Below are 288,358 nucleotides of genomic sequence, written 5' to 3'. Positions count from 1 at the left end.
AGATGTACAAAAAGGGGGGTATAAGTGGACACCATTTTTTTCTAAAATTAGGTAAGCCTAAAATTGGATGAGACATTTGAGGGTTATCCACAAAAAATGAAATGTATAAAATATATAAATTATAGTACTTTGAATCTACTTTCTAAACTACTAGTGTTTTACAAAATGGATAAGATTAGGTGAGTCAAACCCTATGCACACAAAAAATAGTCCTTGATTTTTTTAGAAAATATAACATAGCTTTTTTCATGTGCAACACAAAAGATTGAGTCATATTTAGTATCTTGCATATGCCTTTGGTAGAATGATAGTTAAAGTCACATTTAGAAGTTGTGTATCTTTTTAAGATTTTATGATGAGTATTTTTTTATTATGAATTATTGAATTGACTACATCCTAACATTTTGGTACCTGTTCATGTGCTAAACATAACTTGCATCAAAATAATTGAAAATAAAAACTTAACAAAAAAAAAAGTGTATAGAATCTACTATAGAATAGTAATATGTAATTTATTTTGAATTTAGTTAAGTATTTAAAATGTTATTAAAAAATTGGTAGACATATGTCTGTGTGGAATGTCAAGGCATTGGTAAAAGTAATTAAGGTTTACAATGTTAATGTTGTTCAAAAAAAAGAAAAATTTATATGGTTAGAAAGCTAAGATGTGTAAGATTATGGTGGTGATTTTAGAGACACCCACTTCACCATTAGATAACCTAATGAAGGCAAAGGCAAGAATTCATCTTAGAAGATGAAAAGAATGTATAAAGGAAAAATAATTGGAGGGAAAACAATGTCCCAAGCCTTTGGTTCATTTCCCTTTGCTATCACCAAGCCATAATCCAATTAGGTTTCTAAGATTCAAATAACCCAATTAGGTTATGAAATGAAAAATTGCATTCCAAACTCGATCAGGTTATTCAAAACCTGATTGGGTTTTCAAGAAATAAAAGTAGGCTTTACTTTGAAGGCCATAAATTTCACATACAAAGTCCAATTGACTCTATTCAAAATGAGTTGGAAAGATATTGAAGAGATCTAGAACAAGATGTAGATAAATAATTCCTATGTCATGATTTTTTTACTTTCTATCAATACTAATTAAGCATCATCTAGAATATGTAGTCATTGTTTTCCAAATGCATAATCAATAGGTAAACACAAATGCTAACATATTATTAATTTTGTCTCTCAAAAACACATACACATAATCAATCACTAGCTAAATAAATCATAAGATATATCTCTTAATTTTCCTAACCTCTCACATTCTTTAACTAACTAATAACCTATCTGTGTGTGTGTGTGTGTGTCTAACTTGTTATCCTTATACATTGTCTCTCACCAAGTAATCCCTAAGCCCCCCCTCTCTCACTAAACCCTAAACTCTCTCTCTCTCTCTCTCTCTCTCTCTCTCTCTCACATACACATGCATGCACCCTCCTCTCTCTCTCTCTCTCCATCAATTCATCTCTCTTTCTCTCTATCATATCCCCTAATCTCTCTTTCAAATGTCCCTCTCTCTCCATCAATTCATATTTCTATCTCTCTCTATCTCTATCCTATTCCATAATCTCTCTCTCCTATGTCCCTCTCTCCATCAATTAATCTCTCTCTCTCTCTCTCTCTCTCTCTCTCTCTCTCTCTCTCTCTCTCTCTCTCTCTCTCTCTCCATATCTCTCTCACTCTCTCTTATTCCATCCCCTCTCCCTCTTCCTATCCCCTACTCTCTCTCTCTCTCTATGTGAAGTTCTTATTTCAAGGATCAAAGGTTAGGGAGAGAGAGGGGGTTAGGGATTAGGAGTCAGAGAAAGAGGTAAAGGGAGAGATAGACTAGGGGATATGAAGAAAGAGAGGGGATAGGATAAGAGAGAGTGAGAGAGAGAGATAGAGAGAGAGCAAGAGATTACAGGATAGGATAGAGAGAGTGAGAGGGGATTGTACATGGATAGAGAGAGTGAAAAATATAGAGAGAATGGGTTAGAATGGAGAGAGAGAGAGGGAATAGGATAAGAGAGTGAGAGAGAGACATGGGATAGGATGGAGAGAGAGGGAGGGGGAAATAAGATGGAGAGAGAGAGGTGGGAGGATAGGTTAGAGAGAGTAAGTGATATACGATTATGTGTGTGTGTGTGAGAGAGAGAGAGGAGGAGTAATGTGTGTGTGTGTGTGTGTGTGTGTGTGTGTGTGAGAGAGAGAGAGAGAGAGAGAGAGAGAGAGAGAGAGAGAGAGAGAGAGAGAGAGAGAGAGAGATGGTTTAGGAGTTGGTGTGATAATGAGAGAAGCTAAGAGTTAGTAAGAGAGAGATTAGGAGTTAGTGAGTGAATGAGTGAGTGATTTTTTATGTGAGAAAGGGATAGAGGGAGTGAGAGAGATGATAGAAAGATAAAAATAATACTCTTACCTACCTATTTGCCTCATGATTGGAATATAATGAGTACTTATTTTAGACCATGATTGATTATAATGGATGGAAAAGAAAGTATTGATTTCCTACTATTATTTTAGTTGCATATTGCTATAGATCTCTTCAATATCATTCCAGTGCATTTCAAATGGAGTCAATTAGAGACTAGATGTGAAAGTTATGACTTCTAGAGTGGAGCCTATTTTTATTTCTTCAAAACCTGATTAATTTTGAATAACCCGATTGGATTTTACATAACCCAATTGTATATTTAATAGATATTTCATCCTAGAAACTCAATTGGATTTCAAATCCCAATTGGATTTTGTTTTTTATTTGTTTTTTCAAGGCTTGGTAACCAATCCTAGAAACTTTTTGAAATTTCATAAAACTTGATCAGGTTATTGAAAATTTCACTTTTTTTGAGAGGTGTACACTTTTTTGTACACCATCTTGGTGCACTTACACTACCTTCTATAATCAAGAAATCTAACTCACTACTATGCCATGAATAATAAATATATATCCTATAATACATTGCCTAGTATCAAGATCGCCTACCAAATATGAAACAACATATCTATTGCCACAAAATTTTGCACCATGGTCCAAAGTTTTTATTTAAGGAAAGCCTTGTGAAACATGGAAACAACCTCCAAGTTGTGGGGCTTGAACAATGACACTGAGTCTCCAAAGAAGGCTAACTTCCTTTGCCATCAAGATGCACCTAGACTACACTTGGAGAGGAAAAGGCAAGAGAAATGCATAACATAAAACTACCTAATCTATTCTAAGTAGGTGGTGCACCAAAATAGAGTGTTTAGACCAATCTCTGCCATACATGTACAATACAATTATCATAACAATCCAAAGATATAAAAATTTAGACTTGCTTTAATCCAATAGCCACATGTAGATTAGACAACCAAATGAGTGACACAAGGAAGAAGAGATTCACTTCTTATCATTCATAGGCCAAAAGAGATACAAACATGTAGATTATAGATATCCATAGTACATCAAAGAGAGACAAATAAGCTTGCATAGTAAAATGATGGCTGAAAGAGATACAATAGGGTGTCATATAATTCAGAGGCAAAAAATGGAATTTACAGTAGTATGCCAGAAAATACTAGAGAAATAAAGAATATCCCACTTAAGAAAGACTACAAAATCTTCTTTTATAGTGTAAGCATAACTTAGATAGCTTCCACTCTAAGATAAAACTCAACAACTACATTCAAATTTATAGAGAATAATTATTGCAAAACTAGAAAATATTTGATAATAGTGCAAATCAAAATTCAAGAAGACCACTTATCCACCAAATAATCTCTTAGAGGATAGGAACAATATCCATCAATCTTCTAACTAAGTAGATAGATCAACACATGGTGATGAAGCATTCCTCATACTTATCAGGCTTGGGGAACGATGCAAGTGGTTGCAAGAGATCAAAATATTAGTTTTTTCATTAGAGAGTTGCCTGTTTCTTGTTACCAACATACCAAGTCAAATAAAAAAGACAAGTTAACCATATTTAACTATCACTCTATACCTTTCTTGCTACCTAATTGGTCAGGGACTCCTCCTTTTCCATCTTAGCGGGTAAAGATCCTTAAGTATTTTGGTTTACACTAGAATACATGATCCTATGATTGTTAACTATGCTCAAAACCCTTCATGTCACCTTTTGCTCATAATCCTAACTTCTATGATCTTATGGTCGCCTATAGCTTATAGCATAGAACCCATCCTTCATTCTTTCTATGGTCCTTCAACATTAGAAAGACCTATGATCTCACAATATAATGATGGCATGATAAAACCCCTAGCATAGGGTCACAGTACCATCAATCTCCCCTTGCAATGTTACAGGCATGGTTGATTTGACCTTTACAATCCTATGATCATAGACCATCATAACTATTGGTCTCAAATTAGTTTTGTCAATTGAGAGTCAACACACTTAAGAAATTTCTAAGTTGATGTCGAGTATAATATAGATGCTAAGCTACAGTATGTGCCAAGCTAGAAATTCAATAGGTGCCAAGTTATTTAGATGCTGAGCAGATAGACAGTGTTGATCAAGTTTCAAGTGCTGAGTGACAATTGATGTTGAGCCAATATATGTGTTGAGTAAAGTATAGGTGTCGAGAAAGACCGAATCACTATGGGTGCTAGGCAAGACTGGATTACTATAGGAGCTGAGCAAGACTAAATTACTATAGGAGCTAAGCAGGATAGAGTTCCTATAGATGCTGAGCAAGAAAAAATTCCTATATGTGCTGAGCATCAGTAATCAATAAGTGTAGAGTAACACAGAATCAACATAAGAGTTTGTGCCCTCACAAACTTAGATGTAAACCATTTTTGAGTTGACATATGATGAATCTCAAAGGATTAAAAGATAAGATTGAATCTATTACATTCCCTATGCAATCAACATGCAACCAATCAAAAAAATGAAAAGAACCTACAATCAATCAGAAAAATGGAAAGATTTGAGTTGGAAAAATGGATAAATCTCAATCATAGATTCATACCTAACCTTAAGTCATGAAATCTTTTTAAAGAGGTTGAAACCCCATAATTCATTAGAGAGTGAGAGAGAGTATGCATGAAGGGAATGCATGCAAGGAGTGAGTACTAGTGAAGTTTGAAGGAAGTGAAAGGGGTGAAAATACTTAGAAGAAGGACAACATTGTAATATTAGTTAGTAGATCAGTGAACATCAAAATAGAGCATCAACACTACGAATAGAGTTATATTGGATCAAGAAGGATCAAATCAGATTAGAAAAGACAAGGATCTAAAATTAGCAATTGAAGATTGTAAGTTATCAGGTCAACACATTCTACAATACTTTCTAGCCATTGTATTAGGAGAATGAAAATCCCATGAAGATAGAGTGGTTTAACAACCATGTTGTAAATCCTTTAATAGGGTGACATTCCAAGTGAGTTTTTGTACATCCTTTAGATAGGTCACATTTAATAGTGTGTTGGAGCCTTTAATAGGGTAGGCCTTTCATAGGGCAAACCATTGATGATGGTCAAAACTTTGTAACCTTGATAAGTTACATATTACTACAGTGATAAGTTGTGGGTGTCATCCCCACCCTAGTTTTACCTTCTCATTTTGGAGGGTTTCTGGGTGATCAAATCTTGTGTTATCTATTTTCATACATGTCTTTACTTTCATGTAAATTAGATGTGTTACATGCATGCGATTGGTTTCAGTTAAAAAGTTTTAAAGGTTAAAGTTTATTACTTCTGATTCAACCCCCCTCTCATAAGTAAATCTTCCCACTCGTGAATTCTAACACATAACATTAGTAACTGTGGCAATAACCCTTGCAATCCTATGATTGTGGTTTAACTATCTTTTTGTCATAACCTTAGGAGACATATTTTCTTGTACTTGCAACTTTAAGATAGAGTAATATCAAAAGATCGAAACACCTAACATCTATCAGAAACTAGTCTCCATCCCTTTCTCAACTTGTGATCTTACGAATCTAGGATCATATGACTAACCTTCCCCTTCATAGCATCGGCAACCTAGGAAGTCAACCCCATGATAATAAAATTATTGACTTTTGTGGCATCAAAACACATATCCCTTTAGCTCATGATCCTACGAGATCTCCAATATCATGACAACCTAATGCTATGCCAATGATTTACCTTGTGTCCTCACAAGACATCCTTATAGCACCTATGATCTCATGATCATTTAATATTGTAACATTGGGCGAGACTTTTCTTTGGCTTACAATCCTTTGACTATTTGTGATGTCTTTGCAACTTGACCACTCAACCAACAAGAGCTTTGTAGCATCTTATGACTACTTGATTCACCCGATGATCCTGTGATACATGGGTTATCATAAGATCAAGATCTTATTGTTTATTTTTGGTTCATTACTTGGAATATAACATGAAATTAAATCTTGTAACCATTAGATGGGTTTAAATATTTGAGGTCAATCCTTAGTAGATGGACACATTTGGCCAATATTTTTGGTGACTCAAGGGGAATGAAAGTCTACTTGGCATATGACTAGTGACCATTAAAAGATCCATTGGGCTATGGAATCTCTAAAAACATGAAAAATCATCAATTTTGTCACTTCTACTGCATTTTGATCCACAAAATAACCTAATTTTGCCTCTACAACTCTACAAAACTCCTTGAAATTATCATTCCAAAGGAATAACACAATGTGCACCCAACACTCCTTAGAAAATTGGAAGGAACCAAAAGAAAACTAATCTAACTATATACATGGAACAACACCTTTTCTCAAAAATAGGGTTTAAGATATATTCCATTTACTAGAATAGGCATAATTTCACCATCAGGTTGTCTTGACTAGAAAGAATTCACATATTTACAACTAATAATCACATAGGGACCACTCCATAAGGCATCAAATTTTGAGTGTCTCCTTACTTTTACTCTATCTACATCCCATTTGAGAACAAGATCAACTTCTTTGAAATTTCTAACCTTACCTTTCTTATCAAAGTGATTCATCTGTTGTTGATGTGTCTCCATGGTCTGCATGGCCTAGTTTCTTTTCTCCTCTAGCTCCATCAACTCTGCCATTGTTATAGACATAGCATCATTTTCACTTAGTTTGAAGTGATGAGCTAGCTCTAGGGATGGAAACTCTAATGAGATAGGAAGATTTGGTTCCCTACCATACACCAACATGAAAGGTGATTTTCCAAGAGCACTTTTAGGTGTCACCCCAAAGGGCTATTCTCAATCTCTAACGCCAAAACCTTTGATTATCTTCAAGAATTCTTTTCATTATCCTAATTAGATTCTTGTTGGATGACTTAGCCAAGTCATTACCTTAGGGGTAGTAATTGGATGAAGTGCTTAGCTATATGCTATAATCAATCTCCTATGCACAAATTTGAGCTCCTACAAATGATTTTGCATTGTCTAAAATTATGGTGGAAGGGGTACCAAACTTGTAGCAAGTCCATCTAAGAATTTAACAGTTCTAAATTCTTAGTAGCATCTTTTAATGCAATTGCCTCTATCCACCTCATAAAGTAATTTGTAGCAACTAGAATCCATTTATGACAGATCTAAAAGGGGGATTAATAGGACCAATAAAATCTAATCCCCATTGGGAAAAATGTTGATCCACTTGAATAAGATGAAGTGGAAAAGTTGCAAGCCTTTGCTTACCTAAAAAGAAAGCACATTTTTTGCATTTTTTGACATATCTATGGAAATCATGGAATAAGGATGGTTAGTAATATCCTATCCTCATTATTCTCATAGTAGTTTTTCTTGCTAAAAAGTGGCCACCATCAGGACCATCATGAAGCTCCTTAATCATTCTCTCTACTTGATTTGCACCAATGCACCTTTACAAAGCTCCATTGAAGTCCTTCCTAAATAGAATACCATCAATTATGGCATAGGAAATGGACTATAATCTGAACTATCTTCCTTTTTCCCTATCTAATCCTTGAAGATATTAATATCCTGATAAGAAGGTAATCATGTCATCTATCCAACTTCTTGGATTGTCACCTCTCACCTCTTGCTATTCTATCAACACCAAGGAAACCTCTTCATCTGATTCATGAGATGAGATCATTTGCTTGCATAGTCACTTCCCTCTTACTAACCTAGTGTTCTAGATGTCCGCATCATACTCCATCACCTTAGTGATCCAACTTGCTCTTTTCTCACTAATATCTTTTCTCAACAAAAAATCTTTAACACTTGCATGACTAACCAATAAGTGGATGTTATTGTGGGATAAAAGATGTCTACATTTCTTCAATGATCTTATGAGTACAAGGGCTTGCTTCTCCACATAGCTATATTTTTCTTCATACTCTTTCATCCCTTCACTAAAGAAAGAAATAGGCTATTCTTCATTCTTATCATTCAATTGAGTCAAAATAGAAGAGATACTTGACTCACCTCCTAAAGTGTAAAGAATGAAATCTTTATAAAAATTTGGATTGATGAGGGTAGGGGATGAGGCTATGGATTCTTTGATCTCTTCAAAACTTGCTTTCCCTTCCTTGGTCCATGAAAATACCATTTTCTTTAAGCATAGCTGTAAGAGGTTTCACCATGGTAGCTAAATTAGGAATAAATCTCCTCACAAAATTTATTCTACCAAGAAAACTTTCAGACCTTTCTTATGACTAAGAAGGGAGAGAGCAAGTATTTCCTTTGTTCTCTCTAGATCAATGGTTAGACCATCCTTAGATACAATGTGTGCTAACAATTTCTCTTAATTAGAGGAACAAACACACTTGCTTGGATTCAAAGATACTCCATACTCTCTACATCTTATAAGTACTTGTCTAAGATGGCCAAAATGATCTGCTACATTCTTTGACTACACTATGATATCATCAAGGTAGACCAACACAAACCTTTCAATCATGCTCTTGAAATCCATCTCCATTTCCTTTTGAAATGTGGCACTTGCATTTGTTAGTCCAAAAGACATTTTACTATAGGTATAGGTTCCCAATTTGGTGGTAAAAGAAGTCTTATATCTATCAACCTCCTTGACTAACACTTGGTTATAACTTGAAAATCCATCCAAGAAGGATAATCTCTCTGAACCACTAACCTTAGACAATATCTATTCCATGGAAGGGAGAGGGTGATGATCCTTAAGGGAGGCTTGGTCAATACCCCTAAAGTGTACACATAGTCTAATTTCTCCACTCTTCTTCCTAATATGGACATGATTAGCTACCCAAGTTGAATTTTTGATAGAGAAAATGGTTTTTTCCTCAATCAATTTGGATAGCTCTTTTCTCATTAATGGCTCAATCTTGGGATTCACTAGCCTCTACTTTCCCTAATAGGTTTGACATTATCAATGATATCTATGGTAATTTTGAAACAAACTTGGGTTAAAACTCTTTAAATCATCATATGTCCAAGAAAATACATCATTAAATTCTTGACATAGATGAACAAAATTTTCTTTCTCAATTTCATAACATACCTTCCCCATGTTTAGTGTCCTTCCATCAACAACTACAACTGGCATATGATCATCTCTGTTTGTCACAAGGTTCATGCCTCTATCCCTTGCTTGGTCATCAAGATAAAAGATACTCTCTAAGGTAATAAGATTCTTAGGAAAATTATTAGAGTTGAGGTTGATGATTTGATCACCATACTAGTCATGTAATCTTGACTAATTTCTATCTAAGAACTATGTTTCATTCAACAAGAAACTTACAATTTGTGCATTATATTCAAATACCTTCCAATTGATATTATTATTAGGGACAATAGGTCTAACCACTACTTTAATCTTCCATCTATTCTCACCTTCAAGGCTCCTTAGCACATCATAAAAAACACCCACTACTAAAAGTCTATTGACATGTCTATTTTCTTTTCTAGGGATGCGTTAATTATTAAATGCATTGAATCTTTTAAGAAAATCCCATACTCTATGTTTATAAGAATTGAGAAAACCATTCTTGGCAATATTTTGATTCCTCACCTAATTAATCACCAGCTCACTATCTTCATATGCACTTAAGACTTTAATTCCTCTTTTTTGAGTAAGTAGGAGACCCTAACTTAATGCCCCATACTCGGCCATATTATTGGTACAACTAAGAAACCAACATGAGAAGTAGTACCTTTCTAGCATAGGAGAAGCCAACATCACACCAACCCCTAATCCACTTTTATTTCTTGGTCCATCACAGTATATTCTCCATGTACCACTTGGGTCTTCTTTGTTCTTCATTATGTTAGGGACAAGAGTATCTTTCTTTGATATACAATAAGTACTAGGGCCTGTGTCCAAGGTTTCTAATATATGATCAAATTGATAGGCATTAGTCCATTCATCTAAGAGGAAATGAGGTATCTTTGTTAAAGAGGTGATAGGATCATATGCTATGATTCTTATGTAGGGGCATCCTAGGTGTAAGAGCAATCTTGCATCACTGACAAAAAAATACTTTTATTTCTATGTTTTCTATTTTAATAAGGACTAGTAGACAGGGTGGTTACTATTTATGGAAACTTGTTATTTTTATAAAGTTTGACATATGAGCTTGGAATGTTCTCATTTTATATAGGAAGGTTCATTTTAGAGTTGTAAGCTTACCATAAAAATCTCATTGCTTAAGCATAAGTATTGAAGAAGTTATTATAGATTTTAGGTGGAAAAATTTGAAGAAAAATCCTTAGGCTCACCCTTGGAGGCCTTAGAGTGCCTGAGTGAGGTCCAAAAACTCAACAGAAGGGTGTAGTATAGTTTTGAGCCTATAGATCTGGAGCTAGCATTTCTAAAAAGTGGTTATAATAGCCAATTGGAGCAACGATTTGTATGTTATGGCCTTTCAAAGTTGGGCTACCCAAAATTACTAAAATAATTGTCAATGATATATTTGACAACTCTATATGTATTGTTAGGGTTTGTTGGCCCTACAGATTTAGTTTCATTGTCTAGAACGTTCCTAGGTGACATAAAATTGCCTATTTAAGAAGGCCTGAACATTGTCTAGGGTAGCTTAGGATGATAGTTCCTAGCTTGTTTTGTAGATTATTGTATTGAAGGCAACCATATGGGATGGCATATTATACTTGTGAATTTTCTAATACTACATTTGTGGTGTAAATAAAAAGCCCATATTTTAATTCTCACATTTCTTGTTGTTTCTTTGATTTTGGTATGAGTTTATGGTATTAAGGGGAACACCCTTCATTAAGTGGTATTAGAGCTAGAGTTCTTGACTATGTAGACAGATTGTCGATTGTGAGGTAGTTTACACTAGGACCATGGTTTGGGTTGATCATGCAGACAGATTGCTAATTGTGAGGTAGTTTGCACTAGGGTTTCAATAGAAGCACAAATATGCCTTCATGAAGAGAGCATGGTAGAAAGGAGCAATTTCTAGTGAGTACATATAATAAGTTGAAGATGAAGAAGTTTGGATTGTGCAAGCTAATGAAAATGCATGATTTTGGAAATTCCTATGAAGTGGAGTTGCTTGTTGAATTGAATATTTCACTAGTATTTAACATTTCATATTTGACAGAGTATTATGAAGGAGGTGATGAAGATGAAGTTGCAAAAGTGTAGTGGAATATTCTAGCAGCTAGTTGGCTACAAAAGGAGATTGAAGAGATACTAGATAGTCATGTTTGGAAAAAGCACTAGGAACAAAACTTATGACGAATATCTAGTCAAATAGAAAGAGAGGCCAGTTGAGGATTCATCATGGCTAACAAAGGAGGAAGTTAATCATCTTGGTTTTCCTCTAAACACTTGAGATGTGATGGGATCACTTCTCAAGTTACCTTAGGTGTTTGATGCTAGATCATCCTAGGTGTAAGAGCAATCTTTCATCACCCACAAAAAAATATTTTTATTCTAGTCTTTTCTATTTTGATAAGGACTAGTAGATAGGGTGGTTACTATTTATGGGAACTTGCTATTTTTACTAAGTTTTTCATGTGAGCTTGGAATGTTCTCATTTTCTGTAGGAAGTTTCATTTTAGAGTTGTAAGCCTACCATGAAAATCTCATTATTCAAGCATGAAGGTATTGCTGATTTTTGGTGGAAAATTTTGTAGAAAAATCTTTAGGTTCACTGTTGGAGGCCTTAGAGTGCTTGGATAAGGTCCAAAAACTTGATGGAAGGGTGCTAGCATTGTTTTGATCCTATAGATCAAGAGTTGGCATTTCCAAAAAGTGGTTATAATAGCCAATCAAAGCAACGGTTCATGAGTTATGGCCCTTCAAAATTGAGGTACCTAGAATATCTAAAATAATCATCAAAGATATATTTGGCTAATTCTATATGTATTTTTGGGGTCTATCAACCCTAGGTATTATGTTTTATTGTCTAAAACTTTCCCGTGTGACATAAAATTACCTATTTAAGAAAGGCCCGAACATTGTCTAGCGGAGCTTGGGGTGATAGTTCACAACTTGTCTTGTAGATTATTATAATGAAGGTGGCCATGTGGGTTAGCATATTGTACTTGTAAATTCTATAATACCACATTTGCAACATAAATAAGAAGTCTATATTTTATTCTTGCATTTTTTATTGTTTCTTTATTTCTGTTATGAGTTTATGGTATTAAGGGGAGCACCCTTCATCACATTCTTATCTATCTCTAGGATGGTACAATTCATATTGATGAGATTAGGAGTGTAGGGCTCAATATGATGGAGGGCTAATGGTACTACTTTGATTGAAGCTTTGGTTCCATATCTTTCTCTAAAAGACATGTATGACCAATCAAAGGATATGTAACCACCTATTTGGGTAGTAAAGTTCCTAGAAAGACAAATAAGAAAGTGTGGTTCTTTTGGAAGCATGAATGCTAATGGTATTCCTATGGGGGATTATTGTAGAAATATAATCAGATCATTATCATAATGATATGTTACATTCATGACTATATTTGTCATTGATGTCAACATATTAGCTTTTTGTAGTATCTAATAGAAGAATAAAACAAAGATCAAGTTGGTATGGATAGATAGTTGAGTACTTTCACTAAGCACGGTTAAAGAGAGATACTACTAAGTGTCTATTATATGTAGGTAACCTTGAAATAAAAATATATTAAGTTTGGAAGAAGTTATGAAAGTTTTGGTGAAGACTATTCTGATATAGAGTTTAAATAGACATGTTCTAGTAAACTTGTTATATCTCTTAACAAATTTGTTATTCTGAGAAGCTAAAGTTAATGATGTCAAGAAGACATTCTAGAGATGATGTGGCTAAGCTTGCTCATCATAATATTACATGAATAGAAAATTATTCAAGTTACAAGGAGGAAGATTAATGTTATCACTAAGTGTAACATGTTCTTAATGTGGTCCAATAATAATTAATTGGGAAAGTGAAATAGCTAACTCATGGAATTGTTGTATGTATTTGGTATAAAGGAAGGACATTTTCCTTTATCATGTAAGGAGGTATGTGAATGATCATAAGCATCAAGAAGAGTGAAATGAAAAGATAAGAAGAGTAGAGTGAAGGTGAAGGAAATTTCATTGTCAACATTTTATTGTGTGATCCAAAGCTTGATACTTGGATCTGAGGTTTGTGACCTAGTCTACAAGGTTTGATAGTGATTGGTCTAATTGATAGGATAGAGGAAAAAAGTTAAAGTATAGTATATACAATTATTTTTCAAGGAATATTTGAGAGATTAGTTGGATAGTGATTTTGGTGATCTTGTCCTAGAAGATTTTTGGAAAGTGGGTCCTTCTATCTTCTACAACTCCTACTAAGGTTGACACAACTCCTAACAGGGTTGAAATCTTCTAACAAGGATTCAAAATCTTCTAACAGGGACTCATATGTACTAAATGTTGTAATAGACTCCTAATAGGATCCATCCTCTAACAAGGAATATTTATATTAGTACATCATCTTTTGGGCATCATTCCCATCAGGGTTTTCTTTGATCAAGGGTTTCCCTAGTTAACATATCTGGTGTAATTATGTATGTGTATCTTTGTATGGTTTTTGTTTACATTTGTTGAATGGTTAAGATTATTTAAGGAGGAAAAATGTTTTAATTATTGCATAACTAATTCACCCCACCCTCTCAGTTATCTTGGTGGACTACTATTTCTAACAATTAGTATCAGAGCATGAAGTCCTTGAAGATAAATTTTAACAACTTTGGGAGATAATGGCGAATATGTTCAGAACAAATAGTCCAAAGTTTGATGTAACAAATTATGATAGTTGGAAGGAAAACATGAAGACACATCTATTGTTTATGGGTAGAATATTTTGGATCTTAACAAAATCAACAAATACACTCATTTCTGAAAAAGATTTGAAAACTTGTATCAATGAAGAAAGGAAAGTTTTCATGTACAACATGAGAGCTAGAGAAGCACTATAGATTGCAATTCCTAAAATTGAGTACAACCAGGTAAAATTACTCGAAACTTCTCATTTGATTTGGAAAGCTTTGGAAAATAGTTTTGAAGGTGATGAACATTCTAATAAATTGAGGTTACAAAGATGGATTTTTGCATTTCAAGATGCTAAAATGATGGAAGATGAATCTATAATAACATATGTAGGCAAGATATCAGAAATTACTATAGGTATTAGATATAAAAAAGGAACCAAAGAAGATGATGAGGAGATATAAAATATTTTGAAGAGCTTAACACGACCATTTAATAAAGTAGTTCAAATGATATAGTTGATCTCTTGTACCAAAAATTTCACAAAGGAGACATTGCTTGGGACACATGAAGTAGTTGAAAATGAGCTATAACAATATGGAGAATTGATCAAAATAGAAATAGCTTTTTGTTCCTTGAATATTTGACCTAGTTTATCAAGGAGCACAAATGCTAGAGGAGACTTTGATAGTAGTAGCAGATCTGATGAGAACAAAAGGATAGGAGGAGTATCCCTTGTGGTAAGAACACTAGTTAAAAGCCCTAAATTTCAATGAAAAAAAGGTCACAATTTTGACCAGAGTTGGTCAAATAGACAACTAAACCTGTTGTCAATCTTTTTTAGTTGATTTTTTGTCATAGTCATTATGCATCAAAATTTTGACTTTAAAAATGTTGACTTACCAATGAGAGTTTCGTCAATTTCCTTGGTCTATCCTAAACTCTTATTTCCTCATGTGCATCCATCATTGGTCTAAATTTCAACAAACACCCCTTGACTTTTTCTATAGTGAAGCCAAATCTTTGATGACAAAAATGACCAACCATCGTCAAAATTGTGACCAAGATCCCTTCAATCTTCTGTAGTGGTGCCATACCATGGACAATAGAATTGACCAACCATCGTTGAAATTGTGACCAAGACCCCCTAATTTTCTACTATGGTACCATATATTTGATGAAAAAGGGAAGGCATGTTCATCAAAATGGAGACCAACACTTGGTAGAAATTTAGACGAGCTATGCCAATTATTGCAAAAGCTTTGCTCTAATAGGAGCCTTCTAAACTACATAAAATTTGATTCTAAAGCATAATTTCTCAGTGCATGAGACTCAAGGTATCATGCACATTTCTACCTCCACACCATTGTTTCATTCATCACATAATTTATTTCATACAAAACAATAGGAAGGCGGAAGAAATGTGCATGCTATCTTGAGTCTCCACTGAGCAATTATGCTTTAGAATCAAATTTTGTGCAGTTTAGAAGGCTCCTATGAGGGAAAAGCCTTTGTAATAATTGGAACAACCCTTATAAATTTTGGTTCTTTAGACACCATTTCTTGTGAAGATTGTAGGGAGAAATAAATTTAGGAAATAATTATTTATTAGGAATGAAAGACAATAACACTAACTAATCTCTATTTTTCAAATAGATAAATGTGAAAAAAAAACTTACAGTCCCAATCACATCATCATAAGAGTGCATATATAACTATAACCCCTTATTTGACTACTTTTTGATCATTTACTTGGCAAGAGCATCCAAGACATAATATTAAAATACAATCAATCACTGAGCCTATTAGCTCTTTCCTACCACCAAGTTTGGAACATAGTAACTTTGTGGATAGAATCAAAGAAAATCAATGCCATACATATGGATAACAAAGATTTCTAAGGAGCTAGAAGCTAAAGTGGCATTTTTAAAGGATTAGCTCAAGGAAGATTCATGGAAGATCTTGGCTAGCCTAGTCTCAATTTTTTCAACCTTGGCCCCATTCATGAATGAAAATGTTTCAGGGCATTAGAGACTTTTGTACCAAAAGTGTTATGCATAGTCCATAATATCATAGTCCAAAACTCAAATGTGATAAGATGTTTTTCTTGGAATCACAATTTCTTGTGTCTTGTCTCCAACAAACTTGCCAAAAATTGATAGTGTTTTGATTTGTCACTTTCATAACAAAACAAAACAAAATAGTATGATAGTTCTTCAAATTGTAGAGGGAAGCTAATAATTAGGATCTAACTATGTCTAAAACTATCATAATTTACAAATATCCACAATCCAAATATTATCCCTTGATGTTTTCTTTAATGCAAAGTTTTAACTCAACTATGTTATCTCCCTAGATGTAATACCAAACTGTCATTAGGCTAAAGACTGCAACAAGATTTACAAATGCAAGGAGATCTACCAAACCAAAGTAGAAAATGACATGAAAAGTTAACAATCTATCAATTGACACCTCTAGATGAAATATTTCTAGCAATTGAACTGTACTATAGAAACAAAAATTGCCTTAAAATTGACACCTCACTAGTTGTAGTTCATTTGCATCCATAATGGCTTCACAAAAGTTGAAATCTTACCATTTTTCAAGAACAGAAAAGGAACTCATAGTTCAGCTACATCAATAAAAGTGAAGTTATTTGAATGTTCAAAAAATGTGAAACTTCCACTTAATAGCTAGAAAAGTCGTATCTTCAGTATACATCATCTTTGATGGAATGTTCATAAGTGAATGATTTTCTCTAAAAGCTCAAACTTATGCATAAAGAAGCACCATGCTCTTGAAAAATAAAGGCACAAAACCGATGGTGGTGCCCACAACAATTCAACCATAAAATTAACCTAAAAAACTTAATTTTTTTGGAAAAAGTACCTAGTGTTTGTCAAATATTGAACCAAAAGATTTTAACCAAACAAGACAATCAAGAAATGATTTCAACATAGAAATGATGTCATGATGTGGAGAAGTAATCTAAAATGCATTTATCTTCTTATAATAAAACTTTTCATAAATCATTGTTGAATATATAGCCTAGTTTTCCAAGTAAAGACACTACCATGGAATGACCCTCTTTTCAATTTTAGTCAATTGATAAAGTTTATGTGCAATTAGGCATCTTATGCCTTACTTATGTCTTTCTTCTACTAGTTCCATATTTGCCTTTGATTGGAAAAAAAATCTGCTATAGGTATCCTTGTAAATTTTGTTAAAACAATAAATGCGATTCTAAAGTAGACCTTGAATGATGTAAAACAACTCCTCAAACTCAGGAGGTAAGAAAAGGAATTGTTGAGGAAAAAAAGTTTGATTTATAACATGGTGAATACTATTCATGATGCCTTACATTCTTATTGATGCATCTTTTTCCTTGGATGAGTATGGAGCAATGCAATATATCCTCTCATTAACACAAAAATTAGTGTTAATCAGAGGTAGCTCATTGGGTACTCATTCTTTCCCAATGTGTGTGTACTAGAAGGGCACCTTGATGTTGCCTTTGGTCTCATCATCATAAGAACATGACCCCCAATTAGCAAGGAAAAATTTCATGCATTTATCCATTTTTTAAAAATCTTTTGACCTCTAATTGATCTCCCTATTCTAGCTGTACTACATGTAGAGCTTTCATCTACCATTTCCTCATTTCCCTCATTCGATGTAGATAGATATGAAAAGTACCTATTTGGTGGGTCTTGCAATCCATCAAATGGAAATTTGATAATATTTAAATAATATATATATAATAATCAAGTCATAACTCATACATGTAGTTCTTCTTTGTCTATACGTGAGAGGTATAAAATGTAGTAAGTTGAAAGTGATTATACAATTATATTTCTATACAGACCTTCTTTGTCTATACATACATTATATGATTATATACTATGTCTATTTATAAAATCTATGCTCAATGATAAACAAGAAGAATATAAGAAAATTATGTCTACTTATTGACTTATACCTATTGATTCATGTCATTGTGCACAATCCACGCCAAGGGGGTCAAATTTTTTGCATATGTTAATCATTTATCTTAAGTTAGCTAAAAATTACATTATAAATTTATGCTACAAATAAGTTAGAAGACAACATGAAAAATATGCAACATTGTAAACATGAATAAATTTACCTTCTATATGGAATGCAAGATCATCGACAGAAGGGGTGATGATGTCTGTAGTCAATTGCCTGTTTGAAAAAAGGGTGATAATCAAACACAATATAAACATTGTAATTATAAATAACATATGTTGTAATCATTAGAATTGTGTTGGAATGTTCAAATTTGAAGAGTACATCTGAGAGGGGGGGTGAATCAAAAGTAACTAGTTTTTATCCTTTTAAACCATGATTAACACATAACTAAAAGTAAATTACATGCATGTAAAGATATGAGAAAACATGAAATGAAAACATGCATCAACACATGACACAAAAGATTTGGTAACCCATAAACCCTCTAGGAATAAGAAGGTAAAAATAGGGTGGGGATGACCCCCACAAAAATTACTGCAGCAATGTGTTCAATCACTTCTGATGGTTTTCCCTGTTAAAGGCTTTACACTATGTCAATAGTGACCTAATTAGAGGATTTACAAACACTAACATGAGTTGTCACCCTATTAAAGGATTTACAATAGGTTCTTAAACCAACCTAATATATAGGATTTTCATCACCTTCTCCAAAGGTTTTCACACTTAGCTATTAAGCTAACCTATCTACATAGGATTTTCATCATCTAATACAATGGTAAGAGAGTATTAGAACATTTGACCTGATAGTATGCAATCTCTAATTGCTAGATTCATACACTTGATATTCTCTCTTCCAATCTTGATCCTCTAAGATTTGATATATGATCTTGTCCCTTGTCCCTTGTGGTGTTTTGATCAACTAGATATAAAAATGTTACTTTGTTTCTCTAAGTCTTTCCTTCTTCACATAGAAATTTTGCTATAATCTCCCCATACACTATTCTCATCCACATACCTAATGAAGTTTTTGACCTCCTTTTAAAGATTGTGAAGACTTAGGTTTAGGTATGGATCTATGATCCACATATAATCTCAAATTCTTTCTTATACTTTGTATTTTTCTTATTGGTTGCATGCCTTCTCCATTTTTTTGATTGGTCGCATGCAAATCACATCAAGAATGTAAATGATTCATCTTTATCCTTTTTTACTTTTCGAAATCTCAATATGTTGGCTCAAAAAATGGTTTACATCTGAGTTTGTGAGGACACAAACTCATATGCTGATTCTGTGTTAATCGACACATACTATATTACTGATGCTCAACACATAAATGTTCCTTTATTGCTCGACACCTAAATACTACTCAGCACCTAAAGTCACTCGAAACCTATTAAGATTTTGACTTGGCATCTACTATAACTCAGTCGACATACATAGTGTACTCGACATTTATGGTAGAATTGGTTAAGTGTGTTGACACTCAAATGTCAAGACCATTCTAAAACCAAAAACCTCCTCCTTTGACATGAGTGTCAAAAATTCTTAACTATGCATTAATGAACTAATCTAATTGAGTACAATCTTTATTCTTGCTCAACATACATGCAAAATTTCAAAAAATTGTTCAAAATTTTGTGAGAAAAAATATACCTTATGGCTCCCCCTAAGTTGATTATGCCTAGTCCATTCTTGAAATGTGAAAATTTATGCTAATATGCCTAGTTCTCTCTATTCTTTGTCTTGTTCCTATTCCCTGTGCTTGTATACTATATTTGATCTGTATGAATTCCCTATTTCAGATTTGTTTTCCACATGCTTGTCAAAATTTTGCATCTCCCCCTCCCTTTGTCTTATTTCTTGTCTCCCCCTTTTTGGCTATCTATAGAATTTCCACTTTATTCTCAAAATGAATTAAAGAATGTAATCAAAATTATCAAAATTTGGTATTCTCCATATATCTTCATATATCTCCCCATATATACATATCTACCCTTAATGTATATATCTCCCCCTTTTTGACACTGATGTCAAAGGGTTCTAAGGAGTAATACTATACTTAGCCAAAAATGTACTATTTACCTCTAAGAGTATCTTCAGAGCTACATCCTAATTCTCCAATGCAATGTCTAGTGACTTGAGCTAGATGGTAGTCTTTGTAGGAAGGTGAACAAGTCCATCTAGGGTAGAAAGATTTGGATCTTTCTTTAGGACTATTTTTGCGTATGCTTGCTCCTTGTGGAGGAACTCTAAGTGTGGGGTCATGGAGGACTGGATTTGCATCAATTTTGCCTTTATATTTGTCTCCTTTGCTATTAATACAACTAATTCCCTTTGTGTGCAAAGTGTCTATGCAAAATGCTTCTCACTTTGAGCTGGATCTGTGAAATGTCTCTTTTCTAATTTTATATGATATTTCAAGCCTCTAATCAGATCTTTAAGATCAAACAACCAATATTTCAAAGATCCACCAATTTCTCAATAAACCCCAAATCGGGTATGCCGAAAATAGTGCCAAAAACTTCATAGCTTCACATATTATTAATAAATTTGAAATTTGAAATTTTTATAGAAATTTCAGCAGCATAACAGCATAAAAAATGACATTTTCAGATCTGCATAACATTTACACAACAACTCCCAAACAAAGGATAAAAGGAATGCTCATCGGGCTCCCGAAAACAACATAGAATAGCCCGAAAACACCACAAAAACACTAATAATCTATCACAAAATTATAATCACAACCAAATACATATATTCAGCTCTATTTTAACATCTAAAAGACTGATATACAACAGCAACCCAAACTGATATGAAATACTCAACCGAAAACACCAAACTCTTACAAAAAACACACCCGAAAACCCACAAATCTGCACTGTTTAGTACAAAGGAAAACTCTGCATGAGCATGCACATGGAATGGATAATAAATCCCATCCTTATCCTTCCTAGAAACCTACAAACTCTCATTCTTGAGTCTCCTTCTCCATAGGTTTGGCAGCCTCTGAAGAACAACAAAGAAATGAGCAAAAATCAAGTTCTAGAATGAGCCCAAAATGCCTCCAAACCCCTTAAAAGAGGGAATAACCCTAACTCAAGTCCAAGAGGGGTTAATAAAACATATTTTAATAATAATTTTCATTTATTAGTCCACTAGCTTCCAAAGATTATCCCCTTTTTCTGAAACTTCACTTTTTTGGGCCTGCCCGCCTTAATAAAGATTATTATTTTTAATTATTTGAAAAGGGGACATGACAAGTCCTCCCCTTCCAAATATTGCTTTTCCTCAAGCAATAGATGAACAATAAACCAATCAATTTACCTGGATCCCAAATGTAGTCATGAACCATACTATTGTCAATTAACATAGGCTCTTGCAATATCCTCTACAATATAACCAAGAGGAATCCATAATCAAACTGACAATTACTGCTCAACCAAACTCCATAGTTACAACTTCCACAGTCAGAAACCCATGAGACACAAAATCTTAGAACATCAAAACCCAAGTAAACTGGACAAATCAAACTACCAACACAGTAAATATGATCAACGCATCCCACTGGCCTATATGGAATGTGTAGACACCTAAATTTGATTACACCACTTTGGTAATCCTATTTAGTTATCTCTAAAGGCATCATTAATTAAATTTTTATTTAATCAATCCTTTGCCATCCCTAGCTGATTAATTTAATTAATCATCTATAGTCCTAATTGATAAATCAAATAACCTATTATTTATCAATTAAATCCTATTCTTCTATCTAATTCCAAAAATCCCCATTTATTAAATAAATCTATTTGATAAATAAAATCCTCAAATCCAAAAACCCCTAACTTATCCCTAACCCTCCATTTAGCCTAATCCACCCCATCCACCCATACTAACCAAGCTTAGCCACTAACTCACCCACCCTCATTAATTCCATCCACTTGCACATGTCTAACATCCCTAATCTAATCCTAAACCCAAGCCTAATCTACCCCTTAATGTTGTCACATTCCCTAAACAAGTTTAAGACTTTCCTAAACCAAATCAAAGCCTCCCCTCAAAAAGCCCAACCACCAAGTCATGAGTGCTCGTACAAATCATACAAGACTCTTACAAGCCCACTCATGACTCTTACATCTATCTTCCACACTCTTCCCTCTTCCAAACTCATTCCTCTTACACCTCTCTTACATACTCAACCCCACTCATCATGCCTTTAACCAAGCCTTTACCCTACTCTCTCACACTCATCTTCCTTGTGACAAGTGTCACCTTCCCATTTGTGCTAAACAAGCACAATCCATGTGCTCCCCTTTGAGTGCATCTTAGCCCTCCTTAACCATCTCCCTATCCTTGCATCTAAGCCCTCCATCCCTCTACCCCTTGGCCTATAAATTGAATCCCATCCCAAGCCATTTCAACAACTATCTTTGAGCTAAAGTTACCATGCTATTTTGAGAACCAAAGCTATCAATATTACCCTTATAATGCCAAATTGAGAGCTCACAAAGCTACCAATTTTCCATTACCCACCTCCATTGAAGCAGCTTTGAGCATCTTGAGCATACATCCACATCAAAGGACACATCTACAAAATCAAAAAGGCATGGAGTGTTTTCTCTTGTGAGGTTTGCACTTTTTGTTTGTTTTTCTTTGTCTAAAAATATATGTGAATTTAGTTTTGGTTTGTGAATGTTTACTATATTTGTTAATGTTCCTTGCATACTAAATCTTGTTCTACATTTTGGCATGCCTGGTGGGACCCCACTATGGGTCATTTAATCATAAATTTCTATCTATATGTTGTTTTTCTAACAATCTAATGTTTCTTGTTGTTTGAGTGACTTGTAGGGTGTTTTTCTTATTTTTGCAGGTTAAAGAATGCACTTAGGAAGAAGACATACCCTCAAAAATTTGAAAATAACAAAAAATTAAAAAAATTTTGTAAAAAAATCCGCATTTTTCTAGCTTTTTTCGCACAGTGTTGTCTCCACAGTTTGGCATCTGTGCTTGCAAACTGTCATCTCCGCTAGCTACTCTGTCGTCTCCACAACCAAATTGTCATCTCTGCAATTTGGCATCTCCGACTATCATCTACGCATCCTGGACTGTTGTCTCTGCAGATCAGCACCTCCACCGGCTACTCTGTCGTCTTTGCAACTTGAACTGTCATCTCTGCCACTGCAAACCTAGACCGTCGTCTCCGCAAATCAGCGTCTCTGCTTGTCTCCTATTTTTTTTGTGCTGCAAAATTGACCTATCATATCTGCTTCTTTGTTTGTCATCTTTGCAGATTGGCGTCTTCGCAGATCAACGTCTCTACAGTTTGGTGTCTGCGCCTGATGAACTGTCATCTTCACCTGTCTCTGTTGCACTTTTATTTTAAAATCTTTAGGATTTAGACCATTCTAAACATTTTTATGTGTAGAAAAAATAGCAAAAAAATTTAAAATTTTTTTTCCCATTGTTAAGATTTCATTTTTGAAGATTTTGAGTAACTAACTAAATTGCTTTTTTTTGTCTCATTGCAGGTTGGAGCACATATGGAACAACTAATCATGTTTCTTGCAGGTTCTCATGTTGCTAAAAAATGAACTTGAATGTTTAACCATTTGTCTTTGAATGCATGTTGTTAAAATGAACTTGAATGGTTAAACACATTTTCCATTGAATGAATGTTGCTCAAAACAAAATCTTGAATGCCATGGATTAAAATCAAATTTTCCTTGGAATGCATGCTTAAAACAAATAACCCAATCTTGAATGCAAAGATCAATTAACCATTGCAATATCTCACACTTCAATTTTTGGTGCATTAAAAAGAACAAACAAATCTCTCTTTTGCATGCAATTTAGGCAAAGTTTGATTTTTGGACAATTAAGAAACTTTGTTAAGTTAAAAACAAATTTGCAAAAATCAATTTGAGTAGTTCCTTGGACTCACCTCTTTTCTAATCACCCATCAATTCAACCATTGGTTGTAATCTTAGTGCCATTTATGGGTATGGGTCTACTTGATAAAGGTGTTAAATGTTTCACAATCTAACTAACTCACTTGGTCTTTGAACGTTTGCTTTAACTTTATCAAAATTCTTAAATGACCAAAACTCTAGATTAAATCGATCACACTTCAACTTTGGGCACTAAAATTGAACAACAACTGACGCAAAGAGCCTCCGAGCGCGTGCTTGAAATCGAATCTCACACACTTTTGTTTTGGGCTTAAAACAAAATCACACTCAATCTTGAATGCATTAAAGAAAATTAATCGATACTTGATGTGGAGGGCCTTTGGGTGTGCGAGTTTTCTTTTGTTGACCCTAACTCTTCTTATTGTTTGTGTTCTTTGATCAATTTACTTTTGTTGGCACTTCAAGTTGGAATTGAACATTGTCTCTTAAACATGAGTGCTTTCAAAGTCTAGATTAGCACACATAAGAGTCAGTTGGTAAAAGAACAAGTGTGTTTTTTAGCCCAAGGTCATCCAAGTATTCTCTCCCCTTGTCGTCTTTCGAGGCCATCTTGGGTGCATAAGATTAGGATCCAAAACTTTGTTTATTTTTGGGAGGCCTGCTTGGGGATTTCATCACCCCTTGGACGACCTCAACTCCAACGTTTTGGTGGAGTATAAGAATCGGAAGGTGAATTGAAAGACACCTCTCTCGGGATCAAGATTTTGTCACTTGGGCTAAGCCTCAAGGAACTTTATACCCTTGAGAAGTGAAAGAGGAGAAGTGGGTTACTGCTCCTCTTGACTGTGTGACATCTTTTTGGTCTCATCTATGGATTTGGGCCTCATGTACCTTGGGAATATTGAGGACTCTCTAGCTAAACCAAATGTCAGCCTTGCAAACAACCACCTAGGATGTTAATGTGTTTGGGGTGACTGATTGAAACATTTGTAGAACATACACAATCCTCGGCGCAAGTATCACATTCTGAGAACCACAAACTTCTATCTGGGTGTTCCTATCTATTGCTTGATTTTATTTTACTTGTTGAATGAATGTTTGAAAAACTTGGTCAATCCTAACTTAGGGCACACTTAGCGTAGTCACTGCCTATTTTAGAAGTTGAACGAGTCAAAGAAAAAGAACTGAGATCTCTCAAAGCCAACCAAATTCAAGAATTTATATCAGAACAACCCAAACCCAAACAGAAGTTTCACAAAGTCAAACTCAAGCCATCTCTAGCATACCAAGAACTTTTAGCCAAGAGAAAAGAAATAACACCAAGCTTGTGAATTTCCAAACTCCACAAAGCAGAGGACAAAGCTATCGACCAAGCACTTCAAGAGGCCTAGTTAGAGCGCACCATCAAATTTAGCCAACATCTAGGAGTTAATCCTGCTTATGCCTTACCAACTAGGCATGATTTCTATGATTAGACACCCTTGTTTCTCCACATCTTCTTGGATAAGCTTCACTTTAGAGTCATCTTTGTAGAAAAGCTAGCCATCTTAGGTTATCCCCTTAAGCATTATTAGGTCATCCATCTCATTTAGAATCAAACCATCTAACCAGCAATCCAAAATCTTCACATCCAAGCCATCAAAATTTGTTGTCACCTTGCCAAAAGTTTGCCATTCCTAAAATCTTCCAAATCCACCAATCTCACTAAGGTTATCCCTTTGATAGAGCTTTGTCTAGGGTAATCTAGCTTTGTCACTTGTTATCCCTCATCACCTTGAGCTAAAGTTTGGGATCCACAAGTGGTTAATCTCGTGTTCTTCCTAAAGGATCATCAGTCTATCCTTAAGTTGACACAATCACCACCAAGCTTGCACATAGGAAAATAGACTTTTTGTGCTTTGGCAACATATCTTTGAAGTTAGAATACATAACCCAATCCTCCTTAGGTTTTGTCATATAGCTTTGCCTCAACCTAGGAAATCATTTGCATAGAAAAGCCTTCCCCCCTTTTGCATCCATCAACATTTATTGCATCTCATCCCTAGGAACATTCTACATCTTCATGCCACCTGTCACTCGCTTAGCTAAGAAGAAAGAAACAATGGAGCCCTATCATTTGGATCGAACAGCCTCACCCCCCTTGAGCACTCAGCCATCCTTCAGCCCAGAGAAAACTATGCCATCACCTACTGACATTGAAGCTTTCATGAACCAACCAGGAAATGCAATATTGGTAAATGCCATTATAGACAAGAACAAAGAGACAATCATGGCTAATTTTTGAAGGGACAATGTAGGAACCTTTGACTTTGGAAGACCCCCTCCATTATTAGATCCATCTCACCCATTTTTTGGGTAGTTGACACCACCCATAGGCTCTTATGATCCAAATTATCCTTAATATATGCCAAAAGAAGAGCCTCCAGCCAATCCATATGATCCAACAGACCCAAACATACCATCATCCACCCAAGTGTAAATCTCCATGCCGCAAGCCAACCCAGCCACCACCACTCCATCCTTGGTTCATACCTCTTTGCTCCAAACCCCCTTTACCCAAAATACCTCACCGTTCACCCCCTTCACTATTGCTGCTACTCCCCAACCCAGCCTTCCAAATCCACCCATTTCCCAAATCAGTGCTAGCATCTTTGGCCAACCTCAGTAATATAAAATAGGGATACCACCCATGGGGGAAAGCAATCAACCTTTCATCACCCCCAACTTGTTCACCACAGCCCAAAGCACAATCCCATCATTTTGATTAGGTCTTGGGAGCTCAATACCATCAGCCACAAATCCACAAGCTATTACCCTCACTCCACAAAGCTATCAAATCCCATAGGCTACTGCCAATTTTTTGCCAAGCTCCCAAGTAACCCTAGCTCCTGCCACCACTCTACCAAGTTTCCAAATCTAGCCACAAAGCTATCAAACCCCACCAGTTCCATTCCCAAGCTTTCAATTCCCACCACCTCCACCACCAACTAATCCATTAACTCCTATTACCAACTACTTTTCAATGCCACTTCTAGGAGGTTATCCACCAATCCAGCGAACCACCAATTATTTGCAGGTACCATCCCAAATGGGGGCGCAACCCACATATATTGGTCAAACTCGACAAGCCCCCCGATCCTTTCCCCAAGCTTCACAACCATCTTATACCTTACCTCCACAAAGCAATCCATTTATCCCATAGCTAGCTTATGTTCCTCAATCCCAACCTCAAATCCCATATCAACAGCAAACCTCACAGCACATGCATCAATATGCACCACCTCCCCCTCAACAACTCGTCATACACCATGCAGCTGCCCAAACAATGTACAATCCCTATCAAAAAATCCCTCACAGCCATCCATATTCAGTGGCCACATCTAGTGCATACCTACCTCAAGGCACTCCTACATTGGGGGCACCCTAACCACCACCTATCAATTCAGAATGGGAGCAAATGAAGATAGCTCTGAAAGCCATCCAAGAAGGGAATGATCTGAAGACATTCAAGTTTGAGAATGCGTGTCCTTACCCATTTGACAGAGCCATTACCATGACACCATTTCCCAAACACTTTGAAGTACCCAAATTTTACATGCATTTCTAGGACGTGGCATACAATGATGTCTTCCTCTTGCGCCTTTTTCCCAAAAGCTTGGTTGGACTAGCTCTTGAATGGTTTTATAGAATCCCCTATGGCACAATTAAAAACATTGCTAAATTATCTGAGGCATTTGTAGCCCAATATGCCCATCTTGTTGAAACAAAGCTATCAATAGTTGATCTTGTCCACACCAAGAAAAAAGGTGGAGAAAGCCTTGCTGAATACCTACAAAGATGGCAAACCCTTACCACCCACATATCCTGCACCTTGCCAGAACGCCATGTGGTGAAAATGTTTATTGATAATGCCCATCCCAGCTTGGCTAACCACATGACCATGAACTGTTTGCAGACCTATAAAGATATCAAAGAGAAAGGAATGATCCTTGAACAAGGACTCATTAAAGATGGTGTGGTCAAGATTTACAAAGAGGCCAACCAAAATCAATCACATTCCAATGACAAGTCTAGGTATTGGAACAAAAACAAGCATGTTGCAACAGATGGGGTTACTGACACCAGACGTGTGAATATTGTTGGTCCTTCTCAAAACTAGTCTAACCCACCATATCAACCCAATAACCAAAAAGCTATCAATTAACAACAATGGAATAACCAAACCTATCAAAACCACAATACAAGACCCAACTTTCAAGGGTCTAACAATCAAGCTAATGCCATCAATGTAGATGCAAGGCAAAAACCCAGATTCCAACCCACACCTAGAAACTATACACCCCTTAGTGAGCCATTGGATGTCATTTTTGAGAAATTGGCTAAGGAAAACCTCATCAAATTTCCTCCTACCCAGCAAATTGATCCAAGCCAATCCAAAGCTGCATGGTACAAGGACAATGAGTATTGCAAGTTCCATAGGGTAAATGATCACACCACCCTCAGATGCATGAAACTGAAAGATTATGTGCAGGACCTCATTGATCAGAAAGAAATCACTATTGGTGCCCAAACCTCTCCCAATGCAAGCTTACAGATTTATCAAAATGCTTTTCCTCCACACAACAACCAAAATTCTAGAAAAGTACCTATCCAAAAAAACACCAACAATTGACAACCAAACCAATAGCATGGGAAGAACAATAACCACACTTCATCCTATATAGACTATGGTAGCCTTATAGGTTGTATATCTAAGAAAGAGCCTTGTCAATGTTATCAATATTCGAGGACTAGACAATGAGTGTGCAGTCACCACTTGAAGAGCACAATTTAACATCACAGGCCCACTAGTTTCATCAACACCATCAGCTCCATCAAAAAGTTGGTACAATATCTTGGAACACCTTGGGAACATGCCAGCCCAAATCTCCATTTTAGACCTTCTCTGCACTAGTCCTGTGTACAAAGACATCCTTGACAGTGCTCTCATAGAATCCCGTGTCCCTTTTGATATCAATTCTACTGATTTTTGTAATCTTGTTGGACACCTTTCATCCTCATGTGCCCTATCTTTTAAACCCACTGACATACCCGTGGTCGAGCCAGATCACACCCTTCCACTTCGCATAGCCATCATGGTATCCAATTTTTCTATGAAAAAAGTAATGATAGATAATGGATCAGCCTTGAATATTTGCACCCTAAAATTCATAAAACAAGCTGGGTATACTGAGGCAGATATGATCAGTGAAGTTATCACCATCAAAGCTTATGAAAACTTGGAAAGAACCACAGAAGGAACTATTTTGCTACCAATCAAGGTTGGGCCGATCATCCAAGAGATAGTTTGCCATGTTGTTGATCTAAACCTACCATTTAACATCCTCCTCGGTCGCCCATGGATTCATGCTATGAAGGCCATTCCATCCACCTACCATTAGTGCATCAAGTTTTTGCATCAAGGCATTGAGGTAACCATCCATGCCGATCCAGAACCCTTTGCTTATTGTAATGCGGTTGAAGCCTTATATACAAGCCATTACCCTGGAATAGACATTGGCACAGCCATCGCCAGCTCATCCCACACTTGTAATGATGCAGAAACCATCCTTGCCTCCACGTTATCTGCCATAAAGATCAACAACAAAGGCTATGGAGAGTATAGTCTATCAGATACATTTGTTATCGGAGCAATCCCACTTGATCCACATACCCATGGATGACCAACATATCAAAAAGCTAAAGAGATTCCACCTCCTCGATACAAATAGTTTGGCCCAACCACCTTTGTATCCTCAAAAACCCCTCTTCATGAAGAGCTCACTCCAGATATCAACAATTGGTTACATAAGGATGCACTTCCAAGAAATCAAGCATGCCTTGACCACTTCAGCCAAAAGTATCCCCAAGAGCATAAGCTCATCATTAAAAAATGGAACTATCAAGGAGGTGGAATAGGACCAGAAGAAAGGGGCATGCAATGTCCCATCGAAGCACATAAGTGGGAAATGAAGTTAGGTCTTGGCTTTGGCATACCCACAACTGGGGGCACCAACGAGAATGGTCACGCTTTTTTGAACATCCACTGCGACCTTGTCAAAATTGAAGACATTCCTAGGGAAGTTGAAAAGAGAGCCTACGATGATATCCCAGACCAATTCTTCCTAGGAGACTCTATTCTCCAAGAACTATCCATCCATCTCATTAACCTACCACTTGCTCATCCACAACTCATAGATTGGGACCAACCAAGCGTCATACACATTGATGAGTTCGCATCAGAGGAAGTGCTTCTAAGATTCATGGGAGCTGAAACACCTCACAAGAAGACAAAGCCAGATTCTATCTATATCTACAAGCTAGATCCCAAGGGGTATTTTGGAGAAAATCCCCAACCTAGTTCTAATGCACCCAAAACAGGAACTAAGGTGAAACCAAGACTAGCTAATGCAACGAAGAAAGCCCCTCAGTAAGAAAATCCAGAGCCACGAGAAGAACATGAGGATTTAGTATTGCCTCCTCAAGATAATCGTCCAGAGGTGTCATCTATTCTAATAGAGGATACTAGAGTAGTCAACATCGGTTCTTTAGAGATCCCTAGACTTGTTCACATTGCTGCATCCCTATCACAAGACCAAGTTGACCTCCTCTTTGAGGTCTTAAGAGAGAATATTGGCTGATTTGCATGGTCATATCAGGACATGCCGGGATTGGATCCAAAGCTTGTAGTTCACCATCTTGCAGTCGACCCAAAGATCAAGCCCGTCAGACAAAAGCTTAAAATAATGCACCCCAAGGTGGCATTACTAGTCAAAGTTGAATTAGAAAGAATGTTAGCTGCTAAGGTTATCTGACCTATTGACTATTCAGAGTGGATCTCCAACATAGTCCCTATCACTAAGCCTTTTGGTGACATCAGAATTTGCACTGATTTCAGAGATCTTAACAAAGCTTGTCCAAAGGATGATTTTACCTTGCCCAACATAGATATGATTGTAGATCTTATAGCTGGACATGCAATTCTGTCCCTTATGGATGGATTTTTCGGGTATAATCAGATCAAGATTGCAGAAGAGGATCAGCATAAGACAACATTCACTACCCCCTGGGGAACCTTTTGCTACACCATGATGCCTTTTGGCCTAAAGAATGCTGGGGCTACCTATCAAAGAGCTATGACAACCATTTTCCATGATCTTATCCGTAGCATTTTGGAAGATTATGTGGATGATATCCTAGTCAAATCTCACACCTTCATGGATCATCTCACTGACCTAGAGAAAGTCTTTGATAGGTTAGCCCAATATCATCTGATGCTAAATCCCAAGAAGTGTGTCTTTGGGGTCACATCTGGCAAGCTTCTAGGCTTCATAGTTTCTAAATGAGGTATAGAGATTGACCCCAAAAAGGTCAAGGCTATCTTAGATATGCCTCCTCCCCAGACACTGTGACAGCTTTGCTCTCTTTAGGGAAAGCTTCAATCTATCTGGTGCTTCATCTCCCAGCTTGCAGATAAGTGTACACCATTTTCACATTTTCTAAAGAAGAATGAGAACTTCAAGTGGGATCCTTTATGTCAATGCAGCTTCGATCAGCTCAAGTAGTATCTAGCTAATCCCCCTATCTTGGTTCCACTAGTTCCTGGTCGTCCCTTGATTTTGTACATATCAGCAACATCTACTACTCTATGGGCACTTCTAGCATAACTCGATGACTACAGCAGAGAAAGAGCCATCTACTACATCAGTAGAACCCTAGTTGTTTATGAACTCAATTACACTCCTATGGAAAAAGCTTGTTTGGTAGTTGTTTTCTCAACTCAAATGCTTCGCCATTACATGCTAAGTCATACCATCCAACTACTCTCCAAGATTGACCCTCTCAAGTATATGCTCTCTAGAACAGCACTTACAGGATGTTTGGCCAAATGGGTTATGCTCCTTAGCGAATTTGACATCCAGTATGTGGACAAAAAGGCAATCAAAGGGCAAGCTATAGTAGATCACCTAGCTGATGCACTTCTAGTAGATGCATATCCTTTGCTCACCGAATTTCCAAACGAGCATATCTGCCTAATTGAAGAACAACTCCCATGGAAGATTTATTTTGATGGCTCATACACATCTCATGGATCAAGGGCAGGAATATTGTTGGTTACACCTCAAGGAGATTACATTCCAAAAGCCTTCAAGCTACAATTCCCTAGCACCAAAAATATAGTAGAATATGAAGCTCTTGTAGTAGGATTAAAGATAGCTACAGAATAGAATATCACTGAGTTACAAATCTTTGGCAATTCTCAGCTCATCATCAAGCAAGTCCTAAATGAATATCAAACCAAAGACGAAAAGCTATTACCCTACAAAGAGCTAGTTGATCAGCTAACTCAACATTTTACAAAGCTTTAGTTTACACAAGTGCCATGAATGCAGAATAAGGTAACAGACGCCATGGCCACTATTAGCTTGCTCTTGGAAATTCCCCAAGAAGCTACACAGTATGAGTTTTTAGTCGAGCAGCTCCTCACACCTACTTATGCAAATGAGGATTCAAACCGTGTTTGTATCTTGGTTGGTCCCCAATCCCCTTGGTACCATGAAATTCATGCTTACCTTAACGATGGTATCATATCCCCTCACCTCACATGTACCCAATGCCAGAACCTCATTCAAAAATCATCCCGCTATGTTATCATAGCCAATACCCTATATTGTCAGGGTTATCACGATACTCTCTCTCGATGTTTAGATGAAAATGAGGCCGCGATGGCATTAAAAGAAGTACATTCTAGACTTTGCGGTGCCCACATGAGTGGTATTTTCCTAGCATGACAAATCCTTAGAGCAGGCTACTATTGGCCTACCATTGAAGAAGACTCCTATGACTTTGTCAGAAAGTGTCTCCTATGTCAGCAACACACAAATCTTGTGCATGCTCCAACACAAGATCTATAGCCTATTGCACCACTTTGGCCTTTCGCTTGTTGGGGCCTTGATATAGTTGGAACTATCACACCCCTCTCATCTGATGGACATAAATGGATAATAATAGCTATAGACTATTTTACTAAGTGGGTGGAAGTAGTCCCCTAGTCACAGCTACAGGAGTTCAGGTCTCCAAGTTCATCTTATACCACATTGTTTGCCGCTTCGGCATCCCATCCACCATCTTCACTGACCACGAAGGTAACTTTGAAAATCTCAACATGGAAGAATTATGCACTTCCCTCTGCATCCATCACCACTTTTCTAGCCCATATTTCCCACAAGGTAATGGCCAGGTAGAGGCAACTAACAAAACCCTCCTCAAAATCCTAAAGAAAGTTGTCAATGATTCCAGCCACGATTGGCACCTACAAATAAATTTGGCTCTATGGGCCTATCAAACTTGCTTCCGTAGACCCACAGGAACAACTCCATACTCCATAGTCTATGGTGCCGAAGTGGTATTACCTATAGAAGTTAAACTTCCCTCACTATGCATATCTTTGCAAGGGAAAATATGAGATGAAGAATACAAAGTAGCTCAGCTCACCCAGCTATATCTCTTAGATGAGAAGAGACAACAAGCCTATGAACATCTCATAGTCTACCAAACTTGTCTCAAAAGAAATTTCAACAAAAAGGTGCTCCCACGACAGTTTCAGCCAGGTGACATGGTCCTCAAAGAAAACATGAAAGTCTTAGCAGATCGAGAAAAGAAAGGCAAGTTTGAACCTACATGGCTCGGTCCTTATGTTGTCACTACATCCTTTGGCTCCGGAGCCTATCAGTTATCTACACTAGAAGGGGAACTCTTTAATGATCCTACTAACATCATTCATCTCAAGAAGTTCTATGCTTGAAGATCCTTGGTATACCCAACTTTTGAAAAATACAAAAAAATAGTAAAGAGAAATAAGCATCCAATGGTGAAAACTTGGCAATTCAGGCGCCTTGGATAGGTACCTTCGTAAAAACTTGGTAATTCAGGTGCCTTGTGTACTAAAGACTAATCCATTATCTATCACTATCCTATCCCTCATCCATCCACCCACCATCCCATAAAATACCTACTTGTTCCCTTGGTGTTCCAACCAAATATCCAAAATCTGATGGAGCTTGTAAATACCTCCTGTACAGCTTGTAAATCTTGTACCTCAGCTTGTAAATCCTGTACCTCAGCTTGTAAAATCTTGTACCAAAGCTTGTATTATACCTTGTAAATCCCTTGTATCATAGGTTGTATATCCAAATCTTGTCCAAAGCTTGTATCATATTTCAGCTTGTAAATAATCTTGTATCCTAGCTTGTATCCTATCACACGCACACAAAGAACCCCATTTTCACTTAAGCTTTTCGCAAACCATCTACCTATCCACCTATCAACTATTAAAGATATCCCACCCTTCACAAGCATTTCCATCTCACAAACCCCAAACATGAACAAACTTGTACATTTGTAACATATCTTGGCCCATCAGCTTGAACATCCTCTTTAGCTTAGTACCATTGTATCTATCTAGTGTTTGTGTCAGTTCGTCCTTGATCAGCATCTTGCACACATCGCACATCTCTGTTAGCTATTCCAATGCATCCTTTAGCTAGATTTCCTATCACCAAAGTGTCATCCTTCTTAGTTCAGCTTGCCAGACACATCCCTCATCCAAATCCACTAGCTTAGGTGCTCTCTGATAGGTCCTTGCAGGATATAGCTTTCCTCATGTCTGATCTTGGTCCATTAGTACCTCGTCCTACCCATCTCATTGGCAAATGGTTCTCTTTTGGATTTTTGCTTTCTTTTGATTTGGGATCTTGCCTTTTGGGTCTTGAAATATCTTTTCCAAGAAATCTCCTTGTTCCCTCCTCAAGGTTGCCACGATCTTCCATATCATGGTATGCTACGAATGGGGCAATCAGAGCGCAAGGTCTTGATCATATCTTTCGCTTGTTTTCTTTTTCTACTTGTGGGTTCTCCAGTGTCATTTCCATGCTGCTTCCTTTAGGATTCATGTGTGATGCTGGGGCAATCCTTGCATGTTGGTTTTGAGTCAGTTCGTCAATCCTCTAGATGGTTGGTGAAAAGGCCTTGATGTTCTTGGTAACCTTGGCAATTAACCAATAGTCCTATAGAAAATATAGTGCTCAACTACATGGTGGTACTTCTCTTTGAAGTATCCCCCCGCTCAAAAAGCTTTAATGGATTCCCTTCACCTCCATTATCCCCCATCCATATCCAACATCTATCCTAGCTTATGCATCAGTATCTCTTTGGTCACTCCTCACAGTTAGCTTTAGGGATCCACAATCCTAGTCTTAGGGATCCACCAATCAAATCAATCATCCAAGCCTCATCTTTTGAGATCCACGATCCTAGTCCTAGGGATCTCTGAAACCCATCTTCTGCCAATCTGACTCTTTGAAATCATGTTGCATTAGCTCTATCATTCCATCATCCATCTCCCTACCATGAGTTCCTTTTATAGTGCTTCGCTCCTCCATCTCCCCCCCCCAATCCTAGAAAGTCTTAAGCTTGCTTTACTATTGTGCCCCTGATTTCCCTTTATCATTCTCCTGTAGTGAGAGTTTGAGCTAATTTAGCCCCTTCTCTTTGCCAACCTGTGTCTCAGCTCATCTCATTTTCTTGTGCTTTTCAAGAAGTCATCAAGCCTCATTTCTCCCCACGCCGCCTTCTTGAGGGAGCATCATCTAAGTCTAGTCTCTCCTCTTTTTATCCAAGGCTGGGGCAACCTTGTTGCTAAAACATCTTCCTCATGTCGTCTTCACTCGAACTTCTTTGAAATAGTGTTGTCTCAACACCATATCAAAGAGGGGCAAAATGTAGACACCTAAATTTGATTACACCACTTTGGTAATCCTATTTAGTTATCTCTAAAGGCATCATTAATTAAATTCTTATTTAATTAATTCTTTGCCATCCCTAGCTGATTAATTTAATTAATCATCTATAGTCCTAATTGATAAATCAAATAACCTATTATTTATCAATTAAATCCTATTCTTCTATCTAATTCCAAAAATACCCATTTATTAATTAAATCTATTTGATAAATTAAATCCTCAAATCCAAAAACCCCTAACTTATCCCTAACCCTCCATTTAGCCTAATCCACCCCATCCACCCATGCTAACCAAGCTTAGACACTAACTCACCCACCCTCATTAATTCCATCCACTTGCACATCTCTAACATCCCTAATCTAATCCTAAACCCAAGCCTAATCCACCCCCTAATGTTGTCACATTTCCTAAACAAGTTTAAGACTTTCCTAAACCAAATCAAAGTATCCCCTCAAAAAACCCAACCACCAAGTCATGAGTGCTCTTAAAAATCATAAAAGACTCTCACAAGCCCACTCATGACTCTTACATCCATCTTCCACACTCTTCCCTCTTCCACACTCATTCCTCTTACACCTCTCTTACATACTCAACCCCACTAATCATGCCTTTAACCAAGCCTTTACCCTACCCTCTCACACTCATCCTCCTTGTGACAAGTGTCACCTTCCCATTTGTGCTAAACAAGGACAATCCATGTGCTCCCCTTTGAGTGCATCTTAGCCCTCCTCAACCATCTCCCTATCCTTGCATCTAATCCCTCCATCCCTCTACCCCTTGGCCTATAAATTGAATCCCATCCCAAGCCATTTCAACAACAATCTTTGAGCTAAAGTTACCATGCTATTTTGAGAACCAAAGCCATCAATCTTACCCTTATAATGCCAAATTGAGAGCTCACAAAGCTACCAATTTTCCATTACCCACCTCCATTGAAGTAGCTTTGAGCATCTTGAGCATACATCCACATCAAAGGACACATCTAAAAAATCAAGAAAGAATGGAGTGTTTTCTCTTGTGAGGTTTGCACTTTTTGTTTGCTTTTCTTTGTCTAAACATATATGTGAATTTATTTTTGGTTTGTGAATGTTTACTATATTTGTTAATGTTCTTTGCATACTAAATCTTGTTCTACAGAATGTACAATCCAACTCTGCAACAATGGTGAATGCTCCCAATTGAAACTGTACCAAGTATGGAGAATCCACACAATGTACAACTCTTGTAGTCAGCACAACTCTGTTGATCACTGTCTACTATCTCATGACCATAATTCCCATGCACCCCTAATGGTGAAAAACCATCACAAGATAAATAGCAAGAAATGTAACCCAAACCAAATTTTCCTACCATCAACTCCTCAACACAAGGATCAAATGCTAATTGATGTACATACCCTACAATATAATGTTGATAAAAAAAACCTACCTGAGTCAACAACTCACCATGAACAAGTGATACAACCCACTATGACTGATCAACAACTATGTTAGGAGATGTCATAGCCAAAGGAGTAGAATCAATAACAACACCTGCTGAAGCATCACTCCAAAAATCCTGCTCTAAGTCATGTATTATCAAGTTGTCAACTACATAACCTATTGCCATGTCGTGCCCATCACAACTCTCATCCCAAGGTGTCAAACTATCCCATAACTGATGATAAGCACTAGGAACCAAAGTACATCTCTGTATCATCATCTCATCAACATGGTCATCAAAGGTGAATTGATGAGCATATCTCACAATGTAATGTTGATAGAATGTGCCAATCTTAGTCAGTGGCTCAGACTGCAATCTAGATGTAACTAACTGTAATCGATCACTAACCAAGTTGGAACTGACTACTACTTCTAAAGAGATCGCCAAGGGAGTAGTATTACTAGCAGGAACCATGCCAACTGTCGGCTCACCAACATCACACATGGTCTTTGATACAACATCTCTAATTTTCGTGCCATTAGTACTAGAGGTCACCACCATGTCAGGCATCCCACAATAATCTATTGCAGCACCCAACTCAACTGAACCTGACTTTAGTGGGGATGAACCTGATATGCCAATGTTAGTATCAAGGATGGATGCATCCCCATCTCCACTGTCTTTGAAAATCTCAACCATGGACATCCTCAGATCACCAGACACCACAGCTTGTGACTGTACAAAATTTGGTAAAGACTATAGTTGCTCTAACTCCATGGTCACCTTTTCCAAATGAAACTATGACTCCTTGAAAGCCAACTGTGTACTCTCAAGAATCTCAGAAGTCACCTCAAGCTGCTGAGTAAACTCACTCACCTCATTTTCCTTGGCCAACAATGCATCGTATGCTATACTGCCCCACTCCATAAGATAATCTCTATTGGCTACCAACTGCATATAATCCTATCTCAGAATCTGAAAAGCCTCCCATAAAGAGTGGAAATCTGTCCAAGAAAGATAACTGCCTCCCTGATCATCACTAGTAGGAGAACCCCATCCATAAACTACTAACAATTGATGAATAGCATCAAAATGTTGGCGAGCAATACCAATTTCTTGCTCACTAACTCTCAACTGACTAGACACATGATGGCATTGGCTAGACTATATCCTACAAACCTCCTTTGATGCACTATCTAAAGGAGTATCCTCAAGGTTACTGGTCTCCAGAGTATTACCATCCATATCATGCGAATCAACTCCAAAGCTCATATCAAAATACGGAGTATAAAAAAATGTAGCAGTACTATCCAACTCCTCTGTACCAAAAGAAACCACCAAGGAAACTAAGTCTTTAAAACTACCCACTGCATCCTCCCAGATGTCATAAATGCCAACATGATCCTGAGACTCATCTGTACACACTGCCAAATATGAAAGTTCATCAACACATTCCAGCAAAAATGGTCGACTGTATATATGAACAAAGCCCAACACTAGTGTATAAAAACTAATACCAATATTGGATAAGTTCCTAGCATGAGAAAAGACAACACCATGCAATCTACTAATCAAATCCATGATAGCACCCAAACAATCACTACTACCAAAAAGTGTTAAAGATTTCCAGTCAACTGAATCCCAAATGCCAATATAAAAATCTTGAGTCCATATCCGTAAACTATAATCAGCTGGTAACTCAAGAAAACTCCTCACTTGAGTAATATGACCAATACCAGCTAATTCCACATACATGTTTGACATTGTCCCTATATCCTGGATGTGAATGCAATATGAACTCGCAACATTATCAATGACCACATATGATCTACTATTCGCAGAAAGCTGAGTATCAGGAGTGCAAGATGAAACTAAACTCAATTCCATGCCATGCTTATCCCCATGTCTCTCCCAATCTTGTAATGCCAATGGAGTATTCACCAAAGAAGCTCGAGTGTCCTCAAGCTCATGAGAAAGCCTATCAACTTCCTCCTCCTTCCTCCTCAAGGCATCTGAATAGTCTCCAACAAGGCTAAGAAGATGGTCAAGATCTGATAGAAGATATAAATAACTCAACTTCATCATTCCCATTCCTTCCCTAATTGCTTGTAAGTCAACATAAGAAGACTTTTCCTGAACTCCCTTATGTCTACCCTGTAACTGAATCATTCGAATGTGATCCTCTATCATATCCTGCAGCCTATCATGATGAGATAATGAAGTCACAATACTATCTTTGTTCACCTTTAGCTGGCTGGACAAATCATGTGAAGTACTACTTGCCTCAACCTCATGTGATGAAGCATCTAATTGTGCCTGGTACTCTTTCTCAACAAAGTCATGAATGCTCAATGTCTGCTCATCTCTACCAGGTATCTCACCATCATGCACAAAAACATCCTCATAATCATCATCTAAACCCACTACCTCCTATGGTAGAATAGAATCTGAGACCTCTACCTGGCTATAAGCTAGTTTCTCAAACTCCTCATGCAAGTTCTTGGTAATTGTATCATCTGCCCTATGAGAAAATCTGCCAAATAGAAATCTAGTGAACTTATCCACCTTAGCTGGGTCAGACAACATGTCATTCATCATACGGTGGTGCTCAACCAACTATTCAAAAATGTCATGGCTTATTTTCCTAAGTTTATCTCAAATGTCTAAATAACCATCCTTTCTACTGTTCTGACTCTGGATATCAATTGTCCAAGATTGTGTCCTCTGAGACTCTATACTATACCTATCCATTCTGGATAAAGTAGAGTGTAACCCCAATAGGTTATAACTTCTTCAAACACCAAGAACTAACATGCAAATGATTAGAACTAGCATGCAACCATAGATTTTGACATGCAACTAATTAGAAGCAACATGCAACCACCAAATTCACCATGAACTAACATGAAAATGATTATAAGTAGCATGCAACCATAAATTTTGACATGTAGCTGATTAGAAGCAACATGCAACCATAAATTATGACATGCAAGATTTGGGTAGTTGTTAAAACTGACATGCAAACTTCTACAAACCCTTAGGCTGGCAAGATCATAGCTCTGATACCACTAAAATGTCCCTTTTCTGATTTAATATGATATTTCAAGCCTCTAATCAGATCTTTAAGATCAAACAACCAATATTTCAAAGATCCACCAATTTCTCAATAAACCCCAAATCGGGTATGCTGAAAATAGTGCCAAAAACTTCACAGCTTCACATATTATTAATAAATTTGAAATTGGACATTTTTATAGAAATTTCAGCAGCATAACTGCTTAAAAAATGACATTTTTAGATATGTATAACATTTACACAACAGCTCCCAAATAGAGGATAAAAACAATGCTCATCGGGCTCCCAAAAACAACATAGAATAGCTCAAAAACACCACAAAAATACTAATAATCTATCATAGAAGTATAACCATGACAAAATAAATATATTCAGATATATTTTAACATCTAAAAGACTAATATATAGCAGCAACCCAAACTGATATGAAATACTCAATCGAAAACACCAAACTCTTACAGAAAACACACCAAAAAACTCACAAATCTGCACTGTTCAGCACAAAGGCAAACTCTGCATGAGCATGCACATGAAATGGCTATAAAATCCCATCCTTAGCCTTCCTAGAAACCTAAAAACTCCTGTTCTTGGGTCTCCTTCTCCATAGGTTTGGCAGCCTCTGAAGAACAACAAAGAAATGAGCAAAAATCAAGTTCTAGAATGAGCCCAAAATGCCTCCAAACCCCTTAAAAGAGGGCATAACCCTAACCCACATCCAAGAGGGGTTAATAAAACATATTTTAATAATAATTTTCATTTATTAGTCCATTAGCTTCCAAATATTATCCCCTTTTTCCAAAACTTCACTTTTTTGGGCCTGCCTACCTTAGTAAAGATTATTATTTTTAATTATTTGAAAAGGGGACATGACAATTTGTTGGAAGTTGCATGCTAGAAATCTTGAGATTTTTTTCCAAGCTCATTATTCTTTGTCTAGTCTTTTGTGTGAAGTTGGAAAAATCACACAATTTGTTGTACAATGAGAAAGTGTTCCCAAGTACAATTTTCACTCTTTCTAGTTTCTTAGCCAATTTAACTTGTGCTAATGCCATATCATTTGATATTTTCTGATTTACTTTGCCCTAGACTTTTCTTTTTGACCATTCAATTAATTTTTCATTTGTATCATTGTCTGCATTAGTCACGTAGTCAACTATATTTGATAGTTTTTCTATTATAGGCCTTGTTTCATTTGGTGACTCCAAGCTAAAGGCATCATTGAAGATGTCCTTTATCTCATTTAATGCTTGCCTATACTTGTATTCTCTTCTCAATACTTCTTGTCTCTTTCTCCTATCTAGTGCACCTTGTATTTCATTTATCTTTTCTATGGTGAGGGTGCTAGATTCATAGGAGGGAATGATGATCTCTTCATCAAGTTTAGGATCTCCATAGTGAAGTATCTTGGCTACCTTTCTAGAGCTTGAGCTTGGTGTTTGAACTTGCATTGATATCATATCAGTGCTTAGCTTCTAAAGATTCTAAGTCAGAGTACTAGATTTTGGTAATTCAACCAATGTCTATATTACATCTTGCTCCTCATCTCTTGTTTCCTCCTTTTCTTTTGATTTCCTTTAATCACTAACAATTGCTAGGGGTGAACCTGTTGACTATTCTTGTTTTCCTATGTCTTCGCCTATTGCTACACTTGACATTTGAAGTGCACCACTTACTACTTTTGGTGGAGATGGTGGTGGAAGTAGTAGGAGTTTAGTAGCAGTGTATGTAAAAGGTTGTTCCTTTGACTTCACCTTTTCTCTTTAAGGTGCTACTACTACTCTTTGTAGTTCATCTACACTCACGAATACAGGGCTTGTACACAACTATACCTGTAAAGTAGATTGGTGAAGGATCTTTGAGAGATCATCTACAATTGAAGAATTGATGTTTTGACATGAAGTGTCAATAACATCCTTTATTTTTATGATCTCTACAAGTGTGATAGTGGCATGAGGAGGGCTAGGAGGTGGCATTTGTGTGTCTTGCACACTTTGTTCTTCTTGTTCATCTAATGCCTTTTCCTCTCCTTTAGCTGTATTTTCTTCTTCCTCCTTATTTACTTCATCTTCTACTCTTCCTTCCTCACCTTTCTTCTTCTCTTCACTTCTCCTCTCCTCCTCACTTCTCTTCCCTATTTCTTTTGCTTCTTTTCTCTTGGCACTAGCTCTTGCCTTATATTCCTCATTAAATACATCATCAATTGACTTGTATATTGACTTCCACAATTTTGTGAATTTATTTACAACATCATCTATCTTATTTTGGAGGATGCAAAATGCTCTATTTTTAGGATAAAATTTTCTATTAGGCCTTTTATTTGCCTTAGATATTTGACCTTTAGTTAGGTTTGGCAGTATCCTAGCTAGGGTTGATTTTCTTATTTCCTTTTCCATTTGCAAACAAAAATGCCACTTATCAACAACTATCTTATATAGCTCCTTGGGCATTGTACTATGTAACTCTAGAGGTGTGTGTTTGTATTCGGCCATCATTTCATACACCAATTCCTCTATTTTATTTTTCTCTTCTTTATTGAGCTTATTAAAGTCTATATTCTTTAAACCATTCATTTTTTCTTTTCTAATATTTATACATAACTTATCAATGGAAAATTTTGTGGGATGACTTACCACTTTAAACTAGTTGATATCATCTGACTCTATTCTTTCTTCATCTAAGTTAGGCTAGGCAACATATTTCCTTCTCTTCCTTGGTTCTTCACCAGTCTACTTTGTGGATTTCTTCTTCTCTTTGGCTTCATCTTTTTCCTTTTGAGTTGCAGCCCTGGTGATAGCCCTTGTAGTAGGCTTCTTTGTTTTGACTTCAATGGGCTTTGTCCCCTTCCTTGACTTGGGCTAGGATGCAGGCTGAGTTTTGGCTTTCCTTTTGGTGGCTTTGGCTTTAGTAGATGCCTCCTCAGCTTATTCTTCCTCAGCACCTTCTTCATTGTCCTCTCCTAGGCCCTATATCAATTCCAATGGCTCTTGCCCTTGCTCACCTTCTTCCTCACCATCTCCTTCTGCTTCTTCTACTTCTTCTTCTATAGTGCCTGCTACTTCTATATCAGCTCCAAATGTTTTCTTGAGCTTTCTTATCATTTGGTCCTTCTTCTTCATTGTAGAGGCTATCTTCAAATCTATTACCACCCTAGACTTGACAATATCATAAGTACCAAAATGAGGAGCATCCTTGTCAATCTCTTCTATAAGTAGAGCAATTTTTGTGGCTAAAGCTTGGTCTACATCAGGCTAATATCCAAGTGGCCTAAGCCATCTTACTCTAGGTATCATAGCTTGGATGTAGGTGTAATCTATGTCAACCAAGAAACAAATGTCATTTACATGTTGCTCAACTAGTGATACTGGTATCTTCATCCTTTGTTTTATAGACTTCTTGAAGTCCTCAAAGTAGCTTGTCATCTAAGCATTAAAATTGTCTCCCATTTTCTCAATAAGCTCATTGAATTATGTAAAAAGTGTCTTGTTAGGATCCCATTTTACCTTTCCCACTGATGGAAATTCCTTCGTGACATAGAAAAATATGCAAACCAATACTGATCCAAATTTACACTGAGCTACTTTAGATTTCCTTATGGCTCCCAAATTTTTCTTAATTTTCTATAGCATGAGCTCTGCTACATCATAAGTATGGTCCTTCTTTACAAGTTTGTATGCAACATCTACTACTATACATGGCATGTTGTTCAATTTTCTTGATTGATAAAATTGATGAGATATAACTCTGACAGAAAAATCAAGTAGGGGTTCAGTGATGGTATCAATAGTCATTCCCTTGTTGTTCCATTTGGCACTAGTGTTTTTCTCTATGGCCTCTTTTTTATTGCTTCTCAGGGTCATAGGCCGATCTAGGGTTGGGAATCTAGTGACCCTATGAACAATTTTCTTTGTGATCTTTACTAGCCCTATTTCTAACCAAAATGATCCATCATGAATTCAGCTCAACACTATATAAATCCATTTAGTCTTAAACACAATAGGGAAAACTAGGGCATTGAATTTTTTTGGGTCACCTATGGCTCCAATCTTATAGCTATAACATTTCCTAATGTCTTGGACCATTACTACTTTGTTTGGAATGACTGATAAAGAACTTGTTGGGTCATTTTTATAGGCAACTTTTGGCATTGGCGTAAATTTGGGCTATTTAACTTTGTTGCTAACAAGTTGAATCTCATGATCATCCTTTCCCTTTGTGGTTTTAGACCTTGATTCCATCTTGACCAAACTGGGGTTTAATATTTAAATAAACTTTCAAATATTGTGTAACTCAATAATTGATGAAATATCTTTGAATTGAAGAGTTCGAGTTGAATTTCTATTGGGATTAGTGTAGATCACTATTTGATTGCCTCTTTGCTCTTTCTCATTTTCTCTCTACTTTCAAATGGCTTGAAAATGAGTGATTTTCAACTTTATTATGCTCAAAACCTAACATTTATTGCATAGTGATTATAGTTGTACACTCGACACTTAAAAGTTTCAATGTAACTCAGCTGCCATTGTAATTTATTTACTTGGCTTGCACTAACATATCTCATTTGACATCAACTAGAATTTCCAGCTCGGTATATACTAGAGTTTCACTAGGCATCCAAGGGTAGCTTGGCATCTTCTGCAAAATTTTCAAATTTTAACTTGACATCTTTTCTCATGCAGATTCCTTCTTGGCATTACTTCTTTGCTCTTTTGGGCTGATTTATGATACATCTTTATATATATCAGCCCCATGTTCTTGTCTTGTGCTTAATTGGATGAAGTGTGATCACTTGAACTCTTGGGTGAAGTGATCTCTCCATTGGATGTACTTGATCCATCTCTAATTTGCCTTTTCTTTTTCATTTCTACCCTAATGTACTCCACATCAAGTTTTTCTTTACCCTTGTTAACTTCTGACTTGGGTGCCTTAGCCTTTGTTGAACAATTCTTGCTAACACATCCTATCTTCAAGCAACTAAAACTTGTGGTTTAGCTTAACCACATACTATAATTTACCTTGAAATGTGTTCTTATGTAGTTTTGAGGAACATGACCATATTCTTGATAGTAGTGACAACTTTTCTTGGTATTGTAATCCCAATTGTAGTGGTGTGCATAGTTTTTTCTCCTTGCCAACTGATTAGGTGTCCACATAGGCTTTGATCTGCACTCAAAAGCTTTGTGTCCATACTTTTTGTAGTTGTAGAAGTGACCATCAAATCTTGGTGTCCTCATGGCCTTGGTTTTGTTGTATTTTGTTGAGTGTCCTTGCATGTTACACTTGTGACAAGAACCTTTGTTTTTGGATGCATCCTACTAATTGGTCTTTCTACTCCTACAAACATTAGTACTGTGCCCCTTTTTATTACAAAAGTGACAAGTGGGTTTAGTGTTCTTATCTTTGTTGATTCTTTCTTCCATAGTCTTGGATGATTCTCCTTGTTCAGTACTGGTGTAATTACTAGCCCTTGATGATTTCAGTAATTGTTCAAAGTATATGATAGCCTCATTTGGTTTGTTGTAGCTTTATGCTATCTCCTTTTCTCTCTTTAATTCATTCTACAATTGTTCATTCTATATCTCCAAGGTGGAGATCTCAATGTCCTTCATGTTTAGCTCATGATGAGCATTCATCATTTGGCTTAAGGCATCTAGCCACATGTTTGAGATCTTTTCAAACTCAATTGTCTTCTCTTTCAGTCTATTGGTGAGATTTCTCTTGTCATCTTCTATCATGGCCTTGTCTTCAATAGCTCTTTTATTTTATTTAGTCACTTCACAAAGCATTATGGCTTGTAATTCTTGTTCAAGCTTGAGTAATCTAATTTCTTCTACCTGTGTTCTGTTTTTCTCCATCAGTTCTACTATTGCTGCATCAAACTCCTTGGAATCTCCATTGGCAAAAACTTGTGTGGTATCAATCTCTTTGTAATGTATGCCATTTTTAGCTATGGCTATCTCCTTTCTTCTTTTCAAGGATTTTCTTAGTTCCTCTCTCGCTTCCTCTACCTTGTGTAGAGTGACACACACATCAATCACTTGATTGTCAATAATCTTCCCAAGTTTGAAGACTTCCATCTTCTAACCTTTTTATCCAAGCTATTAGGCTTCTCCTTGTGAGAACTAAAGCTTTGATATCAATTGTTGGAATGTTCAAATGGTAAGATTACTTCTAAGAGGGGGGAGTGAATCAGAAGTAACTAGTTTTTATCCTTTTAAATCCTAATTAACACATAACTAAAAGTAAAGTACATGCATGTAAAGATATAAGAAAACATGAAATGAAAAAATGCATCAACACATGACACAAGAGATTTGATAACCTAGAAACCCTCCAAGAATAAGAAGGTAAAACTAGGGTGGGGATGACACCAACAAAAATGACTATAGCAATGTGTTCAACCACTTTTGATGGTTTTCCCTATTAAAGGCCTACCCTATTAAAGGCTTTACACTATGTCAATAGTGACCATTCTATCTAGATCATTTTGATTTAGTCATAACCTATACCATTTGATGATGAATAGAACTAATTTGAAGGAGTTAAAGTTTAACTCAATTATATCATCCAAGATGGCATAGTATTAATTTTGAGATTGTTGAGTATGTATGTCATTTCTAGATGATATATTGGTGACCTCAAAAATAGTAATTATCTCAGAATCACAAGTTTTCTTTGTGTCATCCAACTTTTTTATGCAAAATTTGTGGCCATGATAATACATAGCTTTGTGGTGCTTGACCTACAATTTTTGAAGTATGTGTAAGTTATTTTCATCATGAATTAATATGAAACATACATCGAGTTATGATCATTAATAAATTTCTACATACCTCTCCACCTCTTAAAGCCTTTAGTAGATCAACTACTATCGGCGTAACATTAGAATCTCCATTACGATGAGATTTTCTAACCAATGAAGCAACGCCTTACCATGTTAATGAGCAACCATTTTTTTGAAATCATTCAATCCATACCATAATCCAATCAAAATTTTTCTCAATAGACAGATGTATTACATCCCACTCTTGATCACCTGTATAAAAAAAAATACACCAATTATAAATAACTTATATTGAAGATTTATAAGAATTAATTAACTACAATAACATCTTATATTTACCTCTCACTTTCCTCGATCTACCTTTTCCCATCAAGTACTCCCCTTTGAATTTTTTAATTGAGTTGGGATCCTAAATACGATCTACATAGATCTTTGCTACAAACTTAGGAAGATATTCACTAATGTACACCATGGTTTGGTATACCATATATCCCTCCACCATAAAACCCTTAGGATGTGCTCTTTGTCAAACCAAGCCTTTCAAAAATTTTAAGTGCCTCTCAACCATCCACATTGACCTAGTTGGTACAGGTCCACACAATTCAATCTCCTCAACTTGATATATGAGGTAGTGTTCTTGTTCATTGAAAAAACTTGGAGGTAGACACTTTTTCATTTCACACATAAGAAGAGGAATTTTTCTCTTCCAATATTTTATATCTTCTTTATTGATTTCTTTAGATGACAACCACCTCATTAATTTTAGAAGATCATATATAACCTATTTGACATTGTTGGTGAAGTGGTGTGGGAGAGATAGAGATAGAATATACCACAATATTTGTAAAATGATCTTGTCAATATTTTATAGAAGAATGCAATTAAAACTACATGCAATATAAAAATATATAGTGAATACAAAATAACATTAATTACCTTAATAAATGTATGCCAATCATGTGTTTTCAACCCGAGCCCAAATTCACTTTTCTTTGATATGAGATTGTTTATGGTCGTAGTAAATTCTATGGAAAATCATATTTTTTTAAAGACTTCTTTTATAGCATTGCTCTACTGCTTTGACAATAACCAACTAAGGGCACTTGTATCAATCTGGTCTCCATTGTTATTTAATTGAATGCCATTTTTTTATTGCATAGTTGGATTCTTCAATGTCACTACAAGTTTTGAAAATTTGGTCTTTGTCACGTCTTCCATCCAAGATTTTTCATAATGTCTCTATTACATTCTTTCCAATATGCATAGGATCAAACAAATGCACAATTGGGAGTTGCTCATAGTATGACAACCTAGTAAATTGTGTAGGATAAATTTTTAGTCCTTTTGGAAGTTGGTCATTGATGCCCTGATGACCTTCACAAGTATCAATTACATCATTAGTAAACAAAACACAATATCAAAATATAAATTTGAAACAAAAACCATCAAAAGGAAGGACATTACCTCAACAATTTATTATATTATATGCCAACTTCCATAGGTGAGGTGTCATTCTCTATGGCTTTGATGTAGTCTCTTCTTTCCCATTGAAAAGATGTTTTTTGGTAATTTGGTACTTATGATTTCTATGTAGAAAATGTCTATTTTCATCAAACACCTACTTTCTTAAACTTTTTAAATGATGAGATTTCATCTTTGGACCACAAACTAGACATACAAATTTTCTATTTATTTGAAGACCTACAAGATCATGTATAATTGGATTAAATGTGTTAACTTTTTGTTGTCACTATAACATACCAAAAAAGAGATGTTAAGAAGAGAAGATACAACAAAAATGTGTTAGCCCAGGGGCATCATGTATTGTCCATAAAAGCATTGCATGAAATTGAAATTGTCTTTGTCCTATTGGTCTATAGATGTTATACATAGTAAACCCATTCCATAACACCATCAAATCGTCAATGAGGGGTTCAATATATATATTGATATCTTTAACTTGATACTTACCTAGTTGAATGAACAAAACCATTACATAATTATTATGACCATTTTGATGGATTAGTAATAATAAATTAATTTAGATGACCATTAAATCAAAAAATACTTGGAAAAATTAGTGTTAACATTATGTGCTCTCTCTTTATGGACAACCAAGGAGTAAGTAGATCTCATCTCTCCAAAAGGATTGACACTGTTTGTTGGCAATGAAAGCTTGAGATTATGAGGTTCTTCTTTAAAGTGTGGCCATTTTTCCTCTATTTCCTTAAATGCTGGACCATCTGCATTCATTCACATAATGTCATCTTGACTTTTATTGTGTGCATGGTAATCCATAAATTCTGCCAAGCTATTGCACTTGAATAATCATTACAGACATGGAATAATGAGAATATGCTAAAGAACCTTGCAAGTCACCTTTTTGGTTAATCAATCTAATTGATATTTACTAATATAAAAAATAGGGCATTGTGTTGCAAATTCATGCTATTTATGATATATAATATGATCATTTGGACATGCATGTATTGTTTGATACTGCATTCCAATATCTTTCATGATGCCAAATAATTCTTGACACAAGTGAGGTAGAATGTTTGATGGTGGTAACAAACACTCACCTATCAACCTATGACCAAAAATATAATTTTTTAATTTCAAGAATATTAATTGCTACACAAACCCAATGTTAATTGTAAGGGAACTGCAAGTAAAATAATTAAAAAAGATGACATACCTTAACATATGCATCATTGCTACATTGGATAAACCATTCATAACCTTCAAGTTTGCCAACAACAATACAATGGTAAGAAGAGTTGTTTTGGAGCCTTCATATAGGGGCTCATGTACCTTCTCAAGTATAAGTACATCAAGCTCTACATCAACATCATGATCATCTTGATCATCATGATCTTGATCATCGTGATCTTCTTCCATTGTATCATTACTTTCTACTTCAATATTCACACCTCCATGTTCCCTCATTTGGAAATCTGCATTCTTCGAATTGTCATAATCCATAACATGAAACTCAAGGACATTGACCTATATGAAAATGATGACCTTATATTAGCCATGATGATGATGTCATCATCAAATCATGTCTTATGTAATTTATAAATTATTAAAATACATACCAATGGATGATATTCATTTCCCCGTTCAATGTGACCATGCTGCCTACAACGTTCCTCAGCTATTTTGATTAGATATCTTTGAGTTTTTAAGCCCTTACAAATTTTTCAAGGATGATAAAATTTTCCATTACCTTTTATTTTTATGTTAGACCATAGTTTAGCAATTGTCTCCCTATTTTTTTGTGCATTGATATCGTCAGACATGGTCTTTCTTGAATGGAATGACTCATTGGTGGAAGAAGGATGATTTGTTTGCAACCTGTAGATGGAGTAGTAAGAGGAAGACACATATAGAAATGAATACTAAAGTGAGACAGATAGAAAGAGGTATAGATAGAGAGATAGATTGATAAAGAGATAAAGAAATATAAAAAAATGAAAAGAAACAAATACTTAGTTGCCCTTCCATAACTCTACCTCTACATATTGCACTTGTTACATAAAAGCACTTCCTAAGAAAATGGGCAGCAACAACCAAGAAAGGAATAGGAGAGTCCATATGGCTCAAGAGGAGGATGCAAAAAGTGACCAAGGGGCAAGAGGAAATGCTGATCCAGAGAGAGGAGAGTCTCTAATGTTCAGTAGAACCTTGCTAAAGACTATTAGAGAGCAAGAACCTCCCCAAAGAAAGACATTATTTAGAACTCTCTACAAGGTAAGAGGTAAGGTCTACAAAGTTATTGTAGATTCTGGTTCAACTAATAATATAGCCCCAGTAGAAATGGTAGAGAAGCTTGGATTGAAGAAGTTTCCTCATCCAACCCTTATAAGGTTTCATGGCTAAATAAGGAGCAACAGGTCATTGTAAATGAACAAGTTCATGTTCAATTTCAAATAGGGGAGTACAAAGAAAATATTGTCTATGATGTTGTAGAAATGGATGCTTGTCACCTATTGTTATGTAGGCCCTAGCAATTTGATGTCAATTCTAAGCATAATGGAAGGAGCAATGTTTACATCATCTCCAAAAGTACGAAGGAATACACCATGAGACCATTGCCAGAAGATAGGATGGGGATCCAACATGCATCTAGTGTGATGATGATTGGAAAGAAGGAGTTTTTGAAGACCCTCAAGGTGAAAAAAACCCCTTTCTTTTCCATAGTAGTAAAGCCAAAACTTGGAGAAAAAGGAAAGGAAGGCAGATCCAATGAAAGGATTGTGGGAACTAAGGAAGTAAGGCAGCTATTGGTCAAGTATAAAGAAGTAATTTCAGATTGTACCAAGGGAAAATAAACCAAACTCATGATGAGGAAGATGGGACCCTTCAAAATTTTGCAAAAATATGGCACAGATGCATATAAACTTGAACTCCCTACTAACATTGGTTTATCTAACATTTTTAATGTTTGTGATTTGTATCTCTTTAAGGGAACTACTGAATATGATACAGGTCAAATGGATGGAGTGGAGGTGACTATGATAAAGCATTTCAATTAACCATTTGTTCACTATTGAACATCAAAATTCCATAATCTTATGATTCCACTGAAACATGATTCTATTCTATAGATAATTATCCACAAAAAAATGACCAACCTCCTTAGAAGAAGAATCCTCACTGCTAGAATCTTTTGTTGGTAGCTTCTTTGTGATGACAAGATTTTTTCTTATAGGATGCTTCACCTTTATCTATAGAGCATTAACACAAAAATGAGTACCATAAAGTCAAAACATATATTATATTATCCATATGATCCCAAAAAGCAACAAAATAACTGGCATTCTTCAAATCTAGTATTTTTTTCAACATAAATGTTCTAGTTCACTCAAAGACAAAGAAAACATCCCTAGGGGAGTGGGTTCCACTTGGGAAGGTAGAGAGCCACATGTGGTAGGGCTTGGTAATACCTATGTACTGATGCACAATCTATGTTGTGCTGTCAACCATCTCAATAAAGAAAAATAGAGAAATTTTGTACTTGAAATTAGATGGAGAAAGATGTAACACATGACTTCTAAAACCAAGGCTTAGGATTTATAGTATAAAAAGTCAGATTTTCAAGTGTAAAGAATTGAGTTTAAATGCATGCATTTTTTTCAATCTGTAATGTATGTCAAATGGCATGCTATGCAATTAAGGGTTAGAATTAAAAACAAAACAAAATGCATAAATAAACATTCTTGAATTATCACACACAAAATTAAAAAACAAGTTTGATTCTAGAGAAACACTCAAATAGGAAGAAAAATCTTGTAGAGTAATTACTATTCTTAATGCCACTATATTATGGTCTAACAAGAATAGAGGTGGAGTCTCTTCTACCACAGAGGCATGGTGTTATTTCCTAAGAAGTTGTTGGTGAAAAGGTGGAGTCTCTTATACCATAGAGGCTTGGCATGAATGCCTAAGAAGCTGTTGGTGCAATTGATGTCATCATGGCAGCCATACAAGATGTTTCTACTTCTTGGGAAGCTCATGATGATGACAAGGATTATCACCATGAACACTAATCTAGGGCTAGAAAAGTTGAACAGGTATTTTTTAGAATCAATGATGTATATTGTTAAATTTTTGAACATTGTAAAATTTTATTCATCATAAATGTTTTAGATCATACATCATGATCTAAAATTTGACTTCTTTGATATTGATAACAACAATGATCTAAAATTTAAGTGTGATGAGAAATTGACTAAAAAAGATCGATAAGAAGTTGTCAAGGTTGGCATGCTATTGCAATAGTTTCTTAGGTTTGTCACAATGGGTCATATTTTATGTTTGACTTAAAAATGAGTAGGAGGGGTCTCAAAATAGTTAGATATGCTATTGAAACCAAACTAGATCCTTTAGGAGTGATCATAACTTTCCAAGTCATCAAAGTGAAAAAATTACAAAAATTGTCAATGACAACTTTGATAGCAATATTAGAAAGTCACCAAGAAATGGTTGGGGATTGATGAAGAAAGTTTTTACTTGGACAATACAGTTATATAAGCTCATTTGAAATCATTTTGAGGGGTTGAAGTTCCTAGTGTATGAAATATTGACTAATAAAGTGAATTGTTACATTAAAAAACTATCACAATTATCTTGCAACTCAGAACTCTATATTCTAATGGATTAAAATGAGTGGTTTGATTACATGGTTTGATGAATCATTTCAAGTAATTTATTAGTGCATTAATTAAGTTTCTATTTTATGTTTTAGTATTTGTAAATAAATTGTTTCTTGTTGGCTATTTCATTGGCCTAGGTAGAGTAGTTGGTGCAGGAGCCCCACACACAACCAAGCCAATGATGCAACTTTTGAAGACCACAAAGATAGCTAGAGGAAATTAGGGAATTAATTGGAAAGTTATAAGAATTATACTAATATGGTGATTCAAATATTTGTAATGTCCTTAATAAGACTAAATGAAATTCTAATGGACTGTCATTGTCTAACCACAAATAACATTTGAGTGTTTAGAGTCTAGGAATATTAGTGATCATAAAAGATCAAAATTTGGTTAATGGTCTCTCTATTTAAATGGATTCCATAAAATATATGTTGACATTAGTTTTAGTTTGTTCTATTTTAAAACAAAACCATTCAACTAACTGATGATAGTTGTATTGGTTTTGAGTTAGTTTTAGGCATTTCTATACTTTTTTTTTGAGTCTTTGTTATAAGAGAGATAGTTGGGTGTATGGAAAGAGGAGAAAGACAATAATAAAAAAACTCTATTCTTTGTAATTGATTTCCATTAATTTGGATCTCCAATCAATTGGTTTTTATTTGAAAGACTTTAAAAAGGTTTTATGCATGAACTACTATGTTTTATTGATATGTTTCATAACATTGTAGGCTTGTTGTCATACCAATCTTGACTTAAAATAGTTACTCTTGATTTCAATTTGCTGCTATAGTAACACTTGAGGTAGAATAAGGATCATCCCATGAATATAGAGGCCTAACCTTTATGGGATGAAATTGTTAACATGTATTATAATCTGTTAATAGTGCATATGTAGTTTTGTGGGCTGTAGAAGTGATCACAAGTTGAAGATATATTGGAATTGAAAGCCGCATACAACAAGGAATATTCTACCCAAATGTGGAGTGAATCCTATTTTGGAAAAACATATAACATATTAAATTTGTGTGTGGTGATAAGAGTTTGAGGGAACTCTAGTCAAATCAGGTTTGAGTAAAGATTCAGGGATTGTGGTGTTGTAGGGCCAGAGAGGTCAATCATTTATGAAATTTGATCATTCGTAGTCATCTCATAACTTTGGTGTGAGTTTGGAGAGATAAATATAGCAGGCTTGATGTCCCTTATTAAATTGATGAATTGTCATGCTTAGATGTGGGGTATAGTTATGTATAATCCTATCTGTCTATGGTAACCATATACAATCCTTTGCTATGTTATAAAAATATTTAAAAAGGATATTAGAAAGTGTCTTTAGATTGTCAAACATTTTGAGGAAAACCAAAGTTGTCCCCACTCCAAGCTTGTAGTAGGACTGACAGGTAGGGTATTGTGCATTTGAGCAAAATTTATAGAAGTATGGTATTGTCTTAGAGTCTTAAAGATCCTTGTGCCAGTTAATTGTGTGTTTAAGAAACCAATTCAACATCTAGGAATATTGTGATACACTTAAACAAGTTAATTTATTGAAGAATTTGAAGTTGTCAATAGGCACATGTATCTAAGTCTCTTAAGTTTGCAAATTTTATTGTGTATTTAAAACCATCCACCCTTCATCTACATCAGTAGTTATCATAGAAATTTCTCTAATTTGATTTCTAATTGTTGGAACACAAAAAAATTTAGGAATCTATTAGGGAACTATAAATAACTTGGGGTCAATATGAAATGGTCTTCTATTTTTGAAATCAATCCCTAGGTGGATTTAGGCATACCCAACAAGGTGACTTGATGGTTATAGGGTTTGGATAGAGGAGTAGTTTGATTGGTTTGTGCCAATCAAGGATTGGAGTATGTATACAAATATCTAAAGGTATAGTTTCCAAGAACTAAGAAGGATTTGAATCTTTTTGTGTTCCTTTTGAATCTTTGTAAGGCTTGTCAACGAGCAAAGTCTTAAAACCCTTGTAAGTAGGCTATATTATAGGAATGAGTTGTACAAAGGGGTTGAAGAACTAAAACCTTGAAAATATTCAAGCTCTCTAAAACCATAACTTAATTGGTATCTTCTTGAGTTTTTTTTGAAATATTTTCAAAATGGAAAATTTGGAGGCCTAATTAGTGGTGTAGGGGCACCAAGATCATCCTATGAAGATACCAAAATATACCATGAAGACTAGAGGTCCAAGAAATAAAAATGGACTAGAATTAAAAGCTATAATGGTTTTCATAACCAAAAAATGTAATCAGATGAGTTTATCTTGTAATTTCCTAAAAGGACTAAAAGTCATACTTGTAATGTCCTTAAAGGACCAAGAATTTTTTGTATTGGACTAATATTGTCCAAACCTAAGTTATGTTTACAAGAAGTTTAGAATGGGTAGGGGATAGGTCTAGGTATTAGAATAAGAGTTGAATATAAATTTAAAGCCATTTTTTCTATTTAAAATTAAAATATTTAAAAAAAAAATGGTTATAAAGGTATTTGGAGGGAATTAGTGTTTGGGGTGTCTTTAGGCTTAAACTAAGCCTTGTTGGGCATTTTTTTTGCATGAGGTCAATGAAAAGAATTCATTGAGTAATTCCTCTCTTGAAAAGAAAATATTTTTTAAGGATCCACTCCAAGGTTTAGTATTTGTCTTGTGACATACCAAAATCTGATTAGTAGAACATAAATGTGAGTGTTCACAAGGAGGCCTTTGCTGGTTCTAAAAACTCTTTTATCTCATAATTGAAGTAAATCTATTCACAGTCTCAAAATATCACACCAAAAGAACAATATTTTTGTATTTTTTTTTTAATGAATACAACTCTACCAATGCAGCTACTATGAGGTCCTATTCTAATAGGGGGTTAGTAAAACAAACAATGAAACTAAGAGAAAATAACATGAAATCAAATGACTTGAAATTGAAATTCCTAAATAGACATAAGCTATAGAACACAACATGTTGCGAGTTAAAACCTTCGAAGAAATTGATAGGAAACCAATGAAAATAGGAGCAATCCTTCCTAGAATCCACTGATGCAATCGTCAGTGAGAATCTTTAACAAATCAATTGATGTTTCACTCTTCATAAAATCAAAAGGTCATGGAAAGTGCACTCATGCAAGACAAAAATCTATGTAGACATAATTGGGTGATCTCTTCTCGAGCTCCTTATGTCAGCAGAATTTATATATTTATAGCGAACACCAAAACTAAAAGATCACACAACCAGAAAAAACACAATAAACCTTTGGCTCAATCGCAATCTCATGAATAAAATCTACAAAATAATGACACATTCAAGCAAGAATAACTACACTCTAAATGCTAGAACCAAAAGCATAATTTTATTGCATAATAACAACGACCCTTGTTACATTTTACAATGGGGTATTTATAAGAAATTGTCTCCTCAATTTGTGTTTAGAGATATCTTGATGTAATAAAATGCTTTTAATAATAAAAACAAACTAAATATATACAAACTACCAACTAATCTAGTGCTTAGAGGGACTCCATTGACATTTTACTCATTATTTGGATGCATAAGTCCTTTACATGTCAAAAACAAAGAAGAAATGAGAGAGAAAGTAGGAGGAAGCCATCAGTTGAAGTAGAAGTGCATGGAGTCATCAAAAATGGAAATCAGCCCCTCACATGATGTGTGTTAGAGTTAACTTGCCATCAAAACGTGGTCTCGATGCATGGAAAGTGCTATTTTTGGAATTGGTAGCTAACTCTTGGCATACCTCTAAATTGCAAAGCTATGGACCTACAAAGCTACAGAGCTGTAGATCTATGAAACTACATGAAAATACAAAGCTATAGACCTATGGACCTTTGGAGCTACATACCTCAACTAGGTCAAAATCTCAAAATTTTACTATGTCAAAATTGAAATTCTAGCATCTGGGTTTTGTTCATCTTTACCCGAAAGCTATGTTTGGATATTTACCCTTGAATTTCTCTATCATCTCAATAATCTTAGCCATATCTCAAAGATCTAGAGCTTGATACTTGTCCTTGACCTTTTGTCTATAGTTGTCCACCTCAATTTGAGTCTTTGCAAAATCTTTGAGTTTGGTATCCAACTCTAACAGTGCTTCCTCTATCCTAAAGGCTTGTCTGATGTCTTCATCATTGGATGCTTCCTCTAAAGTATTCTTGAAATTATCCATGACTACCTTAACTGGCATTAGCTTCTCTTGTTCTTCATCTTCAAAAAGGTCCAAGTATGCATCACTGTACAAATTTTTTGCTTCTAAAATTTGGTCTCAAGCTTGGTCCTTGAGCCTATGTATCTCATCATGAAATTTTTCCATCACTTTGTTTCCATTTGGAATCTTCTCTATCTAATCATCTATCATGTCTAACTCTTCTCTAATATATGCATCAATCAAAATGCGGTACATCTACCCTTTTATGGCTTGTAGAGTTTACAGATATTTGCCCCATGCTTGTACCTCATCCATGATGTTGAAGTCCTACCTCAAAATTTCCATGATCTTATCCACATTTCTTGCGTAGCATGCATCAACTTCAAACTTCCTATGATTATAGTGACACCTTTATCCTCAAGGCTATCTTGCCAATCTTGACAAGCTTTCAAAAATGGATTGAGCCGTACACCTTCCCCTTCTCTAAGAATGGTATTCAAAGTCTTCTCAAGGCATTTAGGATCGAGAGGACCAATAACTTTGGCTAGATATCCCTTTAGGATCTCAACTTGCCTTTGAACTGTTCTAATTTCAATCTCATCCTATTCCATGTGGCTATGAACCTCTTTGACTCCCATAGTCATCACCTATCGAGATGCATCTTGTGTAGGCTTTCGCAACATAATATCTTTCACCTCATAATCCTCAAGACTAATAGCTTCTACATCTATACCTTCAAGAGGGTGAGCCACTTGTGGAAATAAGTCCTAGTTTTGTGTAGTAGTGATAGACACAAATGACATTGCATCATGTAATGGAGACTCATGCTTTTTCAAGATCTTTACAATATCACAAATGTCATCCTCTAAAGTACAAAAATAATGCTTGGCACTTCTTATTATTTCTTTCCAAAACCATCTTGGGATATGTCTCTCTATAACCTTGGCTCTAAATGATGAACATATGTGTTCAACTACCTCCTTCCCTTTATCACTCTTGCTTAGAGTCTCCTGCTATGAGGATTCTTCTTTTGTAATCTCAGTTTCTGTAGATCCTGTAGTTTGATCCTCAACTTCCTGAGAAGTTGGTTGTACATATTCTACTATTTGTGCCTCTTTTTATGGCTCATTTGTAACCCTTGGTTCTGGTTGCTCTTGTAATGATGGTTCCTTTTGAACATGTTCCTCTTCTAAACTTGAAGGTGGAGGAGTTACTAAACCCTTATCTACCACTATGACTTGTGGTGAAGATGGAGGAGTAAGATGAGAAACTTGTGTCTCTAGTGGCATCTTCATCCAATCCCGCTCTTGAAGTTCACCTATAGGGGTGTCTCTAATCTTATCTCCAACTAACTCCATACCAATAGGCATGAAATCAAAATCTAGGATGGAGAGAACATCTTCACCTTGCTCCCTTTGCTCATTCACCCATTGCTGCACCTTGTCCTCTAAAGAAGAGAGTTCTATAGTTTTTGTTTGGGTGGGAGGCGGGGTATTCATGGCACTCTTCCTTCTTTCCAATTCTGTGGCTTTTTCCAACTGATTTTTCCTTTGTAATTGTACTTGTTTCTCCTCCTCATCTGATTTTATTTCTTCCTCTAGAATGGTCTCAGGAATAGATGGATTGGGCACTAATCTTTTATGGACTCTTTGCCTCTTGTTCATTCTAACCTTATCCTCTTTTGTTTTTGTGGAACAATAGAAGTGGGCTCTTCATGCACTAGAGGAATGGAGGTGTCTAGAATTTCTCCCTCTTCTCATTGACTTGAAAAAATAGGAGGCAATAGAAATTGAACCTAGATATGAGAAGCTCCATCATCCTGGGGCTCTTGCGAACTTGATTCCTATTGCTAGGAGGAGACCTGTTCTTGAACATGCTCCATCTAAATCCTCTAAGGAGAGGCTTTCTTCTTCTTTCCCTTCCTCTCCAAAGGGTGGTAGTATCCTATTGGGCGATCAAGCTGGTAGACCATTTCTGGCCTAATAGGAGACTGAAGCACAAAGATAGAAACTGTGACTTTCTTTCCCTTACCCCTTTCTAGGAAAGCATGTGCATGGAAGATCAGTGTATCTAAAATTGGATCAAGGGGAAAGGGTTTCTTAATCTAACTTCTTATCATTTGAATGACATGTCTCACTCGATGATTAATATCATCTTCTTCCTCTCTATCAATTTTTGCATTGAGAATGGGTCTCTCACCTACTTTATCTGCATTGAATAGGGGATCTAGTAGTTCCTTAGAGTACTGTAGCCTTATCTCATCAAGGATGGTCAAATGGAGAGCCTTTTCTACTAGATACAAAGTCATCCTACAATAGCCTCTAATGTAGACATCATAGTCATTTGTGACATTCATCTAATGATTTTCAATGACATCCTCATGATAGAACTCCTTTCTTGCTAGGTTTTCCACTTTACCAACATTGTCGAAGAATGGATGAGGAGTGTTATACTCTTTAAGAGGGTAGTTCTCCCATTCCCACTCAAAAGTCAAGATATCCTACTTTCTCTTCACCTGATATGCTCCTATTACAAAAGGCCAATCCCAACAAGTTCTTTGTTGTCTTTTGATTCTCTCATAAGCTGACTCAATCTATCGAGATATTTCCATTAGGACCAACTTGTCACTTGGGTACCTTAGGAGTTTCTTCAGATTGATAGATACACCACTTACCTAAATGTATGTAAATGTCTGAAACTAGATGAAATATGCTTTGAGAGCTATGATCTATGCCTTGGCTTCCTCAAACAATCTCTTCCAATAGTCCCCCTCTATGAAATGAATGATAACAAAGATAAAGGTGTTGTTTACAATCCTATATTCTTTGCTTTGTGGTGAGAGCTTCTTCTTCACCAGCTGAGGATAAACTATATATGACCATACATTGGGGTCCTACATACTGCCCTTCTTGTACAACCCAGGGTAGTTGGTTGCCCTTGCTCCAATAGATACACCACATGAGAAGCCATATAAAATTTTTTGTTGTCCTTTACTATCCTCAACTGATCACATAAGTTCTCACTAAGTGTGGTGGCCCAATCCAGTGGTATATTCATGTGTTTGATGGTCTCAATGAAGTTGGCCATGAATGGAGTGAGATAACCTACTACAGGTAAGCCCATAAATTTGCTCAAAAGAATGATGGGGTATCCGATGTCATCCTTCATGTATCCTCGAGTCATATCCACTTTGTTGATTGTCTTTCCCTGAGGTGGCTTCTCAATGAAGTACAAAGAATGTATGATGTTGATGGCCTCTTAGTGATGATCTTTATACCATCTTTTAGTTGTTTCATAGGAGATTCGAATGAACTGATTAGCTTTGGGAAGATGGAAGACTTGCTTGATGTTATCAGGTCATAGATCTAAAAATACTTCCCTAGTAATGCTCTTGACTACCCTTTCATTAGGAATGAAGTGTCGAGAAAGGGTCATGATCAACTTAGTTGACTGCACTATCCTTGGATGTGATGCTGCATTCACTAATCCAGATCAGATTAATCCGAACCTTAAAGATGACCTTTTTGTTGGACTATTGTAGACTCTCAGGAATTCTCCCAAGTTCATGTGTCTGAGGTTCGTGTCTTTGATCTCAGTGTACTCATTGAGTAACCTTGATTTTGGTCTCATGCCTAATCTGGATGTGGATGCCATCTAATTATATTACCTACGCATCACGAGAAAGAAAACATGACCAGTCACCAGATAGCAAAAAATGTAAGTAAAAAAAAAAAATCCCTCTTGGGAACTTATTCATTTTTTGTTTGAAAACTTATTTATTATATTATTATTATTATTAAAAAATAATAATTTTAATAATTTTTTTGATGTTTTAAATTATTAAAAAGAATAGTGCAACAACAATGAAAGTGTGACCAGTGTGGGCACATGCGCAGGAACATACCCCATGCATCTGCACAAGCGACACACGATGCAGGCTACAACGCACATGTGCATGGTGTCCAGTGCCCAACGTAGGTTGTAGTGCCCACATGCATGGCAACGCCTAGCACCAAGGCACGGGTTGTAGATGCTTGTGCGGTGGCGCCTAGTGCCTAGCACGGGATGCATGAAAAAAATTGGTGGGGGGGGGGGGGGGGGGGGGGGGCAGGGTGTAGGAAAAACTCACCTCTCCCTTTTCTTCAACCTCCCTTGCAAAATGAAAAATAAACAAGAGAGGGGGGAGGGTTTTATAGCTCTCTCCCCCCTCATGCACAAACATAAGTGCTATGCCTCGATGTGCATGCACATGGGTAAGGGGAGGAATTTTTTTTTCTTTTAAAATTTTTTGTGTTTTTTGACTATTTACTTTTTTTTGTGATTTTTGCAACCTTTTTTTATTTTTTATGATTTTCTTGGAATTTTGATGCAACTTTAACCAAATTTTCTTCTTCCAATTCTTGAACTGTGAGTCCAAGAATGAAAAAAAGTAGGGGGTCCCCATTTCTAGTGAGGAATGGGGCATGTGTTGTGAATACCACCACAAGCCTCCAACTAGTAAGAGTTGGTTGTGATAGTTTGTGGAAGGCTATCAAAGCATAAATGCATCTATTGTACGATAGAGATTTGGCTATATGGATTGATAAAAATAGTGAACAATAAAATCCTCATTTTTCTATTTCATTAATTTTTTGAACTCTTCATTGTTTGGATTGACATATCTATGAATTAGCAAGGCTTGTTGATTCCATTTTAATCATTTTTGAATGAACTTCACTTCATTTTGAGAAGTTTGTATGCCTGGTGCAAGTAAACAAGTGTTGATTCTCTTAGTTATCTTGTACCTAGTCCTAAGACTTATTACTTTATGGCCATCCCATGAATTCTAAGGGCCCAAACTTCATGGGATGTGCATTTCTAACATGTATAATTATCTTCTAATCTTTTAATTGTAGAGGAGAATGCAACATTGGTTGACTATTATGAAACAATGCAAGTTTCCTAGAAGGAATTCGTGGGTATAGAGCAGTAGTAGAGTTTTGATCTGAAGGAGGAACCTATTTTATGGTTTAAACCATCTTAGTATGATCATCTAAAGGAGAAACAACTATCAATTTTTCTTGGAATTGATTGGATATAGTGGATTTGAGAAACCCTTGGATTGAGGGTTTGGAAGTCATAAATTGGGGTTTTGGGATTTTGTAGTGGATTGAGCCTTAACCCTTTGGGATTTAGTCATATTTAGCCATTATATGAGTCTGTTAAGAGTTTGGAGTGATAAGGATGAGAGAAGAGTGAGGATGCTTTGTTAATTGATGGGATTTTATGCTACTTAAGGGTCACATTGTGTAGATAGTTAGACCTAGTCCAAAGAAGTCTATAGTAAGGTCTATTGAGATAATGGGTGTTGCACACATTGTTTAATATTATTATTTTATTATTTTATTTTATTATGTAATGTTGTACCTAGATGGACGTGCAACATGTAAAGATTCCCATGGAATATTCTTGATGAGTTGTATTGTAACATTGTAAAAATATTTCATGTAATTATTTAATATTGGGGAAAAGAATTAAATGCCCAATATTAAATGCGGGGTCAGTGAGTTAGGTAGCACATGGTTTTAGCACATGGTTTATGTAATACCACTTAGTGGTTTTGTGGGACTTGCTACTATATAAGCAACCACAAGGGTAGTTGTTGTAGAGAGAGTGACAAGAAGAAGACAAAAGGCAAGAGTTGAGCGGGACAAGGCTTGACAGGTTAGCCAAGGGAGCATTTGTGAAGGTTGGAAGCATGGCATGGGATGTGTGGATTCATGCTTGTTCACATAGTTTTCTCGGTTGTGGCTATGGCCATGAAGGCTTCCATGGTTGTATGGCAATGGTAATTTTTGCTGAATAATACATGGTGATGGATGCTTTTGGAGGTTGGGTTTTTTCCCTCAATGAGGATGTAGTGCGTGCCCCTAGTTTGCATTTCTGTTATCATCGTCAAATTCTTTTAGGTTGATTTTATGCATTGATTAGTTTAGAGATATTGGATTTAAAATATTATGATATTATTTCATGTCTTGAATTACCAATGTATCGGTTATTATTGCTTAGTTGATTTCATTCATGTTTTGTTAATGGTATTTTGATGATCCTAGTTAATAAATGTGGTTTCTTTCATAAAAATGTTAACATGATGTCTTTAATGATGATTATGTTGTATTGATAGAGATGCATTGTTATATGTACGCATTTGATGTTATACTTGTGATTTTTACGTACTTACCCCATACTTGCATGGGTATGGTGCGCGTTTTTACTTTATCTTTCTGTATGACGTGTTTGATGTGGTTAGGGGAGGGAGTCGTAGTCACCTGCTAGTCGGGATCTACACGATGAACCACTCCTCGCCATTGTCTGTTTAGTTTAGATATATTATATACATGTACATGCTCATCTTTTATGCAGGGTGCAAGTACCGGGCATCGACTTCCCTGAATTGCCAGGATGAGCGTGCCCTATTACAAATACTCAAATGGTGAGAATGGGAAGATAATGATCAGGTCCAATCTTAGCCATAAGCCTATAATACTTGTCCTGCAAGGAGGACTCGTAACAAACTGTCTACCCTTTTTAAACCCGTGAGTATTTTATGCGTATGTTGTTTTGTGAGTCTTTGATGTATTTTCTATTAATTAAGTCTAATTAATAGATTAAATTAATAATTTAATTTAATGAAGAATTATTATGACTTTTTGAATATTTAATTATATTTAATTAATTGAGAAATTAATTAAATATAAAGAATTGAATTGGAAGATAAAAGTTTTAAGATTAAATTTAGAACATGATAATATTTATTTAATTTAATAATAATATATTTAGAGTTCATTTTTAAATAAATGCTAAATATTACTGTTATTTAAGTTAATAAATATTTATCAAATTAAACGTTCAAAATATATTAAAAAGGAAAAAGATATTAATTTATGGAAAAGATTTAAGTTCGCATGAATGAGTTTTAAATATAAGAGATTAATTTAAAAGATAAAATATGTGAACTTGATTAAGATATTTTATTAAGTGCACATGAGATTAAAGTTATAAATTTATTAAAGTAAAGTAAAGTGGAAAGTTAAATAAAGTAATTTAACAATTCACTTAAAGTGCATGAAGGAATAATAAAAGAATATTTTAATTTAAAAAGGAAATTAATTGTGCATGAATGAATTAATTAAATGAGAGAGAATTAAATATTGGAGATAAAAGTTAAAGTTTAAATTTAGAACGTGATTATATTTATTTAATTTAATAATAATATATTTAGAGTGCATTTTTAAATAAATGCTAAATATTATTGTTATTTAAGTTAATAAATATTTTTATCAATTAAGTTTCTAAAAATGAAATTAAAATTGAAAAGATATTTAATTATCATAAAGATTATAGTTCGCATGATTTATGCATGAGTTTTAAATATAAGAAATTAATTGAAAAGATTAAACATGTGAAATTAATAAAGATATTTAATCGCATTAAGTGCGCATGAGATTTATAAGTTATAAATTGATTAAAATAGAAGTTGAGTGGAAATTAAATAAAGAGGTTTAATAATCCATTTAACGTGCATGAAAATATGAAAGATAAGATAAATAAAGGTTGATTTTAGAGTTAACAAGATTGATCAAGAGACCTCTCGGGTAAACGCACAATTAGTGCCCTGATTGTAGGAAGAGAACTCCTTATCAATTTGAGGGTTCATTTTTCAAGGGAGATTTTTGGGAGACAAGTTTTCAAACACAGGTTTTGGAGAGCAACTGGAAGGGTTTGGAAAAGAAGAGAATTTGTCATGGCTTGAAGATTTTGCGTAGGAATTTTCATCTAGCTATCAGAGTTTAGCATCAATACGAGGTAGGATTTGAAATCCCGTGAATGCATTTCAATTGAAAAATATCTGTTTGCTCTGTGTTTGTTTGGGTGTTTGAAATTCTATTTGTCGTCTTAATTGTTTTTTTTCAAATTTGATTGATTGAAATTAGTCTCTCATCATTTCTTTTTAAAGAAGAAAATTGTAGAGAAAATTAATTTAAATCCCGTAGGGTTTGAAAGAAAAAGGAAATTTTAATATAGCAAAATTTGATCATTGCCCATAATCGTCCCATCAGATTAAGATGATAATTGTTTATTTTAAAAAATAAAAAATAAATAAATAAATAAAATAAAATAAATAAATAAATTAATTAAATAAAATAAAATAATTATTTGTCAAATATATTATAAAACATTGGGTTGTTTAGTTTTATTAAATTATGGAATTAATAAAAAATAAATTAGTATTGAAAGAAAAGAAAAAAAAATGTTTTACAAATATTATATATTTATATAAAAATAAAAAAAATTAATTATATTTAATTGGGGAGGGGCGGTTAAACCAACCCCAATCCCCTTACCTGTTCAACACAGGCGACTGCTGTACGTAGTCGTACCTGCGACTGCAGTCGCAGGGCCGACTACGACTCTTTAATGAGAGCAGACAACGATTAATAATCGCTTTATTGTATGTTTTAAAAAAAAAAAAAAAGAATTTTGCTATATGCATTTTTTTAAGATTCGATTTTTCATATGTAAATTAATTATATTTATAATAAAATGTTAGTATGAGATTTTAATATTATTTAAGTATAGTTATTAATATATTTTAATATATTTATTAATTTAAATTATAATACATTTTAGAATATAGTTAGTAATTAATGAAATTATTCTATTTATAACTGGAGATTAGTGAGAGATTAATCTAGGTATTTATGTAATTATTGATTAATTAATTCAATTGTAATTAAGTTAATTAATAATTGAAGTTACTTAATGAAATTTTAGTTTATTGATAATATTGATTTAATAAATTGTGAATCATTTTAGTTTAAATCAATATAATTATTCCCCTAGTTATTCTTTTTGGAAAATTGATTTAATATGATGAGAGGATAATTTATATATTTTATTCAAAGAGATGAATAGGTTAATAAGGGTAAACTTTTAAACTTATTACTTGGAACGTGTTTTAAATGGGAAACTGAAACTTTACTTATTATGTCTTTTCAAATCAAACCCAAACTGTGAAATTGTACTGTTTTCTATGTATTGTCTTTACTTGTGAATTTTGGGGTTGACCTAGTTTAACCAGTTTAGGATGTACACCAGAGGCTTTGTCAAATTTCTGTTTTACCATTTATGGGATTGGATGTCATGATGTGTTTTGACTTTCATATTTGAGATTATATTTATGAGTTTTATTTGTGGAGCTTTTATGTGTACTTGAATGGGAGAACCATCTTATTATCAGGTTTCCTGTTAAGGAACCGAGTTTGATCTTTAGGGTGTTGTGGTATGGGACACAACTATGTTTTTATGTGCTTAGGAGAGGTTGTCTAGGTACGTGACTTGGGAGTGGCTTGCATAGGAGTCTGGGACCCAAAGTGGTTAGTACCAGGGTAACCTAATGCAAGTTATGTTATAAGTGATAATCTAGTAAGTAAAATTTATGGGGGGTAAACACACTAAAAAGATAAGTTAGAGATTTTTTATCTACCCATGCCTTTAGTGCTTGTATAGACTAAGGATGGGAATGAGATGAGTGCCTCGTCTTCTTGAGAGGGCTTTCTAGTTTCCATATGTGTGATGTTGAGGGTCCGGGGTTCAGAGTAACCAGTCCTGGGTAACTCAACGCTTGAGGGTCTGGGGTCTCTTAAGAGATCAGTCCAGGGTAACTCAAGCAGCCATGTGATGACACTCCCTAGTATGTAGCCTAAGTCTCCTCTGTAGTTTTTGTGTATCTCTAGTGGTGTACTTATTGTTGGTGGTGTATTTATTGTTGGATGTGTTTATTGTGGTTATTACTTTCATTGAGGATGATTGGTGATTCATGGATGTTGTACTTTTGACATGTGGTTTTTGACTTGAGGTGATTATCTTTCGTTGACTTTATCTTATGATCTTGGTATTTGGTTTATACTTGGTTTGTGTATGATGTTTGGTTATGAGGTGTTGGTATTGGATTGAGTGTTCTTACTTTTGGATTATTTTATCTTCTTGAGTAGTATGTGTTACCTTTGAGGTAGTTTTGGCTATTAGGGGTACCTTGCCTAGGAATGTTTTATGTTTGATAGTCGTATGTGGATCGTTCATTATCTTTCCTGCACGGTGGGAGTGGAAGCCTGATTAGGTAACCATGCGGTCGGGAGGTAGTGCCTTCTTACCTTTTGGGTTCCCCCTTTACATTGCTAGCTGTTGGATGTTCATTGCAGAAGATGTACCTCTATCATTCTTATTTCTTATCTCAGAGACTTCTTTTCCGATGATGTATATATGTTATCATATATCCTGGTGTATTGTATCTATTTTCACATACCCTGTGACATGTGCAGTGGATGTTATTTAGTGGATGTGCTTTCATTGTATTAGATATACTTATGCTTTGCTTATGCAATTATGTATCTATTACTTCTTTATGATCATGAGACATTGTACTTGGAAACTTAAACTAATTAATTTAAAATTATTAAATGTGACTCAACGTAAAGGAACCTTTGAGGAATTGAAACTATATCTGTAATTGCAAATGTGTATTTGTTGTGTATGTTCATATTGCTTCCGCATTAATGTTATCTTGATGTTGTTTAAACTTAGAAAAAAAAATAGTTCAGTAAACATTGTAACATGTTAGGTTTAATTCTCTTGGGTTCCCGAGCGGGGTGTTACAGGTTTCCCAGGGTATATCTTGTGTCACAATTTTGTGGGTATGTTGTCTATTCTCTTGCATGTGGATTTTAATTTCGTGATTATTTCAGATTTATTATGGGTTATGTGGAAATGGTTATATTCTTTGTTGCCAAGTTTTCTTACAAGTGGTATCAGAGCTATGGTTTTATTGTTTGTAACCCTAGATTGAATCCATGGGAATGCATGAGAGGATAAAAAAAGAAAAGGGCAAGATATATGAATAATTTATTGCAGATCTAAGGGTTTTGGATTTGCTGTTATGATGGGATGTTAAAATATTTGGGCATGTGAAATTGTTGGACAAAAGAGTTTTTTGGATGTTTCATTTAAATGAGGGTTTTGGGGGGTAGCTTGCAGAAATGACCTCCTGGGTAAAAATAGACCTCACCATTGGATTTGGGTCGACATTTCCATAAATTTTGATATATAATATGCCCTAGTTTGGCCATGTTTAGAGAAAATGAAAGAGTTTTTTAGTTTCAACCCATGATGGCCGTCAAATTTAATCCCATTGGAATTTTCGTCACTGAAAAAATTAAAAATGAAAAATCGTACTGAAAATGGTAAAAAGACTCTCTTAGTAAAATGGCCATAACTTTCTCTCAGAATATCAAATTTTAGAGTTCTTATAGTCATTGGAAAGCTAATTCAGCGCACTACAACATGGCATAGGTTTGGTTCTATGATTTTAAAATTTTGTCAGGTTTTAAGAGCCCTAAATTCAGATGTTCTTTATTTTGAGCACGGATTAGGCATAACTTGGGCATACGGAGTCAGATTTTGGACTTCAAGTAGTCAACAGAAATTTTTTGGAGAGCTCTACACATTGGTTTAGATTTGGTGTAGGTTTGACATGATTTATTTTTTGAAATATTGATCTAAACAATTTATAGGTATATTTTGACTCTGGTAACATTGTGAGTTTATGGCATTGGAGATTTAAGATTTGATGTCATTGTATACTCAGTTCATATTTCAGATTGGTCTTATGATGATATGGTTATCAGTGTTTGGTTTGGATATGTATGATGACTTGTTGGATCTACAAGTTGTGCAGTGTTGTAAGCGGTCTATACTTACAGGTTGCATTTATGGCTTGGTTATGGGTTGTCTTTGCCCATTGATCTTTCATTATTGATGCATATTCAGATTGGTGGCTTGGATTTGGGTTGTCTATGCCCTAAGTCACATGATTTTATCTTCATGTAGAAGGGATGAGATGTTGTTACCAGGTACACTCATGGTGGAGGATTGTGGTTGACTATTTTATGCTAACAGGTTGGACATATTGAGAGACAGATGCTCGGTTCATGGATGTGATCATGGTGTCATGGATTTTGGCATGACATGATTGGTTATACAGGTACATCCTTGATGTTCACTAGCTTAGATTTTTGATTTAATTATGGTGGTATATCTTCTTGGTTGAGGATCATGGTTATTTGGTTTCTTTTGAGGAGCTCATGATGTGCATTTTGAGTTCTTTGATGGTTTGATGCCTTAGTTGATTCTCATGATTAGAGGATGGGTTTTTCATTATGATGTCATGGATAGCTTGGATACATGGTTTAGTGGGAGCTTATGACAGTGATGGGGTGACAGTGCAGGATTAGTTTCTAGTTTGGTTTATATCTTCTTGGTTTGGAGAGGATGGATTTTATGATGCCATAGGTGACTTGGTACCACAGTTGAGTGGGAGTTTTTGGCATTGATATATTTATCAAGCGTTTGCAGATGTTGGAGGTTTGTCTTAGATCCTGTTGCTGCAGAAGCGTCTTTGACATTTGCATGGTGCACTTGTTATCTTCATGGTGTTTGAAGATGGTTAGATCTTGAGGACTCATGGAGTTCTTGGTTATCTTCATGGTGTATGGAGATGGTTCTTCTTGGTATGTGGAGATGGTTTTCTTCATGGTGTGTGGAGATGGTTGCATCTTGAAGACTCATAGGGTTCTTGACAAAGATGTGGTTTATGCTTTTATTTGGCATGTTATCCTTGGTGTGAGGATGGTTTCATTATTATGTCATGGTATACTCTTGATATGCGTTTAGAGTTGTGACATGTTATAGTATGTTCATGTGGAGCATGTTATCTCTTTGGTTGAGATGGTAGGATCATGTTGTCATGTTTATGTTCCTAAGGCCATGGTTGGAACTTTGACATTGATCTTGGTTTAGTTTCTTGGTATTGAGTACACTGATCATAAGCTGGATACTTCATGATATTGCTATGTTGCATTTGGAGTTGGCATGGATTGATTGGTTATAGGTGCTCATGGGTACTTAGAGACGGTGGTGATGCTGATTTCTCTTGGATTAGAGAAGTATTTGTTGGGACGGTTGATGGTTTCAGCAAGAAGTCTTAGGGGCAGTCACCTGATATGGACTTGAGAGGAGATTGTTCTTAGATGAGTCTTGGTTGGAGACTTGGATATCTTGATGAGCATTCTCATTCCCCACTCTTGGTCTACTCGGCAGTTTGCTACTTGAGAGGTATAGCCCAATGTTTCTCTCAATTGCATTATATTTATGCTTTTCTTTCATGGATATGGATCTTGAGCTATGATACATGAGTTAGTTCTGGAGGGTTCATTTGAGAGATGATTTAGCATTGGTTATCTCCATGTGCATATGTTTTTATGCTGGTTGAGTTTGGGAGATGGTTTTATATTGGGCATTTTCCTTGGATTAGGAATGGTTATTCCTTGGTTTAGGAATGGGTTTATTGAGTTTGATCTTCTTGTGAGAGTATTACATCCATGATGAGTTATATGGTATGGTTTGGGTGTTTTTGAGGCTTCTTGTTGGAGTTTTATGGAGGAGATCATACTTGCACAGTTTACATCTAGAGGTGTGTGTTGAAGGACATGATACAGGTTATGATTTGCATGATTTCTCTAGTCTTGGTTATCTTCTTGGATGTTCAATTTTGCCTACATTGGATTTGAGATTGGTTGGAGATTGTGATCACTGGTTTGTGCTCATGTATGTCATGTGAGAGATGACATGGTTATTCTTTTATCTCTTTCCTCTATTGGTTGTGGAGAACTTGGGAGAGCATTGGAGATTTGTTACAAGAGTTGTTCTTGCAGGATATTAGTTTATGTATTGTGGATGTCCTTGATACTACATGGATTCACTTCTTTGAGATGTGTTGAGTGGATTGGTTATAGATTTGACATTATCTTTTGCAGTGGGAGCTTCTTGGTATATATGTGGCAGGTATTGCTCTTGAGGCTTGTGATTGCAGGTTATAGATTGGATATGTCGGTGATATGAGATTCACTTGTTATACCTTTTTGGAGGTATGAATAGTTGGATGGCTTGGCACTTTGTTGTGGGTGCTATTTCAGCTATGGATATTTTGACAACTATGGATACATGTGATTACCTTTGGATCAGGTTTTGTGTGCTTGGAATTTCAGTTGGTACAGGATTTTATGATCTTCTAATGTGACAAGTTGGGTGGATTTCTCTTTGGATGGCTTCTATGTATGTCCAGTGGGAGTGGCATAATAGGAGGTGAGATCATTCATGTTCAAGATGTTGGATACTTTGATTTTTTGTTGCGGGTACTAGGATGAAGCACTTGGTGTATTTTGATCCATGATGGTGGATGTGCTGTGAGAGATTATTCCCTTGTTCATTTATGTGGCTACAGATTGACCCCATGCAATGTATACAACAAGTGGGAGATTGTTGAGATAATGGGTGTTGCACACATTGCATAATATTATTATTTTATTATTTTATTTTAGTATGTAATGTTGTACCTAGATGGACGTGCAACATGTAAAGATTCCCATGGAATATTCTTGATGAGTTGTATTGTAACATTGTAAAAATATTTCATGTAATTATTTAATATTGGGGAAAAGAATTAAATGCTCAATATTAAATGTAGGGTCAGTGAGTTAGGTAGCACATGGTTTTAGCACATGGTTTATGTAATACCACTTAGTGGTTTTGTGGGACTTGCTACTATACAAGCAGCCACAAGGGTAGTTGTTGTAGAGAGAGTGACAAGGAGAAGACATAAGGAAAGAGTCGAGCAGGACAAGGCTTGACAGGTTAGCCAAGGGAGCATTTGTGAAGGTTGGAAGCATGGCATGGGATGTGTGGATTCATGCTTGTTCACATAGTTTTATCGGTTGTGGCTATGGCCATGAAGGCTTCCATGGTTGTATGGAAATGGTATTTTTTGCTGAATAATACATGGTGATGGATTCTTTTGGAGGCTGGGTTTTTTCCGTCAATGAGGGTTTCCCAGGGTATATTTTGTGTCACAATTTTGTGGGTATGTTGTCTATTCTCTTGCATGTGGATTTTAATTCCGTGATTATTTCAGATTTATTATGGGTTATGTGGAAACGGTTATATTCTTTGTTGCCAAGTTTCCTTACAAGGTCTAGGTATGTTAAGGTACTTGGAAAAGGGTATTTGAAAAGTCTTTTACTTTACCAAGTGTTTTGGGAAAAGGTAAAGTTATTTGAGTTTTAAACCTGCTAACGACCTACTAGATTGTCAATTCCCCCAATCAAAGATGAAAAGAACAATGTAAACAGTCAAATTATTTTTCAAATTTTGTTGCTTAGCAAACTACCCATTCCCATCCTTGCAAAATAGAAAAAGATTTTCTATTTTCCAACTCACCTATTCACCGGTTGCTATGCGAAGCTAGGTGAGTTTGTGTATGCTCAAATGATGGCCAAAAGTTTGAGTTTAAGGCTGCAGTAGATACTCACAAGGTTTCCAAATGCTCCAATGTTAAACGCTTGAAGAATGCAGAATGTTGGAAATCCTCAAATTATCTACAAATAATGCTTGAAATGCTCATCTCAAGTGAAATGCACAACAGATATGGCACTCAAGTGAAATGCTCAACTGATTTACTACTTTAAAAAAAAATCTTTATGTTGCTGTGTTGGTCGCGTTTGAGACCAACACAAAATATAAAGCATTTGTCACAATTGAGACCAACACAGGTATGTATTAAAAAAAAACAAAATTTTCCTTTATAATGCAACCAACCAAGAAATTTATATTTGATGGTCAAAATTTAAGGTAGAAGTTTGGGATTAAATGTACTAGTGGAAGAGAAAAGGATGGTAAGAAAATATTTAAATGTTGTACTTGTAATGAATTTGGTCATTATGCATCTAAGTGTCCTAAAAGAGAAAAATTCTAGAGGAAATTTCAAACCTATAAGAGATAGAAAGTGTTTGAATGCAAATGAAGAAGATGATTTTGATGAACAAGCAGTACGTGCTAGTGATGATGAAATAGGATTTGTAGTAATTAAAGAAGATAGTCTAGAGAAAATAGCTTTGGTATCATAGGTTGAAAAGAAATTTGATTGAGTAATTGATAGTGGTTGTTCACATGATATGAATAGTGATATGAATTTTTTTTTTGACTTCAAAAGTCATGATGGACATATTGTCAGAGTTGGAAACAATGTAACATGTCAAGTTAAAGGTATTGGATCTATTACTCTTGAAGGTAAGACTAACACTAAGGATGTATATTTTGCTAATGGTTTGAAACAAAATTTGTTGATCATTGGACAACTAGTAGATAAAGGTTATTAGTTGCAATTCACAAAGAAGACATGCATGATTAGAGACAAAGATGGAAAGGTAATTGGAATAGAAATCAAATCTAGAGGTAATGTATTTTAGTTGAATCTTACTAAAATGACATGTTTAGTTCCAAAGGTAGATGATAGTTGGTTATGAAATAAGAGATTTTATCATATAAAATTTGATAGTATTGTGAAGACTAGTAGTATGTATAAAGTTAGAGATTTCCTAAGATTGTAAAGCCTACTAACATAATTTGCAAGGAGTGTGTATTGGGAAAGTATAACAACACTTCTTTTCCCAACAAGAACTTTAGTACTAAATTTTTTTTGGAGATTGTACATACAAATATTAGTGGTTCTATGAATACTAAAGGATTCTATGATGAAAGGTATTTCATGATTTTAGTTGATGAATTTTCTAGAATGATGTGGGTTGTATTTCTTAAAGAAAAATTTGAGGCATTTGATAAGTTCAAGGCATTCAAGAATAGAGTTGAGAATGAATTAGGTATGAAGATTAAATGTTTAAGATTAGATAGAGGAGGAGAATTTACTTCAAATAAATTTAACATCTTTTGTGAAGCTAATGGAATCAAAAGATAGTTATTAGCTCTGAGAATCCTTAAACAAAATGGCATTGCAGAGAGAAGAAATAGGTCAGTAACAAAAGAAGCAAGAGCTATGTTAACTAAGAATGATGTATCCAAGATCTTTTGGATAGAAGTTGTGAATACAATAATCTACACTATGAATAAAGTACAAGTTAGCAAAGACATAAACAAGACCCCTTATGAAATATGTTTTAGTCACTCACCTATAGTTAAGTATTTTAGAATTTTTGGTAGCAAGTGTTATATCAAAAGGGATGATGATATTGGTAAGTTTGATGCTAGAATTGATGAAGGTATGTTTCTTGGTTATTCATTGAAAAGAAAGGCTTATGGATGTTATAATTTGAGAAATAAGGCTATTATGAAATTTACAAATGTAAGAGTTGAGGGTAAAAGCACAAACCTATGTCACTCTTTTATAAAGGAAAAGGTTAATAAAAGTATAACTATTCATCTTCAATGACATAAAAATGGTATTATTGTTTAGAATTTGATGATGAAGTAAACTAATGAAATAAGTAGAAATGAATGAATTTTAGGATTATAATTTTTAATAATTTATTTGGAATAAGAATTGATATTTTTTTTGAATTTTTAAAGATAATTTTTTACTTGTTATAAAATGCTGAAAATTAGGGATATATTTCCCACCACAATATAATGTGGAAATTAATTTATTTTCCTTTGATCTTAGATTATGTTATAGATAACATATATAGCTAGAACAATCAAAAATAAAAATTGGCTTTAGACCTATATTTTATCTTTTAGAATGATTCAAAATTAACTCATCTGAAATCAAGAGTTTTCATCTCCCAACACATTTTTGAAAACAAATATTTTCTAACCAAAAGAAAAATTATAAATTCTTGAAGAGGACTCTCTCCTCTAGAATGTCATGTGATTTTTAAATTTTTTTGATATAATTGAATTTTTTTTCCTTTCTAAAACTTGACATCTTCTCTAGTGTTAAAATACATACTTGTAGATTTTTTTAATTAAAATACACTATATCTAATTAAAACACTATAAACTCTATATAAGAATATTCTTGACTTTGAACTCTATAAAGTGGTGTTTATATGTTATTAATAAATCATAAAAACTAGTAAGAGTTATTGAAATATTAGTTTTTTGAAATAATTTTATTTCTTTAGTAATTGGATACAAACTAGTATAAAACATGCATTTAATTGACATTTACAATTGGGAAAGTGTGAAACCATATATAACTTATCTAGAGTGAATTTTTCTAGATCATAAGTTTGAAATTTTTTATTTTTAGATAGAAATAATCAAATTGAGTTGTTCTGATTATTGGTCTTAGAATGGTTTTGATATTCGAGTGTCAACACACTTAACCACTTTCTAAATTGATGCGGAGTACACTATACATGCCAAGCTATAGTATGTGCCAAGCCAGAATTCTAGCAAGTGCTGAGTGACTTCAGGTGTTGATCATTATACAGGTGTCGAGTGATATATAGGTGCATAGTCACAATTGATGCTGAGCAAGTTAGAATGTAATAGGTGTCGAGCAAAGCATGATAGTATATGTGCCGAGAACCAGTAGTTTAGTATATACTAAGTAACACAGAATCAACATATAAGTATGTTCATTCACAAAATCAAATGTAAACCATTTTTTGAGCTAACATAGGAGGATTTCAAAGGATAATAAGGATAAGAATGAATCTTTTATATTTCCTATGCAGTCAGTATGTAACCAGTTAGAAAAATGGAGAAGGCATGCAACCAATGAGAAAAATGAAAAGAATGAGTGGGAATTCAAAATTCAATATGGATCATAGATCCATACCTAACCTTAAATCTATGAAGTCTTTATAAGAAGGCTTAAACCCCACAATTTTAAGCTATTGAAGAGAAGTCAAGGAAGTTGCTAAGCAAATAAGAAAAATTGCAGACTAGGACAAATAGCAGGGGCATCACAAACTTAGTGAATTGAGTAGCAATTACACATCTAGATAATCAGAACAATACAAGGGATAAAAATAGATATTAGAACAAGCAAGGATCACATCAGAATGAGTAGATCAAGTGACTAAAATTAGCAATTGAAGATTGTAAGCAATCAAGTCAAAGGTTTCTAATACTCTCTAGTAATTGTATTAGATAGTGAAAACCCTATGATGATAGGTTAGCTTAACAACTATTTTGTAGATCCTTTGAAGAGGTGACTAAATCATTTAATAGGGTGACACTTTATGTAAAATATTTGTAAATCCTTTAACCGGGTCACTATTAACACAGTGTAAAGCCTTTAATAGGGTAGGCCATCAGAAGTGGTCAAACAATTATTGCTGTACTGATTTTGTGGTTATCATCCCCACCCCAATTTTACCTTCTTATTCCTCGAGGCTTTTTGGGTTACCAAATTCTAGTGTCATATGTTTACATGCATGTAGTTTACTTTTAGTTATTTGTTTTAAAAAAATTGAAAAGTTTAAAAGTGTGGTACTTCTGATTCACCCTCACTTCTCAAAAGTACTCTTCCTATTTGAATATTTCAACAATTGGTATCAAAGAAAAAGTTTTCACAAGGAGAAGCCTAACAAATTAGAGAAAAGATCCAAAGATGAAAGTCTTTAAACTTGGGAAGATCATAGACAATCAAGTGATTGATGTGCACCTCACTCTACACAAATTGGAGGAAGCTAGAGAAGAATTAAGAAAGTCATTAAAAAAAAAGGAAGGATATAGCCATAGCTGAAAATGACATACACTACAAGGAGATTGATACCAAACAAGTGTTTTCCAATGGAGATTCTAAGGAATTTGATGTAGCAATAGCTGAATTGATGGACAATAATAGAGCACAAGTAGAAGAAATTAGAATACTCAAGCTTGAACAAGAGTCACAAGCCATAATGCCTTGTGAAGTGATTGAACAAAAGAAGAAAGGCATTTAAGACAATGCCATGATAGAAGATGACAAGAGAAATCTTACCAATAGACTAGAGGAGAAGACAATTGAGTTTGAAAGAATCTCAAACATGTAGCTTGACACCTTAAGCCAAATGATGAATGTTCATCATGAACTAAACATGAAAGACATTGAGATCTCTACATTGAAGTTAAAAAATGATCAAATACAAAATTAACTGAAAAGAGAGAAGGAGATAGCATAAAGCTTCAACAAACCCAATGAGGCTATCAAGTACTTTGAGATTTTACTAAAATCACCAAGGGCTAGTAATGATACTTCAAGACTTGGTTACACTAGCATTGAACAAGGAGAATCATCCAAGACTATAGAAGAAAGGAGTAACAAAGGTAAGAACACTAAACCTATTTGTCATTCCTATGGTAAAGAGGGACACACCTCTAAAGTATGTAGGAGAAAGAATGGTCATTAGCATGATAAACCTAAAAATTCAAGCTTTTGTCACAAGTGCAAGAAAAAAGGACATCAAGCACATGAATGTAGAACCAAGACCATGAGGACACCAAGATTTGAGGGTCATTGCTACAATTGCAAGAAGTATGGACATAGACCATTCAAGTGCAGATCAAAGCCTATGTGGACACCTAATTAGCCCGCAAAGGGAAACAACCATGGTCATCACTACAACTATGATTACAATACCAGGTATAGCTATCACTACTATCAAGAATATGGACACAGTCTTAAAAACTACATAAGGACACACTTTAGAGGAAATTATAGTAGATGGTTAAGTCAAACCACATGTTTCAGTTGCTTGAAGACTAGTCACATCAACAAGAATTGCCCAACAAAGTCAAAGGCACCCAAGTCAAAAGTCAACAAAGGAAAAGAGAAGGTAGATGTTGAACAAATCAGAGGGAAAATGAACAAGACTTGGAAGAAGAAAGGTGAGTACAACACATCAAATGGGGGGATCACTTCACCCAAGAGGTCAAGTGATCACATCTCATCCAACTAAGAAAGAATAGGTGTATGAGATTGCTATACAAAGTTATATCATACATCAGTCCCAAGAAAAAGAAGTACTGCAAAGAAGAAATCAACATGGGAAAAGATGCCAAATCAAAATTTGAAGTTTTTGCAAATACTATCGAGCTATCCTCAAATGTTGAGTAAAACTCCAATGGATGCCGAGTTGCTAATAGTGATTGAGTTGATAGTTGATGCCGAGTCTAGTGGAAATCTAGTGGAAGCTAAGTAAATGAAATCCAATGGAACCTGAGCCATGTTGAAACCTTCAAGTGTTGAGCTTATAGCTGTATGCACTAAGCATTTAATGCTAGGTTTTGAAAGGTATAAGGTCAAATTTTGATCATTTTTATGCCATTCAAACATATAGCAAAGATGAGAAGAGTGCAAAAATAATCATACAACAACCTTGAAGCCATTTGCATCAATCTCAATAGTGATTCAACACAAATTTTGTCAATCTAAGGTATTTATCAAGTGCCAAGCTACACAGTGTTCAAGTTTTTAATATATTAAAAGCCTAGTTCAGTATAATGGCTTCTAGTTCTAATAAAACCAAGGGAAAGGAGAGTAATGAGGTCCAGCTAGTTAGTAATGAGGTCAAACAAACTAAGTTTAGGCCAATCCTTGAAGTTGCCTACATAAATGACCCCACTAGGGCATTGTCACTTATTCCACCAAAGGTTGTTATGGTGCAAGACATAATAAAGTTTTATAACTAAAAGATAGGAATAGTAGGTGATCTTGAAATATTTAAAGCCTATGAAAAATTGTGTGAAAACAAAATTTTCAAGGATGAGTTTCAGATAGTTGAGAAGAAAGGTTTAACTCATGCCTTAGTTTACCCTACATGTTTTAAAATAGAATGGATAAGGATTATTTTGAGTAGGATTCACAATGGATGTTTGTGGTTGGAAACAAGACTAATTAAAATTACCAAAAGAATAGTAAATAAGGTTACAAGTTTCCCAACCGTAGATCGGCCTAAGACCCTATGCAGTGATTTCAAAGAGATCATTGAAAGGAATACATGAGCTAAGTGGAATAAGAGGCGTATGAGTATTGATACTGTAACAGACCCCCTTCTAGATTTTGTAGTGAGTGATATCTCAAAATTTTTATCAATCCAATAGATTGAATAGTGTGCCATGTATAGCTGTTGATGTAGCTTACAAAATTGTGAAGAAAGATCATACATATGATCTAGTAGAACTAATGTTGTAGCAAATAAATGAGAACCTAGGAGCAATAAGGAGGTCAAAGGGTGCTCAGTACAAGTTTGGTTAAGTTCTTATGTGCATATTCTTTTATATCATGGAAGGGTTTCCTTCTATTGGAAAGGTGAATTGGAACCTAAACAAAACTGCAATCACACAAATCAACAAGTTCATTGATCAGATGGGTGATAATTTTGAAGCCCAAATGACAAGCTATTTTGAGGATTTTAAGAAATCCATGAAGCAAAGGGTAAGAATACTATTTTTCCAAGTGGAAAAATGCATCAATGACACATGTTTTTTGGTTGAGATTGAATATACATATATCTAGGTAGCAATTCCAAGGGTAAGGTGGCTAAGGCCATTGGGATATGAACTTGATGTAGATCAAGCCTTAGTAGTAATCACAACATTGCTTGCAGAAGAGATAGATAAGGAGGCTCCTTATTTTGGCACATATGATTTTGTCAAATCTAAAGTTGAAATAGAATTGAAGAAAAACTCTGTTATTAAGAGGAAAGACAAATTAGTGAAGAAGATAAAGAAGAAATTTGGTGCAGATATTAAAGGAGAAGCAGGTGTTGAAGAAGAAGAAGGAGAGAGTAAAGAAGAAGAAGAGCAAGGCCAAGGCTCAATGGAGTTGACACAAGGCTTAGGGGAAGATAAGGAGGAAGGTGCCAAGGAAGAAGAAGCCAAGGAAGCACCTACACAAGTCAAGCAAAAGAAAAGAAAGGCTAAAACTCAGCCTCCAGCTTAGCCCAAACCCAAGAAGGTGACCAAGCCTGCACAAGCCAAACCAGCACCAGCAAAAAGAGCTAGCACAAGGGCATCCACACAAAAGGCCAAAGAGGCAACAAAAGAGAAGAAGAAGGCTACTAAAAAACCTGATGAAGTGCCAAAGAAAAGAAGAAAGTATGTGGCACAACTAGACACTGATGATGAGGAAAGAATAGAGTCAAGGGATATCAGCCAATTGAGAGTGGTAAGTCATCCTCACAAATCTGCTATAGACAAAATTTGTGAAAATGTTAGGAATGTTAATTTAAGTGATTTGAAAAATCTTGATTTCAACAAGCTAAGTAGAGAAGAATAAAATAAAATAGAGGAATTAGTATATGCCATGATGGCTGAATTTAAGAATACACCTCTAGAGCTAGACAATACCATACCTAGAGAGCTATATGAGATAATTGAAAATAAATGGCATTATTGTCTGAAAATAAAAAAGGCAATCATAGAATCTACCTTAGCACAAGTGATGCCTAACTTGAAAAGAGGTCAAATAACAAAGGCTAATAAGAAACATGGTGGAAAATTTGCACCTAAATATAGAGCCTTCAACATCCTAAAAAATATGATTGAAGATGTAGTGAATAAATCCACACAATTGTGGAAGATAATCTACAAGATAACTGATGACAAGGAAGAGGAAACAAATAAAGTGGAGGCTAGTGCCGAGGAAAAGATAGATGAAAAGAAAGTGGAAGAGAAGGAAGGGAAAGGAGAAGGAGAAAAGAGAGAGGAAGAGGACAAAGAAACAATAAAAGAATAAGAAAAGAAAAGAGTAGAAGAAAAGAAAGATGAGGAAGATAAGGAAAAAGGTGAGGAGGAGCATACACAAAAGGGAGAAGATATGGAAATAGCTAAATAGCAGCGACAAGAGGAACAGAGTGTGCAAGACACACAAATACCACCCCCTAGCCCTCCTCATATAACCATCAAACCTAGAAACACAATAACTATCAAGGATGTTCCTAACAATTCAGTTCAGAACATCAATCCCCTAACTGCAAAGGATCTCTCCAAGATCCTTCACCAATACACTCTATAGGTACAGTTATGCACAAACCTATTTTGGTGAGTGTAGATGAGCTATAGAAGGTAGTAGTAGAACCTAAAAGAGATAAGGTGAAGCCAAAGGAACCACCTTTCACCTATATAGCTACTAGCACTCAAATTTTAATGCTTCCACCACCTATAGTAGTAGGTGACACCACACAGAAGCTGAGTGCAAGAGAAGGGAAGTCTAATGAGAAGGAGCATACATCAAAGGAAAAGGAGTAGGTTTCTATATAGACATTGGTAGAACTATAAAAGATAGGCACTCCTACAAAAACCCTTCAAAAGCTTAGCACTGAAGCCAAACCTTTGCGAATCTCAACACTAGGCTTAGGCTCAACCAAGGTGACTAGGGTAGTTCACTATGGAGGCCCTGAGCTAGATGAAGACATAGTCATTCCTACCTATGACTCAAAGACTATCACCATGGACTAGATTACAGAAATGCAAGATGCATTAGATAGGAGAAAAAGGAAGGAAATACTTAGAAAAGAGTATAAACATAAGCAAGCACTATATGAGATTAAGGACATCTTTATGGATGCCTTTAGCTTGCAGTCACTAGACAAGTCCAAGCCTATATTGTAACAATTATCTAATATAGTTGACCAGGAGACTAGTGAAGACCGGGAAACAAATGTCAAACTCATGGAGTGGTCTGAAAAGAAAGTTTAGGGAAAGGTGAATGAGAAGATATCAAGTGGCATAGCACTTGTAGAAGTTGAATTGGCCAAGCAAATTGAAAAGGTCAAAATTGTACTCGACAACATTTTCTCACTATACAAAAAGTTGTGTGATTTTTCTAACTTCACACAAGAGATAGGCTAGAGGATAATGAGCTAGGAGAGAAGTTTGAAGATTTCTAGCATGCAATTATCAAAAGATCTAGCTCAAAGTGAGAAGCATTTTTCCCAATCGCTTCACACTCAAAGAGAATTAGCTACACTTACAAGTGAAAAGGCCAATATAAATGCCAAATTAATGTAAATTCAATCCTCCATCACCCCACATTTGGAGGTCCTCCACAAAGAGCAAGTCTATGCTGAAACTATCTTAAAGAAAGATCCTAATCTTTCTACATTAGATGGGCTTGTACATCTTGCTACAGAGACTACCATCTAACATAAGTCACTAGACATTGCTTTGGAGAATTGGGATGCAACTCTAAAAATGATAATGGAGGTAAACAACACATTTTTGGCTAAATATGGTATTACTCCTTAGAACCCTTTGACACAAGTGTCAAAAAGGGGGAGAAATAACAATAAGGAAGATATGACTAAGGGGGAGAATACTAAATTTTGATTACATTCTTTCATTCATTTTTTTGGAGAATAAAAAGGGAAAGATTGTAGATAGGCAAAAAAGGGGGAGATAAGTCATATATTGTAAATAACATGGGGGAGAAATAATGTTTTGAGGGAGATATGAATAAAAGATAGAAGAGACAAAAATTAGCACACAGGTACATATTACAAAAATAGGGCAAAGAAAAAGAGTATTAGACACATCTAGTACAAAATTTTGGGTTACAAGAATGAAATGGCACAATCAACTCAAGGAAGTTATAAGGTATTTTGAAGAAATTTTGGAATTTTGTACATATGCAGAACAAATTGGATAGGGCACTCATAAGGTCAGATTAGTAATGTTTAGTTAAGTGTTTTTGACACTCATGTCAAAGGGGGAGATTGTTAGTCTCAGAATGGTTTTGACATTTTAGTGTCAACACACTTAACCACTTTCTACATTGAAGCCGAGTACACTATACATGCCGAGCTACAGTATGTGCCAAGTCAGAATTCCAATAGGTACTGAGCATTATACAGGTGCCAAGTGGTATATAGGTGTTGAGTCACAATTGATTCCAAGCAAGTTAGAATGCTTCATATGCCAAGTGAACCGGAGTCATACATGTGCTGAGCAACATAGAATGCAATACGTGATGAGAAAAGTAGGATAATATATGTGCTGAGCACCAATAGTTTAGTATGTGCCAAGTAACATAGAATCAACATATGAAATTGTGCCTTCACAAACTTAGATGTAAACCATTTTTTCAGTTGACATGGTAGGATTTTGAAGGATAATAAAGATAAGAATGAATCTTTTATATTTCCTATGTAATCAACATGCAACCAATGAGAAAAATGAAAGGAATGAGTAGCAATTCAAGATTTAACATGGATAGTAGATCCATACCTAACCCTAAGGATATGAAGTCTTTATAAGAAGGCTTAGAACCCACCATTTTAAGCTACTGAAGAGAAGTCAAGGAAATTGCTAAGAAGATAAGAAAAATTCCAAAATAGGGAAAACAACAGGGGCATCACAGACTTAGTGAATTGAGCAGCAATTGCACATCCAATTAATCAAAATTGTACAAGGGATATGAACAAATATTAGATCAAGCAAGAATAACACATCAAAATGAATAGATCAAGTGCCTAAAATTAGCAATTAAAGATTGCAAGAAATTAGGTCAAAGGTTTCTAATACTCTCTAGATGTCATGTCCCCTTTTCAAATAATTAAAAAAAAAAAATCTTTGCTAAGGCAGGCAGGCTCAAAAGGTGAAGTTTCAAAAAAAGGGGCTAATCTTTGGAAACCAATGGACTAATAAATAAAAATTATTATAAAAATATGTTTTATTAACCCCTCTTATATGTGAGTTAGGGTTATGCCCTCTTTTAAGAGATTTGGAGGCATTTTGGGCTCATTCCAAAACTTGATTTTTGCTCATTGCTTTGTTGTTCTTCAGAGGCTACCAAACTTGTGGAGAAGGAGAACCAAGGATAGGAGTTTGAAAGTTTCTAGGAAGGCTAAGGATGGGAGTTTAAAGCCATTCCATGTGAAAACTCATGCAAAGTTTTCCCTTGTGCTGAACAGTGCAAATTTGTGAGTTTTCAGGTGTGTTTTTTGTAAGAATTTGGTGTTTCTGGTTGAGTATTTCTTATCAGTTTGGATTGATGCTATATTTTAGATATTTAGATTTTAAAATAGATCAGAATATATGTATTTGATTATAGTTATACCACTGTGATATATTATTAGTGTTTTTGTGGTATTTTTGGGCTATTTTGTGTTATTTTTAGGAGCCCGATGAGCATTGTTTTTGCCTTTTGTTTGGGAGCTGTTGTGTAAATTATATATAGATCTAGAAATGTAATTTTTTAGGGTGTTATGCTGGTGAAATTTCTGTAAAAATTTCCACTTTAATATTTATTAATAATATGTGAAACTGTGAAGTTTTTGGCACTATTTCAAGCATACCCGATCTGGGTTTTATTGAGAAATTGGCGAATCTTTGAAATATTGGTTGTTTGATTTTAAAAACCTGATTAGAGGCTTTAAATATCATATAAAATCAAAAAGAGGAAATTTCAGTGATATCAAAGCTATGATCTTGCCAACCTGAGGATTTGTAGAAGTTTGCATGCAACTAAGTGAAAGAGAAAAGAGATATTTGCAGCGAGAAAAGAATAAAGAAATTTTGATCAAACCTCTAGTTAAAAGTAAAAGTAAAAAATCCAAGGAAGTAAAAAGTATGGTTGACCCAAATGAGATGGCAAAGAAATTCTTCCAAGACATCCAGAATACTCAAAAGAAAACAGTGGATAGTCTGGCAAAAACTAGAGAGGCTTTGTGAATATTGATAGAAAAACTGCAGGGAGTTGCACCTACTAATGAGAAAGGGAGAATTTTAGAGAGCCAAGAAATCTGAAACCCACACCCTCTAAATTAATTTTTTTTACCTACCTACAAATGAGCCACCAGTACCAAATCTAGCCCTTGATCCTATGGAAGAGGTTACAGGTAACTTGATTGCATTAAGAGCTACTTACAATGGCTTAGATGATGAATTTTGCAGTTCGGTTCCTTTTAGAGAATATGTGGATATGATGAAAAATTTGAGGCCCAAGAAAGAGTATAGGAGGGAGCATGACATAAGTGGAAGAGAGCTCAAAAATAAAATAAGCAAGTTTACAGCACCTACTTTTGATGGAATAAATAAAATTTCAGCTAGAGCATGGCTACAAAAATTACAGACCTTCTTCACACTTAACCCCATGAAGGAGAGTGATGTTGTTCAATTTGCAAGTCTACACTTGGAAGATGTAGCCTATGATTGGTGGTATCATGGAATGACTACTCAAGGTCATGATCAGGTAACTACTTTTGATGATTTCAGTCAAAGAGTGATTGATAGATTTGATCTCAAGGATGATGAAGAGTATTTTAAAGAATTGTTAAAGTTGAAGCAAACCAAATCAGTTAATGAGTATATAAAAGAGTTTCAAAAAGTGGCTGTTATGGTACCTGATATGAGTGAAAAGAGGATTGTTTATCTTTTTCTTGATGGTTTGGAAGATTCTGTTAAGGGTTTGGTTAAGGTTTTCTCACCCTCAACCTTACAAGAAGCTATCAAAAGAAGCTTGCAACTTGAAACTTGTGTGCCTATGAAACCAGTTACTAATAAAAAACCCCCAAATCTTTGGCAACATAAGGAGAATTTTTAGAAAAAGACTTTTCCAACACTACCACCAAAAGATGTGATAAGTGTGGCAAAAAAGAAGGTAGATGAAGAGACTAGGAGTGAATTATGAAAGAAAAAGCTTTGTTTCACTTGTAGAGAACCATGGGTTCTTGGACACAGATGTTTGGGGAAAGGTCAAGTGCACTATATTGAAGTTGCTTCAGAATCTGATTCAGATGAGCATGAGGAATTTCATGACACTAAGGAGGAGGAAGAAGAAGAGAAAGAAAAAGAAAGTAGCAAGGGTGGCACTTTAGCAGCATTATCAGGAGTCCCAAGATACCATCCCTTTCAAATTCGAGGGGTACTAGTAGGGCAAAGGTTGACAGTTCTTATTGATAGTGGGTCAACTCACAATTTTATTGATGAAGGATTTGTCATGAAAAGAGGGCTTAAAGTAGAAGATTTTGAGGGATTCAATGTTACTATAGCTGATGGATTCACTATGCCTTGCACACGGGTGGCGAAACAACTCAAGATGACCCTAGGAGATTATGAGTTATGTGATGAATTCTATGTTGTTGGCATTGGGGAGAAAAATCTTGTATTGGGTTTTCAATGGTTGCACTCTATTGGAGGCTATTACATGAACCATCAAACTATGGAGTTTAAATTTCATTCCAATGGGAAAGAAGTCTTACTGAGAGGCTTATTGAATGGAGCACCTAAGGCGGTCTCTGCAAAGAGGATGGAGAGGACTTTCTGAAGAGGACAAGTATCATGGGCAGCATGAGTCATAATCCATCCAACAAGCTCTCCAAAGAATCAAGGTAATTTCCATTTTGAAATTCAAAATATTCTTGATAAGCATAGTATAGTTTTCAATGACTTGCCTCTAGGATTACCACCAGATAGAGGTTTTGATCATGTTATAGAGTTAGAACAGGGTGCCAAACCAGTTATAACAACGCCATAAAACCATCCAAGAGGGTATAAGGAAGAAATTGAAAAAACTATTAAGGAACTCTTGGACATGGGATTCATAAGGCCTAGCTCTAGTCTATTTGCATCATCTGTGGTACTTGTCAAGAAAAAGGATGGTACAATGAGAATGTGTATAGACTACAGGGCTCTAAACAAGAAGACCATAAAAAATAGGTATCCCATACCACACATAGATGAACTCATTGATAAGTTACATGGTGTTGTATACTTCTCAAAAATTGACTTAAGATCAGGGTACCATCAAATCTGAATGAGGAGTGAAGATGTGGAAAAGACTGCTTTCAAATGTCACTATGGGCACTTTGAATTTCTTGTTATGCCATTTGGCCTCACTAATGCACCTGAAAAATTCAAATCTTGTATGAATAAGCTATTCAGCCAGCATCTTCAAAAATTTATTTTGGTATTTTTTGATGATATCTTGATTTACAGCAAAACATGGGAAGAGCATCTAAAGCACATAGACATTGTTTTGGGAATCTTGGAGCAGCAATCCTTCTATGCTAAGCTATTTAAATGTGATTTTGGTTTGAAAGAGATCCTATATTTGGGACATATTATAAGTTTTAAAGGAGTACAAGTTGATCAACAAAAAATCCAGGCAATTTTGGATTGGCCTCCACCCACTAATCTTACACAGTTGAGAGGTTTCTTCGGGTTGTGTAGCTACTATAGGAGATTTGCCAAGGGATCTTCTGAGCTTTCTGACCCCTTGAGTAATTTGACAAAGAAAGGACCTTTTGTTTGGATAGAAGAGGCACAAAAAATATTTGATAAGCTTAAGGAGGTAATGAGTTCATGCCCTGTGCTTGTAATTCCATATTTCACTTTACCTTTTGTTGTTGAATGTGATGCTTTTGGAGAAGGTATAGGGGCTGTCCTAACTCAAAGGGGACATCCAATATCATTTGAGAGTAGAAAACTAAATCAATCAGAGAAAGGTTACTCCATCTATGATAAAGAAATGTTGGCAATCATGCATGCACTTCATAAGTTTAGCCAATATTTGGTATGTGGAAGATTCATTGTAAAGACAAACCATAATAGCCTTAGGTTCTTCTTGAACCAAAGGGATTTGAATGATCCTCAAAAAGAATGGGTAAGAAAATTGTAAGCTTATGATTTTGATATTGAATACATGAAAGGAAAGAATAATGTGGTTGCTGATGCTCTCTCAAGAAAGCCCACTTTGTGTTCTTTAACATCTATCTCTGCTGATTGGAAATTCTCCATAATTTCAGAGTATTCTAAAGATTCTTTTGCCACCAAGATTTTGGATAAGTTAGTGGATGATAACAGGCACAAGGTTTTTGATGAATTGATTTATTACAAGAACATGATCTTCTTAGTGCCAGGATCAAAAATTAAGGAGAGGATATTGAGGGCCTTTCATAACACACCTTTGACTGGTCATCAAGGATACTTCAAGACATATGGGCAAATTTGAGAGCAATTTTCATGGAAGGTTATGAAGGAGGATGTCCTTAAACACATTAAAGAATGTATGGTATGCCAACTAAACAAGAGTGAGAAAAATTTTCCTACAGGGTTGTTGCAACAACTTCCTATTCCTAAACAAAAATTGGAAAGTATTTCAATGGACTTCATCACTGGGTTGCCCAAGGTCCAAGGTAAGGATTGTATATATGTGGTGGTAGATAGAGTAACTAAGTATGCACATTTCTTTCCTATCACATTTGATTTCAAGGCATCACAAATGGCTGAATTGTTCTTCAAGGAAATTTTTAGATTACATGGCTTGCCTAGAAACATTGTCAGTGACCAGGACAATAGATTTCTTAGCTCTTTTTTGAAGGATCTCTTTCATTTGGTAGGAACTGAACTCACTCCTAGTACTAGCTATCACCCTCAAATAGATGGACAAATAGAGATAGTTAATAAATGGATAGAGGGATATTTGAGGAACTATGTTTCAAATCAACAACATGCTTGAGTGAAATGGTTACACCTAGAGGAGTATTGTTACAATACATCTCATCACATGTCTATTGGTATGCCTCCTTTTCATGCTCTTTATGGTTATGATGCCCTTTCCTTTTTTGATCTAGTACTTTCAAATAGTAGAGTACCTGCAGCAAGTGATCTCATCAAGCAAAGCCAATACATAATAAGGTCCCTCAAGGATAATCTACAACATGCATAGAACCAACAAAAGTTGTATGCTGATAGGAAAAGGACTGAAAGATCTTTTGAGGTGGGAGATTTGGTATTTTTCAGGTTGCATCTGTATAAGCAAAGCACCTTGAAGAGGAGTGGGGCAAAGAAATTCAAGCCAAGGTTCTATGGGCCTTATAAGATCATCAAGAAGGTAGGAGAGGTAGCTTATGAATTGGAGCTCCCACCAAATAGAAAAATACATAATGTTTTCCATGTATCTTTCCTAAAGAAGGTTCTAGTCCAAAAAACTATAGTATCTACAAAATTACCACCTCTTAATGATGAAAGAGAATTAGTTTTGATACCAGAAGAGATTTTGGATACAAGAGAGAAAAGATTGAGAAATAGGAGCATCATAGAGCATTTGGTCAAATGGAAAGGATTACCACTAGAAGATGAAACTTGGGAAGGAGAACATATTCTTGAGCATTCCAAAATTCATTGCTTGAGAATAAGAAATATTTGAGAGGGGAGGACTTGTCATGTCCCCTTTTCAAATAATTTAAAATAAAAAAAAATCTTTGCTAAGGCAGGCAGGCTCAAAAGGTGAAGTTTTAGAAAAAGGGGCTAATCTTTGGAAACCAATGAACTAATAAATAAAAATTATTATTAAAATATGTTTTATTAACCCCTCTTGGATGTGAATTAGGGTTATACCCTCTTTTAAGGGATTTGGAGGCATTTTGGGCTCATTCCAGAACTTTATTTTTGCTCATTGCTTTATTGTTCTTCAAAGGCTATCAAACCTGTGGAGAAGGAGACTCAAATATGGGAGTTTGAAGGTTTCTAGGAAGGCTAAGGATGGGATTTTAAAGCCATTTGATGTGCAAGCTGATGCAAAGTTTTCCCTTGTGCTGAGCAGTGCAAATTTGTGGATTTTCGGGTGTGTTTTTTGTAAGAATTTGGTGTTTCTGGTTGAGTATTTCTTATCAATTTGGGTTGCTGCTGTATTCAAGAAATTTATATGTTAAAATAGATCTGAATATATGTATTTGGTCATGATTATACTTCTGTGATAGATTATTAGTGTTTTTGTGGTGTTTTCAGGCTATTTTGTGTTATTTTCGGGAGCCCAATGAGCATTATTTTTTTCCTTCGTTTGGGAGCTGTTGTGTAAATTCTATATATATCTAGAAATGTCATTTTTTAGGCTGTTATGGTGGTGAAATTTCTTTAAAAATTTCCACTTTTAGATTTATTAATAATATGTGAAGCTGTGAAGTTTTTGGCACTATTTCGGGCATACCTGATCTGAGTTTTATTGAGAAATTGGTGGATCTTTGAAATATTGGTTGTTTGATTTTTAAAAACTAATTAGAGGCTTTAAGTATCATATAAAATCACAAAGGGGACATTTCACTAGAAATTGTATTAGATAGTGAAAAACCTATGATGATAGGTTAGCTTAATAGCTATTTTGTAGATCCTTTGAAGAGGTGACTAAATCCTTTAATAGGGTGGCACTTCATGTAAAGTGTTTGTAAATCCTTTAACCAGGTCACTATTGACATAGTGTAAAGCCTTTAATAGGGTAGGCCTTCCATAGGGAACACTATCAAAAGTGGTCAAACAATTATTGTTGTAGTGATTTTGTGGGTATCATCCCCACCCTAGTTTTACCTTCTTATTCTTAGAGGGTTTCTAGGTTACCAAATTTTGGTGTCATATGTTTATATGCATGTAGTTTACTTTCAGTTATTTGTTTTAAAGAATTTGAAAAGGTTAAAAGTGTGGTACTTTTGATTTAAACCCCCCCCCCACCCCGCTTCAGAAGTACTCTTGTCATTTGAATATTTCAACACTGTTAAGTGAGCTGAAAATATGACACAACATTATACTTCTAACCTTGATGAGAAACTTAGGATACAAGAAAGAATAGTTGACTACAATTAAAATGATGAGAATTTTGTGACTAAACCAAGGAATGATGAACTATTCTTTAAGACTAATAATGATTTGTAGAATAAAGGAGAGCTGAGGCAGGTACAAAGCTCAGAACCTTTAATAGAGCTAAGAGTTGAGATAACAACTCCTACTTTGGTAAGAATATGATAATGAATCAACCACTTGAACAAATCATTAGAAGGAGACATAGAGGTGTGATGAAAAGAAGTAGAGCCAATGAAGAACTATGTTTGATATCTCAAGTTGAACCAAAGAATGTAGATGAAGCATGTAAAGATGACTATTGGAAGCAAGCCAATAAAGAAGAATTAGATTAGATAGTAGAGAATGGGACATGAGAATTGACCCCTAGACTAGAAGACAAGAATGTAATAGTAACTAAATCAGTATTCAAGAATAAGATGAATGAATAATGTGAAGTTGTAAGGAACAAGGCAAGATTGGTATGTAAAGGTTACTCACAACAAGAAGGAATAGACTATGATGAAACCTATGCTCTTGTGGCTAGAATAGAAGCAGTAAGGTTATTCTTAGCATACACAACATATAATAAATTCAAAGTATATTAGATGGATGTCAAGTTAGTATTTTTGAATGGACAACTTGAAGAAGAGGTATACATAGAATAACTTGAAGGTTGTCCCTTAACATATGATAAAGACATAGGATACAAATTGAAGAAAGCATTGTATGGATTGAAGCAAGTACCTAAAACCTAGTATGCAAGGTTGGAAGGGCATTTGACAAAGCTTGGATATAGAAAAGGTATGACATATAGTAATCTATATTGGAAAGAAATCTATTATGGATTGATGATTTTGGTAATATTTGTTGATGATATCATATTTAGAGGAAATAATGATGAAAGTGAAAGGTTTGCTGAAGAAATGAAGAAGGAATTTGAAATGACTATGATAGGAGAAATAAAATATTTCCTAGGATTACAAATTGTGTAGGACAAAGAAGGAATGTTTATTTCATAGACTAAGTATTTGAAACATTTACTGAACAAGTTTGGTTTGGAAACATGTAAACCCATTGGAATACCTATGGTAATTGAACACAAGTTATCTATGAAGGATGGAACATGTGTTGACAATTGGCTAATACAGATATATAATTGTTGTCATTTATTGCAACACATGATGTACATGCACACATGAAACCTTAGAAATAAAGATACTTAGTGTTTGGTAATCAAAAAATTGTCTAAGTATAGAATTTGGTTTACAATAATATATTGTTTTGTTTATAACTTATTGCTGACATAATATCATGACTTGCAAAGTTAGATGGAGATAGTATACATGTTGATGATGACATGTATAATCTCAAAAGTTAGTACAGACTTTACAAAACAAAGATAATCATGTTTGAAGTGAAACATAACAAAAAAATTTAAGGAAAGGATTATTTTGTTTACAAGATAATTACTTGTCCAATTAGGGCCGACATCTTAGATGTTCACACTAAATTAGAAAAATGGATTGTGGTCTTAGTTGACCCAACAATTTTTTTGTAAAGGCATGGTATTTATACAAAGGACATTTTTTGATGAGACATGTGATTGTGATTTTGATTACAAGTGCTATCTTTTAATTGTGATTATATGTGAACTTTTGTGAAACCGATGTGTAAAGCTTTATATGAGCTATTTTGTGATCTAAGATCGAGCTAAAGTTTAGAGATAAGTCAAGGAAGAAGATACTTTACCCAATTTCAAGAAGTCTATTTACTTGTTTGGGCAGTGAGCTCTTCTTGTAATTGGAAGTGCATGTTTGGGCAATGCGCTCATCTTGCATCTACTATACCTTAACTCTTAATAGGGTTGGAATCTCCCATCATGGATTTAAAGTCTCCTAACAGGGACTAATTATGTTGAATTTTCTCATTGACTCCGAATAGGGTCCATCCTCTAACAAGTAACATATATATCAATATATTATCTAGTGGGTATCATCCCCACCAGGGTTTTCCCTTAGCCAGGGTTTCCCTAGTTAACAAGATATGGTGTTATAAGCTATCTTTGTGCATTGTTACTGTTATTGTTCAACATTAATTTATTGCTTTGTTATGCATGATTTAAAGTAAGAAATAATATCTAGCTGGCGACTAAAGTTTGTAGATTACTGATTCACCTCCCCCAATAATCCCTATTTCTGACAATTGGTATCAAAGTGTAGTTACTTTAAAGAGGCTTAACAAATTGAGTAAGATCCCTATGGATATCGAATAGTTTATGAAGAACCTTGAAGAAGATCTTGAACAAATTGATGTCCTTACTAAAAAAAGAGATAAGCTGAAGGAAAAATATGAAGACTCCAAAGTATACATTGGACAATTGAAGAAAAATATTGAACATCTCGAATCCAAGCTTGAAACTATTGAATCTGAAACTAGTAATGATGATTATTCAAAGTTGAAGAAAAAGTAAAAAATCTTGAAACATGAATTGAAGATTATGAATCTAAAGTTGACTTTGAGACATGATCCTAACAAAATTGAATCTGATTTGAAGACAAAGAATGTAGATCTGAGAGAAAGTCTAGCAATGAAAACATCTAAGTTTGAAACATTGAAAGAAGATCATGAAGAACTTCATAAGTACAATACTATTGTGAAAGGTGAATTAACTCAGTATAAGCAGTAGCTTGAGAAGCTTTATCATATTAGAGAAAAGCTTGATGATTCAATGTCAATACAGAGACCTACTTATGATAAGACTACTCCTTCTTATCTAATTAACATATATGAGAAGAAACCTGAGATTAGATTAGATCCAAAAGAAAAATATAAATTTGATGATAAGATTGAATCCAATCAATCTTTGATAAATCCAAAGAACTTAGACAAGACAATGAAGTTGAAATTTTGAATGAACCAAAGAGAGTGGAATCTCCTAAGGAAACCATGTATGAATTTAGAGGTAAGTGTTTTTCATGTAATGAAATAGGTCATATGAAAAGAGGTTGTAATAATAAGTCATTTAATCATGTTAAAGACTTTTATTGTCATAATTGTCATGGTATGGATCATAATGCAATTGATTATAGGAAACCTAAGTATGATAATGATAGAAGAAATAGTAGAATTTCTAGAAATACTAACCCTATAGATAGAGGAAGATCTAATGAAAGGACATCAAGAGAAGGAAGATCTTATGAAGAAAAAAGACAGATCGTGTGTTATAAGTGTAACAACTTAGGACACATTGCTCGAAATTGTCATGCACCTGATAATCAATAGAATCCTAGAAGTAGAGCACCTATACACTAGTAATTTTTTGCAAATACATGATTATGTGACTAAAAATTTTAGTCACACTACTAAATATTTCAGTCACATGACTAAAATTAATCACATTCAACTATTTCTTTGTAATTTACAAGTATAGGTGACTAAATAAGTGACTAACTTGATCACCACATAAAATCACAAGATCTACCAAATAGAAGTGACTAAATAAACTAACAAATACATGATCAAATAGGTGTCTAAATAATTAGTCACTTAAGTACAAATAACAAAATCAAATACCAAACAAATTACAAAAGAAGTGACTCCTTTATAATAGTATTTGATAATGCTTGCTCTCCAATTATTGTATTGCATGAGAAATTCATATTTAAATGCCTCATATCACATATATGACTTTAACATGATTTAAAAATTGATTAATAGACAACATTTAGAGATAAAGTCATAACTAATAGTTACAATTAAACAAATTTCTAGTCACGATCTACTATTTTACAGTGGTTTCTCATACCTTTAAAAAATTAGACATTGACCTTTGTGTCTATCCATTTGCATTTTAGTTAAATATCTATTACATGATTTATAATAACATTATTTAACAACTATTTAATAAAAATAAAAAATTTATATAAAAGATACAAAATACTAATATATGCTTACCATAATATATATTAAGGAAAATAAACATTTCACTTAAAAAAATATTTAAAATTGAAAGCAATCTAAATTCTAAACCTATATTTAAGATATTAATTGATAATTATAAAATTTTAAGTACATCTATTTTATAATAATCAATCATTAAAATATTTTACCGTGTTTAAAAGATATTGTTCATTATTCCCAACTATACAAAAGTGTATTTCAAGAATTTTGGAAGACAAAATAGTTATTTTAATGTATGCATTTAATTTATTTTAATTATTTTAAATGAAAATGGAAACTATTATTATTATTATCTAAAATTAGAACTTAAAAAAAAAATACTCATTCATTTTTATTTAGGTGGTAATGTAATGAGAACTCATTCATTTTTATTTAGGCACAGTAACAAGTAGAAGAGGAAGGTAGGAGGTAGCATGCACTCATTTTCATTCTCTTATTTCTTCACATGATTTGTGTTGTCTTACAACAAGAGATGAAGAAGGGGGAAAATAAATCAGCAATAATGATGACTGCATCACTGCAATCTGATGTGAAGCTTTTCAATCGCTAGACTTTCAATTAAGATATTAAGGTAGGGATTTCAAATTCCTTTGTATATTGGTTGTTTAATCTTTGATTATATTTTTCTTGTAATCTGTCAATTATATATTTTCTCTCCATTCTGTTGTTCATAATCCCACCTATGGAACTACACAATGATTTGATCAGTGGTATTAGTTCTACAAGAGTTAGCATTACCGATGACATTATTCAAATAAATTTCTTCAAAAGGTAAAGTTATTGGGCCTTCATATCAAATCATAGAGTGGAAAGACACATGATGGTTTGAAATGCAATGAAAAGCCAATATCCTCAGTGTATTCAATCATCTAATTGATACATAATGTAAGTGTAGGTTTGGGCCAAGACTAAATTTTTTTTTTTTTTTTTTGGGTTTCATGCAAAACTATTATACATTTTTTTTGAATCAAAGATCATTATGCTTCATCACTTATCACTAAGTTCCTTATTCTAGATGAATCCCAACACAAGTGAGAAAAATTAACTACTCTGTGGTAGTGAGAGAAAGCCAGTGAAGAATACTTGTAGTGGAAATATACTCCAATACACCTAACATGGAGTGAGACTTAATAGTTTTAGGCAACAACTTACTAGTATCAATACAAACATAAAGTATTGGAAAAAATAAGGTGTTTCACATCAATTGTGATCCTATCAGTATAAAAAAAAGAATAAAGATCATTGGCAACACCTCTTAATATCTCTTCACTCTAGTAATCCAAAGGAAACACCACGAGCCTCACCCAAATGGAGACACAGTTAGATTTTTCCTTGGAAGCATTTAATCCTGAAGTACATTTTAACAAATAAAGGATACATTTAGTAAGAACCAAATCCTTCCATAAAAACTACACTTACTTTCCTTAAGGAGTTAGGAGGAGAATAGAAATGAAACCATTTGACATTTAAGCCACCTAAAATTGACTGGAAAAACACCATCTTTTCAAAGCCTATCTACAAATAGCATCAATGTTCAGACAAGAGCCTCAAAACCTCCCTATGATAGTATACCCCAAGCAAGAAAAGACTTTATCAACCAAGATGTCAAGAATCTTGAGCCACATCCACCCATCCCTATGTCTTGAAAACTTTTTAACATAGATTGGGACACGAAAATGAGCACTACACTTTGAGATAACCTCCCTGATGCATAATTTTTTTAGATCACCATCATTATTTATGAGATGTTAGAGATTGCTTCTCTCCTCACTTTAGATAGGCCTCTACCACTTACTCAACTGCATGTTAGAACCATCTTTTCATGTGCATAGTCCCTTATTTGCTCATCAATAAGTAGCTCTATAAAATAGGGCTTGATTAGGAATTCCATCATTATCTTCTAGAAAAAAATATTCTATCATACTTAGGGAATGTTATGTGTATCAATCCTATACTTTCTACCAAGGGCACAACATGACACACAATATCCCCTATGCTAGAGTTTGGTAGTAAACATGGTGGAAGAACCCTAATGACTATGTCCATAGTTGAAAATATATGCAAGAACACTCCTAAGTAAATTGATGAGATGAATTTCCATTGAATCCCATATTATTCCAATGTCATTTTGAAAATTGACCATTCATGATGTGAGGCCTATTCAACTTGCAACTTATCATTCTAGAGTAGGCCACATTTTGACAACTATTAGTGTCTTAACCCATTGGATATAAGATATAATGACAAGATTGTAGTTTTTAGACTACAACACTGTATTCTTTAAAACATCATCTTTTGCTTCAAGGATTGTTGAGCTTCCCCAACCACTAAGAGACCTATTCCATCACCAAGTTCCATTGTATGTTTTCATGATTCAACAACACAACATAATCCATACCATCTACACTCCAATGGAAGAGTATAATCATTCAGGGAGATCCTAAAAATATCCTACTTAAACTATACAATGTAGGCTACAGGAATTAAACTAATTGTGTTGTCATTATACTCTAGACTTATTGCACCATGTCCAAGCATCTTGCCAAGTATACAAAATTTTAATTGGCATATTGAAAATTAGTTTCTCTGGTCAAGTTCCTTTTTCTAAACTTGAGCAATGTGCAAATAGTCTAGATGGATGAAGTTTAGACTATACACATGCCTCTCAAAGTTAGGAAACATAGGTAAGAAACTTGTTTTCATAGCAATCTAGAGCTAGTGCATCATGAAGCCATGACACACAAAATAACATGATCATCACATCACAACAACACAAGTTTCAACCTAATTGCTTCTAGTAATACTTTTTTGTAAACAATTTTAGCACCATGATTGGAAATTGTAAGTACACTAGCAAGATCCATATTGGTGCTAGAAACTGTACAAAATGGCACAAGTTTAAAATGTTTAATGACATCCATTTGCATGGTATTTGGAAGGGTAAATAACAATCATCTCAATCCATGTGTACAGAGATCCCACACAACTTCATATTGAAATTCGTTCTTATCAAATACTTGTCAATAAGATCATTTGAACCAATTGTTTACATAATATTTAATTATTTTTATGCACTCGTGCCTTTGTCCAAACTTCAACTCCACTATGGTTATTGTAATATTTTTTCCGACTTAGATATTTTTTTTGTCTATGATGGAAAGCATCCTCCCTTAACACTCCACACCTTAAAACAAATACAAAGAGCTGAACTTCTTCATTTCAAACTCTGCATGATTGAAGTTCATTAATATAGATTCAAGTTCATTCTTCCACTGTCACACCATACAACATCTCTCACTTTCATTTCATCCTCGATTCCTAACTATTCTTTATTCCCATCAAACTAAACATAAGGTCTCTAACTTCACTAACCCAACCAAATTCTATTAAAACTTGATCCTACCTCCCTTTTTGGACAACATCAGCATTTTTCCATTTATCACTATGTTTATCTCCCAACTAAAATCTATTTCTAAGATCCTCTTTTTCCATTTATCACTATGTTTATCTCTCAACTAAAATCTATTTCTAAGATCCTCTGTTCAATCTTAGATAGGCAAACTCCTACAGCAACCGAACTCTCTTACTAAGGCCTACAATCTTTCCCTTCTTACATTGACACTATTAAATCCCTTTACAAACTATGACCCTTCATGATGCCTTCCAGTCAGCATTTCTATGGCTCTTCATATCCTGTTATACTATCAAACATGATGATGTAAACAGACAGAGAGAAAAGAAAGTTCATGTATTCTCTCTCATATTCATTCTCATACTTTAGTGATTCTTCGATTTTTTCCCTAAAGAAAAACTCTGTCGAACCGCATTTCTCTTTTACAAAAATAATTTATAAGAGGCAACAATCAATCTTCCAATCTTTTCTCTTTTCATGGCATTTCTTTTTAATCTATGTTACCCAACATTTATCAGAGCCATTGCGATTCAAATCTTCTACAATACACCATTTTCCCATATCATTATCAAAAGGGTGTTAATACTAAGAAATTACCAAAACCAAACTTGTATTCAAACATCCAAAGAGAAGGCTTTATCGGTTTCTCACCAACCCATTAAACATGAATAATATAGCAGCCACAAATCTGAAATCGGTTCAGTTCTATTCCATAAAATTCCACTCCACGCATTTTGCCATTTTGGTTTGGCTTTTAGCCGATTCTCATGAGCTGAGCAAAAGACTTCTACAAATCAGATTTTTTAACTCAACTATGTTTTAACTTTGAAAAAAGATCTGCATTTATGCTTTCTAAACCAACCGATACTTTATGCAGCCCACATAGAATTTCATGCATAATCCAAATTAAACAAAATCAGATTTTGCAGATTCAAATCTGCACTAAGCAACCGATTCAATGATCTAATCAAACATATTAAAAACCAGATTTTTCCCAAATAAAATCTGCTCCAAGAAAGGCCGATGCATTTCACATAAGCAAGGCTATTAAAATCAAACATTTAGCCTTGTGCATGTAACTGATTCTTGATCGGTTGGAGTTCCTTCACAAATGAGAATAAGTGGATTCTTATGCCTATACAAATCAAAACATGAGCGAGCTTTAATTTTATACAATAACCAATTAATATGAATGCAAACTATCATAAACCCATCAACTGATGTCAAAGCCTAATGCAATAGACTGTTTGAAAGCAATTTCAAATGGAAATAGAAATGAAATGCACCCAAACCGATAAAATTAATCAGAAATTAGGAATCCATTAACTGCTGCTCCAAACCACAAACAGGTTAATATAAAGACTCAAAATTCAAGAGGTGTGTACTGCTAAATAAAAATGTATTTCTTGCATGAAAATGGAATAGGTGACTGTCAGAGGGATACTAACCATTACATTATTTCCTCCCTCTGTTGTATCACGCTTGATCACATATCGATTCATCCATTATAATTCTTCCAGGCAGTTACAAACTTAAATTACCACTTCCTATTTGGATTCTAGTCCGTTCAAATTCTTAATTGACATATTGGTACTACTTATAATTTTGCAAGTTCTACATTTGAATACAAACATTTTACACCATTTTTGGACTTTCATTATGATAACCACTTATATAATTTTACATATGGTTGATCAGATCATAATAATAAGCATAATGCATTTGATGCTTTAGTGTTGCTGCACCACTTGACAATTATACTCGCTTGGCAAATGAACACTTAAATTGTAAGGCCCGTGACCTCCTTCAATACTTGGACACTCTAAACTTCGTGCTGCTTTTCCTGTGATGTTAATGGCACTCAGTGCCTCTCATGTCTTTGCAACAGTCTGTCAAACCAACCCAAAATATACTCCTTTTCACACATAAACCCCTCCATTTACCATATAATATCCTTCGAAATATTTGATGCACAAAATCCCCATTGTTCCATTCTTTCATAGCCTAAACTACGATAGTCACCTGTGTTCTTCGATGTTGCATTGCACATGAATCATGGTGCAAGTCTCCTAGCTCAAACATGTCATATATCACATTCTAAATGTTTCAATGTATCTAAAACTTATCACGCCATGTCGATGGTGTTTTGAATCAATCAATATAATAATTGGAGAAAAATATTGAAACACTCTTACAACATATGAGAAAGAACTTGTTACCTAAGATTGAAAACAAAATTGTAAAATTGACTAGCCTTCTTACAAAAAAATAACTACGGGTCTGATATCCATCTTCCTGAGAAACGACTTCATTGATTCTGCAATTTACAAAAATGTATTCAGCAACATCTAGAAGCTTTATGCTTGAAAACTTGGTATCTAGGATTGCAAACAAAATTATAAATTTAACTAGCCTTCTTACAACCGCAACTAAGTATCTATTATTCATCTTCCCATCAGAAACAGCTTCATTGATTCTGTTAGGAGTCATAAAGTCAAATTTTCTAGCCCAATGCAGTATCACAGTTTCCACCATATCATTGACAGGATTTTTCGGTCTTTCAAGGTGCAAGCTATAGAGAAAAATATTGCTTCAGATTCCACAACTCATCTATCAAGCACAACATGGAATCGCTCTTCAAAATATTTAGGTAAACTCTTTTATATAAATAAAACAAAATGAACTAAAAAATGCAGCTTGTCATCTGCTACTGAATCTCCATTATTAGTTATCCCCTTCATGCAAGAGCTACTTGAAGAACAGAGGAATCAATCAATCTTCAAATACACAAGATGAGAATTTCTTGAAATCAAAGCATAAAATATTAGCTCTCCAAGTACCAAGTCATCAAACCCAAAAGCATAAGATCTCAAACAAATTGAAAATTAGTGTTCTTTTCTTTGCTAGAAGTTGAAAGAACCTCAAACAAGATCCCAGAGGAATTAAAAAAGCAAGCATATTTCCCTCATGAATAATTTTTTGTGGATCAGGACCCAATAGCATACATCTCATTAAAGAAAATGGAAGTTTTAATCAAGCTTAAATGGACTCTTCAAAACTGCTATCTTACTATGTAAACTTCAATCATGCACCATTCGTAGAAGACAACCCTGAAGTCCTTTGAAATATTTACAAATTTGCAAGAGAGAGCCAACCATTAAATGATTCAGTGATTGGTACATGTGCAAGTATATGCAGAAGCCAAAGAGAGATTTCTCAAATTCTAATCCAAGATCTATACACATAATGTATAATGCACTATAGGAAGAACCCAATGACGATCATAAAGTTCTCATAACTCTCCATGAGAAAAGAAGATAATGTTCTCATAATTAAAGATAGAAATATGATCCATTAAATACTATGAAGGATTGCATGCTCTTTATTTTCATCTTTGTTCCATCATATTTCATTATGTTATGGCAGAGATATCCAATTGCCTTTGAAAATTGTCAAAACCCTTATTAGGATAAGTAGTGAGTTATTAAAACATACTAGCTCCCCATTGCATATTAACCAAGGATCCAAACTTGATGGAATGGTGAGAGGAGTCATATGTTTTATTTGTTGTCTCTTACAGGGTCCCACATAAGGTCTGGCATATGGATTTGAATGGGAATGATAGAAAATATTGTTAGGGACTGTGTGACGACAATAATTCATTTGTTTTTAGTGTGAATTTGATCATTGCTGGAGTTTGGAAGAGGTTTGCAGTTCTGAGATTGCGTAAGGATAAACCTAGATATGTACATGTTGATGTTTAAAATTGGATTCATCAATCATGGAATGCTTTTATGCTTGTCTTGGAAAGAAATGCCTTTGACTGTAACTTGTTTGATAGTAAAATGAAACAATGCATTGCATAGATTGACACAAAGTGGAATGGTTATAATGGGGTGCCAAAACAAGTATAATACTAAAACGGACTCCTCCAAGTTGTCAAGGGTTTGGTGTTCTATGGTAAGGGAATAAATAGAACATATAGGATTGTTACAGAGGTACATAACTGTCATAGCTTAGGGGCATTTTAGTGGTTGGAAGGTTACTGTTGATGTCCCAAGAAATGTTAAGAATCTTCAAAGCCATTAGCATGTTTAAAGGAGGAAATACAAGCTCTACATTCCAAGATATTAAGTGTACAAGACTATCATAAAGGTGAATGTAGTTGGTGTAGGAGAATATTGATGTTTACTATTTTTTTGAGAAAAGAGGGGTAAAAATTTATTAAGATAGAAAGAAATACAACAAGGAGAGCTCAAAAAGGAGCTTGATCCTAAGCAACAATATCAACAAATTCTTGCACCATCTCAAAGGATAGTTGCCTCCTATCCCTAATATTCCAACCCGGATCATGACTAGAAGCCCATTTGGCTAAACAATCAGTAGCTTTGTTCCATTCACGAGGAATATATGTGAACATAATGAATTGAAAAGAGGTAGAGAAGAGAATAATATGCTTAATAACAGTAGCTAGCTGCCAACTAACATCCTCAAGCTCCTACGAAGAAAGCATGTTCACCACCACCTGGAAATCAGACTCACAGATAATCTTACTCCATCCCTGCAAGCAACACTGTTCCATAGCATATAAAATAGCCTGAGCTTCCATGAGATTGTTAGTGTAATCACCCTTATGAACTGAGAAGAAAAATTTAACATCCCCAGAACTACAACAAGCCACTCCCCCAATACTAGCAGGGCCAGGATTCCCACGGGAAGAGCCATCATTGTTAATTTTTAGAACTCCACAAGGAGGAGGAGTCCAATGCCCATCCTGGTTAACCCAACCCTTCCTTTGATGGTGAAGCTACCTGGACAAAGAAGGAAACCTTTGAGCTGTAGCCCCATCCTGAAGATAAAAATTGAGGCGATTACAGATAGCAAGATCAATCGGATCCATACCCCCATCAAGCTCACACTTCACATGAATAGTTTCCTAAAGAGAATGTGATATCTTCCACCAAAGATGCAAAACACCAAGCCTAACATCTTGGAATATAGGATGATTCCTCTCCAACCACATATGCCAAAGCAGGAAAGATGGGCCAGCAATCCAAGTAGCATGGAGAGAAGAAGACTTGGAGGGAGCACTGCCCAAACGGGCCCATAACTTAGGCAAAGAGGAAGCATGCCTACAAGAGAAACCCCAAGCGCTCCACCAAAGGTGCCATATCTAAGTAGAATAGGAGCAATGGAAAAATAGATGAGAGATAGACTCCTCTCCATTACCACACAAAACACAATAAGAGGGGCCCTGAAATCCCCATTTACAAAGATTATCCTAGGTAAGACAAGGGTTGTGAGCCACTAGCCACATGAAAAAATTGCACTTGGACCAAGAAACTTTATTCCAAACTTGCTTCCACCAAGGGACCTCAGCATCCCCAAATAATTGTCTAGTTATCTCTTGATACCCAACAGAGACATGATATTTACTAGATAAGGTATCACCCCAAGCCAAAACATATTACCAAGTAAAGAGGAACACTCTCTAGAGGCTAGAATTTGAGAAAGCTCCTGACGATCATTGTCTGTACCTCCAGGAGGCCAATCAGAAGAATGCTTCCATCTATAACCAACAATAGGTCCCAATTGATTAGAAGTCTTGTAATGAGCCACTTTATCCCATCTAGTGGCAAGAAAAGAGTCACAAAGAGACTGAAGATGATGGTAAATGGATAAAATGGAAGAGAATCCATCCCAAGCATCAGACCAAAACAAAGCTTGAGAACCTCCTTTGCATATCCAAAACATACCCCTCTTCACCAACATCACACCTGTCTTCAAAGTATGCCAAACCATTGAGCCACGACCTTCAAGAGGAAGTGCAAAAATAGAGCAAGGATTAGCACCATGAAAATATTTATGAGTGATAATATGAGCCCAAAGTTGATGTTGTCCAGAACACCATCACCAATAAAGTTTAGCAGCCAAAGCTTGACTACTCAAGAGAGCAGATCGAAGACCAAGACCACCCTCCTTTTTAGGCCTACAAACAGTTGCCCAATTAACCAAGCTCCATTTAGTACTACGCAAATTATCACTCAAAAGGAATTGTCGGGAAAGAGCATCAAACTCCTTGAGAAAGTAAATAGGAGCAGCTTGAACCATGCTTCTATAAGTAGGAAGAGCTTGGATAACAGCTTGAAGAAGAGTAACCCAGGTAGCAGTAGAAATCCATCTATGAATCCAATGATTTACCTTATCCTGAAGCTTGGTAATCAAATTTTTCCAAAAGAGATGTGGCTGCCTAGAAACATCAATAGGAATGCCAAGATAAGTCAAAGGAAGTGACCCAATCTAAAACCGTAGGATACCAACAATCTTGTGTTGAATAGAATTAGGAGTGTTAAAAAAGTAAATGGAAGATTTGTGCTCATTAAATTTCTGGCCTAAAGCTGCCAAATAAACGTCCAAAGCATGTCGAAAGGCTTCAGCTTTCTTGATCCTAGCAAGACCCGCAAGAGTAGAATCATCAACAAATTGAAGATGGGAAAGAGAAGGTAAGCCATTACCCCACCGCTAGCCTTGAATAGAATTCTGGGACACTTGATACTTAATGAATCTACCCAAGCCTTCAGCCATGATGATGAATAGATATGGGGAGAGAGGGTCACCTTGGCGGAGGCCTCTAGAAGCACCAAATAGTTGAGAAGGTTGACCATTAATAAGAACAGAAAAAGAGGTCGAAGTAACACAACTCATAGTCCAACTCACCCAGTCAGAGCTAAATCCAAAAGAAAGAAGAATACTCCTTAGGAAACTCCATTTAACTCTATCGTAGGCCTTAGCCATATGCAGCTTAACAAACATTGCTCTCTCCCTTGAAGTAGCCATAGAGTGAATAGCCTCAGTAGCAATAACCACCCCATTCAAAATTTGTCTGCCAGCAACAAAACCACCTTGTTCTTCTGAGATAATAATGGGAAGCCACCTTTTCAGTCTCTTAGCAATCAACTTAGTAATAACTTTGTAAACCACATTACATAAGGCAATTGGTCTAAAAAACTCCAATTGATTAGCACCCTCTCTCTTAGGAATAAGAGTCAAGAATGTAGAATTCAAAGCTCGAAGCATCTGCTTGCTAGCATAGGATTCCTCAACCACCTCCAACAAATCATGATTAATGATGTCCCAAAATTCTTGAAAGAATTCAACTGGAAAGCTATCAGGACCAAGAGCCTTCCCCTTAGGCATGCCAAAGACCACCTCGTCTAACTCTTCCAAAGAGATTGGACACATGAGATAATCATTCATTTCCTAAGTGATAAGGGAAGTAATATAGGAAAAAATAATATTTTCTTCAATATTAGCAGGAGGAGAGTCCTAAGAGAAGAGGGTAGAGAAGTACCAAGTAGCCTCCAGGAACAAAGCTGGTAAGGAATTTAGTTGGATACCTTGAGAATTAACCAAAGAAGAGATAATGCTCTAATTCTGGTGAGATTGCACTATTTTATGGAAAAAGGCAGTGTTTCAATCACCTTCCTAGAGCCAATCAACTCTAGCCTTTTGCTTCCAAAAAATTTCCTCTCGAATTTCCTATTCTTCTAGAGCTCTAGAAGCAAGGGATTCAACCTTGCCAAGATCCTCTGAGAAACCTCGATCTCTAATTTCCCTTTTGATGACATCAAGATCTTCTTGAGCAAACCTCTTCATAAAGTGAAGGTTCCCAAAGCATTGCCTATTCCATATCCTAAGCTACCTTTTAACATATTAAAGCCTTTTAGAAAATGAGAGCATTGCAGTACCATATGCAGAAGCACCATCTTTCCACCAACAGAAAAAAAAATCATGAAGAGAGGAGTCACGAAGTGACATCAACTGGAACTTAAAAGGAGGATGCTTCAGAACACAAGCCCCTATAGAAAAAAATTTGATTGGCTAATGATCTGAACCCCTCCAATCAAGGATTTCCAAAGAGATAGTAAGGGTGCCACTAACCTAGAAGCAAGAAACAAGAAATCTATCCAGACGTTCTGAGATAGCAGCAACACCAGTCCTGCGATTATTCCAAGTATAGAGACCACTAGAAGGCTTAACATCCGAGAGATGAAAAAGAGATATGTTTTGCTGAAGAAGAGCAGAAGAAGGCCCCAATCTAACCAAACCACCATGCTTCTCCTCCAGACTTAAAACTAAATTGAAGTCCCCTGCTAACACCCAAGGGTGATAAGGATGGAAATTTCTAACATATTGAATATGTTTCCAAAGTTCCTCCTTTCCTGCAAGATCAACAAGTGCATACACATTAGTAACCATGATTACCTCTCCTGAGTCTAGAACAAAAGAAACCATAGAGAGAGCTGAGTGAGAAGACACCCAGCCAAGGGGAGAAATATTTTGAGGATCCCAAAATATAGCTAAACCACTGGCACTACCTGTTGCCCCAACACACTGGCACTAGCCACGAGACCAAATACTAGAGGCATGTTGGACCATAGACTCCACAGAGAGCTTAGTCTCTTGGATACAAAAAAACATCAGGACTATGATCAACCACCAAGTTATGAATAACCTTTTGTCTAGGGATGCTATTCAACCCCCTAACATTCCATGAGAGAATAATCATCATTGGGTAGAATTGGGAAAATGAGAATCTAAAGGTTTCACTGAACCAGACTCAATCAATATATCTCCTATGAGTTTAATCTTCTCTTGGTCTATTTTATGCCCACTCCTTAGAGGAGTAAAAGAAACCCGCTTAAAGGGTTGAGGTATCAACCCCAAGGGGAGAGGAAATCCCTTGCCCTTACCTAATGGTAGCACATCCTTAACCAAGTCAGCTAGAACAACATCATTATCCTCCAACACTATAGGAGTCACTAGAGCCTCTATCACAGGAGCTACAGGGACCTCACAATTCTGATATACTACAACTTGGGATGCCCCACAAGCATCATTAGGAACAGATCCCTCATCTAGGAAAAATGGATTAGAAGAGATTGGAGGAGGAATACCCTCCTCTAGAACCATACTATCCAGCACCTCAAAGTGATTTAAACCTGAATCAAATAATGTTTCTTTCAAAGGCCTCTTTTGACCATGTCCCTTAGCTCAAGGGAAAACAGGGGTAAATCCATCCTTATCCTGCATTTGAGCCTTACCCTTACCTATAGCATCTTGCAGATTCATCCCCTTGGTAGTATTAGCCATTTGAGATTGTCCTTTCCCTGTAGTATCTGCCAAACCACCAGCATTGCCAATTGTAGAGCCATCCACTCCTTTGAAAGTCGAGATATGGGGGCACTGACACTATAAATGACCATACTCATAACAAATCTGACAGCGGAAAGGGAGGGATTCATAATCTAACTGTTGCACCCAAGAAGAAGCCCCAAGACAAATTTCCAAAGAATCTGGTAATGGGTTATTCAAATTAATTTCAACACAAATTCTAGCATAAGAAATAACCTTTTTATCAAGGGATTGATGTGTAATCATAGCTGGCTTCCCCAACAAAGTAGCAATTTGTCGAAGGATGTCTTCACGCCAAAATTCCAAGGGAAGGCGAGGCAAGCGAACCCAAACTGGCACTGTTGAAGGGAGATCCTTAGCAGAATTAAATCCTAAATGCCAGGGTTTGACAAATAACCCCACATGGTTGTAGAAATAAGGACCTCCTTTAAAAACACGATCACGATCAGACATGCAAGAGAATACAACAAAAAAATAACTATTCCCTGCCAACATAATCTCCATATCGCCTTCCACCTACCATGAGTGGCAGATCCATGCCTCAAGAGCAGATAGGGAAATCCGGATTCCAAGAAATTTGCATATCAAAGCATGCTTGGTCCAATAATCAATGTCCTCCATTACAACCGTTGGAGGAATAAACAGAACATGGCGATCTTGGCTACGCGGAAAAAAACCATTAACTTTTTTCAACTTGGAGCTCTCCCTTGAATAAAATGATTCAGATCACATTGCATGCATAGTTGGAGAAGAACCAATTGTTCTCACCAACGCAGAAGAAATCCTAGGCCCTGCCATGCAAACAATAAAAATCTCCAATCCAAAATTGACTGTAGAAGATTTCCAAAACCCCACACAAACTATGTCCAGTAGCTAGCAATCCAAACAGAACATAAATATAGTGAAGATCACACAACAAGAATGATTTATCTGGAAATAATTCTTCACTCATATATCTGGAATTGTTTTATCATTTAGGCTAGTTGATGGATTTGTTCATATTTTGAAGAGCATATGAAATACATGGTTTTTTTAGATTCTCTATCTAGACACTATTTGAAACATGGTCCAACATCAATAGACATAGAAGAAATATCTATATCTTTAAGGAAGTGAAAGCTTCCAAATTAGGAATTTAATGGGAAATACCATTCTCAAATAGGAAAACTTAAAAGTATGGGGTCTCCACCCATGGACATTTTTGTGGGTGGAATGGGGTTTTATTCAACATCTAGGTATTTGAAGAAGTCAGAGTGGCAGGTACCTTGAAGATTTTTTCCATTCACAAGCCTAACATCAACAAGAAACATCCAACCAAACATGATGCTATTAATTTTCCTTGGCTTATTTCGGGGGGACACATTTTACTATCAATTTTTTGAAATTTGGGGTTTCATCTAAATTCTACTTTTGTTTTGATTTCTTTTATAAATAATAGATTGATGAAGGATGAAGCACAGAGGGCTATGTGTGAGAAATTATTTAGAATAACTAAGGGGGGGGGGGGGGGGAGGGCGGGGGGGGGGGCGGGTGGGGGGGGGGGGGAGAATTAGTTATTTAAGGTCCAAATGTCCTATTCAAACTTTTCACTAAGTATAGTGAGCCCATTCAACCATTCATTCATCCAAGCTTTAACTTTTCTAACTATCAAGTTATTGTAAATCATCATGCAAACATAACACAAGAAATCAACACATAACATAATGATTTACATGGAAAGCCAATTTGGGAAAAACTACCAGTAACATGCTACTCAATTCTCACTCTTCTGAAGTGATGCCCTGTGAAAGGCCTTCCCTATTAAAGGCTTACAACACACTATTAAATGTGACCTTGATAGAGGATTTAACCACCCTGTTAAAAGTGGGCCTAGTTAGAGGACTTTAGAACATTCACTTGGAATGCCACCCTGTTAAAGGATTCACAAATGGCTATTAAACCAACCTAAGTCCATAGGATTTTCATATCTAATACAATTGCTAGAGAGTAATCAATTTTTTTTGACCTGACTACAACATACAACTTATCTTGCAAATCTCAGATCACTTCTCAGCTCATACCATTTCCTAGCCTTAAATCTCTGTAACACTGACAGCTTGCCCTCCTTTCAAGCTTAGTCTCCTTGAGTCTCCATACACAATGTACCAGTGCAATCATCTCTTCATGACCATTTTTAGAAGTAGAGCCTCTGTGCTCTTCCTTCTCAAAGATGTCTTCTCCTTGACACCCTTCCAACCACTTTGTAGTTTGGCTCTTTAGCAGCAACAATATTACCAAAATTTTCTTCTTGGTCTATGACTTATTAAATAAAAGTCTTGGAGTTCTTTTTATTGCTCGATTCTTCCATTCTTTAATTTCAATTCATATGGATTAGGTAGGATTTATTGCATCTAACTCTTTTTTTTTTTTTTTTTTCCCTCTAGAGACTTCTTGAATAATCCTCTTGAATTTGCTCAAAAATGGTTTACATAGAATTCTGTGCCACTAGCTCATCATCCTTATCTTCCAACTTGTTCACAAAATTGAACATAACCAATTTGTTAGATCATATTTGGTGAATCTTTTTCACTTGAAATAATGTAGAAGCTCAACACTATTGAAATACTAATGCTTGATAGATACTGTATTACTCGACATCAACTGTGTTTTTCTTGATGCTTGGCATCTGAAGATTACTTAGCAGACACTAGAATTTCCTATTACTTGGATCCAACCGAGAATTTTCTTGGCTTCAAATAACTTGCTCGGAACCCACTAGTGATCTTAGTTTAAGCTTTGCAGTCAACCTTGTTACAACTTCTTCCTCCAATGTTTCTAAGTGTGACCAGCCTCTGTATCTTTGAGTATGTTATCAATACATCATTTGACCATTGTCTTAATTGATCCTTGCACTTCATTACAACATCATAACTCAACCTTTTCCCTTAGGTACTCTTGTTACATCTTGTTGATCAAATCCTCTTCATTAATCAACTAAGTGATAGTACTTGGATCTTATAAGAAAATGTCATTCCTACAAGTAGCAGGTTTGACATCAATGACTAAAAAATGATTGAAAACATTTTTTTAACAACAATCTTCCTTCATTGCAATTATCTCCCTCTTTGATATTCAACAATGAGCTTTTCAATTAGATTTCCAACACTATGAAGCCCCATTTGAAAGGCAAAAGAAATGAAAATATGCGGTGTCTATTTAGTTTTGGGGAGAACACCAAATGACCCTAGCATTAGATCACTAGTTGCTTCTTTACACAAAGATATTTTGAAATTTTATGTTTTTTTGGTAGTTTCAAAATTTTGTGTCCATTCCTCTCAAAGTTAATTTCTGTATACTAAGAATTCAAATTGCCCAGCTTGCTTTCATATCACTACCAATATTAGTCGGATTAAACTGAGTTCACCATTTCCCCATTCTTTCTTGTTTTATTATCCAGTGCTTTGGTGGTGGTCACATTGATTTGCATATCACATATTTGTAATTGCAAAGAAGCATTGCTCATTCAAAATGTGACTAATCTCTTTCTATTTTAAATCAAATATTTACTAACTTACTTTTCATTTTATTTTCAAAATATGAATCACTAACACTACAAGGTATATGGCTTAGGGTCTAAAGGTATTGTAAAGGAATATATGAATGTGAATAAGATGTTTTTTGTAAACTCATATATTTAATTTTTTAATTTTCTTTTGGTGGATATTTTTTGCATACAATTCTTTTGATATTTTTTATGAAATTCAAGTTCTGACCTTTGCTACATGCAGATTGTTTAAGGAGAAGAAGGTAATGCCACAATACCTTTGTGTTCTAAAGATTAGTAAAATAGAGAGTATAGCTCTACAATTACTATAGTTATTGAACATCACGATTCATAATTTGCAGAGTGAGTAGGCAATTTGTAAGTTCAAATGAAGAGGCTTTCTTAAGGCATATATTTTGCACTAAATCATTTGAAACTATTTTCCAAAAGGAGCTATGTGTGGAAAGCCATTGAATGTTGTTTTAAAGTGTAATTTGTCAATCTATGCAGATTATTTGTTCAGCAATGGGCATGTTAATAGTATCATCCTATATTGATTTAACTTCAGCAGTGAGTAACTACTTAACTACTATATATAATTTTTGAGGTTTGAAACTTGGTTTTGGTTCTTGTATAGCTTTTTTAGATGTTATCCATTTATTATAGAGGGATTATGTTGCAATTTAATTGGGCTAACCTTTATTTTATAGGACAATGAGTGGAAAGCTAGATAAGAATACAATTTCTCTTCTTGTAAAGATTCAAAATGTATTTTTACCTACTCTTTGTACATTATAATTCCTGTAAGATAAGCTTTAGATTAGAAAATGGTTGTTTATCTGAGTTTTTATGGTGTGATAGTGAATTACCTTGAATCTAATGTATATACACTAACTAGTTTGTACTTTTTAGTAATGTGAAAGGTAGGGCTCAATGCTTGTGGAACTTTAACTTTATAGCTTCCATTTATGTTTTTTTATTGGCTCTAAAGTCAATATAATATACATGCTCTATTCTAGTGAAAAGTTTGTTTCAATTTTCTTTGCACCTAGTTCTACCCTTCTTTCCATATTTATCACTATCAAAATGCCAAAGATATTTTTTCTGAATGCATAATTGTTTTTTAATTTACAATATGAAGTCATTTCCTTTCCATTATATAGTGAAGCAATCAAATTTGTTCATCATGAATAAAATATGGTCCAAATAGCTATGCGTGCTTTGAAACTTAACATTTACCATGGTAATAATATGTCCTCTGTAGCCATATGTTTAGTTTGTTAATTTTTCTTAGTATTGCATGCTAGTAGCATTTTTTGTGGGCTTTTTTGTGGGCTTGATAATGACTAGATTTAATTTTATAGAGAAAAAAAAATCTCAATCAAGTTAATTAGTTTTATGTTTTGTTGATCATAGTTAGTGATGAATCTATTCATAAATTCATCACTAGTCCTAAATTGGCGAGGTACTTCTTGGACATAGTGAAGATTCTGAGGCAACAATGCTTTAAGTTGGATGAGATTTTTGTTAATGACTCGAAGTAAGTATTCTTTTAATTTATGATGATCACTTTGAATGAAGTTTACCATTTTTATTCTAATGTAAACAATAAAACTATTTAACTGCTAATGCCACACTTTTGATTCTTCCAAGATTATTGGGAAGGTGCATGCCGCACTAGAAAAGATTAGAGAAAACCTTTTCTATTCCAATAACATTATTTGTGCTAGTGTTTCCTATTTGAGTAAACTAATGACACATCATTTTTTGCACTCATTCATTTTGATAATTTTGTTACCTTCTCTTCAGTCATCTTTTGTTACTGTGAGAGATAAACATACTGAACTTAAATTTCTTTTTGATTTCTATAAGAGATTTTAATTTTTCTTTTAGTTTGACCTATTTTTTGTTTTTCCTAGATGCTGAATTCTTATCGGTAATAAGCTCCAATAATTATCTGTAGGGTACTAGTTTGTGTGCTTGCACATGTTTGTACTTGCTTTCTTTAATTTTACAAGAAGTCCAGTTCAAAGACTTGGTAAATAGCATTGGATCTACTCTTCTATGCTTGCTCATGATGTTTAGTTTACATTTGGATAGTGAGTGTAATGGCCATGAATCTATTGTAGGTTTTTCATGAGGGGCTAGAAAGTTGGACCAAGAAACTACATCTGATGTTGAAAGTGCCATAGATTTAAACATGCAGAAGCAAGAAAAACAACAAAATACTCTTGATTCACTAGTGACCTACTCCCCAGATTCTACTCAACAAGAAAGTGGAATGCAGAAGAAACCCATTTTGAGGTAAGCTTATGCTAGCTTGGATGCATTATTATTGCCCTTATTTCCATCAATGTTTTTAAAGTAGCAGTCCCTCAATTGATCACCTACAAACATTGTGATTTTTTTGTCCTCACATAACTAGCGACATTGTTTGAGATTGGTAATAAATAAGCCACTTTGATTCTTGAGCTCCACTAATGCAAGCACTAAAAGAAATTCTTAATCATGAGCCAGATTTTTCTGAAAGCTTTAAATAAAAAAATTAGTGGAATGCAATATTGTTGCTTCTTGGTCCCTGATGCTCATAGAAATATCAACAATTTGAGCTCCTAGCCATGTCTCTTACACTTTAGAACCAAAAATAAAGATCACGCTACAACTTCCCCCCACTTTTTTCTCTATATCTGCATATATATGTGTTACTTACAATGTAAAATATTTTTGTGGCCCTACTTATTTTATTATTGCAATTTTTAATGTATGGTTGCTTGAAGAATTGATTGTTCAATTCCTCATGTACTCTATTCTACCACTTCAACTCAAGGTTTTTTTTTAAAATTTTATTTCAAAAAATACTTTTATTCAATTTTCTTTGCATTAGAAAATAAAATAGAAACAATAGAAACCCTTGGGTGGAACCATCCCTTATAACAATCAAACCTTTAAGAATCATAAAATAGAGAAATATATTTGAATGCATTGATATAAATCATCTAAAGTGCAATTAGAGGGCTTGATCACCATTGTTCCCAAGTTGAAGATGAATCTATCATTAGCTATGGCTGTGATTTGTGGGAGATCAAATAGAAAGTCTAAGTTTCAAAGAATTAGAAGATCAGAGTCAATGAAGATGATCTTGTCATACTCAATGAGCTGCCATAGCCTGAATTTGCTATAATTCTACTCGATATAAGATTCCTTTTCAGCCATAGGGTTTTCTCCTACCTGCCATTTCGCTTCTCACAACCCTTTTTATTACTCTTCATAAACTATCTTGTCCATGAAAATGATGAGATCTTTGGTGGACCTACTCATTTGTATGCTTTGCACTAGAGCTATGGCATGGGACGACATACAAACATTTTCAAGGAATGGAGAATTTTTGTGTATGCTTCCCTACATTTTTTCTTTACATTTTCCTTCTTGAGCATCTTACCTACATCAATGAAGGCACAAATTTTTTTAGTTCAAATGTCTGATCAAAGTGTATTTAAATTTTATTCTCTTTTTAAATAATGCCCAACTACAACTTAATCAATAAAACAATGGTTTAAATACTTCCATTGAAACCATATGACTATTCCTCCCTAAAGGTGAGTACCCATGACTAAAAGGTTAGTAATAGCCTCCTCTAATTTGGCTCCCAATTTTACTATCATGATTTAGATAGACTTCCTATTTTGACATTGATAGTTGAGCTATAGAATAATTGCATTGGTACCTATACAATAGGTTATCTATTAAAGTGTTAAGAGTAGAGAATATTACTTTATACTAGATAAAATTGTATGCTTTGGTTGCCTTCAAAGTGACTAATTGGCTTTTATTTGAATTGACATGCTAAGTGTTCCTTTTGAGAGAATTGATGAATCTATTCCTAATTAATAATAGAAGGAACTTGGTAAGAGTTACAAGTTAGAGTTGGATACCATGAGTAGCCAGTAGATTTGTAGTCACCCATCCCAAAAATTTGACACCATTTTTGCACCTCTTGAAAACCTTACTTCAGTTACTATTAGCAAAAATATGTATTACCTACTTAATAGTATTCCAAATAAGTGACTATGTTAGTCATTACATATCACATATGACAATAAGTGAATTTGATTGGAGGTGCAAGTCTAAATTATCTTGGTCACATACATAAGTTGTTTCCTTGAATTGTGTAAATTGAGATCTTGCTACTATACAATGTAGAATAATGCTACAATATTAATACATCCAAAACTCACATTTCCTACACTCAGACTACCTACCAAATCTCCATGCCAATAGTTAGGGTTTGCTACAATTACTCCAAGAAAGTGCAACTAGCTTTAAGAGAAGAAAATATTGATGAACAATATCAAAATTGCCCTTGTTCTAAAAATTAAAATGAATTCTACCAATTCCTCCTATTGCAATGTGAAATAAATTCTTATATTGATTTCATCTAAATGAATTCAATGGAGCCCTCCAAAATCTTTGAAATAAGTACAAGTGAAACCTCTATGTAAAGTTTCCTATAGAGCAACCCTTGAGTGGTCTTTCACTCTTGTCAGCCACTAAATTAGAGAGAAGATCCTTGTCCTCTAACAAATAGTTCAAAGAAGCCCTCCTCTTCACCTCTAAGATGAAAACCCCATCTAAAAAAATGATTTCCAAAGATGATGAAATGAAAGCCCACAATGTACTTCATGTAGTGCCTACCATGTTCACATCCTGTTACGTGTTTACTCTTTTGATTTAAGCTAGAATCTTGAGTTTTATTATGTGATACATTCAATTAATAGAATCTCAACTTTAGGGTATATATTCTTTTGGCCTAGGACCACTATTTAACTACAACTTAGATTGACCACCTTGTTTGGTTAGACTCATTTTGATGTAACATTGTGATTTTACAATTTTGCACTTTTGCAACTTCTTTAATTAAATGACCTTTGCAACTTGACCTAACACCCTTGACACATCCAAATGAACATTTTGTGACCTTTTACAAACTTCCTACCCTTTTATAATTAATTTTTCAATATTTGACCATATGTGGCAAATTTGGATCTAGGCTTTTATTGGAATTTCATACCTATAGTCTAAATTAAAAAAAATTAATTAATTGCATGTGTTCCCCATTTAATCATATAGACATGAAGAGAAGACCGATAAAATAGTTGAAAATTTTAGCAACATATCAATTTGAATTATAGAAATTACTAGCTTATTCTAGAGACATTTCTCTCTAATAGGTTTTTTCCCTTGTAGAGCTTCTAAAGTTTCCAGATAAAGTCACACCATTTGAAGTCTTGAAGAACCACAACTTGAAAAATGAGTAATTGATAAATATGAATAGTAGAACATGATGGAATTTTCTAAGGATCTTGAGCAACATACAATGGTTGAGTCAATAGAGGTTCTTGAAGTTAACATTAACTTGCTTGATAGCTGTAACCATTTTCATCAAAACTAGAAGAATTGCCAAAAATTGCCATAGTATGGAAATTTTAATCAAAACATGTTCTTTTAATTTTACCAATTTTGACTTTCCACAACTACATTTTTTAGGAATACAATAAATCAATTTACCTGGAGCCAAGAACTATAAAAGTGCACTTCCAACTAGTTTTGTTAATCTTTCTAAAAGGTTCTTGGGTATGAAAATGTTCTTACCAGATAATGCTTTTGACTACATATATTATTCTTATCCAAATTCAAATAATACTAACATTAAAGATTGATCATGTTTTGTGACTGTTGAATATAGGATGTTAATCTTAATTAAGAGGTGTGATACTAGGTACATCATTATCAACAACTATTGTATGAACATGATGACAACTTACTTCCTATGCATTGAATTGTCTAGGATACTACCAAGGAGGATCCCAACTACTATTACAATCATTACTAATACATTGAGAAGCAATGCAATCATCAAAAATTCAAGAATTAAGTCCATACAACAAACATTGTTCTCTAATGTAGGTTCAAACTTCTAATCATAGAAATGCACATCCCCCATATGATTGGATGTAGCAATGCTGATTGGTGAGTGAAACTAAAATTTTGATCAATGTCTTCCCTCTGACTAAACCATGGAAAAAAAATCTACTCTAATTCTAGAGCAAACAATCAAAGGAATTGGGAATCACTCTTCTTTTTGTTTCTTTATCTTTTTAATCTTCTTCTATTTTAATATTTAGCAATATGAGCTAAAACAACTATCTTGTATATTGTTGCTAAGTGTAACTAATTTTCTTTTGGAAATTTCCTTCCTAGATATTGGAAATGTCAATAAAAAATTGTTCACTTGTGCAGACAAGTTATTAACCTTATCTTTTTTTCCCCACATAAATCTATGTTTTGTTATAGTGAAACTAATCAGTAAGTATTTTTTTTTGGTTGAGCATCTAAATATTTCTAGTTTTATTCAAGTAAATAATGCCATTTGTAGCTTGTATCAATAAGAGGACATCTCTTCAAATATCTCCTCTGGACGGTGAAATTAGTGTTTCTTAAATGTTAGTTAATGGCAACTACCCTAATACAAATTTGACTTTATATCTATTCTTCTAGTGTTCACATGGTCCCCATTTGGGGCCACTCTTCTAAATTAGTAGCTTCATACTTGCATGGTCCTTTGTCCTTTGACTCATTCTTAAATATGCTTGGGTTAAATATTAGTGACCCTCTAAAATATTTTATCTTACCTCATGATGGTATGTAAGCCATGTTTTTCATCACATTGTACTTGAATGTTTCATCTCTCTTAGAGCTTTCATTCAACTTCTAAACCCTCTTGTTATTAAGGCTTTTAAATTGGGAATTTGATTACCTTTGAATAGTTCTATTTTTACCATTTTGGGGAGGTTCTCCATTATGTGCTGAAATGAAGTGATTGAGTTGTTCTTATGTTACTTTCTAGAACACTTTTTGGCTCTTTGGATTCTGTTATCTTGTATCAATGCCTATTTGTCAAAATATGGAAGTCAAAGTATTAGAGCCTTTTGTGGTTGCTTTATCAATATTAATATCAAAATATCATCTTGTGTAGATAGTAATTATATTGTCAATTTTGTTCTATTTTTCCTCATGAGGTCTTTAATGAACACATTTGTCTTTTCTAGGTCTCCTAGGACAACTTCTTGGTTTTGATTGAAAACCTTTGTTTTAGTTTGTTTTAACTTCTATATCAATTTAAATGTTAAGTGGCTTCTTTGCATTTGAGATAGATGATATATAAATGTCCTTTGGTGGCATTATAATATATATCAAAGCTCAACAATTCTACTTTTAAAGTCCCATTTATATATTAAATCTATAATAGTCATTGGATGATGATCATCCTATTGATCAAAATCAATGATATCTTGTATCGTGATGATACAGATTTTGATTCTAATAAATGAAAAGGAATGATAGTTAAATTTTGCATTTTGCTTCAACTCGGTATATGTTAAATTCTTTGCTATATAGTTCAACAAGGAACTAAGAAAAGATATTTGTGAAACAAAATTGAGGGTTGTCTTTGTTCTACCACCACAACCACCTTCTCCTATTCTAGAATCAGCAAAAGGGTTTTCACCAAAAGCATCTTATTCACTAGACAATGGTGATCGGAACACATTCTTTACTAATATAATAAGTCTATTTATTGCATTTGATAGTAAATAGTATCAGTAGCTTCTTCTCTAGGGAAATGTCAAACTTTTGGTCTATGATTAGTTAGCACATAAATATGAATTTTAATTGGTAGATTCATAAAGGTTTTAGTGTATCTATATTTCTTTTACTTTCTCTTTTGTCTGGGTAATTCCATGGTCGTATATTAACATCTTTGTTTGCTACATATTTTAATGGTGCAAAATTCAAAAGAGGTCAATGAGCTGAGAGAAAAGCTTATAGAGGTAACTGTTTTTTGGGTCTCACTAAACAAACCCTTTGTTTATTTCCACATTATGAACATTGATTCTATTTGAAAAGAAACATAGATCCCTTGATCATGAATAATTTAATCACCAATGCTTTTAATAGAATTTTCTTGTATTAAATCTGAAAATGAATTCACTTTTCTGCTTTGAAAATTTGAAGATCTATATTATATGAATGCAAAAATCTAAGTTGTGTATATAACAATGAAAGCACATCATTTTAATTATATTAATGCAATATTTGACACAACTAGTAATCTTCTAGAAAACCTACATCCTTTTCCCTACAAAGAATTAAGGAATTTTCTATAGTGGTGGAGAAAGAATTATGGGAACATTATATCTTTAAAAATTCCTCCTATATTTTATTATGATGTTTGGGGTCACCTTCAAACAGTAGCAGGCATAAAAGTTCATATATTGCTGATCCTTTGCACTTGTCATGTGGATGATTTTTGCTTTATTATTATTACTAAGTTGCTAACAATATGATACATTGACAAGATGTTTATTAATAGATCTAGCTACAAATGTAATTGGTAAGAGATTTCAGCATAAGCCTAAGTCATCTCTCCTCCCCACCTCTCCCCTCTTAGGATTATTATATTTTCTACAATAAATGGCAATAGATTTTTAAATTTAAAATCCATTACCTAGTTACCTTTTCCTTTAGCTGATTTAAGTTTGAAAAAATGGAATTATTTTTTTGAAATAGAAAGAGCATTTAAACTATAATATTGATTGCATGTTGCCTTTTTGCCCCTATTTCAAGAAATACAAGCCCATAACCTTTTTGGGTGCTATATTGAGAATGAAATGAAACAAATACTAATTTATTATTTAATTCTTTAAAGGGTGCTAGCTCAATGGAAGAGCACTTATGTAGTGCCTGCCCTAGTTCACATTTTTGCCATCATTGCCGAACTCTTTCTTGGTGAATTTTCTATTGATTAAGTCTAATTAAAAGATTTAATTAATGATTTAATTTAATGGAAAATTAATATGACATTTTAATATTTTTTTTATTTAATTAATTGGGAAATTAATTAAATAAAATAATTAAATTTGTAGATGAAAGTTATAAGTTTAAATTTGGAACATGATAATATTTATTTAATTTAATAATAATATATTTAGAGTTCATTTTTAAATAAATGCTAAATAATATTATGATTTAAGTTAATAGATATTTTATCAATTAAGTTTCAAAAATGAATTTAAAATTGGAAAAGAAATTAATTTATTAAAATTTCATGACCACATGATAAGTGCATGAGATTTACAATTACTAAATTAAATTTAAAAGAGTAAAGTGATTATTAAATAAATTAAGGTGCATTATTTTAATATTTATTCACATAGGAGTATGCAAACTCTCAAGAGTTGTCATGTAGAAAACATAGGAGTTTCTACTCTAATTATGCATGTGTTGTCTACACTTAGGAGTTAGCATATTATTTGAGCACATGGTGTATAAAAAATTCTAAACACCTCATCATGTTTATCTTCTTATCGTGGAAGTTATGTGCTTAGTTGTCATGCTTATCTCCTAGTTCCTTCTAAAAACATTCTAGATGCATCTTAGAGGCCTTTATATACAGGCTCTCCTAGTGTGTATGGACATTCTCATATGATTCTATAAGCACTCCTAGTCACTTGGAGGTGGTTGATGGAGGAATGACAACTACTAGGAAGGAAGGCTTGTCTACAAATTCTTGACGTGAAGTGAATTAGCATCAGAGGCCAGGTAGGCTCTCGAGTTTATTTTGCATATTCTATTTCACTCTATCTTCCTATCTTCTTCATGTCTTCTAAATGTCTTTTGAGAATTTCATGTGGTGAATGTGTCAATTATATGCAATTCCATTGTGGACGTTTAAATTTTGTATAGAGAAACTGTATTATGCACATCACTCTCTTCAGTGGTTTTAAAGGGAATTGTCCAGGTAGTAGTTGAGTATAATGGAAAAATCTCTTGGGAAGGAAAATGTATTGATTGAAATCATGAAATAAGAGTGTCCATCAATGGAACTTGTAAATCTAAATAATGAGAATATATATGTATATTTAGTTGATGCTTGAAAATTGTTTGATCAATTAAGTGAACGAGACATTTTCTCCTGGAATATAATAATTGGCGACTATCACGTTTCCCTCATACCACTGGATAATTGTACCTATTCCTCATTTCTCCAAAAGCTTTATCTTCTTGACAACCTCCTAATGGGTCAGCTACCTCCAGAGCTCACCAATTGTCATAATCTAAGGTCCATAGATTTCAGTTTCAATAGCTTGAATGGATCAATTCCTGCCCTATTAGGTTCGCTTCCATATTTGCAAGACCTGATCATTTGTTTCAATTAGCTTACTAGAGAAATCCTTGAGAAAATATGTAACAACGAGAGCTTAGAGACTCTAATCCTTAATCACAACTCCATCACAGGAAAAATTCCCCATGGCCTTGCAAACTGTTCCAATCTCGTATGGACTTCCCTCTCAAGCAATAGTTTGAATGGTTCCATACCATCTTCACTAGGGCAATTGGATAAGCTGGCAATACTCCAGTTAGGCAACAACTCTCTTTTTGGTACTATTCCTCTAGAGCTTGGTAGCTATAAGAGTTTGATATGGATGGATGTTAATAGTAACATGTTAGAGGTTTCCATACTGACAGCGTTTGCCCTGCAATCAAGGTTGTACATGAGCAATGTTAGTATGCTAATAGAAACCAAATTTAAATAAAGCTTCTACAAACTAAACAAAATTCATAAACTTCAAGATAGACTAAGATGAGCTCTCAATTAAGAATATGAGTCATTAATGAGCTCTCTCAATAAGAATCTCTCTTGTTGAGTGGCTTTGTCTAAATAGATAAGATGTATGCTCAAGCTTATACTTCAAAAAGGGCTTCAAATGGAGTTGGAATTTGGGTGTGAGTGTATGGTTTTGATGTAAAATGGCTTCTTAAAATGGCATTATGACTTTACTTCATGGATTGTGTTGTTTTGCAAAGGAAAAGGATCCAATTTATAGGCAAGAGGTTTGAGGGATTGAGGGCTAAGATGCAAAGATGGGAAAAATCTCATGGAGGGCTCAAACTGCATGAGAGGAGAGCACATGGATTGTGCTTCCTTATAGCCAATCAGGGAGTGACACATGTCACAGGGTGAGAGGATGGAAGAAAGGGGAAGGATGAGTCAACAAAGGAGGCTCAAGGGATAAAATCTTTATAAAGACCCTCATAAGCAATAAAAGGGCTTGGAAGAGTCATTTATGACCTTGTGGGCTTCATAAAGTTTTATGGTTGAGATATTTTGAGGGAGATGAGAGCAATTTTGACTTGGGCTTGATTAGGAGGGTTTTAAGCTTGCTTAGGATTGTGCAAATGATTAGAGGATGGATTAGGATGGTTTAGGATTATCTTAGGGATAGGCAAGTGGATGGCATTTAACGAGGGTGGGTGAAAGAGGAGATATTTGTTAACTTTGGCTTGGGTTAGTAAGTCTTAACCCATGTTTAGGGAATGTGACAAGGTTAGGAGGGGATTAGGATTAGGTTTAAAGACATCTTCTAGAAGAGTCTAGACTTTGGATGAGGATAAAGACTTTCTAGAATAGTCTAGAATTTCCTAGGATGAGGATGAAGACTTTCTAGAAGAGTCTAGAACTTCTTAGGATGAGGATAAATTAGATTTTTAGGAAATAAATATAGTTTTATTTATTTCAAGGGTTTGGGTTGAGGAGATATTTATTAAAACATTTTTAATAAACATAAGGATTAATATTTAATCTTAATTAAATATTTTGAGTTGGGATTAGGGGTAGGAAATGATGGGATTAGCCTTTAATAAAAATTAAAGAAGGATTAGAAGATTTTGGAAGAGGTTAGTGGTCTTAAGGAAATTGGCCAAGTTTTGGGCAAAAAATAATTTATTTATTTATTTTGGGTTTTTTGGTCAATTTATTAATTAAATAATTAATAAATAAGGAAATAATGTTTAAATAAGATTTATACATTTTTGGGAGGGATTCCTTAATTAAATATTTTTAATTAAGATAAAGGGATTTAATGGCATAGAAATAAATAAATAAATAAAATAAATAATTAATTAATAAATGATGATGTCATCAAGAATTTTTTAGAAAATAAAAATACTTTATTTTCTAAATGTTTTTAGGTGTCTATATTTTGCCCCTCTTTGATGTGATGCCGCAAGTGGCATGGCATCAAAGATAAGAAAATAAAATGCCCAAGGCTAGAGTAGAAGAGGAGAGAATGGACTGCAATATGCCCCCTCAAGAAGGCGGCAGGGAGAGAGAGCAAGGCTCGACGACTTTTTGAAAAGTACAAGAATCTGAGATGAGCAAGAAGACTCAGATTGGCTTAAGGGAAGAGGTTTAGTTAGCTCAAACTCTCACTACGGGAGAATGATAAAGGGAGAATCAGAGGCACAAGAGGAAGCAAGCTTAAGATCCCAGGAATTGTAGAGGATGAAGGATCAGAGTGCTATAAAAGGAATCTAGGATGGGGAGATGGATGAGGGGATTATATAGCTGATGCAATAGGATTTCAAAGAGTCAGATTGGCAGAAGATGGGTTTCAGAGATCCCTAGGACTAGGATTGTGGATCTCGAAAGATGAGGCTTGGTGGATTGATTTGGATTGGTGGATCCCTAAGACTAGGATTGTGGATCCCTAAAGCTAAAGGTGAGGAGTGATTCAAAGAGATACTGATGCATAAGCTGGGGTAGGAGAGACAGATGCTGGATATGGATGGGGGATAATGGAGATGAAGGAAAACCATTGAAGCTTTTTGAGTGGGGGGATACTTCAAAGAGAAGTACCACCATATAGTTGAGCACTAGATTTTCTATAGGACTATTGGTTAATTGCCAAGGTTACCAAGAACATCAAGGCCTTTTCACCAACTGTCCAGAGGATTGACAAACTGACTCAAAACAAACACGCAAGGATTGCCCCAGTATCACACATGAATCCCAGAGGAAGTAGTGTGGAAACAACACTGGGTAACCCACAAGCAGAAAAGAAAACAAGAAAAAGACATGATCAAGACCTTATGCTCTGATTGCCCCATTCATAGGATACCATGATATGGAAGATCATGAAAACCTTGAGGAGGGAATAAGGAGATTGCTTGGAAAAGATATTTCAAGACCCAACATGGAAGAGTCCAAACCAAAAGAAAGCGAAAATCCAAAAGAGAACCGTTTGCCAACGAGATGGGTAGGATGAGGTACTAACGGACCAAGATCAGACATGAGGAAAGCTATATCCTGCAATGACCTATCGGAGAGCACCTAAGCTGGTGGATTTGGATGAGTGATGCATCTGGAAAGCTGAACTAAGAAAGATAACACTTTGGTGACAAGAAATCTAGCTAAAGGATACATTGGAATAGCTAACCAAGATGTGCGATGGGTGCAAGATGCTGATCAAGGATGAATTGACACGAATGCTGGATAGATACAAATGGTACTAAGCTAAAGAGGATGTACAAGCTGATGAACCAAGATATGGTACAAATGTACAAGTTATTTTGGACAAGATTGGATATACAAGGTATGATACAAGCATTGGATACAAGATTATTTACAAGCTGTATAGGAGCTCTGAATGATAAGATAGTAGGATGGCTCAAGTTGGTGCAAGATGCAGAAGCTAAGGATGAGTTGATATCATAAGATATGGATGTGCAAGGATGCATCCAATGATGATGATAGATCTGCAACCAAGGATGGGGACAATGCTATGGTTGGTGGTAGCTGAGTTGATAGATGGCACTAGAGTGAATGGCTAATGAGAGGATGACATTGGATTTGCATGAGGATAGCCTAGAGCGAGATACCAATGACAAGGGAGGATCGACAAGACAAGATATCCAAGGAATATAGTGCCCCCAGTTAGGAGATGACATGTGAAAGGAGGTCTTACGATGGATGTGATAGGATTGAAGCTAGGATGGAAAAGCTGAAGGCTCTAGGGAGATGGATGATAACTGGGATGATGGGGTGAGGTTGCAGAAGATAAGTATATAGTGATAGATAAAAGCTGGAGGATGAAAGATAGGTGGGTAAATTGGAAGATGGAGCTGGATGGCAAGATGTGACCAAAAGCATGAGGATGATAGGCTAAGCTGGGGATGGTTGGATTATGCATGACACTTGTTTACCAAGTTTTCATCATGGTACTTGTCCAAGGCACTTGAATTGCTAAGTTTTCACCAGTGGACACTTTATTTTTCTTTACTTTTTTTGACTTTTTGACATTGGACTTAGCTGGAATGATTTTGGCTTTCTTCAGCTATTTTTGGCTCATAGAGGTTGGTAGGATGGATGAAAAAGGATTGGATTGAAAAAGTGGAATGGTGGGTGGGAGTTTGACAGATAATGGATGCAAAGACATAAGGCTTGTGGGTAAATGGATGAGGAAAATGGAAATATCATCATTGGAACACACCTTGAGAGGTGATAAAGTAGTGGGAAAGATGGTTTTGAGCGAGGTTGAGGAGAAAATGGAGGAAGAGAAAGATAAGGACTAAAAGTAGAGCTGGAAGATGGAGGATGGGAAATTTAGGATAAGAAGCATATGGACTAAAAGTGGATTGGGGGGATGAAGGATGCTTGTATGGGGATTTGGATGAAGGATGGATGGATGAGGTTTTTTGAGTAGCATGAATGGATGCCAATTGAGATTTTTCTTTGAGGTGCATTTCTTTTATGAGCATCTTGGGTATCCACATGATTTTTGACTTTTTTAGCTTGGGCTTTTGTGGCCTCTTGACTTTTTCTTTGATTGGGATTAAATGTTTCTTGTTTTGAACATGTATTTTAGAAGGGACATGTTGAGACTTGGATTTATTATTTTGTATTTTGGCATCCAATATGCTTCTATTAGCCATGGGATGGGAACAAGAGAATGGAGGAGATGGAGGGATAATTGATGGAGTGATAGGGTTTAAAGGTTGGAAGGGATTCAAGGGTGAGTGCCTTTGATAATCTAGTTGGTGGATTTGAGGGGATGGAAGGATAGATTATAACATAGGATATGGATGGATATAATTGCCCAAAATGGATGGAGGGAAGGAAGGATATGGGCCCAAAATAGATGGAAACGGGGAACGTGTAGGTCCCAAAATAGATGGAGGGGATAAAGGATTCATATTAGGTATGTAAGGACCCAAAATGGATGGAAAGGGTGTGTGATTTAGATAAGGGATATATGGACCCAAAATGGAGGGTTGGAGATAAGGAGTAGGATGAGGGCCCAAAATAGATGTGGAATAAGATGGATGGATGAGGCTTTGGGGTGGAGATGGAAGGACTTGGGAACATGCAAGAATAGCGGGGATACCAACATCTAGAAATACATTTTCATTTCTTTTTTCAGTATGATGTTCATTATTTGGAACACAAGATGTGAGTCCATTACTAGCTAAAGGAGTTGGAGCTTCCGATATGATAATTAGTTCTTTTTCGATGGATCTATCATCATGGATTATGGGAGATGTATGATCATGAAGCAGAGGAGATGGGAGGATAGGATCTTGAGTTGGTTGGGCTGAGGGAAAGGGATCTTGAGATGGAGTAAGTAAGATGGTAGGATTTAGATATGGAGGGGATGGTAAAAGTGGATCATGTAGGGGAATAAGTGGGATGGCGGGATCTGCTGTTCTGTCGGAGGGTATTTCAACATACTTTTGGACAAGATCTTGACATGAATGGATGGGAGTGGATGCATGAGGTTCATTATATGGGATTTGGATAATGCTTGGAGGAGGAGATGTGGATGGGATTTGGAGCGATTCGATGGGTGGTGGGATTTTGATGCTTGTGGGAAGTGGAAGGATTTTAAGCAATTTGATGGATGGTATGGGGATGGTAGCTATGGGAGATGGGGGTGATATTATAGATGGTGAATCTTCATCATTGACTACTTCACATGGTTGGATTTGATGACATGGCTTATTGACTATTGGAGGTGGCTTTTCTTGTATTTCCTCTAGGAGATTCCTTGGAGACTCGTGTGTTGAAGGTGGAGGTGGTGGATTGATAGGAATAGCTGGTGTGATGAGGGTGGAAGATTGGAAGCTTGGTTGATTGGGTGATGTAGGAGAAGCTGGGATATCAGATGGCATGACTAGATAGTTTGGAAGAATGCATGGATTTTGTGGGATACTTGAGGGAATGTTTCTAAGGCTTTCAATATACCTGTCATAGTCAACAAGATTTTCATCATCATTGGAATAGGAGGTGGCAGGAGCAAGGACAATATGACCGAACACATCATGATAGGTTTGGGATTGCATGTTTTGATGATGAGTCGGATGAGGATGGGGTCTTGCATATGGATGAACACGAAAGCTCATGGTTGGATTTGGATTAAGTGCAAATTTTGGATTGGCTGAGGAAGGATTTCCTAGGGAGAGTCAAAGCTGTATGATAGACCTAAGGAGGATTGGCTGGAGATTTTTGGCTTTCTTGTGGATGGAAGACTTCAAGGGCATGTTGTCAAAAAGTGAGAGTTTTTCTTTCCTATGCACTAGATTGGTGGAGATTGTGTCAACTTAAGGATAGACTAATGATCCTATGGGTATGACATGAGATTGACCACTTGTGGATCCTAACCTTTAGCTCAATGTGATGAGGGATAGCAAGTGACAAAGCTAGATTACCCTTGACAAAGCTCTATCAAAGGGATAACCTTGGTGAGGCTGGTGGATTGGTCGGATTGATTGGATAGAAAATTCTAGCAGAATGACAACAACTCTCTAAAGGCTTGGGTGTGATTTTGGATTGGGTTGCTAGCTGGCTGGGGGGATGATTTGGAGAGACTTTGGATTTGGGATTTTTTTAAAGCAAGGAACTAGATAGATTTGGTTGCAGTGGGGGAGCTTGGATGATTTTCTGATGAGACAGTGATTATGCTAAGTATGCCTTGAGCTAGGAGATTTTTGCTTTTTTGGGATTTTGACCAAAGTTGGCAAACATTCATTCAAAATCTATGAACAAAAAAGCAGACAAAATTTTGGAGCAAGCACATCAAACACACCAACATCCTAGGAAGCTTTCTACAAGGATGAAATTTTTTATAGCTAGGGAGTCCTCGATATACGCAAGGTACATGAGGCCCAAATCCGTAGATGAAACCAAAAAGATGTCACACAATTGAGAGGAGCGGTAACCCACTTCTCCTCTTTCACTTCTCAAGGGTATAAAGTTCCTTGAGGCTTAGCCCGAGTGACAAAATCTTGATTCCAAGAGAGGTGTCTTTCGATTCACCTCCTGGTTCTTATACTCCGCCAGAACAATGGAGTTGAGGTCGTCCCAAGGGGTGATGAAATCCCCAAGAAGGCCTCCTAAAAAGTGTAAAACAAGACCACATACATGATCTTGGGCTTTAAAATACACACGTTTATTCCAATTGATGATTTAGATTTTGTAGGCTATGATTGAAGACACTTGTGATTATGGCATAAAATGTTCATTCCAATTTGATAGCATCATCAGCATAATGAAAGTTGAGAGATCGTCAACATAAGAAATGTGAGCATCATTGAAAATGTGTCCAAACCATGCAATGTTCATTGATTGTTAGGCATTCAAGATTGAGTGTGAGTTTGTTTTAAGCCCAAAACAAAGATGTGTGAAACTCGATTGCCAAGCACGCACCCGGAGGCCCTCCACATCAAGATTTGTCTAATTTTTATGCCCAAATAAAGTGTAAGCAAGATTAATGCGCATTCAAGAAATTTTCTAACTTAGAAAAACCACTAAAGACCCAAGTGAGTGGAGTTTGATCTTTGTGGAGCACTTAACACCCTCTTAGGTAGACCCATCCCCATAGATGGTGCTGAGATTGAAACCAATGGTTAAATTGATGGGTGATTAAAGAGGGTGAGTCCAACTACAAACTTACTCAAAGCATCTTTATTAGTTTTTATAACTTAGAAGATTTAAAAAATGTGGATTCTTTTTATGCCCCAAAAGATGATTATTTGATCTATGGCATTCAAGATTGGATTTTTTGTTTTAATCATGCATTCATAAAAAAAAAAATTTGATTTTAATCCATGGCACCCAAGAGTTATTTTAGCAACATGCATTCAAAGACAAGTGATTAAACATTGAAGTTTTTTCCTTTGAGCATTCAAGATTGAGATTTTGTGTGTTGTTTTAAGAACTTTGAAGTGCTTTGTTTTAACCTTAGATCATTCAAGATTGTTTTGGACTCAAAAGTGAAAATGACTCTTTGGACTTTGGTTTTCATTCAAGATTTTGTGTTCTAGGTTGCATGTTTTAAGCCCAAAAATGATATTCCTAGATTTTTTTGATGCATGAAAAACCTAAGAAACATTCAAGATTTTGCAACAAGACATCTGTTTGGAACAAATAACAAAGCTTTTAGGACAATTTTGGCAACCATTTAGGACTCTTAGTTTTCATGAGATTTTTAAAAGAGCTTTAAAATATTTTGCAAATGAGGTTCATTTTATCCTTGATTGATCCTTTGAGTTTGATTTAGATTTTAGTGTGCACTTAGTGTTAATTTTGAACCTTTTGAAATGGAAACTTGAAGTTCTTTTTAAATTTCCAAAAATGAAGTGTTCTTAACTTTGCATGAATGCATCTAAAACTTTGATGTTGCAAGGATGCAAATGATTGGATTGGTTTAGTTTCACTTGTTAAAAGATTTTTTCTTTTTTGCAAATTTTTAATTTTTTAATGGATTTAAGTATGATTTGGAGTTTCATTTTAAGCACTAAAAAGAAGTGTGTATTATTTTGCTTCCTTAAAAAAAAATGGCCAAGATCTCCCACAAGAAGAAGAAGAAGAAGTAGATGGAATAAGAAGAATATAAACAAGAAGAGGAAGAAGAATTCCAAGTTCTTTGTCCACCTATAAGCTTGAAAAATCTGCAAACACTGTGAGATATACTATGAGTTCCTTTGTCTTCTTCATGCTCATGTGGACCTACAAAACCAATTTATACAATCCTACCAATCACAAAAATAAGCAAAATTAGCCAAAATCAGAAAATGACATAAAAAACTTGACTAAAAAAGCTAATGAAGATGACCCATGTGGGGTCCCACCGAGCATGCCAAAATGTATATGAGAAATGTTAGTATGCTAATAGAAACCAAATTTAAATAAAGCTTCTAAAAACTAAAAAAAATTCATAAACTTCAAGATAGACTAAGATGAGCTCTCAATTAAGAATATGAGCCATTACTGGGCTCTCTCAATAAGAAGCTCTCTTGTTGAGTGGCTTTGTCTAAATAGATAGGATGTATGCTCAAGCTTATGCTTCAAAAAGGGGTTCAAATGGAGTTGAAATTTGGGTGTGAGTGTATGGTTTTGATGTAAAATGGCTTCTTAAAATGGCATTATGACTTTACTTCATGGATTGTGTTGTTTTGCAAAGGAAAAGGATCCAATTTATAGGCAAGAGGCTTGAGGGATTGAGGGCTAAGATGCAAAGATGGGAAAAAGCTCATGGAGGGCTCAGATTGCATGAGAGGAGAGCACATGGATTGTGCTTCCTTACAGCCAATCAGAGAGTGACACATGTCACAGGGTGAGAGGATGGAGGAAAGAGGAAGGATGAGTCAACAAAGGAGGCTCAAGGGATAAAATCTTCATAAAGACCCTCATAAGCAATAAAAGGGCTTGGAAGAGTCATTAATGACCTTGTGGGCTTCATAAAGTTTTATGGTTGAGATATTTTGAGGGAGATGAGAGCAATTTCAACTTGGGATTGATTAGGAGGGTTTTAAGCTTGCTTAGGATTGTGCAAATGATTAGAGGATGGATTAGGATGGTTTAGGATTATCTTAGGGATAGGCAAGTGGATGGAATTTAATGAGGGTGGGTGAAGGAGGAGATATTTGTTAACTTTGGCTTGGGTTAGTAAGTCTTAACCCATGTTTAGAGAATTTGACAAGGTTAGGAGGGGATTAGGATTAGGTTTAAAGACATCTTCTAGAAGAGTCTAGACTTTAAATGAGGATAAAGACTTTCTAGAATAGTCTAGAATTTCCTAGGATGAGGATGAAGACTTTCTAGAAGAGTCTAGAACTTCTTAGGATTAGGATAAATTAAATTTTTAGGAAATAAATAAAGTTTTATCTATTTCAAGGGTTTGGGTTGAGGAGATATTTATTAAAACTTTTTTAATAAACATGAGGATTAATATTTAATCTTAATTAAATATTTTGAGTTGGGATTAGGGGTAGGAAATGATGGGATTAGCCTTTAATCAAAATTAAAGAAGGATTAGAAGGTTTTGGAAGAGGTTAGTGGTCTTAAGGAAATTGGCCAAGTTTTGGGTAAAAAATAAATTTTTTATTTATTTTGAGTTTTTTGGTCAATTTATTAATTAAATAATTAATAAATAAGGAAATAATGTTTAAATAAGATTTAACCATTTTTGGGAGGGATTCCTTAATTAAATATTTTTAATTAAGATAAAGGGATTTAATGGCATAAAAATAAATAAATAAATTAAATAAATAATTAATTAATAAATGATGATGTCATCAAGAATTTTTCAGAAAACAAAAATACTTTATTTTCTAAAGGTTTGTAGGTGTCTGTAAGGGCATATTGTAGCTAGATGTGTAGCCGAAAAATTGTGTGCATTTGTAAGAAATGAAGGTGGGATTTTAGGCAAGGGAGAAATTGCTTTATGTTTGCCAAAACCTTATTACTACCCCTATCTCTGCCTGAAGTTTTCCTGCCCTTGGTGATATCTTGTGTAGGAACCATTATTGAAAGATCTCGTGGCATTTAGACTTAAAATCTTATATTAAGCAGCGTAGTTAGAGTACCTAAATTTTTTTCTTCTCAACACAACACCTGGCAAAATTCACTCTCTAAAAACTACATGCTGAATTCAAGAAGCCATCAATCATGTGTCATTTAACCCATTTACCTTTCTTTATTTTGACTCTACCTGTTGAAAATATAGTAGCATTCACATTATTACAATGCAATTATTGCAGAGGTAATGCACATGACTAGCATCTAATTAATTTATTACCCACACCCACAAAAAATGGTGATTAATAATGTGATGGATGTAATTACTAGCATGTTTCTTTATATTGATGATTAGCATGTGATAGATGATGTTATCTACTTTGTAGGATCATCTTATGCTTTATTCTTGCATGTTATATTTCTTTATGCATATGTTGTAGCATGTTTTAGGAGTGACATCCCTATTACAATAGTACCAATGATCTCTTCGGTGGCTTGGGATGTTACATGCGGGGGATGGCTAGGGTCCACGATAGTCAAATGATGCTATTGATAGTTGGGAGGAACCAAACACTTAGATTAGATGTGTTTTATGATGGATGGATATATTTTACGATGGTTATTATATCTTTATTGATGGATGGATGTATCATGTATGTTATTAGTTTCATTTACTTTATTGTACTTGTATCATGGATTCAATGAGGATGATGCATCTTTATTTCTACATATGTTTAATCCTTTAAGCTTCTCTTACCCTGTGACATGTACAATGTACAATGGATGATTGAGCATTCTGAATTTAATTGCCAAGAGGCATTCGAAACAAATGTATATTATGGACTGTGGATTATTCTTTAATGTGGATGTGGAAGTTCTGAGACTTAGTATTAATTAGATTAAATGTGACTCAACATCTTGGGATCCTTAAGGAATGTAATGTATTCGTATTCTTATAGTTGATTGTATGTTATTACTTCCACTACTATGTGTTAGATGTGAATGAGTTATCTTTCATGTTTAAAAAATAAAAATTATTTGGCAAACTTAGTAAAATTTAGGTTAATTCTTTTGGATCCCTTGGCGGGGTGTTACAACCTACTTTACAAGTAGGAGGATGACCTTTCGATTCCATCATGCTCTATTATGACCAAATACACTACCAAATATGTGACTAAATATGCTATTTAATATGCTAGTAAATATGTGACCAAATATACTATTAAATATGCTACTAAATACACTACCAAATATGTGATCAAATATACTCTTAAATACATTATTAAATATGCTACTAAATATGCTATCAAATATGCAAGTAAATATATTAAATATGTGATTAAATATGCTACTAAATATACCACTAAATATGTGACTAAATCAACTATCAAATATATGACAAAATATGTGATTAAATATACTAAGTATAAATATACCATTAAATATGTGACTAAATTGATGATCAAAATTAGTGATCAAATAAGTGACTAAAATCATTTAGTAGTAAATTTAGTAGCATTATAGATGACTAGATATTAACTACTATTAGTTACGCGACTCATTTTAGTCAGATATATACAAATTTTAGTGGTTTTTTTAGTCACATATTCCTATTTTTGTACTATTGGTATGTCAGTTATGCAACAACTTCAAACATACATCAAATTACTATAGAATGTAAAGAAACTTTACAGATAGAAGGAACAATGGAAGAAACTTCAAGAATAGAAGGAATGATGGAAATAATGTTAGAAATGATAGAAGGAACCATGCAAGGAACTCTAGAACTAACAGGAGCAATAAGGAACACAGAAACATTATTAGTGAAATTTGAGAAGAACTTAATGAGGCATTTCTAAAAGGCGTAGATTTCTCAAAGGAAAATCTAGATGATGATGAGATAGGAAGATTGAATTCAGTTGTTGAGTTTTATTCAACTAAGTTGAATTCAACTTATTCACAACATTAGAATTTGAGTACTACATCTAGAGATGGAAATAGAGGTAGTGAAGTTGGGAAAAGGTGTATCTAGTTATGATTGTACCTAAGCTCGCTGGTATGTTGGAGCTTATCTAAACAAGTTATGAAGGAATTTAGAGTTATTGATGTTATAGTAAAAGTTAATTCTGTAACAATATATGAAAAATATGTTTTTGCAAACAATTTTGTGGAGCGAAATCTTGTAGAGTTTTTTCATGATAAAAAATAACTATGGAAAACCATAGGTTGCATCTAAAGATCAGATAAATGATCTTGAGTAGTTATTTGATTAAAAAAATGTAATTGAAAACCTTTTCATGTTTACAAAGCACACAATTAATGCAACTTCAAGTTGATGGAATAAATGGAGTACAAAATTGATTTTCAATTGATTGCAAATTTGTCTAAAGTGAAGAGCACTCAGAACTGACTTGTTAGAGAAATTTTGAAACAAAAAATATTTTTGGAAAGAGGCATTTTATCATTTTTCCTTAAATTTGTTCACTAAAAGTTTTTAATGGATAGAATCTTGGATATGTTAGTAGTGCACAATGTTGAGAATGAGGATAGACCTAAGTTGAAGTTTGTTTCCATGAAACCTACTAAAGGAAACCCTAACTCAGCATTATCTATCACTCTGAACAATGTAGTATATCTTAAATATGTAGGAAGTTATCTAAATAGTAAGTTTGAGTGAATTAGTAGTGAATACATGAAGAAGGATATGTAATAAATTTTCAATCACAACATGACTATGTAACCAAAATTTGAACATTTAAAGGAACTAGGCCTATTCAAATATCATTTCTACCATGAATTGGACATAGATGAATGGGAACAGATCATATTGATTAGGATACATGATGGAAAACTATGGATGCAAGATAATGTAATTGATATTTTTGTCAACCTTATTCATGAGGTAACTAGTCTTACTAAACAAGGTAGTGTACCTATAGGTGAGAAAATGGTCAAGAAGAAAGTTGAGAGTTTTACTAAAGCAGTGTATAATGGAAAGGCTATAGTGATCATCACCATCAAACAAGATGATGCAAGCTTTTTGAGTATAATCATTACCTATTCTATATGTGCAAGCTCAAAGATTGATGAACTATCAGCTAGATTCATCTATGCAGATTATAAGATATGTGTAGAGAAGGAACAAGTCAATCTTAGTGAAATTATGAGAATGCAACTCTTAGAGAACCTAGAAAAGATCAAGTGGACAAAGAATGGTGTGTTTAGATTTTAGTCATTGATCAATCACACATTCTTTCATGTAATTTTAAAAGATTTCCTTATTTATCAGTCATCAAGGTAATGAGCAGTGATAGATGTACAATGGAAAAGATTATAGAAGTAAGTAGAAGGCATCCTATAGATAAGATATTGGATAGTGGCAACTTGATAATGAGAACATTTCAAAATGAAATGAAACAAAGATTCATAATTACACCTAAAATTGTAGATAGATTTAAGGAAGACATTTATATTTTGGTTGATATAGATTTTACCTATATTCAAGTAGTAGAACCTTGGGAAACATTTCTTGATCCCTTGGGTTATGAAGTGAATGATGATACAATAGTTAGTTATATTGATTTATTATTGAAATCAAAGGAGGAAAAAGTAGAAAATAGATTTGGTACCTATGAAGAGATTACCCAATTAGATCATTAGGAAACCTTGGAGAAGGCATCACACAAAAATATAGAATCTATTATGAAGAAAGCACTATTAAAGGTTAGTATGATAGAGAGTGAGTTTGATGCTATAAGATAAAAAATAAAGCAAGGAATACTGAATGTGCAAGCTTTGTTAGTATCTATTGTAGAAAAATCTTTAGAGAAAAGAATTCCATATGTAGTAGTGTAAGATGTGTGGCCTAGTGAGCCTAAGAGAAAATTTGAAAGATTAGTGGAAGTAGTGCCTACTAAGACAAAGAGGGTAAAACAACAAGCCATCGGACTAGGCAAAAGATAGAATTTTTTTTTGATAATTGTTGAGTCCAGTGATGAAGTAGAAGAAGAACAAGAGATCAAGCAAGCAGATAAAGTGACATTGTCAAAGCAATTAGCAGGAAAAGTGTAGCAACCCTAGAAGCCAAAGATAGATAATATCAACACAACTATTGCTAATGAAGGTAACTTTGTTCATATGAAGAAATTTAATGATTTGTTTAATAGTTTTGAGAAGGATCAAATTGATAACTCTACTATGAGATATATTATAGAAAATAATTTGAAATTAAAAAATATTGAGGGTGTAGTTTTAATCACCTAAAAATGGTCGTGTAGACCATGAGCCCCCTTTCTAGCATTTTTTTGTAATTTATGTAATGGTTATTTTTGATCAAATCCTCAAAAATATATTTATTCAATTATAACCTATGGTATGACCACTTTATCCCAAGTGCATATTTAATTAAAAGAACATGTCCCCCTTTTTAATTAAATAAAAGTCCCCACTCATCTCTTATCCTAAGTGTGCACACATAAAGCATTATTCCTATTTTAGAAATAAAAGAAAATACATTTTTGTCTACACATGAATGCACATTTTTATATGTGAGAATAATCTTCTACTTTTAAAATAACTTTAATTCTCCTCCACACATTTCAAACCCTCTCAAAAGTCAACCATTAATTGTGATTGGTTGAGATGCTTGTGTACATGGATCACTCAAGATGTATTCTCCTCCTTTAATTATTCCTCTTTTACTCAATCTCTTTCATCAATTTTTCTTTAAAAGGGAGGGCTCTCTCCTCATTCAAAAAATCTTAGTCTCTCATTCTATTGTTATGCTATAGGTTTTCTTGGTGATTTTGGAGACTTGGAGCATTCTTGCATTTTTGCATTTTGGCACTTTTTTTTGATTTTTTTTTTTTTTTGAATTTCTTGCACTTTTCGAAATCTCTCTAATTTTTAGTAGGGGTATCTTCTTTTAATTTATTCTTTTGGATCCAAAATAATAGGAAAAAACTCCAATCTTGTTAACTAGGTCAAAAGCAAAGAGAAGAAATGATAGTATTTGTGATTAGCTTGCACTTTCTTTTCATACACTTGGTTGGAAGATAAATTGGATTTTTGAGGCAGCTAACAACTTTATGTTTTAGGTCTTATTTGGTTGTTATGCCATTACCTTGGTTGCTTTGCAAGAAGTTTCTCATTCTCATTGCTAAAAAGAATGCATGTCAGAGCTTCAAATTCACAAGGGCTACTAACACTTGTTTGTAGGGCTGCCCAACACATGAAAACCCAAACTTGCTTGCTTTTTTTCATTTCATGTGTCATATAGTAGTTGTTCATTTTTTGTAGGCACATTAAACTTGCAATTGGGATTCCTTGGTGATAGGAGCATATGATCTTCACCCTTGTAGTGAATAAAAAATCTTTACCCACCTTTGGATTTTGAAATCAAGGGGGTAATTGAATCTTCTTAGTGTGTCTTTGAGAACCAATCAAGGTAGGAGAGTATGCTCTTCACCCTTGAGGTTAATCAAAAATATTGACCCTTAAGAGTGGATCCATTTTGGGGTAGTTAGGATCCTTTAGTGGGCCTGCTCTTAGACAACCTGAGAGGAACGACCCAAGTGGGGACAAGAAAATTACCCAACCATTCCAACCCACTATAATCTCAAGGCTATCAAGGACAAAAACCCTTGGAAAACATAACACTTTTCTTACCTAGTGTGATTTTTTGTGGTATTGCAACCATGAGGAGATCACTAGGGAAGAATTCTTAAGGTACTATTGTGGTTGTGAAACCAATTACTTATTGCAAGGTGAGGTGTCCTATATTAGGAGCAAGAGGAGTGCTATGAATGGAAACCATTTCTAAACACCCTAAGTTAGTAGCTCCCCTATTTTTCCACTCAACTTCTTGGTGCAAGGATCGATCCTAGTGGATTACCTAGATCACCCCAAGATTTTACACTCACCATATGTGCTTCCTTGGTTGCACTTATGGAACTTTCATGACAAAGCCAATATCTCTTATGGGAAACCACTTGGTGTGAGGTGAAGGAGCATCAAGTGTGGGCCAAGTTGTTGAGTATTGAACCATGTCCTTTAGGTAGATATTGTTTGATGTGTTCTCGAATGTTTATACTTGTGGAAATATTTTGAGCATACACATGATGATAGTTCTAAGGATTTCTTTTGAGACCTCACATATGCTTGTATCATGTAAGGTTGCTTTGTCCCTACTCCATGTGTCACTATCTTTCTTGGAAAGAAATTTCTTTTGAACATCAAACTTGTTATGCTATCAACTATTGTCAAACTTTTTCAACCAAGTCAAAACATCAAATGCAAACATTTTCTTGTGTTTCTTACGAAGGGGAGTCTCATCATTTTATTTTTCTTTTCTATGTCTCTAGTTCTTGAACATGCTTAAAGTGGCTCCTTGGTCTTAGTTCTCTTGGTCTTTCTATCTTGATGGTCCATGTCTACTTGCTAGTTATCTTTTTGCTGAAATGGTTACCTTGATTTCTTGACTATGGTCTTGGGTTGGGAAAGTTGTTCACTTGTCACCCCACTTGCTCTATCTATTTGGCTATTTGGGCTTCTTGCCCAACTCTTGACTTGAGTCATTGGTGTCTTGAGTTTTTGGACACTTTTATTGAAAAATTACTTTACTCTATCTTTACTATATTGACAAGTGAATGCTCTACCTCTCTAGTTTAGACATCAAGCTATCTTGTGTCACCTTCTTAGCTTCCTCTAGTCTCCTTCATGTTTTATTATCTATCTACCACTATGGAATTCAAACCTATTGCTACCAAACCTCAACCAAATCTAGATGACCATGATATCCTCCATGCCACTAAAGAGTTTCAAGATCTATACACTCAATACAAAGAACTAGAAGAGACAAATCTTACCTTCATTTCTCTAAGTGCATGATAGAAATGAAGTCTAAACTTGAGAAAATGTTGGAGGAGAAGATTGCATTCTTAAATGATTCTCCCTTAAGACCTTTACATACACATGGGTCATCTTCTACTCCAAGAAATCAAATGACTTCATCTTCTAGATCTAAAGACCTCCTTAGAGAGAAAGAAAGTGATACCTACTTTAAGCCTATTCCAAGATATCATGATGGACCTATCTTTGACCAAGATAATGATGAAGAGATGGATGGATACCATTCACTTGAGAAACAAAAAAAGGAATCTAGACATACTTTTCATAGAACTTTTGCTCCCTTGGAAGATTCTTACAATGAAACTTGGCAAACACTTCGTGGCACCAAGCTCATCAAGTTACCTAAGTCTAGCTCATATGGAAACCCATTCTTGGATATCTATTGTGCTTATCATTGACATAATAAGCATAATACTTTAGATTACATTGAGCTAAGACATAAAATCCAAGATCTTATTGATAATGGAATTATTGATGCCTCTATTGACTCATGTCATGAGGATACTTTTCTTGAGAAAGATCATATTAATGAACCTATGTCTAGTGATCGTTTCCTTGATACCTCCACCTCTTGCAACACTCATACACCTACCAATACTTCAAATCTTTCCATCATGCCTCTATCAAATAAAGAACCTAATTCTTTTCATGTACATTATGCCTATCCTCAAGGGTTACCTCTAAAAGAAACTCAAGCTAACCTTCACTTGGTTTCAAACCTTTTCCATGCTACTAATCCTAAATATCCCCAGCCTTCATGCACTACTATGCCTACTCCAAACACTACTCCAGTCACTCTGCATTCTCCTTTGTCTTTAGAAGTGGCTCCATGTCAAAAGGACTCTCAAAAAGAAAAAGCTATAAATATCAAGAAAGATCAAGATCAAGCACCCTTTCATCACTTTCAAGATTTTTCCCCTTCATATCTTATATCTTATCCACTTCAACTAGTACATTTGGGTTTAATTTTTAACCTTTATTGGTCAAATTTTAGACCCAATTTTCAACCAAATTTTGACCAATCGATTAGTTGAAAACCCATCAAAGCCATTGTCTAAGTTCATATAGGAATAGGTCAAAATTTTGACCAACAAAGGTAGAAAAAAATTTACACATTGGTGGAAATTTTGACCAACAAAGGTAGGAAAAAAATTAGGCGTTGGTGGAAATTTTGACCAATGAAGGTGGAAATTTTGACCAACAAAGGTAGAAAAAAATTTTAGGCATTGGTGGAAATTTCAACCAACAAAAGTAGAAAGAAATTTAAGCATTGGTGGAAATTTCCACCAACAAAGGTCAAAAAATCCTAGGCATTAGTGGAAATTTTGACCAATGAAGGTGGAAATTTCTACCAATAGGTAGGTGTAAATTTTTTTTAGGCATTCTATAAAATAGTTCACATGTCTTGCCTATGATATGACATTTTACATGAATCCTAAACTCTCTCATTTGGCTGATGATGGATAATGCAGAGTGATCTAAAACCATGATTCTAAAAAACACACACAATCAAATCCAAAATGAACTTGCACTACAAATGGATTATGTAAATATGATATTGTTAATTTTGCATGCATGTCTACTAGGACAAATATATGTTTAAGTTGTTATTTTCCTAGTAGACATGCATGTAATTTTACCAATATCATATTTCCACAATCCATTTGTAGTGCAAGTTCATATTGGATTTGATTGTGTATTTTTTAGCATCATGGTTTCAGATCACTCTGCATAATCTATCATTAGCTAGATGAGAGAGAGTGTAGGATGCATACAAAATGTCATATCATATGCAAAGCATGTGAACTATTTTATAGAATGCCTAAAAAACATTGACAATAACTAATATGAAGAATATATAATTAGTTATATGATTGAGAAAAACCATGTACCAGTGAGTTGGTCAAAATTTTGAGAATTTTTTTTTTTACAAATGGATTGGTTGAATTTGGTCAAAAATTCAACAAATAAAGGTCAAAAATTGAACCCAAATGTACTAATGCAAGTATGCTCACCAAGTTGACTCTTTGAGTTTGGTCATCAAGTCACCCCACCAAAGTGCCTCATTAAGGTTAGTCTTTAGGTCTGCTCATCAAGCTTGCTCACCAAGTTAGCTCACCATATCTCTAAGTGGCCTTGCTAAGTTGGCTTGCCAACTTGCCCCACCAAGTTGCCACTTTAAGCCCACTCACCATGTTAGCTCACTAGGTAGACTTCCCAAGTCAACTCGCCAAGCTAACAATTGAAGTACACTTGCCAAGTCGACTATTCAAGTACGCTTCCCAAGTTGACTCAGAGTTCATTCATCAAGTTTCCTGACCAAAGCACCTCATCAAGGTCAACACTTAAATTTTCTCACCGAGTTAGCTCACCAAGTCACCTCACCCACATGTCCCACCAAGTCCCTAAGTCCACTTGCCAAGCCAACAATTCAAATGCACTCACCAAGTCAACTCTTTAAGTTTTCTCACCAAGCCCATCCCCTAGGTCAACTCTCTAGGTCAGCTCACCAAGTCAATCCCACCCACTCACCTCAATGAGTTGACTCTCTTAGTCATCTCACCAAGTCTACTATCAAGTATGCATGTTAGGTAAGATAACCAACCCAACCCACCAAGTCATGTCACCAAGTCGACTATTCGAGTACGCTCACAAAGTTGACTCTTTAAGTTCGCTCATCAAGTCACCCCACCAAAGCACCTCATCAAGGTCAATCTTTAAGTCCGCTCACCAAGTCATCTCACCAAGTCACTGCACCAAGTTGACTCACCATCTCGCCTTACCTAGTGGACTCGCTAAGTCAGCTCACCAACTTGCCCCACCAAGTTGACTATTCAAGTATGCTTGCCAAGTTGACTCTTTGAGTTCGGTCATCAAGTCACCCCACCAAAGTGCCTCATCAAGGTCAATCTTGAGGTCTACTCATCGAGCTTGCTCACCAAGTCAGCTCGCCATGTCGAGTCTCTACATGGCCTCACTAAGTTAGCTTACCAACTTGCCCCACCAAGTTGCCACTTTAAGCCCACTCACCATGTTAGATCATCAGGCCAGCTCCCCTAGTCAACTTGCAAAGCTTACAATTGAAGTAAACTCACCAATTTGACTCTCTAAGTTCGCTCAACAAGTCTACCCCCCAGGCCAACTCTCCAGGTTAGCTCACCAAGCCACCCCCACTTGCCCCACCAACTTGCCACTTTAAGTCAACTTGCCATTCTAGCTCACCGAGCTAACTCCCCTAGTTAGCTCGTCAAGCTGAAAATTCAAGTACACTCACCAAGTTGACTCTTTATGTTCGCTCACCATGTCTGCACCCTAGGTTAGCTCACCAAGTCACCCCCACCCAATCACCTCAATGAGTCAACTCTTTAAGTCAGCTCACCAAGTTAGCTCACCCAGTAGTTTTACCACCTTGCCTTGGCAAGTTGGCTCATTATGTGTGCTTGCCAAGTTGCCCCACTAAGTTTCTTCTCTAAGTCTACTCACCATGTTAGCTCACTTGGTTAGATCACCAAGTTGACTTTGAGTTTACTCATCAATTCACCCCACTAAAGCACCTCATCAAGGTTAGTCTTTGATTCAGATCACCAAGTCACCTCTCCAAGTGGCCTCGCTAAGTTAGCTCGCTAACTTGCCCCACCAAGTCGCCACTTTAAGCCCACTCACCATGTCATATCACTAGGCTGGCTCCCCAAGTGAACTTTCCAAGCTAACAATTCAAGTACACTCACCAAGTCAACTCTTTAAGTTTTCTCACCAATTCTTCCCCCTAGGTCAACTCTCTAGGTCATTTGTATCCCCTGCTGTAGGTGGACTTGATCTCTGGCAAGCTTATTTTGACTATATCTTTTATTTTCAACAATACCAATTTTTCTAACTTGGCCTAGCCCCATCCTATTAGATGCTTGATCCAATGTCACTCTGCTAGTAATGGATAAGAATAGCATGTGTATTAAAGATAAATCACTTGAGCTAGAAACTGTATCCATCTTTATGAATCTAAAATATGACATAGCAAAAAGTGGAATAGTTCTGATGGAGAAATATTATGAATGAGCCAACTTCAACGTCAAATGCCTGAATAACAATCAAAGCATACCTCAAATTCATAATATTTGCAACAATATAGAGATCTTCCTCTTCGTTCACTATCTACATTAGCCATTTGATTAGATGTATTTTGAGAATTAATGGAATGGTTTCAAGATAGCAATGACCAAGAACCAACAAAGAAAAATCTAGCTAGGAAACAAACGACTAATAAAAATAATTTTGAAACTTGAAAAAAAAAAAAAATCATAGAATCTTTGCCCCTAGATAAAGAAATAACTCTAATAGTAACAAAGATCAACATCCACTACTGCTCGTATGAGACTAATTGCAAAAATTGCATCGATGAGACTAAATTAGTATGCATGGTGTTTAAAATGTAAATCTCTTGTACACCCAAAACCAAGTGTGGCAAATTCAAAATTTTGTGAATCCAATATGTCTAGGGACAAACACACAAACTCAAACATACTGAAATGCATTTTGTACATTACCCCACTACTCCCATAAACAATTTCACGTCCAACTCAAGATATCCCATATCTACCGATGAAGATGGTATTAGATGCTCAGTTGAACTTTTTATTAGTAGAACATGTTTACTTTTACACAGTTTTGGATCAAAATGCAATCAAAAAACTCATATTCGGAATAGGATAACAAAACAGTTCAAGCAATTTGTACTATAGTTTATAACACTCCTGTAGTAAGTTCTTTTAATGATGCAACTGCTTTGAGGATTTCACTTTTCATCCAACTTTCTCTAACAAATATCTTCTGCTCTTACCATTCATTATGTCAACAAATATTCTGCAGACACATAACACTTGGATGCCCAAATATCATGAAGATATATCAATATGCCTACTTATCCAAGTATATCATTTTCTTATGGATAAAGGAACATCTACTAAAAAAAATAAAAGACCACTTCTTATAAATTCACACAGGTATAAACCCATTCATTATGGGAAAGTAGAAAGTAGATCTAACATAAAAATAAAATAGAACTAGCCGAAAAAAATGAAAAGCAAATAAGTAATGCAAGTATGTATTTTTCATTACCTAAAAGTTAAATTTAGGTTTAGAGTAGAGTTCCTTTGGAATACCTTATAAAATGAAGGGAAAACTAGACAACTGACTTGAATTTGGAATATATGCAATATCAAAATCCTTGGGAATGTGAACCTAAGTGCTCAAATATTTTATCTATTCATCACTAGCACTAAAAAAAAATCCTATACCTTGTTATATTATGATATTCCATCAGACTTGTGATGAGCTTTAAGTTGGTCTTAATTCATTCAAAAAAAGGGAACTAGTAAAATACAATGGAAAAGATACTGCAAGAGAAATCAGTGGACTAGCAATGGAAACAAGTTTATGTTTTTGAATTGTACCTGTACTTTAGATTTCTACATTGTCTTTATCATGAACCGATCATTGTGAGAAAGATAAAATACACGACCACTCTTTCCTAGGGAGGAGAGTTCCTGTAGAGCATCATTTCCACAAATAGAAAGCATATAATCAGCTGCATCAATTTTAAAAAGTTCTTGAAGGTGCCTAAACATTGTGCAAAAAAGCTAAGTCACAAAATGTTGGTAATATCATAATATCTTGAGATAACAACTAAAATATAAGAATTCCAAAGCTCATAACATTCCCACTAAAATTGTACCAATCAATTTTCTCAAATATGCTTGAAAAATTGAATCATTTTGGATTAGGAATTTAGGATATCTTTATGCATAAAATGGTAAAGGAAATAATCTAGGTTTAGGAAATTAAATCAAGTAATTTTGGAAAGACGCTCTTTGGATATTTGAAATTGCTTTGACATTATCAGGAATTGTGTTGTAAAAATGTACACAACATTGTTAGCAAACTAAATATGAAAAAAAAAAGCATTCAGCCACTCTGTAGTGATAAAGAACATCCATGCATTTTCATGGTTTGAATAAAAATCAATATATTGATAGCAATAATTTGGCTTTGTTTCATTGTTGATGGAATATTTTAAACCGTCAGATTCATTAAGAAATCTAATCCTAGAATTTAAGTTAAACAACCATATTGTTTACAGGTGCATGGAAAGGAAAAAGATGTAGCGTATTCACTTGGAAGGTGCTATGTAGCATCCATATGCAGACTCGGCACTATAAGAAAATAAACAGGTAACACAATCTTTTCTAACTGAAATTACAAATTGATGCTAAAAAACTTAAACCATAAGAATTGTTTTGTAGAATAATGAATAAGAAAGATGAAGAATCAAACACCTGAAGGATAAAATGTTGATGTAGCTTTAGAAAGATCTTTCGAAAGACATCATATGCTTAGGCTGAAGGAGCTTTGAGATTCATTACTACACTCGAAATGGGCTCATCTTCAATCTTCTGAAGACTGAAGATGAGCCTATTCTCGAGTGTAGTAATGAATCTCATATAATGCAATCTCATCTATGAAGTGTATTCAAAGCTAACAGAGCATCTTCGCTAGTTGATCTCCCTTACAAGCTATAGGAGAATGCCAAAGATAGTCATGATGCTAATAGGCACATCCTAACTATCTTTGACATTCTGCTATGGCTCTTATGGTTCTACTCTTATAACATGAGGCTTTCTCTTCTTTTTTCAAGCATAAGGCTGATGTGGCCCTGTAATAAGAAATAAATGGGTTTAATTTGGATTATGTACAACATAGAGAAAACCAAAATGTAATAGAAACTTTTAATAGAGAAATGAACTATATAAACTTATAAAGCTCATAATAATAATAGGCCAAAAACAAGAGCTAAATTCTAAGTAGAAAAAGTTTGGACACATGAAGTGTACCTAATTGATTAAAATAAAATCACTACCAAGAATTTTAAACACTCCTTAATAGCACTTTCTCTATCACCAAGTTTGCAGCAGGGTTTATATTTATTTTTGGATCTAATGTTAGTAAGGGACATTGATTGTGAGTACAACAAATATATTGTTCACAAAAATGGTAGTGAAACTAACATTTGTATTTGTGCCAAGTACAATTAATTATGTTATGTATCACCACATGGGTACCATATGCAAAAGAAAAATTTGTCAAATCCTTTTCTTAGATTCAAGGAAACTTCTTTTGATAAGACAAATGGACAACACTTTTCAAATATGGTGGTTAAATGCATAACTAATGTTCAAGTCTTGTTGACCTAGAAGATATAACCATGTTGATCTAGAAGATATAACCATTTAGCTACTGCATAAGAATTGCTCTCTTTTAAACATTCATTGTAGCAAATGTTAGGAACTCCATGCTGCCAGATTTTACACAATTTCTTTCTAATATTATTTCTAGGTAATAAGCATGAAGATTGAGTCGATATTAAATGCACTTGAATTCAAAAAGATATGATATTACATAGAATAATAATAGCTTTTGAACAATGAATATTTGACTAAATTTCAGACTGGACTACATTTAGTATACAACCAGCCGCACTGAGCTGAAGCAATTGAGTGTCATGAATACATTCTTGATAAGAAAATATAATTATCATAGTACATAGTACAACTATTTTTTATAACACTCAAATTTATGTTTGAGATTACAGATTCTCTACCTGAAATCTAAATTTTTTGACAGGAAAATCAATAAAAATTGATTAACTGAGAGTCTGAGCCATAGATCCCACCACGACACAAGGAATTCTAGTTTATTTTTCTTCCTTCAATTGACTTTCCATTGGACCAATCTTAGATTTCTCAAAACCATTTTGCCTCCTCCTACAATCCAACAAAGAGTGTGTATCAAATCTAGCAAATTTATAAATAATCAAGTCATCCACACAATCATGTTCATCTCATTTTCAGATCAAAAAATACATAGTTACATGCAGTTGAATCATGGTGTCATTACAAAAAAAAATGAATGTTGAAGGAGATTGTACTCCAAAGTTCAATCAAGGGTCAAGATAACTAATTGCCTTAGATTTCTATATTGGAAAAGATAATCCAAGTTTTGGGGATAGATATCATTAGTGTCAAGTTTGTGCAAATTCACCAAATGGATAATGGTTAGATTTTTCTACATGGAATTGAAAGACATTTTTTGAGGGTTTGATGAAAAAGATTTGTTTTTGAGCATGAAGATTGATGTATCTTTGAATGGGATGCAGGAGCTCAGCGACAAATTATTTGCCAAAGTACAAGAGGAATGAGTTGTTTTTAATTGCCTTAAGTTTTCTACATGTTGAGTTTCTCCTCAATATAGAAGTTGTTGTGAAGGTCCTCCAAGAATGAATACAGAATGAAATTGAAGAAGTATAGGAATCTCCAAGGTAAGTTTATAAAGTTGCTATTGAATTTTAATATATCAGAATGTTCAAAGTAAAGTTCTGCAACAAAGATTTATGCATAGAGTCATTGTCCAGATTTGACAGTAAGGTAAAGATAGGATTGTGGTTATGATAAACCCATCTAATGATAATACACAAAAAATTTGGAATGTGTTTGGTCATTAATAGGCTTGATTTTTCATAACTGTGCATAGAAGCTAGCATGTGGGAAGTCTCCAGTTTTGACAACTTGATAGTACTAATTTCATTCAACTTCTTTGAAAACATTTTTGAGCAACTATTTTAATTGTATTTTCAAAATTTACAGTATGGAGTTTAGCTATTCAAATTATTTAAATAATCTTAAGTATAGAATTATAAAGAGTCTTTAGCAATTCAAAATGATAATTTTTACTTCTAAAATCTCTATTGTATTTACTTACCGTTGTTCATTTTTGGTAGATTACCTATTTAAATTTTCACTATAATGCCTAAATAAGTAGACATTTGAAGCTTTAGTTTAGCCACATTTCAGGCCTTATGAACTACTTTTGTGTCATTTGCAGTAACAAGAAAATCTTTGCTTTCATTTGTTTCCATTAGGGGATCCAATGGAGGTGAATTGTGTAAACTGATTTTAGTTGCCACTTGCAATAAACTTTCCTCACTCATTTCATCCATGGAAAACTAGATCTCACTCCCATCTGCTGCAACTAAATCAACTTCAATTGTAATAGTTGACATTGGATGATCTCTCGAGTGAGGCTGTGGAAGCCTATCTAAATCCATCACCTCATAGAAAGCTTCACATAGATCAAAATCTGGGCAACCATTACAATGCCAACACTGCCTAAGAATGGGAATAGTTGAGCAACCATCATAGCAATACTGAACAGATGAAGTATTCGTATCTTCTTCAATAATACTCTAGCCATTACCTCTAGTGGCAACACTTATGTCTGAAGGAACTGGCAAAGATCTATTATTCTCTGTCACATCATCTATTGCCAACATTTCTTGCTTTGGGAAGGGAACCTGAAGCAACCTAGAAGACATGGCCAAGCTTGAAGAGAACAAAAAATAAAGAATTTTAGGCATTTCTGAATGCAATTATCCCAAAAGAGTCAGTTTTCCTTAAAGAAAATACAAACTAAGCATATTTGAATATCAAAGCAGAAACCTATAGGATGTTTGAATTGCCTCATAAGGAGCAAATAGAAGCCTTTTTAGTAATGCAATAGTAGGTGCAACCGTAGAGCATGTGAGCGTTCACTATTACTATCATCATCATCTTCTTTGTCCATACTAGCCATTTCATCATTTGACATACGATCATCTTCATCTTCATTTGCTGATGTGGCATTACACTCCAGTGTGACAGATTGAGCTCCCTGATTGATTGGATTAACTAGTACATCTATGTTCTTTTTTAAAACATTTGACTTCAACTTATAGATAGTAGATCCACTGCTACAACTAGTATTTGACCATGGTTTTTCTGTGGACTTTTCCAAAACATGTTTGTTAGCACCACATGCAACCAATATAGATATTAGGAAGCCAAAAATAAACTTCAAGAGAATAATTATAACCCAAATTTGTGGAAGACCTAAATCAGACTATGAGAAATAAACTGCTCGGATAGTGTGAGAAATGCAGTATCCTTATATGTCTGTTCTATCCAAGGCGTATCATCTGTTGAAACATACCACCTCCCCAGGGACACTTTCCACAAGCTTGCTTCAGGTAATTATATGACTAGAGATAGCCATGCTCCGTGCCTCAAAAGCACCCAACCCTTGTCATTCAAATTGCATTTTTTATGCACCATTTGTTGACTAGAAAGTACTTCCAAAAGGAAACTTTTTAGCTGCGATAGCTCTCCAGAATGTGCCAAATTAATGTTATTGCACAAAATTATGCCAAAATGTATGAAGCATTTAGTTCCCAGCAACTTTCCCTTAGGTTCAGCTTTCCAAGGTAGAACACTGACTACCTCAAATCCAACATCACATAAAGTGCTCCAGCCAAGAATAAAACAGTACCTTTCCAGTATAAGCTTCTCCACTTGGGAAGGTATCTTACCTTGCCAAGCTTCCAAAATGCATGAAATCATAGAATATAGATCAGGCCAATCCAAACCCAAATTTTTAAGTACATTGTATTCTATGATACTCAAATTACAAATCCCACTAACATCAATAAGTTCAAAAGAGAGATCATCCATTACTTGCTCTCCTGAGATCCCCTCATTCAAATTTATAACATTTTGTACTACATGGTAAACCCATTATTCTAGTCTTAGATGTCCCACACCCTTGAATAGATGAAGATCTTCTAGAACCCTATGAACCCTGCCTCAACTTATTCGTCATTTGTAACATCAACCAGGATGGAAAGGTAGTGAAATAATGAATCATGTGCTGAATGACTAGCATTATTCAAGAAAATAACAAAGACCAACAAGCCAATTATGTATTGTTAAATTTTGCTGGAGGACTACTCACATTGCTTAAAGCCAAAAATGTAATCTCCGCCATCTTAGTTTTTTCACATGCACTTGATAATTGATATACCATGAGTAGAATTTCCAAGTGAAATAGATATGGCAAGCTTGCAGAGACTTCTCGTACATTCAAGTATCTTGTGTGTAAACCTTTTACTTTCTCCACAATAAAATCAACATAACCCTTACAGATTTTTAGTCTTAGTGGATCCTCACCAAAACTGAACCTTTTAGATGCCCTGATAGTAAATAGCAGTAGAGAGTAAACATTGGGTCAGTTTTAGAGAACTTCTCATTAGTTACTACATATTGTTGTAGGTTATTTGTAAGTGGTTGTATGCTATTGTTAATTAATTTAGCCTAGCATGTTTTTTCAATAAGAATCTACTAGTTTCGGTGTGGTGAGTTCTTTGTAAACTTTTTTTTTGTAGAACTAGCCAATGGTTGCATTCATTAGAGAATTTACACAATATTATCAGCCTATGGAATTAAAATATAAATATAAAGGGAAAGACATGGTGCCTAAAGGAATTTTTGATTAATCAGTATGAGTGGTCACTCCTAGGGGATGGAGAGGACTCTCCACAAGGGACAAATTGCATAGGTAACCAACTGCTCTCTAGTAAAAGGCATGCCTACTAGGTAAGCTTCATTTGTCATAATAACACTCATATAATATTAGATAGCCATAATGGACTATTTAGTAATTTGTCTCTAGGATTACTATTGGATATGCTATTTTAATGCATCATAGAGTTGGAAATAGGTTCTAAGCTTGTCATGAATGTCCTTTACTACCATCCACAGATGTATAGAGAAGAAAAAGAAAAAATTACAAAGAAATTGCTAGAGATAGATCACATCAAGCCAAGTTCTAGGTCTTTTGAATCATATGTGGTGCTTTTAAAGAGAAAAGATGGTATGTGAGATGTGCATAAACCACAGAACCTTGAGTGGGAAAATCATCAAGAAGAGGTATTTGTCTACCATCAAGAATAGGTATCTGTCTCTCATGATGAATGGCTTATCAATGAGTTGCATGGAGCAATTATCAATGAGTTGCATGGAGCAATCTATTTTTTAAAGATTGATCTCAATTTAGGATATTGTTAAATCCATGTGTGCAATGAGGATGTGCACAAGACAACATTCAAATTTTTTTTTGGGTACTACAAGTTTTGGTCATGGCTTATGGGTGATAAATGCTGTAACAAATTTCTTGTCATGTACCCATTGCCAATCAATAATCAAGTAAGGTTTTTTTTTGATGATATATTGATTTACACATAACATAGAAATACCATCTAAAGTATTTAAATATAGCTATTGGAATAGTAGAGCAATATGATATTTTTAAAGAAGTGGGCTAGTGCTAGGTTGGGGTTATAAATTTTCTCTACTTGTGCCTTGTTATTAGTGCTCAATTTTTTTAGGTGGATCAATGAAAAATCAAACCATTTTGGATTGGCCTCTTACTAATTGAATTGACATGGTTAAGGGGATGCTTTGGCCTTTATAGTTAATGTAGTAGGTTTGTTAGGATTTTACTGTCAACCAAAAACTCCCATAACTAATATGATTACAAAGTAAAAATTCTCATGGGAGTGACATTTCCCAAGAGGTCTTCAAGAAGCTCACAGAGGTAACAAATTCATTATCATGCATAAGGGTAAAAGCATAAATTTGTGTCATCGTTTGTGATACAAAAACCTATTTTGGTCAAATCTCATTTCTCTATCAAAACTCAATTTAAACAAAAAACTAAAAATACCATTTTATAGATTTCAGATTCAATATCATCATTATATAGATTTTTGAGTGTTTTGATTAGTTATAATATGTTATAATCTAAAAATATTATAAGTTGATATTTCAACATTTCAGAAGATGCTCTCTCAAAAAATTAAAAAAAATATTTATCACTAAAGGAGAGAATCCTCTTCATGAATATGTAATTTTTTTTCAAGAAGGTATAGATTTGATAGGGAAGTTTTGACGAGAGGAAAAAACTATTGGATTCTGACAAGGTTGAACTTGAGTACTTATAACAAAGAAAATATACATCAAAAATAAATTTTTTTTTTTTTTGCACTAGCTATACATGTCATCTATAAAATATTTTCAAATCATAACAAAAAAAGATGATTTGCACATACTTGTTTGATGGGAACTACATCCTATATTTTTTACAGTTAAAAAAGGGACTTCAAAATAAAGTAAAATGAATAAATTCTTAGTCAAAAAAATAATAAAAATTATAGGCATAAAATTCATACAATTCTACACATTTCATCAGTTTACATCATCTTCATATTATAAACGTAAATTCCATTTTTTTTGTCATTAATGTTGAACTGTCACATTCTGATATCACTTTTCTTTATAAAAGGTGACATAGGTTTGTGCTTTTACCCATAATGAGAAAGAAAATGAGACAGAAACTAGTGCTTCCCTAATAAAAAATGTTTATAGAGAAAGAATAAGAGAACATACCAGAGATCTGGTGTTGCTCTTGAGAATGGTGATGTTAACTTCAAAGGCTTTAGATAAAACAACTCCTCTTCTTAACTGATAACTCTTTGTGTGTGATATCTTCTTACCTACTACCAATGAACATGACATTGTAAGAAGACTCTGAACAAAGATAATATTTCATGAATATCGACTTGTGTTTCTACACATTTTGCCAATTGATGATGTAATAATGCCTACAATACTTCACCATTTAACACCAATCTTGCCTTTCATGCCATAAAATCTCAAGATTTTCAATCTGTGTGCATTATCCCTCAAAAAGGTCTCTCTTTGATTGTATGAATTTTGATCATCTATAGTTTCAACCAAAGCTACTATTGTTTTTTTATTGTACTTTTGACAGACCCATAAGGGCAAATAGGACAGTGCAAAGAGAGCTATTGGATTGCTGCATATAATTTGCCAAAATGCACAAACCTATTGAATCCACTTCATTAATGAGTTTCCACATATCAATATTATCTGTTGTATCAAAATTTATATGGACAATAACTATCTTATTACTTTTAAATTTGGATGTTGTTTGTGAAAAGAGGATTTAATATAATACATAATTGTGCACTAATTCCATGTTTCCAATAAATTCTGTCCTACACATAATAATATTTTTTAAAGATAGTAATAAGGAGGTCCTAAAGCTACCTGTGAGGGTTTAATAGACATTGTATAGAGAGGGATTAACAACAAAGACTGTATTAAGATGGATTGGACTTAAAAACAAAAATAGAAGCATTTATATCTCTAAATTATCAGAGGATTGAACAAAGCCCATATAATTTTGGAGCTTCTAGGATGGAGTTCTAAACATATATAAGATAGTATCCCCACTTCCATTAGCAAATCTATGCACAAATATAAATTCTTGCCAAACAAAGCAGATTTTGAACTTCCTCTATGATAGAGATAGATCATAGAATCACAGTTACCAATACTTTGGTGGGTTTGAATGAGCTTGATCTCTGCACCAAACTCAAAATCCATAAATTCTGTGATGAAAGAAATCAAATTGCTTTGCATGCAGATTAAATTTGATTGAAAGTTTTGGAATACCCTTTCAACAAATCCATTTTGCCTATATCATGCAAATCTATAGTACACATTCCCCGCAAGCTATGTTAAGACCAGTTTTCCACATTTTGCACTTCAAAAAAAGTTCTGTGGATGCGAACAAGATCAGAAAAAAGCTAATTGGCAATAGGATGAATGGGAACTGCAACATGATAAATGGAAAATAAATAAAAAGTTTGGTTGGATGAGAAAGGTCTAGATGTAAAAGAAAACTAATCAAGTGCTCCTCAACCAAACTAGTCACATTGAAAGAACTTGCAAATAAGATATTATTAACCACAATTCAACAATTATTTTTGAGCAATTATTTTTCATCATTGAGCCATTTTATTTTTTAAAATGGGTATGTCTAGGTAAAGATATTGACATATCAAGATGGAATATTCCCTTTTCATTTAACAAGCACTTATAAGACTAGGAATGTTAGCCAATCCATCTAAGCATATGGGTATTAAGGGTCGATATATGTGTAGTGGTAGCCATGAACATTTCTTTTTCTTTGCATTTTTTCTACATTTGATACTTTTCTTATAGGTGGACATGTCTATCACAAACATCCAACATGTCTGTCCTTAGACTTCATGGCAAAAACCCTACAAACAGCACAAAAAAAATAAGGACATGAACCATCCAAATATCTCTAATAGCTTGTGGATATCAAAAAGACGTATAAGTGCATGAATTGTGAAAACCAAAAAGATAAGACTAACTTGTATAACAAGTGAATAATCAAAATGATTTTATGTCTATGTTATGTTTGACAATGATAATGATATTTGGATTCAAGTATGAGGAAATTTGTATCAATCAATTCATTAAATATCATTTGAATACAAAGAATATTTTTAAGAGATTCAAGAGCATAATTATAAGCCAAATTTGTGGAAGATCTGAATCAGACCTAAGTGAACAAACATGTGAATGCTTATTTTGAATATGATGAGCAGATCTAAGGCATAATTTTTATGAAGGTATATTCCAAGTTTAGAGAATTTATTGAAAAAAACTATTTCAAAACTTAGTGGATTATTCATAAGTACAAGGCAGATTTTTTGAAGACCTTGAAGGAGATCTAAGGCAAATCTACCTACATTATAAACACTTTGCATTTCAAAGGTTAGTTCCTTCTGTATTGCAGGATTTGAGGTTGGTGTCTCTTGCTAATTGAGCCTACAAATTTGTTTGAAGTTATATACATACATACATATATGTGTGTGTGTGTGTACATACACACACAATTCACCTACAAGGATTTCCATGCTAAATAGTATATGCATCTTGTCTTCTTTTGTTAGACATCAACTATGTGAATGCTTTCTACATTGCTTTCAGTTGATTAAATATATATAATAAAATATGCAGGTTTCTATGCCAAACTAACTCCAATGTGGACAAATATCTAATAATTGAGATTTAAACTAAGCAAGAACTATATGTTGAAGGAACCAAAAGATGACTGCAATGAGACTATTACAAGCAAAAAAACTTGAGTCTCGTTAAAGAGAATTGGGATGTGTGTTTGAAGACTTAACAAATTTGAGCTTCACTTGGTTTCAAGAATACTATAATATTCTCTACTTAACAAGGCCAATCATGTTAAGGTGGAAGCTCATTTGGCCTCACCCCTCCATCAATCTAAAGTACCCATTATATTCTAATTACATACTTCATTCATTCATTTATGAACTATAACATTCAATCAATACAATTACGTAACATTCATTAATATGATATAAAATTCATTAATACACAATACTCATCAAAACTTCATTAACACATAACAATATTCATGAACATAAAATAAAAATTTCTATTAATATGCATCATTCATACATAATTATTTAAAATAAAGTTCTTTCATTATCCAACAAGGTTTATCAAAGAAGATTTTTAAAACATCATTTCTTTTTTTGTTTTTGTGAGCTCTCTTAAGAAAAGTTCTCATAGAAGCATCCATATCTGCTTCATTATCCTCCTCTTCTAGCACATGTAATGTAAAATTATGATGGCTCCTTCTCTTTGGAGGAGCAGGAGGTTGCTGCACTAAAGGGGGCTCTATTGCAAGAACAAGTGAATGTGATAAATTGGCATACTCTTTTTCTTTTTCTAACTATTTAAAGTTTATAATTAAGTATGAGTACAACATAAAATGCATTTTTCTTACCTGACAATGCCACATCATCTACATTAACATTTTGATTTGCCACTGTGTCAACATGTTGAACACTTGGAACATGGTCCACTCCTTCAGCATGATGTTCAACATGCTCTGAAATATTCAAAAAAAGGATACACGTCAAATTCCAATTGAAGATGTTAAATTGTATTCATAATTGCATAATTAATTTCCAATAGAAAATCAATACCTCCACCACTATAATGCACATCATGGCCTTCGTCAGGAGTAGGTTTTGTGGTAGGATATGAAGGCTACAGTAAAATGTTATGCACATTGTTATGTAGTCAATTTATGTTTAAAACTAATATGAAAAAATAATCTTCTCAACTATTTAATTTAATTTACTTTTCATCTAACCAATTTACTTGTGAGATATCATTTGGTGCACTAGATTCTTGGGCAAAGCTTACAGATTCTTCACGTAGGCGTACAACCACAACTTTATAGCCTTTCTTCAAGGCAATTTTTCTATCTTCATCTATGACCTCCACATTGAAATCTGTGCCCTATGTTTTTTGCTTGATAACATCAGTTTTCCATGTATGGTTTCATTAAAATTTTTTTTTTGCAAAAGTATATTAAAAAAAAAAACAAAATTCATTGCTCTACTTACAACTCGAGACCGCAGATTCATATAGCCACCAGAGCCAAGTTTGTGTTGGCCAACCTTTTCTATTCTCGCTTTGGTAGCCACAGATGTGTCCTACAATCTATGAACAATTTCAAACATCTTAGATTATATATTTAAAAATATCAATAATTAGTGCATGATTACAATGTATTTAATACTATAATGACATACCTCTTTTTGCCCTATGCTGCTTCATTATCTCTATCTTCACATAGCCTTTTCTCCTTTGCATCTTGTATTATTTCATTCCACTCCATTGGTGGAATCATAGGAGGATGGTTGTACTTTGGGTTGTTAGATTGTGGTGACTGATCAGGAAAGTAATGTACATACTTCATAAATAGTGGGGTCTCAAATTTTTTTTTTTTTGGGAAGTAGCCGACATGGTAGCCGGCATATTATGGCCAACATATGGCCGACATGTTATAACCCTAAAGCGGTTTAATACTTGTATAAAAAGGGCTTAGGGTTGGGTATTTTTTTATATGTGGTGATACGAAATTGGTTCTTGCGGCGACATTGAGCTGTAAGGGATTATGGATTGTAATCAAGTTGTAATCACTGGATTGTAATAAGATCGAACTTGCTGTTTGGTGGACGTAGCCCAGGGATTGGGTGAACCAAGTTAAATCTTGGTGCCTTGTGTTCATTTCTGTGTGTTCTATTATTTTTTTTTTATTGGTTATATTTGCATGTAGTTTTTATTTCTGTCCGTGGTTTATCCTAACAAGTGGTATTAGAGCAAGGTTGTCTTTCAGTTATCCTCTACAGGAAAGTCTCACGGTTAAGTGGGAGTCTCATAGTTGAGTGGGAGCGATGGAAAATGAGGGTAAGTTGAGGGTTGAGTGGTTTAATGGGTAGAACTTCCAGTTATGGAAGATGCAAATGGAAGACTATTTATATCAGAAGGATTTATGGAAGCTGTTGGAAGGAAAAGCCAAGAATCAGGGAACTACGTCAGAGGCTAAATGGGATCTTTTGGACAGAAAGGCACTCGGAAGCATTTAGTTATGCTTGGCACCATCGGTGGCATTTAATATTACAAAAGAAAAGATGACAGAAGATTTGATTAAAACCCTAGCGACACTGTATGAAAAGCCCTCCACTTCAAATAAGGTATTTCTCATGAAGCGTTTATTTAATATGAAAATGGAAGAAGGTGAATCTGTTGCAGATCATTTAAATGAGTTTAATACTATTACTATTCAATTATCTTCTGTGGGTATCAATTTTGATGAAGAAATTAGGGCTCTCTTGATTTTGTGTTCTTTGCTTGAAAGCTGGGCTGGCTTGGTAATGGCGGTGAGTAATTCTATTCCTAGATCTAGTACCCTAAAATATGATGATGTGATCGGTGTTATTTTAAGTGAGGAAACTCGTAGAAAATCCTCAGGTGGATCTACATCAGGAAGTGCTTTAAATGCACAAAGCAAGGATAGAATGACTGAAAGAGGAAGTAACTCTGAAAATCATGGGAAATCAAGAGGAAAGTCAAAGGGGAGGAGGTCTCAATCAAGAGGACCAAATGATTGCTGGTACTGTGGGAAACCAGGGCACAAAAAGAAAGATTGTTGGACTCGAAAGAAAAATGAAGGAGATAAATCAGATGGATACAAAGAGGCAAATGTGGTAAGTAACAAATCCAAAGAGGATGCTTTGCTTCTCTCTTTAGAGAGTGTTGATGATTCATGGATTTTAGATTCTGGTGCTTCTTTTCATGCTACACCTCGTAGAGGTTATTTCATTGATTATGTCCAAGGGGATTTTGGGCTTGTTTATTTGGGGGATAATGAACCCTGTCAAATTGTTGGAAAGGGAAAAATTAAGATTAAGTTGTAGAATGGGAATCATTGGCTACTACATGAGGTAAGACATGTTCCAAAACTAAGTAGAAATTTAATTTCAGTAGGGCAACTCGGTGATGAGGGTTGTGTAGTTACTTTTAATGATAAAAATTGGAAGGTTTCAAAAGGTTCCCTTTTAGTAGCAAAAGGTGTGAAAGTAGGCACCTTATATCTTTGTACAGGTCATATTGTTCCTTCTACTTTGATTGTTTCAGAGAAAAATGAATATTCAGGAAAAATTACCGCAGTTGAGCAGGGAGAACAAATAGCTGTTGTAGATTCTGATACAGCGTTGTGGCATAATAGACTTGGGCACATGAGTGAGAAAGGTATGAAAATACTTCATTCAAGGAAAGTTTTACCAAGTCTAAAATGTGTGAATATGGATTTCTATGAAAGTTGTGTGTATGGAAAACAAAAGAGAGTGAGTTTTGTAAAGACAGGGAAGGAAAACAAAAAGGAGAAATTAGAGCTTGTGCATATAGATGTATGGGGACTGGCTCAGGTATCTTCCCTTGGTGGCTCTCATTATTATGTTACATTTATTGATGATGCAACTAGAAAAGTATGGGTTTATTTCCTTAGACAGAAATTTGATGTATTTCAAACTTTTAAGAAATGGAAATGCTTGGTTGAAAATGAGACTGGTAAGAAATTAAAATGTCTCAGATCTAATAATGGTGGTGAGTATTGCAGTCATGAATTTGAAGATTATTGCTCCACTAATGGTATTCGTAGACAAAAAACTGTTCCAAGGACTCCACAGGAAAATGGAGTGGCTGAACGCATGAACAAGACTGTAATGGAGCGCACAAGGAGTATGAGGTTGCATGCTGGGTTGCCCTTACACATGTGGGTGGAGGCTGTCAATACTGTAGTATATTTGATTAATAGAGGTCCCTCTACTCCTTTGGGATGTGGTATTCTAGAAGAAGTATGGACTGGTAAGAAGGTGAGTTATTCTTTTCTCAAGACCTTTGGTTGTGAAGCTTTTGCTCATATAGACTCTGAAAATAGAACCAAGCTAGAAGCTAAATCAAAGAAATGTGTCTTTGTTGGATATGGCATTAATGAATTTGGCTATAGGCTTTGGGATTTTGAAAATCATAAAATTATAAGAAGCCGAGATGTCATATTCAATGAAAAAGTGTTGTACAAAGATCTATTGCAGCAACATGAGAAGAAAGAAGATGATTATGTAGTGCTGGATGATACTCCAAAAGCTGATGTTCCAGCCATTCCTCATGATGTGCAACAATTGCAACAACAAATACCACACACACCAGTGAATGTTAGATGGTCAAAAGGGCCAATTAGACCTCCACAAAGGTTTTCTCCCTCTTTGTATTCTATTTTACTTACTGATGTTGGTGAACCTGAAAGTTATGATGAAGTTGTGCAGGTGGATACTAAGATTCAGTGGGAGTCTGCAATGAAAGATGAAATGGACTCTTTGCTGAAAAATAAGACATGGGATTTGTGCAAGTTTCCTCTAGGTAAAAAGGCTTTACAGAATAAATGGGTTTATAGGTTGAAAGAAGAGGAAGGAGGTAAGAAAAGATTTAAGGCCAGGTTAGTTGTAAAAGGATTTGCACAGAAAAAGGGAATTGATTTTGATGATATATTTTCTCCTGTTGTTAAAATGACTCTTATTCGTACTATTTTAAGTCTTGTGGCTACTAAAGATTTTCATTTAGAGCAGATGGATGTTAAAATAGCCTTTCTTCATGGTAATTTGGATGAAGAAATATATATGGCTCAGCCACAGGGTTTTGAGGTCAAAGGTAAGGAGAACTTAGTGTGCAAATTGAAGAAAAGTTTATATGACTTGAAGCAAGCACCTCGGCAATGGTATCTAAAATTTGACAGTTTTATGCATGAGCATGGATATAATAGGTGTCATTCAGATTACTGTGTTTATTTTAAGAGGTTGGATGATGATAGCTACATTATTTTATGTTTATATGTTGATGATATGCTTATAGCTGGGTCTAACATGGATCATATTAAGGGGTTGAAATGCCAATTAGCACATGCATTTGCTATGAAGGATTTAGGGGCAGCAAAACAAATCCTTGGTATGAAGATTTGTAGAGATAGGAAGAATAGAACATTGACGCTATCTCAAGCTGATTATGTTGAGAAGGTGTTGCAACATTTCTCTATGGAGAATGCTAAAGCTGTCAGCACACCTTTACCTGGTCATTTGAAATTGACTAAGGAGATGTGTTCGAAGACACAGGAAGAGGAGGATAAGATTTCCAAGGTACCCTATGCTTCAGCTGTAGGAAGTTTGATGTATGTTATGGTATGCACTAGGCCAGATATTGCACATGCAGTGGGAGTCGTTAGCAGGTATATGAGTCATCCAGGATTTGAGCATTGGAATGCTGTCAAGTGGATTCTCAAATATTTGAGAGGAACATCCAATAAGTGTTTACACTTTGGGGGCTCTACTACTGATTTATAGGGCTATGTTGACTCAGATTTGGCTGGGGATATTGATACTAGGCGGAGTACTACAAGTTATGTCTTTACTATTGGTGGGGCAGCCATGAGCTGGCTATCTAGGCTACAGAAGATTAATGCTCTCTCCACTACAGAGGCAGAGTATGTTGCTGCTACAGAGGTAGCCAAAGAGATGATATGGCTTCAGTTCTTCTTGGAAGAATTGGGACATTCTCAGAAGGATAATTATTTGTTCACAGATAGTCAGAGTGCCATTCATCTTGCTAAGAATTCAGCTCTGCATTCTAAGACCAAACACATATAGTTGCGGTACCATTTGATTCAGTCAGTTTTGGAGGATGGACAGTTAAAGCTAGAGAAGATACATACCAATAAAAATCCAGCAGATATGTTGACAAAGGTTGTAACAAGGGAGAAGCTGAACTCCTCTTCAGCTTCAGTTGGTCTTTTAGACTAAATGTGAATAAAATAATAGCAGAGTCTAGGGTGGTTTGATCTAGTGGGAGCCCCATGCAGTAGTTGTATTGCTATAGGATCAGACTCCAAGTGGGAGATTTTTGTTTAGTGTGGAGCCTGATCAGTCGCCAAGTGGGAGATTTTTAGATTGTGGTGACTGATTAGGAAAGTACTGTACATACTTCATAAATTTTTTTTTTGAGAAGTAGCCGATATGGTAGCCGACATATTATGGCTGACATATGGCTGACATGTTATAACCCTAAAGCGGTTTAATACTTGTATAAAAAGGGCTTAGGGTTGGGTATTTTTTTATATGTGGTGATACAAAATTGGGTCTTGCGGCGGTATTGAGCTGTAAGGGATTATGGATTATAATCAGGTTGTAATCACTGGATTGTAATAAGATCGGACTTGCTATTTGGTGGACGTAGCCCAGGGATTGGGTGAACCACGTTAAATCTTGGTGCCTTGTGTTCATTTCTGTGTGTTCTATTATTTTTCTGTTATTGGTTATATTTGCATGTAGTTTTTATTTCTGTCCGTGGTTTATCCTAACATGGGTTATCCTTAAGAGCCCTTCTATATTGATCCCTCATAGTCTTTATATGCTTTTCTACTCTTTTCAGAAGTAGGCCAGTGTCAAAAATGTTTTTCCCAAATTTATCCTCAATGGATGCAATCAGCTGATTTTTTAATTCCACAGCTTGTAAATTCCAACTTTTTAAAAACAAATAGATTGTTAGATCAATAAATTTAATGTATTACAATAAACAAAAAAAAAGAAAAATTATGTAGCAATGATATGAAACTATGTACCTTTTATGTATGGTGGGTCCAAATAGTCTCAATGTCATATGAAAAAGATGTTCAAAGAAAGCTTTATTACCTACAAAAACATAAAGGATTTATCAGTCCAAAATGAGTAATGTAAAAGTAAACTAAATTTATACTTTAAATAATATCAATTTTAAAGCACCTGGAAGCTTTCATTCTCTTAATGGAAACATAGTTTTCTTATTCAACAACAATGTCTCTTCATATGAACCAATACTAATCACACGAATTGCTCCAAAAAATGGATCAACTTCAGTAGTACTGCTCTCTCTTGCTTTATCAGCTGAAACATCATAACAATTAAATGACAATTTTAGTACTGCTCTTTGTTGGTCTACCTCTCTGCCTATGTCCATGTCTCTCTATATGTGGCTATATATATATGTATGTATGTATGTATGTATGTATGCATGGTGTGTGTATGCATGTGTTTGTGTGTATGCAAGCTTCTGTAGACATCATTTAAGCACTAATATGCTACTCTATTGTTCATCAACTTGTAGAAAGACATTACAAAATATAGTACATTACAAAATATAGCAAAACAAGGTTTTACTAGTTCTACTGGGCATAGATGATGATGTTTACATGGTCCTTGTTACTGACAATGTAGTAGACAATAGTGGACTGCCAACCAAAGGAGGAGTCTGCACTTCATCATGAGCTAAAGAATAGAATATTGTTAGCAAAGACATTTGCAATGGATAAAGATCAAATGGGATACTAGCGAGAAATTCCCACAAAAAAAAGGTAAGTGTTATAATGTTGATCAAAACAAACAAAGTGTTACTTACACGAAGGTACTGTGCAACAATCCTGACCATGTTCACCATCTAACCTCACAATTGGCACATATTTCTATACAAGAACACATAAAATTAGAGATTATGATCCATAATATACTATAAAATATTAATATCTATTGAACTTCTATTACTACTTTGGTCGAATTACTACTTACTTTCAAAGATTGGATTCTGCAGTCCAATTCTATTCTCAGTGCCTCTTTCTCCTCACTTCCGTCACCCTTGATGATAATTTTGACAAGCTCATCATTGTACCTTTGTGTAATTTTCTGGGTGATGAATATAGGGTCAGTACTAAGGCCAATGTCATGTAGATATGACATCCATATTTCAAATTACATTTGATCAGTGATCATTGTAGCTTTTTCCTATCATTTGTGACATCAAATATTCATATACTTTCATCAAAATAACTCCAAAGCCATAAAGAAAAGAACATAATAATAGGACATTTGTTTCTATATTAACATTAAAATTTACAATAATTAATGTTTACTTCTATTGAAGGTGTCTGAGATGGTGCATCCATATCACCCTGTGAAAAAAATTGGTAAGTCTTAGAAATCAGCAGCGAAATTAAAGTAATAGACTTACCAAAAAAAATATTTAATAATAAAGTAGATTTTATATGTAAATCATTTGTCTTAAGTTAAAAATTTACCATAGCTAATATTTATATCTAAAAAAATATTTGACATGTTCTACTTAATGTTTATATGTGCACATATGGTTTGGAAAGAAATATTTGGTCATACAAGACCCCATCATAGTTGACATTGATCATACCTAAAGATTTTATTGATCATCATGATCTTCATCCATGTCATCATCATCATCATCATCATCACCATCATCATACTTGTCACTTTGATCTTCGTCATCACCACCACCATCTTCATCGCCATCATCATCCTCTTGATCACTATTATCATCATGACCATCATCACCATGATCATCACCATCTTCATCACCATGATCATGATCATCATCAGCATCATCATCATCATTATTGACATTATCATTAGCATGACCAAAATCATCACCATCTTCTTCTTCTTCATCACTGGGTAACTATTGTTCCTGATAATCATTTACTTCCTCTTGTGCTTCTTCAATATCTTCTTCTTCAATCACATTATACTTTACCGGCCTTCCTCTTGGATCATGTTTAACAAAAAATGACCAACCTAGTTTTTCTGGAACACCAAAGTAAAACACTTGCTCACATTGACTTGAAAGAAAATAGGGCTCATCTCTAATTGGCTCAAATGACCTTGTATTAATCATAGTAAATCCACTATCATGTTCAATAATAGTCTTATCGGGAGCATTTTGATTCAGTCGTAACCTAAACCATTTGATGAAAAATAGAACTATTTTAAATGAATTAAAGTCACACTCAAGTATATCATCCAAAATTTTATAGTATCAATTTTCAGATTGTTGAGGATGTATGTCAGTTCTAGATGAAATATTGGTGACCGGAAAGACAACACTTATCGCAGAATCACACATTTCTTCATTTCATCTAATCTTTTTGTGCAGAACTTATAGCCATGGTAGTACATAGCTTTATGGTTTTTAACTTGCAATTATTCAAATATGTCAAGAATCTTTTCATTGATATGTGAGTTGATATTAAACTTATGTCTCATGATTAGTAATCTTATGCATACCTTTGTATCTCTTAAGCCATATATTAGATCAAGTACCATTGGCGTAACATTGGGATCTCCATTACGATGAGATTCTTTAACCAATGATGCAACACCATCCCATGTTAATAAGCAACCATTTTCTTGAGACTGTTCAATCCACACTATCCTCTAATCAAGATTATTTGCAATATACAAGTGTAGTGTATCCCACTCATGACCAACTATAAAGAAGACAATTACACCAGTTAGAAACAACTTATATGTATTGATGATGAATAATAATTGTTCAATTACAAAAAAATTTTATAATTACCTCTCACCCTCCTCAATCTACCTTTCCCCTTCAGGTACTCCCCTTTGAATTTTTCATTACAGTTGGGATCCCAAATGCGATCTACATGGATACCTACTATAAACTTTGGAAGATATTTAGTGATATACACCATGGTTTGGTATATCATATATCCCTTTATCATAGAACCCTTAGGACATGCTCTTTGTTGAACCAAGCCCTTCATAAATTTCAAGTGCCTCTCAACCATCCACATTGATCTAGCTTGTATAGGTCCACACAATTCAATCTCCTCAACTTGATGTATGAGGTAGTGTTTTTGAGCATTGAAAAATGTTGGAAGTAAACACTTTTGCGTTTCACACATAAGCTGTGAAATTTTTCTCTTCCAATATTTTATATCCTTTTTATCAATTTCTTTAGATGATAACCACCTAAAAGAGATTCAACATGCAAAAACACATAGAGGAGATTTCAAATAAAATTATACAATAAATTTCAGATAAAAAGCTACAAATCTAAGAAAAAACACTCTTCTAACCTCATGTATTTTTCAAGATCATATATAACTTGTTTAATACTATTGGCAAACTGTTGTGGAAGGGATAGAGGTAGGACAAATTGCAATCATTAAAAAATGATTATTTCAATATATTATTAAATAATGCAACTGGTACTACATTCAATCTTATAAATATACTGTAAATAGAAAACATGACTTACCTTGAGGAAGGTATGCCAATCATGTGTCTTCAACCCTAGCCCAAAATCACCTTTCTTTGATAGAAGAGTGTTTATATTTGCAGCAAATCCTGTTGGAAATTTTGTTATTTTTTGTATGACTTTTTTTAATGCATCACTTTGTTGCTCTGTTGAAGGGCACTTGTATTTATGTGGTCTCCATTCCTTTTTGATTCAATGAAAATTTTTAGTGCATGATTAGATTCATGAATGTTAGTACAAATTTTAGCAATTTTTTCTCTATCATGCCTTCCATCCAACATTTTTCATAGTGTCTCTATTACATTCTTTTCAATATACATAGCATCAAACAAATGCACAATTGGGAGATCCTTGTAGTATGGTAACCTACTAAATTGAGTAGGATAACTTTTCATTCCTCTAAGAAGTTGGTTATTGATGCCTTGACGACCTTCACAAGCATAAGTTATAGCATTAGTAAATATAAGACAATATCAAAATACAAATTGTAAACTTCAGACGACAAATTTGACATTACCTCGACGATTTAGTCGATCGTATTCCAACTTCCATAAATGAGGTGTCATTCTTTGTGACCTTGATGATTTCTCTTCTTTCCCATTGAAAAGATGTTTTTTGGCAATTTGATACCTATGATTATTGTGGAAAAGTTTCTAAACTCATCAAACACCTACTTTCCTAAACTTCTTGAATGATGACATTTCATCTTCAGACCACAAACTGGACATGCAAATTTTCCCTTTGTTTGAAGCTCTAAAAGATCATGTATAATTGAATCATGAATAATTATCATGTGCAACTTAAGCATTCAATAGTAATGTGTAAGCACTATAATAGACCAAAAATATGTGATCTTAACAATATAACATACCACAAAAATGAGTTAGCCTAGGGGCATTATGTATTGTCCATACAAGCATTGCATGGAATTGAAATTGTCAATGTCCCATCGATCTAGAGATGTCATACATAGTGATGCCATTCCATAACTTCAACAACTCGTCAATTAGGGACTCAATATACATGTTCATAGCTTTAACTTGGTATTTACCTAGCAATTGAATGAACATAAACATTATGTAATTATTATAACCATTTTCATGCACTATTTATAAATTAATTTAGATAACTATAAAATATAATAAAATATCAGGCACAATCATTGACATCATTATGTGCTCCCTCTTTACGGACATCCAAGGAGGAATGTTATTGTTAATAACAAAAGTAGGCCATACTGAGTAAACAAATCTCATATCTCCATATGGATTGACACTGTCCACCGCCAGTGAAAGTTTCAAATTATGAGATTCTTCTTTAAAGTGTGACCATGTTTCTTCTATCTCTTTAAATGCAAAACCATTGGCAAAAATTCACATAATGTCATCTTGACTTCTATTGCATGCATGGTAATTCATAAATCATGCCAAGCTAGTGCACCTGAATAACCATTCAAAACGTGGAATAATGGGAATGTACCAAAGAACCTTGTGAGACACTTTTTTTGTTATTTGATTTGATTGATATCTACTAACATGACAATTAGGGAATTTTTTTGCAAATTCATGTTGTTTATAATATAGAATGTGATCATTGTGATATGCATGTATTTTTTGATACTTCATTCCACTTTGATCCATAATGTTAGATAATTCTTGATATGAACGAGGCAAAATGTTTGATGGTGGTAACAAAAACTCACTAATCAACTTTCAACAAAAAATATGCATTGTTAATATAGTGAATAGTAATTGTATGCTAACATTGAAGATGAAAAAAATGACATACCTTAGCATACGTGACATTGCTACATTGGACATACTATTCATAACCTTTAAGTTCACCAACAACACTATAGCTGATAGTAGAGTTGTTTGGGAGCCTTTGTATAAGGGCTCGTGTGCTTTCTTAAGTAAAGGTATATCAAGACCATCTTCATCACTATTATTAGATTCACTAGTACCATCATTATGAGCCTCTTCATCACTTGCCCCAATACCATCTTCTTCAATCATGTCCTCTGGCACATGTTATCATCTTCTTCCATGGGAGTGTTATCCTCATCTTGGATATTCACACCTCCATGTTCCTCTAGTAGGAAATCCACATTCAGTAATGGACAAAAATTGTGACCCTCTTCAACATGAGCATATTGCCTACAATGACTCTGGGCTGTTGTGATTAGAATTTTTTGATTCTTTAAGCCCTTACACTTTTTGCAAGGACAATAACATTTATCAGGTTTTCTTTAGAACTGAGCCCACAATGCAGCCATTGTCTCATTATTTTGTTCTGGTTTCATATTGTTAGGCGTAGTCTTTCTTCATAGGAAAATATACCTACAAATAAATTGGACATATTGTGATTAATTTTTATATTTGCACATATGGTTTTTGTTAATTAATGTTTTCAAATGTAACTAAAAGGATTACAAACATATCAAAAAGGACCTTCACAGGGTCTTATTACATCAACTCTTCTAACATGGTCATGTTGGTTATCTGGAGACCTTAATGTCATCTCATGCCTTCAACCTTGACCTTGATAACCCTTGTAACCGCTTCTCACTATTTTTGTTAACACCACTATGAACAAGAAAATTGACTATGTGGAAAACAAGAAAACTCTTTGATAAGAATCTGTCTCAAGACAAAAAAAAACCAAAGCTATTATATCAAGCACACTACAATTTTTTTTAATCTCTTACAAAACTATTCTATTAACTATTACTTACACATTGAACTACTACTTTATAGGGTACATAATTTTGAATCCTTTCCCTATATTGGTTTGATACTTATGCATGTTATTTTACAATCTTAGGTTATGAGGAAGGAAAAAACACACCTGCATTAGGACTACTAGAGTAATATGGACCAAAAAGTTATACCAAACCCTAATTAAGTGACGATTAAAAAGCCCCTTCACTACTTTGCATTCTATCGAGTAGATGATTTTCAATATCTCCAATATCTCCATAGGGATTTTCAAAAAGTATGCAAGTTTGTCACCAATTTTAGGTGTAACAGATCATCCCAAATTAATTTCCATCGAAAGTATGCAATGATTCAGAAAGAATTGGCATGCTGATTCACTATTACAATTAATAGGAATACGAGAGCAAAACTTGGAATTCTACTAGTGTCATCAATGTTAATCTTGGGTACTAGTACAAAGCCACTAAGAAATCTGTAGTTGTACCAACCAAGATATTTACAAGACTTGATCACAAAAGATATTTATAGCTTCTTTGAAAAATAATGATTTAGATATTCAGTGGTATCTTAAGTGCTATATACTAGTGCTTGCACCAAGAATAGGTGCAAGGGTATAGTTGATAGTGGCATGCAGTTGATCATTTCAGAAATGTGGCAACTAGTAGCATTGTTTTATAGAAAAGCCCTATACTATTATTTGGTAGGAAGATAATTAGAACCAAAGTAAACATGGTGTGCACAACTAGCATCATTTGATTATTTTCTATTTTGAGGTGTAGAATATTTGGTGGATCTTAATTTTTGTGGAAACTATTTTGAGCAAGGATATGCTAAAAATGAGTTCTTCTTCTACAACCATAAGAACATTATCAGATTCACCATCCAAACTATTGAGTTTGAACCAAATATCAATATGTAGTTTATGAACAGTTGGCCTAATTGGTTCTTGTTATAATTGAGAATAACACCGAGCTTGATTTGATGAGTTTATTTTATTAACTCGTAAATTTTTTGATAATTCAATAGATTAACCCATTGATTAAAAAAATGTGGAAACTCATTAGCTATTATTGTGGAGTTAGATGTCAACATTGGCTCTAGTATTTCTTTAGTTGGCAATCATGCATTGGTTACATCTAGATTATCACTAGCTATTGCAGATGATGGAAGTGATACTATGTATGAAGCTTCTAATATAGGAACTCCATGAGAAGCTAGAGATCATTTAATGGATATTTGGTGATGAAGAATGGGATCTCTAAAGATGAATAGGGCTCGTTGAAGTTAAGAGGGAGAAAACTAATCTAATGAGATCCCAATATTCTATATTGATAGCAATGGTAATGAGGCCAATTACTCCAAAGGAAGAGAAATATCTAATGTTTTTACTATTACTTCTTTTAAAGATGGTCTTGTCTCATTTTATACCTATATGGTGAGCATGAAATTACAGGCATAAAAGCATAGAGACTTAGAATCAACCAATCTTGCTAGAGAAGGAATGAGTAACCCAACTACAATGGGACTTAGAGGAGCATCATGAATTAAGACTTTTAAAGAAGTAAAGAAAGGGTCAACATATGAATAAAACCATTTGGCTAAACTTTGTAAGAATATTCAAGGAAATTTTAAATATGATTTGTGTAAATTCAAGACTATCTTTTTGTTTGCAGTCATATTACATCCTATTTTCATGCATTTATTTTTATGTTAGTGGATTGATAAATAAGTTCAATCTATATGGAATTGAAGTATATTTAATCCTCTTTCACTTGAAGAAAATTAGAGGTTTTGGATGAGAAGTATATTGACAAATCCTTTGGTTTTTGTAAAAATTGTCTTGAAACTCTTATTTATAGACCTAGTGATAAGGGTTTGATCAAATAACACATTTTGACCATGGAAAAATGCTGAGTTTTACCTTTTTGGAAATAATATTCATGCATCTTTCAAATACATTTGTTTTGATATTATTTGATTTTGTATCTTGGAAGTTATTCGACATTCTAGAGGGCAGAACTCATAAATTCTATGACAATAATAATCAGTCTTAGTGTAGAGGCCATAAATTTCTATCTAACTATTGGATGATTCTAATTATTGGATATGTTATAGGAAGGTTGAATATCCACAATCCCACCACTATGAGTGGTGTAATAATGTATAGTTTAAAAGTTATGAATAAGAGAATCAAAATTATCAAAACTACATATGATAGTTTCATGGCAGTAAGTAGGTGAAATGTTATCATATTATTTAGGTTTGGAGAATCTTGCAATGTAGCTTATGGAAAATAGATCTCAAATGCTTAATAGAATGAGTATTAATATCTATGTTCAAAAATATAAGGATGACTAATATTTGGCAGCAATATAATACATGAGTGTGTGGAACATCTTATAAAAATGGTATGTTTGTACATGGAACACTAGAAAATCTGATTCACACGGTGTCCCTACATGATTACCCTCCATAACACTAAAATGCTACTTTATAGGGTATGAAATTCCAAATCCATTCCCTATATTAATTTCCATTTCTATAAATTGACACAATCAAAATAAAAATGTCCAGCTAACAATCTATGCATTGTAATGTCATAAAATATTTTGAATCTTTGAAAAGGCCTAGGTCAACATACCTATTTTAGCAAATAACCCTTCAATGTCTTTAACAGATCTCTCAAAATTAGAGAGAGGTGTGTAGGCCTACTCAGTCAGAGTGTTTCTGCTCACCATACAACATCCCAAATGTAAGTCTCATCTAAGAATATCTAGTAAACTACATCTAATAAATAACACTACTAATAGATAAAATGTCAGATAGGTTAGTATGGAGAAAAGTATTACTGAAACATATTTCAAAAGTCTCCTTGTCTAAATATTAAATAAACAAATATCATTATTGAGAAATTGCCACCATGCAGATAATTTTAAATTGAAGTTTGTGTTTACCATGTCCAGAGAAGAATGTGTTGGAAATATTCAAGATATGACAAGTTACTGAGAGGGGAGGGGTGAATTAGCAACTTCTAAAATTTCAAACAATAAAACTATATACTGATATATTCACCATTCATCCAAGTAACCTATTGTAAGCATGAAACAAAATCATTTGCAACACTTGAACACACAGATTTGGTGACCCAGAAACCTTCCAAATAGAAAGTAAAACTGGGGTGGGGATGAAACCCACAAGCTTCGTTACTGCAGTATGAAGTTGGCCGGTTAAGGCTTACAATGACCACTTCTGGTGATCTGCCCTGTTAGGAGCACAAAGGATTGCTAGATCCACCTTGTTAGAGGATTTCCAAACATACAATAAAGTATGCACTCTGTTAGGAGATTTACAAAAGACTGTTAAGTCTACCTTGTTAAAGGATTTACAAAAATTGATTCACCTGTTAGAATGAAACAGTGGATCTGATTACAACTGATTGCTGATAAGATCCGCTATGCTCTGATTCATCTTGATGTGATAGATAAAACTTTTCCACTTCAAAACTCGACCTGCTGAATATCTTCACAATTCAGCCCACATACTTTCGCACGCATGTATTTCTTTCGTACTTTCACACTTTCACATTTCCATTCATTACCATTGCCATAACAACTGTTGTTTGAATGATACAATACATTGCATATATATACCATCCATATAAACAATACATGCAAGGTTGGCTAAACAATACATGCAAGGTCGGCTAAAACAACAAGTGAAAATCTCTATATAAAGTCAGCCCAAGGTAAAAACTCGAGTTCACTGAACTGACTCGGTGTCCTTCTGATACTCGGCGTCCACTGCATTACTCGGCATCGTCATGCACTCGGTAGAAGTGAAGGCACGGTTCATACTAAACACTTCGAGTAGTTCTGAACTCGGTAACCACTAGAGACTCGGTAGAAGAGATGTCACTTGGTGAATAGTTCTATCTGAACTATTGCTCGGTGATCAAAGGAAACACTTGATAGAACCTTATGACTCGGTGATAGTTAGTTTCCTTGATATCCGTCTGAGCTCGGTAAAAATTAATTTCTTTGATAACCTCAGGAGCTCGGTTATCATGAAGTTCTCGGTTACATCTTAGTACATCTTTACTCGGTCAAAACTGATTCCTTTCTTTACCTTGAACACTCGGTAAACACTGTGTTGGTGTTTTATTTTGATGTTAACAATACTAAAACTACTAGGCGACAAAAGGCTTAGTACCTAGATATCAGTACATACACAACCTAAAGAATAGCCAATTCTCATTATCACTTGCATATGCAAAGTATTAGGGCCCAACTTCAACAAAACCTTAGACGGTTTTCTACTCTTTTGGCTCTGTAAAACCAGGGCGGGTGCACCCGGGGATGGTTCAAAGATGGAACAATTGTATGAGAATTATCCTTAGTTTCATTTTGATTCTCGTCTCTAAATCCTCAAACATATAGGTAAATAACTGATAAACACATCCCTTGAACAGATATGGCCAAGAAATCTTCTATAGCTCTGCAGATGTTTCCAACAACAATGGCTAAATGAAGCTAAAACAATCTAGGCAGGCAAGTGCTGGCCAACTTTGAAAATCTTACAGGAAAGATAAATGAAAATTGATTTTATGATGTATTTTGAAAAAAGCTAGTTATAATATACTTCTCTTTTGGCTGAAATACTTTCGATCAGTGCCTAATCCATTGGGAATTCAGAGTCAAGTAAATTCTTAGATCTAATTGGTTGCCTTGCAACGAATTTTCATCAGCAATTCTTACTAAAATTTATCATTCAAAAATCCTTATTAACACCCGAGCAACCTCATCACATTCATCAAAGCCTTTACTTAATCCATTGAATTAACAGCAATAACAAATGGATGTACAGTCTTACTAAATTGCAATCAATTGCATAAGCTTTTACTCACACAACATCAAGGTAGCTCAGTATTAAAAAGGAGACAAAATTCAGAAAAGAACAGATATGGGGACAGTTCATAATTTGTATTCATTTTCTTTGAAAATGGTATATCCTTTACAAAGGACCCAGAAAAACCTTCAGAGAAGAAGCACAGTTCTTTCTACATTCATCCATATCTCAGAAATTTTGACAGAAAAAGCATACTATAAATTTCTTTCCAAAAATGTTTGGACCAAAAAAGAACTAAGCACAACACTTAGTGAAAACCAAATTCGGACCCATCTTTAGCCTTGGGATCTCACTTAAATAACGTGAGATGCAACAAGCTTCAGGCTACAGTAGGTGACAGGTGTCCTTCTTTTGAAAAACAAAAAACAAGAATAACAGAAAGGTTGATTACAACAGCACTTCTTGGCGGGTCCCTTTCTGTTATGCTTCTTGGTTGTTATGATCTGCTCTCGCAATGATTCCTCATCTTCAGAGTACATACCCATAAGGTCTGCAAGTGATGTATCATCTTCTGTTACATGCAAAATCACTTTAACCTGGGGATTTTCTATGTCATCATTGCTGACTACAAGAGTAACTATTACTCTTACATCTTCCTCGTCATCTTCTCCTGACATCTGTTCACTAAACTGATCTTTCCATCTGTTGAAAGTATCATCATCTGGCCAATCAAAACTTAGGGTTTCTCTTTGTATCTTTATTAAAGAATTGGCATTTTCTTCTAAATCATCGAATTCTTTTCTTATATCAGCATAATACAATTGTATCTTTACCAGCTCTTCATTTGTCTTTGCCCAAAACCAATAGCCAGTCTCACTGATGATGTTTGTTATTCTGTTATCAAATAATTCATCCATTTCCTTTTTCCATTACTGTATCAACAGATTCTAAGGCACAAGGAAATAGGGTGAATTTTTTAGCAAGATATCTTGAAAAACCGAGTGCCAATTTCCTCTGTAAAGAATCTCTTTTATTTTCAAAATTATCTAATTGATTCAATAAATCAAAAATCCTCTCAACCTGATGATAAGGCATTTGAATTGTAGATATACAAATAATTGTAACATCATTATTCCTCTGTCTCCACTTCTGTGCAAGAGAATCTAGTTCATTCTTTTCTTTATTTAACTCATCTATGAGGGCTAAAATCCTTGTCAACTAGTCATAAAAATTTGACCATTGTATTTTATCCCTCAAGTATGTCACACCCTGCCTCCATTTCTCTTCCTGCTGATTTCTAAATTCTATCTGCCACTCATGTAATTTGGTTTTTTCTACTTCAAATTCCTCTGCAGTATAGAATTGGGGTCTTTCAGGGGTGTCAGGTATCTCAATAATAGGGGTTAATCCCATAGATGACTGTGGGGGATATGCAATTCTTAGTGTACTGGATTCTCCCACTTTTCTCTTTCCAAGTACCTTTTCCAATTGAGATACCCTATTTTCTAACTCAATTCTCCTCTTTACCTCTTGATTATAGGCTTCCACCACTAGTTCATATTTATTATGCATATCCATCATTTCCCTCTCTTCTCTTTCCGCAGTAGCCAGGGCAAATTTAGAATAATCCACATTCATGTGGGTTGCCTATACATTGGAAGTGTCAGCAACTCTTCTTACAATGGTACTCCCTGTCAATCCTGAATCATCAGGCTGTGATGAAGTAATTCTGGATCCTCTTCTCAGGGACCACATAACAAGGGCAGCTTGATCATTGCTGAATGTTGTACCCAAGAATTCCTCTTTATTTGGATCCTGGAGTCCTAAATTATTTGAAACAGAATTAAAAATTAATGCGTCAGCAATGTCCCAATTGGGCAATAATAAAACATTAGCATTTTTTACCATCTGTCTTCCCTCATCAGGGGTTATATTTTGGAACTCTTGAACCATTTTTTCCTTTATTATATTTTGAATGGAAGTCTCATCCATTTCTGGATGTTCTGCTCTCATATTATTGCACCTTTGCTCAAAAATGTGCATGTTTACTCTCCACGCAAACTGATGGAAAGCCCTAGATCTTACAAAATTGTTATTAGACAAAAAATGCTGACTGGCTTGTTCCAAAACAGGGTCCAATTCCCTTCCTCTGAAATCTGCTGTAGTTAATTCAAAACTTGGTACAGGGGGTTCTTGAGGGTTCCCTTCATCAATCTCTGCTTGTGTAACAAAAATTTCTCCTTGTGACCCCATTTGTTCGAATTGCTCATTGGTGAGCTGTTCTTCCTCAACTCTTATTGGGGTTTGAGAAAGTGAGCCACTTTCATCAGGGGATTCTTCCTCCCTTATTATTCTCCTTCTTTTGGGGGAAGGTTCAGGGGGTCTTTCTTCTAGGACAGTGCTGGAAGATCCAACAATCTATTTTTCTTTATGCACAACGGGCACCTGCTGTCGGACAATAGTATATCCTGTTTTCTTCCGTACCACCAGTGGGCCTATTCCAATGTTGGGAGTGAAACCCAATTTTCTCATAATTTCTCTGGCTTTATCTGGAAAAGAATCAATAAAATGCTGTTTCTTCTCATTCATTACCTCCATTATCTCAGAGAAATTACTCATGAGCTTATGTATTTTATCTGCATTATTTGCAGCATTACTAAGAGGACTGAAATTTTTATCAAAACAATTAATGAATTCCAAAACTTTTGAATAGACTCTCCATTTTTCTTTCTTTATTTCTTGCTCATGGAGAGAATATTCATTTCTTATTACATCTTCTGGAAAATAGAATTCATGCTGAACTGGACGAAGCTTGATTCTCAATCTAAGGGCAGAGTTAAAGAAACCTTCTATATCACAAAAACGAGAGTGAGACACTTCCATTTTGTATTGATCCAAAAATTTATGGAGAAAGACCCACCCTTCTTTAGTTATCACAAACTGGTGGGCTATAGTACAAGTAGGAAAAATTGATCCTGTCCCCCTTTTCTGCAAAAAGGCCTCCTCCACTCCTCCCAACTGCCACAAAAATTCAGCTATCCCTACCTTCAAGGGTACCTGATAGGGTAACACATGGGGTGTTCCTTTGAAACCATAGACCCTGATGACCGTTGAGACTGAATATGGGATAATATCTCCCCAATTATGTGAAACTTTTAGATTATGGGTTTTGTCCATAGGCCTGACAAGGTGCATTAATGCCTTAGGGATTCTGGGATTGTCACTCAATAAGAGGCACCTTAGTTTGGAGGCAAAGTGCCTATCAAATCTAATGAAGCTAGCATTTTCTGCTTCCCAGGTCATGTCTGCACTCCATAATTGGACTGGTAGTGCTTCCCCTTCTTGTTCCCTATTTAAAACCATTTCTTTACCAAAATAAGTGGCCCCTTTAAAAAGAAACATATGCATCAGTAAGGAATACTGACCCCAAACCTTTTCCACCTTGCCCTGTGCAATCCCCACCAATCCATGATGAATCTCATTTGCCAAGTAAGATGCAAAATCAAAAATTATTTCCACACCAAAAGAAGAGATTTGGGTGATCATATACATGAAGCTCACCGGAATAAAGTCTTCTTCGCCCTCTCCGAAGACTCTGCACAGGGTCCTATATATCTCCACTGCCCTGGCATTAAAACATGATTTCGTAAAGGGCTCTTTAGAAGATGATGTTATGGTTGGGAGGCCTCCAATTCGGCCTATGTGGGCTTTCAGTGCACCCTGTCTAACTACATCCCTCTTGGATATATATTCTTTTTCTAAATCTATCAGATTAATGGGCACATGATACATGGTGAGGGGTCCCAGACTGAAAACCTTCCTAATCTCCTCGGGACTGATGGTAACTAAAGCCTCACCATCTATTCTCCTCACTACCTTAGTGGCTTGGTCATAGTTTTTTGCTATGGCTTCAAGCAGGTCAAAATCCATAAACACGCTGGGAACAACAAGCTTCCCAAGATCAAAATTCCAAATGTTGGCATGAGGGGCATATAACTTTCTCTCTGCAAACCATTTCTTGAATAAACTCAAACCAGTCTGAGCAGTTTGAGCATCCCAGACCCAATTACCCTTATCATACAATCCATCAGCTACCCTAAGCCTAGGATTGAGTGAGGTTAACCTCTTAACTTGCACCGTTTCTACAGTGGACTCAGGAAGTAACTCAAGCAAATCATCATGCACATTTCTATCCAGGTAGTTTACTGCTCCTGTAAATCCCTTCTTAGGAGGCATCTTGGGCTATCCTCTTTAAAACTTAAAAGCTCACAAAGATGATGGCAGTTTTACTTACTTGAATTCTGTCTCAATTCTCCTTTGAATTCTTACAAAATTTCAGCGAACAGATAACTTGACAATTCTTATCAACCTTGGCACGCTTTTCTTTCATTAATAGCTTCTGCACAAGAATGGCTTCAAATCTTTTCTCGCGTGAAATGAAACTGATGCAATCTCTCTGTATTATACTCTGTTATTTCTCACGGACGAAGCTTTCTTGTCTAATTAATACAGAGAGTGGCACTACATTTTTTATTTAAAACTGCGCCGTTGATCTTCAAAGATCCTACGATCATGCGGTACAAAGAGAACAACTAGGAGTTATATTTGCCATGTCAGTTATTTTACCCAATGAGAGCTTGCCACGTACATAATTCTTTCTTTTGATGGCACTTACCTTTAGACCCACTGACGACGGAGAACACATGTCAGCATGTCGCTACTTTGTTATGCATAAAGAACTAGCACCTTGCCATAACGAGGTGGCAACAACCGTTGATCGGATCAAGAAATGATCAAAAGATACGCTACAGGACTCCTTAAGAAAGAAGGCGGTGGGCCCATCTCACTATGTCGCTGTAATTATCTTCCTTGCAACTCTTCATAACAAGATAGCGAGCTCCGTTGATTCACTTCAAGCTGATGTTCCAGATTTCTTGTACATTTAGTTAGGTAGGTATTAATGAGAATCGAATCTCTGCATAGCTGGCACATGTCAAAATTATCACAGTCATCTGTCATTACACGTCATCATAGATCTTGCCGATCTTTTGCCATTTTACGGGGCCTCGCTAACTCGCTAACGGTGAAGCATCTCAATTTTTTGATAGCGAGGTAGCGAGCTTTGGCACTTTAAAGGATTTCGTGCCGGAAAAAGCAAGGGGGTACCCAGTAATTACTTCTGTTAATTAAAACTTATTCTGACAATGGTATTTATGACTGGTCATGCCACCTGGTGTAATTATGATACAAGCAAGATGCAATGTCATCATTTTTAGATTTTCACGTGGCCTCGCTACTTCGCTAATGGTGAAGCATCTCAATTTTCCGATAGCGAGGTGGCAGAACTTTCAAAAAAATCAACATTTCGGCTCTGATGTCAGATATTCTAGTGGGTCCTTCTCCCCCTTTTTATGGCAAATTGCAAAGTGTACCTGCACAACAAAGCAATTAATAAGCAAATCTCCGATCGCCGCACCTTCACTTCATGGTCCCACCGCTTACAAAGTCAACACTCGCTATCTCGCTATACTTAATGAGCATGCAACTTTCAATAGCGAGGTAATGCCAGCGGTAGATCTAATCGGATCTGACAGTTGGGACAAAGAGGAAAAAGGTAAGCCGGGAGAGAGGAAAAGGAATACGAAAGCATATTCGCTTCCTTTTAAAATTTGAAAATTTCGCGCCCGACCATTTATGAATAGGGATGAATATAGGGCTTATATGGCGAATATTTCTTACAGATGGTTTATCCAAAACCTTATACTTCATTTAGACATAGAACATCTGACTTTTCTATGGTTTAACTGAAAATTTTTTACTGCAGAAAAAGTCAGACCAACACACTGGTTGCTTTGTTCACCTTGATCACTCGGTAAACACTGACTTCTTTTTTCACCTTGATTACTCGGTAAACACTGACTTCTTTGTTCACCTTGATTACTCGGTAAACACTGACTTCTTTGTTCACCTTGATTACTCGGTAAATACCGACTTCTTTGTTCACCTTGATTACTTGGTAAACACTGAGAACTAGGTAAAGCTTGGCTTCCGGTGAGAGCTCGGTAAGCATTCAGAATCCAATAAGTGTTGTAACTAATGACAAAAATGTATCATAATGCCAACAATCTCCCCCTTTGGCATTAGTGACAAAAACACTTATGAGACAAACTTTATCTGACATGCTGATGACTGATTCTGAATATACATAGCTTCATTATATACAACTCCCCCATAGAATGTACATACATTATTTACATGAGCTGTATATCTCTTCCTTTGTACAATTTTTCTGAAAACACTTATTCACCCATAGTATACATATCCAACAATAATCTCCCCCTTTTTGACAATAATGCCAAAGAATAAAGAATATATATACTTATATAGAAACACCAAAATGAGAGATGAACTCTGAATGTACCTGGAGAATAAGCTGGAGAGTCTTATCCCAATTCTCTTGCAAAATTTTGCAGGTGGAAAGAGCTATTTGAACTTCAGCCGAAAGTTCAATCACATGATCTGCAATGGAGAAGTTATTATCATGGATTAATGTCTTTGAATGTGCAATATGCTTCTACATTGAATCCATGATGGGAAGGATCATGTTTTGGATATCTATCAATGTAGATCGGATCCTTGCCTCTTCCCTCAACAGCTCTGCCTGCTTCTCTGACAAAAATTTGATTCTAAGGTGATGAGATGAGCTTGAACTAGGGTCAAGCTTCAAGTTCTATGCACTTACCTTCAGATCTTCATCAATTTTATTTAGTTTTTCTCTTATTCCTTTAGTGTATTCGGTAACATCACAAAGTTTAGCAAAAAGAGATGTTACATTATTAAAAGAATTTTCCATATCTGCCAAAACTGAGGTTAATGCAACCTGATTTATTGCAATGTTCTAGGCAATGTGCCCTAATACCTTATTATCAAATTTCTTTTCTGCACGCTCAATTAGCTTTTCTTGTCCTGAGGCATCTTCATTGAATTTATTAACTGCCTCTTCCAGTTGAATCAAAATATGTTGAGAAGTATCAACATCAACACCTATAGCCTCAGTAATTATGTTCCGAGCTTCCTCAATTATCCTATATTCCTTATCCCTTTCTGATCTTAACTGCATCTGAGTAGCCTTTTTCTCAATAAGTTGACTAGCATACCTCATTTCTTCAATGGTAGCATTATCAAAGTCAATCTTTGGAATTACTATCTCTATGTCCAAGTCAATGTCTTCAGGAATTTCCTTTCCAGTGATCATAAGTCTTAATGGTTGCTTTTGTTTGACTTCTGAGATGACTGGTTTAACCTTTGGGATAGACACAACAGTAGAGACAGAAGGACTAGTAGTAAAAACTGGGATGTTTGAGGTTTGAGTGCCAATAGAAGTATGTACAGGGTCAAAAATTTGAGTGCTGGCCAAAAATGGTGATACACTCGGTAATATAGTATCTGAGCTCACTGTGCCTGAAGTAGATGGCGATAAAATTGTAGAACAAATTTGAGTTGTCAAAATTTGAGAACTTACAGCAATACCAACTGATGATGATGGAGTCGAGGAGGCTAACTCGGTAGATGAAAAGGGGTGTAGCTCGGTAGTCGAAGAGGGATGCAGCTCGGTAGATGAAGTGGTAGTCACTTCTACTGATGATACCTGGAGCTGAGATATGGTAGGTGTAGATGGTAAATCTAGTGTAGATGAACCTGTTGAAGCTGACTCCAACCTTGATGATGTCACAGGTTTGTCTCGGGAGTGAGGAAGGGATGCAATAGCCGCTGCTACAATTTTTACCATATCATCCTCCTTATCTTCCTGTTCAGCTTCTTCCTCTTTGTCTTCTTCCTCTTTTTCTTCCATCATTGCATGCAACTCTCCTGGTGTAACTGTGATGGATGGAGTGCTATTTGATTCATCACTACTGCTGTCGTTGTCATCATCCTTTATTTCTACTGGGTCTACACTAGGCTTATGTAGATGATAGATGTTTTTCCACATGTTTGTAGCACCATTTACAACATGCTCTATATCTTTGATCAAAACCAAACAAGTGTGGAATCTGATCATCATTTTACCTTCATAGGTTTTCAATTCAGATTTTACCTCTGCTCCAGTGAGACTAGGCCGAAGATTCTTCAGGGATTGCTCATATATATCTTTTACTGTCTTGGTGGCTAACTCCCATCTTGGCTGTACTCTCTCCAGTAGTTCTTTAGAGATATGAGGAGCAATCTGGTCTGGGGAGTATTTCCATTTTCCCATTTTGTTAAGTACCAGTTCCTCAATTTGCATTTTCTCTGCATCAGTCCTTGTCTCAAATCTCAATGCCTTGAAATTTGCAATGCTAGCTCCTTCTTCCAATGTTTTGAGCCTTTGCTCGAATGTAGGTGCAGGTTTGACCAATACAGGTTCCTGAATACCTTTTCTCATTCTCCGAGTGAATACTGCAGTAGGCTACTTCTTGGGCTTGGTAATGATTACCTTGCCTTTCTTCTTTGCCGGTTGCTCTTTTTCTGATTCTTTTTCCCCTTCTTTTTCTTCTTCACTTTCTTTATCTTCACCTTTTCCCTCGGTGACCATAAGAGAACTCATTTCAGTTTTTAGTTTGGCCATTTTCCTTTTACCTTTGCTGATGGCCTGTGGAATTTTGATTTCTAGTTCAATTCTGGCCTTTGCTTCATCATAAGTACCAAAAATTCATTGTCTTGGGTCTACTGGCTCATTTACCAGTGCTTCAATGATATCCCTGGTTTCATCAATATTTACCTCATATGGAAGAGGTTTCACCCATGCAACTCGGGGTCTAACTGCCTGTATGTATACCTTGTCACAGTCAACCATGAAACAGACATCATCCTTATATTCTTCAACAAGTTTTGGAGGTATTCTGAATCTGTTGTTCATCCTTTCCTTGAAATCTTCAAAATAATTGTCCATTACTTTGTCAAAATTCATACCCATATCTACTATGAATTCATTTATTTGATACAAAATTGGAGTATCTTTCCTCCATACAACTGTACCTTTGGATGGAAAGAATTTCTGTACATAGAAAAATAAACAAACTAGCAAAGAACCAAATTTACAAGGGTTTGTCTTTGCAGTCCTTATGCTTTCCATGTTTTTATTGAATTGTTTTAATAGTACATCAGCTAGGTCAAACTCCATATTTTTCTTTACAATTTTATATGCCAAATCTACAGCCTCGCAAGGTACACTATTCAGCCTGCTGGAACTATACAGTTTGTATGCAATAACATAAATACCAAATTTCAGTTCTATATCTGAAACATTGTTGAGTTTTAAACCTCTGCCATCCCATTCAACTTGGGTTTTCTTCTGTAACTCATCCCGTCCTAGGGTTTTGATGGTTTTGGCTTTGCTGAGCATTGGGAGACCCGTGTTTTTGTGAATCATCTTCTTGGTTATCAAAACTGGTTGTTCCAACCATAACTGACCATTATGTACTCGGCTCAAGATATACCTCACCCATTTCACTTGGAAACTTCTTGGCAGATGCGGGATATGGGTTAAGCCTTTGGTTTCCAAATGTTTGAACTCAGGTTTTAGGGTTCCATCCACGCATAACTCGGCTAGGGTGCTATCCATATCTAGTGTCCCTATTTCTTGCACAGTACACTTGAAATGAGTACGAATATCATTGATTAGAAGTACCTTTGGAGGAATCTATGATTGAGCTCCATGCGGGTCGAGTGATTCAGCGATGGAAGGAACAAGCTTGAATGTCGGTGCCTTCCATTCCGTTCCCTTTACAAGCATTTTGGATCCTTTCTTCGCCTTGCTGCTGCTGGTGCTTGCGGAAGACATTGCTGCTCGGTGAGTAAGAAGATTTCGTAAGAATACTTCGCTGGAAAATTTCTTCAACTCACTTGAATTCGCTTGAAAGCCCTCTTTTTGTAAATCTCGAATTTGCGGTGAAAAATGAGGTTGAAATCTGCCCTTTTGATGAAAAATTCGTCATTAATGTTCAGCACGGAGGTAGCTGCGATCGACAGGCTGTCATCCACTAGCTCAGCCTAAACTTCGCAACTCGATGACCAAAAGAAAATAGGTTAATCTGCCCTTAACTCAGTAAGAGAAGAACCAACCATGCTCGGTAAGTGCAACTTGGTGAAAGAAGCCTTATTGCACCCGACTGAGCTCGGTAAGGTCATGTACCAACCATGATCCTGATGTATCTGAAATATTGATTTGATCATATTTTCATTCTAGGACTGCTTAGGATATTGCTTGTAGATACAGTCCTGGTCTTATCCTGATGAGTCTTAATTGGAAATGGGAGAGTCACTCACTTCTTGAGTGACCATTCCATCACTTGAATTATCTGGCTCGGTAGACTTTGGAATCCATTCCTACTTCATTTGTTTTCGAATATTGTCTACTTTGATTTTCTTCTCATCCTTGACTTTCTTTATGTTCATGCAATTTTTAGATATATGACCAAGTTCTGTACATGTATAACATCTTACAGTGGTATCCCTTTTTCTTAGGTGATGCCTTGCACAGTTTATGCCAGTATGACCATATTCTCCACAATAATGACATCTACACCAAGTGTTGTAGTCCCAACCAAATATTGCTTTGACAAGTTGTTCAGCTGGATTAAAAGATTTGAATTTGCATTGTGATGCCTTATGACCTTGCTTTTGGCATTTGTGACATTTACCTTCAAATTTCGGTTTCCTTTTGCATTCATTGGCTTTGTGTCCATGCTGATTGCAATTGTAGCACTTTCCATTAAATTTTCCTTTTCCATTGCTCCAACATCTGTTAGATGTATGACCTAACTTACCACAGTGGCTGCAAGTAGGTTTTTGATTCCTTTGAGTACCCTGTTTAAAGGATTCACCTTCTTCCTTGTATCCAAGGCCTGCTTTACCATTTTGTTTATGAAAGTTTTCTTCATTTTGCAGATTCAATTGATCCATGTCTTTTTGAGATTTTACCATTCTCTCATTGACTTGTTTTTCAGAGATTAGATCACTTTGTAAGCTTGCATTGATTTGTCTTTCAGTAATTAAGTCATTTCTCAAAATCTCATTCTCAGATCTCAGATTCATAATTTCTTCATTTGCATTAGATAATTGAGTTACAAGATTTTCAAGTTGAGAGGATTGATTATTCCTTACCTCTAAGTCTTCAGCTACCTTGTTCCTTTGCTCCAAGATTTTGCATAGCCTGATGGACTGGATTCCTTGTTCCCTTTTGAGCTTTCTTACTTCTTCCTGCAGAGATCCATTCTTTTCTAAGAGTTCTTTGATTTCTTTGTCAGCTTCATCTGAACTATTTGATGGTGAGAGATCTTCAATCTTTTCTTCAACATACTGATGATCATTCATTTTCTTTGCAAGTTCTTTTCTTCTTTTCAAGGATTGTGAAAGATGCTCTTTTGCTTCATTGAGTTGAGCCATGGCCATTTTTAGATCTAGCTTTTCATTCTCAATAGTTTTGTCAAGTCTGAATATCTCCATTGTCCTTGATCTTTGCTCAAGCTGTGAAGCTTTTATCTTGAGAACCTTATAGCTTTGATACCAATTGTTGGAAATATTCAAGATATGACAAGTTACTGAGAGGGGAGGGGTGAATCAGTAACTTCTAAAATTTCAAACAATAAAACTGTATACTGATATATTCACCATTCATCCAAGTAACCTATTGTAAGCATGAAACAAAATCATTTGCAACACTTGAACACACAGATTTGGTGACCCAAAAACCTTCCAAATAGAAAGTAAAACTGGGGTGGGGATGAAACCCACAAGCTTCGTTACTGCAGTATGAAGTTGGCCGGTTAAGGCTTACAATGACCACTTCTGGTGATCTGCCCTGTTAGGAGCACAAAGGATTGCTAGATCCACCTTGTTAGAGGATTTCCAAACATACAATAAAGTATGCACTCTGTTAGGAGATTTACAAAAGACTGTTAAGTCTACCTTGTTAAAGGATTTACAAAAACTGATTCACCTATTAGAATGAAACAGTGGATCTAATTACAACTGATTGCTGATAAGATCCGCTATGCTCTGATTCACCTTGATGTGATAGATAAAACTTTTCTGCTTCAAAACTTGACCTGCTGAATATCTTCACAATTCAACCCACATACTTTTGCACGCATGTATTTCTTTCGCACTTTCACACTTTCACATTTCCATTCATTACCATTGCCATAACAACTGTTGTTTGAATGATACAATACATTGCATATATATACCATCCATATAAACAATACATGCAAGGTCGGCTAAACAATACATGCAAGGTCGGCTAAAACAACAAGTGCAAATCTCTATACAAAGTCGGCCCAAGGTAAAAGCTCGGGTTCACTGAACTGACTCGGTGTCCTTCTGATACTCGGCGTCCACTGCATTACTCGGCATCGTCATGCACTCGGTAGAAGTGAAGGCACGGTTCATACTAAACACTTCGAGTAGTTCTGAACTCAGTAACCACTGGAGACTTGGTAGAAGAGATGTCACTCGGTGAATAGTTCTATCTGAACTGTTGCTCCGTGATCAAAGGAAACACTTGATAGAACCTTGTGACTCGGTGATAGTTAGTTTCCTTGATATCCGTCTGAGCTCGGTAAAAATTAATTTCCTTGATAACCTCAGGAGCTCAGTTATCATGAAGTTCTCGATTACATCTTAGTACATCTTTTATCGGTCAAAACTGATTCCTTTCTTTACCTTGAACACTCGGTAAACACTGGTTGCTTTGTTCACCTTGATCACTCGGTAAACACTGACTTCTTTGTTCACCTTGATTACTCGGTAAACACTGACTTCTTTGTTCACCTTGATTACTCGGTAAACACTGACTTCTTTGTTCACCTTGATTACTCGGTAAACACTGACTTCTTTGTTCACCTTGATTACTCGGTAAACACTGAGAACTAGGTAAAGCTTGGCTTCCGGTGAGAGCTCGGTAAGCATTCAGAATCTAATAAGTGTTGTAACTAATGAAAAAAATGTATCATAATGCCAACAGAATGATCTAGAAATTCAAATGCTGAGATGCTCTCCCCTAATTGTTGTTTTGCTGCAGAGAGTAGTCTCTATAAAAATTGAACAATTTTTTTAAATTTTAATACAGGTGTCAACTTGAAAATAGTTCTATGCTCCACAAAATCTAAGGTATCAATTCCTATAACATATCATGTATCATCAAGTTTAAAGTGAAAGAGACCATACAAACTATTGTAAGTTGTGCCCAACTAGGACACATTTAAAATAAATTAAAATACAAATTTCAATTAAATTCATGTTAGAATCAGTCATATAAATAAATACAATTGTTCCCTTGCTAGCTCTAGAATACTATAGAAATTGGTAATCATATTAGAGCAACCATGGATTACATTCTTTGAAGTGTCTAAAGTAACTAGCAAAAATCATCATTTCAAAAGTAAACATGAAAAGAAAAGTGAGAGAGATTCTCATCCACTAACAGGAATGCTTGAACATTTTTCTCCATATGTTTAGTAGAACTAACCTGAAAGACATTCTAGTGTATTTGTAAAGATCAGAAGTTATCCCTCTTCAATAGACCCCTCTTGTACACTCTCCAGTTACAGTAGCTACATGGACTCTTGTAGCAATTGTACAAACATAGAATCCAAATAATTGCCTCTCTAAAGTAACAAAGATTGAGCTGAAAATTTAGGAGCTTTTATGCAAGTATTTTCTCAAATTTTAAGGTATTTTGGTCTTACATATCCACTTTGAGAATTGTATGATAACTAATCTCCAAATTATACTCTTCAAAACATTAGAAGCAATGTAGGTAGCAAACTGTATTTAATACATTTATCTTATAATTGAAATCTCATAATATTAATAAAATATTATGACTGTCATGTCAAATGGGATGACCTTGAATGCTAAATCATAGAGACTTTCATAATGAAAACATGTGGTCAAATCACAAGGATACATGTTACATGGCTAAAATGCACAACTGTTGAACATCGAATTCATGTATAGTATTGGAAAGTGTTTGAATGTCAAATTAGATTAACCATGATATTTGATTTGGGAAACACCAAATGGACATTCCCTTGCCAAGAGTTGCTTAGATGTGTCATCATACCTTTCCCGTGGTTCCATAATGTGGTCAAGTTGCCAAAAATTCTGTAAGGTATTTAAGTCAAAGTGTTTTTTGAAGTGTCCTATGTGTTTTTTGACAAGTAGGATTGGTTATACAGTGTAATGTCCCCATTTTAGCTCACCATGGTTTATGTTTGGATTGACCTATTATTGGCCCTCATAGGCTAAGGCTGATGGCTAGAAGGCCTTGTTGGGACTGAAAATTGCATGCTTCAGTTTTAGTCACATTTTGAAAATTTTGGAAAATCATGTCCTAAAGTGCCTTTTATACATATGTGGTCAGTTGGTAGGTTGAGGCCTAGATGGTGTTTGAGTGGCTTAACACCTTTCATTTGACATATGCATGTGATCCACAATGTTATTTTGCCATCCCGAATCATTCTGGGAAGTCCCATTTTGAACTAGTGTCAAAATTTGTAATTCTGCCAAGTGTCAAATAGTGACCGAAGGCCCAGTTTGCATTTGAATATCTTTTACCCATGAATGTGTCATGACCCACCACTTTGGGAATGTTTAGTATCCATAACAAAGAACCTATGTTTCAGTTTTCAAGTCATTTCAAATCCATTTGACTAGGTTTCGAACCCCTCAAAGTTGGTCACTTACTGTTTTGTACATTTGTGTAGTTCACAATTCTGAGAAGCCCTATTTGACCAATCATATCTTTGACTAGTTGACCCAATTGAAAAAATTCTTTTTGCATTGTGTTTTAGTGGTCAGACACTTCATATGTTCAAATTTTGAGGTCATGACGAATCTATTTGATTAATTTACTAACATGATTAAAAACCCAGTTTGCATTGTTTTGTTACGGCTAAGGTATCCAGATTGATCCATACCCCTATTCAGCATGTTATAACTTTGATCCTATGATTGGATAGCCTAAATGGATTGTACCATTGTGTTGTGTCCTAGAAATCCTTGAAGTATGCCAGTTCTTAAGTCATGATGAATCCATCTGCATACTTTCATATGTCCATACATTTGCCAAAAATCGCTTTTTAACACATTTGCCAATTAAAATTTCCAAGTGCCTGTTTTCGAAAATTTGCCAAATGTGCCCTGTGATTCGTCATGAGCCCAAAACATGGAATTATATTCTCTTCATGGGAAAGAAATTATATCCTAGTTTTAAAAACCCCAAGTGATCAATAACCCAGTTTATAATGCTGAACCTGAGCCTAGTTTATGTTTTCTAACATTGTTTGTCTGCAGGGTAATTGAAGTATGGATGTTTGGCAATTAAAATCTTTTTACTGGAAAATTGTCATGGGCTAAGAATTTGTAGTGTGATAGAGTGTGTAGGATTGAACACTCATGCTGATTTTTATGGCTTGGTTACTTGATTGAGTTAGTTTTTATGGCCACCTGGCGAGCCTCCAGACACAAATTTCACACTAGTGCGAAAATGATTAAATTGGAATTTTAAAGTGATGTTCCAGTGATTTTTCTAATTCCAGACATTACATTGCAATCATGGGATAAATAGGAGGATGCCAGTTGTTTGAAAGGAAATTTTTTTAGCCAGACCCGCTTTGGGATCCGACTAAATTCTTCAAGCATGGGTTATTGTTAATATCAAATAAATGTTATCATGATTCAAATTATTTGAATGCATGATCATATTTCTTAAAAGGAGAGGAAACTTGTAGATGATTTGAAATACCCACCTTTGGGCAATCCACATTTTGGTAAATGATATGAATAAATCCACAAGCACAATGAAGCTTTTTGTTGTGAGTTTGAACATTGAATTAAAGGAAAGATTGCATAAAGGCTGCTCTCTCTCATGTTGTAGTCTCAATTTGAAAGTTGTAGCTGAGAGGTAGTTTTCAGCATAGAAGATGTGCTCCATGTTTGGAGAAAATAAAGGGTACAGCAGCAAGCATCCATAGAGGAAGGAACAATCCACATTTCTAACAAAATGTACAGATTTGTTGGTGAAACAAAGCTCAAGGCAGCATGTGATTCACATTTTTGCAGCAAGAAATGAATAAAAGACCATATGTGCATAAAAAAGGAAGCAAACAACCCACATTTTTCAAGCCCATGGCTTCTCCAAAGGTGCATCCACGTTTTTGAAGGGGGCAGCAGCATTATAAATGCCCATGTGCATAAGAAATGACTATTATCATGAAAAGTTTATAGATTCATAGCATGAAAAGTTCGTAGATTCATAGCAAAAAATGACTAGCAGGATGGAGCTCCATGTTTAGAATAAGCAACTCATGCCAAAGGAGCTGGATAGCTCTTCATTGTGTAGAAATCAACATCTATAGGGGAGTTGAGGAAAATGTAGCAAGCATTATCCCACATTGAGTGGGAAATGATTTTCTTATGTCTTTAAATACAAAGGCTTACACATCTTATAATGTCTAAAAGACAAGAGACTTTTGTGAAAGCTAGCTCATGTGCATGGGCTTGTGGTCAGCTAGTTGGCAGGATGCCTATGTTAAATTTTGACGCAAAATCCAAAAACATTGCCGAAAAATTCAAGTTTGTTCAATCGAAAAAGTCCAAAAATTTGGCGGTCACCACCTCGCTAGCCATAAAATCTTGAAAAATTGGGCTAGCGACATAGCGAGGTCACCAAAAAACTCAGGAATTTGACAAGAGTCAAATCAGTGAATCAACATGTGTTAAGTGGCAATATGTGCGAGTAGGCGATTATGTGGCGAGTTCAAAGCAGTTGCAATGAGATTGTGACACGTGGTGAATCGTGTGGATGTCGTTATCTCGCCAAACAAAGATGCATGATGTTTAACCATGGTGAAGTAGCAAGAAGATGACACGTGGTGCTACTCAGGTCCAAGCCCATCAAAAGATGACACATGTCAAGCATGGTCAAACCAAGTTTGACTCGGATGGAACTTGTGAGGAAAAATTCAAAAGTTTTAAAAAATTAAAATTTAAAGATTTTCCTCCAAACGTGTAGGTCAAACATTTTAAATAATGTCTAAAATTTATTTAGTTTAAACTTTAATGAAAGTTTAATTTTTTTTTGCATAAATAATGCAAACCTGTGAATGGGACTTAGAACTTCAAAAGGCCATATCTAGGGCAATTTTTAACCAAATTGGGCACTCCAATATACCACTAGAACTGGGAAGAGCTAAATTTTTTGAATTTGAGGTCAGTTTTTGCACAGGCATTTACCAGTTCATGCTATAGGTCATTTTGCAAAATCTAGGGTGTTGGCAGCAGAATAGGCAAAACTCATCATTGATCATTAAGAGTGGTTAAAAGGAAGATGTGGAGGCTTGTTGAATCTTGAGTATGGAGGAAAACTAATCCAAAAATTTTATTTTGCCTTTGAGGTCTTATAACTGATTTTCACCTTTCACTTTGATTTAAAATGCGACATCAGAAGTCAGTTACCTTTCAAAATTAAAATATTTGAGATTCTTTATGCCTCTAAGAGAAAAAATGATGAGATTTGATTTTTAGTTACAGAGAGAAGGTAGAGAGAGGTTTCTTCTACTTCTTGGGAAGGATTTCTGAGTGGACAGATGTTAATTGCAGATTAAATTCGGGAATTCCTTCTTGCTATATCTATCTTTTTCTTCCTCTTTGTAAGGGATCCAATTTTTGTTACTGTAAAACCAATGTTGGTAGGAAATGTGCAGTCATTCTGTGAGACCACTTCTTTGGATCTAGAACTGTGATTCCACCTCCATTCTTCAGTAATTTCTTCTCATGTGAACATTAGTAGTGCAAATAATACAAATAATTCTGATATGTTAGGTTGTTTCGTGTTTTAATTTCATCCATTTGAATGTATAGTTTCAAGGAAATGAATACATATGAGAAGCATTTCATTAGTTTCATTCTGGTTCTCATCTCCTGTCTCAGTAGTCTGTAGTCTTATGTGGTCCTAGAATGAAAACTTGAGATCAATTTGCTTCCCCTTAAGGTTGTATGTCTAATATATTTTTCTATTGGAACAAAGTGCCAAGTAAATGCTTAATGTGTTTGACAAGGTTACTAGTTATGCTGAGAAGGATATTTTGTGACAATGAGATTTGAATGAAAATTGATGTCTGAATCACAAGGTGATTAGATAGATCTGATGTCTGGGTATACAGAATATGTCTTGATGTCACAAATGTATGTTTTGGATTCATGAAATTGCCCAATAGATTAGGCACTGATCAGTTACAGGATCATTAGGTTTTGCTGCATACTTGAGGATTTGTTGAATATCAACATTATTAATCAAACTCTTTTCCCTTTCATGTTGAAGAGCTGTAATAGAATGCCCTCACTTAGCTTATGAGATTCCTAGATATGCATTTAGCTATTGTAGATTGATGTTATTTCATGAGTTATTAGGAGAAATAAGGTTTTTATCTACTTCATGTTAGATTCGGTGTATGCTTTGACAACTGGTACCATATAAAGAATCTACAGGTCTACCTACCTAGGTTTTACAGAGCCTAAAGTAGAAGAAGGGTCATGCCTTATAGTTGGTCTTGTGTCTAAAATGATATGTTGATAATGGGAGTTAGCTGCCCCTAGATGCATCAGTTTTTCATTAGGATAATTGGAAATGGGTAATGTTTTCAAACACCAACAAGCCCCATCTGGAAAAACAAGAGGATCTTTCCCTTCTATAGTATAGAAGTGTTTAGGATTGCTCCTCGTTTGTTTTAGTTAGCTACACTTACAATTTATAGTAAGTTATGTATCCAACATTTCTACATTTGGCAAAGCACCTGGACTGATCTCAACACAGTGATGACCCTTGGCACCACTAATTTTATCAAATACTTAGGGAATTACTAGTTATAGTAGGTTAGGAGTTAATAGAGAGAACCATTAATATTTTTAGTAAGGAAGTTGGTTGTGTGATGGAAGTAATGGTTGACCAACTGGTTTAGATGAGACAGAGAGATGATGAGTAATCAATGAGATATTAAAATTATATTAATAGTAATAAAGCTATTTATAATGGTTATATTGTAAATTTATTACTTATCTTCATAAAGTATTATTGAGGAGCCATTATATTAAATGGAAAAGTATGCCTTTAATAATGACATAACTTAATTCAAACACAAAAAATAGTTATATAAGTCATTAAAGTGACATATTGGTGAAGCCTCATGAGTCAAACTTTATTGAGGAATTATAAAAGCCCTAGAAATGAAATTGATTGATTTTTTGTTTATGAGTTTTGACTTTTATATTGGATGTTCCAGGGAAGAGTGCAATGTGACCTAGGGTTTCAGACATTTTTAGCATTGAAGGACGATATCTTCAATGTTTGTGCAATCTTAAAGCTATGAAAAAACTAGTTGAATCATTGTTTGATTGTGGGCTTCATACAGAGGTCCATTTTAGTCAAATTAGTGAAGCTAGGGAGCTTTGTAATTAAAATAAAGGCATGATTGCAGATACATCCCAAGGCTAGTCTTCAGCTACATTTTGTTGACTAAAAATTAAAATTTCAAAGGTAGTTGTACAGTATTATAGGCCCCACACAAGACCCTCAACACAACATCTAGTTTCTAGGCCAAACTGCCTAGAAGTTATGCTTCATTATTATCCTATTGGATTCTGAGCTATAAATAGAACATTGCACACAAATTGAAGGGGCTTCTATTGATAGCTTAGCCATGTTAAGAAGACATATCTTTACTTCCTTATTAGTTTACAATGCTCATGACAGTTTTTCTGCTGATCCTACAAAAACAATTAGAGAGGCTCTCTCCAAAGTGTTGGTGTATTATTCAATAAATTAATTATTTTGTTACTTTTCCTAGTTTTCTTTTTTCTCTACCATTCTTATAGTTTTTTCAATGACCTAATCACATCATTTATGGGTATGAGTTTTTGTATACTTCAATTTTTTAAAATTATTTTGAGCCTATATAACTAGATCTTAGTGTGCAAGGAACATTAACATTAAAGAAAGCATTCACAAACCAAAACTAGGTTCACATATATGCTTAGACAAAGAAAACAAACAAGAGATGCAAACCTCAAAAGATGAAGCACTTCATTGCTTTCTTGATTTTGTAGATGCGTCCTTTGATGTGGATGTATGCTCAAGATGCTTAAAGTTGCTTCAATGGTGGAGATGGGTAATGGCAAATTGGTAGCCTTGTGAGCTCTCAATTTGGCATTATAAGGTTAAGATTGATGACTGTGGTTCTCAAAATAGCATGGTAACTTTAGCTCAAAGATTGTGATGAAATGGCCCTGGATGGGATTCAATTTATAGCCTAAGGGCTTGAGGGATGGAGGGCTAAGATGCAAGGGGAGATGAAGGCTTAAGGAGGGCTAGGATGCACTCAAAGGAGAGCACATGGATTGTGCTTGTTTAGCACAAATGGGAAGGTGACACTTGTCACAAGGAGGATGAGTGTGAGAGGGTAGGGTAAGGGGTTGGTTAAAGGCATGACGAGTGGGGTTGAGTATGCAAGATAGATGTAAGAGGAATGAGTGTGGAAGAGGGAAGAGTGTGGAAGATGGATGTAAGAGTCATGAGTGGGCTTGTAAGAGTCTTTTATGGTTTGTAAGAGCACTCATGACTTGGTGGTTTGGTTTTTTGAGGGGAGACTTTGGTTTGGTTTAGGAAAGTCTTAAACTTGTTTAGGGAATGTGACAACATTAGGGGGTGGATTAGGCTGGGGTTTAGGATTAGATTAGGGATGTTAGAGATGTGCAAGTGGATGGCATTAATGAGGGTGGGCGAGTTAGTGGCTAAGCTTGGTTAGTATGGGTGGATGGGGTGGATTAGGCTAAATGGAGGATTAGGGATAATTTAGGGGTTTTTAGATTTGAGAATTTTATTTATCAAATGGATTTATTTAATAAATGGGGATTTTTGGAATTAGATAGGAGAAAAAGATTTAATTGATAAATAATAGGTTATTTGATTTATCAATTAGGACTATAGATGATTAATTAAATTAATCAGCTAGGGATGGCAAAGGATTAATTAAATAGGAATTTAATTAATGATGCCTTTAGAGATAACTAAATAGGATTACTAAAGCGGTGTACTCAAATTTAGGTGTCTACAGAGGCTAGTTGACATCTTTTGCTCTATTTTGAATTATTGTTTTATTTTTGTATTTTTTTTAAATTTTATTGTTAAATTATTCACAGATTGAACATAAGTTTTACTACACATTATTATATTTGAAAGTATCGGCTACCATCATATTAAAACCAAAAATTGTTACATTAAGATCCTACGCGCAAAAGGAAAACAATAGCACTCTAATGCCTTGTTTGAATTCTTGGGCTCTCTCAATTTGATTCATGGATAGAAGATTTTCATTGATGTTACTAAATTAAGCACATTTCTTCATAATTTTTCATGGAAGAGCATTCCATAGCCTAGAAATGGCTTCATACAAAGGTTTTTTTTGAGTGAAATGGGTATGCAGATGACATATCTTTCCCAGGCTTCTTTTGGAGGCTTCCGAGAACATTGACCACATAGATATAAAAGCCTCTTTATTACCATTTAAGTCCATTCACAATAACCTAATTTTTTTTCTTGCTCTTGAGCTAATATTTATTTTTTATCCAATTCCTTTGAATCACACCATCTTTAACATAATAGCTCATCACTAGAAAGAGTTCCTTTAGTTGGTCATCCATAGGTCATTGGTTACATTTGTATTCATAGTTATGTATAGCTATACCATTATTCTTCTCTCGAATTCTTCATTTCTAATTTTCTTATTCAAGATAGTAAAGTTTTTGTCCAGAAAATATTGTGTTTGGAGTCATTGTCAATCTATGCATAGGAATTTGTATTTAGTCCCATCGATCAAAGAAAACAAAATTGTCTATTTGATTTTTGCCATCAAAATGTCATTTTAAAAATGGTTTTCATTAAGCCTAAAAATTTTTGATAACTTACCACATCCAAGAGTAGATTAGACCAAACAATTTTTAGTTCAAATCCAAAAACAACTCCACTTCTGATTCTAGAATTCCCTGGACAGAGCCCCAAGAAAGCCAGTTGTGTTAAATTATTGATGTGACAGATTGATTGATTGGACTAAAAGTATATTGCCAATTTTTCTTCTAGATAGACATGCTTTGAGTTGTGCAATTTTGTATTTTTGCAATGGGGAAGTGACTATAATTAATTTTGTACATTCTTTGAGTCTAAATTATATATTAGATTTCAACAATTTATTTTGTCATTTTAAATGTAATTTAACTATTAAAAAAAAAATTATTTCATTTTCCATATCAATAAAATTTCTTGTAGAATTCATCAAGCATCAAAGTGTTGAAAAGTGGTCATTTCAAAGTGTCATTCAATATTTAAGATGTCTTAATAATTATGGTCCAAATTATCTATACTAATAGACAAATGTATCAATAGTTGTGCACAAAGGTCTTGCAGGGGGGGTGGGTGGTTGTGCAAGATACAAAGTATGTTGGGCTACTAGTGATTGCAATTCAATTGATATACTTGCTACATTTGATGATGCAATTCATGATGGTGTGGATGTGCTCTCTATGTTTCTTGGATCACCACCTTCACTAGATGCTTATTTTGATGATGCAATTTCTATTGGGTCATTTCATGCTCTAGAAAAAGGAATTTTTGTAGTTTGTTCAGCTAGAAACTCTAGACCTTACTCAAATACAGTTACAAATATAGCTCCCTAGTTAATTATAGTAGTAACAAGCACAATTGATAGAATTTTTCCCACTGCATTGACTCTTGGAAACAATCAAACCTTCAAGGTTAAACACCCATTCATCTCTATTTAGCAAATTGTGTAAGATGTTTAATATAGTTGGATCATTCATACTTAGTATTAATAATAAGAGATTTCCAAAATCCAGATTGTATAGAGAAAGCTATCTCTAGATTAAATTGTGTACACAATTTTTGTACCCCACTTTGTGATTCATAATATCCTGATGATGAATCATGAAATCTGATTTGAAAGATTGATACAAAAAACTTTTACATAATTTAATTTTAAATCAATTTTCTTTCTCTACTATATTACTTTCCCTTGGCTGGGAGGCTCAGAGGAAAATAAAATGGGGATTTTGAAGTGGATTGCACAGGTGAGGGCGCTCTATTTGTGGAAGCAATGGTAGATAACACTTTTTTAGCCTTGGGATATTTGGATGATGGCAACCCATCATTTCAACAATTGCTTTATTCACTTCCACCTATTACTACTCCTATCAAGAACTTTCATCTTTTGGTTGTTCAAATAATTCTTCGCTTTTCTTTTTTATTTATAGAAAAGTGAAGGATTATCTCCTTTAGAAAGTGTTTTATTTTTGGGGTTGGGGTCGGGGAGAAGGAACAACTTAAACATCACACACTAAGCTTAATTCCTAGACCAAAGTGTTAAATAGTCAAAGTTGACTTTTTTATTCCAAGCTTAATTCTTCCCTTCCCTAAGGAGAAGGGGTGGGGAGAAGGGTTATGCTTTTTCTTTAAAAAATGAGTTGGAAAGGTCATAGATGGAAGAGGAGTTTGAACAAAATGATAACACCACCAAGGTAAGGAAATCTTATTATTCATAGTTTTAGTATATTGAAACATTTGTCGATGAGAAGTGCTCTAATGGGAGTTTGAACAAAATAATAACAATGTTATGATAAGTCAATTCTATTACATACAATTTTCATATATCAAAACATATGTTAATGATTGGTGAAGTTGAATGGTTCTTAACAAACCCACCAAGAATATTCTAATATTGCTAAGTGTAAGACTCTAAGATCGATGCCACAAAATTTTTTGGTGGAATGGATACTCCTAAATCCTTGACTCTTACTATCCTATATTGAGTTGTATTACTCTGTTACATTGGGTTTTATTATCTTGAATTTTCTTTTCCAATTTCTATATTTAAGCAACTTTTTGGATCTCCTAGTTTCTAGTATTTTTTTAGTTATCATTTTCATTACATTTGATGGATTTCTAACTTATTTATTTCGATTTATACTAATGATTTAAGATATGATTTTTTAACAAGATTTGTTCATTGTTTTGTTGTTATTTCTTGTATTTACTTCATATAGGTAACTCGTTTTGCATGCAGTGGTTTTGTTGTGGGAGTGAGTTTCCAAAATAGTATATGTGACGGACAAGGAGTGGGTCAATTTCTTAAAGGCCTTGCAAAAATGGCAAGGGGAGAGGTTAAGCCCTCTTTAGAACTAGTATGGAATAGAGAGCTATTGAAGCCAAAAGATCCTATAAACCTCCAATTTTATCACTTTGAAACCATTATGGAGAGTGTACATAGTCCACAACAACCTCTATTGAAAGAAGATTTGGTTCAAGCCTCTCTATTTATCAAAAATGATGTAATTAAATGTATCAAAAAATACTTTATGGAAGAAATTAAAGGGTTTAAGAAAGGTTCAAAGAAATGAAGATCACTACTTAGATGTGAAACAAAGATCAATAGAAGAGAACTGGTCTTGTGCCATATAAAGTATAAAACCCCTGTGAGGCAAACAGGTTATTGATAAAGTATAGTAAGCCAACTGTCATAATGGCTTGACATGAAAAAAGCATAAAACAAATAAGAGAATCAAAGATGATATCATGCTTTCACAACAGCCCAAAAGAGATAGGGTAAAGGATCCACTTAGTTTTCATTGAATGCATGTATTTCTTGATAGATTCACAGTAAATGAGTCTAAGTTTCTTTCTAGGAAAATCACTACGATTTATTTATTTTCGTCATAACAATTTTTGGTACACCCAATTTCATAAAACTTGATGGAATAGTTGAAGTGTTTTAATTTCAAGATTATTTGAACTCAATTTCTTCCTTTGGTCATTGTCTTAAAATGAAACTACAGTCTAGTTATAGATGGAGAAAAATGGAAATGAAGGGAGAAGATAATATATGATTAGAACACAGGAATTAGAGCAAGGATTTTGCAGTTTAAAAACACATTGGTTTGAAAAAAAAACATTAAATAATAATGCAAATCAATTGCCATTTTGCATAATGATGCATCTCATCAGCATTGAGTAACATAACATGTATTGAGCACTTTAAAAACATAGAGAATGAAGGCTTAAAATCTCTAAGTAAACAAGAGGACAACACTCGTGGTTTAATATTTGCAAAAGCTTACCTCCAGTATATAAAGTTATGGAAAAGAGTATGTTATAGTATTTCCAATTTGCAAATTTTTCATGATCACCATGTCTCATATGTCAAATCTTTTACTACTCCATGTTCTTCTCGAAAGCATGCTAATCCCTATGTTGTGTGGAACAGAGCACCTTCTATTCGTTGGGAGCTGGAGCCCTCTGTAAGGGCCTTGTGTAGTAAACCCGCTAGGGCGGTCCCTTGTAAAGCTCTTGGGAAGAAGGGTAGTAATGTATGACAAACCAATAGAAAGGTCTCTTCAATATGACCCACATAGAACTTTTTGAAAATCTACATTTTCAGTCAGAGCTCTTGGTTCTTCAACTCTCACGCACACATTGAAGCTGAATGGAGAAAACAATGAAATGGGTGGCATTTGCTGAATAGAGATCTAATGAAATGGGTGACATTTACCCTTTTTAGATATTAAGCTCATGTTGATCAAAATTTCAACCAAGATGGGCATACATTTAAAAAAAGCCATAGTTTCCCTTTCCACACCGACCAATTTAATAAATGCTCAAAAATTTTGGTCGAAAAATGACCTCAAATCTACTAGTGTTCCTAAGTATGATTAAGATACCACTTCCATTATCTCCCTTGAGCTTACTAAAAATTATGACAAAAGTTCTCTTCATATGCTATCCAAAGCTACTTGTCAAAATTTAAACATCCCTCATGTTCTACTTCTCCACATCCACTTCAAAATTGTGCTCAAGCTTCAAGTGCTCCTATTAAAAATGTTGTTCCTATCAAAGCTACTCACGAGTCTATTGATGGGTTTGACTATGTTTCTCACTCTAAAGATGATGATATCCCTTTTCACTATCCATTTTCATCTCCTATGTCTATCCTTAGTCCTCATCCATCAATGCTAAAGTCTTCAAACCATCCATCTATATTGAGACCTTATGTTCCTTCATCTCCTATATTTTACACTCCTAGTTCTCCCATCATACCTCAAGATCAACAAAGATACTTATCCTTGATGAATTTACACCCATCTATCCATCTAAACTAGTCATATCATCCTTATTCATCAAAAAATCCCAAGTCTTTTGGAAGTGAGAATAAGCATAAGAATCCATTAAAAAATGAAGATCACTATCTCCCATCTAAATGACATGTGAATGCTAAGAAGGAAAATGCACAAAAGAGACCACAAAGCTCCACTATTAAGAGATCTAAATCAAAGAAAATGTTGGTCCCTAAGCCCATTATTGAAGAAATATGCTCTAAAGTATCCAAAGAAAAATCTAAAGCTATATCGATTCCCAAGTCTCTTTTGAAAGACTTGAATATTGAAAATACTTCAAAGTTGACATTCAAGCTTCCAAAGGCTTCCATTCCATCTTCTTCCAAAACTCTTCCTAAAAATATTCCAAAGCCTTCCACTCCACTTTTTTCCAAATCTCTTGTACCACCTCATACATCTAAACCTCAAGCTATTTCATCCATGATACCTCCATCATTCCAACACCATTCAAGGTGTGTGTCAATGTTGATCTTGCCCAATATTTTAGCTAGCCTCATTAATTTCTCTAAAGCTTACACTTACTTTCTATACATGAACTCTTAGCCTCCATATACTCTTCCTACTACCATTTCTCTTTCATCACCCTATCAACATCTTTGAGCATACCTTTCTATGGTCTTTGCTTATCATGACTTATCTTTCCTATAGGAGCACTATCTACATTCAAATAGCTTGAGCTCTTTCTAAAAATTCAAAAAAAAATAGAAAAAGGAAAAAAGTAAAAAAAATAATGAAAATGTTCCTGGTGAAAACCACTTCTTGTGGTACCTTGGTAGCAAAAGTAAAGAGAAATAAATGCATCCTATGGTGAAAACTACATCTTGTGGCACCTTGGATAAGTACCATGATGAAAACCTGGTAAATAGCCATCATGCGTAATTCTTCCATCATCCATCTATCCCCTCTTCTCTCTTTGATCTTGACAATGTTGAGCTATCTTTGCATATTGGCTATCTTATCCACGATATTCTCTGTTGTAATTTCTCATTCACTCATAGCCTCCATCTTGAGCTTTATTCTTATTGCTCTATCCAATCGCTATCCTATCTAGTTGACCCCTTAGTCTTGATCACAATAAATAAAGCATGGTTCTCATAGGTGTCTTGGCATCGGTACTCTTTTGGACTACACACTTCATGCTATCTCACTTGTTGGCTTTACTACTTATCCGACATGCTATCTTGCTCATTACTTCCATTGCTTATCCAAAAAATACTTCATCTAACTATTTCACCTCTTTCCCTATCTTGAGGAGTCAATCCTTCATGATCACTTTCACTTGCTTTATACTCCTTTCTTATATCTCTTTTCTTATATACCATCTCATTACTCCATCATATCCTATACCTTGCTAGACATTGGGAGAAAATGATGTGATCTTTCTTGAAATCTCTAAAACATTCTAAAAAATCCAAAAAATCATATATGATGTTGAAAAAATCCTAAAAATAAAAAATTGTCCTAAAAAAATGATCATCTTAGTGAAAACCTAGCAATAGGCACTTTGATGTATCACCAAAAGAAAATCATAAAAAATCAAAAAATACAAAAAAATTGAAAAAAGTCTTAAAAGAAAAAGAAGTCTACCAAGTGGGCAAAACCTAGAAATAGGTGTTACTTGAGACCCTTGCACCTATGTCTATCAGTCTCAATCACACACTTTGCAACACATTTCCTAGCTCAGAATTGTTTCTTGTCCTTGTCTCGGGGGCACAACTGCTTAGCCTATTTGAGGTCTCCTTGTGCATTAAGGTTTGTGTGTAAACTCACAAAATAGTGTTTCACAACACTACCCACACTTGAAATTGAGTGTTTCTCAACACTTTTTGGATACTCTACCTATAGTCTAAGGTGCTACAATAGTTCTCACTATCAGAATCAAATTTTGAATAAATGGCCAAGTGACTTACACATATGCACTTAAACACTTAAATGATTGAGCTATGCTGATCTTTATCTACTTTGTGTGCTATCTATGATGATTTATTTACTATGTGTTCCCTCCCTAATAGTCTCTTGAGGATGTCATTGACTAGAAGACGAGAGCATTGGGGCATGTTTTCTTGATTTCTGCTTGTGGATATACTTTATTTGTTTATAGTATTTTAAGCATTCATGCTTGTCCTATTTCACACTTTGACTTATAAGCATATCATCCTTGACTATTTTTCACAAGACCATAATTGCGGGTTATATTGGCACTTATGCCTTGATACAGGTGTAATCTTGCTATACTAAACTTAGGGAATCTAATCACATAGTCATCTTGACTTCTATGTCTTTGATGCTTATATTAGATTTCTACATACCTATTTGATATTGATCACATTCATATCCTCATAGTTATACTAGTGATGATTTTATGATCTTATGATGTCCCCAATAAGGCTCAATGATAAAAACTAGGACCTACGTATGTAACCCTTGCAATTGCACCTTTTCATACTAGCTTGCATTCTAGGCTTCATTCTAGCTTAGCTCTGCATTTTGCATGTTGAGAGAGCTCTCTTCTTTATCTTTCATGGAATTCTTAGCTAACTACATTCATCCTTCTCTTGTATCTTCTTGATCTTATCTTATCTCTTCTTTCCTATTTCTTGCTTCTTTTCTATCTCACCATCTCATCTATGCTTCTGACCTACTTTTACTAATCTCGACATCCTAGATCCATTTTTGGGATCAAAATCCAAATTTGGCTTCATCCTACTACTCAAAATTTCTTCCTTCTTCTATGTAGTTGGCTGACCTATTTAGGGTTAATTTTTGAATCTTGTTGGGAAAATCATCATTTCATCATCATTTCTACTCTCTTCCACTCTTTTCTTTCATTTCATTTTCATCTCATTTCATCTTTCTTCTTTCTTTGACCTAATTCTTATTCTTTATCTTTCTTGGTCAAAATTAGTCAAACTGGGGCATATCTTCATTTTTTAGTGGTCACTCTTTGGTTCTAATCCTCTATCTGTAATCTTGGGCATTGTTATATCTTGATTTTCTCATATCTTGCTCATTTTTGCATCCCCTTATTTCATTTTGATTTTGATCTCGAGGGGGCAAAAATATTCTATCATCACCTACTACAACTATTTATTTCTTAGAAGCATTTGTTTGATCTATTTATTTTCTTTTCTTGGTGTTAGCATTCTTCATGGATTCTGACACCATCTTTCTTTTCCTAATGTTCAGTACTACCACTATTAGGCTATGCATTCAGGATTTTCTATCTCTTTTTGCAATTTGTTCTTCAGAATTAGATATCTATTGCTACCTATTTGGCTTCTATTTTCTTTGACATAATGTGTTCTCAGATTGATCACACATTGGTCAAATAGGGGAAAATGTAATCACCTAAAAATGGTCATGTAGACTATGAGCCCCCTTTCTAGCATTTCTCCATAATTTATCTAATGGTTATCTTTTATCAAATCCTCAAAAATATATTTATTCAATTATAACCTATGGTATGACCACTTTATCCCAAGTGCATATTTAATTAAAATAACATGTCCCCCTTTTTAATTAAATAAAATTCCCCACTCATCTCTTATCTTAAGTGTGCACACATAAAGCATTATTTCTATTTTAGAAATAAAAGAAAAGGCATTTTTGTCTACACATGAATGCACATTTTTCTATGTGAAAGGAATCTTCTACTTTTAAAATAACTTTAATTCTACTCCACACATTTCAAACCCTCTCAAAAGTCAACCATTAATTGTGATTGGTTGAGATACTTGTGTCCATGGATCACTCAAGATGTATTCTCCTCCCTTGATTAGTCATCTTTTGCCCCTTAATCTCTTTCATCGATTTTTCTTTAAAAGGGAGGCCTCTCTCCTCATTCAAAAAATCTTAGTCTCTCATGCTATTGTTATGCTGCAAGTTTTCTTGGTGATTTTGGAGACTTGGAGCATTCTTGCATTTTTGTATTTTAGATTAGCTCTCATTCTAATTACATTATGACATACTTTTTACCTTATCTTCCTTTATGCTTTAGCTTAGTTCTCTTTTTTATCTTGCATTTCATTTAGAATAGTTTTTATTTGCATTGCATTTAATCTAGATTCTTCGATATTGGCACTCTTGCCTCTACTCTTTGAATCTCTCATTCTATGGTGCACCTTGCAAGGGTTGCATAGTTTGGTTCATTTGAGAGCCACCATCTCATAGCCTTTTCACATCATAGATAGAGAGCTATAAGTTGGCTCTTGTGACTCCCTCTTCCATGGGTTCTCTCAAGAATAATAGTTTATAGAAGTGTGATACTTTTATGCACACAATAGTAAACTAGAAAGTCTATGATAGAGTCATAGAGAAGAAGGCATTTGCTAGAGAAGAAGATCTAGAACTTCAAAAGTCTATTCTTAGAACTATTTGCAAGATTGATGATGAAGAAGAAAATTAAAGATTGTTGATTAATATCACACCGTGTTTGAGAAATAAATTGAGACCATTTCTATTTATGGTAGTTTAAAAAGATAAACTAAGAAGTGAGACCACGACATCTATCTGTTAGATGTTGATAGAGTCAAAGGAAGCATCTCCTCCAACACCTAAAACCTTGGAAGTGTGAGTGAGTGGTAACACTATGAAAATTTGATCAAAATAATGTTACCATTAACATTTATGATACCAATCCATTTGAGGGTTCCAAAATTAATGAACCAAATACTGAGAATATTGAAGATAAACTAAGAAAAATTGTAGAAGAAAAGAGGCTTCTTGAAGAAGAGAAGAAAAAAGCAGAGGAGGCCAAGCATAAATTGCTTGAGGATGAGAAGAGAAGAAAGGAAGAGGAGGAAAAGAATAGAATGGTAGAAGAAGAGATTGGAAGAGGAAGAGAAGAGAGAAAATCATAGGAAAGAAAATGAGAAGAAAGAAGAAGAAGAGAGAAGAGTAGAAGAGACAACTAAGAAACAAAGGGAAGATGATACTAAACTATCTAGTTTATCTACTTTGCTCTCTCTTTCTAGCCTAGCATCTAATGATGATGATCAAACATATTTGATCTCATCCCTATCAAACCTTATACAAAAGAGTAGAATAGTAAAAATCTTACAAAAAACTTTGATGGAAGTTATTAATAGAATAAACACTACTTTGGAAATGCAACACACCACATCAGATCCTAAATAGAGGGCACAAGTAGTGTTGAAATAATTTAATGAAGAGTTTACTAAATTGTTAAATGTGGCAAAAGAAAAGGCACAGATCTCACATGATGCTAACTTTTTTCACACCATCTTTCAGAGCATTAAGAATGATTTGGTTAATCTTGATACTTGTATCAAGGAACTTCAGAAATGTCAATAAGATGGGAAATTTTTTTATATCTAGTGTACTTTATCATACAAGCTAACCATGGAAATAAAAAATTAGATAGAAGGAAAGATGAGTGAGCTAGAGGCTTTATCTAGCTAGATCCAACATCCATCTTGCAAAGTCGATGATTTTGAAGGACAAGTGGCTAGTATTCAAAATGATATCAAGAAATTGGAACTTTCTAGGAAACAAATATTGAAGAGGATATTAGATTTCAAAGAGTCTACTAGCCTAAAAATATCTTTTATTGAGAAATAGTTGGAGGAATGTGTCAAGGTCAAGGACACATATTCTAACTTTTTGTATTAAGATCTTAATGCAGTTGAGATTGCATCATATGCTCTATGTGCAATTCTCACCTCAACTAAATCCACCAAGAAAACATGGAATGAGGATATGGATAGTTTGAAAGAAATTTTTAATGATTTTATGAAGATCCTATCAAAATAAGGAAGGACAACATTTTGTGATAGTTTTGGATAGATTTTTGACATTTTGACCTTTGTCATTGATGTCAAAGGGGGAGTAAGTGAAGAAAATTGGAAAGATCTTGAATTGTCAAAAGGGGAGAATATTATAAAGTATATTGTAAGGGGAAGCATATGTACAAATGGACAAAATAAGCAACACTTTACTTATTTATTTTTGTTTTGTTAAGTTTTCATCACTTAGCCAATTTTCCCTATTTGTTGCCATCAATTCCAAAGGGGAAGATTTGTTGAAAATTATCTAATAGAGATATGTAATTGTTGTCATTAATGGAAAAAAATAATGTACATGCTCATTGGAAACCTTGAAAATCAAGATACTTAGTGTTTGGTAATCATAAAATTGTCTAAGAATAGAATTTGGTTTAATTAGTGCATTGTTTTGTTTATAACTTATTTCTAACATCATATTATGACAAGAAAAGTTAGATGGAGATTGTATAGATGTTGATGATGACATGTATAACCTTAAAGGTTAGTATGTATTGTCATATTTGAAGTGAAATAGAACAACAAAATTGAAGGAAAGCATTATTTTGTTTACAAGATAATTACTTATTCAATTAGGGCCAACATCCTAGATGTTTACTATAAGTTGGAAAAGTAGATTATGGTCTTAGCCAACCCAACACTAATTTCTGTAAATGCATGGTATTTATAGCAAGGAAATTTTGTGATGACATGTGTGATTGTGATTGTGATTGTGATTACAAGTGCTATCTTGTAATTGTGATTTTATGAAAACTTTTGTGAAAGTGATATATGCAAAGTTTTATATGAACTATTTTGTGATTTGAGATTGAGCTAAAGATTAGAGATCAGTAAGAAAGAATAAACAATACCTATTTTCTAGAAGTTTGATTATTTGTCTGGGTAGTGATCTCTTCTTGTAATTAGAAGTGCATGTTTGGGTAGTGGGATCATCTTGCATCTACTATACCTCAACTCCTAACGGGGTTGGAATATCGTAATAAGGATTCAAAGTCTCCTAACAAGGACTCTCTATAGTGAATTTTCTCATTGACTCCTAATAGGGTCCATGCTCTAACAAGGAACTTTTATATCAATATATTATCTAGTGGGTATCATCCCCAATAGGATTTTCCCTTGACCAGGGTTTCCCTAGTTAACAAAATATGGTGTTATGAGTTATTTTTGTTCATAGTTATTGTCACTATTCAAAATTACTTTATTAAGTTGTTATGTATGGTTTAAATTAATAAATACTATCCACTTGGTGACTAAAGTTTGTAAATTATTGATTTACACCCCCTCTTAGTAATTCTTATTTCTAATAATTGGTATCAGAGTGCAATTAGTTGGAAGAGGCTCAACAGCTTGAGTAAGATCCCTATGGATATGGAATAGTTGATGGAGAACCTTGAAGAGGCACTTGAACAAATTGATCTCCTTATTGAAGAAAGAAATAAGATGAAGGATAGATATGAAGACTCCAAAGTATACATTGGACAATTGAAGGAAAAGATTGAATATCTCAATTCCAAGCCTGAATCTATTAAATCTAAAACTAGTGATGATGATTATTGAAAATTGAAGATAGAGTAAAAAATCTTAAGCATGAATTGAATATTATGAATCTAAAGTTAACTTTGGGGAGTGATCCTAGAAAAATTAAAACTGATCTGAAGATTGAGAATGCAGATCTTAGAGCAAGTCTGGGAAAGAAGACATTTGAGCTTGAAACATTGAATGAAGATCATGAAGAACTTCATAAGTACAATACTATTGTAAAAGGTCATTTGACTCAGTGTAAGAAACAACTTGAGAAGCTTTATTGTAGTATAGAAAAGCTTGATGATTCAATGTCAGTACATAGACCTACTTATGATAAGACCATTCTTGGTTATCTATTTAGCATTTTTGCAAAGAAACCTAAGATTCGATCGAATCCAAAAGATAAAGATAAATCTAATAATAAGATTGAATCCAACCAATATTCTGATAAACCTAAAGAAGTTGGAAAAGACAAGGAAGTTGAAATATTAGATGAAACAAAGAAAGAGGAATCTCCTAAGGAAACCAAGTATAAATTTAGAGGTAAGTGTTTTTTATGTAATGAGCTAGGTCATATAAAAGGAGATTGTACAAATAAGTCATTTAATCATGTTAAGGATTTTTATTGTCATAATTGTCATGGTATGGGTCATAAAGTAATTTATTTTAGAAAACCTATATATGATAATAATAGAAGGAATAGTAGAATTTCTAGGAATACTAACCCTGTAGATAGAAGAAGATCTAATGAAAGGACATCAAGAGAATGAAGACCTTATGAGGAAAGAAGATAGATTTTGTATTATAAGTGTAACAAATTTGGATACATAGCTTGGAATTGTCATGCACCTTATGATCAATAGAATCCTAGAAGCAGAACACCAATATGTTAGTTATGCAAAAAATTCAAACATACAACAAAGTATTGCATAATGGACATAAACTTCAAAGATAGAAGGAAAAATGGAAGAAACTTTAGAAACAAAAGAAATGATGGAAGGAATGTGGAAATGATAGAAGGAACCATGAGAGGAACACTGGAACTAAGAAATACAATGAGGAATTAAAAAATGTAGTCAATGAACTTCAAGAAGGACTAAATGAAGCATTTGTAAAAGGATTAGACATATCAAACGAAAATCCAGAAGATGATGAGATAGGAAGATCAATTTCAGTTATAACGTTTGATTTAATTAAGTTGAATTAAGCTCGTTCATAACACTAGAATCTAAAACTTCATCTAGAGATTGAACTAGAGTTGGTGAAGTTGGGAAAAGGTGAATCGAGATAAGTTTAGATTGTATCTAAGCTCTCTTGTAATTTGGAGCTTATCTAAATCAGTTATGAATAAATTAAGAGTTACTATTATTATAGATAAAGTCAATTTTGTAGCAAAAGATGAAAACTATTTGTTTGCTAAGAATTTCACGGAGAGAAGTTTTGTGGAGCATTTTCATGAAGAGAGGAAGCTATAGTAAACTTGAAGTGGCATTTGAAGATCATATAGATGATCTTGAATAGTTACTAGATCTCAAAATATAATTGATATCTTTTTCATGTTTACAAAGTATGTAATTAATGCAAGTTCAAGTTGAAGGAATAAATAGAGTACACACTTGATTACCACTTCATTGTGTATACATCAAAAGCATAGAGAACTTAGAAGCAACTTGACAAGGCAATTTCAAAGAAAACCCTATTTTTGGAAAAGATATTTTATCATTTTTCCACATAATTTATTTCCATAAAAGGTTTATATTTGATAGAATTGTCAATAGTTCATAATGTTGAGAATGATAAGAGACTAAAAGTGGAGGTTGTTTCCATAAAACCCATAGAAGGAAACCCTAACTCATCATTATCCATTACTTTGAACAATGTAGTATATTTGGAAGATGTAGAAAGTTATCTTACTAGTAAGTTTGAATCTATTAGGAGTGAGTATATGAAAAAGGACATGGAATGAGCCTTTAATTGCAATATGACTATGAAACCCAAATTTCAACACTTGAAGGAACTAGATCTGTTCAAATATCATTTTTACCAAGAATTAGACATAGATGAGTGGACACAAATCATACTAAGAAGAATACATGATGAGAAACTATGGATGTAAGATAGTGCAACTGATATGTCATCCAACCTTATTCATGAGGTAACTGGTCTTTGTAAACAAGGCAGTGCAGCTATAGCTAAGAAAATGGCTAAGAAGAAAGTTAATAGATAGACAAAGGCAACATATAATGGAAAGGCCACGGTGACCAACACCATTAAGTAAGATTATGTGAGATTCCCAAGTAGAATCATTTCCTATTCTATATGTGCAAGTTCAAAGATTGATGAATTGTCAGTCCGATTCATCTATGTAGCCTATAAGATATGTGCTGAGAAGGAACAAGTTAACCTTAGTGAAATACTAAGAATAAAACTTCTTGAAAACCTAGAAAAGATCAAGAGGAATAAGAATGGTTTGTTTGGATATTAGTCACTAATTAATCATATATTGCACCTATAGTTATAGACAGATTTAAGAAAGATATTTGTGTTATGGTTGATATATATTTTACTTATATTCAACTAATAGAACCTTAGGAAAAATTTCTTGATCCCTTAGGTTATGAATTAAGTGATGATATAGTAGTTGGATATATTGACTTATTGCTGAAATTAGATAAGGACCAAGCTGAATATAGATTTGAAACTTATGATGAGATTATCCAATCAACTCATCTAGCATCCTTGGAGAAGGAATCTCACAAGAAGATAGAAACTATAATGAAGAAAGCCTTATTAGAGACCAGTATGACTGAGAGTGAGTCACAAGTAGTCAAGGAAACCATGAAGCAAGGTATATTGAATGTGTAACCTTTGTTGGTTTCTATTGCAGAGACATATTTGTAATAGAGAATTCCTTATGCAGTAGTATTAGAGATTCAGACAAGTGAGCTAAAGAGAAAATTTGAGAGATTAATGGAAGCTATGACCATAAAGACTAAAAGGGTCAAACAAGAAGCCACTAGACTAGGAAAGAGACAAAAGACATTATTGAAAACTGTTGAGCCTAGTAAAGAAGAAGAAGAAGAAGAAGAAGAAGTTAAGTAAATAGAGAAGGTAACAACTTCAAAATAGTTAGCAGGAAAAGCTCGGCAACCCTAGAAGCAGAAGATAGAGAAGATAAACTCAACTATTGCTAATAACAGAAACTTTGTTTAGATTAACAAATTTTTTGATCTATATAACAATTTTAAGAAAGATCAAATTGATATATCTACTATGATATACATTATAGCTAACAATCTAAAATTGAAGGATATTAACAGTTAGATTGGAGGAAAAATGAGTGACCTAGAAGCTCTATCTATCCAATTAAATCTTGATAGTAAAATTGATGATTTTGAAGGAAAAGTGATCAATATTCAAAGTGATATTAGGAAAGTGGAACTTCAAAAGGAACAAATTTTGAAGAGAGTATAAGATTTCAGAGAGTCTATTGCTCTGAAAATATCTTTTGTTCAGAAATAGTTGGAGGAATGTGTCAAGGAGATGGACACTTATTCTAACTTTTTATACTCTAACCTTAATGCAGTTGAGATTGCATCATATCCCTTATGTTAAATTCACAACTCTATTGAATCAACCAAAGATACATGGAAAAAATGTATGCATAGTTTGAAAGAAAATTTTGATGATTGCATGAAGATATTATCAATTAAAGGCGTATGTTTATAGAGATTTTGATATTAGATGGATAGTTTTTGGATAGCTTTTGACATTTTGACCTTTTTCATTAATATCAAAGGGGGAGAAGTACATAGGAAAATTTTAAATCAGGTATAGAGAAAAATATGAAATAATATTGTAAGTGGGAGCATGTGCAAAATGGACAAATTGTAATAGATGTAATGTTAATGTGTTATTTATTCTAAGTTTTTGATACTTAGCCAATTTTCCCTATTTCATTGCCATCAATGCCAAAGGGGGAGATTGTTGGAAATTTTCTAATGAGGATATGAATTTTTTATCATTTATGGAAACACATAATGTACATGCTTATAGGAAACCTCAAAAATAAAGATACTTAGCTTTTGGTACTCAGAAAATTGTCTAAGTATGAATTTGGTATACAATAATGTATTGTTTTGTTTGTAACTTGTTGCTAATTTCATATTATGACTAGTGAATTTAGATGGAGAGAGTATACATGTTGATGATGCCATGTATAATCTCAAAAGTCAATATGGACTATAAGAAAAAGAGATATTCATATTTTACCCGTAAAATAGTACAACAAAATTAAAGGAAAGGAATTATTTTGTTTACAAAATAATTACTTGTCCAATTAGGACTGACATCCTAAATGTTTACTATATGTTGGAAAAATGTATTGTGGTCTTATCAAACCTAGCAAAAAATTTATGTAAAGGCATGGTATTTATGCAAAGGACATCTTACGAATTCAAGTGTGCTATCTTAAAGAAATTGTGTTGAGCAATTGTATGCAAACTTTTGTGAAAGTGATATATATTTAGTCAGTGAAGCCATTTTGTGACCCAAGATCAAATTGAGGAAGAATCTATATTCTATAATTCTAATTACTTGTTTGGCTAGTGAGCTCTTATTTTAATTGGAAGTGCATGTTTAGGTAGTGGGCTCATCTTGCATCTACTATACTAAAACTCCTAATATGTTTGGCACAACCTCTAATAGGGTTGGAATCTCCTAATATGGATTCAAAGTCTCCTAAAAGGAACCCTCTATACTAAATTTTCTTATTGAATCCTAATAGGGTCCATCCTCTAACAAGGAACTTATATATCAACATATTATATAGTGGGTGTTATTCTCACTAGGGTTTTCCTTTTTCTAGGGTTTCCTTAGTTAACAAAATATTGTATTACGAGTTATCTTTGTGCATGGTTAATATTATTGTTCAACATCCTTTATTACATTGTTATGTATGGTTTAAAGTAAAAAATATATCTAGTTGGTGACTAAAATTTGTAAATAACTGATTCACCTCCCCTATTAGTAATTCTTATTTCTAATAGGAGCATCCGACTAAGTAGCCTAAGGCCATAGTGGGTGATGAGGAGATGCCAAATCAACCCACTCCTGACCTATATCAAGATATCTTGAGGAGGACTAGAGAGTATTTGAGAGTAGCATGATGAAAGCTAGCTAAGATGTAGATATAGCTGGTAGTGCATGATATGTGCATGGGGGATATAGAGTGAGAGAATTGGGTTCTCCACTTAGAGCTAGAGCAATAGTGAGAGGAGACCTGACTGTAGAGTACCCACATGACTTGTTATTATGCTAGATATATTATAGTAGTACTTGAGGTTGTAGATTAGATGCCTTAATTTTTTGAGTATACAAGAGAATTAGATGGTATTTGATGATGAGTGAGACTAGATGCCCCTCTTCCTCCTCCACCTAGGGATGATGGAGAAAGAAATAGTTAGACATTGTTTCTTCCAATTTTGATTTTGGTTATGTATTGATTAGTGTGCTAGACCCATTTTGAATCATTTTGAGATCCATAGAGCTTGAGAAACATTCAATTTTCTATTTAGTACATAGTTGAATCCACATATATATGATATTTTTGATTGAAGTACCTTCACATGTGTCACATTTTCTCTTTATAGTTTATTGTACACGAGATATTTATGATATGATTATGAATGCAAATTTTATATAATGTATGAATTTAGTGTAGATGAAATGAATCATGAAGTTATGTGTATGAAATACAAAATTTGGATGAACTAACATCTCATGTAGTGTTCTATTTTGTTGATAGTGATAGGTATCCTATGAAGATCGAGAGGATAAACCAAAGAACTAAATGCTTGTGTATTTTTGAAGAAACATGATACTTTGAAGAAACCAATAGTTCCTCATGTTGAAAGATACAAGTGAAGTAGTGATTGAACCATGTTCTTTTATGCAAGTGGAGAATGAAATGCAACCCTATGCTAGATGTGATCCTAGGTCTAGTTACTAAACTCATAAAATTATCATCACTAAGTATCTGGCTATACTCACAAATGTCATACAATTCTCACTGACATTGCAATCAGGAAAATATAAATATGACACATGTCCTATTTTTTTTGGGATTAAATGTAAGCATTCAAGACACAAGAAACCAAAATGACCTAAGCATTTATCCCTTTTAATATAGCAAGTGAACATAAGAATCAAAGCATAAATTCTAGGAAGACTAAAATGTTTCTTGTAGGCAGAAACACCAAACAAAAAAGACATCCTTCTTATGCTAAGTAATCAATATGTATTCTATCTACAATGACCCTTGCATTCATAACTTGAGATAGAAATGTACTAATTATACTCGCAGTGACCTGAATAGTCACTTAGTAGGACAAGTATTACTATTTACTGTAGCATAGAGAATTCAATCCAATCAAGAAAGATAAAGACCTAACCTCAATAAAGAGTCCATGTAAAATGATTTGAGTTACACACAACCATTCAACATGAGATAGCGGATCTTATAGTGGACACCCCTTTTATATGGATGCTTCAGATCATTGGAACTAGACTAGCAAATAAAAATCAAAGAAATGATCATACCCCCAATCCTTTCTCCTCTAGTTAAAAGAGACATCATCGAGTTGCTAGAAGAGAAATGATAAAGCAAAAAAACCAAACAAGCAAAGAAAAGCTCAACATATCTCAATCAAGTTTGAAATTTTGATTTCAAATTTTTATGTTATAGGATTGATGTCAAGTGTCAATGTTTAGAAAATATATGAAAGAAATCTCTTTAGTAAGGTGACAAAAATTGACAAGTGTAGTTAGAACAACTAGTGACTGAAGTCAAAGAGGAATCTTTAGTAAGAAGAACCTTAGTAGGCAACCAAGCGATAGTAGATAGATGTAGTTACAACAACTAGTGACTAATGTGAGAGATCTTTTAGGAGATGAATCTCAAAAGTGACACAAGTGACAATAGGAAAATGCAGTTAGAATAACTAGTGACATGCAAAAGAGATTTTCTTTGAGAGGAATCTCAATAGTAATGCAAGCAACAGTAGGTAGATTTAGTTAGAACAACTAGTGACTGATGCAAGAGATCTTTTGTGAAAGGAATCTCAAAAGTGACATAAACAATAGTAGGCAAGCGTAGTTAGAAAAATTGGTGAGTGATGTGAAAGAGATATTCTTTCAGAATGATCTTAACAGTAATGTGAGTGATAGTAGGTAGATGTAGTTAGAAAAACTAGTCACTAATGTGACAGATATTCTATGAGAAGAATACAATTAGAACAACCAATTACTAATAAAAAAGAGATTCGTATGACACTATAGGGAGTTTCCCCTACATTATGACAAGATTCAATCCATGGATGCATGAGAAAAACCAACAAAATAAAATAGGAAAGTAGTTGTACAAGAGCTAGAAGATGTGCTATGAGATATACCATTTGAAACAAGAGGTGCCTATTTACTAGGTTTTCATCTTCTTATTAGAGATTCTATATTTACTACCATGATGTGTATTTTCCAAGTTTTCATCAATGATACTTTTTTTTTTTCAATTATTTTGCATTTTTCTCTTTTTGCTCATTTTGCATATTTTTGTATTTTTGTGTTTTTTTTGTATGACCAAGGCACATGTTGCTAGGTTTTCACCAAGATAATGAATTTCTTAGGACATATAATTATGTACAAAGAGATTTTGAAATCATTATTAGCTATAGAACCACTTTGGATGGAGAGTGTTTATGGGCTTCTTGACAGTGTCTCCCTCGAGAGTAAAAAGTTGGTAAGCACCATATCCAAACACTATAGTAACTATGTACAGACCAAGCCACTTGGGTATGATCTTCCCTTTCTATACCCATTGTTGTTGATTCTTAGGGTTTTATCTTAGAATAAGATCACCTAGTTGGAAGTCACATGGTTTGATTTTCTTATTGTAGCTTCTAGACATACACTGTTGATAAGCTCGAAGATGATCATATGCCACTTGTCAATATTCATCTAAAATTCTAGCTCTTGAAGCTGAGATATTTTGTAGTCATTATCAGTAATGATGATCTTCATGGAGATTATTAGAGTGGGAATCTCAACCTTGATTGGAACCACAACATCCACTTCATACACCAAAGAAAAGGGCATTATACTTGTTGGACTTCTGATACTTGTTCTGTAAACCCATGAAGCTGGATAATCTAAAGGTGCTAGTTCCTTATAGATTTGTTAACTATAAAATGTAAGATATTAAGGATTTCCATATTGGATGCTTCTGCTTGACCATTAACATAGGGTAAAGAAACATGAGACCAATGTTGCACGATTTAAAATTTTTTGCACAACTCTTTAAGATCCTTCTTTTTCAATCTATCCTACATTGTCAATAATGATGGATGAAGGTACACCATACTTGTATATGATGTAATTCATAATGAACAGAGCTATATTTTTTCCATTTTCTATATAGAGAGGTGCTTCCTCTACCTATTTAGTCATGTAGTCTATATTTGTAATGATGAATTTGTGTCCATTTGAAGATGACGTATGAATCTAACCCACAAGATCAAAGGCCCATTGTTGGAATGGCCACAAATAGATAGAATTAGCTCTCTGGTTGGAGTGTGAAATAGATTTCCATGGAGTTGTCATTGTTTGTAGGACATGGCATATTTTATAACCTCTTGCTCCATATTTAGCCAATACTAACAAGATCTAATAATTTTATGAGCTAGTGTCAAGCCATTAGAGTGAGATCTGCAAATGCCCTTGTGTACATCTATTAATGCACATTTGGAACCATCAGGTCTAGAAACCTAAGGAGTGTTTTTCTAAGACCTCTCCTAAACAAGTCATCAGCAATAATAACATATTGTGAAGTATTGTGGATAACATGATATTTTTCATTTTGGGTTAGATTGTCTGAAATTGTCTAGTCATGCAGATAACAATATATATGATGGTAGTAGATGAATCATGTCCTATAATAGAAAAAATCATCTAGGATTTGGGGGAATTATAGGTAGAGTAGAGTAATGTCTCCACAATGAACTCATTTTAAAGATCATTCTCTGGTATCTATAACATGAAAGGAAGAGCAATCATTCTATCAACCACTTTAATTTGTTGACTACTCGAGGAATTTGCTAAAAAGTGATATGAGCAAAGTATTTCTTCAAGTCATCTACCATGCATTTATAAGGTATCAATTTCTCATCCTTTTTCTAATACACATTATTGACCTAGTTGATTGTGAGTTGTAAATTATTGTAGATATTTGTCATGCCTAGAATTTAACATGGCGATTTTTTTTTTTTTTGTATTTATGTTCTTACTTTAGGCTTTAGTTGATGTGATTATTGATATCTTATAGTTCTTACTAGCATTATGTTGGAGTCATTCTTATTTTTTACTAGTTGTAACTTAAAGAGCTTGAGTCGTAATCCAGGGTTGAGAGTTACAATGATAAAGTGAGCACTGGTCTCTAATCAAGTTATTATGAAGATTACTATTGATCATTATTATTATTGATTGATATTATTATTTATTTATTATTATTATTATAATTATTATATTTAGATGCATATTTGATATTCATCCTTTACTTTGGTTGTTAATGTTATCATTTTTTAATATTAAAATAAAATTCACTACATTGAATATTTTTGTGCAAGTAATAACAATTTCAATTATTGTTAGTCATGTTTAAATTATATTAAGGACCAAAAATACCTTAAACAAGCATACCCCACCCCACTACTTACTAGCCAAACATTATACATCATAAAATATAAACTATAATCTTTTTTTTAAGTTCCCATTTTCCACATAAAAAATATAATTTTATTTTTTCTAAAATCCCCTTCACTACCCCAAATAAATCTGCACATGCCCAAACTTCAATTTAATTTCAACCCTATATTCCATGCATAAGGGGCTCCCTATTCAAGTGTGGTAGATGGAGATTTGAAGGTGATTACACCCTTCCCCATGCACAAACCTAGATATCTACTAGAGCATGTGATTTGAAGAGGCATGTTATTAATTAAATGGGAAGAGGCACATTATAATAAATGGTTTAACTAACATACTTCCCACTTCCCTATACAAAGCCACCCATATATTCTTGTTGTCCATGTACCCATGCAAAGTAAGCTTGGTACTAGTGTAGAAATTATGAACTTCTTCCAAACACCAAAGGAAATTGACCTCCCCTAATCATCATCACCTGAGTAGACCAAGGACACTTTCCTAGGCATGAAGCAAGATGAAGTTAAATTATTTAATATCTGTAAAAGCAATTAAATCCCCTAGCACCTAGGGAAGATGGGCCATTAATATGTAGGCACTTTTTTCTAGGCATATTCTCAACCATGTATAATGCCTAATCCAAGGCAATTCAATTTGGAGTAGAAGATGGTAATTCCAATGGAGACTTCCCTATTTTAATAAGTTTACTTCTAATAAACTTCCCAATCTTTATGCCCCACGACATATATGGTAGTTAGTATATGACAACTCATAATAGCTAATGTATGACCCTTTTTTTTATTGATTAAATTTATTCTTTCTAAATACAAGTTCAAACACAATTTTAATTGCCTGATCACCCTCCTAAGGAAATAATATAAACATATTACCTTTTGGATATCTTATGATATCCTTGTAATTATGAATGGGACCTATTCTATTTATAATTGAATTTAGTAACATGGTGGTTATAGAATTTATTTTATTATATTATATTTGAATATCTTTTAATGTCTGCAATTGAAGAGGAGGTATTTTGCTATTGTTCATATATTTTCCAAAGAGCCTTTTGTGTGCTTGGCAGGTTTGTTCAGAGTTTAACTTTATGCTTAGAATTTCTACATGATATTCCTCAATAGTTTAGGTTATGATGAATATTATTCCAACATCACATTGATTATAAAACCATTTAAAAATTAACAAGATAAAATAGACAACTTTCTCTTTTCTTTTAATAGATCTACTTACAATTACATGGAGTTCACTGATCCTAATTTTTAGAACCATCATGCTTCAATACATTAATTTCACTCAAATTAAATCTACCATCCATATTTCATATTGAGCCACTACCTATATAGCCAAAAGATCAAAACAATACAAACTTTTCCATACAACTAGATTATCCTTATGAAGTTGAAAACAAAAATAAGAATATCAATGATAACATTCATATTATTACTTCAAAATACACCAAGTTACAAATGCCTTTCTTCAACTATTCCATATGGAGAATAGGTATTTCAACATCAACATTACAAAACTGCCTACACAATGCTAAACATAATCCAAAGGTGAAGAGATGATCATAACAAGTTTTACACCATGAAAGAACCATCAGAACATGCATTATTCAAACTCTCCCCTTTGGTCACAAAGATTGGAGACGACACTACACTCATACAATACAAATCCCTTCACATAACTAGTAGAGATTAATCTCTCCATTTCAACACAATAATGATGAATCTCCTCCCATGCAAGAAATAGACTTCATAGCATCAACTCCCAAAACTCTCCAAATGAATACCTGCACAAGAGAGAGACAAATGGGGAACCATGGAGGCTCACCTCCCAACCTAGGTCTCAAGGAGACCACCCATCAAGCTTGGGGAAACAAGGTATAAATGGTTGCATACCACATATCCACATTTCCATGCATAATCTCATCAAATAACAAATTTAACACACTACATTATCAACACACCCCATCCCATGGCTTACACACATATTCAACAAGTGAATCAAATAGAGGGTGAAGGTGGGCTCTCACTATGAGGAGGATTTACATAGCTATCATTCAAAATAAACATATCTTCTCAATATCAAATGCCCTTTTAGGGCAACATAATCTTCCCTTCTACATATCCCTTATACCTCCCAAGATTCAAGTGACCAAGATTATTCACATTCCATTGAACATTTAAAAAAATCTCCACACAAGGGAGCATCCCTCAACTACATGTGTGAGCCCAACTAACCCCTTCACCCAAGCATCTCTTCCCTCCCAAGGGTGAGTGATGCTTCACACCCATTTCACAAACACATATCATGAAAACAAGCAAGATCCAAGAAAAGATTTACACAAAGCTACTCACATACATCACACAAACAAAATCTTTTGCTCACAAACACAACTACAATACACCAAAATCTCATCAAACAACGAAGAACACCATTTCTAATCTATATGCAAAAATGATAAACCTCATGGATCATGGTACCAACCTTCCTCCAAGCAAGAAAATGAATAGTTGTAGTAGAGCTCCATCCTCCTTCAAACCCTAATAGTCTATAAAGTTAGAGAGTGGCCAAGTGGGGTTCAAGTTTAGCCATGCCTCTATTTATCCCTTTTCATTTTCGGATTCAATAAAGAATGCAATTTTTATGAGGTCCCCTAGGCCTAATAGGCACCCTAGAGGTCATTACTAGCTTCCTAACCTATGGTATTAACATGGGTTGGGTTTATTTTTTACTCAATTCACACTAGAGTTGCTTTATGGCCCTCCTAATGCTAGGTAATTCAATTTCTCACTTCTTCCCATGGTGATAACCTTATTTACTTACTAATTTAGGGTTATAAATTAGATTTCTTAATTAAAGCATTTAACCTGGTATATGGTGGCCACATGATCCATTACCAATGATCATATTATTTCACATAATGAGTACAAGTGTCAAGTGACACACGCAAAATGCATAAAACATTACATATGACCTGATCAAAACCTATACATAAAACACATACCACATACATACATCTCAAGTTTACAAAGTAAACACATCACAATGAGGTTTACAAATCTCATAAAGATTCACCTTGGCTAAGTCATTTACACATGTGTCTATACCTTGTCTCCCTGTTAAATTTCCATGGTTCCTCTTCCTGCACATTAATTCAAGCATCAGTAGCCCAAGGAATTGAATAAGCATGAGTGTAAGTGAAAATAATAATAATATCCATATCAACATAATTCAAATTACATATCGTTTCCTACTCTTTCAATTATTCTACTTGAAATGTTAAGATACAAAAATCTGTATGTCATAAGCATCATCACCAATTTAATATTCATCCATCCATTATAAATCTATAGAAACAATTCAAAATTTGCACAAAATTTGATAATATCATGTCATAAAATTGCATCCAATATATGTTCAAGCATTTCTTACACAATTTTCAGTTTCTTTGTGCATATATAATTGTAAAACACTACCAAAGAATCAAAATCCATAGATGAGGCAAAATCTACTGTCCATATAAGTCTATCAAATATCAAATCTCGAATATCAAAATATAAATAAAACATCCATGCTATGATAGGTCAAGGTGAGGCCTCACAATATTCAATTCATCAACTCTCCATTCAACTATGATCTTCATGCCATCTTTTAGGGCTTCATATTATGAAATATTGTTTGTACAAGAAAATAGAATCTTGTGCATTTTAGGTAGTGAATACTTTTATGGTATTATAAATAATAGCGCCACACCAGATCCCTTTTGTGGATCAATTTTAGCAACCAATTATATAGTATGAGTAAGCATGTAGTGTCTCAATTTTTGGGAAGCAAATATGAATACCAAGCAAGCTTTCTCAATGATGCTACAATTTATTTCATAAGAAATTAGCATACAAAAGAGATAGTAGATAGTTTGTTCCTTGTTATCATTGTCTTCTTGAGCTAGCAAGATACTAAGAGATGACTCTATTGCTAAGATTTACAAAATGAGGGTCTTCCCATAGATAGGAGGCATAAGGATTAGTGGATTAGCAAGTTTTTTCTTCATATATGTTAGACTCTGATCATAATCTTTCCTCAAGTTATATTTCACACCTTTATGTAGAGTATTAGTAAAAGGTTGTGACTTATCCACCAACTGTGAGATGAATTTGCAAATGGATTGATGTCTTCCTTGCAAGCCCCTTGTCTAACTAATATTATGGGGTGGAGGTATGTCCATGATTACTTAAAATTTCTCTAGATCTACCTCAATTTCTTTCGTAGATATGATGTAACCAAGTAGTTTCTCAAAAGTTACACCAAATGCACATATCTTTGGGTTGAGTTTTAGATTGAATTTCTCCATATGATCTAAGATGGGCCCCAAATCTTGAAGATGAGTGTTGAATTTTGTACTCTTAACTAGGATGTCATTGATTTAGTCCTCCATATTCTTATGCATCATGTTCTAGAAGATTTTAGTAACTACCCTCTGATATGTGGTGTCAACATTTTTTAGACCAAATGGCATCACATTCCAATAGAAGGTTCCCCATGCATAAGTGAAAGTAGTCTTTTCTTGATCTTCATATGCAATTTTAATATTATTATAACTAGAAAAATTGTTCATGAGTAATGTAAGGAAGGCAAGAATAACTAGGGCCAAAGGCACACCCAACAATCTAACCAACCTTGTACAGTAAACAAAATAGAAGAAAACATAACAACACCACATAGAGAGAGAATGAAAACACTTTTATTGATTTATCAAATAAGCAACATACATGCCTAACTATAAGGTCTTCTAGGTTATGGCTAGATACAAAATACATTCAAGATCCAAGATCTAGCTTCACATTCACACTTCTAAACACATATGCAATAGACTTTCTCAGTCCTTCTAAATCTCCAATTTTTACTTCGCAAAATATTCTCTAACTCTAAGCCTAAACACCCTATTTATACTTGCCAAAATGATTTATAGAAGATTTTAGAGCATATAAAAATAGAAAAGCTAACCCTAAATGGTATGCACACATCCCAAGATAAGATATTATTATAAAAGTTATTATCAAAATTAATCACACAAGTTAGCTCCTATTAAAAACTAAAACACAAAAATCTTGTCAAAAATTCTAAAACTCAACATCAACAGGTTCACTCAGCACATGAAGGAATGCTTGGCAAATATTGGGTAACTTGACACCCACTGGATAGCTTGACGCACATTGTGGAACTTGACACACACTATAGAGTGAGATGGGATAACATGCTAATCAAAATTTTAACATGATGTGGGATAACTTCAACTTGGCTTATATGAAAAAATCATTGGCACTCGATAATTGCTGCAACTCAACAATGACTACAACTTAGAAACAACTAGCATAATGAATAGAAATGAGTAGGATAACACATCAACCTAGGATGCTCCTACATTAGACAACTAGGGTAGCAAGAAATGATTCTCTTGAATCATTGAGATGTCACAACCTAAGCTGAATCCAACTCAAATTGAGAAATCCATGTAGCATCTTCAACTAGTATATTCTTCCATTTCACCAAATATTCATAGTAGTCTTTTCATCTTACAATTTTACCAACTCTTTGATCCAATATCTATTTAACCTCTTTAATATATTTCTTAATATAATCATTAGGTACAACAACATCATCATCTAACTCATGATACTTATACAGATCAACAAGATATATCCATGTCATTAGGTAACTCAACTTCATAAGCATTACCACTATCAAAAAATTTCAAGATCTTACAAGCTCCAAACTTCTTCATCTTCATCTTATTGTATTTTCTAACAAAAAATCTTCCTTTCTTCAAATGAACCATCATCTCATCACCAACTTCAAAAGCATGATGTCTTCTAGACTTATTAGCATTCTCCTTATACTTTTGATTATTTTGTTCCAACTTTAGCTTCACTTTGTTATACAAAGATTCCATAAAACTAGAGAATTCTTCTCTTCTCTTCACAAAATATGTCCTTTAAATCTGATACTCCTTTAGCCTTCATTCTAGTAACAATCTCAAAAGTTGTCTTCCCTATACTTCTATTCACAAAATTATTATATGCAAACTTAGCTTTTACCAATACCATCTCACAATTATGTGATTCATCTCCAACTATGAATCTCAACAAATTATCTAAGCTTCTATTCATAACCTCAATCTATCCATTAGTCTGTGGATGGAGTGTAGTGTTGGAATTCATTAGAATAACTGGGGGGGGGGGGGGGTGTGGTGTGGTGGGAGGGTGAGGCATGAATCAATTAGTCAAGGTCCAAATGTCCAAATAAAACTTTTACAATTCAATGAACCCATACATCTTTCTTAACCATGCATGCATTCATTGTATATAAACAAAAACTGATATGTTACTAATAAATTAACATGTAGAGATGTAAAGCATAAAGCATAACACATCCATCATTACACATGACACAATGATTTAATGTGGAAACTCAATTTGGGAAAAACTACCAGTAACATGCTACTCCTTTCTCACTCTTCTCAACTCATTCCATCTTAAAGGCCAACCCTATTAAAGTTTACAAAACACACTATTAAATGTGACCCAGTTAAGGGATTTCAATCATCCTATTAAAAGTGAGCCTTTTTAGAGGACTTTAGGCCATTCACTTGGAATTCCACCCTATTAAAGGATTTTCCAATGACTGTTAAGTCAACCTTTCTCCAAAGGATTTACCCTAATTTGATACAGTCGTTAGAGAGTAACAATATAGTTTGATCTGATATAACTTACAACCTTACTTATAGATTATAGATCATTATTTAATCCTCAACTCTACTTATCTTTCAATCTTTGTAGTTTTGACAACTTGTTCACCCTACAAACATTCATCTTCATTAAGCCTTCTTGCTTAGCTCACTACTGCAAACTTTTCCTCTTGATTTTCTTGATGAAGAAAACCCTTCTTTCTTCGCCTTGTTAGATTTTCACATCAAAAAAGCTCTTTGACCTCTCCTACCAACCTTGCTTCATGAACACACATCCCTACATATAGGGAATTAGAAATTCTATTTCTCACTCATTATCCATCTCAAAAATTAGGGTTTTCAATGGATTAAGTAGAATACAATGTATCTACCCCATATCTTGTCTCCTCTAAAAAAGTTCTCCTAGAATCCATTTGAATTCACCTCCAAAATGGTTTACATAAGATTCTGTGCCTCCATCTCATCAATCTTATCTTCCTCCTAATTCACAAGTTCCAAGAAAGAAAACTTGTTGGCATTTATTTGGCAATTCTTTGATCTTTTTCATAATGTAGCAACTTGACATTATCAATTTACTAATGCTCAACACATACTGTGTTACTCGACATCTGTTGTAAAATTGTTCAGCATCAACTAGATGTTACTAGTGCTTCACACATACTAAAAATCACTTGGCATCTACTAACTTACTCAACAACTACTATAAATTTCTTTCACTCAGCTCCAACTAACTTTTTGCTGGGCTTTCACTTGCTTTACTTGACACTTTATATCAACTTAGTCAAGCTTAGCAAATGAACTTTTGTTCAATATTTTTCATTTGAACTTTCTAAGTGTAGCAAAACATTTTGTAACCCCAAGTAGATCATCAATAAATTATGTTATCACTGTCTTAACTGATTCTTGCACTTCAATACATAATCATAACTCAATCTTTCCTCTAGGTACTTTTCTTACATCTTGTTGATAAAATCCTCCTCATCAATCAACTAAGTAATAGTGCTTGAAACATATAAGAAATTGTCTTACCAACATATAGCAAGTTTGGCATCACTGACAAAAAAATGATTGAAAATACTTCTTACAACAATTTTCTAAATCAAATGATCTTTTCAATCATATATCAACAATGTCCCTCTTTGGCATTAATGACAAACCAAATTGATCAACTAGTCAAACCAATGATGAACTAACTAGATTAAAGTAGTAAGGTAATACCAAAAAGAAATCTTGTGAGTAAAGCTTCTCCCTCTATTAGGAAATCCTTCTTAGGTTACAAAATCTCACTTGTCTGATTCTCTTTTGTCATTGATCAACAAAATATTAGAATTTCTCCCTCTTTAGTTTCTCTGCTTCTAATCTTTTGATCTTCTGATGATGTACCTTCAATTTATTAAACTTCTTTTTTACTATACTTTCATCCAATGTAATTTCTTCCTCTAACTTGATCTTTTGCTTTGATCATCTCTCTCTTGATCAATATGCACTTGATCAATTTCTTGAACATTCTCCCTCTTTGACAACAATGCTAAAGACATGTACCCAACACTTGGCATATTTGTATATGTAGACATAGGCTTTTTTAGGCTCTTCAATTTTCTCCCCCTATCACCTCGCTTATGACTATTTTGAAATTTGAGCTCTATAATTACTTTAGACAATTTGCTAAAGTAAGATCCACTACATCAATTTGTCTAAAATGAATGTTAGTTTATTTGATGCAAGATACTCCCTCTATCTTTTACATAGCCTTTGATAGGGGTATCACCCCTAGTTTACCTCTTAGATACTCATAAGCATCCTTAGGTAATTCTTTGGTGAAGATATCAACAATTTTCTCCTTTGTGTTGATATATTCCATCTTCACCTCTTTGTCTTGAACCAATTCTCTTACATAATGATACTTTACTACAATGTGATTTGTCTTTATATGCATAACAATATTTTTTGATATGTTTATAGCACTTTTGTTATCACAATAAAGTATCTCTGGTTCAATAATTCTTCCTTCATTCCCTTTAGCAACTGTTTCATCTATACAATGTTTGTGCAATTGATAACAATAGCAACATACTCTGCTTCAGTAGTAGATTGTGAAGTACAACTCTACTTCTTTCTTGTCCATGTAACTAGTCTTCTACCTAAGAAGAATGCTCCTCCACTGGTTCTCTTTCTATATCAATATTTCTAGCCCAATCAACATAAATGTAGACTTTTAGTTCAAACTATTCATTCTTCTTATAGTATAAACCATACTCTTCTGTTCTTTTTAGGAATCTTATTATCCTTTTCACTACAATCAAGTGATTCTTTCTAGGATTAGTAAATAATCTAACAACTATCCTTAGAGCTAATGCAATATCAACTCTATTATGTACTACATATTGCACTTTTCCAATCATGGATCTATACAATGTTTATTCTTTGATAGTTTGAGTGTTGTTACCATAGGTGTACTTACTGGTTTTGAGTCCTCAAGTCCAAAAGTCTTCAGTATATCCTTAATATATTTTGACTCAGTGATATATACACCATACTTCATTTGATATACTTGCAATCCCACAAAGAATTTGATCTCACTAATCATTGACATTTCAAACTCTTGCTTCATCTAATTTGCAAAATCTTTACACAAAGCATCTTGTCCTCCAAATATCATGCCATCAAAAAATATCTTAGATAATAGTATACTATTTTCTATTTCTATCTTAATGTACAAATTGTTGTTATCATATGTCCTTTCAAATCTGATCTTAACAAGATAAGTATGAAGTCCTCATACTATGCTCTTGGTGCTTGTTTGAATCCATACAGGGCTTTGCACAATTTCCATACGATTTTTTTACTATTTTTATCCATAAATCCTTGTAGATATTCTATGTGAATCTCTTCCTCTAATATTCCATTTAGAAATATAGACTTGACATCTATCTGGTAAACTTTGAAACCTTTGTAAGTAGCATAAGCAAGTATAATTCCTACTCCTTCCATTCTTGCAACAGGGGAAAATGTTTCACCATAGTACATTTCTTCTTCTTGAGCATACATTTTGCAAACTAGTCTTTCTTTGTTTCTTGTTGCTTTACCATTCTCATCTAGCTTGTTCCTGAATACCAATTTTGTGCCAATCACATTCTTGTCCTCTAGTCTTGGAACTAGGCTCCAAGTCTTTTTCTTTTCTATTTGTTGAATTTCCTCTTCCATAGCCTTATACCAATCATCATCTTCCAATGCATATCTCACTATCTTAGGTTCCTTCATGCTTAACAAACATGATTCTCCTCTCAATATATTTCTTCTCATTGGCCTTGCATCTTTGTCTCTAATGATTTGATCTATAAGATGGTGGCTTTTAACATATTTTGACAATCTAGGCTCAGCTCCTATGGCTACATTCTATCTTTTAGCTTTAGTATCACTATGTGCATCTCTTTCATGTATGCTAATCTTAGAGTTAGATTGTGCATTTTATTCATTTTGCAACTTGGCATCTAAATGCAACTCGACAGTTGTTGAAACTTGCTATTGATTTGTTGCATGATTTGTGACATCTTCTTCAATAGTATGCAAATGCCTTGTAATCTTTTGGTTTGTTTGTAGGTTCAACTTCATGTGCTTCTGTAAACTCATCAAAATTCACATGTGCACTTTCCACAATTTTGTTAGTGCTAGTAATTAAACACTTGTAAGCTTTACATCTTGTGGGGTAACCAAGGAATATAACTTCTTCATTCTTTGCATCAAACTTTCCACTCCTAACATTTTGAGAATATATCATTTTCTTTCAAATACCTTAAAATATTTCACATTAGGTGGATGACCATACCATAGTTCAAAAGGTGTTGAGTGCGTACCTTTCTTTACTTGTACATGGTTCAGAGTGTATATTGTAGTACTGACTACTTCTCTCCAATTTTTTAGGGCAACATTTTTCTCCATCATTAGTGTTCTAGCATAGTCCATCATAGATCTATTTCTTCTTTTACCAATTCCATTTTGTGGAGGAGTCCTTGGTGTTGATGTCCATCTCTTGATTCCTTTGTCATTGTAGAAGACCTCAAATTCATGTGAAATGAATTCACGTCCTCTGTTTGATCTCAAAAACTTCAAGCTCTTACCTATTTCTTTCTCAAATCTTTCCAAGAACCATTTAAACATTTGAAAAGAATTTGATTTCTATTTTAAAAACATAATAGTTATCATTCTAGAGTAATAATCAACAAGAAACACAATATACCTATCTCCTTAGTAGCTTTACACTTCAACATGTCCACACAAATTAGTATGAACAATTTCAAATATTTCTTTAGAGGTATATGCTTTAATTTTAAAGCTTGACTTTTGTCATCTTGCCTAGCTGACATTGTTTGCACATTATGTTTTCTAGTTTCTTCAACTTAGGAAAACTTTAAACTCTTTTCATGTTACTTATACTAATTAGATTATCAAAGTTAACATGACATAGTTGCTAGATACAATTGTGCAATTATGTGTTGTCTTTGATGTTACACAAATGTCATATCAATTATTAGATAGAGTCTATTGAGCTTAGTTGGTCAGCAAAGAAAAGGACAAAGTCTACCAAGCTCAAATGGTCAACAAAGTGATTTATAGAGTCTACCAAGCATTTCTAGAAGTAACACTATGGAAATAGTTTCCACCAAGCTCACTCAGGTATTGAAGAATTTTATGGCAAAAGTCAATTTCTATAGAGCTCAAAAGGTTAGTGAAGGAAAGATAGTGTTATCGAGTTCACTCGGTCTCCAAAGGATTTTGCAGAGTTCACAGTGTTTATCAAGCTTTAGTTGGTTAACACTGGAAATCCTTTTTGGAGTAGTGTTTATTGAGCAGGGTCAGCCAATGAAGGATTTTATTATTTTGGGAAATAAATTTTAATTGTTTCATGTAAAGTTTGTAGCCGACTGATGTAATGATTATTGGTAATTATAACTTGTCAATTAGCTGACTAGACAATTTGTAAGGTATAAATAAAAGGTTAAGTTATGAAATTAAAAGTATGGATTAATGAATGAGTGAGCATACAAATGGAGTTAATTGTGTGAAGAGGAAAGTGTGAGAAAATCTAGAAGAAGGATCAGATATCCTTGAAGAGCAACAAAGATGTATTCGATTAGAGAGGATCTAGTGAAGTAGAGTAGAGATCTATAACAACAAAGATCAGTTGCATCTCATTCAGGTCACTTCCTTATTACTTTTTCATCATCATAGTAGTGATTCCTAAATATCTTAATAGATTTGGTTTAACAACCATTTTTGTAAACTCTCTAACAAGGTGGACAGTTCTATTGAATTGTTCTTAAGTCATCTAGCAAGGCCACTCCTAGCAGGGTGTTTAAATCCTCTAACAGGGTCACACCTAATAGTGTGTTTTGTAACTTTTAATAGGGTTGGCTCCTAATAGGGCTCACTTCATAAGAGTGAAAATTGGTAGCTAGTTACTTGGTGGTTTTTCCCATATTGGGTTTCCATGTTAAAACCGGTGTCTCTTGTGTTGATGTTATTTCTTTTATGCATGCATGTTAAATATTTGTGAATGCTTAATAAGTTAACATAAATCTACTAAGTTATAGCATTTTTTTGTGTGTCTACTAAGTGATAGCAGTAACTAAGTTTATAAGAAATTTAAGGGATCTATGGATTTATTTTTGAGGTAACTAATTCACCCTCCCTCTGAGTTACTCCATCTATATTTCCAATAATTAGTATCCAAAATTTTTGAACTTATAGAAGGATTTCAAGGATCTAAGCTAAAGATCAAGATGTATTACAAGAGGGAAATTCTAAGGCTTAATAGGGATAATTTTCAGCATGGAAAGGTCTCATGAGACTCCATCTGGCTTCCATTGGAGATAAAAAATTGAAATATCTTGATGAAGAATATGCGAATCCTTCTGGTACACTATCTATCAATGACATTGTTGAGAGGAAGACTCATAACACCATGATGATAGACATTGCATTTTCCCTAAGGTATGAAAAATTTCATGATGTTAAGGACTACAAAACTGCCTTTGAAATGTGGAACAAGCTGAAAGATATCTATGGAGGTGATGATAATGTGAGAAGAGCCAAAGTAGAAAGTCTAAGAGGAAAATTTGATCAAATGAGGATGAGAGAGGATGAAAACATTGCCAAATATGTTGAAAGAGTCAAAGTAGTTGTCAGTGCAATCAAGGCTTCGGGAGAAGAAATTGAGGAGAAAATAGTTGTAAGTAAAGTTCTTAGAACATTACTTTCTATTTATGTAATTAGAGTTTCTGCTATTCAAGAAAGAAGATGTGAAGCAAATCATAAGATAAATTTAGAAGCAATAGCAAGAATATTGACTGCACTTGAGCTAGATAACTATGATAACTATGTTCCAGCTTCAGAGAACATTGAGTCAACATTTTAAGCCAAGCTTTCACTCAAAGAAAAAGGAAAAAAGATAAAGGAATCTCAGTCAGAAAGTGAAGAAGAATCAAATTAGAGTTTTGATAGTGATCTTGAGGTGGTTGAAGCTCTTCTTGCAAGGAAATATTCTAGAGGCATTAGAAAATACAAAGGTAAGGTTCCTCTAATTTTTTTTTTCGTGTGAGAAAACTGGACATATTGCTGCTAGGTGCCCAAAAAAGCAAAACAAGGATGAGAAGAAAGGTCACAATTGCAATGGAAAAATAGACTTCAAATTATTCAATGACAAAGGTAAGAAAACATGTTTCATGGCTAAGGATTCTAATGATTCTAATGATGGTAAAGATAAAATTGTTTACATGCTATGAAAGATGAATCTGATAATGATGAGGAAGATAAAATGGTAGTTTTCTCTCACGTGACCAAAAATGATACATGGATAATAGATAGTGGTTGTTCTCATCATTTGATTGGTGACAAAACTATGTTTGAACAATTTGAAGACTATGATGGTGGAAGTGTGAGATTTGGTAATAATGAACCTTGTTCCATAAAAGGAAGAGGAAGAAACTCACTAACTAAAGAGCTTGTATGAGATAATGCCTATTGGATCAAAGGTCTAAAACACAATTTTTTGAGTGTGGCATAGCTAATCAGTATTGGATTCAAAGTGGAATTCATGCATGGAAAAGCAAGACTGCTAGATGAAAAAGGAAAGCTAATTGGATCAGGCATACAAACAAAAGGTAACTTGTTCTATCTTGAGCTTGGTGAATGATCATGCTTTATTGCTCAAGTAGAAGAAAGTTGGTTATGGCATAGAAGGATATGTCATGTGAAATTTGATATCCTGGTGAAAATAGGCAAATTTAGAAAAGTAAGAGGCATTCCTAGTATAAAGAAACTTGATGTTGGTCTATGCAAGAATAGTCAGATTGGTAAGATGGGAAAGACTAACTTTAAGAGTAATAACTATCAATCTAAAGAAGTTTTAGAAATTGTGCATACTGATTTGTGTGGACCTATTGGATTTGAAAGCTATACTGGAGAAAAGTTTTTCATTCTTTTTGTTGATGATTACTCTAGAATGATGATTGTCATGTATCTAAGAGAGAAATTAGAAGCTTTTGAGAAGTTTAAATGGTATTTTTCTAGAGTAGAGAAGGAAACAGGGAAAAGACTAAAATGTTTGAGGTTAGACAGAGGTGGTGAATACATCTCCCATGAGTTCAAAAACCTTTTCATTGAAAGGGGAATCAAAAGATAGGTATCAACACTTGGAACTCCCAAGAAAAATGGAATAGCCGAAAGGAGGAATAGATCTATCATGGATTATGTAAGAACTTTAATGATTGAAAAGACCATTTCTATCAAATATTGGAAGGAAGCTATCAGCAATACAGTTCATACCTTAAACTGAGTATAGCTTAAGAAGGACTCATTCAAAACTCCTTATGAGTTACGCTATGGCTATAAACCCAATGTAAGTTACCTAAAAGTATTTGGAAGTAAATGTTATCTTTTGAAAGAATCTAGAAAAGGTAAATTTGGTGTGAAGGGTGATGAAGGAATATTTTTGGGATATTCTTGCAAGAGTAAATCATATAGATGTTTGAATTTGTCTACTCACAAAGTCATAGAAAGTGCACATGTGAAAGTTGATCAGTTTGTAGAAAGGACTAAAGAAGAAAGAAAAAAGGAGCTAGAAGATTATTGGAGATTTTTTTTTATTGAACCTAATAGAGTACTAGATACACCTATCAATCAGGAAACTTCTACTCTCAAGTCTTCTATCACTGAGTTGCAAGAAGTTCAAACTAAGCTACAGGAACTTGAGTCAGATTCAAATGCTACCGAGCCAATGCCTATCGAGTTTGAAGGACCCAAGAAATAGTCAAATCAGCCATAATAGCCAAAACTTGAAGTTGAAATACAAGAGGATGACAATGCAACTCATTCAAAAGGAAAGGAGCCTGTATTAGCCAAGTGTGTCAGGAGACATCATGCACTAGATCAAATCATTAGAGATAAATCTAAAGGTACTATGACAATAAGTAAGTGAAAAGGTACTTGTTTACTTGCTAATTTTGAACCTAGAAATGTCAAAGATGCATTAGAAAATGAAAGTTGGATTGAGGCTATGAATGAAGAGATAGAGAAAATAGAGAAGAACAAAACATGGACTCTTGTACCTAGGCCTAAAGATAAGAATATGATTGGAACTAAGTGAGTATTAAAAAATAAGTTGAATGAAGATGGTAAGGTGTGAAGGAACAAAGCTAGACTGATATGTAAAGGATACTCTCAAGAAGAAGGAATAGACTATGGAGAGACTTTTTCTCCTATTGATGTAGTACCTAAAAAATGGGCTAATGTCTAACATACTATGAGAAAATCACAAACTCAATGATCATACATTAACACCCTCTAGTCGACCATGAAATCAAAACTAATAAAGAATGGAACACAAGGTTAGAAACCCCCTCTTTCATTTGTAGCTCCCATGTCCTTCTTTCTTCTCTATGTTATGTAGCTCCAAATTGCCTATAATGCACATAATTTTGAAGAAAAAGTCTATGATATGGATAATGCTATGAGAATAATTGAATTTGTGATTTGAATGTGAGAGAAAGAGACAAGAAAAGAGAAAACTAGGGACCTAAAATGGGAGAAACAATGCTCATTTTATAATCAACACATAAAGTGAGAGCATTGGATTTGTCACCTTGGATATGCGATGTGGCAAGAGATTCCTTTGAGAATCCATGATGCATATGACACAAGATGCCAAGTATAAGATTCTATGATGCATGGAAGTAAAACTTGGCTAAATGTGGGAGAGAATCTATGACACATCATAAGACACCTCAAGCCCATTTAAAGCCAAGAATCTATGAAAAAGGGAGCTAAAGATATACATGCATAAGGGAATAAGAATATTGGATTATGATATATCTTAGCAAAATTTCAAAGGAGAATCCATGAGGTGTCACACCCGTGTGTCATGATCATATCAATATTTAATAGAATATTTGAATTAAAAATCCTTTGTTCCACAAAATAAAAATGAGTGAAAATGGGATTAATGGTAGAAATTGTGACTTAGGAAATTAAGAATTTCCATGGTTTGTGAATGATAAATCAATTAATTAATAAAATAAATTAATTGATTGAGGATGAAAGTTAGGAAGAATAATTAGGAAGAATGATAGGATTAAATAATGGCTTATTTAATCCTATAGAGAAAATTAGTAAATGATTGGCCAAATTGATTAAATAAGTGCGACAATATCCTTTGGTGAAAATATGAGGATGATGTGGATCGATTGTGATGATGAAAAATAGACTAAATCCATGGTCAAATTGATTGATTGATCAAAATTGATAACATGCCAAGGAGACATGACATGAACTAAAGACATGTAACATTTAATTGATATCGTAAATGCTACAAGATTGAAATTGATTGATAAATATGATCATAATAATATTGAAAAACATAGTAAATATTATTAAAGTGGTTTGATGATGTCATGATCTAACACTAAGAGCCTAAAAAATGTCAAGATTAGATGACATTAATGATAGTTTGACCTAGCACTGAGAGCCATGACAATACCAAGGTTAGATTGATAGGATTTGATAGATTGATAGGTTTCCAAGGCACTAAAAGCCATGACAATGCCTAAGATCAGATAAATGATGATTGATTTTGGATGTTTGATATGTTTCATGATTATTAGGACTAGTTTTGGCTATAAGAATGATTTTGGGTGATTTCAAGTTGATATGATGTGATTCCAAGTTGATCTAATATGATTTTTGATGATGTTGAAATGGTTCCAAAATGATGTGAAAGAGGATATGAATGATGATAGACATTTTTGAGATACAATGAGGTTGGCCAAAAGATCAAAGTTAGTGGAATGAGAAAATGAGATGAATTAGTATGAAGAAGTGACATCAATTCAGGGGCCCGAGAGTATTTTCAATGGTTATCAATCAAGATAGTGAAAAAATAATTAAAATGATAGTTCAATTTATTTTTGAAAAAGATAAAAATCCAATGCAATTGATGGTTTGTAAATTGGAGTTGAAATGCAAAAGTTATGGCCTCTAGAGTGCAACATAGGGGCTCCAAGAGTAGTTCTGGGCATCCTACTGCCCCAAGTGCACCCAAAACCCACCCAAGAGTGCCCAGTACACAATTGATAAGCCCAAGTCTACTCAGAAAATAAAGAATGTGCCCTAGAAGGCTCTAGGGGCCAAAAAACAACCCGACTAGACTCAAAATGACTTGAAACTTTGTATGCATGCCCCAAATTGTGGAAAGAGGTTATAACATGAGTGAAATCAGTCAAACATGGTTAAATTTGGTCAAAATTGGTCAAACAAAGGTAAGATCAAGGCTAGACTAGGTGGAAAGCCCTAGAAGGTTGACAGATAGTGTAGGATGATGCAAGAATGTGCAAGATGAAGATGATTTGGTGCATCAAAACACATGATAATGGTGATGAATGAAGACATGAATGAAAGAAGACCAAAGCGATGAAATTAGGATCAATTGGAATGAGGTGAAGACTATTTCTTTCTAAGAGTTTACTATATGTCTAATGGAGCTTCATTTTGATCAAACCGTAGATGCAAACCATTTTTGAGCATCTACATTTTGCCCCTCTTTGATACAATTTTATTTAGATAATTTGGTCAAATAAAAATGATGAGAAGGTCATAACAACATGCCCTAGTAGGAATACTATATACGGGTGCCCCCTCGAGAAATTGATTGAGATATGCATATGATAGGTCGATTTGTCGATAATGAGATGCAAGGTAGCGAATGAAGAAGACATAGTAGATGGAGGAGATGAGATGAGGAATACTTAGTATGATGGAAATAATTTTTCTTTTGTAAAGTGCACTATATTTAAAATGGAGCTTTTTTTGATATGGAAAATGGAATGCGACGCATCATGGCATAAAGGGCTAGAGTGCAAAATGCAAACCTTTTGCGTAAACAAGCACCATGTAGACAAAAAATGACCTTGTCCTTCCTAAGGCATATATACATTCCTTAGACTCTCAAAGTTACATTGAAATAGACAAAAAATAAAAAAGACCATGAACCATCCCGACCACTCTCATAGATCAGTTTATATCATCGAGTGGCATAGGAACATGATCAAATAAAAATAAAGAAAAAATAAATTACTCACTAAATAGCGTGAGCCAATAGCTATTCTTGTCCATTACTACTTTATTTTTTAGTGTTTTAGGTCTATAGATAATGTTTGATAGGTTGATGATGTGATAATTTTGGTTGTGGATTCAGTTGATAGGTTCATAGTGACATGTTGGATTGACTGTCAGTTCAGATTTCTTAGATAGTGTGATTGTCTTGAAAGTGTAGGGCTTTGAGTTTCAATCTACAAAGAGCAAGTGTGAACACAAAAGGGGTGGTTATCCACAATGAATATTTATAAGGTTTAATGCAGAATTTTTGTGGGCTTTGTGATTTTTAGAGGTTTTGAGGATATTTGATGCTTATCCTCAGATGCCTTTTCATCATTGAAAACATCCATAGTCTTACACGTAGGTACCATAGTACTAGGAAGACATATTCACAATGGTTTGAATCCAAGCGCTAAATTAGGAGGTCATCCATTTGTAGTGATAGGTTCAATTATACCTTATTTTTGCATGATAGTAAACCCAAGTCCATACTTGCTAGGAGATATCAAAGTGGGTTTTTGTTCTGCTTTTACTTTCTTAATACATATAGATGTATTCTCATTGATAGAACTGGAATTTTTTTTACTAATCTCTAAATGTTGTGCTTGAAATAGTTGTGATTTACCATAAGATTGGGGAGAAAGTGGTGACTCCATAATGTGAGATACTTGAGACATAAAGTACTCTCCACACCTATTATCTTCAATAATCATCTTTTCCTTGGCCTTACTAAGGAGTATATCTACATCCACATATTTAGAGGAATATGTGGGTTATGCTTCATTGTTTTTTGGGACTTGATATGTAATAGAATCTCTTAGATTAGTACAAAATTGGAAAGGATCTAGATTGCCAAGGATGGTAACCTCCACATTTGTATAGGAGAATTTTAGACATTGATGATATGTAGTGGGCACTACTTTCATAACATGAAGCCAAGGGCATCCTAGTATCATGTTGCAATTAATTTTGATATCTAGGACATGGAATAATGTGTCCTCAGTAGCTAGCCCAACTCTGATAGGTAAGATGATGACCCCCATAGAGAAGCATTCACCATCATCATAGGATATGATTGTGATCCTTCGAGAGGGATCCACATCATTTTCAAAATAACCCAAACATTTGACCACTTTAAGTGTATAGATATTCAATCCTGCTCCTCCATCTATCAAGACACATTTGACTTTAAAGTTTTGGAAAAATACTTCAAGGTGAAGGAGATCATTATGGTTTGGTCTATTTTTAGGAATATCCTGAGGGGAGAAGGTGATATGTTGTGATGCAGATAGGTTCCCCACCATGGCTTGGAACTGGGAAAAATTGATGTTATCTAGGACTATTGACTCCTTAAGGGCTTGTTCCAAGATCTTATGATGTTGGGGAGATGCATGTAGTAGGTCCAAGATGGATATTTGCATAGGGGTCTTGCCGAGCTCTTCAACAAGGCTATAATTAGATGAAGTAGGAGTAGTAGGTCTAATAGGGGGTGCAGGTCTAGTAGAAGTAGTAGGTCTAGATGGGGCTCTAGGTAGGGTGATCTTGGTATGACATATAAAGATAGAACAATAAGGATCTTTAGCCTTCAATTTGAATGTAGATATGTGGGAACTAGACTCATTAAAGAAATTTATGGTGTAGTCATATCCAGTGCATGTGTAATTCACATTACCTTGTGAGTTTGAGTTTGAACTTGGGGGTTTCTCTTTGTCATGATTACTCAAAGGATCTTTGAATATAGTGTGATAAGAGTTTGATGCTAGGAATGACAGATCAATTTTGATTACACCATCATCAATTAGGTCTTGTATTGCATGCTTTAGTTGGAAACATGATGAGGTCTTATGTCCTTTGGTGTTATGGTAATAGCAATACTTTTTGTCATCCCACCAATCAGCTTTAGTCAATAGTTCATCTTTGATCAGGGGTAATTGTAGGAAGTTATTACTGAATAACTATTGTAGTGCAATCTCAAGAGGTATCCCTAATGGTGTGAATTTCCTATCCTTGGTTCTAGGATGTCTTCGGGGTTTGTCTTGTGCTGAAATCTCAGTTTTTGTTGTTGAGGTGTTTTTGGATTAGGAGTTTGTGAATTCATAGGGTTTGCACCTTTCAAAGTCAATTAAGGTTGTGTTGTGCTAATTTTTTATGCATCCATGATACCATCATTGGTCACATTCTTGTTTTTGGAGAAAAATTTTGCCTTCTCATTAGAGGAGTTGGTGTTTTTATTTTCCTTGTTTATCTTGAGGATTCCCTTTTGGATAAGAGCATCCTCATTACTAGCCCCTTCTTTCATCAGTTTGGAAATGGTGCTTGGATTCTTGATTTTGAGCTCATACATTAAGTTTGGGACTAAATTTTCAATGCACAACTTAAATTGTTATTCTTCAGGAATGTCTAGTGAACATTGACTAACTAAGCTTCTCTAGCATAGTAAGAATGTGATAAATGGTTCTCCTATCTTTTGTTTAGTTGAGAACAAATTAGAAAGTGTCACCTCATTCATAATGTTAAAGGAAAAGTGGTAGATGAACTTGTCTACTAGCTTCTACCAAGATTTGATAGTACCAAGAAGTTTGGAGTACCATTCAAGTGTGGGCCCACCTAGAGAATGAGGGAACAATCTCATGAGGTAAGTGGGCTCCTCACTAAGTTCAGTACAAGAGGCATATAATTATCAGATGTGATCAATAGGGTTGCCTTTTCCTTGGTATTTTTCAAACCTTGGAGCGTTAAAGTATTTTGGGAATGGAGGCATACATAGAATTTTGTCAAATGGATAAGGACATAGGTCCGTTTCTATATATAGAGCCTATTTCTTTTGGACTCCCAATGCCTCAACTTGTTTGGAAAGTTGGTTGAATTGTTGTAAGAGCTCTTCATTAGGGTTTTACATGATAGTCTTTCCTTCAAGTCCTTTGTACCTATGAGTAGACCTTTTTCTATTGTAGGAACTATGTCTACTCAGTTCTATCATTTTTGTGTTTGATGAATATGGTGATGTGTCACTAGGTGGTGGAGTATATTGGCACCTCAAAGACAAAAGGGGCCCTATTGTGATACATGTTGGGGTACTTGTTGTGGTATTTGATGTGGCACTTGTTGTGGTATCGACTGTGATTGATGTACCATGTGTTGTTGTTGTTAGGATACCTCTGTTTGTTGCATGTGAGGCCATGTATGTGATTTTTGTTGTAAAGACATCTCGTGCAGTTGTTGTGGCACATGCTATTGTTGTTGTAGAAAATGTTGTTGATATGAAATTTGTTGCTCAAGTCATCTTTGTTATTTTGATTGTTGGAATACCAATTGTTGCTCAAGTTGATATGCAAGCTTGAGTTTCTCTTGTTGCTTAGGAAACACGACTTGTTGTTGTTGGAATTTTTGTTGAAACTATTGTTGATATATTGTGTGTAAGTCAAGTGGGTTTAAATTGGATTGTATGTTAGGGATGTTGGATCCTTGCACCACCTGAGGTTGTTGTTGTTGTGGTTGAGGTTGCTATTGATTTGTTGAATGTGTGTTGGAAACATTAGGTCCTTGGACTATTGTGGGTTGATGTTGTTGGGGTAGTTGGTTATGTCCTTGTGAATTGACCACCATGTTTGTATTGTTGTTTTGGAACCTTTGTGTGTTAGAGGTTTCTCCTTGAGGCATCATATTGACTTGACCATGAGATGTGTTCTTGTTGGGAATGGGTGTAATTTTAATAAGACTTTTATTGTGTATGTCCATAGGGATTGTGGTATTTGATGTTTCTCATGTTGTATTCATGAGAGGCTCCATAACATTTGATTTCATAACAGTTGGTAGGGTGAGGGGCAAAGGTGCACTATGTTGGTTTGCCTCCAATGGAGGTATGTTTGGCTTCTCTAGAGCATAAGTCCCTTTAGGTGCATTTTGTTGTTGCATCATGTGATTAAAATCAAGTCTTAATGTCCTCTTGGGATATTTAGGGAGATTCTTGTTTCCCTTCATTGGTTGTGGTTCATAAAACAAGGGATTGATGTTGATGTGTTCAAATGTACTTTGAAGGATTTCAATTGTTGGTTCTTTATGGGACCTTATAGGTTCCATTATTGTGTTTGAAAAATCCAAAGGTTGTTTTCCCTTATCTAAGTCCAAATTGATAATGGGTTGTATGTTTTCAATGGTTGAGTTGGTTTGATGTTTGGAATTAGGTCCCTCCACATTTGGGTTGAATTTGACAATTTCTTGGGCTGCCAAACATTTGAAGTTCTTGCAATTCTTTTGTCTTGACATGTCCTAGCCATTTCTTCATTAGTGATGCCATAGTCAATGTTAGAGTCATAAATTAGGTGTATTGTACCTTTTTGTATGTTTTATGTGTTATAGTCAAAGGTAATGGTGTTGGGTTTTTTGAATTCAAAGGAATGTGTTTGCTTATCCTCAGGTGTGGTTGGTACACTTCCACCTCCAGGTGGTATCGACACAAATATAGGTTCAAAGTTAGGAATCCATTGAACCATCCAATATGTGGGGGAATTTTTTGGAGGAAATATCATGGTAGGTGCATTGTTTAGGGTTTGTTGCATTGTCTCTTGGTTATGGTGAACTTGTAGATACATGTTTAGAGGGTCTGCAAGTAAAGGTTGTGATGCCTCAATTTGGTCTTCATCAAAGGTTTGTTGTATTTTATTTCTCTTATTTTTTCTTAGATGAGGTTTTGGTTGTGTTGGTGCCTTAGAAAATGAAGGTTGTTAGAGTTCTTCTGGTCTTTGAGTTAATTGTGTCCTACTGAGTGCTGGCATGATGCCTAAGAATGCAGATGTAATGGAGAGAAACCTGAATGAACTTTCTACCTCCTTGTACACAACTAAACTAAAACTAATAACTAAACCTAGATAGTACCAAGTGTGACCTTGGTGTGCTTGAGGGACTAAATTTAAGAAGTTGGTAAGTAAGAGGTATGCAATGGGTAAACAGAGGTCTTAGGGTGCTTAAAATGCAAAATGTGAATGTTTTGAGTGATTTAGAGTGTTTTGCAAGGTTTTGGGATGTAATGAAGCCTATGGAAGTGTAGGTTAGATTTTTTTAACCTAGGATGAAGTCCTTGATTACCAAGTGCACTCTAAAACTACCAACTATGCACTTGAAGTGTGCAGTTGGCAAAATAGGGGTGATATTAGTAAAATAGGTCAAAACTTGATAATGAGGATGTGGGTATGCAAGGTATGACTATTTTTTGGATTTTTAAATGTTTAGGGATGTTATGTGGTGTGAGGAAATGCTAAATGAATTAGGGATTTGATATAAAAAGTGCAAATGTCCTAGGGATGCTATGCAAATGCAAATGTAAGGTGATGGTTTGAAGGTATGCAAAATGAAAATTATGGTATGCAAAATGAAGGTTAGGGTTATGTTTTTGACTTGGTAAGGATGATAAAGGTTGATGTATGCAAGCTATACTATGCAAGGTATGGTGTTAAAGGGTTGATAATGACATTTTGTATATGAAAAATGAGGGTGAATGATCAAGAAGACAATTTGATTGATGGACAATTTAGTAGCCTGGTTTGATAGTGAAAATGATGCTAGGATTTGAACAATACAAAATGAAAGGGATTTACCACTAGGGTAAGTCAAAATGACATTTAGGGGCACTAGTAATATGATAATACAATGACAAGGGTATATGGAAATTCTTTTGAACTTAGCTGATATCTTTACAAGGTATTAACCTAAGAGTGTAACATTATGACAATAGACTTTGGATCTTGACCAAAAAAGACAAAAAGTGACAAGATCAAAATGACAAAGTCAAATAAACCTTGAAATAGATATAATTTGACCAAAGAAAATGAAAAAATAAAATGATAAAATGACCATGGTCAAGTTCCATTATTCATTGACACAATGTAATACTCTAGGGTCCATATGTTTGTTTAGATTTTTGACTAAATTCAAAGGTTTTGAGGGTTCAAAATGATGTTTTAGGGACTCAAAATGGTGTTTATGCTTATTAGACATGCAATATACAAAGATCAAAAAGTGAAAAATGATATTTTGGGTGCAAGATGCGATTTTGGGTCAAATGCAGAATGAAGATTCACAGAGGCTTCTAGATGTAGTTTTAGGGTCCCAAAATGCAATTTGGAGGCCCAAAATGGTCATGCAAGTGCCCAAGTGCACCTTGATAGTGCCAAGTGCACTCCAAAAATACCAACTATGCCTATGGTGTAGTTGAGGTGAGTTTGGGCACAGTTGGTAGTTTTTGGATGCAGTTGGGAAGTTAGGTTAAAGGTTTGCTAATTCTGAGTAGTGTGGTTGCCAAATTGATATACTAGGAAGCTAAGATGGTAGGGTTGATGTTATGATGTGTTAGGAGGTGTATAATAGGGGTTATGACCTAAGGAATGATGTCCTAAGTGAAGGAAATGAAGAGTAGGATATGGAGAATGCAAATTAGGGCATCCTGAGATAGGGGGACCTATCCAGGTACTTAAGGACATTATTGGAGCCACAAAATGTTATCTGGAATCCAACACTAGGTCCTTAGACAACCAAGTGTGCTTATATAGTACCAACTATGCATATAGTGTAGTTGGGGCTAGTTTGGGTGTAGTTGGTAAATTGGGTTGAAACTAAGGCAATTTTAAGTGCTATATTTTCAAGATTGATGTCATAGTGAGCTAAACAATAGGGGACAATGTTAACGCTAGAATGGAGATTCAAAATGATTCTTATGACATGTAGAATGATGAATAAAGTGGGAAAGATGAGGGTTGGGCATGAAAAGGTGCAAGATGGGAGATGCAAAGTGCTAATTTTGAGATGAGAATGCAAAAACTAAGGGAGGAAAACTAAACTTATATGGATGCAATATGGAAGATAAAGGATAATAAATGAGGACTAAAAGATGCAAGATAAAGCCTATATGATGCAAGTGGAGTCTATGCAAGGATGAAATCTATGTTTTTCCAAGCATGTTTAGGATCACAAGTTGCCATGTTTTCCAAGATTTGAAAGTATTTGAGAAAAGTTTGCAAAGATTTGACAAAGGTTGTTATGTTTTGATAATGTGTAATGTTTGAAGAAGGTTCAAGGTTTAAACTTGAATGTTGGATATTATCTTGATTAATGTTTCACACACATGCAAGACACGTTAAGAAAATAATAGCTATTCTTAAAAATGAATAGACACACCACAACCTAGGCTTTAAGACTATATCCCTTGAATTCCTACTTGAACCAAAGATTTGCCATGCTTATCTAGAGTGGAAAAACTAGGATCTTGGCACCATAGACTCCCCATTATAGTGCACTCACTTTTTGAGGCTACCAAGATCTGCTTCCCTAGGGGCATGACTTCCCAAGGGACTGTTGTCTCTACTAAGGATCACAAGAATGTAGGATGTCTTCATGGGCATGGTTGACCCCTTGTGCTAGTGGATAGAAAGGATTTTGGCCACTAAAACATGGTTTTTAGTAAGGGCATTTAACTCAGCAAGTGAATGATAAAATTTCACAAAATTTCTCCCAGCCTCGAGAACTAGGGTTTGACGCACCACAAGGGTACTAGAGGAGAGCTATCATGCAACAATATCGCTGACATGGCTTTCACTATAACCAAATTTTATATAGTAGCTAGAATATTGACCTATATTTTGGCCCATTACTACTCTGAGGTCATCCCTTGGCATAACCAATATTGAGTATCTTGATCCAAGACAGGCCTCCTATAGAAGTTACATGGATTTCTCTTACACAAAAGATCCATGAATGGCAAGGGGAGAGGATACATCCGATGTAACCTCTAGAGATTTAAACACCATAGACATAGCAAGAAGTAAAGAAATTTTTTATTTTAAGCACCAGAAAAAGTGTTAACTAATCTAGGAAATCCACGCACACATGGTTTTGACAAACACACAATGGTCTTCAACAACATCCTACAAACAAACATTAGTAGTTTTAAATGATTAGGCTTCATCTAATGATTGCCACATGCTGAAAACAAGCCACTAGAAATAATAAATCATGTAACCTATGTCCTAGAAAGTGATAGAAACCTTAGATGTAGATTCTATGCTATGTGTGTGTTTTTTGTGAACTAGGTGCGCTCCGATAGAGCAGACTGCTCCCCAGAAGGCCAAAATGGTTTAGAACACCCCCAAGTACACTAAGATAGTGTAGAATACACCCATGATATACTTGGGGCATAGAAGGGCATATTTGGTAAGTTATGGGTGCAGTTGGTGAGTTAGGAGCAACAAACAAGGGTTATGGTGTCTCCTAGGCCCTTAAAACTACTCTTAGGGGTCCCAAGTGCACCTTTAAAAAGTACAGTGCACACTAGGGAAGAAAGCTAACAAAATGCATGAAATGAAAGGATAAAACCATAATAGTGGACCCCCTAATTAATCTAGGTGTGATAAGGAAGTGTAGATAGTGGTTGTACCCTTCCAAGTGAGCTCCTTCCTTGCACCTACAAGCAAAAAAAATGAAAACCCAAGTTAGGTAAACATGTTCACATTGGGTACACCAAAATGTAGTACCTAGAAAATTAGTAAATGATTTTCCAAATTGATTAAATAAGTGTGATAATATCATTTGGTGAAAATATGAGGATGATGTGGATCAACTGGGATGATGAAAAATAGACCAAAGCCATGGTCAAATTGATTGATTGATCAAAATTGATAACATACAAAGGACACATGATAGGAACTAAAGATATGTAACATTTAACTGATATCATAAATGCTATAGGATCGAAATTGATTGATAAGGTTGGTCATAATAATATTGATGGACATAGTCAATATTATTAAAGTGGTTTGATGATGTCATGATCTGACATTGAGACCCTCGATAATGTCAAAGATCAGATGACATGAATGATAGTTTGACCTAGTATGGAGAGCCATGACAATACTATGGTCAGATTGATAGGTTTCCAAGGCATTGAAAGCCAAAAAAATGCCTAGGATTGAATAAATGATGATTGATTTTGGATGTTTGATATGTTTCATGATGATTACGACTGATTTTGGGTGATTTCAAATTGATTTGAGGTGATTTCAAGTTGATTTGAAATGGTTTCATGTTGATATGATGTGATTCCAAGTTTATCTAATATGATTTTTGATGATGTTGAAATGGTTCCAAAATGATGTGAAATTGATGTGAAAGAGGATATGAATGATGATAAACATAGTTGAGATACAATGAGGTTGGCCAAAAGATTAGAGTTAGTGGAATGAGAAAATGAGATGAATTAGTATGAAGAAGTGATGTCGATTCAAGGGCTCAAGAGTATTTTCAATGGTTACCAATCAAAATAGAGACCAAATAATGAAAATGATAGCTCAATTTTTTCATGACAAAGATAAAAATCTAATAAACTGATGGTTCATAAATTGGAGTTGAAACACAAAAGTTATGCCCTTTGGCGTGCATGATAGGGTCTCCGACAGCAGTTCTGGGCATCCTACTACCCCATGTACACCCAAAACTCACACGAGTGTTCCTAGTGTGCACTTGGTAAGCCCAAGTGTGCCATGAGAGTACCAAGTGTACCCATGGTGCACTTTGGAAGCCCAACTGTGCTAAAAAAGTATAGAGTATGCCCTAAAAGGCTCTGGGGTCCAAAAAATAGCACAACTGGGCTCAGAATAACTTGAAACTTTGTATGCATGCCCCAAATTGTGGAAAGAGGTTAGAACATGAGTAAAATCAGTAGAAAATGGTTACATTTGGTCAAAACTAGTCTAAAAAAGGTTAGACCAAGATTAGACTAGGTGGAAAGCCCTAGAAGGTTGATAGATAGTGTAGGATGATGCAGGAATGCAAGATGAAGATGATTTGGTGCATTGGATCACATGATAATTGTGATGAATGAAGACATGAATGAAAGAAGACCAAAGAGATGAGATGAGGACCAATTGGAATGAGGTGAAGACTATTACTTTCAAAGAGTTCACTATATGTCTAATGGAGCTTCATTTTAATCAAACCATAGATGCAAACCATTTTTGTGCATCTACACTTGCAAGATTGGAAGGTGTCAGGACCTTAATCACATATGTTTCATACAAGGGATTTAAAGTATATCAAATGGATGTAAAATATACATTTCTTAATGGTATACCAGATGAAGAAGTCTACATTGAATAGGTTGAAGGTTTTGTTGATCCAAACAAGAAGGATGTGGTCTACAAATTATGCAAATCATTGTATGGTCTGAAACAAGTCCCTAGAGCATGGTATGAAAGATTGCATAACTATCTTATTCAGATTGGTTTTTAAATAACTAATGATAACATAGCTTGTATATCAAAGAAAGACCAAGTAACAAGATTGTTTTAGTAGAAATATTTGTGGATGATACTTTTTTTACAAGGAATGATGATCATGCAAAGAATTTTTAGAGCAAATGAACAAGGAATTTGAGATTTCAATGTTTGGTGAGATTAAATTCTTTGTTGGTTTTCAAATTTAGTAGAGTAAGAATGGCATCTACATCACTCAATCTAAATACATGAAGGAGATACTAAAAAATTTTGGGATGGAAGGTTGCAAACTAGTTGGAACTCGTATGTGCAATGGACTAAAGCTTACCAAGGATGATGAATCAAAGGAGATAGATCAAACATTATATAGATCAATAATTGAAAATTTGTAGTATGTAGTTCATACAAGGCCAGATATTGCTCTTGCAGTTGGTATTGTAGCAAGTTTCTCAGAAAAACCAAGAGAGAATCACATGATGGCAATCAAAAGGATCATGAGATAATTAAAAGGCACTGAAGATTATGGATTATGGTACAAATTTGGAGGTAATCTAGATTTGAAAGCATTTACTAATGCTGATTGGTCAAGAAACATTGATGACAAGAAGAGTACAAGTGGAGGAGATTTCTTTCTTGGAAAGAGGTTGGTTTCTTGGACAAGTAAGAAGCAAAATTGTACATCCCAATCTACAATAGAAGAAAAGTATGTTGTAGCAGTAGTAAACTATTCTAATATTGTTTGGTTCAAACAATTGTTGGAAGGCATGAAGGTGTAAATCAAAGAACCTATTATAATGTTTTGTGATAATACAAGTGCAATCAACATATCTAAGAATCTAGTGATGCATTAAAAAACAAAGCACATTGCAATAAAATATCATTTTGTTAGAGAATTGGTGTAGGATAAGGAGATTAGATTAGAATATGTCCATACAAAAGAAAAAATTACTGACATATTCACCAAGCCACTACCTAAGGATGCATTCTTGTATCTAAGAGGTAAGTTATGGGTCAGTCCCCTATCTGAGGCTCACTAAATTGAAGTTTTAGTGATGCATCCATAGATATCAAGTTGAAGATCTATCAGTTGATGCAACATAATAATCAGAACATTGCATATGAATCAGTAGTTAAGGCACATTTCTACTTATTTGGTTTGTTTTTTCTTTGGCATGTGTTGTCAAAGACGTAGAGTATACTGTCATATCTTTTTGAAAATTGATTTTTTTGTGTGGAAAGTTTGAGGTTTGATAAGAAGCTATGTAATTCCTTCACAAAGGGAGATTACTATATTTGACATGTTTGTAGAATAAATTCTAAAAGGGAGAAGTATTCTGTCAGAAAAATATTTGTTCTCAAATTTCATTCAGTTATGACATGTTGCATTGCCATCAATGCCAAAGAGGGAGATAGTTGGATACAATTGTGCAATTGTGTGTTTTCTTTGATGTTACAAAAATGTCATATTAGTTATCAAATAGATTCTACTAAGCTTAGTTGGTTAGAAAAGAAAAAGACAGATTCTACCAAGCTCAGATGCTTAGCAAAGTGATTTAAAAAGTCTACTGAGTGTTTCTAGAAGTTACACTATTGAAACAATTTCTACTGAGCTCACTTGGGCATTTAAGAATTTTATGGTAGAAATTAGTTTCTACCAAGCTCACAAGGTCATCGAAAGAAAGTTAGTGTTTACCAAGTTCACTCAGTCTCCAAAGGATTTTGTAGAGTTCACAGTGTTTGCCAAGCTTTAGTTGGTTAAGACTGGAAATCATTTTTGGAGTAGTGTTTACTGAGCAGGGTTGGCCAATGAAGGATTTAATTATTTTTGAAGCAAAGTTTAATTGTTTCATGTAAAGTTTGTAGCCAACTAATTTAATGATTATTGGTAATTGTAACTTGTAAATGAGCCAAGTGGACAATTTTTAAGGTATAAATAAAAGGTTAAGTTATGAACTCAAAAGTATGGATGAATGAATGAGTGAGCATGCAAGTGGAGTTAATTGTGTGAAGAGGAAAGTGTGAGTGAATCTAGAAGAAGGATCAAAAATCCTTGAGGATCAGCAAAGGTGTATTTGACCAAAGAGCATCTAGTGAAGAAGAATAGAGATCTATAACAACAAAGATCAGTTGCATCTCATTCAGGTCACTTCATTGTTACTTTTTCATCATTGCAGTAGTGATTCTCAAATATCTTAACAGAGTTGGTTTAATAGCCATTTTTGTAAACCCTCTAACAAGGTGGACAATTCTATTGAATTGTTCTTAAGTCCTCTAGCAAGGTCACTCCTGCCAAGGTGTTTAAATCCTCTAATAGGATCACACCTAATAGTGTGTTTTGTAACCTTTAACAACGTTGGCTCTTAAAAGAGATCACTTCAGAAGAGTGAAAATTGGTAGCTAGTTACTTGGTGGTTTTTCCCATATTGGGTTTCCAAGTTAAAACTAGTGTCTCTTGTGTTGATGTTATTTCTTTTATGCATGCATGTTAAATGTTTGTGAATGCTTAATAAGTTAACATACATCTACCAAGTCACAACATTTTTTAGTGTGGCTATTGAGTGACAATAGTAACTAAGTTTATAAGACATTTAAGGGATTTGTGGATTTATTTTTGTGGTAACTAATTCACCCACCACCACCCCCCCACTAAGTTAATTCATCGATACCAACAATAATCTCTTGTGCCAAAGCCATACATCATCAAATTTTGCAATAAGACAAGTAGCATCTTCTATATCCAAATAGAATAGATTACTCCTAGTTTGATCTCCTTTTCCAATCAGATTTCCATTTGTATTTGTTAGTGAACAAATTGTTGTCTGAAGAAATAAACATAAATTAACCCTAAATGCCTAAATAAGAAGATTTAATCAGAACTAATTGTTGGATAGTTTATCATTGGATTGATAGCCTTCCTTTGAATTTTATCAAGTACAACTCCCCATACATGATTTACAATGAATTAAATATCGATACTTTTAACTAGAAAGCACAAAAGGTTTACAAAGATCTACTTGTAAACACCAAATAGACGCAAAAACTAAATGATTGAAAAGAAAAAAACAACAAATAACACAAAGTCTATTCGCCTGGATGCTGCATTATAAAAAGCATGAAACCAAGGAATGCATTTTCCATTCTCTTGAGAAAGTGAAGAAAAAAATCCTTAAAGATACCTTGTAATCAAACATATACAAGAAATAGTGACATTAAAGCATATTTTAGAAAAGAATTAAAAGTGATAGAAAGATTATGATTAGTTGAAAGAAAACAACTCAAACTCTAGGTTTTGATATGCAATCATCTTTCAAATTTCCCTTCTGTCAAGCATAAAAGATAACAATGACCCTATTACACGTTTGCAATTAAGTCATCATTTAAAGAAAACTGAAATTCCTTCTCCTACATTACATTTTAAAACAAGATTTCCCCATTTTTCAGCACACAGTTCAGAAATAAACTCTGCCTTCTCTTCCTCACAAGAGATGGAACAAATCTCAAAAAAGACATCCCCCTTGCTATAGCACATAGTCTAAAGTCTTAGAAAGAAAAAGTGGAACCCCTTTTTTCCATCAATCCTTTAGTATATATGAACTTCTATTTTGACATTCTATTAAAAAAATTGAATCTTGAGTCTCTGTGTCTATTTTCTATGATCTAGTTTTGGTTATACCACTACCCCCAATTGAGTTGTGCTTATTTATTCTACCTCTTGAATGGTGTGGGTTTTCCAAGCAATAGATTTTGATCATTACTTCATATATGCATCTCAATTCCCATCAAGCCTAACATTCTTTTAAACATTTTTCCAATAAATATCTGACTTGAAACAATTCAATCATGATATGCACACCTCATATGATGTGACTATTAATAAGACTTATCAATCTATATGCAAGATGAGCTAAGACAAAAACTATAGCCCTCACATATGCATTATAGTTTAATACTTTCATAGAACTGAAGTAACTTGGGTTGGTTTGAGATCAAAATGATCTTCTATGATATTGCCCATCATGTCAATGTTTTGTCTCTACCTAGAGACATCTCAATGAACAAGTTGCATGCATTCCTTTCTCCATGGGCTATATCAAACATAGGCTTTCATTTTCATTTTCATTTGATCGAGTCTGACGAAGTCTTCGAAACTCATGGTATTGTGGTCCAAACAAATACTTGATCCTTGCTTCATCAATATGTTGATAAATTCTTATTTGAAGTTGCACCAACTGAGGACAATGTAGAGATCTTGATCCCATGAGCATTACTTTTTATTTCAAAGGGAGTCATTGATCTTGTCAACACTAATGGGTAGTAACTATGATCAAAAGATCCATTTCTCATTTATCCCAACTAGGCTGATACATGGAACCTAACCCTTGTCCCTTAATTATTATATATCTAAGACTTACACCATGATTAAGCCTGGTGTATTTATACAAATGACTGCCTGATCGGGGGTTGAACATCTATCTAATAGATTATGTGCCTTTGCATTATATCTATATTTTTGTCTCAATAGTATTAACTACAACCATCTTAAGAGCATCTACTAAACCCACATGGACCATTTTAAGATAAGTGGAGTTTAAGAGGAGGTGACTTCCACTTGTAGAGTCATGGGCTAGAACCATCCCCATTATTAAATAAGCATTTTTTTAATGCAATGAAGTATTTGTCCTTAAGATGTCATCCCATATCATATTTCAAAAACCCATTCAATCTAAATTACCTCATTCCCAATGGCCTTAATGCTGACAACTTGTTTCAAAATCATTATGATCATTACAAGGGCCTCACCACCATTGATATTATAAGGGAAAGAAGTACCATAAAAGGAAACTCTTTTGCACCTAAAGGGACTTAATGCACTAAAAAATAAATTGACTCTCCTTTGTCATGCTAAATATGGCAGATCTTGACCAAACATCTTGATGCACCCACATCTTAGTTACAATAGAATAGGCTTCAAAAATGAACAAATCCTTCAATCTCTTCTAGTTTAATTGAATCCCAATTTTAACTAGGCATATGAGTCTTCTCTAAACTACTTTGAGACACTAAATGTTTGAATCACACTTTAGAACTTTTGAAGGATCATATTACAAGCTTTGAATCTCTAAATTACAAATTGAATTTGTAGATGTTGAGTCTTCAAATCATCAAATTTGAACTCATACTGGGAACTAGAACCTCTAGTTTTACTTTGACAACCAATGGACCTGTAAGATGAATCATTTCAAACCACCTTGAATTTCTTTGAACCTTAGTTAAAAGTAGTTCAAGACTCCATAATAAAAATTTAAATACTAGGTCTGATTGGGTACCAATAGGGGCTCTAACTATGGGATTGATTTTGATACAAAATTAGAGAACTCCAACAATCTCTAGCAAAAGAAAAGTGTCTTATCCATTGGGCAATAGAGCCATCAAGAAATCCAAGAGTAGCTTATAGAGAGGGTAGAGTGGAATAGGACAAAACCAACCAAAAAAACACCTAAGCTACGAGCAAGCCTAAAGCTTGCACATTATTTCAAACTAACACTACACATGCCAAAATGATATATTTACAAAGTACATACAAAGGTAGGAAGAGAACCTCCAAAAAAACTACTAGTAAGAAAAGAATTACATGAACCCATTTACTGGCTGGGAGAAGTAGATAACAAACCACATCTCAATAGAGCAACTCCATACCACTACTTATGGATGACTTTTTCATTGCTAGACATCAAACTAAAAGTGTACATGCATATGCTGATCCAACACTCCTTTCTAAATAGTCATAACTCATCATAGAACTCTTCTTCATTCAAGAATTGATCTTTCACATCCAAGGGGTTATATTTCACTTCAAGCTGAAAAAATAAAAATGTAGAAAGCTCACCAAGAGATGATGCACAATATCTAGAAATGTTGTAATCAAGATTCAATTCTTGCACATGGTCCTTAATTTCATGGTCAACTTGCAGCCATAGGGATGCCTCATCAAACATGGGATCAACCCTTGGATATGTGTTTTCTTCATCTCTTTCAAGGATCAAACTATCATCAAACATAGCATATATTCCATCGTTTTCCTTTTCCAAAGTTCCATCACATGTTTAAGCATTACTCCCACAATTCAAATCAGAAAAACCATACATAGATGAAAGAGAAATTTTTTTATCGATGAACGCTTGATGCTTAATCTGATTTGAAAAAATGCCTAAGTCATCATGAAAGGAATGATCTAGCTTGATTGATGATAAGAATGTGTCTATTATTTCTTCTTCCTCATTAGGAAGAGTGCTCTTCAACATATTAGTTGAGACACCACTAGATTGAAAGTTAACTTCACACATCCTTTCCTCAACAAGAACTTTCATAGGAAGACTTTCATCTAAAGACGTCTCTACCTTATCTCTATGGAGTATTAAATTTCCATAAAATGAGCTAACCAAAGAAAGGTCTTTTGGATAAAGAGATAATAAAAACTCACTTATGATTCTCTCTTCTTGATCAAGGAGTGTGTCTTTCCATGTTTTAGCATGACTATCTGCAAGCTGAGTTATAATTTCAGCATATCTTTCTTCAATTTGACTTTTAGCATGAGAAGAAAACTTTTCATTACAAATTTCACCTTCAAAACTGATCAGGTTTTCCTATGAGCTAATTTTGCATTTTCAAGCTTGAGGAATCATTCTCATTATCCATGAAAGTGTAAGATTCAATCTTTGACTATAGGTTATTCTCAAATTTCTCATCCATTTCATCAAAAGTGAAAGATTGAAATTCTGACAGCAAGTTGTCTAATTTTTCACAAATAGGAACTTATAAAATGAGATGACTGTCAACACTTCCAAATCCAAAACTCTCAAAGCATGGAGGAGAGAAAGATTTAGAGGGACCATTGTCAAAATCAACATTAACAATAAGGTTTGCTACTACACTATATCCAAAGTGAAAAGATTCTAGAATAGGGTCTTTTTTAGCATTCATATTCAAAGAGCCAATGCTCTCACAATCTTTCATGTGTTTTAAAAGTCCATCTTCTAAAAAAGAATTACTAGAAATAATTTCAATGGAATTCTTTAGAAAAGAATTCTCACCATGATTTTCAATTACAAAACTTTCTACGTGAGGTGAAGAAAGATCTTGAGGCAAGATTTCATAATTATTGCTTACCCTTTCTCTATTGTTGGCACATATATTCTCATACATTGAAACTAGATGAACATGAGGCTAGAGTAACTTTGGTTCTATTTATTGGTCACTCCTGACAAGGTGATTGAAGTAAATTGGTGAAATTGAGATAATGACAGCTTCTTCGTCATCCACCTCTAAATGCTTTTTGAAGCGAGATGCTCTCTCCTCAAGTTCTTGCAAGTCTTTCAACTTGTGATATCTCATGCAGAGGCTTTTCCATAGCATCCAAGACAAGTCATCATCTTCAAGGCTTATATTATTCTAGATACCCCAAGAAATAATTTCTTTAAAGCTATCCACAAAGTCAGATAACACTTTATCATCAATTTGATAAAGTTCTAGGAGAGAATGGTCTGGCCTTGATCTTCTCATGACTTTCATAGTCGGCATGATCACCGTAATAGAGTCATCAATCTCCTACACATAGAGATAATCATAAAACTAAGGAAACAAATATTAGGCACTTAAATCTTCACTTCAGGATCCCCAACAGAGTCACCAAAAATATGTTAGTGAACAGATTTTCCTTCGAAGAAATAAACATAAATTAATGAGCTAAATGCCTAGATAGGAAGATTGAATTATTACTAATAGTTGGATAGGTTATAATTGGATTAATAACCTTCCTCTGAATTTTATCAGGTATAGCTCATTGTACATGATTTACAATGAACTAAATATGGATGCTTTTAACCAAAAAGCACAAAAGGTTTACAAACATTTTCTTGTAAACATGAAATAGATGTGAAAACTAACTGACTAAAAAGAAAAGAACAAATAACACAAAGTCTATTCACCTAGATGCTATATTATAAAGAGAACAAAATCAAGGAACACATTGTCCATTCTCTTGAGAAAGTGAGGAAACAAAGCTTTAAAGATGCCTTGTAATCAAACATATACAAGAAACAATGACATTAAAACATATTTTAGAGAAAACTAAAAGTGATACAAAGATCACGATTAGTGGAAAGAAAACTACTCAAACTATAGGTTTTGATATGCAATCATCTTTCAAATCTTCCTTCCCCAAAGCATTAAAGATAAAAATGACCCTATTACACATTTGCAATTAAAGTCACCATCTAAAGAAAACTAAAACTCCTCCTACATTACATTTTAAAACAAGATTTCCCCCTTTTTCAACATAGTTTAGAATCTTAATTCTGATCGAGCCTGGTGTTCTTTTAAACAATTTTCTAGTGAATAACCAACTTGAAACTATTCAATCACAATATGCACACCTCATCTAATGTAACTATTAATAAGACTTATCAATCGATATGCTCGATGAGCTAAGACATAAGCTATCACCCTTGCATATGCATTATAGTTTAATACTTCCATAGAACTAGAGTAACTTAAGTTGGTTTGAGATCAAAATACTCTTCTATGATATTTCCCATCACATCAATGTTCTATCTCTTCCTGCAGACATTTCAATGAACAAGTTGCATGCATTCATTGCTCCATAGGCTATATCAAATATAGGCTTTCATTTTCATTGTCATTTCATCGAGTCTAACTAAATCTTTGGAAATCATGGTATTGTAGTCAAAATAGATACATGATCCTTGCTTCATCAATATGTTGATGAATTCTTATTTGAAGTTGCACTATCTGACAACAATGTAGAGATTTTGATCTTGTGTGTGTTACTCTATATTTGAAAGGGAGTATTTGATCCTATCAACACCAATGGAAAATAACTATGATCAAAAGATCCATTTCTCATTTACCCAACCCAAGCCAATATTTGGCATCTTCTCTCATGGGGTTCATAGTCTTTAACAATCAAGGATTAGTAAGACTTGATCCTTGTCCTTCTATCTCTCATGACTACTAGTGAATTTGATGCCACTGATATTGAATTCATTATAATTATGTTGTCTTGTGTGGTTTACTCAAGTTTTTTTTACATTCGAATAGATGGAACTTGACCCTTGTCAATTCATTATTATATATGTAAAACTTGCACCATGATTAAGCCTGGTGTATTTATACAAATGACTGCTTGATTGGGGGTTGAATATCTATCTAATGGATCACGTGCCTTTGCATTATATCTATATTTGTGTCTCAATAGTATTAACTACAACCATTTTAAGAGCATCTACTAAACCTGCATGGACCACTTTGAGATAAGTGGAGTTTAAGAGGAGGTGACTTCCACTCGTAGAGTCATGGGCTATAACCATCCCCATTATTAAATGAGCATCTTTTTTATGAAATGAAGTATTTTTCCTTAAGATGTCATCCCATATCATATTTCACAAACTCATTCAATCTAAATTACCTCATTGCCAATGGCCTTAATGTTGAAAACTTGCTTCAAAATCATTATGATCATTATGAGGGCCTCACCACCATTGATATTAAAAGGGCAAGGTGTACCATAAAAGGAAACTCTCTTGCACCTGAAGGGGCTTAATGCACTCAAAAATGAACTAACTCTCCTTTGTCATGCTAAGTATGGAAGATCTTGACCAAATACCTTGATGCACCCACATGTTGGTTACAATAGACTAGGCTTCAAAGATGAACAAATCCTTGAATCCCTTCTAGTTTAATTGAATCCCAATTTGAACTAGGCATATGAGTCTTCTCTAAACTACTTTGAAACACTAAATGTCTGAATCAAACTTTAGAACTTTTGAAGGATCACATTATAAGCTTTGAATCTCTAAATCTACAAATTGATTCTATAGACGTTCAATCTTCAAATCATCAAATTTGAATTCAAACTAGGAACTAGAATCTACACTTTGACTTTGACAACCAATGGACTTTCAAGATGAATCATTTTGAACCACCTTGAATTTCTTTGAACCTTATTTCAAAATAGTTCAAGACGCCATAATAAAAATTTAAATACTGGGTCCTATTGGGTATCAACAGGGGCTCTAATCAACTCCACTGATTGCACTAATCTTTGGTGTGAAGCTGTGCTTACCAACCTTGATAAGATCAATGTAGATACTAGAGTTGATCTCTCTATGGGTTTGTTGCAAATTCTGAGGAACTCTCCCAAGTCTATGTGTCCCAAGTCAGTATCTTTAATCTCAAAATACTCATCTTGGAACCTTGACTTGAATGGGACCACTTGAAATTTGAAGACCATGGCCTTAGGTGTCATCTTCTCACCAAATGTGGATGCCATTATATCTATACGACACAAGAAAGACATTTATTAGTTCAGAATAAAAAAAAACTAAAAATTAAAAGTGCAAAAAATATTCAACTCCTCTTCAATTATTTATTAATGAAAAATCAAAATAAAAAATTAAAAATATGGTGGGCAATTTTTTTAAATTTTTTTAGGTTTTTTGCTAGCATGGAGGTGAATGAGTGCATGACATAGTGCACACAATGTGGTGAGGTGCCCATAGTGCTTTGAGGTGCACATGGTAGTGGGTGCTATTAAGTGCATGTAGGTGAGCAGCTAGAATGCTATGCAATGTGAGGTTCAAGTGAGGCACAAACGTGGTAGTGGGCATAGCAGTGTGCACTATAGTCAAAAGTATGTGAGGCATGATACATGTGGTGGTGCGTGTGATGCAGGCGACAATTTTTTTTATTTTTTAAAAGTATATGCTGAGAGGATTGTGGGGATGACACATGATAATGTGTGTAAGGTGTGCGATGCACAGGATGCACATGAGAGGTGTGTGACATGGTGATGTGTGTGACACATGCATGGTGAAGCATGGTGAGGTGTACCACATGTAGAATGAATGATGGTGTGTAGCATGATAGCAAACAAGTTTGAGCAAGGAAATGTATGATGCACATGGGGGTGTGATGCATGTGAGGTGTGATGTGGACGGTGGTGCACATGGCAGAAAGTGTGAGGTTCTATTGTGCACATAGATGCACAACACAGGTGGTACACATGATGGCATGTGCGAGGTGTGTAGTGCATTACGTGGTACATGACCATTTTTCATGTGTTTGCACACCTTAATGTTGCACAAAGAATGAAATGTATGAAGGGTGCAAATTATTGTCACTAATACATTAGGGTTCAATTTGCGACATTAATTTGTGACGGCAAGAAAAGGTAATGTGGTTTTTGCTTTTTTTTTTTTCAATTTTAGCCCAATTCCATTGCAATTACGATAGCAGGCGTCGTAATTGAGATACTAGGCGTCGCAATTGTGATGCCAGCGGGATATAAGAGAAAAAAAGAAGCCAAAAACCCTCATTTGAATGAAATCACATGACACAGGGTTCTTCTGAAAGGAAAGGCGCATGCGCGGGAGATCACTTCAACAGCATTAAGAGGGGCATTGAGGCAAACTCGAGGCATTCAGAGGGTTAGGCAGAAACGTGCATCGGCAAAGTGTAAGAAAAATAAAGCCATTACTCCTTTGTTCTCCATGTTTTTCAGGATCAAAAGCATGCTCATTCATTTTAGTTTCCAAATGTTTGAGCTCCTTCAAGTCTTTTAATGACTGCAGAGCAAAAGAGGCAAACAAGAGGCCTTTAGTAGACATTGAGGGTAAACAATTGTTCTATTAAGATATGGCATATATCTATGAATATGTACAGATGAAAAAGCATCAATATGCATTTCACTATCACTACCTTTGCATATATGGTAACATAAATGTTTTAAAACAATCCTCTAGTCATTTAAAAAACTAGTTGCAAAAGATAAGGAAAGAGCCATATTGATAGTGTCACCTAAGACCATGCTACAAGAAGAGATTTAAACTCACAGAAAGTAGAGCAGTGCTTGCATTTTGCAGTGAACTTTGAGAAACATGTCAAAAATGAAATGATAAAATTCATTTTGACAAACTCGACCATAGTGGGAGTCGAACCCACGACCTTTTGATCTGAAGTCAAACACGCTAATCCACTATGCTATGCGGCCCTGTGATGATTGTTGTAGCCAAATTAAGTTTTTGTTACATTTTATGTTGACTATCATTTCAATGCCTATTATAATTCTATGGCACACAATTTCTCTCAACATTTTGTAGGTATATAATGAAGCTTATATAACTACTTCTCTTCAAATAATTGTGAAAAATGAAACATCAAATTCATTCCTAAGGCTGAAAATATAGAGATTAAAAGTTGGTGACCAATAATTCTCTTTAAGATGGAGGACACATTTTTGGTTACTTAGATAATGGGAATTTTACTTTTTTGGTAATTTAAGAATCTTGGAAAACCTTAGAGATCATTAAATTCCTCCATCTTAAACACTTTTTGATTAAACAAACTAGCTCCAAATCAGTATATTTCTCAATTTATAGGCACAAAATATCTATGGTAGTAGGAATACACCTGAATTAGAAAGCAACTTACAAGCAAAATTTTTTTAATTCCCATGAATAGGAGAGCAATCTAAATGCAAACAAATTACAGTTCTTCCACTGCTTTTATTTCAACAATCCATGCGGTTGCACCATAATTGGATGCTTATCTTACAGTGATAGAAGATGTTGCTCCCTTATGTTTTAACTTGTCATGATCACCCCCTAGTGGATGTCGTGGTGGGCGAATGTGTTTGTACTGTGAAGAATTATCAACATATTTTGCATTCACACTCTTCATTTTAGATACTTCAACCTTGGTACACACAGAGAAGAAAGAGGCCATAAAACCAATTCTTAATGAATCCTTTTTTTTCCTCACATTAGCAATTTGGGTTGGTGAGATTTTGTTGTGTTTGGCGAGAGGCTCTTGCCAATGAGCTCTACACATTCTTTTGTATGTCTTTTGTACATCCTTCTCCAGTAACATCACAAGACATTAATGTTCAGTAACATCAGGTTCTAGTTTAAACATCATAAGACATTATGGTCTTGACAACAATATGGCAATCTACATTTGACCAAAGAAAATTGAAAAATATCAACCTTTATGAGATAAATTCATTTTGGTAATTGTATTCTGGTTCACTAGGCTTAGGCTATTTGCAATTTATCTTTCCATGTCCCAAAGATGGTCATGCATTCTCATTATAACTGTTAATGTTTCTCATGAATGCCCTTTCATTTCTTGAACAAGAAACTTGTTTTTAAGTGTTTCCATTGCATGCCGAGAGCTCCATGCTGATGCCTCATGTACTTCCATGGCAGTGTGCTTGGATTTGTCAACAAAAAGACATGCAAAATCCATGAAAATTTGTTATTCCTCATAGTCCAATGCATCAAAACTTATTTTATTTTGCATAGCCTTGGGTGGTAAGATATCACTCCCAAAGCCCATTATGGGTAGGATGGTAGCAATAGATTTATGACTATATATCAAAAATTTGGGATACAAGTTGGAAAATTGTTACAAGTATCCCATTACATGAGATCAAGATTCAAGTTTAAACGTTCATATAATGAATAAAATTCAAAAATCCTTGCTCAATATTCATTAATTCAAGTATAAAAGTAATAATAGAACATTATTTTCATTGGAAATGAAAGGCCCTAAGTCCACAAAATGGCGAGTAATAAAAAGTAAATTTGGTTGCATGTATCTTACATAGAAATGTAGTGGTATTATATATCTGGCATAGTTATGAAAGTATGGCCCTCATTGCGAAGGTCTATAGTATCTAACTTGAGGCATCCTCATTTTCAGCCTTACATTGCTAAAGGCAGGACGCATTTTGGCCTTGTTCACTATCCGACCCTAGATAGGGTCTTGAGGGGTGGATACCATCTTGAATAGGAAAATATAGATGAAAGAAATAGTAGTTGTGATAGAGAAGGTTCCAGTAATAGTGATCTAACCTATCCAGCAAGGCCCCCTCATGATTATGTGAATGCTAGAGATAGTACATTGCAGGATAGCCTTTCGCATAACATTGGAAGTGAAGGTACATGGTCATACATAGGAAAGGAATTAACAAAATCTTCCAAGTAGGTGTTTTTAAATAAATATTCAGCTGTGCAGGAACCAAAGGAATCAAATTTGTGTTCAGAGGATGTTCCATTGGATAGGCATTGTGGCCATAGCTTTCTTGCAGAAAATTTAGAAAGTCTTGTAGATAGAAATAAAGAAGTAAAGCACCCCATGGTTCATAACAAAAGCTCTCCTGCAAATGCAACAAAGTGACTTGCAAAAGAGATTGTTGGAGTGGGAAGCCCTCAGACCCTTGATTGAGTTTTTCCCACTCCTAGAGTAAAAACAAATTCTGTAAAGAAGGCACATCTTACTCGAGGTAGGCAATTTGTAAGTTCCAAATTTTTATTATTTCTACAATTTTATTTTGTTATCTCAACTGTAATGTTAACTTGAGTCATAAATTTGACAGATACCCTATGGAGAACCTTCACCACGAGTTGTCTTGACACCAAAATTGGATGGTAAATATTCAGACACAAAACAATCTCAACGTCCATCTTGTGTACCAGGTTCAACTCCAGGTATTTCTAGTCATAGGGCCTCCCTGCCTCTACCAACAAATCCATCAGTTTCACGGCCTACATTCATTACTAATAGTCCTTAGAATGGAATGCCTAAAGTAAAAGCTATTAACAATAAATCTATAACACCTAGGCCACGAAAATCTTCTTTAACTTCAAGCTCATCAGCATTTTCATTAGGAAGAATTGAAGCACTCACTGAGAGATCAAACCTTACTCTAGAAGATGCAACTACTAAGTCACCTTATGTTTCTAAAGTTGCCACTTTGTGGTATTATGATAGAAAAAAATATTTAGGGCTTCCAGCTATGCAGTCTCCTAATGTATCAGTTAATGCACCCAGACTTGATCGAATTGCAGAGTTCTCCATAGCCCCTTCTAAAAATTTGCTGCCCGCTGCAAAATAGCTTGTTAAGGGTACTCGCTTAGACATTCCTAGAGAAGAAAGTTGTCATTTGAGAGTAGAGAGTAGCCCATATGGATTGCATTTAGAAAGGTCCACCTCATCAAGCTTAGGTTCAGATAGGGATGATGCAAACTATGATAGAACATAGGAGAAGTGCATGATCCAGATCAATGCAAAAGCTCTTGCTTCTATTCATGTGAAACCAACCTTCAATGATGTTATTCATGTAATTAGACACAGTGCTTTTTGAGTTGGTACAGATCAAGCCGAGTCAGAGAGAGGAACTGTGAGCAGCTTGCTATAAGGAAGAACAGATGTGAATTCATTTTTAGATGCAAACAATAATGATCTAGATGTCCTGCCAGTTCCCATGGGGACAACTGTTACTGGCCATCATATTGTAGATCAGCACCTTAAGAAAACCTCAACCTCTAGTAGAGATTTTGATTATTCTCAAAAATGAGTAAAAGGAGGAATAGATCTTAAATCATATCAACAAAGAGCATAAGCTCTTGAAGGCTTACTAGAGCTTAGCGCACAATTACTCCAAAAGTAGAGACTGGAAGAACTTGGCATAGTTTTGAGGCCTTTTGGACATGGTAAAGTCTCCCCAAGAGAAACAACCATTTGGTTGACAAAAAGCCTGAAAGGAGCAATGAGTGATGTTCACTACATGGGTTGAGAAATATAGATATTTCAACATGGCACTTGTTTATATATGTTTTGTATCTAGTTTTCTAATGTGTAAATATTACTTGGCCCTCAATTTGGCTCCAAGTGAAACATTTCCTCTTTATATCTAACTTACATTGTCTCATCTATAGAATCTTTTTGCAAATAGATGGATGATGTCTGTTTGTCCATATAGGATCTAATTTTTGGGTAGTCACTGATGGTGTTGCTGTATGCTTTCTAGTTGATGGTTGGTTTGACTGCTTTCTTTAACTATGGGTTTTCTTGATGGCAGCAACCCAATTGTTGAGAAAATTTGGGGGTAACCTAGTCACTTCTTTTTTCAAGGTGATCTAAGTTGGTTATTTCTTTAGTTCACCCTGAGGAATGTTGGTAGGAGGCACAATAGCCTTGCATTGTCCTATGGATGATTCTCTTGTTGTGTTTGTATGGTTGCAACGGGTTTTATAATATAGCAGGTTTAAAATTTTGTCTTGAGCTGCATGGTTATATATTTGCAATATCTATTTTTTCTACAAGAGCAGCAAAGATGCTAAAATAATTGAAGTCAAATTCCTGAGTTGTGTGCCATAACCATAATACAGTGCAGTTTTTGGAAGGGAATGCAGGCTCGCAGTATCATATTCTGTGTAATGGAATAAAATGCAACATATTCTTTTGGAAACAGTGGTCAATTTGCAATAGACCAGACTGCAAGTGCATTGTTATTTCGTGTAATTCCAATCAAAATTTTAATAGTCCAGCACATTGATAAAGTTAATTTTAATAGGCCAGCTCATTTCAAGAGTTAATTGTAATTCTCTCTTTTTAAAAGAGTCTGTAACATTATTGATCATGGCATTATATTTTATGTAAATGAAAGTTTTCAATGGTTTCCTACTATCTACCATAGTAGTAAAAATCTTCTTAGTAAAAAAAAGGCAAACCAAAAGATTCAGAAATTATCGAACTATCACGAATCAATCAAGAAAAAATCATATCTTCAACACACATAAAATAAAGATGAAAAAATTAAAAAAATATGGTTTTATAGAATAGAGATACAAAAATAAAATAAAATGAAAGCTTATTCCATAAACTATGAGATACATTTTTTCTTATTTATGTTCATATTGTATTTGATTAAATTGTATTGCACAATACATACTACACACTGCATAAATGATAACTAATTGTTGATAGTTCTCAATTACAATTTCCTTTGTATGAAGTCAACCTAAAAACTAAGTACAAAGTTGCAAAAAATTCTATGTTCCTTTAGAGTCTTGGGAAGGGTAGGACCTAGGATCTTGATTTGGGGATGGTGGTTAGCAAGGGTTGATTTGGGGACAATCATTGGCACAGGTTTAGGGATGGAGCACCTAAAAGGGTCAAGAGGCAATATCCCTTATAGGGATTTGGGGTTAGTACCCTCAGCAAGATTGACAAGCAACATCCCTTTTGTAATACAAGCAACATCACACTACCATTTTTCACAGTGATAGGATGAAAATTGATTGTCAATCAGAGTGGATACAATTCAGACATGTCCTTCACAATTACATAATCATGAACGTTGGCAATTAGTGATTAATCAAAAAATCACATTTTTTGGCTTCATCAACACATTCCTTGTAGAATCATATGAAGTTCCTTACACAGTTGGAAAATGTGGGCTTAGCAAAAACTTTGGTAAATTAAAAATTGCTTAAGTTTATTTAAAAACAACTTTCTGTTATACATAACAATTTTTCTGCTATCCAAGATTTTACTTGATGTTGTTTCTAGAAGATATTGTATATGTTTTTTGAATCACAATGTTTCAGATCTCACTCTATGAAAATCATATGGGATCTAGTTATGATCCTCTATATTCATATTAGAGGCTTTGATGTTGAAATTGGCTTAGCAAATAATCATGAAAATGACCATAGGGTCTCTTGATAATTTTTTTGGTGACTAATCTATTTATGTTAAAGAAGGATGTATCAGCATTGATTGTAGCAGAAAAACAAGTTACACAGATGAAAACTTGCATTGTTGCACTTACAGCTGACATTTAAAACTTGGAGTTCATATGCACGTTTCTTTGAGGTGGGTGATAACAAAGAGCTCATCAATTTTCACTGTGTTATCTTCTGGCTACAAGTCTACATCATTCTTCACTATTTTTTATTTATACCTAATACAATTTTATTTTTCAAAATGTTTATCATTGCCACAGTTTTTGACAGTTGGCTTCTTTGTATTAATGCGTATAAGGAGCCATTGGATATTGGAAGATAAAGGTTATAAATCTCAGGTAGTTTGTCTGCGAGATTTCTTTTGGATTTGGCTGTGTTACATGAAATGCTGAAGTAAGATGCACTGATTTCAACCCATTTTGATTGATTTGTACATATTCTTATAACCAGTTGCATATATTTAATTACATTTAGACATCTACTTTTAATGCTTTATTTTAGTGTGCTACATATTCTATTTCATATTTGTGATGTATGATGAAAGTATTATAACATATGGAGGAACAGCCTATGAATGGCATGGCCAATTGAAATGGTTTTAGTTTCAATTTTGCACCATTTGATACAAATAATCAGTTTACCAATCAACCCCTAGGTTCATTCCATTTGCAGTAAAATCTTCATTTCATAGAAAATGTTCACAAAATCTATGTCAATTCTCACACATCTTCTTGGACTTACACAAATCTATGTCAATCCTCACACATTTTCTTGGACTTACGCAGAAACTATGCTGCCCTACAGCTCTTGTTAAAAATGTTATCAACTTGAATTTTCTATTAAAGGCTCTCATGCTGAATTGAAAGCCAAGTAAAGAAAAAGATATTATACACTATTTTTTTGGTACCCTGTACAGCACAACAAACTTGTTCTTACTATAAGAAAATTTTCTTTTCTTTTGTTTCATTGCAAATATTCTGCTTGCACAGAGGTCTCTCCCCATCATTGGACACACTTGATAACATTCAAGCTTTGGATCGCATACAGGAAGTGCATCTATACACATAAGTATAAAATTCTTCTTTTCCTGCAACACATATAACAACAATTTTAAGTGCTTGCAAGGTATATACTTATGAATAAATATTACATCCTGATTTAAATGTATGAAAACAATTTTCATTCCTTTTAAGCTTCATTCATCTCGAGGTGCAATTCACAAACTCAAGAATAGTGGCTTTTGTTCTTCAGGATACCTTTATGGGAAGAGTATGTGAATGCCCCCTTGTGTCTGGAGTCTAGTTTAGAGGAGATGGCTATTTACACTGCTAAGGTTTGTTGAATCTAATTCTAAGTAACATTGCTTGCTATTGTTGAATCTAATCTAATGTATATTTTAACTAGACTTGTAGCTTATATGTTTTGAAATTTTTGTTAGGCCTTGTAGTTTGTATAATTTGATTGTTGGAGAGTTTCTACAGCTAAGCAAGAAGGCCGTTGCACGAGTTATAGCTGCACGCTCGAGTATGAAAATTGTTTTTTTTATTTATTCTAATGTATATTTTAACTAGACTTTTAGCTTATATGTTTTGAAATTGCTTTTAGTGGCTTAATGTTGTAAGGTCTCTTGAAATAAGACCTTCAGGCAGTTGGTCAAAGTTCTACAAATAATCTTAGGAATAAAGTCAAAGAAAGTATTTTTAAAATATTAAAATATTTAGCTAGGTCTAAGAAGATTTGTGTACTTTCGACAGTTTTGCTTAGTTTGTGAAAGTTGTAGACCAAATTTTTCATAACCCAATATTTGCTTCCTGCAAAGAATGATCATGTCAGATAATATAAGTGAAGAACAAAATAGGGAGACAATTGCTAGATTGTGGTCTAACTTGAAAAGAAAAGGTGATGGAAAATGTTATTGTCCTTGCAATATTTGTAAGGGCTTAAATCGTAAAAGACTGCTAATCAAAATAGTTAAGAGACATTGTAGGGAGAATGGTCACATTGAAGGGGGGCATGACTATCATCCACTGGTAAGTTGTTCATTATATCATTTTAACAATTTATATACATATGAAATCACTTGATGATGAGTTGATGATCATGGTTTATTTATGTTAATCAATTTTATATAGGTTGATCTTCCCAGGGAAGTACATGATATGAACCACAACAATCCAAAGAATATGATTTTCAAAGTGGAGGAACATGGAGGTGCAAATATCCAAGGTGAAGATAATGATCCCATGGAAGATGACGATCATGCGCCAGAAAACACAATTGAAGAGGATGGTATAAATAAATTGATCCATGACACATCTAGTCCAAACATATCTGATCATGATGATGATGATAGCCTCGATGTACCTCTACTTCAAAAGGCATATAAGCCCCTATACAAAGACTCCCAAAAAACTCTTCTCTCTATTGTATTGTTGTTGTTGAACTTGAAGGTTATGAATGGTTTATCCAACATAACAATGTCATGTATGTTAAGGTATGTCATATATGTCTTTATAGTTAACAAAGGGTGAATAATGTACCACTAATATTGTTTATATTAACAACTTAGATTTTTTGCTGTAGATTGATAGGTGAGTTTCTGTTACCATCATCAAATATTCTACCTCGCTCATATCGAGAAGTAACTATTGCTATGAAAGATATTGGAATGGAGTATGAAGCAATACGTGCTTGTCCTAATGATCATATTATATATTATAAAGAACATGAATTTGCAACACAATGCCCTATATGTCATACGAGTAGATATTGAACAGATTGACTAACAAAAAAGGTGCCTCAAAAGGTTCTTTGTTACATCCCCATTATTCCACAGATGCGACAATTATTCAAGTGTAGTAGCTTGGCTCAATTTATGGATTATCATGCACGCAATAGAAGTTGAGATGACATTATTTGAATCCTTGTAGATGGTTCAGCATTTATGCACATAGAGGAAAAGTGGCAACACTTCAAAGAAGAACCTTGTAATCTCAGGCTTTCATTGGCAGTGGATGGTGTCAATCCATTTGGAGAGATGAGATCTTTTTACTTGGTGTGGCCTATTTTTGTTATCAACAATAGCATTCCTCCATGGATGCCAATAAAGAGGGAGCACATTATGTTGTCAATGATTGTTTTAGGTATCTTATCATTTGATAGTTATTAATTTACATGTACTTACAAATCTTGCTGTAAAATGGTCACAATAATTATGTAATGTTACTGTTCATTCAAGTAGGTAAATATCAAGTAACAGATATGAATGTAAATATTGAGCCTCTTATCAACGAGTTGGTGGAGTTATGGAACGGTGTCACTATGTATGATGTGTCTAGACCAATAGGACAAAGACAATTTCAATTCCATGCAATACTTGCATGGACAATACATGATGCCCTAGGGCTAACACATTTTTGTGGTATGTTATAGTGAATTCAAGTTGCACACAATAATTCTAATTATAAAAATCAACATATTTAATAATCCAATTACATCATTATCTTGTAGGTCTTCAAACAAAGGGAAAATTTGCATGTCCAGTTTGTGGTCCAAAGATGAAATCTCATCATTCAAAAAGTTTAGGAAAGCAGGTGTTTGATGAGTGTAGACACTTCCTCCATAGGAATCATAAGTATCGGAGTGCAGAAAAACCTCTTTTCAATGGGAAAGAAGAGACTACATCAAAACCATGATGAATGAAACCTCGCCTATGGAAGTTGGAATATAATAGAATTAATCGTTGAGGTAATGCCATTCCACCTAATGGTTTATGTTTGTAATTTATATATTTCTATTGTGATTTTTGTTGACTAATTGTGTAATTGATGATCATGAAGGTCATCAAAGCAATACTCACAACCTTCCAAAGGGACTAAAAAGCTATCCCAAACAATTTAGTAGGTTGCGCTACTACGAGCACTTACAAATTGTGCATTTGTTTGATACTATGCATATTGGAAAGAATATAACAGAGACATTGTGGAAAATATTGGATGGAAGGTGTGACAAAGAAAAAATTGTCAAAATTTGTAATGACATACATGAATCCAATCATGCATTGAAAAATTTCATTCACTCAAATAGCAACAGAGATGAGATTAATATAAATGCCCTTCCATGGTTATTAACAGAGCAGCAAAGTGATGCCATAAAAGAAGTCATACAAAAAATTTGATTTCCCACAGGATTTGTTGTGAACATAAACAATCTCATATAAAAAAAAAGTGAATTTGGGCCAAGGCTCAAAATGCATGATTGGCATACTTTCGTCAAGGTAACTTATGTTCTTCTGTATTTACAATATATTCATAAACTATGTGTATTGTTCATTATGTTATGTTAGAAAACAATGAAATGATTGGTTTATAATTACTGCAATACATGCTTCCTCTATCTCTCCCAGAGCACTTCAAAAATAACATCAAACAAGTGATATACGATCTTGGAAAATATATGAGGTAAGGAGTAATATCTGTTGAATTTGTTGTATATATTTATTGTATTCGTGATTTGTTTTTCTTGCTATGTAATCTATTGTATATTATTTTGTAAAGTCTCATATCTATATGTTTTTTGTGACTTGAATCTCTTAATGTAGGTGGTTTTCATCTAAAGAAATCCATAAAGAAGATATAAACTATTGGAAGAGAAGAATTCCTCATTTATTGTGTGAAATGCAAAAGTGTCTACCTCCAACTTTTTTCAATGCACAAGAACACTACCTCATACACCTAGTTGAGGATATTGAATTGTATGGACCTGTACACACTAGGTCAATGTGGATGGTTTAGAGGCATTTGAAATCTTTTAAGGCTTTGGTTCGATAAAGAGCACATCTTGAGGGTTCTATGGTAGAGGGATATATGGTATACCAGACTATGGTGTACATTATTGAATATCTTCCTAAGTTTGCATCAAATATCCATGTAGATCACATTTGGGATCTCAAGCCTTTTAAAAAATTAGAAGGGGAGTACTTGATGGGGAAAGGTACATTGAGGAAAGTGAGAAGTAATAAATTATAAGATGTTATTGTAATAAACTATTTCTTAATCTTCAAAATAAATCGGTTGTAAGTTGTCTATTTTTTTTTTATACAGGTGCTCGAGAGTGGGATGCACTACATTTGTATATTGCAAATAATCTTGATTGGATGATGGTATGGATTGAATGATGTCAACATTCTGGTCACACATTAACATGGGAAGGTGTATCTTCATAGGTTAAAGAAGCTCATCATAATGGAGATTCCAATGTTACGCAAAGGGAAATAGATTTAGCACGTGGTTCAAGAGATTTCCATGTACGTACAAATTTATTAATCACCTGTATGTTTATCAACTCACAATACAATAATTTTGATATGTTTCACATATTATTGCAGGTTAAACACCAGAAGGCTATGTTTTGTAATGGTCAGAAATTTTGCGTCAAAGTGTTGGATGACACAAAGAAAACTTGTGATTCAAGAATAACTGCAGTCTTTCAAGTGACTAATATTTCATCTAGAAATGACTTACATCCTCAAGAGTCTGAAAATGGATTGATATAAGCAAAAAAATGATAAGTTGATAGATGTTCATGAAAAAATAAAAAACAGAAAATCAAGGTGTAGGAACAAAACACTTCAAGGAACCAAAAGACAAAGGAAGAAATGATAAAGTGGACAACCTAGCTGAGACCTGTGACTTGAAATGTTGTCCAGAGAAATCAAACAAGGAAAGTTTGGAAGAAGAGAGATTTGACTTCAGAAACAAGGATAACTTTCAGCTTGTTAATAATCCCTTATTTGAGGTTAGAGCTAACGTTTGATGTTCCCTTAAATGACTCCTAAGGGTCTGTGAGTAAATCCTTATATTTTACATCACAATAAACTTCTTTCTATTATTACTTATACTCAATTCTTTATTTTGCCACAAATAAATGTTAGGTATTAATAACAATATTTTTTTGGGGTAGATATATCAATGAAATTGTGCATGTATCTTGATGTTATGTACAATTAATATCACCCATGCTTCTGATATATTCTTTAATTCACTGCTAGAGAGATGCAACTGATCTTTGGTAAAGAATATAGACAAACAATATGCAAATGTCTTTTTAAGTAGTTCTAATATCTTCAATCAAGGTTTGATAACCAAAAACACTTCCAATAATGATGGAAATGACTTTGTGAAAATTCCCAATCCAATCAATATCAAAGACTAAACAAGGATTATATATATATTGAAGTTGGAAGTATAGTGATAGTCAACTAAATGACCTAATGTCATAGATCCTAACGATCTAATGTTGATTACTGATCTGCAATAAGTATCATTAGAATTTCTGTAGAGCAATTTGCAAGACCAAGTAATCACTATTACAAATTTATCATAATGTAAAAGTGATATGTACCATACTGGTCTGAAGTTATTCACTGTATCTGATGTCTGCCTTATTAAAATGTGATATGATTGATTCTGTTTGGTTTGTAAAGACATTGGATATTTATTTGATCTCTGTCTGATATAATATCTTTGTAACGGTGATGACCCAATGATGGGTGACATGTATTGTTGCAATTTCTAATGTAACTCTTGTTACTTATGTGATATATATGTTATTATTCCTGATCTTAATTGTTGTACTCATGGGATCTACCTTTCTGATGTCTAGTGGATTACTACCACTTATGTCTGTATAGAATATAAAGTAATCTTCTGTCTAAATAATGTCCTTAGACTGGTTATTGATGCCTTTTTAATATCATTTGAAGAATTGAAACTCTTCATTGCATCTTTTAGTATTTGGCTCCTCTATCATTATTGCACCCTTTTGGATAACTAATCTGTGATTAGTATTTGTGATCAGCATGATATAATTTAAAGAGAAAACACTTACATTTTAGTATCAAGCTTTTTTTATGAATCAATGGAGAAAAACTAGTTACATATCCATTTTAGCTTTGTGTTTCTTACTGTTAGTATTTGATTATTAGAACATAACTATACATCCTTGTGAATTAGAGTTTCAGCAAAGATTTAATATTATTTGGATTTCTTTCTTATTGTAGCAAAGGTTATGGAGGCCTTGAACATTCCAAGAGGTGTCCGGCATGTGCTTTTTTGAGCACCTAATACTGACAGGTATTTTAAGTTTTAATAATATGGATCTGTATAATTCTAGTTTTAATACAATCTTATTGCAGGTTGATAGATTTTCTTAACAAGTTTTCAAAGTGTTTTCTATAAAGTCTTTGCTCACTCCAATTCGATCATCCTAACTTTTAGCTATAGGTACCTTGCCTTTGGTCAAGCATAAAGCTTTCCTTAGGCCCATGTAATATGGTGGGTAATTTGTTGGGTTTCTCCTTACCAATGAAAACTTTGATGTGACCCTTACTGTATGCTTTTTCCATGCATAACATGAATAAAAAACTAGAAATACTACATTGATGTGCAATGGGTACACAATGGGTAAAAATATGTTAGAAAATGATTGATTATGGTGTTCTTGTTCATGATGGCGGTACCACACATTCTAGTCATTATTTCTGCTTTTTTGAGTCACTTAAACCTTTCAAAATTATTTTTATGCTGGGAACTCTAGGTTATAGTCTTAGAAAATTATTTTATTCATTAATAATTACTTTAATCTGGCTTGTAGGTGAACTGCACACAATGTTCTTATTGCTCAAATAAATTTGATCCTTTCTTAGATTTGAGCCTAGAGATCATTCGAGCATATTCCTTGTTGAAAGCATTATCCCATTACATGGCAGTGGAGCAGTTAGATGGGGGTGTGAAAAGAGATCAATGTGAACAATGCAAAGTAAAAGTGAAGGCTCTAGAACAACTCAAAATTGATAAAGCACCACATGTTCTTGCAATTCATCTCAAGTGCTTCAGTGTAGTTGGATCTGGAGGAAAAATTGACAAAAAAGTAGACTTTGGTTGTACGTTGGATCTCAAACCATTTGTTAGAAGTTCACATGTAAGTAGCCCTTACAATATTATTTTCCAGTGGATCACATTTTTAGTGGAATCTAATAATATAGTTTTTGTAATATCTATTGGTTTTTTAATAAATATTGCACATTTGAATGATATTCTAGTTTCTTTGTCTATTGATCAATCGCAGGAGGGCAATTTTAAGAACACTCTTTATGGTGTTCTTGTTCATGATGGCTGGAGCACACATTCTGGTCATTATTTTTGCTTTATTCGTTCATCCACAGGCATCTGGTATGCTTTAGATGATAATCAGGTATACATTTTCTACAGTTGTGAAGACATGTTTAATTTTTTGGAGCAAGCTCATTATAATTTGTGTATAACAAGATACACAAAAGAACTACAATTTTATGTAGAACCTTTTCTTTATATGGTAACACTAATTATACTGAAGTTTCTTAGACTAATTGAAGTTATTCTTATGACATTTTGTACTCTAGGTCTATTTAGTCAGTGAGAAAAGTGTGTTTTCCTAGAAAGCTTACATGTTATTCTATATACGAGATAAGAAAACTAGCATTCAAATAGCAAGTGGGTCTGAATCTCAGTATAATGGCTCTAAACTAAAGAAGAGGGTGTCATTAAACATTGGACATCCAAAGGAAAACCACTTAAAAGATTCATATGCCCCCCAGGTGACAGAAAAAATTCATTCTTTCCAAACGACAACAATCTCTTTTAGTGTTGCAAGTGTAAACAAGATATCCCAACAGGTAGAAAATTTGTCAAATGTCAATTTCATTTTAGAAAGTCTAGAAAATAACACAAGTTCTACCCAGTCATGCAGTAAATCTAGATCATCAACTGATCATGATGCATCATGCTTGTGGTGGGGCCGCTGTGGCAGCAACGCGAGCGGCCTTGTCACAAGCATGATGCGCCATGATCTGTTAATGATCTGAATTTACTGCATGACTAGCCAAAAATTGTGTTCTTTTCTAGACTTTCTAAAATGAAATTGACATTTGACAAATTTTCTACCTGTTGGGATATCTTGTTTACACCTGCAACACTAAAAGAGATTGCTATTGTTTGGAAAGAATGCATGTTTTCTGTCACCTGGGGGGCATATGAATTCATATGCCCCATGATGCATCATGCTTGTGGTGGGGCCGCTATAGTGGCAATGGCAGTTGGCATTGTTGCCACAACGGTCCTGCCATATTGCTAACCATAAACATCACAATTGCAACATCTGCCCATGCATTGCAACAAAATGTGCATCGCATGCATAGCAATTCCATCACAATTGCTAACTTTGCGTTGCAATTGTGACACATTTGGAAACATTGCAAGGGTCGGCGACATCGACACCAGTGCTACTGCATCGCTAGCACCGTCGCATCCCCTTCACAATTTTCCAAGGCTATTGCAAATGCAATGCCCACAAAAGAACAGGAAAGGCTCTCGCCTCAACAAACCTGTGGGCAGATGATAACGCCACCCCGTCGCAATGCATGGGGAAGATGTTAGAATTGTGATGAGATCCGCATGCATTGCAACAGGAGCCGTGCTAGGTTAGAATGGTGAAATTGTGACAGAAAGGCATGAAAATTGCGATGTCTAAGGATAGACATTGTAATTTGTGACTAAAAAACAACGACGTCTACTATTGTCATAGTGGCGAGACATTACTATCACAATTGCGACACTTAGCCGTTGCAAATCGATGCCAAATGTATTAGTGTGTAGAGACAAATGTAAATGAAAGTTAAGTCAAAAGTATGGAGTGGGGGGTAGCGGCTTTATAACCATGCCTACCCTTGGTGGTGCATAGTGCGCACTGTGTAAGTGGAGAACCACACATTGCACCCCACCAAAGGTGGGATGTACTCTCACAGCCCTCTTGAGGTGGTCGAGTGTGCATATATATATAATTTTTATTATTTTTTTAAATTCAAAATTTTTGATTTTTTGAATTTTTTGAATTTTTATTTATATTTTTAATTTTTTGACCTTTTTATGACTTTTTCAATTTTATGATTTGACGATGGGATCTTAGGGCCTCAGAATTGGGCCTAATTCAAAAAAAGTATGGGGTCCCCATAAGGAAATGGGGTGCGCATTGTGGAACCACAACAAATAGCCCCAAAAAAAGGAAGAAATGACAAAGGTATTTCTTCATTGGCAAACATTCTTTTAACGTATATCTAACACCAACCAAACTACAAACACCTTGAGTGTAGTTCAAATGATTTCATAGTCAAAAATTTAGAATCCAAAACCTTTCGAGCTCTGTGTGTGATTCATGTGTTCATTCGCTTCAACATCTCAGGACCCAGTCTATCAAAGTCTTCAGACAACATGGAAATAATAGTCCACCCTTCCTGGTTCATCCCTTTAGAATCTTCACAAAGGTTGTTTATTGATCGCTTTCTTGATGATATGAGAGAATTAGTTTGAGGGCTCTTAGTAGGCTATCACTTTCTTTTAACTTTTTTTAAAATTTTGAATAATCACTCCACATAGCTTGTAATGTCATTACTTGATGAAGCACTATTTTAGTACAAGATACTTCATTTTGAAATTGTATCCTTTTTCCATTTCAAATCTTTAGAATCCTTCATTCTTAAAACTATCCTTTTCTTTATTTCTCTCTCTTTTTATTTTTTAATTCTATATCCTGACTATTCTTAGATTGTGTAGCTAGGACATTAGTGTTGTTTCTTGGATTCGATCTTTGGTGAACATCCCTTGTGTTCCTCTTTTAGAACTTTTAAAAACTCTCACACCCTCCTATTTAAACTAATTGGAGTTTGAATCATCCCTTGTTGTCTTCAACCTTAATTTGACAACACCTAAGATGACCGATTCTTAATTTTGCAAGGTGTTGAGAGCTTGTTGATTTAGAACCTTGAATTTAAGACTTAAAGTTTGCTTATTTCTACAAGAAACATCCATTTGTTAGTTGGTATAAGACCCAAAATTGTCCAAATCTTTTGACAAAGAAATATCTCTTCTTGTAATTGGATCCAAAGAGTGTTTAGTGAAATATCTTAAGATAAAATCTCAAGTGCACCTTACCCCCTAGGACTGACATGACTTAGAAAGTAAACATGTGATTGAAAGAAAATACACAACTAAAAACAAACACACTTGCAAAAAATAAAACCTAACTAACTACAGAAGTAAAATCTAACTAAGTTTAGAAATAAAACCAAAGTAATTCTCTCTCTTTATTTTTATTTTTAGGCTTCAAAATAATGTTTTAGAAATTGCCCATTTCCTGGAAAGGGGAGAAATTCCCCCTGTAAGGAACTAAGCCTAAAAGTGTTCTCTTTGATGACTTCCACAATATGATAGGGACCAATCCACAAGCATCAGAACTTGGTATGGATACTCAATTTTTCTTTTACCTTATCCTAAAGTAGAACAAGGTTGGAAATCCTAAAGGATTTTATGGTGGCTCACTCGTCGAACAATCTCTTCATTACAACTTGATACTTAGCCATGTGCTCTAATGCGACTGTCTATTTTTTGTCAATCATCAAAAGATTCATCAATTTGATTTTTACTTTGTTAGCATCTTCAATGTATCCATTCATGAACTTCAAAACACGAATCCTAAGGTTAAGTAGGAACACTGGTTCTTGTCTATAAACAAGCAAGCATGGAGAAGTCCCAAAAGCATTTTTGACTCTTACTTGATTTTTCCATAGGGTATATTTTAGTTGTATATGCCAATCTCTAGGGTTCTCCTTCAACAATTGTCTTATTACTATGATCAAGTTCTTGTTTGTAGATTCTACTACCCCATTTCCTTGCAAGTAATAATTTGAAGAGAACTTGATGATGACTTGATTCTCAAGTACAGATTGGGTCAAGAATATTGATGCAAAAGTAAACCCATTATCGCACACAAGGGAAAATGGCATTATGAATCTGGTGACAATGTGTTCTTCCAAGAAATTTGTGACCACCTTGGTAGTGAAATTCCTATAGGTTTCTAGCTCTATCTATCTCATACAATAATTAGTAGTCGTAAGAATGTAGGTGTGTCCAGTCAATGATGGTCAGTTGATCAGACCAATGAAGTCTAGCCCCCACTTTACGAAGGGGAGCACCTCATACATTGGTTGTAATGGCATTTCCAGGTGTCTTTCTCTATTAAAATTGGCAAGAACGTACATGCTTGAAAGTGTCTTTGAATATCATGGGCAAAAAATTGCCCAATCTTAAAATCATATGAGCAGTTGCTTCTATTGAACCATGTCCTATACCATATTGTTCATGAAAATGTTCTAAGACTTCCTTTGCTTCCTCATGGCCTAAGCACTATAGATAGATCCCTTCATAATTTCTCTTGTACAAATTTCTATCATGTAGCATATAGGACTCACACTTCATTTTTAGTCCTCTACATTGTGAACTATTCATCCAACTGGGGAATTGGTCCTATAAAAGATAATAAACAATATCCTAATACCAAATGTCTATCACAACACCTTGGCCAATATCAACTTTATATACAATCATTTTATTCTAATCATCCTCATTTTTTTCAATAGCAAACTTAAATTCCTTTTCATTTTCATCCTGGTTATCAACTATCATCTTTGATAACCCTTGACCTCTAACTAATCTCATAGGTTGAATTTCTAGATCAAATTCTTGAAGTATGGCCATCCATTTTCCTTGCCTTTCACTGAGTTCATTCTGCATCAAAAGCATCTTTGTTGCTAGATCAAGTACAATTGTATACACCTTACTTCTTAGTATGTAATGACGAAACTTCTTCATCTCTTTGATGAATGTAAAGGATTGATCATCAAGGTTTGAATAATTCAACTTGGCATTCTTTAGAGGGTAACTCATGAAAGCAATTAGTATTTCATATTCCTTTCCCTTTTTCTATGTTAGGATCCCAACACAAGAGTGCTCTGAAGCAAATGAATAAATCTTAAGAGGTAACTCATAATCAGGACTTACTAGAACCGAAGCCGTACAAATGGCCACTTTGATATCATCAAATGATTTCTTAATTTTTGGAACCCATTCTATCTTAGCCCCCTTTTTGAGTAAACCATTAAGGGGATGAACTATTTCTACAAATCCTCTTATGAATTTCCACACCAAATTTATCTTTCTAAAGAAAGACTTGAGTTCTTTTTGAATATGGGGAGGAGAAAAATTTAGAATAGCTTCAATTCTATCAAGATTGATGGAGATCCTGGCTTTAGAAATGATATGACTCAAGAACTTTCCTTTAGTGACTCGAAACAAACATTTCTTGGGATTGAGGGATATGCTGTACTTGCAAGATCTATTGAATACTCACCTTAAATCAGCAATGTGAGTGCTTTGATATTTAGAAAAGATGGCTAAATCATCCATGTAGATGACTATACACTTATTTACCAATTCCTTAAAAGCTTCATCCATGGCTCAATGAAATGTAGCCCATACATTAATCAGTCTAAAAGGCATTCTCATGTAGGAAAAAGTTCCCCATTTAGTTGTAAAAGCCGTCTTTAGTCAATCTCCTTCATCAGCTATCACTTGATTATATCCTAAATATCCATCTAAGAAAGACATTTTTTTGAACCATGTATGATTTGTAGAACATTGTGTAGTGAGAGTAAAGAATAATTGTCCTTTTGAGATGCCATGTTCAAGTTATGAAAATCAACACAAAGGAAAATTTCTCTAGTCTTTTTTAGTACAAGGATAAAATTAGCCACCCATGTAGAATGGTAGATGGGGAATATGATCTTGGCATCCAATAACTTCTTAACTTCTTTCATTATCAATGGTTTAATGATAGGATTAATAGGTCCTTGTCTTTTCCAAAAAGGCTTGACATATGGTTTCAGTAGGATGTCATGGGTTATAATTGCAGGATCATATATCTTTAGTTCTTCGTAGCTCCAAGCATAACATATTTATACTTAGTAAGTAATTTGAGCATTTCTTCTCTTTCTTGTGCATTGCATGCTTTCCCTATCCAGACCATTTTTGGATCTTCTTCAGTTCCTAAGTTGTATGCATCAGACTCCTCGATCCCCTTTTCTGGTTCATTCTTTTATTAAGTGCTGATTCATCACAATAAAAAATGTGTTCTAACTCAACATCCCCTTGGGAATAGTGTTATTCTTTAAATTTAGGATCTTATTTTCATCTTCAAGTTCATCATCCTCATGTTTTTCATCTAGATTGTCATCAATTTCTTGTCGTTTAAAGTGACCATTGCACATGATAAATTCGAGTATGTGTTGATCATCCTGAAAGACTTGAAAGTTTTTAATATTGTCTAGAATAGATAGAGTAGAAACCAACTCTACTCAAAATATTTTCAATTTCATTCTTTCGACTGGTTGTAGTGTACTTACTAAAATAGTGAGAGCATCTGCCACCATGTTCTTCCTCCTTGGAATGTACCTTATGTTCAATGCTTTAAAATCATCTAATCAATCCCATACTCTCTTCCTATAAGCATGTAACCTTTTGTAATTGCAAGAGTTTAGTGATTTTACTTTCCAAATTACCAACTAAGAATCTCCTTTGACTATGTGAGTTGTGACTCCTTTCTTGAGTGTAAAGAGAAGTCCTTGGATCAATGCTTTGTATTCTACAACATTGTTAGTACATCTAAACTATAATTGATATGCTACATAAAAAGACTTACCTTTTGGGTTAACCAATTCTATACTTGCACCAGCCCCTAATTTACATCTGGAACCATCAAAGTGAACTGTCCAAATTTGATCTTCCTTGGGCTTTCTAACCTTGTATTTGTTCGTTCTTAGCTTCTCTTTCACTTGAGAGTTAAAAGATTGTTTCTTTGGAGCCCATTGCAACTTCTTGTGAGGTGGACTTGATGATTCCCCTTCATAACATGTTGATAGAATAAAAGTATTTTTTTCTTGTTTTTCTTGAATCTCCTCTATCAATTCTTTAATTTCATCTATTTTGGGTTTAGGATGAATGGCGACCGAAGTCTAGCCTTGGCCTTTCACATACCATCTTCTCCTCTAAATCTTGATCATTCTCATGGGAGGATAAGAAAAACCCCCTCTTTCTAAAGAGGTATTACTATATGATCAATTTAGATCTTCAATTTCTTCTTCAATCATCTCTGTCAATTCAATTGAGTTTATATGAGCTTGATTTCCCATAGGTCCATTTTTTGTAATTTGGTTATCCTTTCTTTGCATCATATGTGTTAACATCTTTGCCACCACTTCTTGGCATGATGAGAATTCAAATTTTGAGTGACTAACTTTGTGTAATAAAAAAAATCCTAGGAGGAGTAAGATACTAGCATCAACTTCTTCTGCCAAGCATTGCAAATTACTCACCATGCTATCTATGAATTGTATCATGATCTCATCCTTTAGGATTGATATCTTGAGTTGTTTATCTTGATCACTTGACATTTTGGCTAGAAATGTATCAAATTCCATCACTTTGTATGATTCCAACTCTAATTGGCAGAATTCCACCTCATTTAGAGAAATGTATTCTATGACCATTGTTTTCAATTTGGGTTATGCATCTATCTTGATTTGATTGTTCAATCCCTTCCATGGTAACCATAGCTGAGTAATATTTGTAGAGAACCATCCTCTTAGGAATTTTGTCCATTCTCTACTCATGAGTAACCCATACATCTCTAGAATTTCAACCACATGTATATCAATGACATCTTGAATTTTGGGATCGACTGTTGACTATATTCGAATGTCTATCAATATGCCAATGACTTTCACCTTTGTTTTGTCCAACTATATCACTATCCAATTGGAAGGTTAAGGACTTACCCCTAACCTTTGCACTATTAATAGTGGCATGACATTACACGAGGCTCTCAAATCAATCAAGAAATTATGGAGATTCTTTCCATATATCCTAATGCTGGGCAAAAATAGGGGTACTTCAACTTTGTCCTTAAACATAGTGGGCATCACTTTTGTAGCATTTACTTGTTTAGACACTATCTTTTGAGGGACAATATTCGTATTGTGGGGTACCTTTGTATGATCAAGACTCTTCAAGAGTGCTTCTCACTATTGTGGACAATTTTGCAACATGTCAAAGATGGACATATTTTCTTTGGTTTAATTCAAGTCTTCTAGGTCATTATACTTTTTAGTAGACCAAGTAGTTTTTCAATATTGTTGGTACATTCACTTGATTCAGATTATGTTGTCCTCCATATGGTGGCCTAGTTGGTGCCAGATTGTTACTCACTCTTAGATTGGGAGGAGTTGGTTGTAAAGTTGAAGGAATTCCATCTTTCAAAGGTTCCTTTCTATTTCTTAGATTATATGTATTTTGATTTTCATTGAAAAAACCAAACACCTCTTCATGCTCATGAAGATCAAGTTCCTAACTGAATAGAAAAAGAACTCTTCACTAGCTAGTTGTTATACCTGCACATTCTATATAGAATCATAGGATTATAGAAGCATAGCATTAAATTGTTTAGGAGGATCATTGTGATTCGCTTGTAAAATTTGATTCATCTCTTGATTTCCCTTATAATATGAACTATCATCATTGGATGCATTCTGACTATCATCATACTGATTAACATCTACATACTGAACATTGTTATTATTATTATCAATCAGAATACTTCCATTATCTGGCCAAGTGATCCATTATCAGTTCTATCTTTGGAAGCCATTATTATGATTAGGAGGATTGAATTCATTCCCCTCATTGTTGTTTCTTGTATTATTGTTACTGTTGTTTCCATTGAAGTTCCTATTATAATTCTAGCCATAATTGTTATTGTGAGGACCAGTGTTGTTCATTTGGAAGTTGTTGTTCTGTCCTTGTGACAACATCAGATGAGTCAGTTCATTATTCATTTGGGACATAGTTTTTTTCATCTAACCAAATTCATAAATAAAACCATTGTCTGCTTCAGTGGGTGCTGGTACCTTTTGTTCAAAGAAGGCAGCTTTCAGAGGTTCAAACCCTAGATACTTTAGAGAAGGATTTTTTGGAGTAAGTACCTATTGTAATGGAACTAGATTCATAGGTATGAATTAACTAGGCATTGTGGGTACTATGGTAGGGTGTGTTGGCATTATTGTGATAGCTAGAGAAGGAAGCATTAATCCTTCTCCTTTAGGATTAGCTTTCTTAGTGAATGTAATTGCCTCTATGAAGACTTTATGCAATGTTTCAATATTTACTGTAGGAATTCTTCTCAAAAAAATAATAGTACAATGGTCCATAGGATTCAGATAAATTTGAATAGCAGCTTCAACTAGTATAGTGTATGGTGTCTCTAGCTTGCGATATTCCATATGAAAGTGATGGTTGAAGTGAGAAACTATCTCAGCTAGGTCTTGTTTGATTGATATGAACTGTTGATGTATCATAGTTGGGTTGATGAAAGTTTTGAATTGTTCTAGGAATAATTTTTTGAAAGTATCCCAATCTCCAATACATCTAGGTGGCAAATTAACATACCAATTAAAGGCAATTTCCCCCAAATATTAGGGGAATAAATGAAGAACCACATCCTTGTTAATAACTTTATTGTAGTTGCAAATTTCTTTAAATGCCTTGATATGATCTTTGACAGTTCGTGTCTCACCATAGATGAACCTTGGGCAAAACTTTTTGAGATTCTTAGGGAGGTTATGGAGTTCACCTCTCAAGTTTATTGGTGAGTCTACAAAATTTGTTTAAAAGGCCATTAGAGGGTTTGGCGGACCTAGCAGTGGTTTGCAAAAGTGGGTAAGATCAAGAAACTCATGTGCACTTGGAAAAGACCTTAATGCTCGTTAAAATGGGGATTTTTGGATCAGAATCCTCTAGTTTGCATCCATTCTAGAAAAAAGTGCACCTCTATAGAAGTACACTTTCTCACACCACCAAATTTTATGCACCATAGAGTTTTGTGCGCCTAGCACTTGTGTAGCTACAAATCTATGTACCTACAGACTTACGGAGCTATGCACCTATGCACCTAAATTTCTCAAAAAAAAAAAAATTGAACTTGTGGGAAGTGTAGTTTTTTGCAAAAATGTAGAATTTTGAAACTCTAGCAAATTTTGCACTTTTTTCCAAGAATCAAAAGTGCAGCCCTCCTTCTAGTGCCACTTCTGTTGAGCTTTTGTTTTACATGATGCTAAATAGTAGGAATTCTTTCAAACTCCTCTCTTGAAAAGCTAATTTTGTGAATCAACTCCAAGGTTCCAAGTGATCTTGCAACCTATTGGAATCCACTCAATTGAAGATAAATGTGAATGTTCATTAGGAAGCCTTTTCTGGTTCATTTTGGTCTTAGACAAAATGAAAAATCTATGCTTTGCTTCAAAAATAACACACAAAAAGAACTATGTTTTTGTATTTTTATGTTTTTTATGAATGCAATCTAACATTGCAACTAATATGAAATCCTATTCTAATGATGGGTTTAATAAAGAAAATAACAAAGATAAGGTAACAAGAATTTTTAAGAAAATGACTTATAAAGTAAAATCCTAGAGGACATAAGTTATAGAAAACAACACGTCTACAAGTTAAGCTTTTAAAGAGATTGATAGGTAACCAATGAAAGTAGGAGTAGTGCTTCCTCAATTTGATTGATGTAATCTTTAGTGAGAAACTTACTAATTGTATGATATTTCACTCTTCATCAAATCTCAAGCCCACAGAAAGTGCGCTCATGCGAGATAGACAGTTATGCAAACACAATTCAATGATTTCTTCTCGAGCTAGTTACGTTAGTAGAATTCATCAAAACCATAGCAAACACCAAAATTAATGAATCACATAACTAGAAATAAAACAATAAACCTTTGACTCAATCACAATTCCATGAACAAAATTCACAAAAATATGACACATTCAGGCAAGAATCACTACACTACAAATGCGAGCACCAAAATCATAATTTTATTACAAAATAATGGCAGCCAGAATTACATATTACAATGGAGTATTTACAAGAAATCATCTCTTCAATTTGTGTTGAGAGTGAGAGATATCTTCATGCAATAAAATGCTTATAATTTAATTAAAAAAACTAATTATATACAAACTAACAATCTAACTAGTGCTAAGTAGGACTCCATCCATTTATATTCATTAATTGGATGCATGAGCCTTTACATGTTAAAAAATAAAGAATTATGAGAGAAGAAAGAATGAGAAAGCTTTGAGTCAAAGTGGAAGTATTTGGAAGTGCTAAAAATGGAAGCTAATCATTCATTGGGCATTTGTCAAAGTTAAACTATTTTTAGAATGTGTTTTGGATTCATGGAAAGCTCTATTTTTGGAACTGACAGTTAACTGTAGTTAAAACTTCTAAAAATGCACACTTGTGGACCTACAAACCTACACACTTATACACTTGAAGAGCTAGGAACCTATGCACCTCTAAATGGTCCAAAATTTCAAAATTTTACTTAGTGTCAAAATTGAAAATTTGGCTTTTGGGTTTTGTTCCCCTTCATCCCAAAGCTATGTTTGGATGTTTGCACGTGAGTTTCTCTATAATCTCAGTAATTTTTTCCACATATAATAAATTTAAAGCCTTGTATTTTTCCTTAACTTTCTGTCTATAATTGTCTACCTCAATTTGGGTGTCAACAAAATCCCCAAGTTTGGTATCCAATTCTAATAAGGCTTCTTCTATTCTGAAGGCTTGCTAGATATCTTTGTCACTAGAAGCTTCTTTTATGATCTTCTTAAAAATCTCTACCACTACCTATATAGTTAAGAACTTATCCCATTCTTCATCTTCAAAAATCCTTAAGCAAGCATCGCTGTAATGCTTCTCTACTTCCAAAATTCAGTCTCGAGCTTGGTCCTTGGGCCTATGGATCTCTGCATGTAATGTTTCCATTACTTTATTACTATCAGCAATCTTTTCTATCCAATCATCAATAAAATCTAATTCCTCTACCATATAAAAATCTACCAAAATTCTATATCTTTGCCCCTTTATTTCCTACAAAATTTGTAAGTCCTTACTACAAGCCCTTACCTCACCCATAATACTAAAGTCCTACTTCAAAATTACCACCATTTTATTTACGTTCTCTTGTGTAGCATGTAGTAACTTCAAGTTCCCATGGATAATCAAAATCCATGTATCCTCAAAACATTCCCACCGCTATTGATAGGCTTTCAAAAATGGATTTGACTATACACTTTCCCCTTCTCTAAGAATGGTGTTCAATGTATCTTCAAGATGATAAAGATCAAGAGGACCAACGACTTAAGCTAAATATCCCTTTAGGATCTCTTTCTACCTTTGAAGTGTTCGAGGTTCCACCTCCTCCTATTCCATGCTCCTAAAGACTTCTTTGATTCCCATGGTCACCATCAATTGGGTTGTATCCCATGTGGGCCTCACAAGCATGATCTCTTTAATTTGATAGTTTTGGGGACCAAGGCTTTCTACATCTATATCTTTAGGAGGGACAACCACTTGGGAAAACAAATCCTAGTCCCATGTATTGTTGACAAATGCCAATAGTCTTGCCTCATGTAATGGGGACTCAGGTTTGTTCAAATTTTTTGCCAACTCAAAAATGACCTCCTCATTAGCATGAAATTGGGGCTTTGTGCTCATCACCATTTCCTTCCAGAGCCATCTTGGGATGTGCTCAACTTAAGATCAACCTCTCGAGGATGAAGGAGTATGTTCTGCTACCTCCTTCCCCTTATCACTTCTCTCAAAGTACTTTCCCTCTATGAGGGCTCTTCTTCTACTACCTCTATTTTAGTAGACCCTATAGCTTGCACCTTAGTGTCTTCAGAAGGCGGTTGAGAATATTCTACCATTTGTCCCTCTTTTGATACTTTATCAGTCATCATTTGTTTTGGTTCCTCCTTTTGTGATGGTTCCTTCTAAACTTTTTCTTCTTCTAAACTCCAAGGTAGAGGAGTAACCAAGCCTTTATCTACCACTATAACTTATGGTAGAGATGGGGAAGTGAGATTAGGACCCTATGAATCTGGTGGCATTTGCATCTAGTCTTCTTGTTGGGGTTCATCTTTAGGGGTATCCTTAATCTTGTCCCCAACTAGTTCTAGCCCCACAAGCATAAAATCAAAATCTGACATTTTGAAAATGTCATCGCCCTCTTCACTCTACTCATCCACCCATTGTTGTACTCAATCTTCCCAAGAAGAGACTTCCAAAGGTCTTTCTTGGGTGGATGGAAATGTCACCATGGTACTCCTTCTCCTTTCTTTCTCTGTGGCTCTAGCTAGCCAGGTTCTTCTCTATAGGGGCACTTGTTCCTCTTCATCTTCCTCCTCTTCTCTCTCTAGAATGGTTTCAGGGATAGCTGGGAAAGGCACCATTCTCTTAGTCACCCTTTGCCTCTCCTCTTATGGAGGATTATTGGGAACCTATTGAATTTCTCCCTCTTCTAATTAGCTAGACACCAAGGGAGGCAATTGAGGGTCATCTTGGACTTGAGTAGCTCTAGTACCCTCGGACCCTTGTACACTTTCTTCTTGCTACTAGAAAGGAGCTTGCACTTTAGCTTCTCCTACATAGACCCTTCAAGGAGAACTCCTTTTTATCTTATTCTTTCGTTTCCTCTTTGGAGGGTGATAGTATCCAACTGGGTGATCAAGTTGATACTTTTTTAGGCTTGATGGTAGATTGGGTCACAAAGGTGGGAATTGTAACTTTCTTCTCTCTACCTTTCTCTAGGTAGGCTTGTGCGTGAAAGATCATAGTGTTAGGTAATGGATCAAGTTGCAAGGGTTTCTTGATCCAATCCTTTTTCATTCTAATGACATTCCTCCCCTAATGATTTATTTCATCCCCTTCCTCCATGTCAACCTCAACATTCATGATGGGTCTCTCTTTGATTTTTCCCAAGTTGAACAGGGGGTCTAGCAGTTCCCTAGAATCTTGTTGCCTTATTTCCTCTAGTATGTTTAGTTTCAAAGCCTTCTCTAGCTAATACAAAGTCATCCTAAAATAGTCCCTAATACAACTATCATAGTCATTTGTTGTATTCATCTAGTGGTCCTCAATGGCCTCCTCATGATGGACTTCTTTATCAGCAAGACTCTCAACTTTCCCAATATTATCAAAATAGGGCTAGGGAGAGTTGTATTCATCAAGGGGATAATGTTCCCACTCCCACTCAAAGGATGAAATATACTGCTTCTATTTCACCTAGTATGGTCCTATGACTAGGGGCCATGTGCAACATGGTCTCTGTTGCATCCTAACCCTGTCAAAGTCAGACTCAATCTACCATGCAATCTTTAGCAAAACCAATTCATCACTTGGATATCTAGGGAGTTCTTAGGGTCAACAAAGGTTCTAGCTACCCATAGGTACATGAATGTCTTAAAATAGATGTAATAAACCCCAAGAGCTATTATCTGTTCCATTGGCTCATCAGATAACCTCTTTTCATAATCTCCCTCTATGAATTGGATGACTAGGAAAATGAATGCATCATTAATAATTCTATATTCCTTTCTCTGTGTTGAGAGCTTCTTCCTTACCAATTGAGGATAATAAATGAGGATAAACAATGTAAGGCCAAGCATTGGGATCTTGTATGTTGTCTCTTATTTACAATCTATGGTTGTTTTTCACTCTTGCTTCTAGTAGATATACCATATAAGAGGTCATATAGAACTTCCTCTTATCTTTGACTGCCCCCAATTGCTCACACATGTTTTCACTTAGTGTGGTAGCCTAGTTTAATGGAATTTTTTCCATCTTGATTATCTCAGTAAATTTCACCATAAAAACACTCAAATGTACCACTGCTACTAGACCCATGAGTCTGCTTAGAAGAATGATAGAATAGCCAATATCCTCCTTCATGTATCCCCTAGTCATCTCTACCTTTCTTGTTATTCTCCCTAGATGAGTCTTCTTAATCAGATAGGAGGATTGGATGATACATGTTACTTCCTTTGTGTGTCCCCTATACCACCTTTTTGTTCCTTCATAGGAGAGACTAATGAATTGATCTACCCTCGAGAGATGGAATACCCTTTCAATGTTGTTAGGTTGGAGGTCAAGAACCACTTCTCCTATCACACTCTTCACCACTCTTTCTTTAGTAACAAAGTGTTGAGCTAATGTCATAATCAAATCCACCGATTGCACTAACATTGGGTGCAAAGCTATAGTTACCAACCCCAATCAGATCAATGTAGATACTAGAGCTGATCTCTTTGTGGGTTTGTTACAAATTTTGAGGAACTCTCCCATGTTTGTGTGTCCCAAGTTAGTATCTTTAATCTTGGAATAGTCATCTTGAAACTTTGACTTGGATAGGACCCCTTGAAATTTGAAGACCACGAGCTTAGGTGCCATTTTCTTGCCAGATGTGGATGCCATTATATTTGCATGACACAAGAAAGTTGTTTATTAGTTAAGAATAACAAAAATGTAAAAATTAAAAGTGCAAAAGACATTCAAATATTCTTCAATTATTTATTAACAAAAATAATAAAAATGAAAATAAGGTGCATAATTTTGGTACGTTCTTTATTTATTTATTATTTATTTTATTTTATTTTTATATTTTTAATAGAGGTAGATAAGCACACAACATAGTGTGCACGGTGCAGTGAGTTGCGCAATAGAGGGTGGTATGAGGTGTGCATAGGTGAGTAGTCGGTGGGGTACATAGTGCAGGGATCAAGTGAGGTGTACATGTGGCAGTTAGTGTCACAATGGAAAGTGCATGCAACATGATATGCACGGTGGTGGGATGCACATAGTGGCACAAGTGTGGTGGTGCATGCAATGCACACAACAATTTTTTTTTGTTTTTTGAAAGTATATGAGGAGAGGGTTGCAAGGATCATGTGTGGTGATACATGCAAGGAGAACAACATGCAAAATTTGCACAAGAGGTGCATGACATGGTGATGTGCATGATGCATGCACGAGGGAGTGTAGTTAGGTGTGTCACATGTGGAATGAATAGTGGTGTGTAGGATGATGACAAAAAAATTTGAGTGCAGCAAGGTGCAATACACATGGGGTTGCAATGTGTGTGGGGTGCGATGTGGATAGTGGTGCGCACAATAGTAGGTGTGGAGTTCTATTATGCATGTGGATGCATAGTGTAGGTGGCACACATGATGACATGTGCGGAGTGCATAAAGTGTTGCATGATGTGCAACCATTTTTATGTGTTTGTGCACCTTAATGTTGTGCAAAGAATTCAACATTTAGAGGGCACAAATTGTTGTAGAGACAAATGTAAATGAAAGTGAAGTGAAAAGTTTGGAGGGGGGTGGGGATTTTATAACCACGCTTTCCCTTGGTAGTGTGTAGTGCGCACTGTACATGTGCGTAGCCATGCATTGCACCCCATCAAAGGTGGGATGTGCTCCTACGACCCTCATGAGGTGCACAAGTGCACACACGCACACACACACATACATATATATATGTGTGAGATATATATCTATATATATATATATATTTTTTAAAATTTTAAATTATTTTAAAATTCATATCTTTTGACCTTTTGAATTTTTTCAATTTTTTATATATTTTTAAATCTTTTTGACCTTTTTATGACTTTTTCAATTTTACAATTTGATGACATGGACTTAGGGCCTCAAAATTAGCCCTAATCTGAAAAAAAGTAGGGTGTCCCCATTTCCTTTAAGAAATGGGGTGTGCATTATGGAACCACAACAGTTAACAAAAGAAATAATTTCTGAGTTAGTTTCTATCGACCTCGGTCAACTAATGAAGGATTTTCTTTTTTTTGGCATATTAGGTTTAATTGATTTATCTATTGATTCCAGCTGACTAAGGTGATGAATATTAATTATTCTAAGTTGTATTTGAGTCAACTTAACAAAGTGAAAGATATAAGTATAAGGTAAAGTTGTGACTTCAAAGCAATGAGTGGATATGCAAGTATGAAGATGTTATTAAAGATTTAATAATGAGAAGAGGAAGTAAATTTGTTTAGGATAAGAAAAAATATCCTTGTCAAGTAGAAAAGCCATATTGAATGAGGATGGATCAAGTATAAGCCATAATAGAGATTTTTATTTAGCAATTAAGTTGCATTAAAATCATGTCATCTCATTGTTACTCTCTAACCATTGTAGCAGTGATCTAAATCTCTTAACAGAATTGGCTTAACAGCTATTTTCAAATCCTCTAACAAGGTGGCAATTCTATTGAATTGTCTAAAGACCTCTAACAAGGCCACTCCTAATAGGGTGATTGAATCCTCTAATAGGGTCACACCTAATAGTTTTTTTTTTAACCTTTAATAGGGTTGGCTTCTAACAAGGCTCACTTCATAAGAGTGAAAATAGGAACTAGTTGCAATTGGTGTTTTTACCAAATTGGGTTTGCATGTTAAATCCTAGTGTTAAATGTTTTCGTACTAGTTTCATTTATGTTTTTGCAACTAAGTTAATGTATTTTTAATCATAGATAACATCTAAATTTTATATTTTAATCATTTACCAAGGACTTATTGAGTTACAACATTTTTGTGTGTTTATCGAGCATTAGCAGTATTTAGTTTTTCAGTTTGCATTTTTCTACTAACATCTAAGGGATCTAGGATTTATTTTAGCAGTAACTGATTCACCTCTCCCCTCTTAGTTACACCTATTATATTTCTAACAAAAGGTATATTCTTATGCTATTCTACAAGAATTAAAGCTTGTAAGTGTTTAAATACTAATACTTAAAAAGTAGTGGAAAGTGCAAATGTAAAATTTGATGAATATGTAGAGATACATGAAGTTGGACCTAACAAGGAACCTAAAGAGTACCAAAAATTAATGTAATACTATGAAGACATGCATTTTTATGAAGGTGAGAAGCAAGTTATAAATCTACAACAACAAGTACGAGTGACTGTTGAGTCATATACAATGGAAGTCAAGTTGCATTTAGGAGCCAAGTTATAGTCAAAAGCCAAGGTACATTCTAATATTGAGATTAGTGTACATGAAAGGAATTCCAACTTACCTAATAAAGAAGTGCATAATGATTTTGAGATTGAACTAAATGTAAGATCTATTGCTGAAGAAAGAAGAGCAAAGCCAAGACTATCAAAGTATGTCAGAAGACATTACCTTGTCATGCAAATCATTGGATATAAAGAAGATAGACTAATGAAAAGGAATAAGTTGATAAATAATACATGTTTGTTAAGAATGCATGAGCTAAAATCAGTAAAGGATTCATTAGAAAATGAAGACTATAATTAAGCCATGACAAAAGAAATTGAGCAGATCGAGAAGAACAAA

The 288,358-nt window shown here is 34.6% G+C and overlaps 2 pseudogenes; both read left to right on the top strand.

The window, feature by feature from the left end:
- Positions 1 to 108,640: 108,640 nt before the first annotated feature.
- LOC149536948 (protein TRANSPARENT TESTA 9-like) lies at positions 108,641 to 237,627 on the top strand (annotated as a pseudogene).
- A 20,634-nt stretch (positions 237,628 to 258,261) lies between these two features.
- On the top strand, positions 258,262 to 260,200 carry LOC149536947 (uncharacterized; annotated as a pseudogene).
- Positions 260,201 to 288,358: the final 28,158 nt, after the last annotated feature.

The sequence above is a fragment of the Cupressus sempervirens genome, chromosome 10 (assembly GCF_028749045.1).
Source record: "Cupressus sempervirens isolate cs-2001-9-10 chromosome 10, ASM2874904v1, whole genome shotgun sequence".
NCBI classification, from domain to species: domain Eukaryota; kingdom Viridiplantae; phylum Streptophyta; class Pinopsida; order Cupressales; family Cupressaceae; genus Cupressus; species Cupressus sempervirens.
Note: the sequence above shows the minus strand (reverse complement) of the source record. Positions and strands in the feature narration are given on the sequence as shown.